The sequence below is a fragment of the Ochotona princeps genome, chromosome X (assembly GCF_030435755.1).
Source record: "Ochotona princeps isolate mOchPri1 chromosome X, mOchPri1.hap1, whole genome shotgun sequence".
NCBI classification, from domain to species: Eukaryota; Metazoa; Chordata; class Mammalia; order Lagomorpha; family Ochotonidae; genus Ochotona; species Ochotona princeps.
Window position 1 is genome coordinate 29,573,290 of NC_080865.1, and position 239,329 is coordinate 29,812,618.

At 44.1% G+C, this 239,329-nt stretch overlaps 3 protein-coding genes and 1 pseudogene across 3 annotated transcripts; 1 reads left to right on the forward strand and 3 right to left on the reverse strand.

The window, feature by feature from the left end:
• Positions 1-285: 285 nt before the first annotated feature.
• Positions 286-45,217, reverse strand: SMS (spermine synthase). Its single transcript, XM_058659207.1, has 11 exons — positions 44,933-45,217; positions 26,383-26,503; positions 23,248-23,341; positions 22,283-22,347; positions 18,078-18,253; positions 17,318-17,474; positions 15,894-15,981; positions 8,269-8,383; positions 7,129-7,208; positions 1,794-1,909; positions 286-827 (listed from the first exon to the last, which is right to left on the reverse strand). The coding sequence occupies exons 1-11, from the start codon at positions 44,979-44,981 to the stop codon at positions 788-790; spliced, it is 1,101 nt and encodes a 366-aa protein (XP_058515190.1). The 5' UTR covers positions 44,982-45,217; the 3' UTR covers positions 286-787.
• A 56,427-nt stretch (positions 45,218-101,644) lies between these two features.
• MBTPS2 (membrane bound transcription factor peptidase, site 2) lies at positions 101,645-156,677 on the reverse strand. Its single transcript, XM_004587813.3, has 11 exons — positions 156,468-156,677; positions 153,387-153,535; positions 151,355-151,571; positions 142,827-142,930; positions 140,849-140,976; positions 113,809-113,927; positions 108,680-108,860; positions 106,413-106,507; positions 105,851-106,046; positions 104,141-104,216; positions 101,645-103,065 (listed from the first exon to the last, which is right to left on the reverse strand). The coding sequence occupies exons 1-11, from the start codon at positions 156,540-156,542 to the stop codon at positions 102,843-102,845; spliced, it is 1,563 nt and encodes a 520-aa protein (XP_004587870.1). The 5' UTR covers positions 156,543-156,677; the 3' UTR covers positions 101,645-102,842.
• YY2 (YY2 transcription factor) lies at positions 122,574-131,559 on the reverse strand. The gene is given in 2 exon segments (XM_012927775.3): positions 122,574-124,137; positions 131,426-131,559. A coding segment is annotated over 1 exon segment (1,242 nt). The 5' UTR covers positions 124,096-124,137; positions 131,426-131,559; the 3' UTR covers positions 122,574-122,853.
• Positions 156,541-229,250, forward strand: LOC105941982 (large ribosomal subunit protein uL23-like; annotated as a pseudogene).
• Positions 229,251-239,329: the final 10,079 nt, after the last annotated feature.

Here is a 239,329-nt window from a genome sequence, read left to right on the forward strand (position 1 = left end):
AGACAGCTGTGAACAAGGACAGAAATAGTTTTTTTTTTTCTTTCAACATTACAATCAAGCAAACTTTTTTGCTTTCCATAGGTCAACATCCCAATGATAAAGTGGGGACTGCTATCCACCATGCATGAGTCACAGTGCCAAATGAAGTTATTATTACTGCTCGCCCGAGGCCCTGAGGCCATGTCATTACAAAGAGCTATGTAACAACGCAGCCAGAACAGGAAGCCACCTTTGTCGCAGGATATCAGAAGAGGGGACTGAAATAAAGTGACAGAACACATGAAATGTCTCTTATGTAATTTTAATTGAAGCATTACTATTCATTTTTAATTCTCTCTTATAAGCACCAAATTTTAACATCTAAATCAACTGGGGGGGGGGGGAGAAACACAATCAAGACCTTCCCTCTGAAATGAAACGATGCTCATTCCTCTAATACCGAAAATGTAAAGTCTACCAAAGTCAAAATTTAAAAAAAAAAAAAAAAAGCCCACACAGAAATAAAATAACAAAAATCACATTCTAGGGGTCAGTGCATTTCGCAGTCTCCACTGTGCTGTCTAATCATCCTTCGCTGACTTTCCAAGAAAAATAACACCCTAGGTCATCAAAATATACACTTTCCATTGTTTGGTTTTCTTTTTAAATTAAAAACAACGAAAAAACAGCAAAGTTGAAGAAATTCACAATTCACTGCCTGACTCATTTGGATGGCATGTACAGCACGCGGCGGTCAGGAAGGCTAGCTGCAACAGACACACTGGGGGGGGGGGCTATGGATCACTCTTCAAGGCTTCGCTTTCTTCCACACAGTGTAAAACACCCACCTGGCGAAGGGGTCAAGGAATCAAGGCAGCACAAAGAAGGGCTGAGAAGCTCTCCCAGCGCCTCGGCCCGCCGGCCCGTGGAGAGGAAGACGGAAAAGCGCAAGGGCGCAAGGACCCTGTCAGCTGACCCTGCTGCTGGCCGCCCAGGAGAGGCAGGCAGCACAAGACAGCGGCCCATTCCCCAAATGCCAACAGCTGGGAAGGTAGTTGGTGCCAGGTGCGGGTGTCAAGGCCGCCCAGCAGGCAGAGCACCCCTACTCACGCCCGGGAAGTGGGGGGGGGGGGTTCCCGTGCCACCTGCCCCGTGCCAGGCTCGCTCGCCGTCTGCCCCAGCGTCACAGCAATAAAAGGCGGACTCGGCTGCCACGCAGGCGGAAGCCGCTGGCCACACACTGCACCCAGCCTTCCGGGCAGGAAACGCGGGACAGAATTCCGGCAGACTTCCGGTTCTCCGCAGGCCTTTTTTCTTTCTCAGGACTAAGCCTACTATTTAAGCGGAACCACTGCAGAGCGCTCAAGGTACCTTGGCAGCTCGTGGCCTCGCTCTAGCCTGGGTTCCCACGTACCTGGGCAGCGGAAAAACCCGATTCCAGCCACGACAGGCTGCAGGCAGGGGCGGTGAGGGTGCAGCGGCCATGGGGAGCGCTTCTGCGCAGGAGCACTTCTCAAGCCCCTGCTGCAAGTCTCCCAGGAAGACTGGGAGAACAGACTCCCGGGTCCCACCTCCAGCGCTTGTGATTGGGGGCTTGAGAAGGCACGTCCCTAACCGGTTCCCAGCTCTCCAGGGCTCCCGGCTGGGAACGCGGGCCAAGCCACACCCCGGAACCGGAAAGGGGCGGGCTAGCAGCTGAGCGCTGGTTTCGTTCTTTTAAAGTGCTAGGTGCGGGGAAGGCAGCCAAGCCCGAGTTTGCCTTTCCTGCCTTACAGGTTCCACTTCGCGATCAGAGCATGTGAGACAAAGGATACAATTCCAAGTACGAAGGGACACAGACGATCTCCTTTGAGAACTCCACAGGACAGTACAGGCGGCCGAGCTGTTCTTCGTAGAGCGACAGGGCTTCCGTCAAATTCACACAGTTCCCCTAAATCAAGAGAGAGAGGAGAGCACGTTAGGCAGCCAGTGCCAGTGAGGGGGCCCCTCCTGCGAAGCGTGGTGGCAGCCTGAGAGCAAAGTCCACCTTGGAAAACGAACTACACTGAATTCTCTTTATAGCCGCATTAGATCATTACCCTTGCACCTCCACACCGGGCGGTTTAGCAGATTCATCTACATAACCCAATCAAGGTGGGATTTTCTCAGCAGCGGGCTTCACTGTGTAGAGGATGAACTGTCCCATTTCCCACAATGCTTTCCACTCCAGTCCCCCTAGGACTCACATATTGGCAGAGGACTGGACTCACTCTCCATGCTTTCCCCTAAAACTGCTTCAAAGAACTAAAAGAATCAAAGTTGAGTCAAGATATTTATACTAAGGATACTCACACACACACACACACACACACCCTTGCACTCCTTGTCAAAAACTTTCTCTTGACTTAATTGTTTTAAATTTTTTTCTTCCTTTTCAGTCTGTCCATTTTCGCTCCCAAGTTGGGACAGGGGCTACTGGGAAGCTTTTCATTTTGAGCGATCCAGGGAAGAGACAGCAAGCCTCACACCTTCAACTTCCCAGCAGCTGATAATCTAGATGTGGCAGCTGGAGCTGCAGCAGCCACCCTGAAGCCAAGAGGAAGAGGCGAATCAGAGCGGGGGGGGGGGGCACAGACACATGGCAGAGCTGCTTAAGGAATGCAGCATTTGCCCAGCTCCAAAGCAGCACCTCTCAACTCTTAATGAGCACATGGGTAATGATAAATGATACTGGAATGCAGGTTTGGATTCAGGAACAACTCTGTCAGGACGTACCATCATCTCAGCGCAAATTCCTCCAGGCGCTTTTCATGACTGACTGATACAGAAAACAAATGTGCCAGTGCTGTGGTGCATTGAGTAAAAACCACCATTTTCAGTGTAGGGATCCCATATGGGCGCCGGTTCTAATCCCGGCAGCTCCACTTCCCATCCAGCTCCCTGCTTGTGGCCTGGGAAAGCAGTCGAGGACGGCCCAAGGCTTTGGGACCCTGCATCCATGTGGGAGACCTGGAGGAGGGTCCTGGCTCCTGGCTTCAGAACATCTTGGCTCAGCTGCAGCTACTAGGGAGTGAACCAGCGGATGAAAGATCTTTCTCTCTCCTCTCTGTAAATCTGTCTTTCCAATAAAAATAAATTTTAAAAAGCAGTCAAGTGCCAAGTAAAATTATTTGCAGATAAAGGCAGCTTGTGATGTAAGAAATCCTAAGAAGGGTATCGCAAAGCCAGGCAGCTGGCCAGCCCAGGCCTAGAGGTTAAAAAGTGTGTTGAGAGCCGACTCTCCCATTTGCTCAGCATGACGTCATCCCCCCATGTCAGGCTGTTCAGTAACCCATCATCTAGGCTCCTGCAGTGGGATCCGGCCAAAGTGTCCTCTGCCAGCATATAATTTGGTTTCAACATCAAGTTCACCATGAGAGCATATAAACAGCACATGTGTAATTTAAGCTTCACAAATAGAAAACACTGCCTGTTTGTTTTGAGAACACATCGCCACTGGGTAATCTAGAGACCGGAAATGCCACCAAGGTGCACAACTACGTCTTCCTTGCATGGCTAAAGCTGACAGCATGCATTGTCTCTCTGGTAAGCAGATCTAGAAGGACCTCCTGTTGGAGGATGTGCTAACAATGTGGGAAAAGGCCACGTTGTTCCCTCCCAACACCGCCAGGGGGCAGTGCAAAAAAAAAGGAAAAAACACAGGGAGGCGCAGAGAGAACCCCTCTACCTACAAGACTGCAGGGTGGGAAGCAATAGAGAAAGAATTCACCACAGATGGAGGCTCTAAATAAGCAAGCGAACTGTGCTACAATTCACTTTGCTGTAGGTTGAATGGAATGGCAAGATTTTTCTTTTTCAGAAACAATCACAAGGGCAGGGTGGGCTACAGGAGAAAAATCTTTCAACAAGGAATTGAGGACCCAGCTCACGTGCGAGCGACAGGTGCAGCAGGAGTGAGGACACGCCCAGGGGCCCCAAGTCAGCAGCTTTGGTCACAGAAAGTTCCGCACACACTGTTGGAACTTTACTTCCTTCGATATCGTTTGCATCCTTGCTGAAGTGAGTTGGTGTCTATTATTTGTTTGAAAATTTAAAAAGAAAAAGGTAGATAAGAAAAACGTTTCTGTAACAAGCTTTTCATCAAGCTCAAAGTAGACCTAGTGAACATGATGATTTAGGAGTGGCACGAGATGATGAGGTGGGGAGGATGCTGAGGGGGGCTTGCCTCGAGAAGGCGGCAGCCATCAGGAAAGGACACGAACAGCTTCAGGCTGGAAGGGGGCAGGAATCCGCTAGCATTTTGCATCACAATTTACACGCATGTTACACGCACTCTTTGTACACAACAGGTAACCTACCCTGTCTTTCTCCAGACAGGGAAGTCATCAAGTCTTAGGACCTGACTCCTCATCACACACAGGCAAGTTGTCTTCACTTCAAAATCTCACGGCCCCGCCGGGCCAGCCATCATGCAGTGGCACGGCCAAGCAGCCACGGCGACACCACTAACATCTCCACCTCACCACCGCGTGCAAGCCAGTGCAGAATCATGAATCCACCCACGACGTGTATCCTGCCTTTCACCTTACTCCAGCTCTAAGCTGCCCAACCAAGGCCACGGCAGAGCCTTGGCCATGTCCCGAGCACGGCACGTAGCAGAATCATCAGCATCGACATGTTCTCAAACTACGCTGCTTCTTGCCTTCCCCACTGCTTCCAGACAGGCAAATACCACTCCCTGCACGCGGCTCTCACTGTGGCACACTCAAGTGTCAAACATCTGGGGAGACTCCTGCCTGCTGGCGGACTGCCTGCTCTGTGCCTGTAACTGTAATGAAGGCGGCCACGGACAACACAGTAACCTGTTCCTCTTTGGAGCAATTCTGGACAAAGAACACAGACTCAGGCTTACATACTGAGAAATTTTGGTAACAAACAGTTGGCAAAGTCAAGTTACCAAAGCCTGCATCATTAATGCAAATGAACCGGCTGCAGTGGTGTGTTTTCAAAGATTTACTTTTTTTTAAAAGATTTATTTATTTTTATTACAAAGTCAGATATACAGAGAGGAGGAGAGACAGAGAGGAAGATCTTCCATCCGATGATTCACTCCCCAAGTGAGCCGCAACGGCCGGTGCTGAGCTGATCCGAAGCCGGGAACCAGGAACCTCTTCCGGGTCTCCCACGTGGGTGCAGGGTCCCAAAGCTTTGGACCGTCCTCGACTGCTTTCCCAGGCCACAAGCAGGGAGCTAGATGGGAAGTGGAGCTGCCGGGATTAGAACCGGCGGCCATATGGGATCCTGGCGTGTTCAAGGCGAGGACTTTAGCCACTAGGCCACGCCGCCAGGCCCAAGATTTACTTTTTTTAAATGTAAAATGCAGTTTTTTAAAGTGAATTAGACACACAGAGAGCTCTCCCACCCGCTGATTTACTCCTCAAATGGCCGCTAATGGACACAGCTGAGCTGATCCGAAGCCAGGAGCTTCTTCCCGGTCTCCCACACAGGTGCAGGGTCCCAAGGCTTTTCGACCGTCCTCTCCACTGCTTTCCCAGGCCACAAGCAGGGTGATGGAAGGGGAAGTTGAGCAGCCAGGATATGAATTGGCACCTCTATGGGATTGCAGCACATGCAAGGTGAGGACTTTAGCCACTAGGCTACCTCACCAGGCCCAGCTGCTCCACTTCTGGGCCAGATCCTTCCTATTGTGCCTGGGAAAGCAGTGGAACATGGTCAAGTCCTTGGGTCCCTGCCACCCACATGGGAGACGTGGGAAAAAAAACCTCCTGGCTCCTGGCTTCTGAGCAGCTCAGCTCAGCTCAGGCCACTGCTGCCATCTGGGAAGTGAATCGGCGAATGGAACACCTCTCTATCTCTCCGTCTGTCTGTAAAATCAGCCTTTCAAATAAAATATATAAAAGAAAAAGAAAGGGAGCAAAAAACACGCACTAACAAAAAAGCCCAACTCATTGCAGCATCTGAACGGCTTTTACATCATGCGACTGCTGCTTCCCTGCCAGGCGGGGTAGATGGCAGTTTGGGCTGTGTAGGGGACACCGCAGCCCCCGCAAGCACAGACACTAGGTCAGCCATGAGCACACGGAGACGAGCAGGCGGTAGACCCGCAATGCAGCTCGCAGATCCCTGCTCTAGAATGCCAAGTCCGAAACACGTTTGGGAAACTTGTTTCTAAGTATCTATTACAGGAAAAGCATACGCGTTGGTACACAGCCCCGCCTTGGGCTATTCCAGGCGTCTCAGCCCTTCGGCCAAGTGCAGGGCCAGCACCGCATAGGGGGCTCGCGGGCAGCGGGCAGCCCGGGAAGAGGGCACGAGCCGGCCAGGGGGATGGGCCCAGGCTCCCTCAGACCGCTTCACTTGCTTTCAGGGTTATCAATGCCCGGGCCATAACCAAGCTAGGCTACAGTGGGCTTACAAACCCTAACTCGGGAACACAAAGATAAGATCTCTACCTGCTTGTGACACTGTAGCACATGGATGTGTCTTTCCCCAAACAGAAAGAAAGTTGGCCAGGAGGTGCAGTGCCCTGGACAGAGCCCGAGAGGCTCGCGCAAAGCACACGGCCACACTGGCTTCTAAAACAAAGCATCTGGGGGCCACGGGAACCAACTGCGTGTGACAGCCTCTGTTGTAAGTACTGCGGAGGGTATGATTTTTATATAGGAAAAAACATAACCTTTAAACGTCCTTCTGAAACTAAAAGGGGAAGAACCACAGTTTGCTTCCATCTAGTGGCCGTTTTTGACCACACAGGCTTTTCAGCCGGGAACCCACAGCCTAGTGAGAGTGATGACTGCAGTCTTTGTCTCCCTCTGGTGGCAGCAGCTCATACTGCAGCAGAGACCAGGATGTTTTTGAAGGGTGTAAAAAGAATTTTTTTTTTCATTAAGTATACCTATTTATAGGTATAGTTGTATAATCTGAAACATGTATATCATCAGGGTAACGGCCATTCCCACCTCCTTAAATATTCCCAGCTCTGTGTGTCTGGAACCTTTAACCCGCAGGACAAAGCCATTTCCTAAAAGAGCATACTTCAATGTTGCTGTTTTACCCTCATGACAGACATGAACTCCAAGAATCTTCACTGACACTTTCAAATGACAACACTTCCTTGAGCTTCCGGGGGAGGGTGAGCAGCCCACCCACCTGTGTGAAGTACTTCCCATCCTGCTTCAGCACCTTCATCGACAGGTCAAGAATCAGCCTGAGAAACTCCCATGTGGAATCTGGAGTCAAAAAGAAAATAGCATGTTATGAATATGACTTTTCAGTCATCAAGAATAGCATGCAAAGTCAAAGTCACCAAACTCCACTAAACAACAGAAAGAAAAGAAAGGAAGAGGGGCTGTGAGTGCTAGGCACACGGGTGGGTGCAGTGCTGCAGGGGGCAGGCCGCTGCCTGGGATGCCCACGTTGCACAGGAGCACCGCGCTGGGCCCTCCTCCCAACCGCCGATCCACTTTCCTACCAGTGTGTACGGGAAGGCAGGAAGGGGATGCAGCGAGCACTTGGGCCGCTGCCACCCCCACAGCTGGCCCAGGTGAAGCCTCTGGCTTCCGCCTGGCTCAGCCCTGGCTGCTGACACTATTTGGAGAGTCAAACAGAGCACGAAAGAGCCCCCTCCCTCCCTCCTCTTTCAGGTAGAAGGAAAAAAGAAACGCTTGTTTTTAAAAACACACACACACACACACACACACAGCTACACAGCTGCTACGTCACACGCACACTGACACACACCAGAGGTCCCACTCCAACGGGCCGCCCTGTGTCAAGAGAGATTCAGCAGAAAGGCAGTGGTGGAAATGGAAACAAAATAGCCCAAGCGTTGGACAGCCTGGGACCAGACCCGATAAGCTCAGCAACAAGTCAAGGTTATTCAAAAGCTTAACACGGAAAATAGACCAGCAAGGAGCATGCCATTTTCAAATGGAAGTGATCTGTTTTTACATAGAAAAGTCATAAATTTACCTCCCCCCCAAACAAAATAAAGATTAAAAATCACTTAGATAGATAAATTATAAAACAATGCAATGCCTCAGTGGAGTCCTTCTGAGTCATTTTTACATGAACATTTGTTTCAAGTGACTGAGTTCATTTGGTAGTAGAAGAGTAAACCCAAGGCCGGCCATCTATCCACCACAGGCCTCGGCCGGGTGCTCTTGGAAGAATGATGAACTTCATCAATGAAATAATGCCTGAGGTCCCTCCCCCCGCCAACCCCCTGCACGGTGCCAAGACAAGCACCCCTGTGGAGTTTCCTAACTCACAGAACCCACCAGAACCTACCCTCTTCTGGAGACGTGGAGATGGGAACGGCTGTCAAATCGTTAATCACATAATCAAACTCTCTCCCTTCCTTGGCGTACCTCTTCAGCACTGGAATACAGTCTTCTATTAGAACCTTCCAGAGACAAGAACAAAGCACAGCGTCAGCAGTAACACAGAGAAGCCAAGGAAGAGGCACGCCGCAGGGAGCCCACCACACCCGTCTCAAGGGCCGGAAGGAGTTTCATTCTGGTCTCTGACCTTGAACATGAAGTGATGAGTGCATGTTTCATGATTGTTGATTTCAGGCAAACTACCACCCTACAGATACTACTTTTATCCCATTATGGAGAGGCTAAGATACAGCATGCCCCAAGGCACACAGTAAGAGATTGAGCAGGAAGTACTATCTGAAGGCCAAGTTCATAGATTCTAATTTATATCACTTTTTCTACTACTATCTCCATTCTAATTTTCTTTTAAACTAGGTGCTCAATAACTTGGTGATTTGCTGACTTGGGTTTTTTTTTTTTTTTTTTTTTGCATCTTATCTTTCTGCTTTTTTAAAGATACAATTATTTATTGGAAAGGCGGAGAGACATATCTTCCATCCACTGCCTCACTTCCTAAATGGTTACAACAGCCGGGGCTGCTCCCAGCTGAAGTTAGGAACAAGCAACTCCATTTAGGCCTCCCACATAGATGGCAGGCGCCGGGCACCGGGATCAGAGGTGAAGCAGCTGAGGCTCAAACTGTCACTCGTTATGAGACAGATGCTGACTCTGCAGGCAGCAGCGTAACAGGCTGTGCCACAACGCCCCTCCTTTCTAAATGTTAATCTATGTTTTTCAATTTTCTTTAACCTACTACCCATAATGAAGCGGCAGCATCCACCACAGGGTCACCAAAGAGAGCAGCACAGCAGTTAGGGACTGCAGCTCACACCCCGACCTTGCAGGACCTGCGGCCAAGCTTCAGCACCCTCCGGCAAACGCAGGCCAGAAGCAACCAACAAAGCAGTGCAGAAAGGGCAGCAGGCACACACACAGCCTGACGGTTACAAAGCTGCAGGGCCACCAGCCGCCCGCATGCCAGTGCCATGGAAACACACCTGGGAGGCAGCGGGTGGCGAGTAGTTCCGTCCCCGCCACACTCCAGGGACTTGCACCAACAGCTAAGCTCCCAGTTTCAGTCCAGCCCAGGTGTAGAAGTAAACAAGAGCTTTCTCTCACTCTCTTAAATATATAAATACAAACTTTCCGGGGGGGGGGGGCCTTGGCGACGTGGTGCAGCCGCTTAAGCTGCCACCTGTGACACGAGCATCCCGTGTGGGCGCCAGTTCGAGCTGCTCGGCTTCTGCTCCAGCTCCCTGCAAAGCCACCTTTGAAATCAGCACATGGCACAAGCACTTGGGCGCCTGCCACCTGCGAGGGAGATCCAGCTGGAGTGCCCAGGCTCCTGGCTTTGCAATGATCCAGACCTGCCATTTGCGGCCAACTGGGGAGTGAACCAGCACATACAAGATCAATCAATTCCTCCCTCTCTCGGTCTTTCAAAGAAAAGTTTTCAAAAAAAGAATTAAAGATAAATCCGAGAAATTAGTGTGGTTTTTTTACATGACACACTGCTATGAGTGGTGTGATGGAAACTGACTGGATCCAACCAGGGAGGATTATCCCACTGTCTAGTATTACCAGAGCGGTATTGGTAACTCAGTAGCTGTCATGGGTCAACTGCTACGGTGTCACAGCATCTCATTTTAGTTCATTACAGCCTCAAAGTGCAACAGGAGTGGGCCCGGCGCCGTGGCCTAGCAGCTAAAGTCCTCGCCTTGAATGCCCCGGGATCCCATATGGGCACCAGTTCTAATCCCGGCAGCTCTACTTCCCATCCAGCTCCCTGCTTGTGGCCTGGGAAAGCAGTTGAGGACGGCCCAATGCTTTGGGACCCTGCACCCGTGTGGGAGACCCGGAGGAGGTTCCAGGTTCCCGGCTTCAGATCAGCGCGCATCGGCCGTTGCGGCTCACTTGGGGAGTGAATCATCGGACGGAAGATCTTCCTCTGTCTCTCCTCCTCTCAGTATATCTGACTTTGGAATAAAAATAACATAAATCTTAAAAAAAAAAAAAAAAAGAACACATTTGTGTAGCAGGGGCTGGGCGCCCTAACCCCAGGGGGCCAAGGGAAAAGTCACGTGTACTTTGCCGTTCAGCAGCCAGCACTGCAGGTGGCAGTGCATACAAGCACCTGTGCCCTCCCCTCCCCAGCCTAGGACATTGGCCCTCTTGCGAAGTTGCTCACATCTGTTGCTAATGTCATCACAGGAATGTCCTGGGCCACCACCAGGGGTGAAGTGCCTGTACTGCCTTACAGGCCCGCTGCCCTCCGAGAGAGTACTGCTTCATAGCCTTTCTAATCCGTTTTAAATTTAGCTAGGTTCATTTGCAAGTTTTAAGTCATAAGGGCTTTTGGTATTATTGAAGGGATTAACTCCCTGTCACGTCTTTCACTACACCTTTGTCTACTCTGCCTTCTGGCTTGCTTATGATAATCGAGGCCATAAATTATGTCTAAGTGTCTCGGGTTTCTTTAAAATATTTTCCAACTCCAAGCATAAATACTCTAAATTTTCGCAAACATACTACTTCGGTATCTAGAGCTTAAGCCCCTGAAATTCCTATTTCGAAGGCTTCTGTGTAAATAGCTGTGTTCTCACCCAGGTGGATGGTCTAGTTTGCTGGCATGGCTTACACAAACACTCCTTCCAAAGGCAGTGCAAAGCACTCGAGCTCCTCTATTTGCTTGTGAGCAGGAATGCACAATCAGATCTTGTCAAGCTCCCGTGACATTGTTATCCATGAGCCTACCTCTGGATGACACTTCCTACTGCATTAAGGAGCCTTACACCAAATTAGCAAAACAGAACAAGTCTCCCTTCACTATCATTACTTTCCAAAGTTTCCAAGGCTATTCTTAACATAGTTTTACAAATGAATTTTAAATGCAATTGGTCTTGGACCAGGCTCGATAGCATAGTAGTTAAAGGCCTTGCCTTGAATGCACCAGGATCCCATATGGGCACCGGTTCTAATCCTGGTAGCCCTGCTTCCCATCCAGCTCCCTGCTTGTGGCCTGGGAAAGCAGTCGAGGACGGCCCAAAGCCTTGGGACCCTGCTCCCGTGTGGGAGACCCAGAAGAAGCTCCTGACTCCTGGCTCCAGATTGGCTCAGCTCCAGCCATTGCAGTCACTTGGGGAGTGAACCATCGGACAGAAGGCATTCTTCTCTGTCTCTCCTCCTCTGTGTATGTGACTTTCCAATAAAAATAAATAAATCTTAAAAAAAAAAAGCAGTTGGTCTAATTGTAACCCCCGCACACACTGGCTTTAGATTCTGATCAGAATCATTTAAAATTGAGAAGAAATGAACACCATGCTGTAATTCCATCCAAGGAGCCTAACATGCCTCTGCAATAGTCAGAATTCATTTGAGTGTCTTTTAATAAGAACATAGGGCCAGAGCTCTGGCATATGTAGGTTAAGCCTCCACCAGTGGTGCCGGCATCCCATAGGGGCACCAGTTTACGTCCCAGCTGCTCAACTTCTATCCAGCTCCCTTCTAAGGGCCAGAGAGGCAGCGGAAGAGGATGGCCAAAGTCCTTGGGCCCTTGCACGCACGCGGCAGACCCAGCAAACACTGCCAGTGTCTTTCCGCTCTGTAAATCTCACCTTCTGAAGTTTAGTCCTAGGCATTTTAACTTGATCACTTAGTCTGAACGGCTTTCTTCCCACCTCTTTGTTCCCTCCAAACTACATAGCATTTGGCATCCAAAAAAGAACTGTCATTCTAATCACTTAACCTAGTGCTTACAAACTAAACGGATTTTCTAGCAAAGTTCCTTACATTTTCTAAGCCCTTGATCAGCTGTAAATAATTTTATACTAGCTTCATTTTCCAGTTCAAAATCAATATTTGAATACAATCAGCATCCTCATCTTGGTTCAAGTTCAAGTGCAATTGTTTTTGTCATTTATATTTCCCATTTTACCGTTTACTACAGATTGATCATTACATTTCTGACAATTACTTTTTTTTTAAAGATGTATATTTATTATTAGTGGAAAGCCGGATATACAGAGAGGAGAGACAGAGAAGAAGATCTTCCATCCGATGATTCACTCCCCAAGTGACCACAATGGCCGGTGCTATGCCGATCCGAAGCCGGGAACCAGGAACCTCCTCCGGGTCTCCCACGCGGGTGCAGGGTCCCAAGGCATTGGGCCGTCCTCGACTGCTTTCCCAGGCCACAAGCAGGGAGCTGGGTGGGAAGTGGAGCTGCCGGGATTAGAACCGGCGCCCATATGGGATCCCGGGGCATTCGAGGCGAGGACTTTTGCCGCTAGGCCACGCCGCCGGGCCCAACAATTACTTTTTATTAAAATACATGCAGGCACTTTCTCCTACACTGCAATTTTATTTTTGCAACTTTATTATTTGCCATCCTGGGTACTCCATTTCCTAGCCCAACTTCCTGTTAATGCACACACTGGGAGACACCAGCTGACAGCTCAAGTCCTTGGGCCCCTGCCACCCACGTGGGAGACCCAGATGGAGCTCCTAGCTCCTGCCTTTGATCTGGCCCAGCACCAGCTGCTGACGCCATTTAGCAAATGAATCAACAGGGGGAAAAAAAAATCTCTAAAAAATTTTTTAATGGATGACTATCTAAATATACTTAATTTGTCTATTAATTTTTTAAAAGATTTATTTATTTTTGTTGCAAAGTCAGATATACAGAGAGGAGGAGAGACAGAGAGGAAGATCTTCCATCTGATGATTCACTCCTCAAGTGAGCGCAACGGCCAGTGCTGCGCTGATCAGAAGCCAGGAGCCAGGAACTTCTTCCAGGTCTCCCATGAGGGTGCAGGGTCCCAAAGCTTTGGACCATCCTCGACTGCTTTCCCAGGCCACAAGCAGGGAGCTGGATGGGAAATGGGGCAGCCGGGATTAGAACCGGCACCCATATGGGATCAAAGTGTGTTCAACGTAAGGACTTTAGCTGTTAGGCCACTGCGCTGGGCCATAACTTGTCTATTAAGTTTTTTAAAAAGCCTATTTGTTGGGAGCAGAGGGATGTTCCAAAGGTGTCTTAAGTGTTATGTCACTCATTCAGTTTCTCCTTCAATCCACTCATATAAATTACATTGCCAGATCTTAAAACCTCCTACCCTTTGCGTTTTGGGACTAAATTTTATTTAGGTATAGTGCAGGAATCTTTGGATAAGTTACCAGACTTTTATTTACAAACTGTGCACATACATAAACTCAGTTTTTACTTTTCTTTGTATAGTGCCTTCATTTTACTGAGGCCATGCTAATCATAAAACAGAGGAACACAGAACATTCACTATCCTAAAAAATGCTCAACAGAAAAATTTATGTTTCAAATGGTGAGCAGCCATAAAACCCCTTTTAAAAAAAACATTTTATTTATTTGAAAATCAGAGGTACAGAGAGAGACCTTCCACGCACTGCTTCTCTCCCTGCACAACCGCAGCAGCTGCGGGTGGCCAGGCTGAAGCCAGGAGGCTGGAGCTCTTTCCGGATCTCCCACGTGGGGACAAGGGCAAAGGCACTTGGGCCATCCTCTGCTGTTTTCCCAGCAGGGAGCTGAACCAGAAGTAGAGCAGCCACAACTGCAACAGGTGCCCATAGAGGATAGATACTTGTCGCAGGCGGCCTTAGCTTTACAGATGCCACAACTGTACCACAAGCAGTATCTCTTTCAAGCACTGTAATGCTCAAGGTGATCTGTGTCTAACCCCAGCAGCAGCCAGCTGGCACCTCCACAGAGCTCATCTTGAGAGCTGCAGAAGAACTCGGCTGCAAAGGGATTCTCCACGCTTCCTCTGGTGCCTGTGCTGTCCCACGGAGGAGAAAGAAGAGGATGCATTAGGGCACCATCGTCCTCAAGGGCTGCTTTCAACAAGCCAGCTGTGATGTGCCACTGTGGGTTGATATTACCGATGGGCTTACCAACAGTCAAACAGTCTTAGAATACATACCTTTGGGATACATGCATATGAAAACATGTGTGTGTGCGCGCGTACACACACACACACACACACACACACTCATTCCTTCTCCCTTGACTGTCTTAGTCACCATCTGCCTTTGGTGCCCTGACTTCAGGTTGGCACCCTTCTTACAGCTCAACAGACTGCCTTCCCAGGCCATTAATAAAACACTCTATGGAGGGCCTGCTGTGGTAGTCTAGTGACTAAAGTCCTCACCTTCCATGCAGCAGGATCCCATATGGGCGCCGGTTCTAATCCCGGCAGCTCCACTTCCCATCCAGCTCCCTGCTTGTGGCCTGGGAAATCAGTAGAGGACGGCCCAAGGCCTTGGGACCCTGCACCTGCATGAGACACCCAGAAGAAACTCCTGGCTCCTGGCTTCGCATCGGCTCAGCTCTGGCCATTGTGGCCACATGGGGAGTGAACCAGAGGACAGAAGATCTTTCTCTCTGTCTCTCCTCCTTTCTGTAAATCTGACTTCCCAATAAAAATAAATATTTTAAAAAGTTAAAAAAAAATTTCAAGGAATTACAAGGTAAGGTTATCATGGTACAAAACATGCTTTGAAATTCAGTTTTTTCGTAATATACATTTCGCATGAACTAACCCCTCCTAGGGGTTGCTCCAAAGTAATCTTTTAGCTACATTTCCATTAACATTTTGGAGTAGCCCCATACATACAAGATTCTGTTACAATGCATACATGCTTCCTCTCTGGCTCTAACAAGCATCCTAAATATAGGAACCAAACATATGCACTCCCAAAACAGAATATAAAGCAGACCTCAAAGAACGTCATCATTGGTCACCTCTCCAGCACAGTATAACGTTGGACAAAAACTACTCATTAGCAGGGGCTATTCCTTTCCCAAACATTCTGATAATAAATACCTTCCAAGTGAATATTAAACTCCTTCCGAAAGAATGCAACTCAAAGAGATTATTCAGGATACAGAGATCTGAATAGTGTGTACCAGGGCACAAATAGGCACCTGACATCTTTCCTATACATTTCAGTGCTATTCACTCAGAGAACCTGGAGTTGGCACTTTCCTTATTACCTGTACATCTTCAGTCATAAATAAATACAAATCACGGGGCCCGGCAGCGTGGCCTAGTGGCTAAAGTCTTCGCCTTGAACGCCCCGGGATCCCATATGGGCGCCGGTTCTAATCCCGGCAGCTCCACTTCCCATCCAGCTCCCTGCTTGTGGCCTGGGAAAGCAGTCGAGGACAGCCCAAAGCCTTGGGACCCTGCACCCACGTGGGAGACCCGGAAAAAGTTCCTGGCTCCCGGCTTCAGATCGGCTCAGCACCGGCCGTTATGGTCACTTGGGGAGTGAATCATCGGATGGAAGATCTTCTTCTCTGTCTCTCCTCCTCTATGTATATCTGACTTTATAATAAAAATAAATAAATCTTAAAAAATAAATAAAAAATACAAATCACACACATAAAAAGATAAGCCATTTATCTTCTAATTTGATTTAAAGAAGGTACAATTCCAATCAATAACATACTACTTATATTATCAGGTGACATAAAAATCCGTTACCAGCAAGGAGAGTTACCTGGTAGCAGTCTCCGCTGAGATTGTCCAAGACGTCACCGCAGGTCTTGCGCATGTACTTCTTACACCCATCAATCACCATTTGGTCAATGTCCAAAAGGGTTAAGGGGAATCTGGACAGACCGAAGAACTCGGAAGCAGTAACACTTTTTTGTTTTTGACAATACATTTTGTCCATGATCTTCTTTGAATACCAAACCCCTTATATGAAAATAACATACTATTCACATAATTTGTATAGTTTAAATCACTCCTATAGAATACCTAATACAGTACAAATAGGTGTTGTTGCAGTATATTAACAAACAATGGAAAGATGCTAATTGTTTTCAATATTTTCCTTTATAATTCCTAAAACGATTATCTGAAAGGCGGAGACGGAAAGCAAGATCTTCCATCCACTAAGCCACAGTTGCTACGCAGGAGCAGACTCAGCCAGCAGCCTGGGAAGCAGCCAGCAGGGAGCTGCGGTGGGCAACAGCTGGAACTGGAACCCGGGCAAACCGAGATGAGCCCAGAGCCCCAAGCGTGGCTTAATATTAATGCCAGCTGCCCACCCAGAGTGTTTTCTTCTCAAGTGAGTATACATGACTTATTTGTCTACTGCAACTAACTTGAGCCTTAGGACACTTTATATACATACTGTATTTCAATAACATGCTTTTTAAAAAGACACAAGAGAAGGAAACAAAAGAGGGCCCAACACAATGGCTCAGTAGCTAAATGCTCACTTTGCACGCCTGGGATACCAAATGGGTCTTGATTCCGGCCCCAGATGTTCCACTTCCCATCCAGCTCCCTACTAGTGCCCTGCGAAAGCAGTTGAGGATGACCCAAAGCCTCGGAACCCTGCACCCACGTGGGAGACCCAGAAGAGGCTCCTGGCTCCTGGCTTCGAATTGGCACAGATCTGGCCATTCCAGCCGCTTGGGGAGTGAATCGACAGATGGAAGATCTTCCTCTCTGTATCTCTTCCTCTTTGTTTATCTGACTTTCCAATAAAACTAAAATAAATAGGGCCCGGCGCCATGGCCTAGCGGCTAAAGTCCTTGCTTTGAATGCACCAGGATCCCATATGGGCGCCGGTTCTAATCCTGGTAGCCCTGCTTCCCATCCAGCTCCCTGCTTGTGGCCTGGGAAAGCAGTCGAGGACAGCCCAAAGCCTTGGGACCCTGCACCCGTGTGGGAGATCTGGAGGAGGTTCCTGGCTCTTGGCTTCGGATCAGTGCAGCACTGGCCATTGTGGTCACTTGAGGAGTGAACCATGAGACAGAAGAGTTTTCCCTCTGTCTCTCCTCCTCTGTGTATATCTGACTTTGCAATAAAAATAAATAAATCTTTTTAAAACATAAATAAAATAACAATTATTAAAAAAAAAAGACACAAAAAAACCCACAGGACTTAGTTTCTTATACAAGAAAGGATATCTCCACCATAGTGACCATCTTTGGTTTCAGTTTGACAATTTCACATAATATGCCTCCATCGCCACCGCCCAGGATCAGCACATCCTTGTCAGTGTAGTCTTCCTTCCCACTGCCCATGATGGCTCGGGTATATGCCAAGTCACTCTCCGCCAAATCTAGAGGGGCGACACGATACAAGATGGTGAGTCTGCTCTAACACGTACCAACTCAACGTTAGCAGGTAGCGCTGGAATGCAACCCAAAAGGCAAACTTCCCATTTTCCGTCTTGGAAAGGCTACCCAACAGTGTGGAAGGTTCCGCACACTGTTTTAAATGGGGAGTTTTCAACATTGCAGTTACTGGGAAGAAAATCCAGTCTCCAGAATGTGCTGACATGCTGAATAACTAAAAATCATCTTAGCTAAATAAATAAATACCATGTATTTCAGAAGCTTCAACCTAAGGAGAGACAAAGTGACCTGGGAGCTGGGTGGAAGACGGGTGACCACACTATCACACTAGTGGTCCACTTAGATTTCACTCTTTCCACAACACAAAGGAACATTTAAATAAGCAATTGTAACTTGGGTTTCAAATACTTACCATGAAGAAAAAAATCTAGGCCAAACCAAAGGCTACATGGAAGCCCAAACAATGAGCATCTCCAAAATTAGCGGTGTGAAACACCCGCACAAAATCACCACAGCGGCACGTGCCCGGAAAACAGGTGCAGCACAGCCCCAGTGCGTGAGGCCACGGGGCAGGGATGGGTACTTACTAACATCCCCGCTGAGGATGAGAATGTTGCCAAATTGTTTCGAGTGTAGAATTTTAATGTTCTGATAAGGCGAGTCTTCATCATAGACCACTTCATCTATGTCGTACTCAACCAGGCGCCCATCGGCAGTGGGCCAGTATCTGTCGATGGCCCCGCCTCGAACTATGGGAGGCAACCTGGAAAAGAGGGACGCAGGAATGAGGCCTTCCACAACAAAGCCTCCAAGTAGACCTGGGGAGAGTGAGCGAACGCATTCAAAGCTGGGGCTTTTCGTTGTATTCAATCACAGCCACCACCAATGTTAACAACCTTTGTACCTCAAAGTACACTGTTCAAAAGCAGGCATTCGGTGTGGCAGTTCAGACATCAGTAGGGTATCCTCAAACCCTAGCACCAATTCTACTTTCAGCTTCCCGCTGACGTGCACCCCAGCAGGTGGCAGTGATAATGGCTCAACCAGTGGGGTCTCTGTCCCCCCTCACTCCCCAGATGGGAGATCTGCAGTTCCTGGCTTCCGCTTTTGGGCTGGTGCAGCTGCAATGGTTACACGTGAAGGCTGAACCATGGCAAGGACGATTTCTCAGTCTCATTTTGTTTTCCAAACAAACCAAAGTTTAAAAAAAGGAAATGCACGGCACACTTTTACTTTTTCCTAATGAAAATGTGAAAGAAAAAATGGCCGCTTCAGTTGTTTCACTTCCCTACAAATCCATGCTTCAGTGGACCATGACCACATTCCGTCAGCTTCTCCTGGGGGCATTCGCTAATACGAAAGCCTTCCTCAAGAGCCCCCAGTTATTAAAATCAGTGTGTACACTGGGCAGGTTTCTTTCCTTCTGCGCCTTCATTTCGTGTAGAGCATTCTCTTTTTTTCTCCCACGTGTGCTTTGTGACATTGGTGCATCTGAAAAGTCCACCGTGGGTGTCGTGGGAGGCTAAGCTGGTCCCCTCTTCATAACAAGAGTCAGGTTGACATATATCGCATCAAGAACATAAGTGTGTGCCTGTGCTGTTTGTGGGACTGAGCCTGTGATCAACTGGTTCCAGTGGTAATCACCAGACGCCCCCAACTGTAAAGGCACGGGCTTCCCCTTCACAATTAGTGTGTAGCAGGTGAGGGAGTCCACTAAAGCAGGGTCAAGGTCCGGACACTAAAGGAAACCTTTTCTAACAGCTTTCGCTTCAAGAAAATTCTTGTCAGAATCCAAAGTAGTCATTTCCACATCCCACCCTTCTGTAAATACTCAGTAATTTCGAGAGGGTGACTGTACTAGGAACAACCAGCAGAGGACACTACATGACAGAAGAAAACAAATTTGGCTAATCTAACCCAAACACAAAGAAAATGAGGACTCACTGCACATCGAAGAGAACCACATGGAAGCAGCTGTGTCAGTAAAACAGCATGACATACAGTGAGACACGTGGGATTCCGGGATAAGAGTACAGTCTGAACCTGGCATTGGGATAACCAGGTTTTCTATGACGAAACACAAACATCGATAAAGAGCACAAGGGCTGACAAAGCAAATTCTCACACACTTTCACTCCATCCTAACCACCCTTGATCCAGTTGCTTCAAGTTTCATGTGAATAAATCAAGTTTTCGGCATGTCAGGCAAGCCAGAGAATTTCCTTCAAAAGCATCGAGTCCCAATCAGGACAACCCAGAGAGAACAGGAAGGAAGCCAATGGGGACAAGTGGAGTGGGGTGGTATAGTGAACCCTCACGGTCCTGGATGAAAGTAACAGGGTCAAAGTCACTGCTTTCAGGGAAGGGAAGCCAACCCGCTGGTTGACAGCCAGCCAACTGCCACAGCTAATGAAGTGTACACAAACGCAGTGATAACCGACACCACCTCTTCTCGGTTGTGCCAACAGTGCCTTGGCTGAAGCACAGAGCTCCTGCCTTCACTGCAACAAAAAGGGCTTTGAAGACTGGCAAAGAGAAAGCACAAGGATCTCTGACAGGACCAGGACGCCGGCGTCCCCGTGAGACACTGCCGCCGCCTCTCCTGGGAGGCCACTGTGCAGCCTCAGAGGCCTAGCCTCACCTTGCGCGGCTCTGAGCCACACACCACACCAGGTAGGTAGACTGCGGGACACCCAGGCCTCAGGGCCACTCCCTCAAGTGCAAAACTTTGTTTTGTAATAAAATCACTTACATGTGAGCTTGTTTTCTACTTCCTCTTCACGCAGAAGTAGAATACAAAAACAACTCTTCAAATAAACCCATGGCTCCTTTGTCAAAATTTCAATTTATCCAAGAGAGAATAATTTCAGGCACTGTTCCTGCGTTTTCACCTAGGAATGTTCTAAGGAGCTCACTCCCCAGCTCAAAGTACCTCGGCTTCGTCCTGAGGCCACTAACAAAAGCCTCCCACAAGGAATGACCAACCTCTCACTTTTTTCACTCACTTCAGGAAAACAGGTGAAAACCGTGAGACGCAAACAACAAGTTATGAAATTCCGAGGAGTATCGGATGCTTAACTCCACACTTGTTTAGAAAATGTCCAGAAGAGAACCACCACCACAAACAGACTTCTGTACTCACACCTAACTGTAACCCTGACTGGCATCGGGCTGCATTCTGGCACGGGCCGAGTCACTGCTACAATTGGGCCATTTTCCAACAACAAATTCAAGTGGATGCAGGTAAGGAAAAGTCTGTGAAGGCAGAAAGCATCAAGTGTCCAGGAAGTTGTGTTGGCAAGGACAGGCGTTTGAGAAGGACAGGGAAGAGGCATGGCTGGGGGAACCCCTAAGCCGAGTTTGGTAGGGTAAAAAACAAACAAAAAAAAAGTCTGGATGATCTGAAAGACTCCAAAAGAGTGGGCAATTGCTGGACTGTGCCATGTTCTTTTCCCCAAGTTTCTTGCTTCTCTGCCCAGCAAGGTTAAGTAATTACCTTGCTATCTTACATCTGCCCTGGAGCTTCCCAAAGAACTGATCAAACTGAGCCGGGGTGAGTCACTAAGTACTTTAAAATCCCGGCTCTTGCCAGTAAGGAGTCCCTGCTCAGGAGAGCGCCACCAACTGGACAAGCCTGTGTTCTGGCTGCTCTTCAGCAAGGGAGTGGCCCTGCTGCAGTCCCTCCCAGACTTAGAGGCAGCTTAACTTTCCGAGGCCTGGAGGCGGGGACGGGCCACACCTATGTGCAGGTCAGTGTGAATCCAACACTTCTCTATTCCCCTGACCTACCGGAGACCATCCCATGCTGCTACTTCGATCAAAGTCCTTTCTACAAACCTAGAGCCATGGCGAACACTTCAGTGATGCCCAGCAGAACCGTCTGCAGTGATGGAAACGCCCTATTACCTGTGGAGGCGCTGCCAGCAGTCACTAGCCCTTCCTTCTGACAACAGCCTAAAGCAACTGGGGGACTGCATTGTTGCATTAATGAGCCACCCTCATTACCGGCAACTCCAGGTGGGTGGGCTCGCAAAATTTTTACAAGAAAGCTGCGAGGCAAACTTTGTTTTTGTCCCCACCACATCAGAAGTCTCTTAAAACTGCCTAACTCCACTGAGAGGATGGGGGTAGGAGGCAGCAGCAGCCTGAACTGGATCTCTGCTTTGCACAGCTCCAACGCCTTGCCATCACCACCTTGCAACCTGCTTTACTTTATCCCCGATTCTCCGTGTGTGTGTGTGTGTGTGTGTGTGTGTTTCACATAGTCTGTCTTGCTTCAGTGGGAGGCACCCAACTCACCGTACTTTGTTGCCAGAAACAGGCTGTGATTTCTCTTTGCCATATCTTAAAAAATAGATACTCCCAAGGACAATACTGTCCTCCTAATGACTCTACCACTTAACAAATACAAAAAGCCATTGAAGAGGGCCCGGCGGCGTGGTCTAGCGGCTAAGGTCCTCGCCTTGAAGGCCCCGGGATCCCATGTGGGCGCCGGTTCTGGTCCCGGCGGCTCCGCTTCCCATCCAGCTCCCTGCTTGTGGCCTGGGAAGGCGGTTGAGGACGGCCCAATGCTTTGGGACACTGCACCCGCGTGGGAGACCCGGGGGGGGGTTCCGGGTTCCCGGCATCGGATCGGCGCGCATCGGCCCGTTGCGGCTCACTTGGGGAGTGAATCATCGGACGGAGGATCTTCCTCTCTGTCTCTCCTCCTCTGTGTATATCTGGCTGTAATAAAATGAATAAATCTTTAAAAAAAAAAAAAAAAAAAAAAGCCATTGAAGAGTGGACTTACCGCTTCACCCGCCCAGTACTGTCCTGGCTCAATTCTTTCAATCTTTCTTCTACTTTGTTCAAAAGCTATAATTAAAGAAGAAAAGATATCAATGGGCTTATAGGACCAGACACATGCACCTGCCCCATGGCATCACTACACTTGCTTCCAAAGCTACCTCAATTCCACACTCCATGGCAAACATCCCACCCTGTGCTGATCAAACCTGAGCACAAATCAGCAACCAAATGACAGGAGGAAGGCTAAATGACACTACCAATATAAAATCCTAATTAAAACTTTTCAATTTCCTCTAGAGGAAAGTAAAATCTTTACTCACACTCAGGCAGTTAAAAAGGAAAGCTCTAGAGCATCATATTAATCTTAACCCCAACCCTGCATTGCCGGCATCCCATGTGGGGGCTGGTTTGAGTAGTGGCTGCTCCACTTCCCATCCAGCTCTCTGCTAATGACCTGGGAAAGCAGTAGAAGATGGCCAAGTACTTGGCCCCTGCACCCATGAAGGAGACCTGCAAGAAGCTCCTAGCTTCACACCTACTCAGTTTCCAGCCTTTGTGGCCATTTGGGGAGTGAATCAATGGATAAAAGATATCTTTAGGCCCCATTCACCTAGGACCCTAGCTTTAGCAGGGGCCCAGTCCCAGCTAGTACAAAAATTTGGGGAGTGAAGTAATGAATTAGTGAATGGAAGACAGTCTCTCTCTGTCTCTCTCTTTTTCTCTCTCTCTTGCTCTGCCTTTCAGGCAGATTAAGAAAAAAAAAATCAGTATTGCAAACAAAGGGGAAAGGAAAAAAAAACAAGAAAAATGAGAATCACTTCTTTAAAAAAAAATATTTCTCTTCTAAAGCCATATATCTGCAAGAAGGAAAGTTTAAAATGAACTGTGAAGTCAACAATTTCATCATTAATCCAAGCAGATTTCATGTTACTTAGATACTTAAGTAGAAAAGAATGAAAAGCTGACACTGTCAATCTCTTCTTTGCCCTGTGCATCACCGTCGTAGCCCTGGAGGTCCAGCAACACCAATCCATGGGGATAAATTCGCAAATTGGCAAAGCTGCAAAGGCAAGTGGAATTCTACAGTTAGGAATTATCATCACAGCACTAAGAACAAAGAGAATATCAGGAGCCACCGAAAACGCTAGCTCTTTTGCCCTGAATGACACAGCTAACTGGCTCGCTTCTTCTCAAAGCTTAGCAGCGGCTAAAGCTAGCCATCCCCCCTAGAACATTCAGAGGGTGTCAGGAAATCCCAGCATTTCAAAACTGCTTCCTGCACCAGGAAGTGATGTGGCAGTCGTTCTGCAAAGGCTCTCAAGGTAGTTCTTCCAAGTCTAGTAACCACCGACAAAAGAGGAACGAGGTTAGAGAAGGGCAAACTGGGCTCTCCCAATTATCCTTCTGAGTTCAAAGGAAAGCTGGGCTTTGCTCACTGCCGGCAGGAAATTAATTCAGTGAGGGGATGGGTCAACTCCAGGCCTACAGCTTGTTTCTGCCACAGGTGCAGACTCAGAAAGGGCTACATTGTTAAAGGATTACTAAAGAAAGCACACCACAACAACAAAAATACCCTCAGACCACAGGTAGCTCTCAGAAAAAAAAATTTCCCCAACCCCTTAATTCAGTAAATAACCAACCCATTAAAAAAATTATTTTGATGTGTAAATGTATACTGCATACACAGAAGTATATTTCCAAGGTTATGATACAAAATTACTTCTTACCACAAAGTTGTGGCTCAACAAACACTTGAAAAGCACTATGTTAAAAGAGCAATTTTGTTCAGAGAACACAGGCAGTGTGCTTGAACTAAAAAATAAATAAATAAATCAGTTAACGTTCATCTTTGCCCCTAAATGGCCTCAAGCTCAATTTCAGGCACAAACATCACAAATGTCACTCTCCCTGAATGAGTGGCCAGTCTTTGCTTCCTCCATCATATCAGCAGCTAAAGGGAAAGGCTGGGACCAAGGAGCAACAGAGAAGTGCTACCCCTAACCCCCCAGAATGGTTACAGCTTGAACAGAGCATGCTGGCAAGCAGGGCCGAGTACTAACCTCAAGGATGGGGTCAGAAACAAAGGCAAAAACTCGCTAGGCTAAGGACCAGGACCAGGGTTCAGCAGCACAAATGCACCAAGGTAAGGGAGAAGTCGGAACCTAGTTCCGTCCCTCTTCGTCCCCAGGGGCAAGAGAAATGGGAGTTTTGGTCTACGGCCATGCCACCTTGAACGTGCCCGATCTCTCGGAAGCTAAGTAGGGTCAGGCCGGGTGAGTACTTGGATGGGAGAAATGCGCCAGCTATCCTATGACCTAGTGAGAGAGCAAGACTGATGAAAAAAATAAGGTTTTTTCTTTTTTCCAGAATGTAAGCTTTTAAGCTAAGCATGTTAAGTTTGTCCACTAAAAGCAATAGAAAATAAAATAAAAATAAGTTTGTCCACGTTCAGAAGTCCTTGGTTAAAACAGAATTTGTGTGTACAGGGCAAATTTCAAGGGCCGTAGGAGAGAGGTAAGAGCAACTTATGGCCTGGGTGTAGAAGCAGAGCCTGCCAGCTCCTCCTCTGCTGTGATTCTCACGATTAAACAGTGTGAGGTGCTGGAGGCAGAGGGGGTCCAGGCACAAAGCTGCGGGATCCACAGGCACTGGAGACAAGCCATAGCACCTGTGCTCCCTGGGCCATGCCGGGCAGTGGGCCAGAGCATGCAAGAGGAGGCAGAGGCAGAGGCAGAATACACAGGAGATTTGGAGGTGGGCTGCTGATTCGGGGACCCCCTTAAAAAAGAAGCATTGCTTTTCAACACAGGTTTCATAACTGCTAACCTCACATGCTGAGGTTTATACGCAGTTCCCTGGTACGTCTGAGTCGGGCAGGGGCAGTGCCCTCCAGCAGTAGGGCCTGCTCTCATCTCCCAGCATTTTCCCTTTTAGGCCAGGGGAAGACCATGTGGGTGACTGCTTTTCATTTTGACAGAAAAAAAAAAAAGGAGCTAAAGAAGGACATTAGGGAAGCCATGCGGAATTCTGGCTTTCTACCCACTGGAAAAATGGAATCAAAGAGCCAGGAGGGAGGCTGGCATTGCGCACATCAACAAGATGAAGTCCCAAGTGCTCCACTTCTGATCTGCTCCTGCTAAGGCAGCCTGGACGGCAGAGGAAGATGATCCAGGTAGTCAGACCGCTGCCTCCACATGGGAAGCCTAGAGGAAGCTCTAGGCTCCTGGCTTCTGCCTGTCCCAGGCTGAGCTACTGCAGCCATTTGGGGAGCATGACAGCAGATGGAAGATCTGTCTCTCCTCTTTAACTCTACCTTTCAAATAAGTAAACAAAGCTCTCTAAAACAAAGAGCCAGGTGCTCCTTTAAATTAACTGTGATTATCATGACAATTGTATAAAATCTATATATAAAACATATCCATATATGTATTACACACATCTCCATAAATAGTACATATCTAACTTAAGAAAGTAGAGTTCAATGAACAGCACATTTCTTATCTGTCATTTCTTGATTTAGAATTTCTTTCCTCCTGATGAACAAATTTTTTTAACCACACACTGACTACCAAAAAAAAAATCAGTAAGATCTGCAACCCAAAAGACTTGGACTCTTGCAGCATCTCAGCTTCCTGTCAAGCTACGTAATAACTTTGGTCTGCATTACGCAGCAAGCACTCCTAACAGTGGTCAGTTGCCTGAGCTGGGAGCTCACGTGAAATGTTCCTGAGGTCCACGACAGTCTCTCTGTAGCCAGTACTTGCTGTGTAAATTATGTTTCAGCCAACTCTGCACGATTGCTGCCATCTTAACACTAGTACTGTTGCCAGGAGTTCTCTGTCCAGGCCACACAGCACACTGCCTGGGGGCTCTGGAGAAAGACACGTCAGACCAGTGGCCTCAGTCTCTGCGGGAAAAGCGCTCCCGGGACATGCCAAGGTAACTGCTAGGGTTGAGAAGCACTGAATTCAAATCCCCATCCGCAAAAATATCAAAGGAGGGAAACAAAATCCCCAGACACCACCCGCAGCCCACATTTCATCCCCCTCTCTGCCCCTCCTGAAAGAGCAGCTTTGAAGCTGAGCCCCGAGCGCATCTCACCTGCCATTTTTGTCGGTGTAGGTTGCCAAGCAGCCGTGGTCCTTCCAGGTATGCACCGATCCTGCCATCCCCTGCTCCTGGAAAATGGACTGGAGACCTTTCAGAATGGTCTTGCAATCAGCTGCAAGACAAGGAAGGAAGGCTGAGATGGTGAGGCAGGCCTGTTCAGAGGCGAAAGCCGCGAAGGCCTTCTGTCAGTGACCTTAGGGGAAGATACGAACAAAGCGGCCACTTTAGGCCCTGTGTCAACATTCTCCCGGGCATTCTCCATTCTGCAAGGAAAGCCTACACAGACCACCTGGCTACATGATAAGAACATAAAACTGACCGTAAATACCCACGCCAAGGATTCAAAAGCAGGCAGACACCCGGCCCACCGAAAGACAGCCTAACCCGAAACCAAAGACACGTGAACACAGCGAGAGATGGGCACTGTAGGGGAAATTCACAAACATACACGATACTAGAAAAAGGTAAAGCGATTTACTGTTCACAGCTGTTATAAACAACTGGAAATTTTTTTCACGTTATTTTTCAGAGTGTATGGCTACTGAAATCAGAAATAACAAAGAAATGAAATGTTAATGTTGAGAAAGGATTGTTATCTGTAGAAACTGAACAACTGCATGGGGCCACCGGCTGGGCTGAGAGGACACCCTCCTCCCCCTCCCACACCTCAACCCCTAAGGGAGCCCAGGGCCCCCGGCTTAACAGGCGCCAACTCCTGCAGGTTTATCTGAAACCAGGATCTTCAAGAAGATGGAACATTACAATACTTGGAGGAAAAGGGAGGGCAAAATGTAACTTGTTCTTTTGTAATTCTGTGTACAAAGCAGTGATTCTCTTAAAAAAAAAAAAAAAAAGATAAAATGAAGAGCCAAGAAGAGTTGAGAAGAACTGTAAGCACTCCTTCCAGTGTCACCAACACCTCACAGGTCAGCTCCCCACGGAGAAAACAACCAGCAGGCTCAAAGAAGTAAAACAAAGCCGCTTTAGGAACTGAACAGAGGCAAAACAGAAAAACAAATCATCAGAGCTGACTGCAGTGTGGTTTCCCAAGCAAGAAATATACTAAGGCCCAGCATCACAGCCCAGTGCCTAAATCCTCACCCTGAATGCGCCAGGACCTCATATGGGCGCCGGTTCTAATCCCGCCACTCCACTTCCCATCTGGCTCCCTGCTTACGGCCTGGGAAAGCAGTCAAGGACGGCTCAGATCCTTGGACCCCTGTACCCGCATGAGATGGGGAAGAAGCTCTAGGTTCCTGGCTTGGGATTGGCTCAGCTCTGTTTATTGAAGCTATCTGGGGAGTGAACCAGCCGATGGAAGATTTTGGTTTTTTATTTTATTATTTTATGATACAGTTCCATAGGCTCTGGAATTTCCCTTCCCCTAGTCCCCTCCCCTCACTGATTTCGCCCATATTATTACTATAGTCCTTCATAAACGGTCCCAAGTCCATCATGCTGCCAACTAAGCGTATCCTGACATTGTAGGTATGATAGAAAGATCTTTGTCTCTCCTTCTCTGTAAATCTGCCTCTCCAATAAAAATAATTTTCTGTCATAAGCTAAATATGGTTGAAATTGGACCTGAATGTGAAATGATTTTTTTCACTAAGCATAAAGAATTAACCTCCAGGGACTATGGATAGGATGGGAACCCCAAAAGGATCTGTGTGTACCCTAACACCTGAGAAGACCTGAGAAGGTGACTTTATTTGGAAAAAGGTCTCTGCAGACATAAATATTAAGAATCTATCCAGGGGGTCCGGCATGGTGGCTCAGCGGCTACATTCCTCACATTGAACGTGCCTAAATCCCACATGGGCACTGGTTCTCATCCCGGCAGCCTCACTTCCCATCCAGCTCCCTGCTTGTGGCCTGGGAAAGCAGTCGAGGACGGCCCAAAGCCTTGGGACCCTACACCCGCATGGGAGACCTGGAAAAAAGCTCCTGGATCCTGGCTTGGAACAGAAACACCTCAGCCCATTCTGCCCATCTCTCTCTCCCTCTCTCTCTCTCTCTCTGTCTCTCTCTTCTTTCTGTAAATATGCCTCTCAAAGTAAGTTTTTTTTTTTTTTAATCATGGTTTGAATTCTGAATTAGATCCCAAAACTATGGTGTTTAAGACTGATTTTCCAACCACCTAAAAAACAACAAAAAAGCCCTATAATTTCAAACTTGGTAAAATGAACTATACTTACTCTTTTTTCATTTGTCTGGAAGTCAGCCCGTAAGTAGGTGACAAAAGCGCGGACGGGGGCAGCAGGTGACAGTGTGCCTAGCCCGCAGAGCTTGCCCTGAATGGGAAAGCCACTATGAAATTATGCAATCCCTTCTTGGCTAGACCAGATGTTTTCTGTTTTCAAAGTGTATAAAATAAATCATCACTCGTGGTAAATTGCCTCAAGACTGGATTGTGCTGGCACATAACAAAACAGATCACAAATCCCCCCCTGCTGGTGACAGGGGCAACCAGGCAGGGCCGCCCCGCAGGTGTCCCACCAGGCTGTACAGTGAATGAGGACCCTGGGGGCTGAGCTGGGCCAAACTCGGTCCCTTGGGCCAAGGAAGGGGGGTGTGGTCCTTTGTCTGATGGGAGCAGAGGCCTTGACTGCTAGCCAAGCCCAGCAAGGCAGCAGTCCCCCTTTTCTCACTGGCACAATTAACAGAAAGGCGTGTGGAGCTAAAGGAAGCCCTCCAGCTAGGACTTAAAAGGAAGACAAAAAGGGTTACAAAAGAAATCTAATTTGAAATGTTCCTTGTTTCTACACGTGTGGCTTACCCCCCAGGTCAGCAAGATTAGGTATTTTTACCGCCCAGTATTAATTCCCGCCGCCACACACACCCAGCTGATATGTACAGTCATGTAGGCCCTGTAGGCATCTGGGTAGTCATCCCTGCCAGCAGGTCATCCGCAGGGATTCCAGGGACACTCATCTGCCACTGCCCATCTCATCCGTCATTCACCTTCCTCCTAATCTGGGGTCCCACGCTACTCCCAGCCCTGGTGGAGGAGTCTGGGAGCTGGATGAAACCATTCACTAGTAGCTCTCTTCTTCTGGAGTTTTCAAGTGAAAACTGGACACTAATGCTATGTGTCCCCCTAGGCTTAAAGAAGTGGCTTACTGAGTTATCTTCAGGGCAGGGACTTAATGTTTTATATGTAAGTGAAAAGTGATTCCATTTGGCTCAATTCATCACCCTTGTCACTGTCTCTTTACAGGGTCTCCAGAACAGGCAGACGAGTGGTTTTCAATCCTAGCTGGACATTATAACCACTCCGAGTGTTTTCAAGATGGAGGTGCCACACCCTAGCGTAATCCCATAAAAACCTGGTGGGAGGACCCAAGCATCAGCATTCTGAATGGCTCCCTTGGGGCATTCTACTGTGCAGCCCCAGTGGAGCAGGACTCCTCTAAACCTATTCACAAAAAAAGAAAAAGAAATTCCCTACAATATAACCTCCATGTTAACTACACCGAAGTCATCACAAAGTTACAGCAAAATGTTCAACAAAACAAGCTGGATCAAAGTCCAAACTCGTCACTACCTGAAACCACAGGTGACCAATGATGTGCCCCAGAAAATGCTTTGCAAGTTACTTCAACTTTGAACCTGCATGTCTGTCCAGCATGGAGTACACCACAGTTGCTCCATCCAGGTTCCTTGATACAGAACCTCAGAGGATTTGGGCAACCCCAATCAAAACTACTCAATGTCAGTGAAGACTACTATTGCTCCAAATGCAGAAACGAGGCAACACAAGTCTGTTAGGTGCGTTACACATGGGTGCAAATTACCCAAATTCAGAAATACAAGTGCTTACAAAGCAGAAGAAAATTTAAAAGCAGATCTAAATGCTAACAGAGATGTAACCACACTACTTCTAAGTAGACAGCCATAATTTCAACTGGCCCAATAAAATGGTGTTTGGCAGAAGTGGCTTGGAAATCCATTTCCACCGAGGTCAGGGAAGAAGGATATAGTGTAACATATATTATAGCTGGTATTGAGCTCAGAGCCTTACAGAGCACTCAGCAACACATTGACCTCTGCCCCAGGGCAAAATGTGTCCTTTGTCCACTGAACCACGAAACGGCCCCATTTCCAGACCACTGCCTGCTTAGTTTGTTCAATAAAAACTTGGAACAAATCAAACGGTGCGAATCCAATACCCACTACCACAACATGACAGGAAGGGGGGAAGAAAGAATCAAAGCTTCAATTTCATCTCCGGCCTCGTGTTCCCCTGGAGATCTGTTTGCAGGCCTTCCTCAGAGAGCTTCATTCCTCTGACCCGAACATCGCTGCAGACGGCCAGGGGCCCAACCTGCACCAGCAGCTAGCTCCTGGCTCCTAAGCAACCACCCCTGGCAGCACTCCAATTCTAAATTGGAAATCGCATTCAGGCTGGTGACTTCTCTCTTCCCATGCACTGGGCTTCCACTAACGTCTTTCCCTCCTCCCCAAATGGGCCTCCTTGTCAAGCTTTTCCCATAAATCCCCCACCACACCCTCTCTGTCTCACCCCAACCATCTGGCTAAGATAACTTCTCACAGACCTAAATTCCTCAGCCATAAAACACAATCGGTGCTGGTTCCCACCATCCCTCATGGGCCTGCTATTTAATCACTGATCCCCAGGGCCGCCTGCAGCTCTGTATGTAAGTAGATTAACTGTACCCATCTTACTAGACCAGGAAGTCATGCTGAATAACAATGCATGATGACACCACACACTCTGGCAAAAAGCTGGGCAAACACGCTTATTCTATTCCAGTCCTTTGTCAGCTTATGAGCCAAAAATACTCCTTAATAAGCTGAATTCAATTAGCAGCTGCCCAAAGGAAAGATGCAATTCGCACACATTCAGTAAAAAAAAAAAAAAAAAATGCCCCTCACCACTTCCAACCTTGGCTGGTAGCTGTTAAGTTTTTTCAACTTCAAAAGCTTCAGCTAGAAAACTCAGGCCATACACGCTGGGTGGTATGCGGCCTTTCCGAAGGCAAGCCATGTGCCTGGACGCCAGGCTGTGTGCACAGGGACAGGCAGAGCTGCCATCGCTGCCACCGGCAGGGGCTCAACTTTGCAAAGGGAGGGCCAGAACGCGCTCATTCACCGGCTTTCTAACGTCCTCACATTCAAGCAGCACGAGGTGAATTTCAACTCTCACCGAGGGTATTTTTTCATTAAAATTGGAATTTCTGTACCCCCCCTATCAAGACCCCATCCCCCATTGTTATTCCTGTCTCCCACGATGGGCTCAAGCTAGTTACATCCCCAAGGAGTAGTTAATCATCCATTCCTCTTCCCCACACTCCCTACACCAGTTTCCAGCCCACTTCCTGCAGCCATTGCTGGTCCAGCTCCTCCACAGCTCCCAGAGTTATTCCCAGAGCGCCACGCCCTCACTGGCACTCTATTCTGTCACCTGAGGCCTGCCTTCATGCCACGCTGAGCGCACTGCAGCAACGGTCAGTTCGATTCCCACTGCCTCCCGCCATCTCCCCGCAAGCCTGCACATTCCCCATGGAAAGTAACTACGAGGCTCCACCACAGGCATCCTTTCCCCACATCCCAAAGGCAGACGAATCGAAGACTCAAGCTTAGGTCGGCCAGTTTGCCTTCACACAAAACCTAGAGTTGTGCTTTCTCCAGACTCCTGACACAAGCGGAAGAAATGGAAATGGAACACCGCTCAGTTTGAACTATTCAGAAAACTGCTTTCAAAGCCGACTCAGGTGTGCCTAAACTTGAACTAGCTGGCAGAGATTGACTGCAGGCTGTGCTCAGAACTCAAGTTTATTCTATATAAATTATAATCTCAAGTTCAAAAATGAACAAGTGTCCAGGAGCTGCCCACACCACTGACCTAACTCCTCTGCAGTGCGCCAGGGGCTGGCTTGGCAGCAAACCTGAGGCTGCCCACCGGCAGGGCCCACATTACCAAAAGCTAGCGGTACCCAGAAAACCCCTGTTTCACTCGGAAAATTGGAGCGCTGTGAAAAGTTAACATGTTAATCCTCAAAAGGGGCCTGCCACCCAGGAGGAGAATTCTCAGACATGCAGAAGTCGAATGCATTGCCAGAGATGAAAATGCAGGGTAAGCAGGTGGGTGTGCCTGGCTGCAGCCTGTTCTCATATTCCCACGTGCAGTCCCTTTTGACCACAGCTGCCTGGTGATTAATCTCGTCACACAAAAGCCCAAGCCAAGCACTGGGAACGTGCAGAGCAGCGGGAAGCACTATGGCCAGAAAGTACAAACAATTCAGAGGCAGTTATAAATGGCTACGCAAAAGGCCGTGTATCGGTACCACGGACCGTAAAAGGAATATAGTGCTGGCTCACGCCTCACAGCACGGCAGGACCTTGAGAATACGATGCTAAGCGCAAGGGGCCAGTCACAGAGGCCTGCCTGGCGTGGAATTCCATGTACAGGAAATGGCCAGGGAAAGTCAATCCCCTGAGACAGTGGGGGTGACGGGCTGAGCAGTGGAAGGGCAGGGGAGGAGTAGAGGATTCCTTTCGGGTGTGACAAAAATAGTCTGAAATGAATGGTGGTGATGGTCATACAACTCTGTGAAGATATCAAAAAACACTGAATCGTACACACTACAAATAAGGAAATGATAACTCATGGAAATCACATCTCAATAAAGCAATAACCCAAAACAAACTGAGTCTCCCACTAACTCTAATAGCCGGGACAAAAGAGATAAAACTCCAAAAACTAGGCTGGCACTGTGGCACAGCAGGTAAAGCCACTACCTATGACACCAGAATCCCATATGGGCACTGGCTGTTAAACAGACATTCATGAGGCCACTGCTGTGGTGTAGCAACCTAACCCTCCACCTGTGATGCCAACATTCCATATGCGCACCACTTAGACTCCTAGCTATTCCATTTATTTTGTTTGTTTTAAGCTTTATTTCTTTTTATTGGAAAGGTAGATTTACAGAGAGAAGGAGAGAGAGAGAGAAAGATTTTCCATCCACTGATTCACTCCCTAAATGGCCGCAACGGTTGGAGCTGAGCCGAACTGAAGCCAGGAGCTAGGAACTTCTTCCAGATCTCCCACATGGGTGCAGGGTCCCAAGGTTTTGGGCAGTCCTTGACTGCTTTCCCAGGCCACAAACAGGGAGCAGAACGGGAAGTGGTACATCTGGGATCCTGGCAGTTGCATGGCAAGGATTCAGCATCGCACCAGGCCCACTCTTCCATTTCTGATCCAGTTCCCTGCTTCAGCCTGGGAAGGTGGCAGCAGAGAGCTGAAATCCTTGGGCCCCTGCATCCCCAGTGGGAGACCCAAAAAAAGCTCCTGACTCCCAACTTTGGACTGGCTCAAGATTCGGCCATTGCAGTCTTTTGGGGAGTGACCCAGTGGATGGAAGATCTCCCTCCTCCCTCTATCTGTAACTCTGCCTTTCAAATAAATAAATCCTAAAAAAAAAAAAAAAAAACCTCTAGAGGTACTTTCTCTCTTCCTCTGACCACCACAAGGCACACGCTGGGCACAGCCTCTCACACAACATGCAGCACCGAGACCGGCGGGAAGGCACGGCTGCTGCCCGGCCCCACAGCGGCCCGAAGAGCAGGTGTGAGGATGGCTGCTGCACCAGGCCCCTCGGCAGCAGAAGGCAGCATCCAGCTACCGCACAGCCCGAGCCTGGGCCCTTACTGCGACAGCTGTGAAACAACGGGGGGTGGGGGGAGAGGGGGCAAAAAAAGGCGCAAAGCATTTGGAGGGCTTGTTTTCGAGCACAGTTTCTGCTGTTCATAAAAAGCAGCAAAGCAGGAAAACGTTAACTACAGAAACCAGCCCTGCTGAGGTTGGATTAGCAGCCATGGAACACCAACACAGAAGTAACACCCAAGCTCCTTCCACGCAAACACGCATTAAGGCAAGCCAGATGGCAATGTTTATAGAGCACTGGCCACAAGGACTATTCCTTACCATGCACAAGACACCAAGTTATAGAATAACATGAACACACTACTAATTATTTTCACTGCCCTGACTTCCCAATCCCCCCTCCAGAGAGAGCATTTCTGGAGGCAGGGCCGCCACCTGTCACCTTTGCCTAACACCCAGTGGAAGGTGGGCAAGAACCGGCCGCTCTAAAGTAACATCAACCTAGATCCTCGGTGAGGCCAACTTCTTACTAATCCAAGTTGCACTTAGAAAATATGCGCAGACTCACAACCTTAATCCTATTTCTTTGGTCTGGAAATCAAGCACTGATCCAACATTGAAGCCACCCCTTCTTGGCATGCCTCTGTCCCTACAAAACTAGGAAAAGCTTCAAAGCTGAGAGATAAGCCCCAGGCTTTGATTCACCCCTCACTCCCACATGCGGTGCCACAGAGGGCAGCGCTTGGCTAAGGTGATCTCTCCCTCAGACTCCACCGCCATGTGAGTCAAAATTCAGAATATCAGGCACAGAAAAGGGACACACGCTACGGCCCGCCTTGCCTTGGGAAGGGAAAGCAGTACAGCTGATTTATTTGTGACACTGACCAACCAAGGCACATGAACTCTGCGAAAGAATCCAAGGAGCAAGGCCTGGTGCGATAGCGTAACGGCTAAAGTCCTCGCCTTGCATGCACCAGGATCCCATATGGGCGCCGGTTCTAATCCAGGCAGACCCGCTTCCCATCCAGTTCCCTGCTTGTGGCCTGGGAAAGCAGTCGAGGATGGCCCAAGGCCTTGGGACCCTGTACCCACATGGGAGACCCAGAAGAAGCTCCTGGCTCCTGGCTTTGGACTGGCTCAGCTCCAGCCATTGCGGCGGCTTGGGAAATGAACCAGAGGACAGAAGATCTTCCTCTCTGTCTCTCCTCTCTGTGTATCTGCCTTTCCAATAAAAATAAGTACACTTTAAAAAAAAAAAAGAATAAAAAAAAAGAATCCAAGGAGCAGCTGAAAGCACAAGCCATTGCACCTAGGGCCTCCTTAGCTTACCACACAGGCTCTCAGCACAAGGAAGCTGTGACCTGGGCCCAGGAGGCAAATAAAGAAGGCAGCGAGACCTGCAGAGAAGGCCAGGCATCAAGGCTGCTTCAAAAGTGCACGGCAAAAAACGGAACTAGAAGGTAACAAGCACTTTCTCCAAAGATAAGAACAGTTCAGATTTTGCAAAATTTGGGGCTAGCAAAAAACAAACAAACAAAAACCATAAAATCATATTTACATCAGAACTGTCCCTTAAGAGGCCCTTCCGCCTGGCTTTGCTAGGAAGTATCAGGAAAGTCTACATTCAGGTGGAGCCTTCTGGAAGGGACCTCTAAGGAGAGTTCTCAGTCTGGGAAGCAGGAAAAAGTGACTGTTCCTAGGGAGCATTCCATACGAAAGACAAAGGAGACCGTCCAAAAGCACCCAGCCCCAGCGAGGGCCATGAGCCACAGGTGGCTTCCAGATGAGCACACGGCCACGTGGTGGGGCCTGGGAACCTGTACTTGCAAACTTTCCCAGCCGCTCCAAGGACTGAGCTGGCGTAAAGGCAGCAACAGGTCACCTTGTTCTGTACAGTGCCACATAGTAAAGCGGTCAGGACGTGTGGACCCAATCAAATCTCTTTGAGATGTGTTGGGGGGAGGGGTGTGCGCTCACGCCTGCAAGTACATGGGCACACATTTTACAACTCTACAAAAGCTGAGGTGGGTCCTGCAAAACCAGGCCCCAAGAGCAGCATCTGCCCCAAGGGCTTTACTTTGTGGGCCCCTGGGTGAAGGCAACGCCAAGCTCCACCTCCCTATGCAACAAGGAGCAGCAGCTCTAATTCTAAAACTTGAATTTCCAGAAGTCACTCACTTAAATAACCCAAGGCATGCTTCCTACGTTAACAACTTACTAAATGTTACAAAAAGAAGCACAGTTGAATAAATAACTAGGACTTCTGCCTTTTTCAAGAGTACAAAAGGAGTGACAGTGATAATCCAGAGAAACAAGCTCTTCCCAGAGAATGGGAATATTTGAGAGTGCTGGTCTCCTTTTGAAAGTTTCCAATCACTCATCTAGGCTCCCAACTCAAGGATGCAGAGAGGAAAAATAAGTCCAGAACCAGCAGCCCGGAGGGAGGCCAAGAGTCAGTGAAACTGTCCACAGACAAGCTACTACAGGGAAACTGGCACAACAAAGCCAAATCAGGGAGACTGACAAAGAGAGAAGGCAGATGTAGCTTACCAACATTCAAAATAAAATGGGTTATCACTACAGACCCTGCAAGGCACCAAAGGAAGGCAACGCCACAAACAACTGGATAGGTACACACATGATAAATGAAAAAGAAAACAGGTTAATTCCTTCCAAAACAAAAACTACTACAACCCATCCAATAGGAAGCAGGTAACCTAAGCTCTTTAACTATAATCTCCAAAGTAAGAGATCCTAAGACCCAGCTATCTCACTGGAGAATTGGAACAGACACTGAGGAAGGGAACTAACACTGTATAATCCCAATATAATCCCAATCCCAAAGCCACGTGAACACATTCCAAATAAAGAAACCTGTATGCCAGCATCCCTCATGAATATAGACATAAAACTCTTTAACAAAATTAGCAGAGTGCAGCAACATAGAAAAATGTTTATATGCCATGAACAACTGGGATTTATTCCAGAGCACGCCATGACTTGCTAAATATTAAAAAAACCAACGTGATGCACCACAATAAAAAGAGATGATGCAAAAAACGGAATGACAAAATTCGACCTCCATTTAAGAAAAAAAAAAAAACCAGAAAAACAGAGACGGGAACTTGCTCAACCCCACCAAGGGCATCTAGAGATAAAGTCAGCTAGTACGATACCCTATGGTAAGATCAAATGTTGGCTCCCTCAGATCAGGACCAAGGCCCAGAAGTTCGCTCTCCTGGCTGCTGTTCAACACAACGATGAAGTATGGTTAGCTTAATAAGGCACAGAGAAGTCAACAAATTCACCTAAGGTCACACAACTAGCAAGGATGTAAGCAGGATTCGAACCCAAGTAGTTGGGCTCTAAACGCCAGTGCTTTGAATCACAATCTTGTATTATCTTTCTCAGTATATATGCAACAAGAGTAAGCCATTTGTCCTACACATCAAAGTGGTTATTAACTTGTAACAGGATTACAGACTCTTTGTCTGACGCGAATAACTAACTGTTCACCACGAGAACAGCTTCTGCAAGCTCTTCAAAGCAGGCCTAATTCTATTTTGCAAAGCGGGAAACTCAGAGACGGAGGGGGGGGCGGAGGGGGTGTCACAACATTTTCACAGCTGTTTTTCATCTCTCCAGATGAGGCACCACACTTGGGGAATGAGGCAAATGCCACCTCAGAACGTGCCACACTTGGACAGACAGGCCCCTGCCCTTCCTTCTTAAAACTCCAGAGTCAAGGCCTGGCGCAATGGTCTAGTGGCTAAAGTCCTTGCCTTGCACGCACCAGGATCCCATATGGGCACTGGTTCTAATCCCGGCAGTTCCACTTCCCATCCAGCTCCCTGCTTGTGGCCTGGGAAAGCAGTCAAGAATGGCCCAATGCATTGGGACCCTGCACCTGTCTGGGAGACCATGAAGACGCTCCTGGCTTCAGATCGACACAGAATCATCAGATGGAAGATCTTCCTCTCTGCCTCTCCTTCTTTCTGTATATCTGACTTTGCAGTAAAAAAAAATAGTCTGAAAAAAAAACTCCTCCAGAATCAGCTGTAGTACTCAACAGTTCAAAGATTCAGTGTGAAACCATCATGAGGTACAGTTTCTATTCACCTCCATCCTCTGAGGCCAGCAGAGAAGGTCCAGTGGCACATGGCAGTCTTGTGTGACCAGTGTGATAGTCTATAGTAAGGCAATGTGGTATGAAAAATACCAATATCCTAGTATCACTCATTATTCAAACTAGAGATTTTCATGCTAGTGAAAAAATGCAGTCACGTAAAAAACACGCGATATCTTAAAAACCAAAGTGTCCCGAAAAAAATCCTACTGTAATAATGAAGGGAGGCTCTTTCCACAAAATAGATCAACCTTCAAAGCACGTCAGTCAACCCACTATTTTCCACCTCTCTTCTTGCCAGAACTTTCCTTATCTTTGCAGCGCATAAAATTCGCACCTTTTTATATCTGAGCATCTTTATCCACTGGCAGTATTTCAAAGTACTCAGCCCGAAGTTCTGCAATTAGTGTTAAGTACCTGATGTATCCTTTGACACGCTTCCAAACATTTTATTGGACATCCCACCCAACAACACAGTGTGTGTGGGATTTTGGGTATCATTAGCATCTTCAGGGAGAGCTAGAAATTAGGGTGCATGTTCAACTACCCAGAATGAAGTCAGCTCACAATCCAGAACATACTACAGGTTCTGCCTGGCTCCTTTTGAGTTTGGGGCTTGACACATTAACACATTTGATGACCAGTTCAGGAACACAAATGACAATATCAATTTAATGAAATCCAGGCCTACACACACCTTAGGGCTTCAGTTCTATTTCCTAGGGTCTGGAAAAATGCCTAGTTGTAAGAGTTTAAAAGTGCATTTATGCATGGTTTGCAAACTTAGCTTGGTGATTCAATTTAAGAGGTTTCCCAACTTTTCAAAAGAATTAAACCTGTAATTAAATTATCATGAAATGGTGGTTGTAGCTGCAGCATCCACCAGCAGGTGAGGGTTACAACTGCAGTGAAATGGTGGATTAAAATGCCTGAAATATGCACTAACCCACAAAACATAGTATCAGCTTTATTAAACATATTTTCTTTCATAAGCACCCAATCACATTCCAGTGACTTTATAATTCACACAGCTCTGGGATAGATTATTACAGTTGTCAAAAGTCCAAATACAAAGACCACTCATTCCAAATCTCTAGGTACCAAGTCTGAAAGCAAAAGCTCTAACTTTCCGGAACTATTCAAGATCCAGCTCCTTCTGGGTTAGTATCTGCTGAGAAAGTGGCTTAGCCTGTAACTTCCAATACAAATTCAACCAATTTAATTACATAGAGAGGATGAGAAGATTCCAAACCCGTGATTCTTCTGTGAAAACTACAGACTTTATCTTTCTCTCTTCCAAAGGAGAAAGGCAAATTAAGTCTACCAACCATTACAGTGGAAAACACTCCCCCTAATGTCTCGCACAGAGCTTCTGATTACTTCTCCCATGGCGGCTAGGCTAACAATCACTCCTCGTACTTTTACTACGGCATCACTTTCTTAAGCAGTTGGCATCCCTTCCGAACAACAGAGAAGTGCCAATGAGAAAAGAGGGTTCTTAGCACCAAGTACACTCTCACTGCACCAGATGCTGCATTTCAATGCACATAACTTAGGAAAGGACACCCTAGAAAGAACCATTACGGTTTACACAATCTCCTAACAGCAAGCCCCCAAAACTAATTCCAGCACCGTGAGATTCTTCACTTTGGAGTCACAGGGGGAAGGATCAGGATAATTAAGAATCTTCAGCAGTGCCGGAGGAAAGACAGCTTCAAAAACAAAACCCAAATCACCACAAAGCGCCAGAGCACTCCGAAGGCACGCGGCCTGACCAGTGACCTCCCCCATGCAACCGGAAAGCATTTGCGAACACGATTAATATCCGAGAAAAAATACCATGGGAAAAAAAGCACACCAAATGCCTTCCCCAAAGCTCATCAATCCGGAGTGCAGGTGCCTCCGCCCACTTGGAAGCTCAGGACCGTGTAAGGGAGGTGGGAAACGTGGCTAGAAATGGATCTTACAGACTTGATCCCTGCCATACACAGAGCGCTCTAACAATGGGTGAGGGGGACAGGGGTGAGCGAGTTCCTGATGACCAATGCTCCCTCCAAAAGGAAGACAAATGGAAAGATTGTGGCCTGGAAACCGAAGCCAGAACACAGGTGAGCAAGGAATCTCCCTGTGTTTGGAAGAAGCAGAGGATGTAATGACTGGGCTCCCCGAGGGCAGTGCCATAGGCTTCCCAGGCAAGTTCTTTGTTCTTAACAAGGAACCCATTAGAGAGCTTCACAAACTTCAATCTGCATTAGAATTATTGGTAAGAGGAGGACCCAAAATGCGAATTTAGGCGATCTACAGTGGGACTCAAACCAGTCTTCCCTACTCCCAAGTCATCAGCTCCCCCATGCTTCCTGGTCAAAGCCACAGGGCAGGTGCAGGCACCTTCACTGGTCACCACAATGGGGGATAAAGGAGATGAGAACGCTGAAGGGGGAAAGGGGCTTTTACAACAAGTTAGGTTTAAAAAAAACTGGATCAAGTTTTATACAGTTGTAGCTATTTAAAGCACACAAAGATATGCTGTCACCATAAACTCAACAAGTACACAGGGGTGTGGCAGCTCTGTACTAAGGCCTTTGGCTCAGGAAATCAGGGAGGGAAGGTTACAAGCCCCAGGTTCAGTGGCCTCACAAGTACAGGCCAAGCTCTGTACGCCAAAACTGAGCCAGGTGGAAAACGGCTGCCCACTAGCCCCACCAACTGATGAGCATAATGGAGACCTCCACCAGGGATCAGGGAAATGCGGCTGATGATTCATCGTGCTAAAATGGCCTCCTCAGAACCAGAGGCTCTGCACCTGCCAGCCGCACTGCAGTCCACACAGTGGGATGCTGCCCTGGATATTATGGGATGCTCCGCAGGATTCCCCCGGTCTCTACCTACTGGAGTCCAATAGCACCTCCCGCGCTAACGACAAGCTTTTAGGATCCAGAATTGCAGCCACACCACAGAATTGGTCAAAAGCCTCTGTGGGCCTATTTGTTGTTCACTAAAATACTGATAGCAAGATCTATTGGGAGTATTATTCAAGTTTATACAAAATAATGCATGATAGCTGGAGGCAATTGTCAGGTGACAGCTTTTGTGTAACACATTCAGGGATGACCTTAAGGGCACACTCACCCCACCCAGGTTCCAGATGTCTTTCTCTCCAGCCTGGGGGCAGGAACATGGGGTGGGGGAGGGGGAAATGGCGTGTGCACTTGCATTTGAATATATAGACCTTATCGGAGGACAAAAACCATAGGTAATAAACTATCACCAATAAAACCAGATTACTGCCATTACAGCTGAAACATCAATTTTGTTTAGTACTGCTTCAAAATGATGCTACTAGCCTTGCTGCCACATCTTATCAGTTAACATAAAAAAAATAATAAAAATGAAGAAACACTTATTGGGCCAGCGCGATGGCAAGGTGGTCAAGCCTAGCAGCTAAAGTCCTTGCCTTGAACCCACCAGGATCCCATATGGGCACAGGTTCTAATCCCATACAGCTCCCTGCTTGTGGCCTGGGAAAGCAGTTGAGGACGGCCCAAAGCCTTGGGACCCTGCACCTGTGTGGGAGACCTGGAGGAGGTTCCTGGCTCCTGGCTTCAGATTGGCGCAGCACCGGCAGTTGCGGTCACTAGAGGAGTGAATTATCGCACGGAAGATCTTCCTCTCTCTCTGTCTCTCCTCCTCTCTACATATATGACTTTGCAATAAAAAAAAATAAATCTTCAGAAAAAACACACTTATTCCCGAGGCCTGGTTTTGTGACACAGACAAAAGCCTAAAGCTGCAGCCTGTGACGCAAGTCCCATACAGGAACAAGTGCTGGCCTGGCTGCTCCACTTCAGATCTGGCTCCCTGATAATGGCCTGCAGAAGCAGCAGAGGATGGCCCCAAGGGCTCTGGAGACCAGAAAGAAGCTCCTGGCTCCCAGCTACAGCCTGGTACAGACACGGGCTGTGGTAGCCACTTGGGGAATGTACCAGCAGATGGAAGATCTTTGCCCTGTACAACTCTGTGGTGATGGTCCAAAAGACAGACTTGATCACCTCAGTCATGGCTATAAATTCAGAACCCACCCTCGTAATTCTGAAAGGGAAAGTATGTCTCACTCCTGCTTCACAGGTGCAATTCAGCATTGCACTCAGCTACATCACAGTCAGTCCACTTCATCAGTAAGATCTCCCAAGCACCAGAGCTGTGTCCAGGAAACAGATCCTCAAGATCTGCATTCAGGGACATGCCAGTCCAGTAGAAGAAATGGAAATAGTAAGGATGATTGCTAGATCTTTCCAGGACAGGGCCAGATGGCCCAGTACACCAAGTGTTCCAACAGGGCGGGTGGGGACCGTGACAGCTCACTCACCCCTGGGTTTCCAGGACCCTATGCCTCAACTAAACATGGGATGAGTTTTCTCTTGTTGAGCTCATACTCAGAACTCACACTGTTTTCTATATTTCACCTGCACAATGACCAGAGATGAAGGTTTTTAAGCAAAAATAGAGAATGCCTGCCTGGGTTACCTCATCAACCAGACACTACATGGAAACCAAAAGGCTTTTCATGGTCTCAGGGCTGCTGAGTACTAGTTGGCTTGCACTGGTTAACTACCTTACATGGAACGGCAAAATAACATAACTACGTGGTTCAAGTTTAATTACACTAAAATCACATCATGGAACTGCAGTATTAGGGCCTATCACTGACAAGTAGGGAAAAAAAGACCAAGCACGCAGGCTCCAGCAGCATTTGACTCACCCTTGAGTCACATCCAATAATCGCATATGCCAAGAGTAATGCCTTTTGACTCATTATCATTAAAATAAATGCTCTGGGACCTCACACATGGATATCTCACAGAGAGGATCCCAGGGCAGCCACATGCCCCCTTTGCTCCAATTTCTTCAAACGTGGATAGAGAGCAAAGGTGACGTGCCTCACTCCGGTTGAAGAGACAGAGGAACGCAGTCAAAACCAGAGTCCTTGGTCCCAGGACACTCGCCAGTCTTCATTTTACTTTGGTGTTTGCAGAATTCGATTAGATGCCACATCCACAACCTCAAACCTGCCACTTTCTCCTCCTCCCTTCCCAACAGTGCAGCCTGGTTCTCTCCCCGACGGACCAGGAACAGCAGAGTGCTAACTCTCCAGCCATTCCTTTGTTACAGGGGTAAGGGGAGATTTTTTTTTCCCCCTCACTTTCACAACCAAAGGAGAGCAGCAGCCAACTGCGTGCACCTAACAGAAGACTATGCTGCTTAAAGTCTAGAAGAATATCCAGACCGGTAAAAGAGGCGAGCGCTGATTAGGGCACTCCCAACCAGGGGTGTCTTCGAGGCTCACCCCTTTCCAGCTGGGCCATCTTGAGCCACACACTATTTTTCCTAAAGCCTCACTCTCATCACCAAGCTCTACTGTAGGCTACAAAGTTCATTAACCATTCTGCCCTAAAACTGGCAGGATAATTACTCAGAAACTTAAGCTTTCACCCAACTAGCTCCACCACTCAAGTACCTTCAGATTCTCTCCCCCCGGACAGTCTCCTTTCCCTCCATCCTCACCCAGGAAAAACCCAGAATCTAAAATAAGCTCTTTCTGCGACTGCCCAAATACACTGCCAGCGCTTAAGCACCCTGAGTGTTTTACCACTGCTTTTCCATTGTCCTATCGATGGGAGGTGGGGCTCAGGGTGATTGAGAGACAAGACCCAAGTTCCCGTGCAGATTCAATCAGAAGACATAAGGCTCAAACCCGGTCTTCAAAGCCTCACTCTTTTCAAGGAAATCTTTTACCTTCAAGAATCCCTCAAAGACTGTGTCTGGGAGAAAACGCAAAGAGAAAAAGCAACGTTACTAATGGTAACAAACGGTTGCCCTAATTAGAAGTGGACGGTGAAACTCTTGGGTGAGACAGGCAGGGGCCCAAGAACCGGCGGTCCCAACCAGGCCCGACCGCATGCTCCAGGCATCCAAAGAAAAGATGCCCGCAATGCACCCCATTCAAATTCTTGCACACCATCCAGCCTCGGCTCACTAGCTCGGTGCTGGCCAGCTCTGTGTTCTGAACCTCTCGCATTCGGGGAGTTTTAATTCCCGCGCCCAGACTTCACCGCTCCCCACCCCCAATAATAATAATCGTTTCCTTTTCCCGTCCCCCCGTCCGTTTTCCGGGGGATCCGTTTCCTACGCAGTCAGTTCAAGAAACCCGCAGGCGCTGCATAGCAGCGGTCCTTCCCCAGTTCCAGCGCCCCCGCAAGGGGGAACCCCCGCCCCCGGGAGGGAAATTTACCCGCCTGCACTTACAGGAACAGGTCGCGCGGGCGGCCCCGCGTGGCGCACACCCCCCAGCCCGGGCCCCGCCGTGCGGGTCACACCTCGCTCCACGGCGGGGCTGGGGCGAGGAGGGTGGTGGGTGGTGTCCAACCCACCCGCGAGAGGCAAACTGTAAGGGTCTTCCCCAACCCACCCCACCCCCACCCATGCGGTGCGGGAACAGAGTCCCAGGGGGACATCAGTAGGCATTCCGGGCCCAGGAGGGCGACAGGGCTCCCTCCAGCCTCGGCGTGCTGGCCAGGAGGGAGCGCAGCGCATGCAGGAGCTTGGCCTGCGCCCGGCCGCCGCTCCACGCGGCCCCGCAGCGCGCTGAGCGCGGCGGCGCTGCCCGGGCCGCCCGCATTGTTCAGCCCGCGGAGCGCGCCGCGCCCGGCCGCAGTCGGCAGCCCGCGCGGAGCGGCGGCCACCGCGGCGCCGGGGACCGGGCAGGTGGCGGCCGGCGCCCTCACCTTCGGCGCTGAACTTGAAGTCGAGCGTGCTGTGCCGTGCTGCTGCCATAGTGAGGCGAGGCCCTGTGCCATGCCTGGGGCAGGCGGCTGCGGGAGACGGGGGGCCGCGCGGCGGCGGCGACGGCGGCGTGTCAGGCTGCGGTCGGCGGGGAGTGCCCGGCGCCGCCCGGGGGAGGCCAGGCGCGGGAGGTGGGAGGGGCCGCCGGCAGCGACCCGGGGCGCGGGGCGGGGCCGCCGGCCAGGGCCAGGGAGCGGCGCCGGCGCCTCCAGCCCCCGAACTTGAAGCGCTGGGTGTGAGGCCTCGCTAATGGTGGAAACGTGGGCGCCGTGCTCCCCGGCGTGCGTCACCAATGGCCGCGCCCTGCGCCGAGGCTCGGGCTGCCGCTCCCGCCATCCGTTAGGTCACCTTAGGTTTGAACAGCGCAGCACGACTTCCGGGGGGGACCCACCCCGTGCAAGTCCCCATACACCTCCCCCAGCCTGCAGCCGAGGCCCCTCTTATTTCCTGGCCAAATGAAGAAAAAAAAAAAAAAGCCGGGATCCACACCCCTGTAATCTCAAAATCCTGCCCGCCTCTTTTCTTTTCTGAACATGCCACTGTTAAACCCATTCGCGCTGTTCTCATTTTCAGCAAGGGTCTTCTTGCAGTTTAAGGACCTAACAGCCATTCGCTGATCTCTATTTTTCATGCAAAACTGGCGTGGCAGTGAAGCAAACAAGAGGATAGCACTAGTTTGGAAGGGAAATTGGACTTGCTGCCCCTGGCCGAATCTGGAGGGAGATAGCTGGCGCTTCTGTTCATGGAAGGCTTGCTTTTGACATTGAGAATGCGGTGCGCGTATAATGAGCTGATGCATGGCATAGGAGAGCAGCACCCAGCGGCTCCTTCCTCGCACTGACATCTCTGGACAAGCGCCTGCAGCCTCCCTCCGGCCAGGCTTCTCTGTCTCCCAGACCACAGCAGCTGCCGCACTGCGGGGCCACACCGTCCAGTCCTGAACGCGTGGGCCCCGCAAAAGCACAAAGAACCTGGGCGGTAAACTCCGCCCTGCCCAGGCAGCCCCTGCTGTCTGCTGGCTCCCTCACCTTTCTGCAAGAACTGAGTGGAGTCCTGCCCCGGGCTTCTCTGGGCTTGGTTTAATTCTGTTGTTGCCTTGTTGAAATTCTTTAAAATGTTTGCACAAAGGCCTCCATGTTTTCCTCCTGCACTGCGTCTGGAAGCTGCAGAGCTGGCGCTGCTCAGCCACTGCGGTCTGACCTGCCAGGTTCCCTCAGGTTCAGGCTTGAACCCCCAGCATCAGCAGTTGGGCCCCACCTTGCTCCCTGCTAGCTTACCAAAGAAATGGAGATGGAAACCTTTGAGGTACACTGCCACAAAGGAATCAAAGCACAGAACAAAGGTGGAGCTAAACAAAAATGCTTGACTAAGTCAGCACAGTGTCAGGTAGAAGTGGGCCTCGATGTGGAACCACCTATGTCGGTGTCCGTTGCCGGTTATGCAAGGAGGTTCCCAACAAGATGGGTTCAGGTAGAACTTGGACAGGAGCCAAAGACTCAAAGCTTCTTAGCACCCCGCCCCCAGCTGGGCTGCGAGTACTGATGGCTGCCACAGGGGCGGGGGGGGGGGGGCTTATTTTAACCCAGGAACCAGAAAGGGCTGCAGGAGCCACACACATCACCAGACAAGCAGGGATCCAGCCGGCCAAAGATGACCCTAGGCCAACGTGCCTAACCTTATTAGGGCTCAAGCAGAGTCTGTGCCAGCAACCACGTCAGAAGGGGTATAAAACCCTCACCCGCATCATTCGGCCTGCCTTCTCTCCGCACCTCCCCTCTCCGTCGGGTGCAGAGAGGGAGCCCAAGAGCGAATCTCAATAAAAGTCTGTACATCTTTTTTACAACCGGCTGATGTTTCCTTTTCACGGGTGGTCGGCAAATCTAACAAGTATGTGTTCCAATTCTGGAACAGGTTGTCTTCGCTTGAGTTTTATAATCTAGGCTCCTGGCATCCAGGCCTGCTTCATGACGACCAACCATTTGGTTTTGATCATTGAGTGTGTTACAGGCAAACAGTGTGTCCCCTGCAGTCTTCAATGTTCCTGCGTAGCCACTGTCACATCAAAGGAGTCTAACAGCCTGTAACAATGGGTGCAACACAGACTCCCCCCGCCACAGCCTCCACTCGATACAACAAAATCTTACCAAGGGCAAAAATATGGATACATGAATTCACCTCCTCAAGCCTGCCTTCCCCAATCTTGGCAAAAAGGGAAGAGAAAAGCACCCTCCCCCTGGGAACTGGCCTGGCAATCACTGCTGAGCCAGGGTCTGGGTGCCCTGCCTGGAGAGCCCCTCTCAGGAGAGGCCATGCTGTGACCCGGATGTCACAAGATCCCAGACCAGTCTGTATCCCGTGTGAGCCTGGGCAAAACACGAACCTTGTCCAAACCACAAGTGAGGCCGCACGAGCCCCAGTCCTGGCTGGCGTGACTGGCAGCTGCTTTTCCACCAGCCTCTGTGTCAGCCAGGCCTGCCTGGAGAGAACGGCTCTCACCTGGAGCCCACCTAGTGCATCCCTGGGTTTCCTTAACGGCTCCCCACCGCCCAGTCCGCACTCCCCAGGGTGAGGCCTACAGGGTAGCCCTCCTCACACCTGCTTCCGGAGAAGCCCCTCAGCCCCCAGGTGTACATGTGTTCCCTCCCAGCAACTAGACTTCTTCCTCCCTGGAGTGCTCCTGGGATGGGGGGGAGGGTCTGGAGGACAGGGACAAACAAGGCCATAAGATGAAGCCAAACTTCAAGTTGCAAACCATGGGTGACCCACTTGGCAGAGCCTCTGTGTAGAGCCCCATGTTATGCCCATCCATAACTCTCTTTCCAATAGGTCCCAATCGCTGATTAGTCATCTGGCCAAGTTGAACGCCAGCAAGATAGTTTCATAAGGTCGGATGATGAGCCACACCCACCTGCAGTCAGCAACAGTTTCTACTGACTGGAAAGAAGGAAGTCAAAAGGAGAAAAGGGGCCTCTGTTAAAAGGAGCACGTGGTGGGGGTGGTTACGATGGTGACTGGAGCGGGAAGCCAGGGGTGCTAAACTGGGAAACAGTTACAGCTGGAGGAACCCTCCCTGGGCAGGCTCCACAGTACCTAGAGCTGTCCCAAATCGGCCTTAAGAAAGGGAGGGAGTGTGCTGGGGGGAGGGGACACGCACCAGCCCTTAGCAGCTGCCCTGACCATCAAAGGCAGGAGCCAACATGTTACTGTTTTGTTTGCAGATTTTTCACCAATTGGGACCCTTGGAGATATTCCCCTCCCTGCCTCTGTGTGCAGCTGCAGTGAAATCATTTCCTCTTAACATCTTGGCATTAGCTCTGAGGGTTAGAATGGCTCACCAAAGTCTCCATTGCTCTCCCGCCATTTTTTTTTTTTTTTCTCACATGAATCTGAGACTGGAGCAGCTATGGAAACACTCCAGTTTTAACATTTTGATGAAAACGAGTGTAACTGGGAGGGAGCCAGTTACTGTCTTTTGACAATAACTCTCCATTACAGCTGTGCACTAGAGTCACCCGGAGACTTCGGCATCTCCTGCAGAAGCATTACCAAAGAGGACCTGGGTACAAGACTGGGCATTGAGATAGTTTTAAGAAAGAAAAGAAAACCCAAGGAGATTCTAACTACAAAGGCCGGGGTGCCACTGCCAAGTCCAAAGGCAATTTGTAACATAATACACAGTCCTGCAAATTCCCAAGGCTGCCTCCAAGCGCGGAAATGCATTTGTAAAATTGGAAAATAACAAAGTGTGGGTGACGAGAACTTGGAACCGTCACCCACAATGGCACAGTGTTCTAGAAAGCAATTCAGTAACTCCACCCTTTAGCGTAGACCCAGAAGAATTGAAAACAGGTACTGAGATGAAAACACAACCACCAACAATAGTATCATTTACAATAACACAAAATGTGGAAACAACCCAAATGTCCATTCACAGATGAACAGATACAACAAAATCTGGTTAAGCATGTAAGGGAATATTACTCCGCTATGCAAAGGAAGGAAGTTCTGATAACATGCTACAATATGGGTGAACCTTGAAAATATTATGCTGGGCTCAGCGCAATAGCATAGTGGTTAAAGTCCTCGCCTTGTGTGTGCCAGGATCCCATATGGGTGCAGGTTCTAGTCTCAGCGGCCCCACTTCCCGTCCAGCTCTCTGCTTGTGGCCTGGGAAAGCAGTGGAGGACAGCCCAAAGCCTTGGGACTCTGCACAGGCATGGTAGACCTGGAGGAGGCTCCTGGCTCCTGGTTTCTGATTGACTCAGCTCCAGTCGTTGCAGCTGCTTGGGGAGTGAACCATCAGATGGAGGATCTTCCTCTCTGTCTTTCCTCCTCTCTGCGTATCTGCCTTTCAAATAAAAATAAATAAATCTTTTCTCAGCCCAGCATGATGGCCTAGCGAGCAAAAGTCCTCACCTTGAACAGCTCCAGGATCCCATATGGGTGCCAGTTCTAATCCCGGCAGCTCCACTTCCCATCCAGCTCCCTGACTGTGACTTGGGAAAGCAGTCGAAGATGGCCCAAAGCCTTGGGACCCTGCACCCATGTGGGAGACCTGGAGGAAGTTCCAGGTTCCTGGCTTCAGGTCGGTGCAGTTCTCACCGTTGAGGTCACTTGGGGAGTGAATCACCGGACGGAAGATCTTCCTCTCTGTCTCTCCTCCTCTCTGTATATCTGACTTTGCAATAAAAATAAAATAAATCTTTAAAAATAAATAAATAAATTCTTTTAAAAAATTTATGCTAAGTGAAAGAAGGCAGTTCGAAAAAGATCACTTATCCTGTGATTCCATTTTCAGGAAATTTCCGGAACAGACAGAAAGCAGCGGGTTAAGAGGAGCAACCATTCACAGGTACGAGTTTTCTTTTGAAGTGACATAAATGTCTTGAAACTAGAAAGAGTTGGTAGTGCTAATGTGTAACACTGGAAATTTGCTGCTGCCACTTTGAAATGAGTAATTCTTTATGTGAGTTTTACCTCAAATTTCTTTTAAAGCTGAAAAAAAAAAGCCTTGTAACCTACTTTAGTTGTTCTGTGTTTCTAGAATAAAGTACCTGTGGAAGACTAAATCTTAGCAAAAAGACCACGCGGCCATGCGCAGCGCCGTGCATAGCAGAAATGCATGGCAACTGGATCTCCCTGGCTGCCAAATTGGAAAGATAAAGACCTTCCCTTCGTTAGTTCATTCCCCAAATGACTGCAGCAGTCAACTGGGCCAAGCCAAACCGAAGCTCCAGAGGCTTTACCAGAACTCCCTCCGTGGGTGCGGGAGCCCAGGTGCCTGGGTCATCCTCCACTGCTTTCTCAGACAAATTAGCAGAAAGCTGGATCACAAGTGGAGTAGCAGGTTGTTGAATCTGCGCCCATGTGGGATGCTGGCACTGCAGGCCATGGTTTAATCTACTACACCACAATGCCAGCTATGCAATTACTTCTTAAAATCCACCACCCTTCAATACAGTTACATTGTGCCGGATTTTGATATCCCCACAAAATCATCAAGTCTGAAGTCAGTGCTAAGGCATAAAGGTGGTTTATTCAGGTTAGCCTAGGGCTCCCAGCCCCCTCCTCCAGCCCAGCAGGGCTGGAGGGGGAGGGGCAGCCACAGCTGAGGCTGCAGCAGGATCAGCAGGGCGGGGGCGGGAAGAGAAGGAAAAGGGGGCTGAGGTTGAACAGCACAGCGTTCTTATCCATTTCAGGACAATTCCATATAATCATACAGTCCTGATTGGTCAGTTTTAACTGTTGGCTTTCAAAAAGAGCAAGTTGGCAGGCTTCTATTGGTGGGTTTGAAGCAAGCAACTTTCAAAAGTTACAAACTGATGAGCTATAGGAGGGTGGGTCTTATCTAACACCAAGGGACCTCCTTCCTTAGGAGTGGTCTGCCTACGTGACCTGCCAGGTGTCCTGCCGGGTGTCACGTGGACTGTCAGGCCTGGAGTTCACACAGCCCCCAGCCAAGCCATTAAAGCAGAAATCACAAAAGGCAGAAAACACCTAGGTTCTTCACTTAGGCTGCTGCCACCCTCACAGGAGACCTGGAGGAGGCTCCTGGCTCCTGGCTTCGGCCTGACTCAGCCCTAACTGTCGCAGCCATCTTGGGAGTGAATACACAGATGGAAGATTCTCTATCTGTCTCTCAAATAAACAACTCTTAAAAAAAAAAAAGAGTATAGTACATGCCTGATGGGAAGGAGCTAAAATAAGCTGTTTCCGAAGCCTGCTGAGAAACCAGCCTATGTGTTGTTCCCAGAGGCCAGAAAACAGGGACTCCGTTAGCTCTTGAAGGGAACAGACCTCAAGGCCTAAAGGTCCTCTCCTGTCTTAACCCTAACGCAGCCTTTAACTTCAGGTTTTTCCTGCACATTATGCACGTAACGAAAAGTTTCTTAAGCAAAAAAAAAAAAGAAAAAATCTAAACACTATCCATCTGAGAAGCAGAGACCCCCAGAGAGTTCCCATCTGCTAGCTCACTCCTTGACACCCTGCAGTGCTCAGGGACTGGCCATTCCATTCTGGTCTCCCACCTGGCTGTCAGCAAGCCAATTATTTGAGCTGCTTCCTGCTGCCTACCCGGGGTGTGCATTCATGACAAGCTGGAGCCTGGAGGCAGAACTGAGTGTTGAACCAGGCATGCAATGGTCCTATGTAACTGCTGGCCGAAATGCTTGCTCTCCCAAATTTGACACACTTTAGAGCCTGAGAGGATAGGTCTCTCCTGATAGTGGCCTAGGAATTGTCCCTGGGGCCAGCTCCCGCAGCATTCCTGCAGCCACACGTGTGTACACACTCCCCAGCCAGATACCTGTGACTGGAGGGAGTGCCTCGCTTCCCTCATTGGATCCACAGCTAACCTCCAGCAAACAATTTCTCTTTTTTTAATTCAACACTTTTTTTAGATTTATTTTATTTTTATTGGAAAGTCAGATATACAGAGAGGAGGAGAGACAGAGAGGAAGATCTTCCGTCCACTGGTTCATTCCCCAAGCAGCCGCAACAGTTAGAGCTGCGCCAATCCGAAGCCAGGAGCCAGGAGTCAGCAGCCTCTTCCGGGTCTCCCAAGTGTGTCCAGGGCCCCAAGGCTTTGAGCCATCCTCGACTGCTTTCCCAGGCCACAAGCAGGGAGCTGGATGAGAAATGGGGCAGTGGGACATAAACCAGCACCCATGTGGGATTCTTAGCCACTAGGCTACTGCGCTGGATCCCAGCAAACAATTCCTAAGGGAAAATTCCTACTTTGTTGCTTACCAACAGTATGAGAGCACAGACCTCGGAGAGTGTTAGAAGATTCAATAAGCAGATAGATACATGACTAGCGGTGTCTGCTATGCCAAGTTCCAGTGGGTGGGAAGTGGCTATGATGAAGAAGGTGTAAACTGTGTTATTCCAAGCCTGTTACTCTTTTCACTCTTGCGTTCCCAAGGCTTAGCAGGTTGTCCGGCACACAGCTGGCCTTCAGAGTCCATGCCTTTGGAGTGTTTTGAGGAATCAAACATTAGGTTCAGCATACCACAGGGCCCCATGCACAGACTCCATTCTTCAGAGCTGAGCATCTCAGAAGGGAAGTGAGTCAGGCTCCGGGTGACTTCCTGCTGCCTGCTCCCCGACGGCCAGGGCTGCTGCCAACATCACTGCCCATTCTGAGGCCTCTGAAGAGTTCATTGCTACAGCTCTTCAGATGATCATTTAAGAAAAGCCAATGCCAAACTATGATTTCCTTGAGACATGGCAAGCCAGCACTCCAAGGTCTGATGACAACCGTCTTCCACCTCCAGTGACTCACGGAACACCCAAGGAGAAGTGGTTGTTACCCTTGACCTCAGGCCTGCACAAACCTGGAGGTTCCTCAGTGGCAGCTCCTGGGGGCTTTCTGCAGGTGGAGCGAGCCTGGCTGAGGGTGAAGACAGGTGGCCTGAAGCTCTAGTGGAGCCGGCACATCACTCGGTGCTCAAAAGACATGCAACTCTGGGAGAAAACGAAGGTAGGCTTTCTGGAGAGAACCTCTACTTAAGACTACAGAGTCCTCATTTCTCCACTTGAAAGCATGTACAACTCGGGCTCAAAGGCTAATCCTCCACCGTCAAGCGTCAGCATCCTATACAGATGCCAGTTCGCGTTCTGACTGCTTCACTTCCCATCCATCTCCCTGCTTGTGGCCCAGGAAAGCAGTGGAGGACGGCCCAAGTTTTGGGGATCCAGGCCTGGGTTTTAATTTTGATTCTCCCATTGCTTTCTGGTGACCTTTTGGCAAATCATCTCTCTTGTGGGTGCCGCCTCTTCATATTTTTTTTTTAAAGACTTATTTATTGGGCCTGGCTCCGTAGCCTAGTGGCTTAAGTCCTCGCCTTGCATGCTCCGGGATCCCATATAGGTGCTGGTTTGTATCCTGGCTGCTCCAATTCCCATGATGATGATGATGATGCTATTATACTGGGGAAGCAGTGAAAGATAACCCAAGTTCTTGGTCCCCTGTCACCCATTTAGAAGACTTGGATGGTGTTCCTGGCTGCTGACCGCCACTGTCACAGTCATGTGGGGAGTGAACCAGTACATGGAAGATCTTTGTCTCTGTCTCCCCCTTTCTCTCTGTAACTCTGCCTTCCCAATAAATAAATTTCTCTCTGTGTGTCTGTCTTTAATATTTTCTGAAACACACATATATATATATTTTTAACAACCACGTGGGAGACCTGGAAGAAACTCCTGGCTCCTGGCTTCAGTCTGTCTCAACTCCATCAGGAGAGTGAAGCAGCAGATGCAAGATCTCTGTCTCTTTCCATGTCTCTCTCTGTAATTCTGCCTTTCACATAAAGGAACAAATAACTAAATCTTAACAAACGAACGAACATATGTTGACAGCAGCTGTGGGCAGTCCTAGAAGCCGACTGTGGAGGGATGGAATGGGAGACACTATTTGGCGTGGTGGAAGCTGCCTGCTTTTCTTTTCTTTTCGTTTTTTTTAAAGATTTATTCATTTTATTACAGCCAGATATACACAGAGGAGGAGAGACAGAGAGGAAGATCTTCCTTCCACCAATTCACTCCCCAAGTGAGCACAACAGCCGGTGCTGCGCCAGTCCAAAGCCACGAGCCAGTAGCTTCTTCCGGGTCTCCCACATGGGTGCAGGGTCCTAAAGCCTTGGGTCGTCCTCAACTGCTTTCCCAGGCCACAAGCAGGGAGCTGGATGGGAAGTGGAGCTGCCGGGATTAGAACCGGCGCCCATATGGGATCCCGGGGTGTTCAAGGTGAGGACTTTAGCCGCTAGGCCACGCCGCCGGGCCCTAACACTCCTTTCTTAATGGGACTCCAGTCGCCGTGGTTGAGGGACGAGGGCAGGATCGGGACTTTGTGGGTTCAATGAAGACTCCAGCACTAGGACCCTAGTTTCCCAGTTCCCAGGCCAGGTCTCTTTTCATTAAACAAAACTTTAGCTGAGTATCCTTTGGGTCTCTTCGGCATTTCTGAATGCACAGAATGGACCATGGAAGCTATTAAACACTCCGTGAGTGTTTCTACTCTATAAATGTGTTATTTCTAACCCAATCCAGCAACATTTCTTCCTCTAGAGTCAAAATAGAGCCACGTGACTTGCGCAAGGTCTCAGGGTAGGCTGTGTCAGCTGAGACTGGGCCTCTGGCTCAGTCATACTCAGAAGCTGTTGAATTTGTGACCTATCAAGTTTGAAAAGAACACAAACAAAAAGCACTGAATGGCTCATTTAAAGCATTCTCATTCTCCATGCAGACGGTTGTTATTTTAAGGAAAGGGTAGACGAACTAGACATTATATCTTGGCATGCAAAGGCAAAACAATAAATATTATTTTTTTCTGTTCCTGGATCCCACTGCAGCTTCTTCAAAGAAGTGAATTTATGCATGTTGACACAGCTCATGTTTTAAAATCTTCTTTGGCTCCATATTCAACTTGTGCCCTCGGCTCAGTCTATCTCCTGAGACCCTTCTCGCTCAGGCTCTGAGCGTCTGCCTAAAATCCTCACGGAACAGCTGCTGCAGGAACCGGTGTGGCCGGCAGAGATCACTCCCCTGCCCTCTCTCAGGTGTATTCAGATAATATGAAGTGTCTTTTAGAAGTTCATGAAAAATGTGTATCATGAAAAACTTGCATGGATTTCAAATTTTTTTCATGCCAATGTTAACTTATCTCTTTTTTTTAAAGACTCATTTTATTTGAAAGACAGAATTTCAGAGAGAGAAGGAGACACAGAGATCTGCCTTCTGCTGGTTCGTTCCCCTCAGTGGCCACAATGGCCAGAGCTGGGCCCATCTAAAGCCAGGAGTCCACAGTTTCTTTTGGGTTCCCCACATGGCTTCAGCGGTCCAAATGCTTGGACCATCCTCCATTGCTTTCCCATGCTATGAGTAAGAAGCTGGATTGGAAGTGGTGCAGTGGGGATTTGAACCAGTGCCATATGGTTCAAATAGTTGAACCTGCTATTCCACAGCACTTTATCTTATCTTTTAATTACATGTTGTATAAAATTTTTGAAACACTTTCATACTGTATGTTACCTGGCACATTACAATGTTTGCACTTGAAGCAAATATTAACATTAAAAAGATTAATTTATTTATCTATTTGAAAGGCAGAGTTACAGACAGGGAGAGAAAGACATAAATCTTGATTCATTCCCCAAATGCCCACAACTGCCAGGGCTCAGATGGGCTGAAGCTAGGACCCAGGAGCTTCTTCAGGGCCTCCCATGTGGGTACAGGCGCCCAACCTTGTGGGTCATCCTCTGCTGCTTTCCCAGACATATTAGCAACAAGCCAGATTGGAAGTGGATCATCTGGGTCTCAAAACAGCACCGATATGGAATGCCAATGCTAGGGTGGAAGCTTTACCCACTATGCCACAGTGTCAGCCCCAAAATTAATACTTTAAAAAAAGATTTATTTATTTATTGGAAAGGCAGATGTACAGAGAGAATGAGAGACAGAGAGAAAGTTCTTCTGTCCACTGAATCACTTCCCAAGTGACCCCAGTAGCCAGAGTTGAGCCAATCCGAAGCCAGGAGCCAAGAGCTGCTTCAAAATCTCCCATGCAGGTGCAGGGTCCCAAGGCTTTGGGCCGCCCTCGACTAATATTGCGCTGGGCCCAATATTAATACTTTTTTTCTTTCCAATATTAATACTTTTTTTTAAAGATTTATTCATTTTATTACAGCCAGATATACACAGAGGAGGAGAGACAGAGAGGAAGATCTTCCGTCCGATGATTCACCCCCCCAAGTGAGCTGCAACAGGCCAGTGCTGCGCCGATCCGAAGCCGGGAACCTGGAACCTCTTCCGGGTCTCCCACGCGGGTGCAGGGTCCCAAGGCATTGGGCTGTCCTCGACTGCTTTCCCAGGCCACAAGCAGGGAGCTGGATGGGAAGTGGAGCTGCCGGGATTAGAACCGGCGCCCATATGGGATCCCGGGGTTTTCAAGGCGAGGACTTTAGCCGCTAGGCCACGCCGCCGGGCCCCAATATTAATACTTTTAAAGTACATTCCAGGGCCTGGCACGATGGCCTAGCAGCTAAAGTCCTCGCCTTGAATGCACCAGGATCCCATATGGGCGCTGGTTCTAATCCAGGCCGACTGGCTTCCCATCCAGCTCCCTGCTTGTGGCCTAGGAAAGCTGTCCTAGCTGTTCCACTTACAATCTAGCTCCTTGCTGATGCACTTGAGAAAGTAGTAGAAGATGGGCCAAGTGCACGGGCCCCTGCCACCCACATAGGAGACCCGGATGAAGCTCCTGGTTTGTTACTCTTGGCTTCTGTCTGGCCCAATACAAGCTGTTGTGGGATTTCGCAGGGTGAGCCAGTGGATGTAAAAGTCTCTATTTTTTTCCTCTCTCTTTGCAACTCTGCTTTTCAAAATAAACACATACATCTTTTTCAAATATAAATTTTGTTTTTGATGGTGTTTACATAGTTAATTAGGGTGGGACGGGTTGAGAATGAGGGGAAAGTGGGTGAGACCATTCTTTTCAAATTTCTTTTTTTCTGTGTCTGGGGGAAAGCTGGGGATGGTAGGGGAGGGGAAAGGTTGGGGCTGCATCCAGCCTCCCAGCCTCCCAACCGCCTCAGTACCTGGGGATGGGAAATGCCATCTGATGTCATCCCAGGGTCCCTGATACAGAGCATGCTACGAGGGTTCTGCTTGAGTGGTTTCGATGGTTCTGAAAAATCATCAGAAAAAAAAACCCTCCACAGGTAAAAATGAATGCATATTTAAACTTACTTTTTAAAAACTACATACTACTCTTTGATTGGTTGCTATTAATCAAAAATAATTTAGCAAGCTCAAGCTCTTACACAAAATATGCTTGTGCCAAAAAAAAAGAAAATTTTACTGCAATCAAAAATGCCTCCCAAATGGTAACAAATGCAGCTAGAAGAACTTCACTTTGCTGTGATAAAACAATAGCAGGCTCAGCAACTGGGCCAAAGTAACACTGTGGACACAGTGGACTGTGATTACAAAGAAAAGAGAACGTCCTTGCTATTAGCAGTTACACATGACACATTTTGGCCAAAGAAATATAAATGTTTCCAGTTTGCTGGCACATGGTTTGGGAGGACTACACAAGTACAAATAAAAATCTAGAGAGACTATAAAGCAAATGGAGTGAAATATCAATGATGATTGAACATGGGTAAAGAGTATATAAAAGTTGGGGCCCAGCGGTGTGGCCTTGCGGCTTAAGTCCTCGCCTTGAAAGCCCCGGGATCCCATATGGGCGCCGGTTCTAATCCCGGCAGCTCCACTTCCCATCCAGCTCCCTGCTTGTGGCCTGGGAAAGCAGTCGAGGACGGCCCAAAGCCTTGGGACCCTGCACCCGCATGAATCACCAGACGGAAGATCTTCCTCTCTGTCTCTCCTCCTCTGTATATCTGACTTTGTAATAAAAAATAAATAAATCTTTTAAAAAAAGAGTATATAAAAGTGATTTGTATTTTTTTGCAATTTTTCTGTACATGTGTTTATATTGAAATTGAAAGTTCCTCCCAATGGCAAATATATAGAAAATATAAGAATGTTGCAGGAAACAAACACAAAAAGAATGTTACAGGAGAGAAGGGATGAGAAAGCTATGTTCTTCAAGTGTGCTTGTTTGAATGTTTACATTTGCTTATATGTAAACAAGCAAGCCTGACAAGCAAGCCTTAGACAGGGAACTTATGTCTTTTAAAGTGCAGGATTGACAAAATAAGGAAGATCACTTTTTGATGCTTATGGTCCATTGTTCAAGACTCCATAAACCTCAACATGCTCCTCCCTTGGGAGGGTCCGGATCGGCCAGCCTCATCAGTTGTTCTCTAGCGCCCAGATGGCTGCTCAGCCTCACCGACAACTGTGACACCAACATGACCCCAAGGCTGGCCCAATCCACATTGCAGGTTCAGTCTCTCTTCAGATGTTGAGGCCCCATACCCCCAGCTCAGTTCTTTGAGATCTTGGCTCCACTCACTCCAGATGCATATGTGGGAGCAGTGGTGTGTGGACCGGGAGGGGCTCCTGCCAAGGACACAGGGCACACTCATGTGTTCATCGATCATATCCAGGCTTCCTGTGTCTGGACGCCCCTGTGTCATACTGGATCACGTACCTCCTTTTTTCAGTTCCTTCTTCCTGGTTCTTCACTCCACGCACTCTCTCATCCTGGTCCCAACTCCCGGAGCTGTTATTCTTCATTGCTGTAGACTCTGGATCGCCACCTCCTCATTGGCTGCTCAAGACAACGGGGCAAATCTCATGCTGATGTTCATTGGGACATAAAAGCACACAAACACATGCGCACACACACATTTTCCCCAGTGCAATGGGACTTCCACCCCACTCAGGCATTTTGCTATCCTTTTTTCTCAGTTCTTACTGGATCTTTCTTGCGTACTTCCTTATCTTCTTGTGGCTTCTGTGATACGTCAGCTGGTGCTCTCTTTGATTTCACAATGCTTTCTTAAACTTCATCCTCTGTGTTTTCTAACTCTTGTGCTTCTGCAGGTTCCACGCTTGGCATGTTCCACCTTTTCACCAAAGGTGGTAAAATCTGGCCACATATTGGAGACACTCGCAAAGCTTTAGAAACTTGACTACATCATGCACTTTGGACTCACTCTTTCTTTTTTTTAAAGATTTATTTATTTTTATTGGAAAGTCAGATATACAGAGAGGAGGACAGGCAGAGAGGAAAGATCTTCCATCCGATGGTTCACTCCCCAAGTGGAAACAATGGCCGGAGCTGCGCTGATTCAAAGCCAGGAGCCAGGAGGTTCTTCCAAATCTCCCACATGGGTGCAGGGTCCCAAGGCTTTAGGTTATTCTTGACTGCTTTCTTAGGCCACAAGCAGGGAGCTGGATGGGAAGCGAGGCTGCCTGGATTAGAACCTGTGCCCATATGGGATCCTGGTGCATTTAAGGCAAGGACTTTAGCCACTAGGCCACAGTGCCAGGCCCTGGACTCACTCTTGATTCCTTGCCTTGACTTCCCATGTCCCACCAGTCATCAGATCCCTGAGTCCTGTTTCTCATTCGATTTTTAGTGACAGGGCTGGAGTACTGCCATCTTTTAATTATCTCTTCCTACGCAGATGTTTCTTTCTCTCTCTCTTTTTTTTAAGATTTGTTTATTTTTATTGGAAAGGCAGATATACAGAGAGGAGGAGAGACGAGACAGAGAGGAAGATCTTCCATCCGATGGTTCACTCCCCAAGTGACAGCAACGGCCAGAGCTGAGCTGATTTGAAGCCAGGAGCTCTTCTGGGTCTTCCACACGGGTGCAGGGTCCCAAGGCTTTAGGCCATCCTCCACTGCTTTCGCAGGCCACAAGCAGGGAGCTGGATGGGAAGAGGAGCAGCTAGTACAAGCACTGGCACCCACATATAGAACCCTGGCACTTACAATGGCCAACTGAGCCATGGCATTGGGCCCCAACCTGTATATTTTCTTTCTTTTTTTTTTTTAAAGACTTTTATTTATTTGTATTGGAAAGGCAGATATGCAGAGAGGAGGAGGAGAGACAGAGAGAAAACTCTTCCATCCAATGGTCCACTCCCCAAGTGGCTACAACAGCTCGAGCTGAGCCAATCTGAAGCCAGGGGCTCTTCCGGGTCTCCCATGCAGGTGCAGGGTCCTTGATTGCTTTCCCAGGCCACAAGCAGGAAACTGGACGGGAAGCGGGGCTGCCGGGATTAGAACTGGTGCCCATATGGGATCCCGGGCATATACAAGGCGAGAACTTCAAGCACTATGCTATTGTGCCAGGCCCCAAACTATGTATTTTCAACGTGAAATAACCAAGTTGAGCTCTTCCTCCCCAACTTGATCTTCCTTGTGTAATCTCCAACTTGAGACATTTATGTGCTCATAAATAGTGAATAAAAACAGTAGCACTGCCAGTGAACCGACCACATCATATACTTCAGATTCATTCCTGACCCTTTCCCTTCACTTTGCAACAACCTCGATCATGAAATATTCCTTAACTCCATATTATCATTTCCACCACTCCCACTTTCTAATTTTCTCACTTTTTAAGCCTTTATTCTTTGTTTAGCATACAGTGATAACTGGCTCAATTCAGGTTCCACCTACCTGCTTCAATAGTTATTCACCAGAATACAAATTCAATGATGCAACAACCCCTGGCTAAAACTTTAAGTGGCTGCCAATTGCCTACAGAAACAAGATCAAATGCCATATATGGCTTAAAAGTTCTCATGATCTGGCTTTAGCTGATTTGGCATCAAACTCCAATTTATCCTCCAAAGACACACATCCCTAAACCTTTCAGTGACAGGCAAGTCTCAGATACATCATGGTCTTTCAACAGCAAATAATAAGAACAAATGCCCAAAATCTGAAAATAAGATTATTTATTAAGCAATAAGAAGTTGATTCTCTGCTCCTTCAACATTTTCCTGAAGGATGTCTGATGCACAGCCATGCAGTTCAATGGAGCCACAGATTCAACTTAAAATGCTCTAAAGCCATGCTAAAACAACCAACCAAACAAACAAAAAACCAAGTAAAAAAGACACCAGAGAGATGGATGTTAATAATGCATGCGGGGGGCCTGGCGGCGTGGCCTAGTGGCTAAAGTCCTCACCTTGAAAGCCCCGGGATCCCATATGGGTGCTGGTTCTAATCCCGGCAGCTCCACTTTCCATCCAGCTCCCTGCTTGTGGCCTGGGAAAGCAGTCGAGGACGGCCCAAAGCCTTGGGACCCTGCACCCATGTGGGAGACCCGGAAGAGGTTCCTGGTTCCCGGCTTCGGATCGGCGCAGTACTGGCCTGTTGCAGCTCACGTGGGGAGTGAACCATCGGACGGAAGATCTTCCTCTCTGTCTCTCCTCCTCTCTGTATATCTGGCTTTCCAATAATAATAAATCTTTAAAAAAAAATAATGCATGCAGGGGCTAGCACTGTGGTGCGGTGGGTTAGAATGACCCCAACAGGACTGGGAGTCCACATCAGAGCAGTGCCTTAAATCCCAGCTGCTTCACTTTCCATCCAGCTTCCTGCTAATGCATCTAGGGAGAGAGCTGGAGATGGCCCCAACACGCGAGCCATGCCCATCCCACGGGAGACCGTGCCGGAGCTCCGGGATCCTGACTGTGGCTGTGGCAGGCATTTCGGGACTGACTAGTAGAGGAGGTTGCATGTGTGATACTGTCTTTCCTTCTCTTTCCCTCATTTTAAAATTAACAGAAAAATGCATATGATGAGAAAATTATGAGTGAATTTTAAAGGTTTATTGTATCAAAAGAAATCTCTTTTGACTCAATTTTCTACGAATTTTTGGAAAAATGTTTTGCTTTTATAACATAGTTTTGGATACCACATTTTCATGGGCATTAATATTTAGATTTCATAAAGTGTGCAGTAAGGAAATAGGAAGAATCATATACCCAAGTTTTATAACATGTCTGGAAGTTTTCCAGTAACCAAAGTGAATAGCAGCACTTTCCTTTAATATTTTCCTATAATATCTTCACGGACAGAACATCCTTATTCCTTTTAGAAGAATTTATTGGACTTTGAAGGAAAAGGATCTAAGTCTTGAGACATGCGCAAAGGGGTGATCCTTTTTCTGCCCATTATAGGAATGGCTTAAACTCTTACCACAAAACCTAGATTAGTAAGAGAAAAGCAGGGGCCTGAGTCATGGCTCAACAAGAGAATCCTCCACCTTTGAGCACTGACATTCCATATGAGCGCTGGTTCTAATCCTGGCAGCCCCACTTCCCATCCAGCTCCCTGCTTGTGGCCTGGGAAAGCAGTGGAGCCTGGCTCAAAGCTTTGGGACCCTGCGCCCATGTGAGAGACCCAGAAGAAGCTCCTAGTTCCTGGCTTTGGATCAGCTCAACTTTGGCTATTGTGGACATTTGGGGAATGAATCAGCAACCAGAAGATCTTTCTCTGTCTCTCCTTCTCTCCGTAGTTATGTCTTTCAAATAAAAATAAACAAAAACAATTTTTAAGAGAGAGACTAGCATAACAAGTTAATTTGGTCATAGTTGCATATGACATGGCAATCTTCCACATAGCAATCTTCATGTTTAAGGACCTAGAGACTAAGAGAGTACTCTCCACTTTAAAAAAATATATACATATATATTTATTTCTAAATTAAAAGGCAGAGGGAGAGAGAGAGAGAGAGAGAGAGAGAGAGAGAGAATACGAATGAGAATGACTCTTCCTTCTGCTGAAATGGCCACAACAGCCAGGCCTGGGCAAGGCTCAAGCCAGCACCCAGAAACTCATCTTGGTCTCCCACACGGGTGACACAAGCCCAAGTACTTTAGTCATATTCTGCTGCCTTCCCAGGTGTATTAGCAGGAAGCTGGATCAGGAGTGGTACAACAGACAGTCCATTCCACACTCTGATAAGGGATGCCTGCATCTCAGGCAGTGGCTTAAACTGATGCTCTGCCATCCGTGGCCTGAATTATTATTATTATTTTTTTATCTTGAAGTTCAATGAGACATACCCAGCCATGTAGAAGTAGGGCCAAAGGGGTTAAAAGCTACTAGAAACCAACTAAAGGACCCATCTGTTCAGATGCTTCTTGGCTGCTCAGTTGTGCTATGCCTTCTGCCCAAATACATGGCAGGACCCTTTCTGGGACAGGTATTCTTTCTTTTTTTTTTTTTAAGATTTATTTATTTTTATTGCAAAGTCAGATATACAGAGAGGAGGAGAGATAGAGAGGAAGATCTTCCATCTGATGATTCACTACAGAAGCAGCCACAACTGGCTGGAGCTGAGCTGACCTGAAGCCAGGAGCCTGGAGCCTCTTCCAGGTCTCTCACAATGGTGCAGGGTCTCAAGGCTTTGAGCTGTCCTCAACTACTTTCCCAGACCACAAGCAGGGAGCTGGATGGGAAGTGGGGCCGCCAGGATCAGAACAAGCACCCATATGGGTTCCCAGCGTGTTCGAGGTGAGAACTCCAGATGCTAGGCTACTGCACTGGGCCCTGGAATAGGTATTCTTATGACTTACAGGCAAGGTGGGTCAGAGAATTCCTTTATGTCTAGCTCTTACACTAAAAACTAATGAAAGGGGACTGCTTTTGGATTTTATGGCTGGGTTAGGGGAAAGCAGGTTGTGGTTTCTATACCTTTCATTGGGAAGGAGGAATTCCCACCTCTCTGGCTTGCCCTACAGGAGATGGGGAGTGAGAGTCCACAGGCAGGAGGCCAGGGATCATCTCTAGGTCTGAGGGTGCTTCTGAGTTTTCTCCTTGGGCTAACATTTATCAAGCTTCACCAATGTTAAAACCAAGTTAAGTGAATTCACCATTTTTTGTCAACTCGATGTCATTAACATTGAATTCAAAAGGATACTATTACATAATTTGAGTAGCACTTCCAAGTTTATCAGTCTAAACAAAGCATCCTTCAATTTTGTATGGGTTTGCAATCAACTTACATAATTCTATTCAGTAGCTAAAATCTTCTGGAAACTTTGTTCCAGAAAATCGTATGCAATCATCATTATTACTGATCTGCATCATAAACTGATTCAGTGTCAATCTAAATTCTCACCCCTGGCTGGCCATTTGTCTTTCCTTGGTGTTTCAAATTGACCTTGTTCATGTATGGTCTAATATCCATGAGAAAACATGTAAATTACACTATAATTTTCTTATTACAATCTGGATAGCCTGCTTTCTGTTGCAAGAAAATCTCAGCCTGTACTTAATAGCAGAGTAGACCTTTGTAAGACAGGTCAATAAACTTGGGATGAGTCAGAGCCTGCGCACCTAGAGCTTAGACATTTGAGCAACAGTATCCATGATGTTTTTCATAGGCTGTTTCAGAGAACTGAGCCCAGATATTTTCAGGATGTATCATACAGTGGTTTGAAGTCATCAGAAAAAAAAAAAACATTGATTTCATATTGTAAAATTCCAATAAAGCTGGAAGTTAGTCCTAAAATAGCTGAAGTACCAACCACCAAGGAAGAGAGACGAAGACAGACGGACAGAGCACCCACCTGCTGCTTCCCTTCCCAGAGGCGCCTAACAACTGGGGCTGGGCCAGAGCTGCAGCTGGGAGGCAGGGGCACAATCCAGGTTTCCCAGCTCGTTGGCAGAGCCGTGCTTACAGCAGGCATCACTGCTGCCACCCAGGCTGCGTGTTAGCACCAAGTTAGAGCAAGGAGCCAAAGCTGAGAATTGAAGCCAGATACTCCAATGTTGGATGCGGGCTTCGTAACTTGGTGCCTTAACTGTTAGGTCAAAAGCCAGCACCCTTAGAGATGCTTTACACCATTACTAACCGACATACAGAAAACATTTTTAACTAGATATGCCACAGGTTTTTAAGGCTATGTGCTGGCATTTCACTCTATTCTCAGGAATTCTTTGAATCAAAACCTAAAACAATATTAATTAGTCATTGTCATATAACACATAGACCATCTTAAACTGAAAGGAAAAGTATTTTCAAGTTCTGAATGAATTACTCAGTCAGATACTAATCTTGCATCCTATAGGACACTACTTTGCAGTTTAAAGATTTTTTTTTATAAAATATCTGCCAATATTTGACCTGTAATTTTACACTTGATCTTAGCCATAAGGTTGAGAAGTAACTGTCCTATAATTTTAAACCAAAATTTCAAAAATGTTTCATTCTCACCATCTAACACTAGCCTTCCTTCTTGTGCTAGAATTCAAGCCAGTATAAAATGGATCAGTTACAAGCTTAGAACCTGTTATTTTTTAAAGTTTTTTTTAAAAGCTTTTTTTTAAAGTTTTATTTGAAAGGTTGAATTACAGAGAGAAGAGACAGAGAGAAAGAGATATTTTCCATCTGCTGGTTCACTCCCCAAGTGGTTGTAATGGCCAGAACTGGGCCAGTCCAAAGCCAGGAACTTCTTCCAGGTCTCCTACGTGGGTGCAGGGTCCTAAGGACTTGGGCCATCCTCTGCTGCTTTCCCAGGCCACAAGCAGGGAGCTGGATGGGAAGTGGATCAGCTGGGACTCCAACTAGTGTCCGTATGGAATGTCAGAACTGTAGCAGTTGATTAACCTGTTATGCCACAGTGTCCATTTGTCATTTCACCAATTCTTATTGGATACTGAATTGTGAATTCAAGCAATGAATTGTAGTGATTCTTCTTTGATGATTGTTTTTTTTTCAACAAATGGATCATGTCTTTTCTAAAAATATTTCTTTTTTTTAAAGATTTATTCATTTTTATTACAGCCAGATATACAGAGAGGCGAGAGACAGAGAGGAAGATCTTCCATCCGATGATTCACTCCCCAAGTGAGCCGCAATGGGCCGATGCGCGCCAATCCGAAGCCGGGAACCTAGAAACCTCTTCCGGGTCTCCCACGCGGGTGCAGGGTCCCAAGGCATTGGGCCGTCCTCGACTGCTTTCCCAGGCCACAAGCAGGGAGCTGGATGGGAAGTGGAGCTGCCGAGATTAGAACCGGTGCCCATATGGGATCCCGGGGCTTTCAAGGCGAGGACTTTAGCAGCTAGGCCACACCGCCGGGCCCAAAATATTTCTTAATATTGTCATTTTGTTATAGTTAAATCTTTTTTTTTTTTTCACAGCAAAAGCTCCTTCTTCGTGGTGCTCTGCTACCGGAAATTGCAAGGAATTTACGACATTTCTTCAAGGGATATCTTTGTTTCTTTTTCTGGTGTAGTAGCAGCACCTATGTCTGCATTCAATTCTCTATAGTACTATGTCTGTGTTTTACATTTAAAAATCATTCTATGTCTATTTTCACTAGAAAAACAGTTCTGCTATAATTCAAAGCATTTCAGTTCAGTTCCCAGCTAGAATTCACATCAGTAGTATTGTAAATCATGCTGTCTGTATAGAATGTCCAAGTGAACATAGTTCTTTTCTGAGTGTTTATTTTCAGGTACCTGAAGGAGACAATGACAGAGATTGAGAGACAGAGTGGGAGAAAGAGATAGAGAGAGAGATTCCATCTTCTGGTTCACTCCCCAAATGCCCAAAGCAACCAGGGAGGGCCAAGCGAAGCCAGGAGCCCAGAGCCCCATCATGTCCCGCACACGTGTGGCAGGGGCCCAGCACTTGAAGCACCTTCTGCTTCCTCTCAGTGTGCATTAGCAGAGAGCAACACATCAGGTGAAGCTGTTGCCTTCATCCCATTTGCAGGACAACATGTTTCCCGGCTGTTTGGACCCTTGCCACTCACTGAATGAGGCCCTGGTTTTGGCCTGGTGCACCCATCTGGGTGCGAGGCAGCAGATGGAAGATCTAACTCTTTCTTCCTCCCTCTGTTTCTGTAAATAAACAAACAAATCTTTAAAAAATAAATAAAAGACATGGGCAAAACGGCCACAAGGAAAAAACTGAACAGCTACTTGTTAGGGAAAAAATGATTTAGGGCCCAGCATGGTGGGATATAAGGCTAACAACCTGCTTGTGAAGCTGGCATTCCAGATAGGCGCCAGTTCGAGTCCTGGCTGTTCCACTTCTGATCAGGCTCTGCACTAATGGCCTGGAAAACAACATAAGCTGCTCCAAGTCCATGGGTCTCTCCACCCATGTGGGAGACTCACAAGAAGCTCCTGGCTCCTGGCTTTGTATTGGCACAGGTCGGGCTGTTGTGACCACTTGGGGAGTGTAGCAGTGGATGAAAGATCTCTCTCCATAATCTGTCCCTTTAGCTTTCAAACCAAAATTGATTTTCCGCCTAGACAAGGTGGTGAGCAAAGCAAGATTTATTCAACTCAGGAAACTGCCACAGCAGTAAGGAGGGGGATTCCAAGGCAGGAAGAACCCCCCCCAAACTGTGAAGGGCCAGGGTTTTTTTTTTTAAAGATTTATTTTATTTTTTATTTTACGAAGTCAGATATACAGAGAGGAGGAGAGAGGAAGATCCTCCATCAGATCAATCTTTCCCCAAGTGACCACAACGGCTGGAGCTGAGCCAATCCAAAGCCAGGAGCCAGGAACTTCTTCCAGGTCTCCCACATGGGTGCAGGGTCCCAAGGCTTTGGGCTGTCCTCAACTGCTTTCCCAAGCCACAAGCAGGGAGCTGGATGGGAAGTGGAGCTGCCGGAATTAGAACCAACGCCCTTTTGGCATCCTGGCATGTTCAAGGCGTGGACTTTAGCCGCTAGGCCACGGCGCTGGGCCCAGGTCCAGTGTTTTAAGCACAAAGTTAGAGAAGAAAAAAAGTAAACCAGCAGCTATCAATTAGAGGGTGGAGCCAAAATTCAAAGGGCCACAATTATAATCCTGTATAGCTGGCTCAGATAAAATAAACAGCACAGTGTGATTGGTAACCTCTTCATTCTAGTCTCATGATTAAGACTAGAAACTCCGAAGGGTGGTGTCACTGCCTCCAGGAACGCTAGCTGTCCCACAGGTTTTCTTTCTTTTTTTTTTTAAAGGTTTATTTATATTTATTTTTATTGGAAAGGCAGGTATACAGAGATGAAAAAGATCTTCCATCTACTGATTCACTCCCCAAGTGGCTGCCGCAGCCAGCGTTGAACTGATCTGGAGCCAGAAGCCTCTTCTGGGTCTCCCATGCAGATGCAGGGTCCCAAGGCCCTGGGCCATCCTCGACTGTTTTCCCAGGCCACAAGCAGGGAGCTGGATGGGAAGTGGAACCGCTGGGATTAGAACCAGCGCCCATATGGGATCCCGCGGCGCGTTCAAGGCGAGAACTTTAGCCGCTAGGCCATGCCGCCGGGCCCCAGCAGGCCTTCAATCCTAGTCCCAAGAGAAAACCTTTCAAATGAGGATTCTTCCGGTTTTCTTTCTCTAAACCTTTTCACTTGGCATCAGAAGCACACTTTAACCAACTGACACAGAATCCACAGCATTCTGTCTTAAGCATACATTCCGGTGAAGTACAAATAGAATTAAGTGTTTTCATCACAGCTGGATTTCCACCTTCTCTGCCAGCTGTGGATCCCACCCACTGGGAAATCAGTCAATAAAATCTTGCCTTTTCTACATGCCTATGGAATCAAAGCAGCCACTTCCATAGGGAAAAAACGTGAATCAGAAGTAGGGCTCCTTAAGCATGGTGGTAATGGTGAGCACAGGTTCAGACAAGATGAGTTAAAGAAAAAATGAGAGGAATCCTCTTGCAGGAAAGCTACTAGCTGATTATGATAAAGAGTTCTGGGAGACAACATATTGTTGCAGGGAATTTGGATGAAAGCAAGCAACTTTGATGCTTGTCTCATACAAAAGAATTTTCATACAATATCAGTGAGCAAAGCAAGATTAAAAATATGAAAGATGGAAACCTCCTACAGCAGCAGCAGGGGGTCTTCAAGGCTAAGATCCTTGTGGGGCAGCTAGTTCAGGGTCACAAGTTTAGAAGCCACTACCCCGGCCCCCTCCCACCTGTGTGGTCCCTTTTGCCCACCTGTAACGCTCACCTCTCATCACCTGGTTCCTGAGAGGAGGCGATATTGTGTTGTTGTGTAACTACTCCTCTCCCAAGTCCTTACAAAGGCTCATGATAGGGAGGGGGCTTTCTCTTGGTCACGTGTTTGCATTGCTCTAGCACTTTGGCCTCCCCAGCACCTGCTTGTTCTCCGTCTTCCTGCAGACAGACTGCGTGGAGAGGTAACCCTTGAACATGGCCCCTGTGTGTCTGTATTCGTCACCCTCTGTTCACTGCTTGAGCAAGTTAGTGAAGATGTTAATATTAAGATGCTTTGCATTTCTAATTTGTGCACTTTCTTTTTTTTTAAAGATTTATTCAGTTTATTACATAGTCAGATACACGGAGAGGAGAGACAGAGAGGAAGATCTTCCGTCCGATGATTCACTCCCCAAGTGAGCCGCAACGGCCGGTGCTGCGCCGATCCAATGCCGGGAACCAGAAACCTCTTCCAGGTCTCCCACACGGGTGCAGGGTCCCAAGGCTTTGGGCCGTCCTCGACTGCTTTCCCAGGCCACAAGCAGGGAGCTGGATGGGAAGTGGAGCTGCCGGGATTAGAACCGGCGCCCATATGGGATCCCGGGGCATTCAAGGCCAGGACTTTAGCCGCTAGGCCACGGCGCCGGGCCCAAATTTGTGCACTTTCAAGAGTTCCAGGAGAGGTAAGGCCTAGCAATAATGGAATGTGGACAGAGGGGCCAGGGAAAGGTGAATGTCTGAGGCTTTGTAAGTGTGTCCAGGCTGTTCACTGCATGCCTCTTTGGACAGCTTACATTGCTAGGGAAGCTGGGACCCTTAGGACCCTGCACCCGCGTGGGAGACCCAGAAGAAAGCTCCTGACTCCTGGCTTTGGATTGGCTCAGCTCCAGCTGTTGCAGCCACTTGGGGAATGAACCAGTGGATGGAAGATTTGTCTCTTCTCTTCGTAAACCTGATCCGCTTTTCCAATAAACATAAATAACCCTTTCTTTTTAAAAGATAAGTTTGGGACAACTTTGGTTTGAGTCACACGCATGTGTATACATGTATTCATTTGATGTGTCTCAACACAGAATGTATTTTTTTTTTAATCAGGGATGGGGGCACAATCAAAAAGGTTTGAAAGAGTCTGCCACAGAGCTACTGCTCTGTACAGTGTCAGCTCCGTCCAACTCCAGGTTTTCAATTTCTTAGAACAGCTCTGGGACACATAGTATCATGCGCATTTCTTCAAAGCTTCATTGTGCCATCTTGCTCCTTCATGTGGTGGCAGGTTTATGGATTAGGGTACTAATTTGAATTTAGTTCTTTTGTTCTTCAAGATTGAGTGATTTGGGTCCAGCGCCGTGGCCTAGCGGCTAAAGTCCATGCCTTGAACGTGCCAGGATTCCATATGGGTGCCGGTTCTAATTCCGGCAGCTCCACTTCCCATCCAGCTCCCTGCTTGTGGCCTGGGAAAGCAGTCGAGGACGGCCCAAAGCTTTGGGACCCTGCACCCGCGTGGGAGACCTGGAAGAGGTTCCTGGTTCCCGGCTTCGGATTGGCGCATACTGGCCCATTGCGGCTTACTTGGGGAGTGAAACATCGGATGGAAGATCTTCCTCTCTGTCTCTCCTCCTCTCTGTATATCTGACTTTGTAATAAAATAAATAAATCTTTAAAAAAAGATTGAGTGATTTGAAAGAGTTACAGAGAGAAAAGGAGCAGAAAGCTAAAATGGCTAAAACACCACTTTCCTTTGCATGCCTTTGCTTTTAAATTCAAGCTCCTTGAGGCAACTGTGCTGAATTGAGAAAGGCCAAACTTCATAGACCTGCCAATAGGTTTTTTTAATCCACTTTCTTTGCATTCATTTTATGTAACTAAGAACAAAGATGTCTCACTGTTAAAATCAAAGGATTGGATTAAGCCAAGGATTCTTAAGTTGGGGTTTAACACATCAGTGAACTCAAAAGAAAAAAAAAAATTTCCTCTTCATTTTCACTAATCTCTGACAACTGTGTTTTTTTTTTTTTTAACTGCAAATATAAGCATTAAACCAGTCATGTTAGCAAGCCTTATGGCACGTACCCAGTAGAAAGCACAAATGTTTTTATATCATGTCACAGTTGTTACAGATATCTTGAAATATCATTTATACTTACTGCCACTTCAAAATTAGATGCTTGTTAAATCTTGTCCGTTAGTAAAAGCAGAAATATATCATCTTTAATTTTTAATATTCTGATAACATTATTTCAAATGCAAGTAAGTTCTTTCATATTCCTAGCATGACATCTTATGTGCTAGAAAATGTCCTGAGAAGGCAGACTACTAAAGGGCCCCAGGTGCAAAATAAACAATGCTTAGTATCCCTGGATTGGGTGATCTCAGATTTTCAAAGCTTACCCTGGTGTTTACACAGGATCTCCATCTGTGAGAGCGACTCATCATTTAGGTAATTATCTCTGTGACAGGGTCACAAAGACACAGTGATCTTTTCATATATAGCACGGAGTGAAATCTTTTTGGTAAACTGAAGTCTCCAAACCCTCGAATTCAACTTGCAAACAAACTCTGCCATGAAAAGGATTTTCTGGAGCTGGCATTGTGGCACAGGTTAAGTTACCACCTGCAACAACCAGATATCTTATGAGCATCAGTTCAAGCCCTGGATGCTCCACTTCAGATCCAGCTCCTAGCACCTGGTAAAGGTGTTGAAGATGGGTAAAGTCCTTGCGGGCCCTGCACCCTTGTCAGGGACCTGGTCTGAGTTCCAGGTTACTGGCTACTTCATGGCTTGCCCCAGCAGCTGTGGTCATTTGGGAAACAAACCAGTGGATGAAAGCCCTGTCTCTCTGTTTCTCCATCTTTCTTTGTAACTCTGCCTTTCAAAAACATAAATAAATCTTCCAAAAAAAATTTTTTTTGCAATGCAGTCATAGCAAAACGTAAGGAAAATAGCAGCATAGACTGAGCCAGGAAACCCATATCTTATTTCCATTTCTGCTGTCTGATCCCAGGCAAGCTATTTCCTCCTCCTGAATCTCATCCATTCAAAATGTTTAGATGATCTTTAAAATCTGCAAACTCTCTTTTCAGCTGTAACATCCTAGACTTCCAAAATTGCCTTTCTGTTGTGTGTGTTCTTTTGAATTTAGTTTTCAGTATTGTTTCTTTAAATCAGTTATTCAGGCAACAAATATTTTTAAATTTTTTTTTATTGTTTGAAAGGCAGTACTTTTCCAGGTGTATGAGTTGGCGCTCCAGGGCAGAGGATTAGCCTACTACATCATTGTGTCAGCCCCTCATCTAAGCCGAGGGATCCTGGGAAGACAGTTTATTCAGTCTTATCAACTGGATTTTGAAGACTGAGCAGGATTCTGTTACGTGAAGAGAGTACAAGAATGTTCCAGGCAGAGGGACAGTGTGAATAAATACCCAGTTTTCAAAGGACCCATACTACACTGTGGGGCCTGATAGGAGTCCTAAGAGGACAGTCTTGTCTCCTTAGCTTAAAGAAACCAGAGAAAGTGAGTAAATGGCAGAACTGACATGGTCAAGTTTGTATTTTGGAGAAAGTATCCTAAGAACATTGTTTTGGGCATGAAGGGAATTTAAATCACAGAGATAAGTTAGAAAGGGGACTATTGGGGCCTGGCGTGATAGCAGAGTGGTTAAAGTCCTCACCTTGCATGTGCCGGCATCCCATATGGTCACTGGTTCTTATCCTGGAGGCCCTGCTTCCCATCCAGCTCCCTGCTTGTGGCCTGGGAAAGCAGTTAAGGATGGCCCAAAGCTTTGGGACCCTGCACCTGCGTGGGAGACCCGGAAGAGCTCCTGGCTCCTGGCTCCTGGCTTTGGATCGGCGCAGCACCAGCTGTTGCAGTCACTTGGGGAGTGAACCATAAGATGGAAGATCTTCCTCTCTGTCTCTCCGCTTCTCTATATATGACTTTGCAATAAAAATAAAATAAATCTTTTTTAAAAAAAGAGTATAGGGCCTAGCAGCGTGGCCTAGCGGCTAAAGCCCTCGCCTTGAACGCCCCGGGATCCCATATGGGTGCTGGTTCTAATCCCGGCAGCTCCACTTTCCATCCAGCTCCCTGCTTGTGGCCTGGGAAAGCAGTCGAGGACGGCCCAGTGCTTTGGGACCCTGCACCTGCATGGGAGACCTGGAAGAGGTTCCTGGTTCCCGGCTTCGGATCGGCGCAGCACCGGCCATTGCGGCTCACTTGGGGAATGAATCATCGGACGGAAGATCTTCTCTGTCTCTCCTCCTCTCTGTATATCTGACTTTGTAATAAAATAAATAAATCTTTAAAATAAATAAATAAGTCTTGTATTCTGAATTCTAGGATAATCACAGAAAGAAAAGTAGTATCAGGTGTTTAAATTGAGAGATTTTTATAAATTTGATTAAAGAATGTATCAGTCCCTGAGAAGGCATAAGTAAATAAAAAGGAACATAAAACATGAAGCAATAAAGTATGTAATAAGATAGTACAGTTAGAGACCAGCATGTTTGTATAGCAAGCTAATCCTCTGCTTGCAACCCAGAGGTTCACCATGCGGGGAATGAACCAGCACATGGAACACCTCTATCTCTGTACACTGCCTTATCACTTCTCAGCCTTTTGCCTAAGATCAAGTGTAAAAATTCTATCTTTCAAAATAAATGTCTTCTATGCAAAAATCATCAAAAAATAAAAATACATTTTAAAAAATAAATGTCTGTTTGAAAAAGATAGTACATTTAAATAAAATTACATCATCTATTACATTGAATGTAAGTGAACTAGACTTTCCCATGAGAAAATAAATGTTGTGCAGTGGAACAAAAAAAGAGAAAAATTACGCATTGTTTAAAGAGGCACATTCAAAGCATAAGAATAATATAAAATATAGAAAAAAGAGTACATTTACACTGCAACTGCCAATTAAAGGAAGGATGACATAGCCATGTTAGTGTTACACAAAATGGACTTGAACCAAAAAAAAAAAAAAAAAAGAAAAAAGAAAAGAAACAGAGGAAGTCAGCCCAGCACGATAGCCTGGCAGCTAAAGTGTTTGCCTTGAACGTGCCAGGATTTCATATGGGCACCAGTTCTAATCCCTATAGCTCCACTTCCCATCCAGCTCCCTGCTTGTGGCCTGGGAAAGCAGTCGAGGACGGCCCAAAGCCTTGGGACTCTGTACCTGTGTAGGAGACCCGGAAGAGGCTCCTGGCTTCAGATTGGCTCAGCTCCAGAAGTGAATCATCAGACGGAAGATCTTCCTCTCTGTGTATCTGACTTTACAATACAAATAAAATAAATCCTAAAAAAAAAAAAAGAAAAATGAAGGAAGTCATGTTTAATAAAAGTTCAATTTACCAGGAAGATAGAACAACTTTAAGTCTGTATGTAACTAATAACCTGGACTCAAAATACATAAACCGTAACTGATTACACATTAAGGAGAAAATGGTATTCATATAGTGAAGGATGCTAGGACAACTGTCTTATTAACTAAAAAAAAAAAACAACCCAACAGACAGAAAGCTCATGACCCATGGGATGTGCTGTCCACAGCTGAGTTCAGGGGTGATCATGCAGAACAGAACAAAACGCAAGTCAAGTGGAAGCAGCCGCAGTCCAGGGAGAACCACGTGCAAGTGAATCCCTCCCAAAGAGAAACCGCAAGCTCTGATGGAAGAACTCGCGTCCCTCCTGGGGCAGGAAGTTCTTGTACATCTGGCCCATGTGGTTTCCTTTTTTTAAGCCCCAGTGACTGATGGCTGGCTGGGAGTTTTCCCTATGAACTTGGGTTCTCACTGCACATTCTACCCTGAAGACTGAGCAGTGATGAGGAAGTGGTGTTCTATTATTATATAAATGAATGGACTGTGAAACATGAGCTCTCGACCTGAATCACAGGGCATTCTTTTCATGCTCAATGCATGGATTGCACTTGTAATTATCTCCCAAGGGGAAGGTTGAGTATTTTCTATGTATAGAAATAAGGGTGTGTATGGAAATTCAGAAGATCAGGATGTGGAAGCGTCAAAGTTCACTGATTACCCCTTGTGTCCATTTTCCCTTTCTACTTTTTAGTAACAGAGCTCCCTAGAATGTACACATGGTGGCTCAGCAAGAACATCACATTTCCCAGCCTCCCTTGAAGGCAGACATAGGTGGTCATGCGGCTGAGATGAGTCTGTGGGATGTGAATGGATGTGTTAGAGCGTAACAAAGGCTGATTGGAGAGGTAAGGGTGAAATGGAGGCAGTTGTTGCTGGTCTTGACAGTAAGCTCAGGAGTTGAGATTTCACAGTGTTGATAACACGAAGTGTTGCAAAGTATCTGGCAGAGTAGTGGTGCCACTGTTGGCAATGGGGAAGCTGGTGAAATGCTGTCAGCTACCTTTTCTGTGATGTTTATAGTTTTTATCTTGGGGTATTCTTGCCTGCAGAATTTTATGCCCATATTTCCAAGAGTTGGCCAGAATCAAATTCATTCATTCTCATTCTCTCTCTCTCTCTCTCTCTCTCCCAAACTCAACATTTCAAAGTTTAAGTCTCTTCCCTGAAATTTCCATCAGCGTTAATGACTGCACTGTCAATACCCCGCTTTGTTCCAGGATCGGTGGAAGCTAGGATGGCCACTGATTCCTCCTGACTCACCAGGCACTTTCTTTCAACCATGATCTACTAAGCTCAGCCTTCTATCCCCATCACCAGTGCCTTAAACCAGGTCTTCATTGCTTGCTTTTTTGCCACAAAAACCTGTAATAGTCCCCTTTCTTTTTTTCAAGATTTATTTATTTTTATTGGAAAGGCGGATATACAGAGAGCAGGAGAGACAGAGAGGAAGATCTTCCATCCAATGGAGGAGCTATGACACGAACCAGTGCCCCTATGGGATGCTGGTGCTTGCAGGTGGATGATTAGCCTGTTGAGCCATGATGCTGGCCCAGGAAATAAATATTATTTAAACTGTGTGTTAGCTTGTTGATGCATTTAAGATGTTTCCTATATTACATCATTGAGAAGGTTGCTCTGAATTAACTTGATATGTCACTACTACAGCTGGAAGTATTACTTCTTTACAATCCTGTACCATTTTTTTTTTTCAAAGACTGGATCCAGGGACTGTATGTATCAAAATCACATGTTTTCTACTCAAAAATTAAGATTCCAAGGCTGGCGTCTCAGACTTCATTAAAAACCTGTGACACAGGAAAATCTGCCCTTTGATAAGTCTTCAGACAATATTTTTTAAGACCTAAGTTGGGCCACACCGAAATAACTCACTTGGGAGAGCGTTAGACTGAAGACCTAAGTTGGAGAAATTCTGCCCTAAAACTTGGCCCAAATCTCTTAGCAACAGGCATTTAGAGGATATTATTTAATTATTGTTTAGAGGTCAGCTAGGGCAAAAGAATGCTGTAAACATGTCCTGGGTGGCAGGTGGTCAGGGCTTAGCTCTCCCATTTCCCCGCCATCTGAAAGGCTCCTCCTTAAGACAAGATGGTACCAAGGAAACCCTCTCAGGGGCCCAGCTCCCATCCAGAGCCAATGTCTGCTCCTCTCGCATGCACCCACCTCAGCACTATAGCTCATTCCAATAGGCCAGAGCAGGCTCATCACTGATCCTGTTCGTTACTAGGGAAAAATTTCAGAAGCCCTATTGACTCTCAAATTCACTGGTGAAAACAATTGCAAACTAACTTCACATACACACACAGACACAGACGGGTTTGGGGGGAGTGGGGGTGAGAGAACAAAATGAAATAACAAAGTCTGTAAAGTCCTCTCTTTTAGGAAATGATGTCAGTTACAAATCATGGTTTTCTTAACATTTTCATTTGTCAAAATGAGAATTACCATGCTGGTTTTCAACACTATTTTAAAGTTGTACTGGCTCAAGAAACCTGTAGCTGACAGACTTACTAGCTCACATCTGCACAAACCACTTGAGATTCCAATCTCCCAGAGCACTCCGGGCCTGCCTGCTGAAGTGTCTGCGAGCAGCAGGCGGATCTGCATTCCATACTGGCAGGAACGTGATTAACGATCTATTTGGATTAGCCAACAGAAACCTGTGTTCCTATGTCACTGTGACACGGTTACTTGAATTTCTTAGCTGTGGTCGTGCTTTTGAGTCCCAACGCTTTCTTGAATGTTTGCCTTTGCTTTCTTGCAGGAAAAACATGGAGCCAAGCAGTTGGTACACAACATCTGTGATTTCTCACTGCTGCACTAACATACGCATCTTACACTTGACCCAAGTTTTAAAAGAAAACCTTTGTGTGTGTGCTTGTGTTTTACCCAGCTGAACAACCTTACTAGGAAAATGTGCTCATGTTACCCAGCAGAGGCTTCAATAGAAAGTTTCAGAGAATTTGAGCTTTTTAATCAATGACCCCACTCTCTAGTCAGAGAAAAAGAATTCCATGGGGAACCTGCTATTCAGAGTAGACTGTGTTCTATTGTAATATTTCTTTTTCTTTGATTGCTGCCTAACCAAGAGAACATTTTTCAAAAACCACCTGAGTAAGGAGACCAAGTTGTTATGAGAGTTTAAAACATCAAATCTGTTTTGGAAACTACTGTCAGTTGGAGAGTGGTTTACATGTAAACTGCGGTAAATTCATGAAAGTTAATGCAACTCTGAGTATGCCTTATGGATGGAATAATGTTTGCCACTGCGGTAACCTAATAGGCTGGGGCCACCTATATAACCTATGGCAATTAAAAAATAAATATCCCACGTTCACATGGTTTCACTGAGCCAATGAATGTAATTATAAGGGAATTGTTTGAGGCCAGTTGGGTCTTTTTAGGTTATAACTTTCAAGGAAAGATAATTTCAACATCTTTAAAATCACAGTTTACAATTTTTGAAGCAAACCCATTCACTGGTGTCCCAGAGGCACAATGGTGAACTTGCTGTAAATCCTCAGCTTTGATTTCTGTCGGCTCATTATAAATCCATTCATGGATCTTTAGTCTACCAGCTTTTCCCAGGGTGGTTTCATATGTCAACTAAGGGGGGTTAGATAAACGCAACATTCAAGTGTGTTAAGGAAAATTATCCAACATTTAGAAACAAGGCAAATGGAAGACTGCTTGTCTTCTCAGCTGCAGGACTGACACTTTATTTAAAGACTTTTAACTAAGGAGCCCACCCAAGGATTAGTCCGTTCTTACAGGAATGCACCGTTGCTTCTTTAAGGCCCAGACATGTTAACTTGGAGGTTTTTGTCCAGTTGAGAAATGCAAATGATTGCTGTGTGGTAGAAGTGATAACTCCAAAGATTATGGTTTTATGGCCCTGTTTTGCTTCTAACTTAGCACAACATTTTGACTTGCTTCTCTGTTTTCAACACATAAAATTTTCAACTTTGCCTTTTAGAGTCTCTTTGTACAGATTTCTCATCTTGCTGCTTTCTTCATTACTGCATAAAGCCTATGCGGTGTTCTTTCTGTATTTTCACAGGGGTCACATTTTTTGAAAAGTATACTTTGTCTCTAAGAAGAAAAGTGACAGATCTCACAAGACACCCAAGAAAATGAGCATCTAATCATTCTGGCTCCTCCAATCTTATCTCTTTGGGCAGCACATTTTGTGAGACCTCAACCAACGCATTTTGCTTTTGGCTTTTTAAATCTCATTTCTGAGTAGCCTTCTGACAAAGCCATCAAGCTTTTTGTCCCAGGGAAGAAAGGACAGACAGGTGCTGTGTAAAACAGAGAGGCCATTCATCTGCTTCAAAGCTGATCTTGCTGACTTCTTTTTGGTAAGACAATGCGCAGAAGGCCTAGACTTTCTGAGGAATAGTCTTTCTAACTAACAAAGCTGCCTTTCAATACACAGGCCTTATGTAAAAGATAGGAGGGTAAGAAGAGCGGGGGAAAGTATCCCCATTCCCTTTTGGACTCAGTTGTTGGGGGAAAGAAAGGAACAGGCCACTCTGGAAGGCAGGTGACAAGGCAGAGTTGTCCTGACAGCCTCCTTGCAAGATGGAGTATGAGGGCAGGGTGGATGTCAGCCAAGTTGGTAAGAAAGTAGAGGACCAGAAAGGGGCAAGGTCTGCGTGTCACCTTGATTTGGGAGGATGATGAATGTTTATTTGCACTTTGCCACCACAAGGTCATGCAACAGGATGCCATTTAGGAGAGGGGTACAAGAGGAAGAACTCTTACTGGCTGAACACACTTAACCGATTCCTCCAAGTGACACTATTTACAACATTTTAAATTATAAGACTGAATTGAGGTTAATAAATTGGCTCCATCTTGTTTCCCTCCTCATTTCCACCTAGAGGACAGGGATTTATAACATAAATTAAAACAGAAAGAGGAAAATTATATTTTCTTTGCCCAGATGGTTCTATCTGGAGTAAATGTGAAACACTGCTACCGAGTAGGTATTGCATGCCCCTCTATTCTCTCCTTGTAATGTACAATCAACAAAAACATTGTTACTATTTGCACAAAGAAAGTGCTCCAACTCTGCTTGGATTTTTGGTTTCCATTTGCTATATCCATATTTTTTCCATAACTCTTGTATCTAACAAGACAAAGTTGGTCACACTGTGTAGCAAGTGGCAGGAATATGACCACTGTGACTTCAGATTTGTTGATGGGTCCTTACAGATCTGCTATTTCCTGACTGAACTCTCAGTTCCATTATTTGGTGCCATTTATGAACTATAAGCTTATGACCAATCCAATCTCCACAACTACAAAGTCAGAAAGGATTTGATTTGGGAGTTTAAGGAACTGCAGTGTGGTAGACACAAGTTCTGATATCTCTCACTCAGTACTCTCAAGAAGGCAGGGGATAAGTGGAAGCTTAAATGAGTCAACAGCACACAATGCTAAAAATTCTTTTGTTTTGAACTTCTATTGAAATTGAGAAATAACAGGTGCTGTGTGACAGGGGTTGTGTGATAGAAGATAAAGAAAAGAATGTGTTTACAAGAAGTCCTCCAAATTTTCAGAGAATGCATAGTATGAAAAAAATACTACACACAGATTTCAAAAATGCTTTTCACCAAAATAAACTTATATTAATATGTCACAACATGTCCGAAGAGGATCTAATTTGGGGCAGGAGGAGGGATAAGAGCTCAGTTTGGTTCTAAGTAAGGAAGTAGACATTAGCCTCTGTGTGTGAAAGTTGAAAGTGGGGTTGATGGGGAAGGGGACAACAAGGAAGTTTCTGTGGTTGCATGAGGAAAGAATTAGAGAAGCATGTCTTGGAAGCAGTACAGCATTTGCATATTGAAAGTCCTGCCTATGTGTAACAACTTCATACGTGGGTCCTAGCCCTCCTCTTGGGACACCTCAGTGAAATCTTCCCAGTTCTGAGCCAGGGGAGCTATTGGATCCAATAACACTTCACTGAGAAAGTGCTGGGAGTGGTTTCATGCATTGCACGCTTGGCAAGCACTCCCCTCAGCAATATGCCAGGAGCAGAGGGAGAAGGAAGGAGAAAGAGTATACCGAAAAACACAAAAACTCCAGTTTCAATGCAGACCAACTCTCATTTTTGCATTATCGTAACTAAGTAGCTTGCTAACTGCCAATCTCTGCCACAAATCTGAAATTTTCTAATTTTCACACAATATATCAGAAATAATTCATTCACTTTTTGTGTACATTTTCCTTTTGTGATCCATACTATTTGCACTTATTGATTTGTCTTTATGTCCAAATAAACAACTGCATACTTTTTATTCAATAATTGATGCATGAAGTTGAAAGTTACTAAACAGTTTTTTAAAGATAAGATTCACAGAGAGGAGAGACAGAGAAAAAGATCTTCCATCTGTGAGTTCACTCTCCAAATGGACTCCATGGTCAGTGCTGAGCCAATTCAGAGCGAAGAGCCTCTTCTGGGTCTTGCACACAGATGCAGGGTCCCAAGGCCTTGGGCTGTCCTCCACTGCTTTCCAGGACACAAGCAGGGAGCAGGATGGGAAGTGGATCAGTCAGGACATGAACCAGCACCCATATAAAATTTCATGTATGGGCCCAGCGGCGTGGCCTAGCAGCTAAAGTCCTCGCCTTGAAAGCCCCGGGATCCCATATGGGCGCCGGTTCTAATCCCAGCAGCTCCACTTCCCATCCAGCTCCCTGCTTGTGGCCTGGGAAAGCAGTCGAGGACGGCCCAATGCATTGGGACCCTGCACCCGCGTGGGAGACCTGGAAGAGGTTCCTGGTTCCCGGCTTCAGATCGGCACACTGGCTGTTGCGGCTCACTTGGGGAGTGAATTATCGGATGGAAGATCTTCCTCTCTGTCTCTCCTCCTTTCTGTATATCTGACTTTGTAATAAAAGTAAATAAATCTTTAAAAAAAAAAGATTTCATGTATGATTTAGCCACTGAGCCATCTTTCCTGGTCCTACTAAACAGTTTTGATAAAGATTTTTAAAATTGTATTGAAATTATTTTCTTTTGGGAAGATAAGAACCTCTGATTCAGCCATCTGCAGTAACAGTTTGCAAGGAGCTCCTATCAGAGCAACATGAACTCTGGAGAAATTGAAATAAGAAAGGTCACATCTATGGTGAAATCATGGATACATTATAAAAAGTTTTCAGTGTCAAGGCCCAAAGATATCACTAATTTACAAATGGGTAACTTGTTTTCAGAAAGGATGATGTTGAAGATGAAACATGTAGCAGTAGACAATTCACATCAATTTACAAGGAAAAAACTCATTTTGTGTTCCAGTTGAAAAAGACTGACAGAATGGCAGAAACAATAGCCAGCACCATACACATCTCAACTAGTTCAGTTGATAGAATTCTTACTGAAAAATTAGGGAAAATTTTCTGCTCAATGGGTACCAAAACTGCTGTATCCAAATCAGCTGCAGAAAAGAGCAAACTTTTTAATTTTTATTGGAAAGGCGGATATACAGAGAGGAGGAGAGACAGAGGAAGATCCTCCGTCCAATGGTTCACTCCCCAGGCCGGAGCTGAGCCAATCCAAAGCGAGGAGCCAGGAGCCAGGAGCTCTTCTGGTCTCCCACACAGGTGCGGGGTCTCAAGGCTTTTGCCGTCCTTGACTGCTTTCTCAGGCCACAAGCAGGGAGCTGGATGGGAAGTGGGGCTGCCAGAATTAGAACTGGCACCCATATGGGATCCAGGAGCGTGCAAGGCAAGGACCTTAACCATTACGCTATCATGCCGGGCCCAAGAGCAAACTTTCAATGGAAATTTTCAGTGAGTAAAAAACTAAGGTCATGAAGCATTTCCTTGAAGAATTAACAGAAGATGGGACATGACTATCAGTATGATCTCGAACGCAAAGCACAATCAAAGCAATGGCTACAAAGAGGTGAAATTGATTCAGGTATTTTGCTTGTTGACTTTCTAGAGGACAAATGAATGATAACATCTCCTTTTTATGGGAGTGTTTTGAGTAAGTTAGCTAAAGTTTTAGCAGAAGTTATGTGAAAAACTTTATATCAGATATTTCACCATGAAAAAGCTCATTCCTGTCATCAAACAAAGGCAATTTTGCAAGAGCTTCAAAGGGAGATCCCTAGGCCTCTACCTTACAATCAAGAAATTTCCTTCTGATTTTCTTTTGTGGCATGATTTCAAAAATCTGTAAAGAGTACCCATTTTTCTTTATTCAATAAGGTTAAGAACTCTGCCATTGGTATGGTTAAATTATCAGGACCCACAGTTCTTGAGGGATGGAGTAAATACTACTTACGAAAGTAAATAAGGCTTGTAAAATTGCTTACCAAAGTGTCTTCAATTTGATGGGGCTAATGTTGAGAAATAAAATTTTTAAATTTATTATTATTTCATGACACAGTTTAATAGGCACTGAGGTCTCCCTTTCCCAAGTTTCCTCCCCTCCCCACTGGTCTCCCCTCCAGTCTTACAATGGGTGTCTTTCGTGAATTTTCACAAGTCCATCATGCTGCCACTGAGGTGTCTCCCAACAATGTAGGAGATTATCAACCATTCTGCTGTGAATCAATACTTGTACTGCATGCATAAATTTTCACTTGTTAAAGATCGTTTTATTTGAAAGGCATAGTTACAGAGGAGGTGAGAGAGAGCCCTCTTCTAGCTGTTAGTTAACTTCCCAAATGGCTGCAACAGCCAGGTTGGGCCAGGATGAAGCCAGGATCCAGAAGTTTCATCTGGGTCTTCCATATCAATATGGGACACAAGGACCTGAGCTATCCTCTGCTGCTCTCCCAGACACTTCAGCAGGCAGTCTGATCAGAAGTGAAGCAGCTGGGATTTGAACTAGTGCCCGTATGGGATGCTGGTGTCACAGGCAGAGGCTTGAGCCACTGTATCACAACACTGGCCCCTTATTATTATGTATTTTTAAGAGTAATTTTTAATGGAATGGCAGATAATCAGACTTACAGAGAGGAGGAGAAACAGAGAGTAATCCCCAAATGGCTGCAACGGACAGAGTTGAGCCGATCCAAAGCCAGGAGCCAGGAACCTCTTCTGGGTCTCCCATGTGGGTGCAGGGTTCCAAGGCTTTGGGCCATCTTCTACTGCTTTCCCAGGGCACAAACAAGGAGCTGGATGGGAGTGGAGCAGCTGGGACATGAAACAGCACTTTTATGGGATCTTGGTGCTTACTAGTGAGGATTTAGCCTATTGAACCATTATGCCAAGCCCTATTTTTAATCCTTTAGCTCTATCTTCCCAATAACTTTTTGAAGTCATTTTGTACTTAACAAAAATGTCCATAAAATAAGAATGCCTCTTGATAGGTATCTTGAATCTCTGAACGTAATTATCTTTTCTAGCTGCCTGTAGCAAGAAGATAACTGAAGGTTGGAATCCTAGGCAGTTGCTGGAGTCATGCCTGGACTTTCTCCCTTGATGGCCTCTTGATTTTCTTTTGAAAAGTTGCTTCAATGTTGTTTAGATTGGAATTTTCCTTCTATTATCACAAAGCTATTGAACCAACTTCCTGGTCCCCTTCTGACTGAACAGGGCCATGTGAATAATTGTGGCCACAGTCAAATGAGCCTAACTTGGAGGCCGGGGCACTTTATTGCTATGTAACTTTGCAGAACTTTTACTTACAGGATTGCAACTAGCAAAATCTAACGTGGGGGCTGGTCCACACACTGTTTCTGCGTCACTAGAGTGGACAGAGGTACCAGATAACCTATGACTGACCCAAAGCATGAGTGGGAAAGATGACTTTGTTGTTTGGGCTTGTCTGTTACAACATACCCTAGCCCATTCCAGCTGAGACAGGTATGGCCGGGGTGGACCAGGGCCAAAGTCAGGAGCCAGAAACTCAATGTGGGTCTCTGCAGTAGGTGGCAGGACCCATGTCTCTGAGCTTTTTGCTGCAGTGTACACTAGCAGAAAATTGGATTTGCGAGGACAGCAGGAACTAAAATCAGGTACTGTGATAAGGAATTCTGAATTCTGATATATATATGTGTGTGTGTGTGTGTGTGTGTGTGTTTGGAGGGGGGGGCTCTAAACCGGTGGCTAAAAGCCTGGCCCTGAGAGAGCTACTTAAAAGAAGCGAAATAACTAATGTGAAGCAGGAGAAATAATTGTACCTTGATTGTAGTGTAGCACTGCTTAGATTTTGGTTGTAGATTTTTTTTTTTTTTACAGGAGAAGCAACTAAAGTTCTCTTTCCCAAATAAGTATTTTGTCCAAGGTCACTGAAACCTGGGCCTTGATTACAACTGTTGACTGCATTTCTCACTTACCTAACCTATTTGCTCCCTTGCTGGCATTGCCACGGTGCAAATCTTCCTGAGCTAACTTTCCAAAGGCAGCAGCTTTTCACCACACTGCTAGGCAACTGAGAATGTGCTGTCCCTTTGAACAACTCTTTAGAGGAGGCTGAATAAAACCCTGGAGGTCTTGGAAAATCCATGGAATGCGGAGGAAGGCTTGCTTCTCCTGAACCCCTCAGCAAGGGCAGAATTGCCCACCTTTAAACAGGATGTCAGTTCCAGGGAATAGCGTTGCTAATCTTTATCTGCTGTATTTTTGTGTTTTGCAAAGTCCTATTCTATTTTTTGGCTTACTGGTCTTGAAGACATGCAGAAGAAAAAAAATTCTTTCAAGTTAGCTTGTCTATGCGGGAAGTTGGAGCAGAGGAGGGGACAGAGAGATGTTGGATAACAATTGGATAGAAAGAATGAGTACTCATGACATAGCACAGTGGGTGAAAATAACTTACAAGAACCTGTTGTATATTCTATGAAAAATTAGAAGAGAGTATCTCAAAGGTTCGGAAGTAACAATAAAGAAGGAGGAATTGCTAACTCTCTTGGTTTGATCAGTAATGCTCCATACATGTGTTGAAATATAACACTGGGCACCATTAATATGTACAATTATCACGTTAATACAAAATACTTAAGGGTGAAAAAAAAAGAAGTGACATAACTGAGCCAACATGTTTCTTCTGAAGAAAAAATGCGCTGTGCTTTCTTTTACTGGCTCATCAGTTCACAAGTGAAATATGCAGGTAATTCAGACTTACTAAAGATTTATACAGATAGGTATAGGCAGTCTTACCTCCTATTTTAAAGGTATTTTTTTTTTTTTTGTATGTGTGTCCAATCATCTCAGTTGAATTCTTTCTCCCTTAATGTATTGCGAAAGGGCAGGCATTTCATTCAACAGTTAAGATGATGTTTGTTTGACATGTCCTGGGCCTAGGTCTGTGTGCTGAGATCTGAGTCTTGGCTAGGTCCCTGACTCCAGTTCCCCACTACTGTGTGCCTTGGAGGACGCAGGTGATGGCTCAAGTAGTCGAGTCACTGCCACAGGAGCTGGATCAAGTCCTGGATCTCAGCTCCAGCCTGACCCCACACAGGCTTTTGCGACCATTTGGAGAGTGAAATCAAAAATTCTTTCTCTTTCCCTCTCTCAGTGCAGTATTCTTTCCTTCTGGGTATGGGACAAGACCCTTTCTGGAATTCAAGTCTTGTGGTCGTATCAAAGAAGGAGGGTCAGAAAATGTCTGTATGTTTTTAGCTTTTATGGCTGATTTGGGGGAGTTGGGGCTCTGGTTCAGGTGATCTGACTTGGAGAAGAGGAACTCTTTCTGTAGCTTGTGTGGGGCAAAAATGAGGGATGAGAAAGAAGGGAGGATGGAAAGTCTGGAAGAGACGGTTTCCACAGCCTTCACCTTGCAGTTACCTTCCCTGAGCCCCAACACAACCAAAATATCTCCAGACACTGCCAAATGTTGCTGTGGTGACATAATCATCCCAACTGAAAATGCCTGGTATGATACAAAGGGGGTATTTCATTCTGTTGTTTAAACGCTAGTTACAGCCAAATGAAAGAAGGGAAAGATGAAGCGTTGGGCATTAATGTTCTTTAGCAACTATTTTCACATTGATTTCACTTTTAAAACTCTACATGGCACATTTTGAAAAAAAAAAAACCTGATCTCTTACAGCTAATTAAAGTACAAGTAAAATGGACATCATTTGAGAAAGATAAACTATTTCCAAATCTGTAAACTAAATGTATGTGCAGAGTAATTTAAAATTCATTTTTGCAAAATACTGTGTATAAACAATGAATTTGTTCATTATGGAATTGCTCGTGAATAACAAAATCTTATCAGCAAATAGCTTTTTCCAATAGATAAGTAAAATACAAGGTCAGATACATGGGATGTCTATGGCATTACAGAAACAATTCAAAACAACTTCGTTTCTGAATTCTTTCATTCTGCACAATTTACACTGCTCTCCAAATAAACAGTTTAAAGCCTGTGTTATAATCAGAATAAAGTACACATGTCAATGGAATCCTTTTTTTAAAAAAAGGCCTTAAGATTCAAAGCAATCATTTCTGGGTTATATCCTAATAACTACCAATCAAAATGGCTAAAATGGTTTCCTAATCTGAATGCTTCCCCTCCTACTTCATGGACAACTCTTTCCTAGCCTTTCGTACCTGAGGCACGCCAGGGCAACTCCTGGCGTCAAAGCAGGTGAACTGTCTTTATCTTGGTGCTCTGCTGATTTACTCCTGTGCTTATGCTCAGGAACACACCCTTCCAATATCTAAAGGAAATCGGTTACAATTTGATGCAAACTGCTTTCTTCCTGCACCATATTTAAAATCTTGTTGAATCTGTTATCTTCAGCTATAAGCCACAATATGCAAATTAAAGTGGCATTTTCAACAGTATGTCACACTGCCATACCTGCTTTGTTTAGAGGTCAATGGTCCCCGGCTCATGCCACGATGTAAGTTGCCATCCTTAGCCTGCACATGTCTGTCTACTACATAATGGTTACAATATGGCTTTCACAGTTCCCATAAAACAAAATGTCCGTGAAATGACAGGAAGGAAGAGAGAATGGGGAGAAAGCAGTGCTTGAACATATTCTGCTTTCTCTAGGAAGGCAAATCTTTTGAGGAGAACCCAGGGGAAGAATACTGCTGGAAGGGTCATTTTTCAATCACATGGTTAGCACCGGGTTCAAGAAAACGGAGAGTGGGGGAAGAGCGAGCTTGAGAGCAAGAGTCAGAGAAAGGAAGTGGAGTACGAAGAGAAGTGTGTATCTGGCAATCCTGACCTCTCTCATTGGAAGCAGATTGGTCAAAAGGGAAAAGTGAGTCCTCTTATTTAGATTTTCTCTGGATTAAAAAATACAAAATGAGCTTTTAAGAGATACACCCCACTATGAGAAATATTATATACTATATTAGACAACCACAGGTATTGCTGAAGCAAAAACCAACTTGATCTTGTCCTTAATCAAAGACAGCCTTTGGAGCAGCATGATGGTTCAACTGGCTAATCCTCTGTATGTAAGCACCAGTTGTGTCCCAGCTGTTTCACTTCCCATTCAGGTCCCTGCTTGTGGCCTGGAAAAGTAATGGAGAATGGCTCAAAGCTTTGGGACCCTGCACTCAACTGGGAAGAAACTCCTGGCTTAGGATTGGCTCAGTTCTAGTTGTTGTGGCCATTTGGAAGTGAACTAGTGCATATAAGATTTTTCTGTCTCTCCTGCTTTCTATAAATCTGTCTTTCCAATAAAAATAGTAAAAATCTTTTTAAAAGATATCATTTGAGATCCCATGTGTTACTTGTCTCCACAGACCTTACATGCTTAAAAAAGATGCACTAATACAGGGAATGATTAAACACCTTCACTTTTTAGGCTGTGCCTATTCAGTCATTCAAAATTTAATTCCTATCACAACTCTCCAAAATAGGTTGCATCTGTTGCTTACTTGAAACTGACTGTGGATGGAGCATGGCCTTTCTTCCTGTGAATGGGTGGTTTTACACTTGGATACGCTCCCTGAAAATTCTTCCTCATGATCTAGCAGCTGCTCCTGCCAGTCAGAGATATGGGCTTTGAGTTTCCTTGGGGCTGCTCTGATATGGCCGTATTTCCTTCTAAATTCTAAACGTAGATTTGGCTTTGAAGTTCCGATGCCTTATAGAGTGGCTGCCCTAGTGAGAAGGGACTCAAAAGTCTTCACCTTCTGAAAGTTACAAGTGGGTGGCAGAGCTAAAAACCTGGACCCCAAACATGTCTTGTTTTATTTACCCTGATCTTATCCTTTGATGTTTACAGGAATTACATACCTATCAAATAGCATGACAGGACAAACATATCTTCACAGTTTTCCGATGACAACAAGGATTGACTGTTGATAATTCACTAAGTACATTCCGACCATAATGTGACAAAGCTCGATTCTTTTTCTCAAGGGATAAGTAAGAATCATAACCAAATTCTCACCTGCTTTGCATTATCAAAAGATGAGCTTCTTTCCCTTCTTTGAATATTGCTGATATATTTTTACACCAGGAAGCGATATAGTTCTACAAGCCTCAAGTTCATGGGCTTCCCAAGCTTCGAACCAGGGCATTCTTGGCAGGCTCCCTTTGAAACAGTAAGAAAGTGATCACGCTCACCCATCTGCTGGTCTGCAATAGCGAAGAGTCGAGACACCAGCACATAGTATAGCACTGTGGGATACTTCAGAGTGATCTGCATTCATTCACTGAAGAGATTTCTTTGACCCTTTTGTGAATTAGGCACGATGATGGCGCTGACAGTAACGAACAGTCAAGCGTTCCAATTCTCAAGTTTAAAAACCAGGAAAGGAAATGGGACACATGAGGTTACAGCTGAGTGTTATAAGCTCAAGTGTTTCTGAAACTGAAGATACAAGCTCCAACGGGGGGACTCTTGAGGCCATGCAAAGTGAAATAAGCCTGTCACCAAAGGGGAAATACCATATGCTCCCACTTTTACAAGATACATATAACAGTCACAGAGAAGGGTTTTTCCCAGGGCTGGGGAAATGAGGCATGGGGAGTTGTTGCTTATTGGGTGCAGGGTTTCAGTTTTGCAACACGAAAAAAAATCTAATGATGGATGACGGGTACACAACACGGAATGTACTTAATGTCACTGAACTGTGCATTAACTGTGATTCTAAGTCAATTTGGGAGTTGGCACAGTGACATATCAGGATAAGCCTTTGCCTGCAGTGTCAGCATCCCATATGGGTGCCAATTTGAGTCCCAGCTTCTTCACTTCTGATCCAGCTCCCTGCTTTTAACCTGGGAAGACTCTACCACCTGGAAGACCTGGAAGGAGCTCCTGGCTTTGGACTTGCCCAGCTCTGGTCGAGGCAGTCATTTGGGAAGTGTATTAGCAGATAGAAGATCCCTCGGTTTCTTTTTCTCTAACTATGCCTCTCAAGTAAAAAAAAAAAAAAAAAATATATATATATATATATATATATATTTTTTTTTTTTTTAAAGATTTATTCAGGGGCCCGGCGGCGTGGCCTAGCGGCTAAAGTCCTCGCCTTCAACGCCCCGGAATCCCATATGGGCGCCGGTTCTAGTCCCGGCAGCTCCACTTCCCATCCAGCTCCCTGCTTGTGGCCTGGGAAGGCAGTAGAGGACGGCCCAGTGCATTGGGACACTGCACCCGCGTGGGAGACCTGGAAGAGGTTCCTGGTTCCCGGCATCGGATTGGCGCGTACCGGCCCGTTGCGGCTCACTTGGGGAGTGAATCATCGGACGGAAGATCTTCCTCTCTGTCTCTCCTCCTCTCTCTGTATATCTGACTTTGTAATAAAAATAAATCTTTAAAAAAAAAAATTAAAAAAAAAAAAAAAAGATTTATTCATTTTATTAGAGCCAGATATACAGAGAGGAGGAGAGACAGAGAGGAAAATCTTCCGTCCGATGATTCACTCCCCAAGTGAGCCGCAATGGCCGGTGCTATGCCAATCTGAAGCCGGGAACCAGGAACCTCCTCCAGGTCTCCCACACGGGTGCAGGGTCCCAAGGCTTTGGGCCGTCCTCGACTGCTTTCCCAGGCTACAAGCAGGGAGCTGGATGGGAAGCAGGGCTGCCAGGAATTAGAACCGGAGCCCATATGGGATGCCGGCACATGCAAGGCAAGGACTTTAGCCGTTAGGCCACACCGCCGGGCCCCAAATATATATATTTTTAAAGATATATTTTAATTGGAAAGTCAGATTTATAGAAAGGAGGGGAGACAGAGAGGAAGATCTTCTGCCCATTGGTTCACTCCCCAAAAGGGCACAAGAGCTGGAGCTGAGCCGATCCAAAGTCAGGAGCATGGAGCTTCCTCCAGGTCTCCCACACAGGTCCAGGGTCCAAGGCTTTGGGCTGTCCTTGATTGCTTTTCCAGGCCACAAGCAGGGAGCTGGATGTGAAGTAGGACTGCTGGGATTAGAACTGGTGCCCATATAGGATCTCAGTGTGGGCAAGGCAAGGAATTTAGCTGCTAGGCTACAGCGCTGGACCCAAAATAAAAAATCTTTTTTTTTCTTTTTCTTTTTTTTTTTTTTTAAGGTATCTTAGGACGTTTATTCCAGCGGGACAGGAACGGGATGGAGGTGGTGGGAAAGCGAGGAGGAACGGGGAGGAAGTGGTTGGGGGAGGGGGGCCGGAAGGAGAAGAGCCAACATAAATAAATCTTAGAAATAGAAAATGATCACTGGTAAGGTAACTGTGGGGAATTAAAATAAAGAGAAAGGCATTTAGCTAAGTGTATTGTGTGACACAAAATATGTAGTCATCATGGAGGTGGTGAGGGAACATTCTCTTGAGAGAAATTGGACTTGAACTGATCATGGAAGGATCAGGACTAATATTTACTGAATACCCACTGTATGCTCATCTCTGCTTATGTAGCAAATGTCTGAAGAGGTTATTCTCATCTACATAGGAAGAAATAGGACAGAGATATAATTTGCCCAAACCTAAGAAGCAGCTCTTTCAAACTCCTCATCCTCTCTACTCATAGGAATTAGTAAAACAAAAAGGTGTCAACTTTGAAAACAGAACAGGGCTCGGCGTGGTAGCCTAGTGGTTAAAGTCCTTGCCTTGCATGTGCCGGGATCCCATAAGGGCGCTGGTTTCAATCTGGTAGCTCCACTTCCCATCCAGCTCCCTGCTTGTGTCCTGGGAAAGCAGTCGAGGACGGCCCAAAGCTTTGAGACCCTGCATCTGTGTGGCAGACCCAGAAGAGGCTCCTGGCTCCTGGCTTCAGATTGACACAGCTTCAGCCATTGCAGCCACTTGGGGAGTGAATCAATGGTCAGAAGATCTTTTTCTCTATATCTCCTTCTCTGTATATATCACTTTCTAATAAAAAATAAATATATCTTTTTAAAAAAGAAAGCAGAACTAGAAAATGAAAAAAAACAAAACAGAGCAGAGATGATCCACACATGGAAAAACCAGTTCTTCCAAAAAAAAAAAAAAAAAAAGGTATTTGAAATAATTTCAAATAAGTTTCCCAAAGAACAGAAAGAACTCCTTTGTACCCTGCACCAACATTCAGCAACTTTCACTGGTTTTCTACATTTGCTGTATTACTTTTTTTGTGAAATATTCGAGAATTTCAAATGCCATGCCTCTTTGTTAGGGAGGAAAAACTTCTGTACTAGTTGAGGTTCTCTCCTTGGAAATATGCAAATTAAGCAGGTAAACAAACAGATTTAATGATGCAAGAGGTAAGCATGGGAATTCAGGAGCAAATGTGATGCAAGGAGACTTTAAAAAGTTTGTAAAAAAATGGTATTAAAAGACATGTTTATTTAAGGGAAGAATTCTCAAAAGGTACACATACTTTTTCCCAAAATATACACACAATTCCCCAAAATACTTTCCATTAACTTCATGAAGGTCATTTGTGCATCATCTTAGTAGGTGATGGAAAGCGGCAAGGGACCAATGATTTTCTTAGGGGATCTGGGGAAGGGAGCACTACTATTTTCTGCTCAATATATATACATATATATTTCAACTCTATATACATGTATATATGATATACTATATATATATGTATATTGCCACAATGGCTTATTCTGGATCCCTTCAACACCTATTCTTCAGCCTGTGTTTCCTGAGAGTTTAGGTAAACACAGAACATTCTCAAAATCGGGATTTGGCACTATTTCTCCAGAGCCGAGCACCCTGTGCTTGCTCCTGCACCTCTTGGCTGGGAGTTCTCATCTAGCAGTGGCATTGGCCAGGCTTCTGTTGGCAGCCGTGTGCTGGAACTCAAATGATGCTTGCTGGAGACCCACAGGGACATCTCATCAATCTTACAGACAACTATGCCCACATCAATGTTTCCTCTCTACCCGTCTTGCTGAAGGTTGCCACTTTACTTAGGCACTGGATTCCAGCTCCTTCCTTGACCAGCTCCAGCAACTCGTGCCTTCGGCCTTCACCATCTCTCTCTCTCTCCTTCCAAACTTGATGGCATTTTGGCTTTTGGAGTGTCTACCTGCATACAACTCGCGTGGCTCTTCCCCCTGCTCCGGGCTGGATCAACTTCCCCAGCTGCACTGGACCAGCTCTCCAGGGATGCTCTGTGAACTCTGCCGCTAGAACCCATGGATGGTTTTCAGTCCTCATTCTACTGTTCTTTCAGCAACATCTTCATATTATTTGGTATTCCTTTTTTCTTTCCCAAACATTTATTTATTTTTATAGGAAAGGCAAATTTATAGAGAAGAGACAGAAAAATCTTCCATCCTCTGTTTCACTCCCCAAATGGCTGCAATGGGTCAGCGCTGAGCTGATCAGAAGCCAGAAACCAACAGCTTCTTCTGGGTCTCCCACATGGGTGCAGGGTCCCGAGGCTTATGGCCGTTCTCTACTGCTTTCCCAGGCCACAAGCAGGGAGCTGGATGGGAAGTGCAGCAGCTGGGACATGAACCAGGTCCCAAATGGGATCCTGGCGCTTGCAAGGGGAGGATTAACTGGTTGAGCCACAACCGGGCCGATATTCTGTTTTTCCTGACATACTCTCCTTTCTCTAACAGCAGACGCCTCCTTGTGGTTCTCTCCCTAATTGTCGGATTCTCCTTTTCAATTTCCCTTTCAGTCTTTTTGCCTCACCCAAATGCTGGCGTTCCTGAGCTCTTTACCCTGGACTCCTTCTCCTCTCTTTTCATCTAAGTTCTCTGCACACTGATCTGCTTCTGCGGCTGCAGTTGGACAGCTGTGGTGCACGAGCCCATTTCCAGGACCTCCAACTGAGTCCCAGCTCTGTAGACAGGAGTCTCCTTCCCATCTCTGCGTGGCAGGCTTTCAGGTATTCAAACTTAAGAGTTCCAAATCCAACTGCTCCCTTTCTGGCATTCCCCAGTGTTGCGAATGGAACTGTCATCATTTGTCTTCTTGTCTCCTTCTTGAGCCTAATCCACACTTTGCACGAAAGGTGGATTCTGATCTGACCTCTTCATTTCTCCCATCACCACCCCACTGACTGGCATCATCATCTCTTGCTAGAGATTACTGAAATCATCTCTTAAGCTAGGTCTTTGCTGTTACACTCACTTCCCTCTCATCCCATATCTCACTCATCTTTATCCAAGGTGGTGGACCCAAGATGCAAATCTGATTACAGAATTCTCTTGCTTCAAATTCTCAATAACTTTCCATTTGGGGTGAAGTTTCAGTTCATATTCCTCCCCCCCCCACCTCTTTTTAAGAATTTTTAAAGAAACAGTTACATAGGCTCGGGGATTCCCTGCCCCACCCCCCATACACACTGATTTCACTTATATTACTACAATAGTATAGTCCTTCACCAACAGATGTAAGTCCATCATTTTGCTATTTAATTGCATCATGACATTGTAGGTATAGACAATGGTAGAAAGTTCGGCATCCTATTGTCAAGATACATTTGGCAGTTTCATTGGGAGTCCATCTTATTCAGGAGTAGAGGTGTATACTGCAACGTATCTTTACTTTTCAGTATGCTAGTCACCAACAGTTCCTCTGGACGAATAGTTGAGCATATATATAGTATGCACATACCTTGTATTTTGCATGAAGGCTGTCTTATATCAGAGAATACGTAATATCTGCCCTTTTAGGATTGGCTCATTTCATTAAGCATAATGGTCTCTAGTTGGGACCATTTGGTTGCAAATGGTAAAAATTCATTCTTTTAAATTAAGTTTATATCCTTATGAACTGCTTTTTTTTAGATTACTGGATAGCCTAACACTAAAAATTTTTTAAGGATTTCTTTTCTTTTTCTTTGAAAGGTGAAGAAATAGAGAGACAGAGAGCAAGCAAGAGACAGTGAAGTTTTCCATTTGTTCACTTCCCACAATGGCTGCAACGGCCAGACACAGCTGAGCTAGTCCAAAGCCAGGAGGTTCATTTGGGATTTCCATGTGGGTACAGGGGCCCAAGGACTTGGTTATCCTTCACTGCTTTTCTAGCCCATAAACAGGAAACTGAATGGGAAATGGAGCAGCTGAGATGTGAACTGGTGCCCATACTGGATGCTGGCATTGTAGGCAGAAGCTTAGCCTATTATGCCACAGCACTGGTCCCTGAATTTTTTCTAATAGTTGGCTTCTGCTAACTTTTTTGGCTTAATCTTTTGCTACCCACACTTGTAATACTTAGTAGTGCCAAAGATGTATCTGTCAGCTTAAAAATAATGGTAAAATCAAGACAAAAGAAAGAAAACTTTTTTTAAATCTTAGTGGAACATATGTGTAAGAGTCACATTCTAAGACCCGGATTGCTGGCCTAGTGGCTAAAGTCCTTGCCTTGCATGTGCCGGCATCCCGTATGGGCTCCGGTTCTAATCCTGGCAGCCCTGCTTCCCATCCAGCTCCCTGCTTGTGGCCTGGGAAAGCAGTCAAGGACGGCCCAAAGCCTTGGGACCCTGCATCCGAGTGGGAGACCTGGAGAAGGCTCCTGGCTCCTGGCTCTGGATAGGCTCAGCTCCGGCTGTTTGCAGCCACTTGGGGAGTAAATCAGCAGATAGATCTTTCTCTCTGTAAATCTGAATTTCCAATAAAAGTAACTTTAAAAAAAAAATCAATACTAAGAACTTACAAAATTAATGCTCAAAAAATCTATGACACAAAAACAAACAAATAAATAAATGAATAAAATTAAAAATTCTGTCATCTTGATGAAAATAGTACCTAGAGATAATGGGTAAGGATATTTTCCACATTGTCTAAAGAAAACACTATTTCCATACACATACAAATGAGAGCATCCAAAGGGACGAAGAAATGATTGAAACGCTCTAATCCCTTCAAAGGATGAAATACACACTTCCTTGTGTTACTGAATTTTGAACAAATAGAAAAATAAATAATGACTCCCTCTGTAAATAAAATTACTTTTCAAAGTAGAGGCAATTTCAGTGAGGTATCCCTTTGGGCAGTCACTTCCCCAAATCGTAGACTTGCTGCTCACTACAACAATAATGAGAAAAGTCTGCGACAGAGTGCAAAAGCGACTCCTTGCACTGAGGACAGGCCACAGAACAGTGACTCCATCATCCTGGGGTCTGGTCTCTTTTCTGTCATTTCCCTGTGCCTTTCGGCTGGAGCCACCATTGATTCATACTTTTGGTCTGGCAATGCCTGGCAATGCACTGTTAACCTGACTGAGCCTGCCAGCCCTCCTTCCAAGAGAAAACATCTGACAGCAAGTGTACATGCTAGGGCCAGTGTCAGCTGTGGCCCAATCGCCAGATGACACACTCAGGCACCTAACCACGCCTGCCAATTAATCATGCCTGCTGGCTGGTAGGGTGGAGGCCCCCAGTGAGTGCACCACCCCAACCACCGGTGTCAGGTTTTTAACCCTTTGCGCCAGGAGGCGTGGGAGCCTGGAAGTGATGAGGACGGTTGCACAAAGCACAGGGATGCTATGGGGAGAGCAGCCACCTCCCCATTTCAGTGCCCACAAGGACCTGGTGAGGCCTGGAGAATGAGTAGGCGTACACAGAACACACACCCCATTACCCCTCACCAACACGTGGCCAGTACAAGGCACACAACAAGCCAAGTCTGGTGTAAGAAAAAAAAAAAAAAAAAAGCTTTAGGGCACAGGAACAACTTAGACCATGTACCCTAACAGGGAGGTTAACAGGGAGTGACCCAGTGCATAGAACACTGGACTTTTAGATAAGCACAACTATTTTATAAACTTACATTTTACATAGTTTAACTCAAACAAAGATCTCCTCTCCAGGGATCTGTCGAGAAGCCCCAAAGTCAGAGAACTTAGTTTACATCTTTAACTTGAAAGCACTGTCCGCAATAAAAATAAGCTGAGAATGAACTTAACCTGAACACTAACCAAAGCTGTGGGCCAGATCTAGTGAGAATCACGGTAATCACGTAAACTCCTTGAAGACTCGATTCCCCCACATAATCAATGCTCAATATTGGCAACAGAAAAACACATGACACTTCCCCCAAAACGCGCAAAATTCTCATTATTTAAGTCAGTTACAACAGCAGACAAATATGCTGCAACGATTAGCACATGACATCAGCATTTTCTAAGCCTGGAAGGCAGAACATTTAGGTATAGAAACAACCGCATTTTCTTTACCAGCAAATTCAGTGGGTTCTTTCCTCAGTTTAGCATAGAAATAAAAAATGAGGAATTGATTGCAGACAGAGAAGTTTTGTGAGTGAAGTGGCCAGGTGAACACGGAAGGAAGACGGACAGGAAAAGCACCTCCCAGGAGAGGGTTTCCTCTTGAAAGAAGAGACGGAGAGACCACAGGTTTGAGGCAGGGCCTTGGGTTTTTAGGAGTTCTCCGACTCCTTGTGTGGGTAGATGTTTCCCTTTTGTGGGAAAACATTCCCAGCTGGTGCTCTCCCAACTAATTAAGAAATGGCCGGGCAATCCCTGGGCTGCCCATTTGAAGGTGGCCAATATTTTAGCAGGCTTGGACAGCCTCATTTGGTTAAGACAGAGTCCCATAAATGTAATTGCAAATACTTTCAGAGAATTACAACTGCATGACAAAAGTACTTAGATGATGCCCATGGTCATTCAGCAATTGGCATTTCAGAAGGTACATCAGGACTGCAGACTCGCATCCTCTCAGGCCTTAGGACCTACAATGGAGGGCAGTGGTGATTGGAGAGCCCTGGGTTCAATCAGCTTAACAAGGCCAATGTGGCCCCAACTATAGAACAGGAAGATCTCAAACACATGGGCAGAGACTGCTATAATTAGGCAGAGGGGCTAGCAGGCCTACTCTTGCTGGTCTAGAATATTTTAGGAGGGAGTTGGAACCAATGGCCCTGCAGGTATTCCAAACAGTATTTCAAATGAACCATGTCATCCAAGTGGCAATCAAAGAGGTAGGGAAATGGGGCATGGGACACTCTTCTGTAGGGAAGGCCAGCTGAGTCCAGCCGCTGCGTCTTGGCTGGCAAACAGCCTGGACGTTTCTCCCACTTGCAAACATTTGAGACAAAGGACAGGGTGTAGTGGACAGACAAACAAGGCAGGGTCAAGATGCCCTGGGCAGAGTGTGTGAAAAAGAAGAAATGGCCTTGGCCTCTTATAGAGGAGTCGTCCTGCATGAAATGGGCCGACTTTGGCTGGAAGAGACAGAGCAGGGCAACAGACAAGGTGTCTAGGCTACAAGAAAGCCGGCCAGCCTATGTCTCTATCAATTGTTGATGGAGAGACTCCGGTGGCCACTAGACGAGGCAGGAGAAAGGCTGGAAGCAGCCATCCTGGGAACGAGGGTGCTCAGAACTTACCCCTGGGCCTCCTCCAGAACCCATGTTGGGCGTCATGGATGTTACGGGGATTGGTAACTCCTCACGGTTCCTGTCTTCCTGTGCGAGAATTCAAGTGTGAGACAGGGAGTGCAGTAAGTGTGCTAATAAAGCTTCAGCAAGAGAACTAATGCATAGAGAACACCTGAGAGAGCAGCCAGGCATCTCAGGCAAGAACTGGCCGGCTACTCTTCATTCAGAGTGGAATTTGTAATGGCTGTTGGGTATGGGTCTTCTTTTACATTTGTTTATTTATTTGAAAGAGAGAGAGCGTGCTTCCACCCACTGGTTCACTTTCCAAACAGCTGTAAGAGCGGGGGCTGGGCCATTCTAAAGTTAGGTACGAAGGTCCAAGGACTTGGGCTAACCTTTGCTGCACGTTAGCAGTGCAGCAGCCAGAACTCTGGTGCCCATATGCAATGCCAGCAATGTAGTGGGTTTACCTGCAGAGTTACAGCACTGACCCCAGTATGGGCCTTCTTTTTCCTTCCCCTACACCTTTTCTGGAATATTGCTGGCTGGCCAGCTTTCTGGGTGTGGAACCCCTCCCAGAACTTGAAGATTTGCCTTGGTGAAGGGCAGCTGCAACTCCAGGCCCCTGTGATGCTAGGAGGGCAGGGGCCTACTCAACCACAAATTGAACAATGGAAAGACTTTGGATATGTAAATACTAGTTTGCCTCCAAGGCTTGCTTCTATCACACAGACATTCTCATTTTTCTTTAGCCACTCACACACACAGGCTCTTGTCTACCTGGTTAGCTTAACACACTCGTTGCATTTATTCTTTCCAGAGGATGTAAACTTCTGTCTCCCCTTGGCCGGTACGAAAACAAGAACCAGCTCCTTTGGGACAACTGCTTAGTCACTTCCAGAAAACAAAACATAAGGTTATGGCCCTCCCTACTTTTCAGTAACGTCAGAAGATATGACAAGTGGGCTAAAAAGTTAAAGGCTTGAAAAAATCCAATCATAAAAATTTTAAAGATGACATTTGTGAATATAAAACTCTCTGATCAGGAAAAAATTAAAAATATATCACCAGGGGCAGGTGTTATATATCAGAGTGATTGGCTGCCATGCTTCTGATCCAGTTTCTTGCTTATGCGCCTGAGAGGCAGTAGATGATGGCAAGTACCTGGGACCCTGCCACACATGTGGGAAATCCAGATGCAGGCCCTGTGTGATGGATAGGCTAGTAGGGAGTTAGCTCAGGTCACTGCTGGAATAAGAAAAGGGTGAAAGATACTTTCCTTTTGCCCAAAAGGTGCTTTTAGCAAGACCAAAGTGCCATCCCACCCTTCTGAGTTTCTAGTTTCCCAGGTGACAAACAGGCAGCTGGATGGGAAGTGGAGCAGCTGGGACATGAACTGGTGCCCACATGGGATGTGGTACTTGGAGCTGGAGGATTAGCCAGCTGAGCCAATGTGCTGGCACGTGCGTTTCTACTTTTATCATGAGAACAGAAAGAAGTTATCCATCACACTATTCAGATGGCTTTTTTATTTTGTAGTGAGCAGGCTAGAAATAACTGAAACATTTTTTTCCCTCCCAGTTGTTTATGATAGGTAGGTTACATTATACTAAGTATATATACACTATGGTTTGAATAGATACGAAAAGAAAAACATTGCATACTTTAAAGGAATGAATTTTATCGGTTTTAATTATATCTCAATAAAGTTATTAAAATAGCTTAGAAAATCGGTCATTTAATCTTGTGGCTTGTAACTGTAGTATAATGGGATGAGAGGAGGAGGAGAGGAATGAAGCAGTGAATGAGGAGTTGGGCTCAATTCCCAGCTTATTTGGCCCTTAGTAATGCAATAGAGATAAAGAGACAGAATGGGGACAGAGGGGGAGGGCGGCTGGCGCTAAGGAAAAGGGAGGCAGTTCTAGGGCAAAAGGTTAAGAGGAACCAAATGTCACAGCTACAAGACTTTAAAGAATTCTTCAAAACATGAACTATGTGACAGAAGACTTCTGTCAGACATTAATGGAAGAAAACATGATAGTTCTTTTCCTTCACCCATACACCAGCCACTTCCAGAACTGCAGCAAGAGTACCAGAGGCTTACTTAAAAAGCATATTTCTCACGTCTGCAACAACTTTCACATACAGATTATATCAATGAATACTATAGGCTGTTTTTAGAATCAAAGATTTAAAACAAAAGCAGATCTTTATGTAATGGGGAAAATTTTGATAGAAAATGAGCACAAACTTGATTTTGTTTCAAAAAGACAACACTTAAGATGTTGATGAACATAAAATGCTGGTACACATTTATTCTTTTATTGCTAAACATTAAATGCTGGCAATTATGTCTTCAAACTAAAGCTTAAGAGTGAATTACAACACACTGAAAAGATTTATAGAAAAAGATAGCCGTGCATCATTGTGGAGACATTCAACACATATCCTAGGACAATGTGACGGCTGGGAGCCACCTATCCATGAAGCACATGTGTACAGTCCACTGTTGGCAGACACAATGACCTGTAAGGGTGATTATCAAAAGGTCAAGTTTAAATGAACATCTTTTCAAGCAGAGATGCTGAAAAGAATATATACATTCTTTACAGATGATGGGTGACTTAAAATAAAAATCCCTAAAAATGTAAACAATGCAGAGTTGGAACACAGAAAAAAGTTTTACTGTTGAACAAAGTGACAGCACAGAAACAATGCTCTCTTCAATTTCTTGAAATCATTTTTCTAATAATTGTATAGAAAACCAGATGGATTCTTTCTATAAAGATGATAACACACCAAGGACACAAAGACCTTCTAAGTTTTTGTTTTTCATGTTAACGTGTATTTACAGTAACTATTCAATAATACTTTTTACAGCTTACTTAAATAGAAACATGCTTTTCTAATCCATAAATAACATTAGTCATCATCCATTCAACCAGATTTGTTAAGTACTTACGACATCTCATGCACTGTGCCAGGGAAGCAAATAGAAATCTGATGAGGTCCTTGCTCTAGATGTGCCCACCAGCGAGCTGAAGAGACAACACGTAAGATTCTCTTTCTTATACAACGAAGCTATTTCTATACAACTGGTACTGAATGCTCAGCTTGCTATCAGAGTGGTTCCTACCCTATGCATCAAAGACCAAGGTGTTGGATAGCTAAAACCAAAAGACATTTTGATTTTGTGCTCAGAAAAAGAAGTTAAGGGATAGTATCTTTTTTTTTTTTTTTTGCTTGTTAAAATCTATTCTCAGTTTTTTAAATTGACTTGCACATACATAATACCATTTTCTTAGTAAATTTCTTAGTTCATGTAATTGAATTAATTAGGTATTTCACAGAATTTCCCACGCTCTACTACGTGAACAGGTTCGATCACTACTACACTAATATACTTTGACCCCAACTGACTAAGAGCAGAATAAATGCAATGTTTTCTTGGATAAAATGGCAATTTGCACAGTTTTAGTAAATAAGGTTGATGAGTCATTAATAAAATGTTGAAATGATGTCCAATATAATTTCATTTTAAGACAAATTTGTAATAGAATCAAAACATTTCTAAAAGTGATAAAAACTGTTTTAGTGCTTAAAGAGCAACTGAATGGCCTGAGAAAGTGACTCCATATAACATCTCACTGAAGAAGTTGGCTGCATGGCTGTGAATGAATTATTGCCTTTTATTACTTTATGACTGTGTATGTATTTTTCATCAAGCAAACAGCATACTTGTGACCCTGACCCTAACCCTAAGACCAACAGCTTCACACTGGGCAGTTGACTTCCCTAGTTTCCTAGGGCCGTGTCTCAACAACAGAAAACCTTGAACCCGGAGTAGCTCTATCCAGCTCAAGAGTTCATTCCCAGGCTCTGGACAATCCATACTGGAACTCGTGTGTAACCTTTCTCACTATACTACCAAGTCTTACGTGGACCCACAGAGGTAGCTTTAGGGAAGAGATGGCAAACAAGGACCAAGTGTCTAATTACCTGACAGAGAAACATGGGAGCCGCTGGTGAGGAGAGTATGGCTCAGGGCTGAAGTGTGTTGCTTCTTAAAGACAGGAAGCCGGCAGTGAGGCCCCGGATGGCCTCATTGCACAAGAGAAAATGTCTACCCTGGAAGAGTTCCAAGCTTCAAAGCTCTACGGGAAATAGAAAGCAGGACTGCTAAAGATCTCGTGGTTGGTCCTGGGATTTGTCAGAAGGAACACAGGGCTCTGCTGAGAGGTGCACACATGAGCGCTGTGGCTCCTTGGGGGGGGGGGGCGAGGCTGCTGCTGCCTCAGAGACAGCGCATCTTGTCACACACAGGCCCTGCTACTTAGGGTTTATGTATTTGGCATCACTTGAGAAAGATTTTCCCTTTCTTGTCACTAGATTCCTTTATAGAATTTTATTAATTACAATCAGACCTCGGTTGTCAGAATACAAAATGATACACTGTGAAATTAAAAAAAAGGTTTTTTTTGAAACAAGACAAAGAAGAAGAGATATAGGCCAAGAAAATGCTCACCATTTCAACCTGGCCACAGCCTGGACTCCTACAAATTGTGATGAATCAGGCTTTTGCTAATAACTTTTTCTCCTAATTAATTCCACCTAATTCTGTTCTCCTTTAGGCTGTACAATGATATGCAGTTACCCAAAATGTTATTACATGATTGACTTTGCACTTACTTAGAAAATGTTCCACATCCACGTGAAATGTGGATTTGCAGTCTTTAAAACCAGACTGTAGTTGGGGACTATGCCTCATTTCCTATGCTCTGCCTCCTCCCCCGCCACAGTGTGTGGGTATCCTGGTACTTTTAAGGAAACACTTCCTATTTCATACAAACTAAGGTCTTGAGTGGTGGTGGATCTTACTGTAACTCAGAGATTCGGTTAGATGAGGACACATGTTACCGTGCCGTAACCATCCAGAGGCCGAGAGTCACGTTGGCAGCCAAAAGGACACTGCCACCAAGCAAAATGAAAAATCCTATCAGGTCTTTGACGTCATTGTCTCCAATCACTGAGGTAAGAGTGGCATCCAGGAAAGAGTTTAAAATCCACTGGCCATCCAAAGCGAAGCAGGGCACTGCATTAACAATAGCCAGAGCTCCAGAGAGAGAAATCAGGTACCTGGATTACAATCGGTTAAGGACGTGATGATGAGGAACGAGTGGAAAGTACATTTTCATGAATCAGGAGATAGGTAACTGCAACTGAAAGCAATGTTACACTGATTTCTCCACTTTCTTAAAATCTTTTTCCTCCATGATAGAATCTCTGATTGAACTAAATGAGTTTATATTATGTCAAGATTCAAAAACCTTGACTAGAAAAATAAAGGCCAATGACTTATAAACTAAGGCAATCTGTAATGAACTCTTAGGAAGACTAAGCCTTTCTAGTCCTTTAACGACACAACAAGGAAGCGGAAGGTGGAAGGACCAAGGAATAAGAGGCCCTGACATGGTGGAAGTAGACACCTGACGTGTTACAATGCCTGGGTCTAGTGCGAGGTTTTAGCTTCCCATGTGATCCTCGGGCTGCGTGCACACCACCACAGCCAGCATCTTTCAAAGGCCACACTAATGAGACCACTGGAAAGTAAACTGTGAGATGAAATAAACCTTCCTTCTAAAGTAGCTCTGATATTTAAGTAAAAACAACAAAAAAGCTGACTAATACAATCAGGAAAATGAACAGTCTGACCCTTGAGCCCTACTTCAGTCTACTATCAGCTGTAAGACTATTAACTACATACTATAAAAGTCCAAACTCTAGAAGGTAAAATCTTGATCATATAATTTGTTGGGGTGTAACTGTATGTCTGTTTTCCATTTCATTTTGCCATATTTCATCAAAGACAGAAATTTGAGATATTTAAAAGTGACAAGAGAATAACTCTTGCAAAACTTTCATTAAGTTGCACGCTTACTGAAAGGTTTTAAATCTGTAAATTGAAGCTTTAGTTTATATTCGGGGTTCCTTTTCTTCTACATCTTAACTTTTCTCCCTGCGTGATCAGTCTTTCTCTTCTAACTTCTTTCTTCCTAGGTAGTCTGATCTCTTCAACTGTAAAGCATTATTTAAGTTGCTAGCAACTAAGTGATATTCAGAAGGTTTTTACTTGCAATGCTCTATTTAAATTAAACTGATAAAGCTCTAAGCAACATACTTTTGAAATATTCTTTGTACATTGAAAGGATACTTCACAAAGGTTTCCAACACCACAGGCAGATCTATGCTTAGAAAGTTGAAACGTGGGATGAAACTGGTGATGCTCACTAAAAAAAAAATAAATAAAGAATATTAAAAACTATGAATTTTACTTGACTAGCCATTAAGTTAAGAAAGTCCTTCATAAACATATGCAGGCTGGCTATCTCACATATAAAAACAATTATTCTATAACATCTAATAAAAGTAGTAGAATGAAAAAATTCACCTCCTAATATGTACTTATATTTTAAACTGAGGGTAAGATAAAGCTGACTACCCACCACATATGAGAAACAGTCTGATTTAAAGAAAATACTACAAATCTTTAACATGAGTTCTTACTCTTTAAAAGTGTCAGAACACCAATGTACTTCAACTTTTTTTTTCAAAAGATTTACTTATTTTTATTGCAAAGTGAGATATACAGAGAGGAGGAGCGACAGAGAGGAAGATCTTCCATCTGCTGATTCACTCCCCAAGTGGCTGCAACGGCCGGTGCTGCGCCAATCTGAAGCCAGGAGCCAGGAACTTCCTCCAGGTCTCCCACGTGGTGCAGGGTCCCAAGGCATTGGGCCGTCCTCGACTGCTTTCCCAGGCCACAAGCAGGGAGCTAGATGGGAAGCGGGGCTGCTGGGATTAGAACTGGCACCCATATGGGATCCTGGCATGTTGTAGGCTAGGACTTTAGCCAGTAGGCCACGGCGCTGGGCCCTATGGATCTTTTTTTTAAAAAAAATTTATTTATTTTTATTTGAAAGGCAGATATACAGAAAGGAGAGCTATTTAAAGAGTACTATAAAACCTACATATTCATCAACTGATGAATGAATGAAAAAATTTGGTGTATCCATGTGCGAATATCATTTGGCCACAAAGGGAATGAAGAATTCATTTATGTTGTAACATAGATGAAATTTTAAAATATTATGCTAAATCAAAGATGCCAGTCATTAAATATCCCATTTATACAAAATGTCCAGAACAGGCAAATATTAGAGAGCAGGTCAGTGAGTTGCCAAGGGCTGAGGATGAAAATCATCTGAGAGTATACCATGGTGCTGATTGCATATTCTGAATATATTAAAAATTACTTAATCACACACTTTAAATGAGTGAACTCTGTGTTACATTCTCACAACAAAGAAATAACACAAAAGATTCTGAACAACAAAATGAATTAGGTTATATGATCTTCAATCATAAGGAGAAGCCATATATTTAAGCCCAATTATGTTATTAGTAAAATGGTTGTTTATATTTACCAGTTTTAAAGCCGTATTTTTCATTTGAAATTCACGTGCTTTGCATAAAGTACGTTATAATCACACCCCTTTGTATCCAGGTACTCCCTAGGGTAGGCTGCTTCTGTTCTTGCTTTAGGAACTCGATGAACTTAATAAACTCTCAAGGGACATGTGGAAGGGGCGGTCCTGCTTGACTTGGGCATCAGCAGCAGGGAGGTGGGAGGGTATGACTCTCCAGAGGCAGGCATGGACGCAGCTCTCCCTTGCTTTATAAACTCACCTTACATTCTTTCTGTCTAGATTTCATTTAATGATTGAGGATAAGTCAAGAATACTTAAACAAGAGATCAAGCTTAAAAAAGCAAGGTGAACACAAGGATTTTTTATTGAGTTGTACTAATAAGAGTATGTGTAAGCTTAATGATTTTCTCAGGGTCTTCTACAGTGATACACACCTGTGTAGTGGAGATGCAGTGGATGTCCAACATACAACATATCAATCTGAGGCGGATGTTTCACTTTTATTAAGCGAGTATGAGTTTCCAAAGATGGTATTATACAGTAAGTTGAACTTGAGCTTTTTTTACAATCTTTATTGGTTCTACAAACTTGGGTGGCTTCAATTGCTTTCCGGGCAGGTAGACATGTATGCTATAAATAAAATACTAATTAGTCAATATTAAACATTATTTATGAAAAACAAAAGTTCAAGTCCCATCCATTCAATTTATTCATGACATCTAGTATACTAGGAATGAAGTCTGTATAAAGGAAATGCAATTTATGTACACCTACTGCAAGTTAGCTTCAAGTATCCCAGTTTGACCAACTAACATATTACAATTATAAATTTTTAAAGATTCACAGATGAAATGTGATACCTGAAATGCAGAGATTTTAATAAAATTATACAAAGTGAATAGAGCAAGATGGAGTTTGCAGATTCCATTTTACCTCTTCATGCTGTTTTTGTAATAATTTTATGAGACAAGCAAGAATTCCTCAGGAACAACTTACCAAACGTTTATTAAAATTATTTCTGTAGGAAAAGCACACATCTGTGAGGCTGTGATTGTTACAGCACTCAGTAGAACCATCTAGCCGTTTGTATGCTAAAGAGAAATATGGTGTTTATTAGAATCCATTACAGGAAGTATAACAGTAATAAAAATTCTGCTTCTAATACAAAATGAGTAAGCAAAACGGCATATGAATTTGGAAGCAACTGAGTAATTCATAATTCAGCTTGACAGCCACTTACTACAATTTGACTTTACATTATCAAAGGAGATCCATCCAATTTGAATTCAAGAACCTGCACTTACCCTCGGACAGCTGTCCGTATACAAACTTACCCACCCATAAAGCTGGAGTTACAGGCTCTCCATAGGTTTTATCATAGTAACTCCAGGGCCCTTTCTGAAGTAGATAGTGAAGAAACGCCTATCTACTTCTGAAAAGTTTTGGAAGATGTTAAGTGGTTCTTGAGAATAGGGAAAATCTGTACATATTTCAACCTTAAGGAATCAGGTTGGTCCACTGACAGATCTTAACATAGGGAGAAAAGCAGACACTGGGCACCTTCTGAGATGATGCAACAGGCAGGACCACATACTACTCCTTATGAGATTTTGCCAAAAAAGAGATTAAAACAGGAAGCCTGAGTCTAATCTAAACTTGATCACTAGTTGATAGCAAATCAGGAGACATTTGAACATGTTAGTGACATTATGAGGATGAGATAACCAAAGAAACTGAGAAAGCAGGAAATTTGAGTAAATAAAAAACTCAGTAAATAAAAACCAAACAAATATCAATTCAAGAAAATGGGAGACTTATTATTAATTAAAACAGATTAGGAAGACATACCAATTTAAGCAAACCAATTATTAAAAACATGAAAAACAGATGTCAAGTAGATATGAATTTTGTTAGATATGGCAGTGGTATTGTAATTATGTTTAAGGAGTTGCATCTGTTAGACAGGCTGAAGTCTACACATGCTGTGGTAGGACGCCTGGGATTCCCTTAAAATATTCCCCCCCAAATTTCACTACTTAGATGGAAAAACTGGCAAGTTGTCAACATTTGCTAAAGCTGATGGAAGAATATCTGACGACCTGAATATATTTATATTTTGTTATTTAAATATTTTATGATAAAAGTTTGTAAAACCAGATTACACATGGAAAACTAAATTTGAAAGAATTTAAAAAAACAGTTCTAACTACTTTTCCTACTTTGCAAAGTGTTTTGGAAAAATTCGCAGTATTAGTCACATTTGCCTACACCAACAGACTTAGACAAATAGAGTTATTTCTTTCCTAAAAACACAGTCTGTGAACATAATCTGTATTTTCTAACACTTCCAATATTTTGAGTCCCACAGTTTTGTGTAAAATGGTGGGAGGCCAATTGCTCCAAACCGAACAAACTCAAGATAAGTTCAGCAACTTCTGAGCAGACATTTCCTTCAATCCTGTCGCTTGTTGTGCACAGCAAAACATCTCATTTCACAGGGTATATTTTTGGAAGCCAAGATAACTTCCCGGGGATGTCTACCACATGAAATATATAAAATATCTATTCCAGATGGCGTCAGATACGTCACTGCCCGCAGAACTACCATGAGACTTGTTCAAATTATACTCCGGCCCAAAGATGTAAGGGAACCTTTTCTCAATATCAGGTGAGTTTGAGTTTGCCAAGTTCCTTTTATTTCTATAAATCTTTCCTTATTGCAAGCTTGTTTTGGACTAGCAATATATTAATACAGAAACCCATGCTTTGATTTTTGTCTATCTAGTTGGTAATTTCCCATTGTTAATCTGTTCAAACATAAACTTATACAAAGGAAAAATTTATCTTGCTACACTTATTACTTGTTTTACATTTTAGAAGTATAAATTAAAGTTGTTTCCTATAGCTTCATACACATCAGTAGAGATAATATTATACTGGTTTGCATTTAATTATTGGAGTTTAGCTAATTGGCTAAAGGTGAAATTAAATGCTGATGTAGCACAATTTTTTGAAAGCAGAAAAAACTGGATTCAAGAATTATTACATACATAATTAGGAGATTAAAAACAATATACAATAAAGGAAATTTACATTCTAATATTTCACTTACCAAGAAAGGTATCTATTATTTTGGGCTTATTTGCTTTCTTAATTTACTTACAAAAGTTAGAACAAAATAATTCTACAGTTATACTCCAAGCACTAGCGAAAGCAGGTATCAGTGCTTGGAGCATGATATTATATTAAGGAAATAAACACACCTCTAACTGGAAAGCTTAACTGTTGTAAAGTCGATGCACTTATACAATAGCCAATTTGGGGTTCGTAGGCAATGGTGTCTAGACATTCATTCCAATCTTGCACATTAGTAACAGGACAGTCCTGTAGATGAGTAACAAGGTCTCCCACAAAGAGGCCTCTGGGTCCAATGGCAGGTGAATCCTTGGGAAGAGAGCAAAACTAGATCAAATGATGCGTGAAGACAAGCTATGATTAACCTGGGCAAATAATAAAGGTCCTATGTGAACTAAATAGAATATTTCAAATACTGCATCAGCCCCTAATTCAAATTTTCTTCTGAGGTATTAATCAGACTGCCTCCACTTTTATACCCTTCATGGATAAACTGTAACATAAATCCTTATATAACACAGTCTCAAATTTGTAGATGAACCATCAGGACAACAAACATGTAAGTCAATTTCTCAAAGAAGCTATTTTCCATTTTGCAACGTCTGAATAGAAGATTTGATACCATCACAGTACTTTTGTCTAAGGCAGTAAAATTCAAAGTCGAATATGTTAAATACAAAATGTCCTGCCAGATAATGTGGGTTTCAGCTTTGTCCTATTCATGTAATAACCAGGCCTTGCGCTGCAGGGAGGTCAGGCACGTGCACGGAGGTATAGCTGTAGACTGTCTCTTCTGTCTCACTTCTTAGGACCAAAGACATTTGAGATAAAAAAACTAACAGCACCTGCCCCAGCAGCTCGCTGGGCCTTAGCTGGGGAGGGGTGGGTAAGTGGCCTGCCGCCATTCCCACCCTGGCGGCTTGCTGGGGCCGGGGGTGGTGGGAAGTCTGAGGGGACCAGTAGATTCTGGTTTGAAGGGGGGAGGGCTGGGGGTACGTGAGGAACTGGGAGCTCACCTCCAGGCAGGTGGAGCAAATCTGGGAATTTCCTCATATGCTCGGTCCTGGGTGGGAAGAGGGGAGGGGAAAGTCCCAGGTCAGCACGCTGCCCTGGTGTGCTGGTATCTTGGGTGTGTGGAGGGGTAAGGCACCAGGCCAGCACATGTGCCAGAAGCTTGGGACTCTGGCAGGTGGGGAGAGCTTTGGATCAGCATACCACCTGCTGGGCTTCCGAAGGCTAGGCTGAAGAACCCATGCACTCCTGGGCATAAGGATTGTGGACTGAATAGGAAAAGAAGCAAGGGGATAGAGTGTACGGAGGGCCACCACAGGAGTATTTTGCAGGTGAGGAAGGACTCCTGAGGGACTCACAACGACAAGGACATTGTGCTTGCAGGTAAGCGAGGGCACTGAGACCTGGTGGTTTGGAGGGGAGAAATTGGAAGACCTCTATGGGTCAGACTGATTCACCAGCCCACATGGGAGACCTGAGCTGGGATTATTATCATGGATCATTGCTGAGCACCACATGCCAGCCCACCTGAAAGTTAAGGCTGGGAGCCTGTCTGGCAGGGCTAGATCCTAGCACCTGACAGTGAACAGAAGACGGGTCACATTAGGATGGGCCATGACACCAACAGGCACAAAACAGAACCAGGCCCATGGATAGATACTGTGAGAGATAAGTGGGCCCAATGCCGTGGAAATAAAAGTCCTGCTGGTTAGCTCAAGAGTTTGGGTGGTAATGGACTGAGCTAGGCAGACCATGGAACCCGCTGACATGGGTACTGGGGCTGGGGACAGGCTAGGCAGGTTCAGGCTGCAGCACCTGCATGGGTACCCTCAACATCCACCAGCTGATACAAAGGCTGGGATGGTGGGGGCAGGCTATGCTGGGTAAGGGCCAAGCACCTACTGGCATATGTGAGACCTGCACCTGGGAGTGGGCCTAGAGGGGGAACATGGGAAACTCCCCTAAGGGGCATAGCTCCCACTGGTAAGCACATGGTCCAGACCTAGGAGGTGGGCAAACTGGGCAAGGTAGCCTCATCCATTGGCAAGTATGTGGATTGGTTTTGGAAGGGAATGGACCAGGCAGGGCCAAGCAAACCCTAGCCCACTGGTGAGTGCAGATACCAGGCTGGAGTGCAGGTCATGTTGGGCTAGGGTATCACACCTACTGGTTCACATGAGCCAGGAATGGGAGCAGACTGAGCAGGGCCAGGTTGCAGCATCTACCAGCGAGAGTTGGGACTGGGGGCAGGCCGGGTCAGGCCAAGCCAGGCTGTAGCATCCAAAGGCAAAGGCCAAGACAGGTGAATGGCTCTGCCAAGCTGGGTCAGAGTAACCGCTGGCATGCATGAGATCTGTGGCTGGGATCAGGCCTGGTTGGGGAGCTCAGGGGACACCCTGGCTGTAGTGTGATTCCCACTGGTGAATGTGAGAGCTGGAGAGGGGGTTGTGGTCCAGTCTGGATATGGTTGCAGGGTCCCTCGGCATGGGTGTAGACTGGGTCTGGGGTGTGTCAGACTGGATTAGACCCCAGCACCCACTGGTGATCATAAGAACCAGGTGGGTGTAGGACGGGCTAGGCTAGCTTTCTGCCCCTGCTGAGCCATGTGGACTAGGCTGGCTGGGCTGTAGCACCCAACAATAAGAACAGGAATGGGTGCGGGCTGGTCAGGAAAGGCCATTGTTCCTGCTAGGACAGGAGGTGGACTAAGTAGTGCTGGCTCATGGACCCACCAGAGGGTGCCAAATCTGGCACTGGGAAGTGATCCTGATGGAGGAGCTTGGGCTAACTCCTCTGTCAGGACACAGTCCCTGCAGGTGAGTGCAAGAACCAAGATGGGGAGCAGCCCAGACCAGGCCAAAATAAGGTACCCACCAGCATACATTTGGCTCAGGTCTGAGGCAAGCCAGGCTGGGCCAGTTCATATCACCCACTGGTGAATTTGAGGACCTGAATGGAGTGTGGGTCAGGTTGGGTCAGACCACAATACCAGCTAGTTCACAATAGGGTCGGACTGGAGGCTGGCAGAGCTGGGCTAGGTTGTAGTCCCCACCAGTGTGAGCTGGAATTGGGGATGGGCCGGGCTGGGCTAGGCTACAGCACCCACTGGCAAATGATGAGGTGAGGCAGGCTGTGCCAGACTAGGCTGAAGTGCCCAACTAGCACACGTGAGACACAGTGAGAGCGAGTGGGGGCGAATTAAGTAGGGGGCTGCAGGGGCCTCCCTGCTGGGCCACTATTCCCACTGGTGAGCCTAAAGCTGGGATCAGGGGAAGACCAGGCTGTGCAGGGCCACAACACCTGGTGGCCTACATATGAGCTGGATCAGGGGAAAGCCAGGCTGGGCTGAACGTACCTTCCGGTGCACGCATAAGCTGGAGTGGGTGTGGGTGGGTTGGGCTTTTCCGCAGGATCAGCTGGCAGATGCCAGCATGGAGAGCAAATTCTGTCAGGCTAAACAGCTGAACCACTTGGAGAGTGCAAGATCCTGGAGCAGGAGTGGGCCCATTAGGGAAACAGTGGACACCTCCCTCTTGGGTTGCCACTCCTTCTGGTGAGCATGAGAACTGGGACTGGGGCAGGCATGGCTAGAGAGAGAGTGGCACCCGTTGGCACCAATGTGGACTGGAAAATGAGGCAGGTTGGGATGGACTGGGCTTCAATGTCCATTGACATGTACGAGAACTGAATGGGATGTGACAGAGACTGGGCCAGTCTGCTGTACCTATTGAGAACATGAACCAGGGCAGGGGTGGGCCTGCTGGGGGTTACTGGGTGTCGCTCCGACCACTCTTCAGTTCCCACTGGTTTGAGTGAGGGCCGGGTGTGTGGTGGGCAGGATCAGGCTGGACTGTAACATCCATTGGTTTGCATAGCAGACAGGGCTGGAGGCAGAACTGACCCAGCAATTGCAACTACCAGCATGTGCATAAGCTGATTTGGGTAACAGACTGTGTCGGACCCTGTTATTGGTAAGCACACATAAGAATCAGGTCTGGGATCACCTCAGATGAGGTTTCTTTGGCAGTTTCCCCCAAATGAACTGCTGATCTCAGAACCTCAACCATGAAGAAAATTGTAGATTTTATGACCTGACCATGGAATGCCTGTGTCAGAGCTGGGCCTCCTCAGTGGCTTAGAGCAGTGGACAGCATATCCAGGTGCACATGGAGGATATGGCAGTACACTGGAGCCTGCAGAGGATACCTGGTACCATAACAGAGGATGAAGGATGTAACAAATTGATCAACTACCCCAGCCAAGCGTTGGCAGTGTAAACCTGGGCAAACAGAGTCTCTAAGGTGGACTATGTCAGCCAGTGGATTCTGGAGAGATTTCATCATGCTTGGAGTGGCGAGATCGGAAGCAATGTAGAACTGTTGAACTATCAAAACCACGTGAGCAGGACCCTCGAAGCCTGCCTATTGTGGACCTGGGATGGTTGGGAGGCTGGGTGTGCCTTTTCCCTTTATCTCCTCCCTTCCCCCAGACACAGGAAGGAAACAGGAGAATGTGGAAATAATGGTCTCATCCACTTTCCTCTAGACCTTGACCCTTTGCACCCTAGTCAGCTATGTAAAAATCATCAAAACATAAAATTTAAAAAATTCTAATAAAACAAAAAACAAACAAAAACAACAAAAAATTAATTGCAGGGCCTGGCACAGTAGCCTAGTGGCTAATGTCCTCGCCTTGCATGTGCCGGGAGCCCATATGGGCACCGGTTCTAATTCCGGAGGCCCTGCTTCCCATCCAGCTCCCTGCTTGTGGCCTGGGAAAGCAGTAGGAGATGGTCCAAAGCCTTTGGACTCTGCACCTGCGTGGGAGACCTGGAAGAAGCTCCTGGTTCCTGGCTTTGGATTGACTCAGCTCCGGCCGTTGTGGCTGCTTGGGGAGTGAATCAATGGACAGAGGATCTTCCTCTCTGTCTTTCCTTCTCTCTGTCTATCTGACTTTCCAATAAAAATAATAATAAAAAACTAACAGCAAAAGCTAATAACACATGCTATCAATCAACCACAGTTTGAATAATCCTATCTTTGTAACACAGGACCAAAATGATTTTCCATGTTCTTTTAAAAAAGTCAATGTGTTTCACACTATTTTGTTAGATTTTAAAATATCACAGTAATTTCTTCAAAAGAAACAGCATTCTGTATGGGGAAAAACTGAATAAACTCTGTTGACATTAAATAGCACCATGTCACATGTGGTGCAATAATGCTCCAAGTCATCCACTGTTTACCTCCGCGACTTCCGTGATAAGCACACCGACGCCAGTGTAGTAAAATGGCAAAAGGATCACAGGGAGGAGAACAAGGACTAAAATACCCAAGAGTGCAAGGACGAAATTATGCCAGATACCTGAAAAGACAAAGAACAAACACAAGAAACTCAACAAAGCGCAGGATGGTACAGGTCGCTGAAATTCCTAATACCTGGCCATTCTGATAAATTAGCAAGAGACCAGAAGCTGTGAGGCAGAGACCTACTTAGTAAGGCAGCACACAGACCCTCACTTAGAGGTTGCCTTCATTCTACATACAGAAATCTAAAGTGAGCAAGTTAATGCTAGCAGAATTAATATCTTCTAAATATACCTGTTTTCAGAAAAGGTATACATCATTAATTTTAGGTTAAACACACTTGTGATTGAAAGAAACTTCAAATATATTCAGCTAAAAGTTAAGGTAAAATCTTTTTTTTTTTTTTTCTTGAGCTGTGATACGGAAACCTAAATGCTACTTGGATGAAGAGAATGTATGTCAAGACTCCACCTACCACAGAGAGTAATGTTGGTGGGATATATAAAGCATTTCTTTATATCATATCACAGATCACAAAGCAAGAAATCATGAAGAAGCTACGCTTTTCTTTCAAAACACCTAAAATCCATGTGATCAAATTCACCAATCTTATTGAACACATACTCAACCGTTATAGCTATACAAAGGAAGACTTTCCCACTTATAATAATACACAAGTAACCATTTTTTGTAGAGCAGTCTTAAGCAGTTTTGTTTTTACATTACAGTCTTTTACAATTGCAATTTACATATGGTGTGATTTACAGATGCATAATTTTATTCAACTGTTTAGCCAAGTGCTACTGTATTCTCTCCCTCAGCAACTAAATTCTGCTTTTAACATGGAGCAGAACATATTTTTCATTAACATATTTCTGGATTTTCCAACCTTTTCTAGACTATTTTAGTGGCAATAAACAATTATAATTATTGGTAGCAGTAAGAGTTTAGTATTTACCAAGTAAACACACTGAATTTATATTGCTTTATTTCTATTCTGATAGATTTGAGAATCATTTTTACAACCTCCCCCAAATTATGCAAATTAGCATTTCTGTGTAATTCCACACATTTGACATAGGAACACAATCTTTCTACTTATTCATTCTTTTACATCTTTCACTAAACATTTGTAGCTTTCTCTAAAGAGGTCCTAAATATTTCTTGTAAAATGTTAATTTCTGATTTTTTTGTTAACATGTTAAATTACTTTCTGAATAGGATCATTTCTTATTATTACATGATGTGACTGTTTGAAATAGAGGAATAATGTACTGATTTTTCAGTATCTATAATCAATCACCAAATTGAACTTCTTACTTAGGATTGCTTAGTTTTTAAATTAATCTCTTGAATTTTCCTTGATCTGTTCATTAGGAGCACTCTCTTCTAGCACTCCTTGCTCATTTTCACCCTTTTTTGGTCTTGCAGCAATAGCTAAAACTTCTGGAACAATGACAAGTAGCTGGTACAGCACGTGTTTTCTCGCTTTCTTCCTGATTTGAATTAGAATATCTAAGCAATAGCAGGGCTTCGAGAGAATGAGGGACAATTTTATTCTGGTTTATAAGCCATCCAGTGAGACTGGCACAAGAATAGAAAAAACATGATCATAGGCTTTAGGAATGAAATGGGTCCATAATGAAGACAATCTATGTCTGTGACTGAAGCAGTCAGGTACTCAGAGCCCTGAAGCCAGTTGACGTAATTATTCTATGGGACTAAGTTTTACCTCAGTGAAGACTGACTTGTGCTCAGCACAGTCTGGAAACAAAAAAGGAAACACAACCATCTGAATTTCCTAAACACACGAGAGAAATTTTCAGATATCTTAGTAAGTATTTCTTGGGTCATAATAGTTAAATCAGAAAAGTTACAATTCATCACCTGGGTAAGGCACATCCTTTGTATGGTTACTAAATGTTTTCACCTTACCCCAAAATAAGTGCAAAACTAGTATTAATAAGTACATGATTCTCAATAATTAAGAAAGTTTTTAAAAAAAGATTTATTTATTTTTATTGCAAAGTCAGATATACACAGAGGAGGAGAGACAGAGAGCAAGATCTTCCGTCGATGATTCACTCCCCAAGTGAGCCACAACGGGCCGGTGCTATGTCGATCCGAAGCCGAAACCAGGAACCTCCTCCAGGTCTCCCACGTGGATGCAGGGTCCCAAAGCTTTGGGCCATCCTCGACTGCTTTCCCAGGCCACAAGCAGGGAGCTGGATGGGAAGTGGAGCTGCCGGGATTTGAACCGGCGCCCATATGGGATCCCTGGGGCTTTCAAGGCGAGGACTTTAGCCACTAGGCCACGCTGCCGGGCCCAGTATTTAAAAAAGGTTTTATAAGCATTTAGTATGGGGCCAATGCCATGGCTCAATAGGTTAATCCTGAACCTTCAAGCACAGGCATCCTATATGGGCGTCATGCACCAACTGCTCCACTTTCCATCCAGCTCTCTGTTTGTGGCCTGGAAAGCAACAGAGAATGGATGGCCCAAGTCCCTGGGACCCTGCACCTGCATGGGAGACCCAGAGGAAGCTCCTGGTTGTGGATCAACTCAATTCTGGCCACTGCAGTCATTTGAGGAGTGAACCAATAGATGAAATATCTTTCTCCTTCTATCTCTCCTCTCTGAAACCTGCCTCTCCGATAAAAATAAAGGAGAGACAGAGAAAGACCTTCCATCTGCTGGTTCACTCCCCAAGTAGCCGCAACGGCCGCAGTTGAGCTGATCTGAAGCCAGGAGCTAGGAGCTTCTTCCATGTCTCCTGTACGAGTGCAGGGTCCCAAGGCTTCAGACCATCTTCTATTGCTTTCCCAGGCACAAGCAGGGAACTGGATGGGAAGTGGAGCAGCCAGGATACGAACCATCACCCACATAGAATCCTGGCACATGCAAGATGAAGATTTAGCACTAGGCTACCCCCACCTGACCCAATTAATAAATCTTTAAAAAGTGAAAAACATTTAGTATGCAGCCAGAAAAGTCAAGTTTTATCTTCAATATTTAAAGGTTAATTTAGCAAAATTTAGCCAAAAAAAAAAAAACAAGTTTAAGGCAATTTAGTCTTCACTTATGATTGCATAGCAGATATTGTTTAATTCTCCTCCTAAGAATTATTTAAATTGGGCCTAGTGTGGTGGCCTAGCGGCTAAAGTCCTCGTGTTTAACGCGCCGGGATACCATATGGGCACTGGTTCTAATCGTGGCGGCTCCATTTCCCATCTAACTCCCTGCTTGTGGCCTGGGAATGCAATCGAGGATGGCCCAAAGCCTTGGGGCCCTGTACATGCGTGGGAGACCAGGAAGAGTCTCCTGGCTCCTGGCTTCAGATTGGCGCAGCTCTAGTTGCTGTGGCTGCTTGGGGAGTGAATCATCAGATAGATCTTCCTCTCTGTCTTTCCTCCTCTCTGTATATCTGACTTTGTAATAAAAACAAAATAAATCTTAAAGAATTATTTATATGCACCAATTTAAAACTTTAAAGTCCCTCATTTACAATATATTTAGAAACTATCCTATCTCGTTTTCTTTCTTCTTCACCAAATTTTAGATGAACGACTACTAGCTTTCTCTTTTTAAAGTTAGCATAACTTAGGCTCAGCAGCGTGGTCTAGTGGCTAAGGTCCTTGCCTTGATCCCATATGGCCGTTGGTTCTAATCCCGGCAGTTCCACTTCCTCTCTGTCTCTCCTCCTCTCAGTATATCTGACTTTGTAATGAAAATAAAATAAACCTTTTAAAAAAAAGTTAGCATAACTTAAAAAAATAACTAGGTATTTAAAACTGCATTATAAAATCAGATTTAAACATTCCTCACTAGATTAATATAGATGATAGCTTGGACTTTTTTCATGGAACCAAGATGACATTTTAGAAGAAATGAAATTATATGTTCTTAACTTTAAAACCAATAAATTAGGCAGTGGGCACATTTGAATATGCAGCTCTCTACCAACACCCTTTACTATATCCCCAAACTTGGGGGGAACACAACAGATTTCCTATGCCTTCTTCCCATTTGATGGCAGCGCCAAGGTGAGCTTTCATCTCAGCAAATATTTAGCAAGGAATGAGATACTAACTACTCTCTTTTGCCAAATCTTTGAATTTGCCCCCTCTTGGTTTCAGGGCAAGATAAACATTCCCTCCACCTTCTTGCCTGGGAAAGATGGCAGGGTAAAACTGCTCAGTACTCCACTCAGCTGGCAATTCAAAGCTGGGAAACAGAAGGTGAATCTGCATAGCCAGACTAGACAGTTCCACCGCGGTTAATCAGCTCTGACGGAGATGTGGCGCACAGATACTAGTGTGGACAGACAACCTTCTTTGGCCCTAGATTTGGACATTAGGTGCCAATTTATAAGGGCAAAAAAAAAATCTCAGTAAATTTTTAATCCTAACATTAAATGAATTAAAATATTTAACTGGCTTCAAAATTATTGAATAATATATCTTGAATAAAACACTCAAACAATATTGGAAATGCTAATAAAATGTTATTTTCCCTATGTTTTAGCCCTTAACCACTAGTGCCAGGAATCACAACAACTTACTATTGTTTTCTGTTTTTATCAAACCAGATGTTTTCTCTACTCACACCAACACATGCACACCACAATTTATTCAAGAGCACAAAACAGCAAGTTTCTAACAACTTTTCAATAAAACCTGTGGGTGATATTTAAAGATCATGTTAAAGGACATTAAAGATGATTATCCATTAAATAAATTATCTCAATAACTGAAGAATGAGTGTGGTATGTAGTTACAGGCTGTGATTTCACACGTCTGGAAAGACACACACACAAACAATAAAAGGCTTTTCAAGACACAGTTTTAAAATTCATTTTCCCCCTTAATATCTTATATGCTGTCCTACAGTGAGGATAATTAAGTGAACCTAGCGGCTTACCTCAGGGACCGTTGGTCGGTTGCTTGGAAATGGCTGGGATGGGAGTATTCATGCCACGCAGAAGCCACACAGAGACGCTGCTGTCCGAAGTGTGCATCCCTGCCTCTGGAACCCAGAGGTCAAGCTCCACCAGCAAGCATCAGATAACCACTTCTTGCACTCCTAGCTTGCCCTTTTGCTATTTCATGTTTTCTCACAGAGCAGCGTGAAAGGGACTAATAGCACAGGAATGTGAGTGGACGTGTTGGATACATGTCCCCCTTGCAGGCTGGAGGAACGCAGCTGTGACGGAGCTGGACTTGAGTCCATGACACAGAAGCTGCATGTTGGGAACAGCTATAGGCAGAGCTAACAAACTGCAGAGCCTGGCCTTCATCCAAATCACAGTATGATTAGAATCTACCCCAACCATTTACACTAGCAATGCTTTCTAACAGTTCAGACCACTGTTATTTTAGCTACCAGAGCAGTCAAATACTCATAACCCATGTTCTATGTACTGTGTTTACAGTGTAAAAAGTTCCTTAAAGTGATTAAATTCCAGAAATACTTAAAGCAGTTCTAATCCCAGGTCTTGTTGGACAACCTTTTCTATCATATACAGACACATCATTTAAAAACACCAATGGAAGTGGGTGTTTGGCTCAGTTATTATGCTGCCAGGCGGGACACCAACACTCCATATAGCAAAACCTGGGTTTGAGTCCTGGATCTGTTTGATTCCAGATTCTTGCTAATGCACTGAAAAACAGCAGGTGATGGCTCTGTGTGTGCGAGACCTGGATCAAGTTCCTAGTGACTTGCCCAGCTCTGCCCCTGCAGGAATGGGAAGAATGAAATTAGCAGAAGGGAGCTCTCAGATAAAAAGAAATTTAAAATATTATCAGTGGTATCAAATGATTTATATCTTGCTTCTTATTTAAATATTTTGGAGTTCTCCCATGTTTGTACATTCATATCTATCCCATTTCTTATATCTGTTACAAAGTAATTCATTTTTTAAAGATTTATTTATTTTTATTGCAAAGTCAGATATATAAATACAGAGAGAGGAGGAGAGACAGAGAGAAATATCTTCCGTCCAATTATTCACACCCCAAGTAACCGCAACGGCTGGTTTTGTGCCAGTCCGAAGTCAGGAGTCAGGAACTTCCCACACGGGTGCAGGAACCCAAGGCTTTGGGCTGTCTTTGACTGCTTTCCTAGGCCACAAGCAGGGAGCTGGATGGGAAGTGGAGCTGCCAGGATTAGAACCAGTGCCCATATGGGATCCTGGCACTTTCAACTGAGGACTTTAGCCATTAGGCTACGGCGCTGGGCCCCAAAGAAATTCATTTAAAATAGCATATCAGTTTATTTGTAAGGTTCTCTACCACTGATCAAGGTCAACATTTTCTTATAATATTGCAATAAACAACATTGCTAATATTGTTATCCATTTAATTAAGTCTGCATCCATTAGGTTATGGAAAGTTACCTAAAAATTGAATCACTGGGCCAAAACATGGGCACTCATATTGACTTCCAATGAGATGGTATAATTTTATACCTTAAAATTTCCCTATCCTGTAAATACTGGAAACTGTCATAATCTTTGCTAACTTATTTCTCTAATTAGGAGTCAGCTTGCATTTTTTACAAGGTTATTTGCATATCTTCCTTTTTTTGCTTTTTAAAAAGATATTTTATTTGAAAGGCAGAATTAGAGAGAGAGAGAGAGAGGAGAAAGAGAGGAGAGTCAGTCGCAACAGCCAGGGCTGGGCTAGGCTGAAGCCAGGAGCCAGGAGCTTCGTCTAGTTCTTCCATGTGGATGTAGGGGCTCAAGAACTTGGGCCATCTTCTGCTGGTTCCCCAGGCACATGAGCAGGGAGCTGGATCCAAGTGGAACAGCCAGGACTCAAATGAGCACCCATATGAGCTGCGGGCGTCGCAGCAGGTGGCTGAATTTGCCACAGCTCCTAGTTCTACTTCTTTTGCCTGAGAAGTGCATATTTTCAGGCATTGCCTATTGATATCTTTGTCAATTCTTTAAATGGGTTGCCATTTAAAAAAAAGTCTAGTTTATATTATTGTTGTAGACATTGAGGAATGTGGTCCTCTGTAATAAGTATTCTAATTTTCTGCCCCAAGTTTGCTTTGCTAGGTTTGTAGTTTTTTTCCATAGAAACATTTTAAATGTAGGGGTGCTCAAATGGTTCCTTTGTATTGAATCTTTAAACTTTAAGATTATAAAAGGTAATCATCTGCTTTCTTTTTCTTTTTTTATTACAAAGTCAGATATACGGAGAGGAGGTTAGACAGAGAGGAAGATCTTCTGTCCAATGCTTTACTCCCCAAGTAACTGCAACGGCTGGAGCTGTGCCGATCCGAAGCCAGGAGCCAGGAGCCTTTTCCAGGTCTCCCACACGAGTGCAGGGTCCCAAGGCTTTGGGCCGTCCTTAACTGCTTTCCCAGGCCACAAGCAGGGAGCTGGGGCCACCAGGATTTGAACCGGGCCCATTTGGGATCCCGGTGTGTGCAAGGCAAGGACTTTAGCCCCTGAGTTGTCGTGCCGGGCCCTCATCTGTGTTTTCTTACACCACCCTCACAGCTTCGTTAACAAAACTAAAACCTTTGTAATTCTTTGAGGCACTGGAATTTACTATGGAGAAACTAATTTAGAATACTAGCGCCCACTCTCCCCCACCCCACCCCCATGCACACACAAACAAGGCATGAACAGCTGACCGAACGCGGTGGCACACAGCAGAACTGGTTGCTTTACTCTTCAGTAGTCTTCTATTTCCAGTCTGGCATGCAGCTGGCATTAGACGGCCCCCTCCACGTTCCGGATTTGCCCATGAGAACCAAGTGGCAATGAGGGGGGTGCACTCACACCCTCACACATACTCCATTCATCTGAACAACCTCTTGTCCAGCAATGATTGTATGTACACCTGTGGAATTTTTATTACACTTTTTGCTTTCTCTAGAGCAAAATTTCTTCCCAGTGCTTCTACTGGCATTCTGAGCTGCTGTCCTGTGCACCGTAAGGTGTCCAGTAGCATTCCTGGCTCTCTTAGCCACACACCAGTAGCCCCTGCCTTCTTCTGATTTTTTAGCAACTGTACTTATAAAGGCAAACTATCAGGTTTTTCTTTAGAACAAATATTTTATTTTTGTTTTTTGTATTGCACAGGACGTGTATGTCAGATGTTAACAGTCACTATATACGCAATCTACTGAGCACTGCCATGATGGAGCAGGCAGACATTATGCTAAGCAACAGCATCTGGCAATACTTAAGGGAAAATAATAACTAAAATATGCTTCTATTTACCAATCCTATTACAGTAGCTAATATTCAAAACAAAACATTCACTATAGCTAAAAGATAAAAAATGTCTTAACAGAATATAACCCAAATTAAAACAGCAAGCATAACTTATATAGCTTCCTCCCCTCTGAAATGATGAATTATATGTAGTTTTCTGGGAGGAAAATATGCATTCACCATAAATGCTCACCCTTTCAAAGAAAATCTTTCACAGACATAGTTACGAATCTACAGAAAAGAAATATGGAGAATTTGAAAGTATTCTGCTAAAAGTACGAACGTTTGGAAAATGTAATCTAAAAAAATTAGTAAGAAATAAGTAAACTTCATATTGGAATAAAAACCGAAAACATTTAAAACATACCATTTTTAAAAGGCAGTAATCATTAAGAAAACTTCACATTTAAAACATTTGAAATCTAAAAATTTTAAAAGGTAATAAGCATTAGTAAAACTTCACATTTATAATATTAACATTGGAAAACTAAAATAGCCAATAAGTTAACTTCACATTTATACTAAGAAACATAAACATGAAAAATAAGTTTTAAAAAGTAATAAGTTCACATTATTAATAAGAAAAGTCCCCTTTTTACTCTAAGTCTATAAAGAATTATCTTATGATATTAATGAATTTTTTCATTGGGACCAAACTTGACTACAAAATACTACTATAGAACAAGGTATAGAATCTTAGCAATGCAATGTAAAGCTAAAAAATGCAAAAAAAGCCTTAAACTTTTCTCTCTATTCTCTCTCAACACAGTCATCAGATACTTTTTCTGGTTTTTTATTTTTTAAACTATTTTCTAAAATGACAAACAAGGAACTATTGTAGTTATTCCTGGCCACAATCCTGGAAGCAGTTCTTAAGTTGGAGGAGGGTCTTGCTTCTCTTCAGTGGCTGCTTTTGTTCTTGGCATGAGTCAGCATGTGTGACTTCAGGTTGGTTGACTGGGTGAACTTCTTATTACAAGCATCGAAAGGGCAAACATACGGCTTGTCTCCGGTATGGATTCGCACATGGGTGCGCAAGTTGAAATCGAGCGAGAAGCGTTTTCCGCAGCCTTCGAACGTGCACTGGAAGGGTTTCTCTCCGGTATGAACCAGCTGATGGCGTTTTAGCTTTGAGTTCTCAACGAAAGCTTTGCCACATTCAGCGCAGACGTGAATTCGCGGACCGTGGGTATGCAGGTGTTTCCTCAGGGCACAGTTATTCACGAACATCTTATCACAGCCGGCATGGGGGCAAACGATCATTCTTGAACTGTCCTTCGGTTTCTTCGGCTTCTTTCTAGTAAACGCTGCAAGTTGCTTCGGATCGGACAGGTCAATGCCAGGCAGCCCTCCAGGGGGAAGCTTCTTCCCTGTCATGTACTCGGAATAATCAGGACTTGAGTTGCGACTCTGTGCGCCGCCCCCTGTATCCTGGTCCTTTTTATCGTTAGAGGTCCACATGGTGACGGAGAACTCGCCCTCCAGCGTTCTGATGGGCACTTGCTTCTGCTCCCATTTCTTGTTGCTCCCAGCCACGGCTTCGCTGCTGCTGTAGGTCTGCCGGCGACGGCGTTTTCGGCCGCGGGTAGTGGGCCTCCCGCCCTGCTCCAGTAACGCCCCAGAGGTCAGACTCTGAAGGACGCACTCTTCGCTGTTCCCCGGGACGCCCGTCTGGTCTCCAAAGTCACTGGTGGCCTGGAGGTTGTCTGTGTCATAATAGCCCACGACTTCCTCTTGCGTCTCCACGAAGATCATTTCCTGGTCATTGTCGCCAGGGAACAAGCTGTCGCCGATGAGCGGCTGTAGACCGATCAGGGGTGGGTGATCGTGGCCACCGTGGATCCAACTGCCGCTGGTATCTTCCAACATGTCGAATATTTCCAGCGGCACAGAAGTCAACGGAACAGTGTCCGGCACGATGGGCTGTAACTCCACAATCTCCGCAGGCACGCAGGTGTCCGTGGGGATGCTGAAACTGTCCATTGAGGCCATGGCTCCAGGCAAGAAGCAGTCGGCAGAGCTGCAGGCCGGCGGCTGAAAAGTAGTGAAGAAACGCTGAACGCAAGCGCTGAGGAGAAAGCGGCACTCGACGGCGACAGCGGCGGTGTGGGCGTGGGCGTTTGATGCGGAAGACGCGGGTGCGTCTGGGAGTGCCCAGCGTCCTTACGCGAATGACTCGCACGTGCGCGCGCTTGCGCATGCGGCTTCAGCCACTCAGCGACAGTAAACACCACGTGCCAAGGCCGCTCCCGCCCCGTGCGTGTGCCCCGAGCCCCGTGCCATTACTCGGCGCATGCGCTGTGCCCCCAGTCCCGAGTCCCGTGCCGTTACCCGGCGCATGCGCTAATGCTGGAGCTAGCCCGCCAGGCGGCCTTACCCAGCTTTTGTTAGTCGACTAGCGAAATAATGATCAAGCTCCTGACAGAATTTTTTTTGTGGACTTAATTTCTTTCTACATTCTTGTCTCTGGTATCAGTGATATAAGCCCGTGGGGATGAGGGGGACCTTATCATTTCTAATATTAATACGTCTTTTTTGTTGTCTTACATTTACTAACACTGAGACACATTTACAGTCCAACACTGAATAATATCCAAAATATTTGATTTTAACAGAGACAGACACAGAGAGACAGAGATAGAAACTACACTAGAGAGCCCGCGGCGATAGCATAACGGTTAAAATCCTCTCCTTGAACGTGCCGGGATCGCATATAGGTGCCGGGATCCTATATGGTAGCCGGTTCTAATCCCGGCAGCTCCACTTCCCATCCAGCTCCCTGCTTGTGGCCTGGGAAAGCAGTCGGGGACAGCCCAAAGCTTTGGACCCTGTACCCGTGTGGGAGACCCGGAGGAGGCTGTGGGCTCCCGGCTTTGGATCTGTGTAGCTCTGGCCGTTGGGGCCACTTGGGGAGTGAATCATCGGACAGAAGAGCTTCCTTTCTGTCTTTCCTTCTCTCTGTACATCTGACTTTCCAACAAAAATAAATAAATCTTAAAAAAAAAAAAAGAAAAAAAGAAAGAAAAAAATCTTTGGGGAATAGCGCTGTGGCACAGTGAGTAAAGTTACAGCCTGCAGTGCCAATATCTAACAAGGGCTCCGGTTTGACTCCTGGTTGTTCTACTTCAGATCCAATTTGCTGCTAATGTGCCTGGGATGGCAACAGAGCATGGTTCAAGTGATTGGGCCCCTGCCTCTCACATGGGAGATTCAGAAGAAGAAACTTTTGACTCCTGGCTTTCTACCAGCCCAATTCTAGCCATTTTAGCCATTTGGGAAATGAAGCAGTGGATGGAAGATCTTTGTCCCTCTCTCTGTAACCCTGTATTTCTAATACATAAAGATTTTTTTTAAAAAAACAGGAAACTATTATTCACTAATTTCTCCCTTTACAATTATTTGCCTGGGTTTTCCCCACCGCCTCTGAAGTTAATTTCAGTTATTTTTATTTTCTTACATTTATCCTGTTTTCTGAAAATTTCCTTAAAGTGATGGACAAAGAATACTTATTATTTTTAAAATCACTTTCATTCCCCAACATAACTGCTGATTCTATATCTGCCTTTTCTTCGTTTAATATTTTTTATTCTCCAAAGAACTTGGAATTTTTAAGAAAAATAATTTATATTTTTATTAGAAAGGCAAATTTATAGAGGGGAGACAGAGACAAAGACCTTCTGTCTGCTGGCTCACTCCCCAAATGGCCACAGCAGCTGGAGCTGAGCCATACAGAGCCAGGAGCCAGGAGCTTCTTCTGGGTCTCCCACGTGGGTGCAGGGTCCTACAGGCCTTGGGCCATCCTCAGCCACATGCAGGGAGCTGGATGGGAGGTGCAACAGACAGGACACAAACCAGTGCCCATATGTGATTCTAGTGCTTTCGAGGTGGAGGATTAGCCAATTGACACATCACACTGTCTCTAGAACTCTTGCATTTCAAATTTTTCCTTTTTACTTTTTTGAAAGGCAGCACTGTATAGAGATGGAGACACAGAGAAAGCTCTTCCACCTACCATTTCATTACTCAAAAAGTCACTATTCAAAAGTCACAATGGCAGGTGCTGTGCCAGGCTGAAGCCAGAATCCCAAAATGTTATTTTTCAGATGAGTAGCAGGGGCCCAAGCACTTGGGCTATCTTCTGTTGCTTTCCCAGGTGCATTAGCAGGAAAGTGGAGCAGAAGCAGAGCAGGTGGGCCTGAATGGGTGTTCAGATGGGATGCCAGTGTGACAGGTGGCAGCTGAACTTGCTGTGCCACAAAATGGGCCTCAAAACCCTTAACAGTAATGGTTCAATGTATCTTTAATGTATATTTTCTGTATTATCACAAATAATTGCCTCATTGTTAATTCATCATTTTATAATTTTCATATTTCAGTTGAATGTTTAAGTGATTCATTTTCATTTGCAATTATGTAATAACTGCCTAAGGCAGTTACTTTCTCTTTAAGGCGAACTTAACATATTATTCCAGGAAAGTGACTTCATTTTTATTATTTTTGCCACAGCTATGGTTTTGAATGAAACTGATCAGAAATAACATGAAGGGGCCTGGCGTGATAGCATAGTGTTTTAAATTCTCGCCTTGAATGCGCCGGGATTCCATATGGGCACCGGTTCAAATCCTGGTGGCCCCGCTTCCCATCCAGCTCCCTGCTTGTGGCCTGGGAAAGCAGTCAAGGATGGCCCAAAGCCTTGGGACCCTGCACCCACGTGGGAGACCTGGAAGAAGCTCCTGGCTCCTGGCTTTGGATCAGCTCAGCTCCAGCCGTTGTGGTCACTTGGGGAGTGAATCATCGGATGGAAGATCTTCCTGTCTGTCTCTCCTCCTCTCTGTGTATCTGCCTTTCCAATAAAAATAAAATAAATCTGAAAAAAAACCAGCAATCAACTAAAATAAAGATATAAAAAATAATACAAAGATAAATAAATTTAATGTGAATTTATTTAGGGTCTTGCTCTTACTCTTGGGAGTTTATTGAGGTTCAATTTCTATGTTTCACTGGCACCTGATACGAAATTGATGATTTTGATCAGTGCAAGATAAAACAAGAGGGCCATAAGAGGAATATTTGCAGGGGAGAGCTGCCGAGAAGTGTGTGGGCAAAATCCTACCAAAGGAGGCCAGACATGGTGAAGCAGCACTTAATGCGGCCACACAGCAGCAAGTGGGCACAGTACCCTTAGCTCCTGCAGCTGAGGGCTGGAGCAGATGCCAGTTTCTGAGAGAGGGCGAGAGCAGGAATCTGCCTGAGTGAGAAGCTGCTGGGCCCGGCTGCCTGAGCCTGGAGCACTAGCAGGGGCAGGGGATGCACCTGTACCAGGGAAGGAAAAGCATGTTTCTTGCTCCGCATCTCCCAATGACCAGTGGGGAGAAGGGACACTGTTGTCTCCTGTAGAGTGTGTGCAGCTCTTACATGCTCAGGTTTTAGGAGTGAAAAGCCTGCATTTCCCACAGACCGGGGGTCTGGCCTGGAGAGATGGCAAGGGCTGGGCACCTACTTGGTAATGTAAGCTATTCCCATTGCTCCACACTATCACACCTCCATGGCTCAAACTTTCTCTACCTTTCAAATAAAAAAAATTTATAAAAATGCACAAAGTAAATCCAAAGCAAACAATAGGAGTATTTATGGAAAAATGGTAGGAACAAGTCACTACTTACCAACAATAACCTTAAATGTAATGGGCTAAATAATTTTCCAATTAAAAGATATAGACTGGAGCTGGCACAATAGCTCAACTAGCTAATCCTTCACTTCCAAGTGTCGGCATCCCATATGGGTGGCAGGTTCCTGTCCCAGCTACTCCACTTCCCATCCAACTCCCTGCTTGTGGCCTGGAAAAGCAGTGGAGGATGACCCAAGTCCCTGGGACCCCGTACTCGTGTGGGGGCTAAGCTTTGTGTGGAAGAAGCTCCTGGCTTTGTATCGGCTCAGCTCTGGCTATTGTGGTCATTTGGGGAATGAACCAGCGGATAGAAGATTTTTCTGTAAATCTGCCTCTCCAATCAAAATAAGTAAATCTTTTTTTTTTTTTAAAAAGGATACAGACTAGTAGATTACAAAACAAGACCCACCTATTTGCTACCTACAAGAAACACAGCTCACCAACAAAGACACACCACATTAAAAGAGAAAAGGTATACTAACAGGAAAAAAGAGTAACTACAGCCATCCTAATATCAGAAAAAATAGTTTAACATGAAAATTGGTAAAACAGACATAGAAAGACATTATGTAATGATCAAAGGATCCATTACCCAGGAAGAGGTGACTGTATTCAAAGTATATGTACCTAATGCCAAGGTGCCTGGCTATCTAATACAAACGCTAATGGATATAAAGGGAGATATAGACACCATAACAATAATAATGAGTGTCATCAATACTGCACTTTCATCAACAGATCTAATGAAAATCAACAAACAGGGCTATTCTACACAATGGAACAATGGACTTAGATGATACCTAACCTTTCACCCCACAATTGCAGAATACACGATCTTTGCAGCCGTTCATGGCACTTTCTCTAGCACACACCATATGCTAGGAAATAAAGCAAATCTCAGTATATTCAAAAAATATGAAATTATACCATGTGTTTTTTCTGACCACAATGGAACTAAGCTGAAAATTAACAACTTAAAAATTTCTAGAAAATATATAAATACATGGATATTGAACAGTCTTAAACGAAGTTAGTCATAAAACAAGTAGAAAGGGAAATAAAAATATTTCTGCTTGTGAATCAAGATGACAAAAATCACACATCAAAACTTAGGGCATACAGAAAAAGCGATGTTAAAAAAGTTTATAAGGGCTAGCTCGGTGGCTCAACATGCTAATTCTATGCCTGCAAATTCCGAGATCTCATATGTGTGCCAATTTGTATCCTGGATGCTCTACTCCCATTTCAGTTGTCTGCTTATAGTCTGGGAAAGCAGCAGAGGATGGTCCAAGGCCTTGGGCCCCTGCACCCACATGGGAGAATTGGAAGAAACTCCTGGTTTTGGATCAGCTCAGCTCTGGCCATTGTGGCCATTTGTGGAGTCAACCAGTGTATGGAAGATCCTTCTCTGTCTCTCTTTCTCTCTGTATATCTGTCTTTCAAATAAAAATACAAATAAATCTTAAAAACAGAACAAAAAGGTTTACAGCATTTAGTGCCTGTATCAAGTAATTAAAAAGGTATCAGGTAAATCATCTATCAGTGTACCTCAAGTACTCCCTAACAAAAACAAACCAAAACCCAAATGGTGAGGAAAGAAAAAATTAGACAAGAAACAAAACAAAAGAGATCAGAGCTGTTTTTTTTTAAAATAAGCAAAATTGATACAATACTTGTCCAACCAGTCAAAAAAGAAAAAAATAACAAAACAAAAAATAAAAAACAGGATGAAGGCCAAAAGTAGTAAAATGGGATATTCCAACAGATACCACAAGAATCATCAGGAGTTACTACAAACAGCTATAAGCTAACAATGTAAATTCTTATTGTAATATCAAGAAGAAATGGATGGATTTCTGGACATATAATATTTCAAAAGTGAACCATGAAGACAAAGAACACCTAAATAGACCAGTAACCAAGACAAAGATTAAATTAGTAATAAAGACTCTATCAACAAGAAAGCCCATTACAGGATGGTTTCACTGATGAATTCTATCAGACCTTTAAGGAACAACTAATTCTAATTCTTATCAAATTTTTCAAAGACAGTTGAAAGGGAGCCATTCCTCCCTAACTCCTTCTATGAGGCCACTTTAATTCCAAGAGCAGAAAACGACACAAAAAAGAACTATACATCAATATCCCAGATTAAAACAGATGCAGGGGTCAGCATGGCTGCTCCACAGATTAATCCTCTAACGTCAGCGCCACCATCCCACATGGGCACTGGTTCTAGTCCCAACTGTTTCACTTCTGATCCAGCTTCTGGCTAATGGCCTGGGAAAGTAGCAGAGAGTAGCTCCTATCCTTGGGTCCCTTCCTTCACCCATGTGGGAGGCCTGGAGGAAGCTCCAGTTTCCTGGCTTCAGATTGGCTCAGTTCTGGCCACTGCGGCTATTTAGAGAATGAACCAATGGATGGAAATTCCTTTTTCTGTCTATCCTCTCTGTAAATCTGCCTTTTAACACAAAATCTTTTTCTAAAAGAATATATTTTTTGAAATGAAGAGATGTAAAAATGCTCAAGAAAATATTAGCTAGTTGAATCCAACAAAACATGAGAAAGATCATTCCTCCAGAGCAAGTGGGATTTAGTCCTGGTATGAAGGGATAGATGGACATGTGCACATCAAGTTAACATAGAGCAGTGCAGCCCGGGTCGCGCGGCTGGGGTCTATGTGGACGCGCGAGGGGCGCAGGGGCGCAGGCGCAGGGCAGGGCGGCGCACACTCCCTCACAGGTCCTGTTGGGTGGGCTGGGCTCCTCCTTCCCCTCCGCTGCTTCTGTGGGCATCCCTGGTGGGACTCTCGGTCCCAGTGTGATGGTAACCAGGCTGGCGGAGGAGGCAGGAGATGATTGTGGCTAAGGCCTGTGGCCTCTGCCCCCACAGTGAGCTATACACGTGTGAGCTGGGGCAGCCCAAGGCTGTGGCCTTCCTCTGCGACCCCTGTGCCTACCGCTGGCTAAAGCTGCAGCTCACCCTCCTGGCCCACAATTCCATGCCCAAAGCATGGCTCACCCCTGACTCCAGCCTCCAGTGCAACAGGTTCATGGCACTGAGAGCGTGGGTGGGTGGGGGGGGGGGGCTGGCCCTGGAGATGGCATGGGTAGAGCCCTCCTGGACCGCCCACTGCTGAAGAGGAGGCAGTAGGGGAAACCAAAAAAGTGGGATTCCGCTTTGAGGGGCTTCCTGGGCCTTTCCCTTCAGATCCCGGGAGGCCGTGTGGGAGCGTGTGTACCCCGCTCTGACCCTGACTCCTAGCAGGTGGCCTCCCGTGCAGAGGTGACTTGGACTGGGCCCAGGCGGCCTTCACCCAGTGGAACCAAGAGGCGGCGGCTGCAGCCCCAGTCCACTCCTCCCTCAGGCTGGAGATTTCCCGCCCCATCCTCCAGGAGCTGGAAGCTCCAGCAGCCACAAGGAGCTAGAGTCCTTGGCTAAGGGAGCCTGCTGTTCCCTCACTACATGGGGGACCCAGAAGCAAAGCCAGCTCCAAGACAGGAGTTCTGGAACCCACTAGGAAGGGCGGCCCCAGGAGCTGCGCCTGCCCCACCCAGGCTTCCCTGGACCCTTGGGCAGCTCAGGATCCCACCCCATGCACCGAGAAGGACGCGTGGGAGGCCATCCCCTGACCCTCCTTTGGGCGCTGCTCACCTTGGCCACACTGTGCACGCAGCTGCACTGGAACTTCCGCCAGGGAGAGCATCTACTGGAGGCCCGCCAGCTACTGATGCTCCCGCGCCGGCGCAAGCGCTCAGGGCGGATATCCCTGCTCCCGCCCAAAACAGACAGTGGCCCGGATGGGGACTGTGCTGATTAACCTGCCCCAGCCCTGCCTCAGCTGCATCCCGGGCTCCTCCCGCTGGGAGGCCGTGACCTCAGCCACGTGGATAGCACACGGCAGCGCCCCCTAGCGGCGGACTCAGCGCGGCCAAAACTGCTCTTCCTGGAGTGCTGTTAATGGCATTCCATCCTCATGCTCCCCGCATTTTTTTTAAAATTATCATTTTATGATACAGCTCCATAGGACTTGGGATTTCCCTTACCGCCACCCCCAAATCACCTCCCCATGCTGAGTTCTCCTATATTATTACTACAGTATAGTTCTTCATAAACAGTCATATGTCCATCATTGCGAACATGGACAACAGCAGAGTCAAGCATCCTATTGTCAAGATATAGTAAACAGTTTCATTTCAAGTCCATCTTTAGTCTATAATTACAGATGCATGCTGCATTGTATCTTCACATCTGGATATGACAGTCTCCATTACAGTTACCATACATCCCCTTAAATGAAAAGCTACAATACAAAATCAACAACAGGAAGAAAAATAGAAATTTACACCACAAAGTTCTCAAGCGGTTTTGATAGTTCAACTGTCCTGAATTGCTGTCGATCCCGCCACTCCAATTGCGATGAAATCTCTCCAGAATTGACTGGCTATTATGGTCCACCTTAGAGTCTCCATCTGCCCAGATATTCACTGTCAACGTTTGGTTGGAGTAGTTGATCAATTTGTTCTGCCCTCCGTCCTCTGTCATGAGTACCAGGCGTCCTCTGGAGGCTCCAATGCACTGCCACATCCTCCATGTGCATCTGGATATGCTGTCCACTGCTCTGCCTGAGTCACTGAGGAGGCTCAGCTCTGACACATGCACTCCATGGTCAGACTGTGGAACCTGCAATTCTCTCCATGGTTGGGGTTCTGAGTCTAGCGGTTCAGTTGGTAGGGAATGACCAAAGAAACCTCATGTTGTGTGTGTTTGCCAATAAAGGGTCCGGCACAATCTGTCACCCAAATCAGCCTCCGCACACACTGGTAGCTGCAAGTGCTGAGTCAGCTGGCGCTAGCCTTGTCTGCTATGCAAACCAATGGGTGTTACGGTTCAACCTGATCCTGTCCACCACATACTCGGCCTTCATGCAAACCAGTGGGAGCTACCCACAATAGTCGGAGTGACCCGCAATAACCCCCACCAGCCCCACCACTGGCTCCTGTGCTTGCCAGTATGTACAGCTGACTGGTCCCATCTGTCCCATATCCCATTTGGCTCTCATACATGTCAGTGGGCATTGAAGCCCAGTTCACCCCAACCAGGCCCACTATCCAGTCTACATTGAAGTAGGTGGGTGCCACCTTCTGTCTAGCCATGCCTGCGCCTGACAGAATTTGCCCCCTGTGCCAGCATCTGCCAGCTGATCCTGCGACAATGCCCAATCAACCCACATCTACTCTGGCTTATGCATGTACCAGAAGGTACATTCAGCCCAGCCTGGCTTTTCCCTGATCCAGCTCACATGTAGGCCATCAGATGTTGTGGCCCTGCACAGCCTGGTCTGGCCCCACCCCAGCTCTCATGCTCACCAGTGGGAGTGTTAGCCTCCATAGAAACAACCCCCCGGACCCATCCCCACAACTACCTGGGTTTCACATGTGCTGGCTGGGTGATGTGGCCCAGTCTGGCACAGCCTGCCTCACCTCATCATTTGCCAGTGGGTGCTGTAGCCTAGCCCAGCCCTGCCAGCCTCCAGTCCGACCCTATTGTGAACTAGCTGGTATTGTGGTCTGACCCAACCTGACCCACACTCCATTCAGGTCCTCAAATTCACCAGTGGGTGATATGAACTGGCCCAGCCTGGCTTGCCCCAGACCTGAGCCAAATGTATGCTGGTGGGTACCTTATTTTGGCCTGGTCTGGGCTGCTCCCCATCTTGGTTCTTGCACTCACCTGCAGGGACTGTGTCCTGACAGAGGAGTTAGCCCAAGCTCCTCCATCAGGGTCACTTCCCAGTGCCAGATTTGGCACCCTCTGGTGGGTCCATGAGCCAGCACTACTTAGTCCACCTCCTGTCCTAGCAGGAACAATGGCCTTTCCTGACCAGCCCGCACCCATTCCTGTTCTTATTGTTGGGTGCTACAGCCCAGCCAGCCTAGTCCATATGGCTCAGCAGGGGCAGAAAGCTAACCTAGCCCGTCCTACACCCACCTGGTTCTTATGATCACCAGTGGGTGCTGGGGTCTAATCCAGTCTGACACACCCCAGACCCAGTCTACACCCATGCCGAGGGACCCTGCAACCATATCCAGACTAGACCACAACCCCCTCTCCAGCTCTCGCACTCACCAGTGGGAATCACACTACAGCCAGGGTGTCCCCTGAGCTCCCCAACCAGGCCTGATCCCAGCCACAGATCTCATGCATGCCAGCGGTTACTCTGACCCAGCTTGGCAGAGCCATTCACCTGTCTTGGCCTTTGCCTTTGGATGCTACAGCCTGGCTTGGCCTGACCCGGCCTGCCCCCAGTCCCAACTCTCGCTGGTAGATGCTGCAACCTGGCCCTGCTCAGTCTGCTCCCATTCCTGGCTCATGTGAACCAGTAGGTGTAATACCCTAGCCCAACATGACCTGCACTCCAGCCTGGTAGCTGCGCTCACTAGTGGGCTAGGGTTTGCTTGGCCCTGCCTGGTCCGTTCCCTTCCAAAACCAATCCACATACTTGCCAATGGATGAGGCTACCTTGCCCAGTTTGCCCACCTCCTAGGTCTGGACCATGTGCTTACCAGTGGGAGCTATGCCCCTTAGGGGAGTTTCCCATGTTCCCCCTCTAGGCCCACTCCCAGGTGCAGGTCTCAATCATATGCCAGTAGGTGCTTGGCTCTTGCCTGGTGCATCCTGCCTCCAACTTGTCCTTGTTTGAGCTGGAGGATTTTGTGGGCTGGCCAGCCCCACACCCTGTTTCAGGATGCACATGTAGGTACTGCAGCTTGGACCCTCCTAGGCCTATTCTCGGCCCCATTACCTACGAGTGTTGGCGTTTCCATGTTCACATCTAGTTCAGCCCATCACCACCCCAACTCTTGAGCTAACTAGCAGGACTTTTATTTCCACGGCATTGGGCCCACTTATCCCCCACAGAATCTACCCCTGGACCTGGTTCTCTTTTGTGCCTGTTGGTGTCATGGCCCATCCTAATGTGACCCGTTGTCCCCTGTTCCAATACTCAGTCAGGTACTGGGATCTAGCTCTGCTAGACAGGCCCCCAGCCATAGCCTTTACGTGGGCCCGCGTGTGGTGGTCAGCAATACCCTGCCCTCACAAGCCCATTTAAGGACTCCCATGTGGGCTGGTGAATCAGTCTGACCCATTCAGATCTTCTAATCTCTCCCCCTCTAAACCTGCAGGTCTCAGTGCCCTCACGTACCTGCAAGTACAGTGGCTTTGTTGTTTAGTGTCCCTCAGAATTTGTTCCTCACCTGCACGTACAGTGGTCTTATCCATGGATAGCCCTAGGCTGTAACTGATACCCCCCAAGACTCCAGAGCTCGCTGCTGGAAGGCCAGGGTGCAGAGCCCAGCACCACTTAGTGCCCTGGCTGACCACAAATCCAGGACCCTTCCCCCACCCAGCAGCGGTAGATGAGGAGCTAGGCTCCCCAGCAGGAAGCCTGGCATGGCATGGATTCTCCCAGCCACAGCCACGTAGCTGGGAGAGTACCTCAGTTCTAATTAAATTATTTTTCTAGAAAAAAGTTAATAAATAAATAGAATAAAACCCATAAGATTGGGCATTCACACAGTGGTACTGCAAGCTATTCCTCTGCCTGAGGTGCCGGTATTCTACATGGGTACTGACTTGAGTACTAGCTGCTCCACTTCCAATGTTGCTTCCTGATATTGTCCTGGGAAAGCAGTGGAGACTGGCTCTACTACTTTGTTCCCTGCACCCATGAGGAGCACCTGGAAGAACCTCCTGAATCCCAAGTTTGGACAGGCTCAAATCTAGCTGTTTTGCAGCTATTTGGGAAGTAAACCAGCAAATGGAAGATCTCTCTCTCTCTTTCTCTAACTATTTCAAGTAAAAAATAAATACATCTGTTTTAAAAAAGAACCCCATATGATTATCTCAACAGATGCAGAGAAATCATTTGGTAAGATACAACACCCTTTATGATAAAAAGAAACCTTAAGTAAATTGGGAATACAAGGAACATTGAACAACACAATCAAGGCAATATACAATAAACTCACAGGCGGCTTTGTACTGAATGGGGTAAAGTTACAGCATATCCACTAGCACACGGATGTATACTTACACCATTCCTGTTTAGAATTGTTCTGTGAGCTTTAGCCAGAGACAGTAGATAAGAAACAAATCAAAGGGATTCAAGTTGGAAAAGAGGTAAATTGCCCCTGTTTGCAGATGACATGATTCCATATTCAGGGGAAACAGAAGACTCCAGTAAGAGACTACTGGAAGTCATATTGTTGTTAAAGTTGCAGGGTATAAAATCAACACACAAAAAAATACATAGCTGGGTCCCAGCGCGATGATGACCCAGTGGCTAAATCCTCACCCTGCATGCTCTGAGATCCCATATGGGGGCTGGTTCGTGTCCTGGCTACCCCACTTTGGATCAAGCTCCCTGCCTGTGATCTGGGAAAGCAGTGGAGGATGGTCTAAAGCCTTGGGACCCTGCATCCACTGGGAGACCTGGAAGAGGCTTCTGGCTCCTGGCTTCAGACTGGCTCAGTTCCAGTCGTTGCGGTCATCTGGGGACTGAACTAGTGGATGGGAAATCTTTCTCTCTGTTTCGCTCTCTCTCTCTGTAAATCTGCTTTCCCAAGAAAAGGAGATAAATCTTAAAAAAAAAAAAGCCTTTGTATACACAGGCAATACTATGACTGACAACTTGTAAGATCAGTCTCATTCACAATATCTATTAAAAAATTGAAATACCTTGAAATAAATTTAATACAGGTGAAAGATTTCTACAAGGAAAATTATAAAACATTAAAGAAACAGAAAATACACATAAAACACACACAATGGAATGTCAATACTACCAAAAGCAGCTTACATATTGTATTTGATCCCAATCAAAAGTCTAATGGCATCGTCCTGAGATCTATAAAAAATGATGTTTAAAATTCATATGGAAACACAAGAAATCCAGAATAGCTAAACTAGCCTTAAACAACAAAAACAGAGCTGAAGGCATCCAATGGTCAGACGTCAAGACACCTTCCGGCGGTTATAATCAAAACATCCTGGCATTGGCACAAACATAGACATGTAGGTCAATGGAACAGAATAGAAACCATGAAATTAATCCATAAATCTAGAGCCAACTAATCTTTGACAAACAACCTGAAATAAATCCCTAGAGAAAGGACAGTCTCTTCAACAATTGGTCCTGGAAAAATTAGTTCTGTGTGTGCAGAATATAAAACAAGACCCAATCGATCCACCTTATAAAAAAATCAACACAAAATGGATCCAGGATCCAAATCTATGACTTTACACCATCAAATTACTAGAGGCAAACACTGGGGAATTCTGCAAGGCACAAGCATAGGCAAAGACTTCTTAGAGCCCAGAGGGTCCTGCGTGGCTGCTTTGTGGCTAAATTTTTTGCCTTGAACACACCAGGATCCCCCATGGATGCCAGTTCTAGTCCCGACGGTCGAGCTTCCCATCCAACTCCCTGCTGTTAGCCTGGGAAAGCAGTCAAGGACAGCCCAAAGCCTTGGGACCCTGCACCCATGTGGGAGACCTGGAAGAGATTCCGGGCTCCTGGCTTTGGGTCGGCACAGTTCCAGCCGTTGCAGTCACTTGGGGAGTGAATCATCGGACAGAAGATCTTCCTCTCTGTCTCTCCCCCTCTCTGTATATCTGACTTTGTAATGAAAATAAATAAATCTTTAAAAAAAAGACCCCAGAAAGATCAACACAAAACATAACATACTTATGCAAATACCTCAAGCTAAGAAGATTCTGCACTGCAAAGGAAATCATCAATAAAATGAAGAAGCAACCAACACAATGAGAGAAAATATATGCAAATTGTGTGACTGAAAGAGGATTAATATTCGGTATACGCAAAGAACTCAAGGAACTCAAGATAACAATGAAACAAACAATCCACTTAAGAAACGGGCTAAGGACACTGAGAAGCAATTTTCAAAGGACTGAAGTTCAAAACCACAGACACATGAAAAAATGCTCCGGACCACTAGGCATCAGGGACGTGTAAACCACAAAGAAGTTTCACCTCACTTCAGTCAGAATGGTCAGCATTCAAAAATCAAAAACCAATAAACACCAGCAAGGATGTGGGGAGATCCGGCACCCTAATCCACTGCTCGTGAGAACAGAAAACAGCACAACCATTATGGAAGAGTGTAAGGAGAGTTCACAGAGGTCTGAAAATTGATCCCATATGACTCACCCATTCCCTTCCTGGGGAATTACCCAAACAAAATAAAATCAGGCTTCTGAAAGTATTATCCACCTACCCATGTTTATATCAGCCGAATTCACAACAGCTAAGAAGTATAACCAACCCAGATGTTCATCAACAGATTGCTAGATAAGAAAACGTAGTATACACTACAGAATATTATTCAGCCGCAAAGAAACAATAAAATCCTGTCTTTGAAGCAAAATGGATGTAACTGGAAACCATTTAGCTTAGTGATATTAACACTGTCTCAAAAAGAAAAATGCATTTTCCCTGCAATGCAGCAACCAATAGAGAATGCAATGAAATGTATAGTAATGAAAGGTTCTTTGGACTCTGAACGTCCTTTTTAGCCCATGTCTATACCCCAGTGAGACTGCGGTCTTCCTATTTTTTATTTATTGAATATTATAATTGTCATATTAACCCTCTGAAATAAAATTAAAATTATGCCTCTGCAGAAAATGTATGGAGAGGGGAGGGGGAGAAGGGTACGGGAGGAAGTGAAGTGGGTCGTCTTGGAACTGTACCAATGGAATGCAAACATCCATTCTCTTCATATTAATTAAAATATTTATAAGAATCTAAATTATCTATTTTTAAAACAATATTTATGGGTTCAGTATGATGGCTCAATGGCTAAATCCTCACCTTGCAAGCGCTGGGATCCCATGTGGGCACTGGTTCTAGCTGCACCACTTCCCATCTTCCTCCCTGCTTGTGGCCTTGGAAAGCACCAGAACATGGCCCAAGTGCTTGGGTCTCTGAACCCATGTGGGAAACCTGCAAGAAGCTCCCTGCTCCTGGCTTTGGACTGGCTCACCTCTGACAATTACAGCCATTTGGGGAGAGAACCAAATGATGGATCTTTCTCTCTGTTTCTTCTTCCCTCTGTAAATCTGTCGTTCCAATAAAAGTATATTATTGGAATAATTTATTATTATTATTAATTATTGCTATAAACATTTATTTTTAAAGATTTACTTATTAAAGATTATTTTTTTATTTTTTATTGGAAAGGCAGATGTACCGAGAAGAGATACAGAGAGAAAGATCTTTTGTCTCCTGGTTCACTCCCAAAATGGCCACACCAGCCAGAGCTGAGCCGATCCGAAACTGGGTACCCACAGCCTCCTCTGGGTCTCCCACGCGGGTGCAGGGTCCCAAGACTTTGGGCTGTCCTCGACTGCTTTCCCAGGCCACAAGCAGTGAGCTGGATGGGAAGTGGGGCAGCTAGAATATGAACTGGTGCCCATATGAGATTCCGGGGGGATGCAAGGTGAGGATTTAAGCCACTAGGCTATTGTGCTGGGCCCAGTATTTTAAGATCTATTTTTAAGGTGAAACAGGAAGAAAAGATCTTCCATCCTCTGGTTCTCTCCTCAAATGACTGCAAATGGCCAGAGCTGAGCTGATCCAAAGCCAGGAGCCAAGAGCTTCTTCTGCATCTTCCACACGGGTGCAGGGTCCCAAGGCTTTGGGCCGTCCTCTGCTACTTTCCAGGCCACAGGCAGGGAGCTGCATGGGAAGTGTTGCGGCCGGGACACAAACCAGCACCATGTGATCCTGGCACTTGCCTGGGGAGTAATCCCCAGGGGGGGTAATTGAGTCCTTGCACTGGGTCTTGACTTATCTATTTATGCCTTACTAAATAAGACTTATCTATCCTGAATATTTATCTATCAAATGTTAAAAGATTGGTCTCTATAATACAGTTCTTCTTCTCCTTGTACTTTTTCCATTTTCCTTTAGTGCTTTGATGGTTATTTGATACAGCAAGGTTCACAACTATTACATTTAAATTGAAGCTTGGACCTCTCATTATTATGCTGCTTCCTATGTTCACTTCCAATTTTTTATTAGCTCTTATTTCCCAGATTTTTCCCAAGAATTATAATTCTAAGTTTAATTAATTTCAATGATTCCTTTTATTTTATTATTTTTTATAAAGATTTATTTTTATTACAAAGTCAGATATACAGAGAGGAGGAGAGACAGAGAGGAAGATCTTCCATCCAATGATTCACTCCCCAAGTGAGCCCCAACGGGCCGGTGCACGCTGATCCGAAGCCGGGAACCAGGAACCTCTTCTGGGTCTCCCATGCAGGTGCAGTGTCCCAATGCATTGGGCCGTCCTCGACTGCTTTCCCAGGCCACAAGCAGGGAGCTGGATGGGAAGTGGAGCTGCCGGGATTAGAACCGGCGCCCATATGGGATCCCGGGGCTTTCAAGGCGAGGACTTTAGCTGCTAGGCCACGCCGCCGGGCCCCCAATGATTCCTTTTAAAGTGCTGCATGGTTGTGATTGATTTGAATTGTGTCAATATAGCTCAGATGGATATATGTTTATCAAAATTTCTTCCCTCTCTAGCCATACATTTGGAATTGATGGTTTCTTTGTATTCTGACAGTGATGGACTTTACTGCTCACCCTAATATAGCATTCATTTTCCAATGATGAATTCTTTCAGTTCTTGGTTGATTCTTGTTCCCCCTTCCTTTGATGCACATTTCACATCTTTCAACGCAGTCGATATCCTTTGTAGCTTGTAGTTTCAACTTTTTAGCTATTTTTTTGGTTTCGGAAAAAAGGTTTCCTCTCTTTTTTTAAATGTTAGTTTTAACAATTTGCATTTTTAGCTGGTTTTAAACAAGAAACTGGAATTCAAATTATTTTTGCTGGATTACTTTTAAGGGAGTCTCATAAATTGAATTCATTAACCAAAAGATAACATGAGTATTATTTGTGATGTGAGCACTTTCAAAAAAACCACTAAACACAGAAATCAAAACCAAAATCACATACGCACATTTAAAAAAATGAAGTGTTACCTGCACAAAATATCCTTAGCTGCTGCACTGGTGATATAAGTTGCAAATGAGTGGTGAACAGATCAACAAATGCTCCAGGGTAAATAATGAAGAGAAAAATCCCAAAGCCATTAAATCGAACTTGTTCCCTAAGAAATCACATTAGAAAACAGATTTCACTAATTGTATTGCATTTGTCAAAGTAGTAATGTGTGCAAACTTAAAAAATTCTTCATTGTAAATAAACTTCTTACTTACAAAAGAAAAAGTTATCCTGGACAGCCAAAAAATTGGATTGACACTATATACACTCATAATTTCACAAACCACTGTTCAGAGCTGTTTACCTATAAAATTGGATATTGCAAAATAGGGCATTCTGAAATAGACTTGCAACTTCACAAAATTTTAAAACCGATATGCTCAGCAAATTGAAATTACTCACACATATATGTTTAAGAAGTCTATGAGAAACTAAATGGTATACTATGACTATTTTCAGAGTCATAAGAGAATATAAAATTCTAGTAAATTATCTTGATACCTACATCTGTCATAGTTTTTAGAAACAATGGTGGTGATATATCTCAGTATATTGCATTGGGCTAATATTAGCATAAACACGTTTTAAAAAGCATAATGTTCAGAATGCCATTACCATAACTATGTCCATCAGTCCATATTCTACAAATGAACAGTATATTTAGGATATAGCTACTTTTAAAAAAAAACAGCAGCTAAATACATTGAGTTGTCATTTAATACTAAAAATGTAAGGTAACTGTATAATTTATTATTGGTATCTGAGATTTTGCAAAAAATTATCCAAATCATCTCACATACTGTGAATTACTAAGCTAGTACTGATGATGCTTGTATATATAAAACTAAAGGCTGTAAAACTAAAAGTGTGGAGGCAAAGATGAAAATCATTAAGCTACTATCGCTCACACCTGTGCAACTGTATATCCCCTGTCAAAGTGACAGTTCATTTAGGCTTGATAGGCCCTTGTTCATAAGCCAAAGACATAATAAGAAGTGATTACATTTTCTTTAATATAACAGCTCTTTTTTTAATAAGCAGTTTTCTTTTAAGATTTATTTATTTTTATTGAAAAGATAGATTTATAGAGAGAAGAAGAGACAGAAAGATCTTTCATGTGCTGGTTTAATCGCCAAGTGGCTGCAAAGGACTAAACTGAGTCAATCCAAAGCCAGGAGCTGGGAGCTAGGAGCCTCCTCTGGGTCTCCTGTGCGGGTGCAGGGTCCCAAGTTTTTGGGCCATCCTCTACTGCTCTCCCAAGCCATAAGCAGGAAGCTGCATGGGAAATGGAGCAGCCGGGACATGAACCGGTGCTCATATGGAATCCTGGTTCATGTAAGGCAAGGATTTAGCCACTGAGCCATTGCACCAGGTCCTAATACAGTGGCTCTGAACCATACATTCTTCCCATCATAATTTTAAGTGTAGAACCCTTTATCAAATCAGATATAATTATGCCGTTGCACTGAATTTGCAGGCCTCATCTTCCATTTGGGTTTCTAGATCAGCTTTGATACTTGTTAATCCCAGAGCTTTCTATTTTTCTTGCTATAATTAGCACAGGATATGAGCAGAAGCAGGAAATTATTTCAACTGCTAAGCCGAAGAAAGGACTAAGATGGTCAGGCTTGCAGAGTAATAATTATCATTTCAACCCAAGGATGAATAGGAAAATTAGTTTTCAGGATTGGATAGAAAACCTTGAAGCACTATGAGGATACAGCATGCTGGCAAAAGGCAAAGGAAAGAACGGGCTGCAGTACACATACTCACATGGTTAACGAAACATATGTTTTGACATACTTTCACTGTAAAAGCTACCTCAAGTAAAAAATTATGCACCTACACTGGGCAATATCCACACAAAGAAAATAATGCAGTATCAACTTAAGCAGATTATAGTAATAAATACTCCTAAATGAAAAGCTTTGCAAATTTCAGAATGAATATTATTACCTAATAGCTGCTATCCCATGTCCAATTTCATGTACAACACCGCTAATGAGGACTGCAGCGAAGAAATAAGTCAGTTGATTGACTGGCAAATTTATACCGGGAACCTATTCAAAGACACAAGATGGCAGTAATTAACATTAGTGGGGGTAAAACGAATCCCTACCTGCACACCAAGGGACGTGATTTTTATTCTATGTTATAGCTTAAACCTCCAAGATGAATGTTCTGTAAACTAAACATAATATAACCATCCAAATTTACTTCTTCATCATAATATAAAGCAAAGTCTAACTAAAATGAGTTCTTCAAATCAGGCAGTTTTTTCTGGAGTAAGTGCAGCATCAATGCACAAGGAGCTTCCTGAAGTCTTCATCATGGGAAAGACTGAACAAGCCTAGGAAAGTGCTAACCCATACAAGGTGACGAAGTAGACAGTAAATGATCCACCAACTCACCCTTAGGGACACGATATTCAATTTGGAAATTCTTGTTCAAATCGCCAATTTTTTTTCTGCATTGTTACTGCAAGGTTCCAAGAACTTGTATTTTTTTTTTTAAAGATTTATTCATCTTATTACAGCCAGATATACACAGAGGAGGAGAGACAGAGAGGAAGATCTTCCATCCGATGATTCACTCCCCAAGTGAGCCGCAACGGGCTGATGCTGCGCCGATCCAATGCCGGGAACCTGGAACCTCTTCCGGGTCTCCCATGCGGGTGCAGGGTCCCAATGCATTGGGCTGTCCTCAACTGCTTTCCCAGGCCACAAGCAGGGAGCTGGATGGGAAGTGGAGCTGCTGGGATTAGAACTGGTGCCCATATGGGATCCCGGGGCTTTCAAGGCGAGGAATTTAGCCACTAGGCCACGCTGCCGGGCCCAAGAACTTGTATTTTTTTAAAAGATTTATTTATTTATGTTGGAAAGTCAGATATACAGAGAGGAGCAGAGACAGAGAGGAAGATCTTCTGTCCGATGATTCACTCCCCAAGTGAGCTGCAACGGCCGGAGCTGTGCTGATCCGAAGCCAGGAACCAGGAACCTCCTCCAGGTCTGCCACATGGGTGCAGGGTCCCAAGGCTTTGGGCTGTCCCCATTTGCTTTCCCAGGCCAGAAGCAGGGAGTTGGATGGGAAGTGGAGGTGGATTAGAACTGTTACCTGTATGGGATCCTGGCATGTTCAGGACGAGGACTTTAGCCACTAGGCCATGGCGCCGGGACCAGAATTTATGTTAAATAAGTACCCCACCACCCTCTCTCCAAAGCAATGCATTTCCTCTTTTTTAAAAAAAGATTTATTTTATTTTTTATTGGATAGTCAGATAGAGAGGAAGATCTTCCGCCTATTGATTCACTCCTCAAGCAGCAGCAAACAGCCTGAGCTGAACTAATCCGAAGCCAGGAGCCAGGAGCCTCTTCCGGGTCTCTCACATGCATAGAGGGTCTCAAGGCTTTGGGCCATCCTCTGCTGCTTTCCCAGGCCACAAGCAGGGAGCTGGACAGAAAGTGGAGTAGCTGGGATATGAACTGGCACCCATTTGGGATCCCGGCGCACGCAAGGCAAAGATTTAGAGTCATTGCACAGGGGCCTACTTATTTTACTTTTATCGCACAGAGATCTATCTTTCACGGGTTCACTTCCTGATGCCCACTACAGCCAGGACTGGACCATTCTGAAGGTAGGAGCCAGGGACTCCATCCTCGTCTCCTACATACGTGAAAGGAACTCAAGTAGTAAATTCATCCTTTGCCATTTCTCAGGGCATACACTGGCAGGCAGCTGGATCCAAAGCAGAGATAAGACTCAAACCCTAGGTACTCTAATAGGGAATGTGGGTGTCCCAAGCGGTGGCTTAACCTGCTTTAACATAACACCTGACACAGTATTTTCTGATTCCTTATGATCTGGAACAGTCACATTATATCCAATGGAATGATCTGTTGAGCATTTAATTGTCTTCAAAATTTCGGCTCTTATAAGTAATGTGATACAAATACAAATGCCCAAATACTTGGGGAGCACAATTGTTAAGGGCTCACATTCTGTGGGCCTATGACTGTGTCTGAGGTCCTGGCACTATCACCAACCAGCTAGACAACCTTGAGGAAGTTATTATTATTTCTGCAAAACTCTAGTTTCTTCTTCAGTAAACCATAAATAACAACATCTGCATATAGCGTAATTCTCAGGCAAATTCAGCTGAGTTTTTCCCCAGTGTTTAACATTATGTTTCACAGACAGGTAACATGATATTACAATGCATAGTTTAAAGGATTTTGAGACATTTAATTAAGCTGCTCTTCAAAAGCAGATCCTTCCATAATCACACAATCTCACTTTGTTTGAAATTCAGGGGCCCGGAGGCGTGGCCTAGCGGCTAAAGTCCTCGCCTTGAAAGCCCCGGGATCCCATATGGGCGCCGGTTCTAATCCCGGCAGCTCCACTTCCCATCCAGCTCCCTGCTTGTGGCCTGGGAAAGCAGTCGAGGACGGCCCAATGCATTGGGACACTGCACCCGCATGGGAGACCTGGAAGAGGTTCCAGGTTCCCGGCTTCGGATCAGCGCGCATCGGCCCGTTGCGGCTCACTTGGGGAGTGAATCATCGGATGGAAGATCTTCCTCTCTGTCTCTCCTCTGTATATATCTGGCTGTAATAAAAAAATGAATAAATCTTTAAAAAAAAAAAAAAGAAATTCAGTTAGATTTTTTTGTTGCTGTTGTTCCTATGGAAGCTGAACCTTACCTCGATGTTTGGCCACTGTTCTTTTGGGGGCTGCCTATTCATGACTTATTTTTTTCCTAAGGCGTATATCTTTGTCTTACTGATCTGTTAAGACCACTTCAAATATTAGTACTGAGCCTTTGTAATACATGTCACAAATCTATTCACAGGTTTGTTGGCCTTTTAAATTTATTTTGATGTTACTTTTTGCTATCTAAAATGTTTAGGCAACCTGATCTAGCCTTATTTGTTGCTCACACCACGCATGGACTCCGAAATCAACCAGGGACTCAGGGTGAGCCATTACCGTAGCTCCTGGCCGAAAGCAATGTACTGCTATGATGGAGGATGCTGACGGACAGGCAGAGCATGCCTGAGTGGAGATACGAGATGTAAGGAAAACTTTGTATCTTTCAGTTTCACCAAGAACCTAGAACTGATCTTAAAAGCCAACATCGTTAAAGAATCCAAAATAAAGATGTCACCGTTATATTCATAAAAATTCCATGGTTTTTGACAGCTTTATTTTTTCCGTCATTTTGTGTTCACAGTCTTTTTTCTTCCACCAAGTTATTTTACGGTTTAGAGTTCATTCTTTTTTTAAAAAAAAATATTTTTCTTAATTGGAAATGAAGACTTACAAACAGGAGGGACACAGAGAGAAATATCATCTATCCACCCAAATGACCACAATGGCCAGAGCTGAAGCTGAAGCTGGAGACAAGAGTCAGGAATCTCTGGGTCTCCCACATGGGTGCAGGGTCCAAGGCATTGGGCCGTCCTCTGCTGCTTTCCCAGGCCACAAGCAGGGAGCTGGATGGGAAGTGGAACAACCGGGACACGGACTGGCACCCATATGGAATCCCAGCACTTGTAGCTAGATGATTCATCAGTTGAGCCATTGTGGTGCCCCCAAAGATTTATTTTTAATTTACTTGTAATTCATTTTTGTACATAATAGTAGAATTCCACTTTTTAAACCACCTTTGGTAACTGAAGAGCAGATTCAAATAAAGCTGCTTGGATCATTTTCTGAGTTTCATTGATTCCAAATGTCTAAACTAGTTTTATAACCATCATCTTTACTTATTTTTAATTAATTAATTAATTTATTTATTTATTTTAAATTTTGTGTCATTTTATGACACAGTGTCATAGGCTCTGGGATTCCCCCAAGCCCTCCCCCCATATTGAATTCCTCCATATTGTTATAGTAGTACAGATCATATCCAGTCATGATTCCTTCACTGCGGGCATGGACCATGCAGAGAGTCCAGCATCTTATTGTCCAGATAAATTCAACAGTTTCATTGGGAGACCCTCCTTGGTCTGAAAGTAGAGCTGGTAGAATAGCATCTCCTCCAATGAGATGTCACTACACAACTTCAACAATAGGAAGAAACATCGAAATTAACCACATCATGAAGCCAATCAACATGGTATTGAGTGGCCAACATGCTAGAAAATGCAAGTTCTTAACCACATCCTGTAACTACTTCCTTGACATCTCAATTTTAGTATATACACAACCAGCTGCTATAAACCTTTTTTTTTTTTTCCGCCCAAGCTAACACGTTTTTGAGTATAACCAGAGTGGCACAGGAACAATGGAAGCATCAACATTAACATCCATCATATATATAACAGCTAAGTACAAACTTAACATCAAAGTTTCTATACTGTTATATCTTGTTTAGCATTAAAAGTCATAAATTGATAAAGTTTTTTGGGGGAAGAAAATTAAGTCACAATTTAAACTTTGCAGTATAGAGTGATTAAGCATGGTTTTACAGAACTTTGCATTTTAACAACTGAACAGAAAAGTTTTAGGCAGGTGAGCAGGGAAATCCCCAACAACCCAGTGAGTGAGGAAGAATTTAACCCTACATCCTACCTAGTAAAGTCCAGGAGAATTTTTACTTATTTTAAAGATTTATTTATTGGGCCCGACATGATGACTCAATGGGGCAATCCTCCCCTTACAAGAGCCAGGATCCCATATGGGTGCCAGCTCACGTTCTGATTGCTCCACTTTCCACTCCAGCACCCTGCTTGTGGCCTCAGAAAGCAGCACAGAATGAAGTACATGGGAGATCTGGAAGAGGTTCCTGGTTCCCTGGCTTTGGATTAGCTCAGTGACCATTTGGGGAATGAACAAGTGGATGGAAGATCTTTGCGCCTTTCCTTCTCTTTGTAAATCTGCCTTTCCAATAAAAAAATATTTTAAAAACCTTCCAATATATTTTTTATTAGAAAGGTGGATTTACTGAGATAAGACACAGAAAAGGATCTTCCATTTGCTGATTCACTCATGAAATGGCCACAATAGCTAGAGACTGGCTGATCTGAAGCCAAAAGCCAGTATATTAGCAGGGAGCTGGACTGGAAGCGGAGCAGCTGGAGCTTAAACAGTGCCCATATTGGATTAACCTATTAAACCGTGGTGCCAGTCCTTATTCATTTATTTTAATGTAAATAATAAATAAGATTTATTCAAATAAATCAGATTTATCTGAAAGGCAGTTACAGTGAGAGAGGAAGTCTTTTTCCATGGGCTCACTCACCGAAGACCACAACAGCCAAGGCTAAGCTAGGTCAAAGCCAGAAGCCTGCAACTCTACTGGGTCTCCTACGTGAGTGCAGGGTCCCAAAGACTTGGGCCGTCTCCTGCTGTTTTCCTAGGTACATGAGCAGGGAGGTGGATTGCAAATGGTGCAGGTGGGACTGAATAGATGCCCATACATAGGATGCTTGCATCACAGGAAGCAGCTTAACTTGCTATGGCACAATGCCAGTTCCAACAAAATCATCATTTTTAAGTGTATATATATCACTGAATAATAACCCAATAAATTCATCTTCCTACAATTATATATTTTGTTTGCTTGCAATTTTTCATAATAAGTAATGTTAGAATGAAGAGCTTGATGAATACAATCCCCTCCCCCCATATTTGGAAGTGATTGCTTAAGCTAGAGCTCCAGTGTGGATGTAAAGTATAATAGGTTACAGAGATGTTTATGCAATCATTAGCTACAATTCTTCCTATTCATACCCTACTGAGCACCTTTTTTCTGTGTATATTAATGTGTTTTTTTTCTACAAACCTGTTCCCTTCCCATGTTGTCAAGCCTCTGTCTGTTTAGTGCAGTAGCTCTCTTTCCTCTGACCTGTCTAAATTTACATACTTCAGATGAATTTCATATATAGATACAAAATACACTATTTACCTTAAATTCTTTTGGAAACAACGAAAGCTGTATATGATAGCTTAATTGCTCCCCTTTTTCTTACGATTTGCTGGACGTGAAAGTGAGTGAGGTAAGGTCGGCATCTGAGAGTCTGAGTGTACTAACAGATGGCGGGGTTTATTTCCTGGCAACAGAACACGAATGCCCATCTGTCTCTGCCGTGACCACGCAGGGTATTAGATGTACCAGAGAACTGAACACAGAATACTTTCAACAGCCAGAGTGCCAGGGTTTTGGAAGTTAATACTGCACAAGGCTGTAGGGAATTACAGAGTACACTAAAAAGCATGTTCTCTAAGTGACAAAAGCACATAGCAAAGTCAGGGGATATAACCTTCTAAAGTTTATGCAAAAAAATGCACAGTGGGTCACATGGAGCAGTTAGCTTCTCGGTGGTTCAAAAGAATGTATCTCCTAATAGGGTTATTTGCATGAGCACTATTAATTGAGATTCAAAGAGAAGAAACGAGTTCTCGTAACAATGTTTTGCCATAAGGTAATGATCATATTTCTTCCCAACAAGCTTCTTTTCTCCTATCCTCTTTTTCAGTGAATAATAATCAGGAAACCTGATATTCATCTTTAAGCCTTCCTTCAGCCTTGCATTTAGTTAACATGGAGGCCTGGGAACTCCACTTGACTTTATCCCCTTCATTCTTGATTTTACTTTGGACTATTATCCCTTTATTACAGGAATTATTTCAACTGCCCTGTTAAATGGTCACCCTGTCTTTGATCTAATCAACTTTGATTCATTTTGCCCAGACCTGCTGCCTGTAAGGGAAACTGCAAGTTCTCAGCAGGTCCTTTCCTAACCTAGGCCCTCCCTAGATCTCCCTGCCTTAGACGCTGGCCACTCCTATTCTTCTGTCTACCACATATCTCACAGTCACAGGTCAATAACACATGCAGCTTCTTGAAGAATTATCTGTCTTAAGTGGAAAGGAAAGAGCATAACATGCGAAGGCTCTAGTCAGTGATATGGACTCTCTACTTACAGCCTGTGACCACAGGCAAGAATCTTAATCTCTCTGTGCTCTGACATTCTCATCCGTAAGTCAGAGGTAACATCAATATTTACCTCTGGCTTGCTGCAAGAACAAAACAGGACTGGCAGGAAAGACCTTACACAACAAGTGCTGCACATTAGCTAGGCTTTATGATCACTGTGACTATTCCTGCCACTTTTCCTGGTTGCACTGTCCATTCCATCACTGGCATGCTCAATTTCAGTCTTCCGTTAGCAAACATGTGGACTCTGCCCATCTTTCTGCTGAAGTTCTGTATTCTGTTCCCAGGGCCAGGCACACCTCACACTCCTTCTCTCTGATCCCCCAGCATTTTGCACACTGTCCCATTGGAGCACACTCACAACTGTTCTCCTTCCAGAGTTAAAGCTCCACGACTACTCGCACTGGGTTGTCCCTCAAACAAGCAGGATGTAGCACACTGCTAACGCTTACAAAGCACTCCGGAAATGTGTGCTGAAGAAATAAACCATTTGTTCTGAGACCTTGGCTGATGAATCTAAGAGCGAGCTATGACCACAGGAGAGATGCTTTACTGTTCTCTACAAATGACTTCTAAGACCTCCTACAGGGATGCATCCTAGTAGAAGCCACAATGAAATGACTTCGAAAACAAAATATGTGGGCCTGGTTCAATGGCTCGATTGACTAATCCTCTACTGGTTCATGTTCTGGCTGCTCCATTTCCCTTTTAGCTCCCTGCATGTGGCCTGGGAAAGCAACAGAGGATGGCCCAAAGCCTTGGGACCCTGCACCCATGTGGGAAACCCAGAAGCTTCTGGCTCCTGGCTTCAGATAGGCTCAGCTCTGGCCATTGAGGCCACTTGGCGAGTGAGCCAGCAGACAGAAGATCATTGTCTCCTTCTCTGTAAACCTGCCTTTCCAATACAAATAAATCTTTAAAGCAAACAAAAAACACACTAAAATGTTACTAATCCCTAGACAATCTATTCCATTAATAAGATTATGATGAAAAACACCTCTGCCTCATGGAAACAGGAACTGTACACATGAAAATGTGAAGCAAAGCTGAGCCATTGTAAAGCACCTTCCAGACTCCAGAGACAGGAACAAGGAAGGCATTACCCGGCCAGCTTGTTCTCAACCCATCAAGACATCAGTTACCACTCAGAAAATTCTTGTATCTTCAATTAAAAGGAGATTATTGGTTAGACTCTGACAGTTATGGAGAGGAAAGGGAAACACAATTTGGAAAGCTGCATGCTTATTTCTTGGATATACTCATTTAACATCTTAAGCAGACAGCATGAATTAAGTATCTGTAATTGGTGATAGTGTTAATCGCGGTGTAATTTTCTCTGCTATGACTACTGCTACCACCAAACAGTGCAACAATTCCTAGCTATCATCCTAGTGAGGTTTTCTATGTAAGCAGACTATTTGAAAAGCTGCAAGATTTTAAATTTAGTTTTCAAGTTATAGAGTGGATGGGGGTTATGCTAGTCATAAGTCAAATCTTGTAGCTACATGTCAACAAATATTTAAAGCAAAAAGAAGGTACTTACCACAACTTGTAACACCTGTTCATTGTGAAGAGACGACGAGGAGGAAGAGGATGAGGAAGAGGAAGCAGAAGAGGATGAGGATGAAGAGGAAGAGGCAGAAGAATAAGACGACGGAGAGTCAGCCATCATTTGCGCTAAAGTCTGCATTAGTGTTTTGCCAAGGAGAAAAAAAGAGCTAAACATGGCAATTACACCAAACACCATTCCAAAATTGAACCTGTAAAGAGAGAAAAAAACATAAATGTGCAATTCCTCGCAGTTCATGCACTACATAATTCATTGACCAGCCTCATTTCACAGTTTCAAAACAATGGGCCTCATTTCACAGTTTCAAAACAACGGCTATGAAATCTCCGTAACTCCATGGTCTTTTCTACCCAAACTTCAAACACCGGACTGAAAGCTGCATGCTAGTTCCCTCAGGCCGCTCTGACAGTTCACACATCTCTGGTAACTAAAGAGACTGAATACCACTTCCAATGAAAAACAGTGCTTCCTCTCAAGTGTTGGCTCACTCACAGAGCATTCTTCTAATCGTGTACTCACACAGTTACAAAAGCTTTTTTAATACCAGCTATCCTGTTACATTTCTCTATTTTATTGCTTGCATTGTATTTTAGCTTTGTTTTGTGATAAGTGAGCCTAAATAATATGGTAAAATTTAATGGAAATTTTGTCTTCCACAGTTTAATATTTTAAAATTACCTGGACATAATTGAGAATAATCTTAATGTTTTCTAACCTTTTGGGAAGTTTTGCTTTTCCAGGAGCTTGTCTATTTCATCTGGTTTTCCAGATTTTTTTTAAAAAAGATTTATTTATTCTTATTGGAAAGTCAGAGATACAGAGAGGAGGAGACACAGAGAGGAAGATCCTCCGTCTGCTGATTCACTCCCCAAGTGGCAGCAACAGCCAGAGCTGAGCCATTCCGAAGCCAGGAGCCAGGAGCCTCCTCTAGGTCTCCTACGCAGGTGCAAGGTCCCAACAAGGCTTTGGGCCATCTTCTACTGCTTTCCCAGGCCACAATTAGGGAACTGGATGGGAAGCGGGGCCACTGGGACATGAACAGGCGCCCATATGGGATCCTGGTGCATGCAAGGCGAGGACTTTAGCCTCTAGGCTACTGTACTAGGCCCCAGAAATTTTCTTAAAGACTTATTTTTTATTTAGAAGGCAGATTTAAAGACAGAAGGATGGACACACAAACAGATATATTTTTCTTCTGCTGATTCACTCCCCAAATGGATACAATGGCCTGATATGAGCTAATCTGAAACCAGGAGCCTTGAGCCTCCTCCAGGTCTCCCACAAGGGTACAGGGTCCCAAGGACTTGGACCCCTGCTGCTTTCACAGGCCATAAAGTGGGTAGCCTGATCAGAAGTGGAGCCACTGGGACTCGAACCAGTACCCACATGGAATGCCAGCACTGTAGGCAGAGGACTGACCTATACACTACTGTGTCGGCTCCTAGTTTCTGAAATTTATAAAACTCTGAAATTGTCTATAAACTCTGCAGTAGTATTCCCAATTCTGATCGTTACTTACTTTTATTTTCTTTTTCTGTTGGTCAATCATGATATAGGCTTGTCAAATTTTATACGTTTTTGAATTTTACAGATTTTCTCCAGTGTATACTTTCTATTTTACTGATTTGTACTGTTTATTTCATTCCTTCCATCACTTTGTATTGATTTGATTTTGTTTCACTTTCTACTCTTTGCTTAGCCGTAATCCAATTAGACCTAAGTTTTTAATCAAAAGGAATTTAGATAATACCAAACTTCTCAACTACAGAATGGCAATATCTTGGGGGTCTCAGATCACTGGAAACTCCAAACCACAAAGCACTGTATATACATCTTGAGTTTGAATGTGACATCATCCCAAAAGTTCATATAATAGCATAATTCATTCACATTGGCAATATTTTAAAACTCAGTACATTAGAAAATGACAGAAATCATCAATTTAACAAGTTATGTCTATGGCCACAATGACTAATTTAAACCAAAAAGGGGAAATAAAGAATACCATTGGTAAAGCATTCTTGCTTTCCGCCGGCCCCAGCTGTAAAAAGCACGATTGAAAACAGCAGTTTGCCATCTGATGTGAAAAGGGGAGATGCTCAATCCATTGTTTTCCAGCCAGTCTTCATAAGAATGCTTAAAATAGACGGATGACTAAGAGAGAAGGAAAAGATCCACATTACTCAATTTTGGAGAACAATTCATAGTGTGTAAGTAGGAAATGGAGCTGCTGAGTGTTGAAAGGTTTATAATATTAAAGCTTTAACTTCAGGATACTAAAGCTCTCAGGCTAGCTGGTCTACTGAAGGTACAGTCAGGCAAAGCACAGCTATCAGATCAATCTAAATGTGGTCTACAGCCTGCTCCCATACAGCCTGAGAGCTCAGAATAGTTTTATATTCTTGAGGAATTAAAAAAAATAAATAAAAATAAAGACTATGTGACAGTGACCCTGCGTGGCTATTTAGTGTGTGTTCTCTTACCAAAAAAAAAAACAAGTTTACTGACCCCTTCCAACAAAACACAATGTGCACCATAAACTAGTCTAGTAGCCAGATTTTAAAAAACAAAAAATATTAGTTTTCATATATTTTTCAAATCCAAATATCCAAGGTATCATTTCAGTATGTAATTAACATAAGCTATTTTCAAAATACCTGTTTTTAAAGATTTATTTTTATCAAAAAAGCAAATTTACAGAGAGAAAGATCTGTCTACTGGTTCACTCCCCACGTGGCTGCAATGGCCAGAGCTGAGCTGATCCGAAGTCAGGAGCCAGGAGTTTCTCCTGGGTCTGCTACATGGGTATAGGGTCTCAAAGCTTCGGACCATCCTCGACTGCTTCCCCATGCCATAAGCAGGGAGCTGGATGGGAAGTGGAGCAGCTGGGACATGAACCGGTGACCATGTGGGATGCCAACGCTTGCAAGATGAGGAATTAACTACTGAGCTACTGGGCCCGGTAATATCTTCTTTAGGTGGGAATGCTTTGTAATCCTGTGTCAACTTTACTTTTACAGCACATGTCAATATGGACAGTCCCCATCTCAAATGCTCAATAGCCAAGTGCAGCTAACAGCTCCCATACTAAACAGCACAGAACTGACCAGAAGCCTTGTTGCCGTAGAAAGGAAAGAAATCTTGTGGTAGAACTTAAAAATCTACTCCCTGCGGCATAACCACTCAACAGAAGGCACACGGTAGCACACAGTAGTTAAGACCGAGGTTTCCTATCTTCTGAACGCAGTCCGAAGCAATCAGGCCAATTTGGATGATGTAAGAGTACATAACTTACCTAAAGCCATCAAGGTCTCAGCAATGTCTTTTCAACTATCTGGGGCTGGAGGGACAGGTGTTTATACACAGCTGAAAAGTTTTACCTTTCGCATCTCAGTTATTAAGAACTGTGGGCAACAGAATGCTGTGTAATGTACCTGACACAGTAAGCACAGAAAATATTCAGTCATACTGACAACCCTTGGGTGAGAAATTTTTGTCCTGAAAAGGTATTTCCGCCATAACACAAGCATAAAAATATGACCCGAGTCTGAATACCAGCATCGTTTTGCTTTGGATCTGCGAAGAATCTTTGCTTGGTTTTTAAAATCTGCTGGTTTCCCTGGTGTTGGAAATGGAATGTGACACATTACTTTCACGGAAGTTTAGTGAAGATCTTACAAAGTCAAGGGTGCAATAGCAGACAGAGCTGGAAGCAGAGAATCTGAAGGCAAAGGCTCCTGGAATCTGAAGTCTTACACAATTAGGCCAGAAACTGTTGAGATTTGAAAAGTTCTTCTTATCTTCGATTTCATTCATTCAACAAGAAGAAATCACATGGCTTTTCTTTTCCAAATAACAAAACCACTGTAGGCTATATTATGTAAGAGGCACTAAGCACTAGGCTAGGTACTTTTAGTACTTAGTGCTTCTCACAAAGGTTCAAAGGATGCACCTGGGGCTATTTAGACAGACCTGTTAAGCTGATTTGGAAGGTCTGGGAGAAGCCTGAGATTCAGCGTTTCTGAGTCCCCCCCTATGCTGTCAGACCCTGGATCAGAGGGAGCACTGGCAATGTGCGAGCCGGAATCTCAGGCGCCTCTTACCAGTTTCATCTCTATGTAGAGTTGAGAAACTCTGGACCACACAATGACCCGGGGTCCCAGCAGCAAGCTATGACGTGGCAGGGCCCTGCTGTACACCCCCTAGGGCTGGGCAAATTGAAACCTAACCACAAAAGCACATGTTTCTCATTTTACTTTATTGTTAAACGCAAAACACACAATTTTATCAGACTCTATTCCTAATTGGAGTTTTTATTAAGTATTTCATAATTTCTATAATTTTATTTCACAATCACCCTAATACTCAATGCAAACTGTGGCTTAAGCACGTGGGTTTTTTTTTTTTTTTTTTGGTGTTTGTTTTTGCTATCCTTCCCAAATAACTGAAAAATATACTGTGAATCCGAGTTGTGCACAGCTTGTAGGCAGAAACGGTGTAGGCAACAAAGTATTACTTTAGTACAGGCTGTTTAAATCCTTCCTTCCTACTTGAGCGCGCTGCTTTCAAGTATGCTCTGTGGACCCACAGCACAGATCGCACTGGGAAACTGCTTAGACATGCTGGATCAGAACTGGCATGCTAACCGGACGGCTGCGTGATCCTATACGCTCAAAAGTATGAGACCACTGATGTCCATCACGTGACTTGGACTGTTCCCAATATCAGGGTATTTACAGAATAGTGACCTCAGAAACAATGCCTGCTCTAAGCAGGCATTTTATCTCCTCCCTGGTACGCGGCTGCCAAATGGTCTGACCCTCCCGAACCCACCACCGATGCCTCCCGGGCAGGATTCTGGGCCTGCACTGTCCCGCACTGCCGAAAGCGACAGTCCTGAAGGCTGCCACACCCATCCCGCAGCCAGCCGGGCTTTATTTACTCCACGGGACTGAGGCGCCACTCGGAAGGGCACACGTGGGCACCGGCTGCGCGGCTTCCAGCCAGGAGGCGCGAAACAAGAGAAAGGCCCTTGCACTCTGGCCCTGGGCACCGCGGGCTTGGGCCTTAGGCCTGAGGCCCTCACCTTCAGCACCAAGTCGGTCAGGTAGACTGCAGTCCAGCCACCCACCACCACCACCACCAGCGACACCGGAATCATGGCGGCGGCGGCGGCGGCGGCAGAGGGAAGGCGAACTCTGATGTCCTCCTCCCTGCGAACCGCAAGCAGCGGACCGCGCGGTGCCTTACAGCCCCAGCATCCGTGCAGGAACCAAGCCGCTGCCGGCTCCTTTTCTGCAGTGGCCACGTTTCTCACCGAACTCTTCCGGTGAGGGCACGGATGGGAATGACGAACACCGGAAAATGGTGTGAGGGCTTGTTTTGGTGTGGCGCCGGGCCGCCGGCCGCCCGCCCTGCAGCAGCTGCGTCTAGCCTGGCAGCCCTCTAGCGGTTTCTCACGCTTTGGCCCGCCCTGCAGTCAGCTCTTCGTTCTCAGGGACTCTGCTCCAGGCTGTGCTTTTTTGTTGTTTTTGGTTTTTTTTCTCTTTCTTTTCTTTTCTTTTCTTTTCTTTTCTTTTCTTTTCTTTTCTTTTCTTTTCTTTTCTTTTCTTTTCTTTTCTTTTCTCTCTCTCTCTCTCTCTTTCTTTCTCTCTCTGTCTCTCTCTCTCTCTCTTTTTACTGTTATGATCATTTTATGAAACAGTTCCATAGACCCTGGGATTTCCCTCCCGCCACGCCCAGGGCTTAGGGTTAATTAAGTGAAGTCCTGGTCGTGTGTGCCTCCCCGACCAGTCTTACGTGTCGGGATTTAAGTGAATTAACTTATTTTTTTAAAAAGATTTATTTATTTTATTACAAAGTCAGATATACAGAGAGGAGGAGAGACAGAGAGGAAGATCTTCCATCCTCTGATTCACTCCCCAAATGGCAGCAACTGAGCTGATCCGAAGCCAAGAGCCAGGAACTAAGAGCCTCTTCTGGATCTCCCAAGTGAGTGCAAGGTCCCAAGGCTTTGGGCCATCCTCGACTGCCTTCCCAGGCCACAAGCAAGGAGTTGGATGGGAAGCTGGGCTGCCAGGATTAGAATTGGCAACCATATGGGACCCCTGCGCATTCAAGGCAAGGACTTAGCCACTAGGCCACTCCGCTGGGCCCGTGAATTAACTTTAATCCTCATTTTAGTGAACAGTAATGAACATGAGTGTAGCAAAATCACACACAGGTCTCACTGTCCATTTCTGTGAATATTGATAAGAATATACATCCGTGTACCCTAATCAAGATAAGAAACTTTGTCTCATGAATTTGTCTTTCATTCCTTCCTGATTCTAAAATTTCATACAAATAGAACTATACAGTGAGTACTCACCCTAGTACACTTTATCCGTTTTACTCTTCAAATTTATTCATTTTCATGCCTAAATTAATCCTTTCTCAATTTCTCCCTTTGTAATAGTTTAGATTGGTGCTGTGATTGGAAGCAAGGAGAGATGGAGGGAGAGAAAGAGGAAAAAAAACTGAAAGAGAAAGGGAGAAGAAAGGATTCACATTGTTACAATTGCCTCTACGAACCACATGGAATCTGTTCTCTTTCTATTAATATCACATTAACATAAAAAGTATCAGATGGTGAAATGAACAAGTCAATAGCCTGCAGCCTTGAATACCTGCGAGTTTTCTTATATCTGATTGTCTAGTGAGCAGAGCAGCCCTCCTCAACCTTGGATACATCAGGCCGCAGGACAAAACTCCTGGGACCGCCCCGGTCAATTAAGCAAACTCGTAGGAAACCAAACATCTGTACATTCTCCATTTCTCAGGGCATTCCAGTGCGCAGTCAAGCTTGAGAACCACTAATTACATCATCTCAAACAGGAAGTGAAGCTAATATTTCTTATTTTTTTCTGCAGATGCTTAACATGTTTGTTAGTTATGTCCTTCAACTTTTCTTGAAAAGCCTCATTAATAATAATTCTAATACCAAAATAGAAAATAAACTATCTTAAGAACAAGTATGGCAATGAAAATGCAATGCTCAATCCCTACAAAGTGTATATATGTGCATATACAGATGTATATACACACACACAGAGGTATATAATAGAGATGTATATAATAATTACCAGAAACCTGTGTTACAGCACTCTACCTAATTTGTCTTACTCTCCCATAGCTTTTGTATATAGTTTTAATCACATCTCTTCAGATTCGAGAACTCTTAAGGCTCAGTTTTACAACTTTTTGCATGTACGTATGTAATTGTGTTGTAAATTATTTCAGTTTCTTTGGACATAGTGTTACAAAACTCGGGCTTTTATTAACTTTTATTTTATCTTTGATATTGTCATGAATGCATGCCCATGAGGACCGCTGAATAGGGTGGGGAGGGTTGAGGTGTGCAGGAAGGTGGGTGGGACAAATACTTCTAATTTTCCTTTTCTTCCCTTTTCTCCTATATCTGGTGGGGAGGGGAGGGAGGGAGGAAAGGGGGCACTCCCAGCTGCCAAGCTACATCAGTACCTAGGGATGGGAATGTCCACTTGATATCATCTTAGAAACCCTAGCATGGAGAAGAATGTTCTGAGGGTATTGCTTGAGTGGTTCCAATAGTTCCGAGACACTGTTGGTTTTGTTGCTCCAAGGTTGAGAAAATCCTTTCAAGGTCCACAGGCTGACAGAGTTCACCCCAGCTCATCCACTCACCCAGACACTTGCTGCCAAAGCTTAGCCAGGAGAGTTGTCCAACCCATTCTGTGCTCCATCTTCTGACATGGCACTCACCACCCTCTGCAGGCCCAAATGAGCTGGCCATCATGTCCCCCATATGCACCTGGGCATGCTGCCCACTGCACAGGCATCAGGTGTCAAGGAGGCCCAGTCCCAGCACATGCATTCGAACTCCAGCAGTTCAGTTGGGGAGTCGCCCAAGACACCTCATCTAGGGTGACCCCTGACCTGATTCTTGCAAGGTCTGGTTCAGTCTGTCACCCATATCAGCCTAAGCACATCCTGGTGATTATAGTTACCTGGTCAGTTCTGTACCCAGCTCCACATCCCATGTAGACTGACAGGTGCTGTGACCCAGCCTGACCCAGCCTACCACAGACCTGGCCCTTGCACACACCAATAGGAACCTGCAGCCTAGTTGGGGTGACCTCCAGTAACCCACACCAGGCCCCCACCCCAGCCCTGGTTCCTGCACACGCCAGTGTGTATAGCAGACTAGTCCAGTTGGCTTCCCAAGTCAGTCCATACACCTGCTGACAAGTGAATCAGCCTTTCCTGGTCTGGCCCACATCCAGCCCTGACTCACGTGCTCACCACCTGGAGCTGCAGCCCATCAGGGGAGTTCCCCAAGTTTTCCCACCAGGCCCACTCCGAGAACCAGGTGCTAGGTCCCTATCCAGCATAGTCTGCCCTGGAGTCTCAGCCTTACTGTGTGCTGGTGGATGTTGCGCCCTGGCCTGCCCCACACCCAATTCTTGGATGCACATACAGGTACTACAGCCTGGACCATCCTGGCCTGATCCTAACCCCAGTTTCCGTAAATGTCAGTGGGTTCCATGGTCATGCCTAACTTGGACTGTCACCACCCCTAGCCCTCGAGCAAAGCAGCAGATATTGTAGTTCCACAGGAGTAAGCACAGCAATCTCCCATAAAATCTGCCTTTAGATCCAGTTCTCTCACATGTTGGCTAGTGTCACAGTCCAGCCTAACATGGCCCACCTCTTTCCCTTAGACTCCCTTGTGGGTACTGTGGTCTAGTTCTGTCAGGCAGGACCCCAACCATAGTTTTCATGTGCACCAGTATCCAGTGGTTGATACTAACTAGCCTAGCTCCGGTCTCTGACATGGGCAGATGCATTGGTCTGACCCAGAAAGGTCCTCTGGTTTCTGTGCTTCAAAATGCCAGGTCTCTAAAAATAAATAAATCTATCTAAAAAAAAAAAAAGATTCCTAGGAATAAAAATAAATAAATCTATAAAAAAAGATTCCCAGGAATAAAAATAAATAAATCTATAAAAAAAATGCCAGGTCTCAGCCTCTTGCATTCCCAGGCCACAAGCAGGGAGCTGGATGGGAAATGGAGCAGCCAGGACATGAATCGATGACCATATGGGATGTTGACACTTGTAAAGTGTAGGATTAGTCAATTCAACCAATTCTGAGGTTATATTTCTTCACTCCCTCCTCCTTTCCTTTTTCTTTTCTTTTTTCTTTGTATCTCCCTCTCTCTTCTTTCTCTTTCCCCCTTCCTTTCTTCGCTGAACTTACATTGACTTAAGATTATTGTCTTAATACTATTCTGTTTGGACTGACCTTTGTTTGCTCTTATATAATGACTCTTGTTTTTAACAGTGTTCTTCCCTGGGAGAATATTATTTTCAGTATTGAAATGGCTTTGCTTTTGTTAGTTTGAAGCTTTCTCTGGCCCCTTGCTGGCACAAATACAGCTACCATGCAGCTCTGATAACCCAAAGTATGTTGGAAATGAGCTAGACTGTGCTTTTCTCCTCCCAGCCTAAAAAATCTAGTTATTCAACTGACTTGATATTCTCATCAGGGACTCAGCAGTCAAAACAAAGCGCTGAATGGACTGCTGCTGCTTGCTGGAATTTAGTAGTAGTGGAAGCCAGCTGGTGGCCGCAGAAGACAGAGGATGCTAGATGGCAACAATGCAAGAATGCCTGAACTCTGGATCAAGATACACTTCCTCCAAATAAATCTGTAACTGAATAATTTACAAATCATCTTGGGTTGCTATCAGGCAAATGTTTAAATAAAGGCCACATAACCAAGCTTTTATTCATGACATTTTCATATACAATATTATTTTAGAAGGGCACTGCATATATTTTGGTCGACTGCAAAATAGCTGCATGTTAAAAATCAATAATTAGCTGAACCAAAATATCACTATCATAAACTTCTGAGAGGAAAGAAGACATATTCATTAGGGAACGTCAATATTGAAGATTAGAATTTCATCATTAAAATGTTAGTATTCAATTTAAATTCCACAATGTATTTTTAATTCAAAACAACATGTTATTTGTGATATATTCATATTACATTTATTGGTCAGTTAAAATCAAGTTTTTTCAGATTTGACTTTTGGGGGAATCATTGCACTTAATATAAGCTGACAGTTTGTACCTGATGCTGTTATATGATACTAAATTGCACCATCAGGATAAGGTAGGTTATGTTTTAGAAATAACCCTGAGAGTCACTGTGTGTCATGAGTTGCTAAGATGTGCATGCAGGAGGGTAATACAGTATGGAGACTATTTTTTTAAAAAATTATTTAAGAAGCAGACAGGCAGATATGCAGTAATTTCCCATCTGCTGGCCCATCTCCCAAAGGCCTGCAAGGGCTAGGGCTGGGCAGGGCCAAACCTGGAACTTAGGAACTCAATGCCGATCTCTCACATGAGTAGCACTGACCCAATTACTATGATCACTTCTAAATTAGCACAGTGCTAGAGTCAGGAGCCAGAATGGGAAGATTGAACTCAGGTACCCCAATATGGAAGGCTGGCATCCTAACCACTGCCTTGATGCCTGTGCCAGAAGCCAGCCCTGACTACATCCTTTTATCCAGTCCACAGCTAAAGACGAGGCTTAACATTCAAAAAGCGAGAGAGTGCCAGAGAGGTTTACCAATCTAGAACTGAAATGCTTGTTATCTACCACAAAGTAGGTGCTCTCTTTCACTTAAGGAAAACACAGTAATGCATGTGTGCTCAGCCCTACTGTTATCGGTTACTGTTAGTGCTGATTCTACCACAGAATTATTATGGTTTCCTTTCATTTAATAGGAGTGGAACATGGTAAAATTTCAACCCTATTAAAATGGTACTCTTGGTCAGCTTGCCAGTGACAGTATAGTCTGCTTGACACAGTCTCTCAAACGGAAGTGTAAAGTACCAGCTGAAGAAAGGGTCTTCAGAAACTTTTCAGAAAGTGTCATTTTCCCTTACATCTTAAATTTTATTTTATTTGGTACTGTCATAGCTAAAACGGCTTGGAAGAGACGATCTTGGTTCTTGTCTCACGTGAAAGAAGATTCTCCATGTGGACAAAAGCAATGAGCAAAGCAAGATTTATTTAAGTCAGAAATCTCCGACCATATCAGCCTGGAGGGGTACTTGAAGAATATAAAAAACCCAAAATAGGGGCTGGTGCTGTGGCACAGTAGCTTAAGCTTCTGCCTGCAGCGCTGGCATCCTATGTGGTTGCCAGTTTTAGTTCCAGATGTTCCACTTCCCATCTTGCTCCCTGCTTATACCCTGGGAAAACAGCAGAGGATGGCTCAAGTCCTTTTAAACATGTGGTAGCTGTTATTCTATGTTGTTTAGGAACTTTCTCTTTGTTAGCCATGTGAGTGCAGAGGTCCAAGGAGTTGGGCCTTCTCCCATTGCTTTTCTGGGGATTGGAAGTGGAGCAGCCAAAGCTTGAACTGGTATCCATATGGGATGCTGGTGTTTTGGTCAATGGCCTTACACTGTTAAGCCACAGTGCTGCCCCCTAACAGTCTTGTTAAATTCATAATAAAACATCCCAAAATATTTGAGCATCATGTGTTTTGTCTTTACTGGGTTTTGATAAAGTTGTCCACTAACTTTTGTCTAAAGTTATGATTGCCTTCTGAGGTATTATGAACATAGTATGTTTATATTTTGTAACTTACCCTGAGGCTTCACTATGTTTATCATCTTGTTGATAATACCTGTATGACATTCTTTTTTTTACTAAATTTTCCATCCTATGGATGTCTTCAGTAAGAATGTATTATGTTGATAACTATATGCAATCTTTTTATTTATTTATTTTTCTTTTTTTGTTTTTTTTCTTGATAACTCTATGAAATTTTTAGGATCTACCACTCATCATACATGAAGCTATTTGAATTCAATATTAATTCACCAAGCTACCAAACTTGAATATGAATTGTAGTTGTTCCTGCATATTCAAATACTTGATATCCAAGAAAAGGTACATACAGCAGAATATGGTTCAAGAAAAAGTTTTTTAGAAGGAACTAAGCAGAATTCATAGCTTCAACAAGTCTCAGAAATCCTTCATCTTCAACTACTGAACATAATTCATAGTCTGTAGAAGGATTGTCCAACCAGCACCTGAAGGCCAAGTTCAGCCTGTTTGTGGATGAAGTCTTGTTGGAACACAGCGGTACTCATCAGTTGCATTTTATCTGTGGACACTTTGTGTTACAATAGTTGAGTGGCTGTGATGGAGACCAGAAGACATACACCAGCTAAGGTATGTTCTATCTGAATCTTAACAGAAAGAATTTGATGACTCTTGCTCTATAGTAATATTATAAGTAACTTTTTTTTTTTTAGCTGCTCTAGAATTACAACCATAAGGAATCCTCAAAGCTTTTTTTTTTTTTATAGAGATGATTACTTATTTTAGGACATTTTATTTATCTGCTTAAGTTATTTGAAAGGCAGAGAAAGAGAATCTCCCATCTGCTTTTTTGTTAATTTACTCCCCAAATGCCCACAACAGCCAGTGCTGAGCCAGGCTGAAGTTTCTGGCTCTCAAATAGTGCCAGGGACACAACCACTTCCATTATCACCTGTTACATTCCAAGGAGCAAGCTGGAATTGAGAACAGAGTCAGAACTTAAACCTGGCATTCGGATATGCGATAAGGGTACCTCAAGCAGTATTTCAATCTCTAGGCCAAGTATCTACCCCAAAGTTGGTTATTTTTACGTTTGATAGGTGAGATTAAAGTGTTCTTGCTGCTAATTTTTCTCTAATACGTTGTTTTAGTCTTCTTATATTTTACATTCTTTATTATGTCTAAATTGGAGGTGATTTATCAAAGATGTTCAACAGAATTTTGCAGTTCTTGCTGGCAGGCTAAAATTCTGTTTTACATTTATCCTTGCAACATGTGAAAGATTTCCTATAAACACTTTTTTCTTGTGAGACTTATGGCTTAAGTGAAATAACAAAATCCTAAATATACCTGTTTGTCTTATAATTTATTACTGCAGAACAATCTGGTAAAAACTTAACAAAGCAGAGTTTTAATAATTGGTTTCCTTCCTAAATTTTAAAAATTAAAAAATCATAGTATGGCATTGTTATTTTATCTAAATTTTAAAGATTTTTAAAAAATTTATTTGAAAGTTTGTATTACACAGAGAAGCAGAGAGAGAGAGAGACAGAGACACACACACAGAGAAAAATGAATCTTTTTTCTCCTGGTTCACTTCCCAAATAGTTGCAAAAGCTGGGGCTGGGCCAGACTAAAGCCAGAAGCCAGGAGCTTCTTCTGGGTCACCCACATGGGTGCAGGGGCAGAAGCACTTGGGCCATCCTCTACTGCTTTCTTATGCACATTAGCACGTAGCTGGATTGGAAGTGGAACAGCCAGGAGTGGAATAGGTGCCCATAAAGGATGTTGACATCAAAATCACAATGCTTTGACCTACTGCACTGAAATTCTGGCCCTGGCAGTGTTTCTTTAGACAACTGAATGCTCACCATATTCTTTTTATTTCTTTCTTTTTAAAACTTTTATTTGCTTAAAAGTCAGGATTGCAGAGAAAGGAGGAGAGACACAGAGAAAGATGAATCTTTCATCTGCTGGTTCATTCCCAAATGGCTGCAGTGCTCAGGGCTGGACAGGCTGAAGCCAGGAGTCAGAAGCCAGGGCCCAAGCAGTTGGACCATCCTCCACTGCCCTTCTCAGGTGCATTAGCAGGGAGCTGGACTGGAAGTGGAACAGCCAGAATTGGAACCAGAACCCGTATGAGATGCCGGCAACACAGTGGGTAGTTTTATCTGCCATGCCACAACTCCAGCCCTCTTTACCATATTCTTTGCTGAACTTTGCTCTTGTGTGTCAGGACTTAATTTTGAGATAATACATCTTCTTTTAAAAGTGTGTGTTTCAGAAATTTTCCTTGCAGAGTGTCAGTTTGTAAAAAAAAAATTCTTGAGTTTGATTGAACATATCTTAATTCCATATTATCTTTAGATGGGCAATTTCAGATTATATGCTTTGTGGTTGGCAGTTATTTTTACTCAGCACTCTAAGAATGTTGTTTATTTTCAGGATTCTATTGTTGCTGTTAAAAAATTGTTATCTAGATGACTGGACTCAACCCCTGGCTATAGGGAAAATCACAAAGGTGTGGTCTGACCTTGGAGTGCATGTGTCAGACTGGGCCTCCTCAGACTGTTGCCTGTGCAATGGTCAGCATGCTCAGATGCATATGGGGGCAGGACAGCCAGCTCATCCAGGCCAATGGAGGGTATTGAGTGCCTTGTCAAGAGGATGGAAAGCAAAGCAGGTTGGAGCACTCTCCGGGCCAAGCTTTGGAACATGTAACTGGGTCCGTGAATACACTAGAGTGAACTTGGTCATCCAGTAGACCTTGGAAAGATTTTCTCAACTCTTGTGTCACAAAGCTGACCACCTCTCAGAACTATCAAAACTGCTTAAGTAACACCCTCAGAATGCTCTTCCGCACATCAGGGTGTGCTCCCCCCATCCCCTGATGCTGATGGAGTTTGGCAGCAAGGAGAGGCCCCCTCACTGTGGACACAGGGGAGAAAAATTGAAACATTTGTTCCACTCACCTTCCTCCAAGCCTAGACCCTCCCCACCCTAATTGAAAACTCACATGGGCATTCATCCCTTTTTCTCTCAACTATATAAACAATGTTAAAAATAAAATTAAAAATAAAAATCCTTTGGTAACTGTCATAGTCGTGTGTGTGTGCGTGTGTGTGTGTGTGTTTCTTTGAGAACTCACATTTGTGGGAATTCTGTCTGGTAGAAATACTTAATGCCTACGCATATGGTGAATTCCATCCTGATAGTGACACCCTGCATTGCCCATTATTTAATGTAATGGAGTAGACCTACTGATAATGCTTCTAACAAATGGAATGTGGGAAAAATGAGGGGCCATTACTTCGGTGATTAGGTTATGAAGATGGTGACTTCATTTTGCATATTTTCTCTCTCTGTCTCTCCTTACTTGCTCACTTTGATGAATCATGCTGATCGCTGTGAGCTGCCCTTTGAAGAAACCCAGCTAAGGAAGGAGCTGAGGTCAGTCTCCAGCTAACAGTCAGCAATGATCAACAGCTTTGCAGAAGCTCAGTCCTGTTCACTACCACGTGAGCAAGATTGAAAATGGAATCTTCCCATCATTGACTACTGAGAGAACTACCAAGCCAGTCTTTGCCTTGGCTCTCATTATGTGGGACCCCTGAGGCAGGAGACCAAGCTACACTATGCACATGTTTCTGACTCACAGAAACGAGGGCAACAATAATTGCTTCAAGTCACTATGTTGTAATTTGTTATCCAGCAGTGATTACTTACTGTACACATCAAAAGCGGCACCAGTACCACTTACCTCTGTAGGAGATTAGCCAGATTCGGATCACTATTTCCAGTGATGACTATCATCGCTTAAGAGGAATCTAAATGGGCCCGGCACGGTAGCCTAGCAGCTAAAGTCCTCGCCTTGCACACGCTGGGATCCCATATGGGCGTCGGTTCTAATCCTGGCAGCTCCACTTCCCATTCAACTCCCTGCTTGTGGCCTGGGAAAGCAGTTGAGGACAGCCCAAAGCCTTGGGACACTGCACCCCTGTGGGAGACCTGAAGGAAGTTCCTAATTCCTGGCTTTGGATCGGATCAGCACCAGCCATTGTGGTCACTTGGGGAGTGAATCATCAGACAGATCTTCCTCTCTGTCTCTCCTCTCTGTATATCTGACTTTGCAACAAAAATAAACAAATCTTAAGAAAAAAAAAGAGAGAACTCTAAATGAGGGCCCAGCGTGGTATCCTAGTGATTATGTCCTCACATTGCACATGCTGAGATTCCATGTGGGTGCCAGTTCCTAATCCTGGAAGCCCACTTTCCGTCGAGCTCCCTGCCTGTGGCTTGGGAAAGCAGTGAAGGGTGGCTCTAACCCTGCACCCATGGAAGACCCTGAACCCATGTAGGAGACCTGGAAGAGGCTTCTGGCTCCTGGCTTCAGATCGATTCAGCTCCAGCTGTTGTGGCCACTTGGGGAGTGAATCAATGAATGGATGGAAAATCTTCCTCTCTGTCCCTCCTCCTCTCTGTATATCTGACTTTTCAATAAAAATAAAATAAAGGGACCTGGTGTGGTAGCCTAGTGATTAAAGTCCTCGCTTTGCATGTGCTGGGATTCCATATGGGCAACAGTTCTAATCCTGGCAGCTCCACTTCCCATCCAGTTACCTGCTTGTGGCCTGGGAAAGCAATCAAGGATGGCCCAGAGCCTTGGGACCCTGCACCTGCGTAAGAAACCCGGAGGAGGCTCTTGGCTGCTTGTTGCGCATCAGCTCATCTCTGGCTTCTGTGGTCACTTGGGGAGTGAACCAACGGACAGAAGATCTTCCTCTCTGTCTCTCCTCCTCTCTATATATCTGACTTTACAATAAAATTTAAAAAAGAATAAAATAAAATAAATAATTTAAAAAAGAGGAATTTAAACAAAAAACTACTTAAATTGGGACTATTTGGGTTGGGAACAGTAACCAATCTGAGAAATAAGTTAAATGAAGAGCTGCTGAATGAATCTGACGTGTTGCACTTGAAAAGTTTATCTGTATTTATCTTTTAAAAAGATGGTGGGGAAAAAAGTTTGAAGTAGGAGCAACTAAAATTCCTAAACATATAGACCTCAAACCTAATGGAAGACAGCTTGCAATCAGACTTCAGGAGAAAACTGTTTTCTTTATCTTTAGCCAAAGCTAATAAAGGCAAACTTCTTTAAGGTCAGATTCGGGAAGTGACTGGTTTATTCTCTCCTACCCACTGACGGTCCAGTTGCCAAGTCTCTGTTTCTTATCTTGTGTCCCCAATTAAAGTTCCTTAAAATGGACCATCTGAGATAAACAAGATGACATCACAGCCACAACTCCCTCCTAGACTGAGGTTTTCTCATCATGGATCATGATGTTTTTAACTGCTGAGGATTTCCACAACTCCCTGTGGTCTCATCTATGCATTTATGACATATTCTGAATATTTTACCCAACGTTTTAATTATTTTTATATCTAATAAGCTCATCTAACAGGCCATTTGCATAGGATTGCATAGGATTCCTTCAGCTTGTTTTCTGAGTTGTGAAGAAGTATATATAGCACCAAAATTAGCCTTTAGGCCATTTTAAGTGTACAGTTCAGTAGCATTATGTACATTCAAAATGTTGTGTAACCATCACCACTATATAGTTTCAGAGTTTTCTAATCTTCTGAGATAAAAACTCTGTACCCATTAAACAACCTTATAAGGTGCTTCTCACAGATGGGCAATTAGTGCACTAACCAGCATACTTTGCAGATGTCATTCTACAGGGCTACAAAGATGGCTCTGATCACATTCTTTCAACTTGGGTTCTGCAAATATGTTCTCAAAGACCTGTGCTAACTTTCACCTTTCAAATAGATCCACAGCAGCATCCCGGAGGCAAAGAGGGGAAGGCGAGCTGCTGTTTATCTACTTGTATAGTTAAAATTTAAAAGTGTCAGAATTATTACTTGTACAGCTCAACAACCACCAAAGTTCTTGTGCAATGATGCTGGCTTTCAGCATGTTGACAAAGCAGAGCAAATAAGTGCTACTATTTTAAAGTATTTTCAGAGCTCAGCAAAATTTTGGCCAATTTTTTCACACAGGAAATATGATGCACTTGACTATTTTTTTCTTACCCTTTCAAAAATGGAATTGTCCACTATGTAATAGTCCACAAATCCAAGAAAATCTTGCTCTTTCAATTAGCTATACAGCAATTGTCTCTAGTAAAAGCATTTTATCTTAGTAGATTCCAATAAAGGTTTCATTTCTTTTGAATAAATAGGCCAAGATTATTTTTCCAGCAATGGAGAAAGTGTCCTTGTGCTGTATAATGATCCAGGCTTGTTATTTTCTCTAGCAATGGTTCTAAAGCAGAGAAACACATCAGACTCAATTGTGATATAATGTCATCAAAATACCCTGGTCCCAGGGTTAGGCTACATGTAAGGCTGGAATTCTGAGGCCAGACTGTGGACATATTTTTGTCTACATACCTCCTAGGCTTTCCTGCAACATCTATTTTGGGTCATGTGATAATTTCGATAATGTAAAATCTCACTAGAGAACTTCTGGAAGTGTTGGCTAGTTAAGAGAAACATCGTTTTAAGTGCCTAATTATGATAACAAGGCAAGTACAGTCACGAACCACTTAGCAAGGAGGACATGAGCTAAGAAATGTGTACCTATCAAGTGAACATCCTAGTGAGCACTCACACATCTAGGCTACATGGTGTGTGTGTGTGTGTGTGTGTGTGTGTGTGTGTTAGAGCTTATTGCTCTATTGCTCTTAGGGCATGATAAACAAAATAACCTGAGATTAAACCAAGCAATAGTCAAAATGATGCAATCAAGACATCTGCTAGGTGCTGGTGCAGTGGTGTAATATGCTGATTCTACCCCTGCAAGCTCTGGCATCCCATATGGGCGCTAGTTTGTGTCCTGGCTGCTCCCCTTCCCACGCAGCTACCTGCTTGAGGCCTGGGAAAGCAGTCAAGGAAGGTTCAAAGCCTTGGAACCTTGTAACCATGTGGGAGACTTGGAAGAAGCTCCTGGCTCCTGGCTTCGGATTGGTTCTGCTCTGGCCACTGTGGCCATTTGGGGAATGAATCTGCGGACAGAATACCTTTCTCTCTGTAAAATCTGGTTTTCAAATAAAAAAATACATCTTAAAAAATGAAAAATCAGGAAAACAGAGGAAGAAGCAAAAAAAAAATTTTTTTAAGACACCTGGTAAACACGAGCTATATGAGGCTGCTAAGGCATAACACTTCAGACTGCCCAGCAGTAACTTCTTTTTGTATGTAGGAGTGCAGTCTAAAGTAACAAAAACCTTAGTATAAATACATAAACTGATAACATGGTCATTTATTATCACTGTTAACTATTATGCCCAGTGCATAATTATATGTGCTATATTTAGAGATGATTGGCAGCACAATAGGTCTGTTTACACAGGCATCACCACAAGCATGGGAGGAATGCGCTGTACTATGGCATTACAATGGCTATGACATCACTAGACCATAGCAATTTTTTCAGACCCATTGTATTTTTATGGGAACACTGTTACTTACTTGGTCTGTTGTTGATTCAAAGGCTTTTATGTGATGCATGACTATAGCTCAGCGTCAAAACCAGAGCAGGTGCAGGCATTCTGTTTTCCCTAGCAGAGGAAGAGAGTGGTATTTCAATCTTTATAGCCAAAGGCGTAGGGTTTTAACAGCTTTGGTGGTTGGAAGACAATGCTCCGTGCACAGACAAGAATCTTATACAAACGTGGGTCCCTGGAAGGGCTTTAGCTGAGTAGAAAGAAAAGCCATTTATCAGCTGTAGTAGAAAACAACAACAGAAAAATGTGTTGGCCCTTGCCTGAACTTTGAGTGGAAAAAAAAATATCCATGAGAATTAATAATCACCACCTTTGGGTAGTGTATAGCCTGAATTTATATTCCTTGTATGGGCTGGCAGCCCTAAGTTGGGAAACTGGCATAAAATAATATGGTTGCAGGGTGGAACCCTTATGGTTTGTGGAAAAAGGAAATGCAAGACTTCTTTGAGGAATATACTCAAGCCAAACTGTGGTGATGGGGCACATGGGAGTGATGGGACAGTGCCTGAAAGCTGGGGGGACTCCTGCCACACTGGTGGAGGCCAACTCCTGGGGCTGCCTTCTCCACGTGCTTCTCACTGTGAGTCTGACTAGAAAATTTGCTTGGTGACATGAAAGAAAGAAGGAGTGAGCCACTCTGATTTTTTGAGGTTCTCAGGCCTAGGACTCTGTGTTCTCCCTGAATTTTCTCCTTCAACATTACCTGTGCATAACATGAAGCAACGGAGCAGGTGCATCCACGGGAATGTGAGTTCCTAGGCCCAATTTATCAGGCATTAGAGCAGCACAAATACCTCAAAAGAGAGACAACAAACTAGAAGCTACCAATTGTGTTGGAAATACTGACAGACAAACCAGGTATTATTCACTTATTTGCTTAAATATTTATTTTCACTGGAAAGTCAGACTTCCAGAGAGAAGGAGAGACAGAAGAGAGAAAGATCTTTTGTCTGCTGATTCACTCTCTGAGCTGCCACAATGCCTGGAGCAGAGCTGATCTGAAGCCAGGAGCCAAGAGCCTCTTCTGGGTGCAAGGTCCCAAAGCCTTGAGCCATTCTGTGTTGCTTTCCCAGGCCATAAGCTTGATGGGAAATGGAGCAGAGGGGGCATGAACTGGCACTCGTATGGGATCCCAGGGCCTGCAGGGGGAGAACTAACCAATTTAGCCATCCTGCTGAGCCCAATATTCTAAATAAACATGACATTTCAGAATGCATAAAGCTGCAAAAACTGTCCTCTCCCTACCAGGTGATTTCCCAAGTACCTCTCCCTCAGACCCACTGCATGGAAAATTGCTACTGTTTTCTAGTAAGATGTGTAGCAAGAATTGTATGAATAAATGAAGACAAGCAAATTTGAACAGGATGGTAATCTATGGTGGTTTTCTTTATGAGCTTTTGCTAACATTTTCTTCATTCTATGCAATCTTATCTTGAAACTGCTTAGTCAACTAGGGGTTAGTTGGTGGAGATGTCGAGGTGAATATACCACTGCCACAATGATTTATGACTCCATGGCTCATTGGAAGACCTAAGAAGTGTTCAAGCAAACCTTGAAAAATTCTCCTAAATCCTCTGTCATGCAAGTGTAAATCCAAACTAGAATGACCATGCCAACATTGCAATAAGACAACCAAATTTATAAGAAGAGGTAGCCAAATCTTAATTTATTGAACGCTAAGGTTCCACAAAGTGCATTTGCCTTTTCAAGTCTCATGTGTTGAAATATTCCATGCATAAAGGCCCTATGGCAGATGCACGGAATGGCCTATAAAGAGTCCTTGGCAATGCAGATGTCTAATGTGAAGTTCAGGGTTCAGGAGCCCTAAAGAAGAAGGGGAGTTGGGTAAACATGAGGGGTGCTTTTCTATGCTCTGTCTTGGTAAAACTGTCTCTTGTGAATCTTGATAAATATCCAACATGCCTGATACTTCAAACCCTGAAATTAGATCTGGCTAATAAAACCTGTGTTCATTTTAACATTAAATTCCCCTTTTTTTAATTCCATAAGCCTCAGGTTACTTTCTGGTGATTAGACATTCCCTTTTGCTTGTATAAAGAGAAGAAGGTACTAGCTAGATTAGACTTAAAAAGCCTACATGATAGTCATATTCCTTGCTAAAAATTCATCATAAAGTGTATTAAGACGTATTCTTTTGTCCCTTGGGGTTAGTGTGAATCATGACCTCTGGGAAAAAGCTCCTGGACATTGGCAACCAAAGGCTAGACTTAGAGCAGGGTGAATTCATTGAGTCAAGAAAGCATCAGGATAGCAGCAGTAGCCTAGCCCTTCTTGGCAGGATGACTTCTTTCCTGCATCTACACTGCATAGGGGCATATTCTTATCCCTGCTAAAGTAGAACATGGAACCCAAACAGGCAGCATTAAAAAGCATTCGCTTACAGTGTGGTTTCTTCAGCCAGCACTTTGTCAAGCTTCTCTCCACAAGTCGATAGCAGCCTCCTGGCAGCCCAAGGCAAAGGTGACTCAATATTCATCCTTTCTTCTCCCTGGCCCTTGAAAGCTATATACCATCATCCAAGATCATGGCATTCCTATTTGAGGCAGTGCAGACAGAAGGGGGCACCTGGGCCCACGTTCAGGAAACTAAGCCCTGAACACAAAGATTTATCAGGCTTCTACTAAGTGCTAAGAATGTTCTTTTAGGCACCTGGGATATACCAGTGAATAAAACAAAGACTCCTGCCCGCATGAAGAAATATAAATGTCTCAGGAACATTAATAAAGGATCATGATCTCTTTTTTTCCTATTCTCCCTTTTATTATAGTATAGCACTGACAACACACCATTGCAATTACTTATTTACGTGTATGCTTCTCTTTCCCTGAATGTGGGATTTTGTAAAGGACATAGCAGGATTTCAATAAACGGCAGGAGAATGAATACATGAATGAACAAATGGGTCTGGACTTTTAAAGTTGTTGAGCTCTAATGGTTTAGGGAGGTCTTGTTTATTTTGGCTTTAGAGGAAAATAAATTTTTATATTAAAAAGAAAAAAACCCCCACACAAATGCAAATTACACTCAGGGAATTCTAACTAAAATCAGTACTTCTTTCCATCTCCTAGCACCAGCACCCTAGGCAAGGCAGCCAGTATTGGTCTCTAGGTTAACAAACCTATCCCCCAGCTGGTCTCAGCAGTGCCTCACATTAGTCTTCGATCCTTCTATCTGTTCTCCATAAGGAGTGATCTGAAATACAACTCTGACCATATCACTCCTCACTTAAAAATTCTGTATATACACACAACTGTATATATAAGGTTTTGGACTATATACAAATATACGCACACATGCACACACATATATTTGAATGGAGAAGAGTCCCTCTCTCTCTGTCACACACACATAGGTTGAGGAAAAAGAGATCTTCCCATCTACTGGTTCACTCCTTAAACAGCCACAATCACTGGGGCGCTGTACCAGGGCCCAGAAATCTATTGAGGTCTCCCTTGTGAATAGCAAGGTCTCAAGCACATGGACTGTCATCTGCTACTTTTTAAGATGCATTAGCAACTAACTGGATTGGAACTCAAACCAGAGATCTGATACAGGATACTGGCATCACAGGCATCAGCCTAGCTTACTATACCACAAAGAGCCGCCCCTGCCATGGTTTTGTATTTCAGTCTGTTTCTGTTGTATTACAACCTACAAATTTCAGTAACTACAAAAATGAGAATTTTTATGCTTTCAGGTCTTCAGTCTCACTGAGACTGGGTTAAGTTGCAAAGGATCTTAAACTTTGGGTTGGATCAGGTTTAGTTCTTAAACCTTTGCTGGCCCTAGGCTGAACAGGCAGCAGCTGCCTGAAGCTATCATTTTGGTTTTTTTTTTTTTTTAAGATTTATTTACTTTTATTACAAAGTCAGACATACAGAGAGGAGGAGAGATAAAGGAAGATCTTTCGTCCACTGGTTCACTCCCCAAGTGGCTGCAACAGCCAGACCTGAGCCGATCTGAAGCCGGGAACCAGGAACTTCCTCCAGGTCTCCCATGCAGGTTCAGGTCCCAGTGCTCTGGGCCATCCTCGACTGCTTTCCCAGGCCACAAGCAGGGAGCTGCATGGGAAGTGGAGCTGCCGGGATTAGAACCAGCGCCCATATGGGATCCTGGGGCGTTCAAGGCGAGGACTTTAGCCGCTAAGCCATGCTGCTGGGCCCCTGAAGCTATCATTTCTACAGAACACGTTCAGTGTGGTGGCAGAAGGCAAGCCAAATGACAGTTTTTCTGCTGACATTCCATCGGCTAAACCATGGTTCAAACTGTAATGCAAAATCCAAACTGAAGGAAAAGAGAACTATATTCTGACCTTCATGGGAACCTGGCAAGTCATGAATGACAGCTCTGTAATGTGAGGGGAAGAATTGGGAATAACATGGTCATCCTTCCTTACCCTAGCAGGGGATGTTCCAACACCCCCAATGGATGTCTGAAAGTCGTGCCACGGGTTTTTTTTTTTTTCTACACAAGAATATCTATGAAAACGTTTGATTTATTAATGAAGCACACAGCAAGAGAAACAATAACAGCACAATCGTAACATACTGAACTATAACAGTTATATGAATACTACATGAATCTGAGTTCTCCTTCTCCCAAGGTATCTTTACTGTACTGAAACTTATTGTACTAAACTGAAACTGTATGAAGCAATTCCTCAGATAAGTTGTTAGGGGGTCTACTGTAACCCAATTAATTCACTTTCACTTGATCTTGGAGTCAAGTTCCAAACCATTCACAATCTGTTTTGGTTGTATTTTTCCATTTTCTCCTCCTGCAACTTCTCCTCCTCACTCTAATCACCTGGTTGTCTCTCAGTTCCAACAATGGAACATGCTGTGGTGCACATCGGAGCTTTCACATGGACTTTAGCCTTGTCCTGACCCACGCTTCCCTCAATCTTTCTTGCCCTTCTCTTCCCCTGTCACTCTCTCCAGGGCATATTGGTAGTGTAAATGTCACCTCCTGCAGGAATGAATTCGTTCTATCTTTGCTTTATCAAGGTACCAGCACTGGATCTCATCAAAGCCTTTATCATAAGGAATTGGGTTTTCTGGTTTAACCATCAGACTATGACCTTCCAACTGTTGAAACTATTTCACTATCCTGTTTCCAGCATCTAATACAGCATACAGGAAGTGCTCATTTTGGTTTTTATCTAAGGAATGAGTACAAGAGCAAGAACAAACAACTGTGAATAGAGTTTGGTTTCAGGATCTGCTCAAAGGAATTTATTTGGAGAAGTCCAGTGTATTGACAAGTCCACAAGATTCATGGTAATGAAATACGGATACAGTCTTTGAATTGTTCAAAGTCTTCCCTGCTGTTTATTTATTTTCATTACACAGCCCCCCACTCCTTGTTTGACCTCTGTCATCTGCACACTAAATTGCAGGGTAGCCTACAGATGACCCTAAGAGTTTGAATAGAGACTCTCCTGTGCCCATGATTAAACAAAACAAAACCAAACAAAAAACAGGAAAAGAAAAAGCTGGGCTAATAATGCTTGCAGCAGGCCAAAAAAAGCATCCTGAATAATTATCAGCTCCTATGGGTGACTGAACACCAAGGGGACAAACGCATGTCCCCAAGCAAAGCGCCAGGCTATGTCCCTGTGAGATATGATGCTCCAGGTTTTTTGTTTATAGCCAGAAGACTAATTCTCAATTGATGCATATCTGAGTGGAAAGAGACCCAGATGTTATATGTTCATTTTCTTTTTTAGAGTGTGTGAATTTATGTACTTGTGGCTTAAGGGCTGGGGGAGTAAATCAGTCACACCTGACTAACTGCTCGGTATGAAAATAGCAACAATAAGGGCTTGTCTCTGGATTTTGAGGAAGGAAATCTTGTTAGGGATAGGAGCCATTCCTAGTCAGACAAAAAGGCTGATTAAGGAATTGAGAATGATTGGCTGCTGGGTGTGGGAGGTGTAGGGGGAAAGGGAAAAGAACCCCGCCTTCCAAGGTTTCAGCATATGGATTTGTTTACTTTGGGAGGTAATTGCCAGCTGAGGCTTTCATGCTTGCAACTCATTTTGAATTCTTACGATAGAGAAATTATTCCTTTTTCTGATGAGAAATCTGATGCAAGTTGCATAGGCTTGGAAATATCTATGCTAGTAATTTGCTAGATTTGAGGATATAGAATTTCACAATTAGATTCTCGTTTAAGAAAAGCCATCTTGCTTTATTTAGAGAATTAGTCTTTTATTAGTCAGAATGGATTTGCTTCTGAGGTCTAAACTATTTGGATTCATTTCAGGCAAATGTTTTCTAGGAGCTGGGTTCTTAAATTGAAAAAGAAGCATAAGCCAAGATAATAACATATTTAATGAACTGCACAAATGCCCTGGAAAATCTCATCCTGGCCGAAGATTAGAACAGAAATCACTATGGAAGGTACCAGATAGTTTCCATTTCCCCTAAAGGCCCAGCTCACCTTAGGTTACAGTACACAGACTTATACATTTGGTTATTCATTATTTTCTGCAATGTTTCTTGTGTAAACCCTGATTCTTTTAAAATTTGTCCTCATATTTTAGGCTACCTTAAGGACATGATGGTAACTCAAATCAATTGGTTCTGAAATGAGATTACTATTTCCTTTGAAAATAGTGTATGCGTTGTGTTAGCATGTGTGTAGGGGTGAGATGACAGTTGTAGTTATGCAAAGACTTTGCAACTATATAAATCCTGGAGCAGGCATGTTGAGAATTCTATGTAGTATAATTAGCCTGTTTTAGAACGTGTACCTTCTTCTCCTTAAAAAGGAGAATTAAAAAAATTCATTTTTATTGAAAGGCAGACTTACAGAGAGGACAGACAGAGAGGAAGATCTTCTATCCATTGTTTTACTTTCCAAGCAGCCACAACAGCTTGAGCTGAGCTCATCTGCAGCCAGGAGCCACTTCCAGGTCTCCTATGAGGGTATAGGGTCCCAAGGCTTTTGAGCTGGATGGGAAGTGGAGCAGCCTGGACATGAACCAGCACTCATATGGGATCCTAGCTCCTGAAAGGGGAGGATTAACAAATTGAGCACTTGTGCTGGGTTGCAAAATGTGTATCGCCAATTCTGTTATAAACTTTCATCTTCTAATTATTTCAAAAGTTGACATGAAATTTTCAGCATGACTTTAAAAAATTCTCAGTATTTGAGAGATAGATCAAGTAGAGATATCTTCCATCTACTGGTCCACTCCCCAAATGTGTGCTATAGTCATGGCTACACTGGGCTGAAATCAGGAGGCCAGGAATTCAAGCCAGGTCTCCCATATGCGTGCCAGGGACCCAATTACCCGAACTATCGCCTGATGCCTTCTCAGTTGTGTACTGGCAGGAAGAAGGAATCAAGAGTGGAGCTTGGGGCCTGGCACAGTAGCCTCGTGGCTAAAGTCCTCACCTTGCATGCACTAGGATCATCTGTGGGCACTGTTTCATGTCCTAGGTGCTCCACTTCCCATCCAGCTCCCTGCTTGTGGCCTGGGAAAGCAGTGGAGGATGGCCCAAAGCCTTGGGACCTTGCACTGGTGTGGGAGACGTGGAAGAAGCTCCTGGCTCCTGGCTTCAGATTGGCTCAGCTCTGGCCATTACAACCACCTAGTGAACCAGCAGATGAAAGATTCTCTCTCTCTCTTTGTATAATAGACTTTCCAATAAAAAAATCAATAAATCTTTTTTTAAAAAGATTTATTCAGTTTATTACAAATTCAGATATACAGAGAGGAGGAGAGACAGAGAGGAAGATCTTCCGTCCGATGATTCACTCCCCAAGTGAGCCACAACGGCCGGTGCGCGCCGATCTAAAGCTGGGAATCAGGAACCTCTTCCGGGTCTCCCACGCGGGTGCAGTGTCCCAATGCACTGGGCCATCCTCAACTCCTTTCCCAGGCCACAAGCAGGGAGCTGGATGGGAAGTGGAGCTGCCGGGATTAGAACCGACGCCCATATGGGATCCCGGGGCGTTCAAGGCGAGGACTTTAGCCACTAGGCCACGGCGCCAGGCCCAAAAATCAATAAATCTTAAAACAAAAGAGTAGAGCTTGGGATTTGAATCCAAGTATTCTACTAAGGGGTGTGGAGATCACATCTAGAATCATAACACGCATCTTTCCGCACAGCTTCTTGAGCTTGATAATGACCTTGGGAATTTTCTCCCTGCCAATTTCCTTACCTAGCTCAGGTAGAAACTTTTTGATGATCAGAGAGAAGAGCCCCCACTGGGCAAGGCCTGAGTAGAGTGGAGATATAGGTTCCGGTATGATGGCTCAACTGGCTAATCATCCACCTCCAAGTGCCAGGATCCTATGTGGATGCCGGTTTGTGTCTTGGGTTCTCCACTTTGCATCCAGCTCCCTGCTGTGGCCTAGGAAAAGCAGTGGAACATGGCCCAATGCCTTGGGACCCTGGTCTACGCATGTATGTGGGAGACTTGGAAGTGGCTCCTGTTTCCTGGTTATAGATTGGCTCAGCTCTAGCTGTTGCAACCATTTAGAGAGTGAACCAGCAGATGGAAGATCTTTCTGTCTGTTTCTCCTTCTCTCCACAAATCTGATATGTCTTTCCAATAAAAACAAATCAATCTTTAAAAAAAAAAGAATGGAGATACAATAGGAGAGTTCTCCAGAGAGACAGAATTAATAGGAAATACATAGAGATACCTAAGAGAGGATTTTTTTTCTTACGTGAATTGGCTCCCCCTGTGGGCTATCTACAAACTGGAGACCCTGGGATTGTAGTTCAGTCCAAGTCTGAAGACCTCAGAGGCAGGGAAGGTGACCATGTAATTGAGTCTAAGGCCCAAGTTCTAAGGGAGCTGGAGGTCAAAGGCCAGAGAAGCTGAAGTTCTGATGATCAAGGGCAGGAGGAGAGTGTTTCAGCTTCAACCAAGACCAATATGCATTTCTCCTGGCTTTGTCCTACCTGGCTCCCCAGCTATTTGGATGGTGCCTGCTCACACTGAGGGTGCATCCTTCCCATTCAGTTGGCCAACTGACATGCCAATCCCTTCTGGCAACATGTTTGCAGACACATGGGGATATAATGTCTTGCCAGATCTCTACATATTCTTTTTTTTTAAGATTTATTTTATTTTTATTGCAAAGTCAGATATACAGAGAGGAGCAGAGCCAGAGAGGAAGATCTTCTGTCTGATGATTCACTCCCCAAGTGACCACAATGGCCGGTGCTGCGCCAATCTGAAGCCAGGAGCCAGGAACTTCCTCCAGGTCTCCCACGTGGTGCAGGATCCCAAGGATTTGGGCTGTCTTTGGCTGCTTTCCCAGGCCACAATCAGGGAACTGGATGGGAAGTGGGGCTACCGGGATTAGAACTGGCACCCATATGGAATCCTGGTGTGTTCAAGGTGAGGACTTTAGCAGCTATGCTACCACGCCTGGCCCAGATCTCTACATAATCTTTAATCCAGTCAAGCTGACGTCTAAAACTAAGAATCACAGGAGGTTAGGGAAACAGGGATGGGGCAGAAGCAGAGGTTCAAGTGGGATCTGGAGCACTAGAAATTAATGAGCAGGAATGCAAAGAAGTGGCTCCTCAGGACACACATTTTTAAAGTTCTAGGGATAAGAGTTAGAAAATAACTTTCCTGGACAAAGACTCTGCTGACCACACTGATCTGACTTGATCTTCCCAGTATTATGCTCCCCTTGGGATATTCTCTCTTTGATGATGTTACTACAATCCAGAGTCAATACTCTTAGAGCTCCCAGAAATGGTTCTAAGTCCCCCATGGCTGGTCGGAAATTACCAGTTTCTCCATTTATTGTTTGAAAATATGGTCAGTGATAGATGAGAGTTCTGTATCTCCTCCCCTATTAACAGGTGAAATGTAGCCATAAAAGCAAGCCACAGACCAAATTCTGCAAAATATGCAAGTACTTAGAGCAAACATTCATGAAGCAGTCACCCTGTACCAGTGAACTCACTGACCTTACTCTCAATTCATTAGGCATTCTAACAAGCAATGAAACTTTATTCCGAGGTGGATTCAGCAATATTCTGAAGACAAGTGAGCGAGTCTTTTAGTCATACCAGACCTCATTGTCCTTTAAGAAGGAATAGAGTTCTAGGCCTAGATATTAAGTAGACTGTTGGCTGTGCTGGATTATTCTTTCTCACTTTAAGAAGAGCTGTGTGGATCATGTTCTCTTTCTGACCCATTAACTACCATGCACACCTTTCATTTCACCAAAGTGAAATTATTTCTACTATCTAAATTATTTCTACTATTATTTCAATACTATTAATATTGAAGCTCCAGAGCACATTCAGAAGGTTATGTTTGTATAGATATCCTGGAATATGGATTAGTGACTAGAACCCTTCGGTATTAACTAGTAGTTCCTTGGGTGAAGGCAAAAGCGTTATTTTCACTGACAAATTAGCTCTTCTTCCACCACCCACCCCATAAGCAATAATATAAACATCATTCTTAAAGAAAGAAAATAATTCAAACAAATCCCTGGCATTCCAGGCAAATCAGTGTGGAGATTTATGAAGATGTTGTTTTTCAATTGCAAACTCTTCTTTGTGATGCTGGGATGGAGCTCTGCAAACCACTTTTCTACTTTGTCAGCTGTTTTTGTTAGGTTTTGCCTACAGGACTAGAAAGTCTGCAAGGTGAAAGCAAGAACGGACTGCTCCCTCCTGTCTGCTTCCTTGCCTATCAGCAGTAACCCATCAATTGCAATTCACTTTACCCATCAGCCAGTTCTAGCACTGACTGGCTGTACTTTACAGATAAAAACAAAACAAAACAAAAAACCCCAAAGATTTAAAAATTTATTTTAAAGGAAGAGAGAGGGAACAAGAACAAGCGAGAATTAGAGCCAGAGAATGTTTTCATGTGCTAGACTCCCCAAATGCTTCAAACAGGCTGAAGTTGGGAGCCAGGAACTCTATCTGGGTCTCCCATATGGATGACAGGGATCCAAGTACTTGAGCCACCACCTGCTGTTCCAAGGTGCACATTAGCAGGAAGCTGGAGTTGCAAATGGAGCCAGGACCCAAATTCAGTAATGAAGATATGGGATGTAGGCATTTTTTGGGTAACGGTTTTGAAGTATCATTGACATACTATAAAATGCACCCACTTTTATTTGTGTAACTTGGTAATCTTCTCTAAGTTTAGAGTTGTACAACCACTAATAAGGGCAGGGCTTCAACAGCTTCCTGCACAGCTACCTGCAGAAGGAAGGAAACCCTCTTGGAGGAGGAGGGAGAGGATGAGGAGGAGGAGGAAGGGGAGGAAGATTCTGTGCTCAGGAGGTGACCTTGTTTTGGTGGGTTTGTTTGGCCCATATGACCCCACTCAAGGCACCCTGCTTTGGCTGCACCCCCATCCCCTCCGCCCTTCCAAGTGGCAGGGGTGCATGCACAGACAGGTGGCGGGGAGAACACCCCATAGGCTCTTGATGCAGCTAGAGATGAGTCCTGGATGGGGTGTGTGTGTGTGTGTGGGGTGCTGCCTCTGATTTTCATGACTCAATACACGAGGTTTCCAGAACGGAAGAAAGGCCCCATACAACCCCAGGGAGTTGCATGTGGGGACACCGACATTGGAGGCAGGAGATACAGCCCCTGCTGGTGCATTGGTCATGCTCAGCTACCTAGGATGCACAGCTGCTGGCCCACTGACTGCCCTGAAGCAGCTGGACAGCCCTAGGAGGAAACCTGCCCTCCATAGCACTAGGACCGCCCCCCCAAGATGGACTACCAGACAAAATGGGGGGCATGAGATGGGGGCTGCAGACACATCTCCCTGGCTCCCAGGTCAGGCACCACCTATGGCTGCTCTGGCTACTACATGAGCTGCTCACATTCAAGGTGTGCAAAGTGTCCCTAGGTCAGCTGGAGGAGAGGATCACCCATTCACTGACAGGAACACCAAGGCCCTGGCAGGAGGTAGGTGGAGCCAGCTGTGGTACTAGGGAATGACAGAAGCAGTTTGGGATGCATCATATAAAGATGTGGGCCCCCCTTAACAGCTACCTCCCTGCATAGACCTGCTCCCCTGGAAAAGCCTGGGGAAGGGCTAGCAGGAGGTTCTGCCTTGTTTTGTGACTCTGGCATTGACCTCTGGGCTGGTCTTCTTTCCTGTCTCAATTTGGGACCATGAGAATCACAGCTTGAACTCATGGAGCCCTTTCTATGCAGCAGCCCCACCCTGGGAAAGCCAGTGTCATTACTATTCCATGCAGGGCAGGCCACAGGTTAGTAGCTGCCATGGAAAAAAGATAAAGACACTGCCCATTTGTGATCCTGTGGTTTTTGGGCTAAATGTTTCCCAAACTGCTGATGTCTGAGCTTGCATCAACCTGGGATTGGAGTCCAGTGACCCAGGGTCTCCCTCCAGAGGGGTGGGCCAGCAACAAGGTCAGGCCAGGAAAGGCTGTGTAGAACACCCCCCCCAGGCTGGGCAGTGGGCAAAGGGGGGCATGTGTCCACAAGACTGACCACAGGATGCCTGATCACATTCCTGAGGTTTCCATCCCTGGTTCCATCTGCTCACCCGCATCCTGCCCCGCTCCTGCCTGCTGAGTTGAACTAAGCCCTTTCAACTAAGGAGGCCTCAGTTTCTCATTGATTCTTAGATGGTTCTTTGTCCACACCCAAAACTGCAGGAGTCACCTTACTGCCAAGGCTGCCCGGGAAGGGGAACGGAAACACAGAGCCAGCAACTCCAGATGTTGACCTTCTCCCTCCCACCAACCCCTAGGAGGAGGGCAAGCAACAGGAGGTCTGAACAGTTCTGGTGATGGGATCAGTATGTGGAGAATCAGGCTGGGAGCCCAAGGTCATGAGCAAGGTCACAGAGTGAGCCTGAGCCCACAGAAGTGGGGTCAAAGGTGACCAGGCCTCCCTGCCTGTTCCCTGGAAGAAACAGCTCCTGCCTCCTCCTCGGAATCCTGTGTGCAGCCCAGCTGGCCTGCACAGAGCCCCTCTTTGTGTCTGCCCTAATCCACCACCCGTGGCTAGCCCAGAGTTTCGATTTTCCTTGGGGGTGAGGCCCAGGCACTGCTAAATCTGGCACTAGCTCCTCTTGGCAGGGGCAGTCAAACAGTGCACAGCTGGAGGAGGGTGAGAGTGGATGGTCAGGACTACTCCAGAGACCCCCGGGGCCTGGAGGCTACCCACATCCCATCCTGAACCCCCAGCATTCTCACACTCTAACAAGGGCTGCAGCTGGGGAGAGAGACTCCAAGGTGGAGCTTGAGCAGTCATTCCCTGAAGCTGCCTTCCTGCCATATGGCATGTAGGCATCTTAACCACCAGGCCAAATGCTATCCTGAACATATTGGAATTTCTGATCTCAGTCACTAAGACCAAGACTAACGGCATATTGTTCCTTCTCTTGAGCTCCATCAGCTTCATAACTCAGTCAGTACACTATGAAAAGCCTGTGCATAGGGAAATTAAAAAAAATGGAAACTTGTTCATATGGTTCCCAAGGTTTCTCAAAGCTATTCTAACAAGAATTTCTATACCTCTAAATGATTTTTTTAAGCTAGCTGCTGGTATCTGTTTAGGGGGAATCCATATTTATTGGATGGGCTGCTTGAGAGATGGAAGATAAAACACTTCCATATTAAATGGAAGGAGACAACAAAGATTTAGGCAAAATTGCCTGTATAGAAATGGACAAGAATTTCTGGAGTGAGGACAGAGGATAGAGGAGGAGGGGCAGTAGAATGTAAGAGATCTGGTAAGTTAGTCATCAAGGACCAGGGTCAGAGTGAGGCTGAGAATGAGAGGGAGAAAGGGCAAACAAGGCCAGAGGCCAGCTTCCATGAGGAAAGACAACTCATTACAATTTCTAGCAAAAATTTGACAGTATTCACTATATAGTGTAGACATGTTTTTTGGGGGGGAAAGTTTCCTATTGAAATTGATATAGAAATGAGAATACAGACTCAAACATTTTTGGAATGGAGCATTTGACATTTACTGCAGATTTGCACGTGGGAAGAAGGGAGGAAAGCAGCTACAATCCAGAGCCAATGCCACTTTTCTTTAGGCTCAGTTTTACCAGTTGCCTCATTCATGAGTATAAACCAAGAGTTTTGAGCCCAACCCTTTCTAGAAGCAATCGAGGCTCTTGTATCAATAAACAAATTTCTCCAGATTTGGAAAGCAATTCAAGTATTCATTTTGAAAACAAAGTAGATAAAACAGGTGTTCACTTGCAAAACAATTGATTATGGGAAACTAAACATGATTAACTAGGAGCTTAGGATATGACAGTGTGGCACGCCTGGGCTTTAGCAAGAGCTGAAGAGCTGATCAGGTGAAAGACACGGAGATAGGCATTCAGTGTAGTGGTCGGAACTCTGGTTCAGATGCTTACATTCCATATCTGTGTATCTGATTTGGAGTCCTGGCTCTGCTCCCTGATAATGCACACCCTGGAAGGGAGCAGGTGATGGATGGCTCAAGTACCTGACCCTTGGTCCAGGCCAACTGTTGCAGGCATTTGTGGACTGAACCAACAGGTAGAAGCTCTGTCTACTCTGCTTCACAAACGTGTGTATACATGTGTGTGCATTTAAAGAAGAGCAATTTAAGAACTGGTGTCATGGTGCAGTGTGTTAACATCTGAATGCTGGCATCCCATATGAGCAGGAGTTCGAGTCCTGGCAGCTTTGCCTCTGATCCAGCTCCCTGCTAATGGACCTGGAAGGCAGCAGAAGACGGCCCAAGTGCTACTAATATCAGATGGACTTTCTGGTTCCTTCCCTCAGCCTGGACAAATAACAGCTGTTGTGGACATTTGAGAAGTGAACCAGGAGATGGAAAAGTCTCCCTCTCTAACTTTACCTTTGGAGGTTATTGGGGCCAGCATTGTGGCACAGCAGGTGACATTGTCAACTGTGATGCCAGCATTCCATATGAATCTCAGTTGCTCCAATTCTTGATGAAGTGTCTGGCTCCTCCTTTTTGCCTGGTACAGACCTAGCTATTGTGACTATTTAATGAGTGGGCCAGTAGATGGAAGAACTCTCACATTGTATTTTCTTTCTCTGTAACTCTGCCTTGCGAATCAAATCTTTAAACAACAAAAAGCCATTAAGAAATCAGGAGCTCCTAGGAATTTTCAGATATTTGGGAAGGTCACAGAATTTTTCACAGGGTCTGGGAAGGCTTGCACTGAGCTCCTGCACATCCAAAGGAAATATGCAGGGCAAAGTACAGCTTTTCTCAAGTGGATTTCAAGTGAGAATTAGATTTCATGGTGTTGTGAGTATCCACTGTATGTAACACATCTTTTTTTTTCCTCTGTAACTTCTTAGACGTATCCTCTAAAACAGTATTTGTGATCATTTCTCCTCATGAGAGTTGAGAACAGAATGACTCAAATACTGTGTCCTGGGGCTCAGATATAGAAGCCACTTGAGATACCAGGGCTTTTAAAAAATTATTTATTTGAAAGGCAGAGTTAAAAGGAAGAAACACACAGAAAGACCAATAAGTAGAGAAAAAGTGAGAGTGAAAGAGAGAGAGAGAGAGATTCCATCCATTGATTCACTCCCCAAATGGCTGCGATGGCTGGGGCTGGGGGTAAGCCAAACCGAAGCCAGGAGCTTTATCAAGAATTGGAGGCCCTGGTTGGTGGAAGAGTCCCCAGTCTCTAGCCATACAGCTTTCCAGCTATAGGGTATCTTGTGAGTCATGGAATACACTTTCCTTGTTTTGTTTTTATTTTCAAATTTATCTATTTATATAAAAGGATAAATTTTCTTTATATTACAATACAGATTTAAGAGCTCTCTGATATTCTACCTCCTACCCTGCCACCTGCATTTTGCATGCTCCCTTACTTTTCCCCCTAGTTTTTACAAATAGCATACTTTCATTCCATTTAGCAATCACAGATTTAACAGTCTGTTAAGTAAAGATATCAATGCCTGCCAAGCAGGAAGGAAAAAGAACAAAAAAATCAGGATAGGACCCACCATGATGGCTCACTGTCTAAATCCTCTCCTTGCACATACTGAGATCCCATATGGGAGCAGGTTCATGTCCTTGCAGCCCACTTCCCATCCAGTTCCCTGCTTATGGCCTGGAAAAAGCAGTCAAAGCCTTGGGAACGTGTACCTGCATGGAAGACCTAGAAGAGGCTTCTAGCTCCTGGCTTCGGATTAGCTCAGCGCTGGCTGTTGTGGCCACTCGGGGAGTAAACCAGAGGAAGGAAGATCTTTCTCACTGTCTCTTCTTTCTGTAAATCTGCCTTTCCAATAAAAATAAATGAAATCTTTTTTAAAAAGTCAAGACAAAAACTAAAAAACCTATCATTCCTCAAGTGTATACGCAAAGGCTGTGTAAAATAATTAACTCCCAGAATATCACTCTTACACCTATAAATTACTTTTTTAGTACTCTGTGTATTACTTATGACAGATTAGGGAAGACATACGATGTTTGCATTTCTGAGGCTGGCTTATTTCACCAAGCATAACAGTTTCCAATTCTATCCACTTAGTTGTAAAAGACAAGAATTCATTCTTTTTTATGCCCTAGTAATATTCCATGCTGTGTGTGTGTGTGTGTGTGTGTGTGTGTGTGTGTATATATATATATATATATATATATATATATACACATTGTTTTTATCTGGTCATCTGTCAATGCACATGTGGGTTAATTCTGAATCTCAGCTATTATGAATTAAGCTTCTATTAACGTGGGGGTACAGATAATTATCTCATATGCTGATTTAATTTCATTTGGAAAAATTCCCAGAAGTGGGATGGCCAGGTCATATGATAGATACATTTTTAGATAACCAAATGGTTGCACTAGTTTGTATCGCCACCAACAGTGAAATAGAATATATTTTCCTCAATATTCTCACCAGTATTTATTACTTTTTAAAAATTTTTTGATAATAGCATTTTGATTGGGGTGAGGTGAAATCTCATCCTGTTTTTTTTTATTTGAATTTCCCTGATGGCAAGTGAACACGTTTTCTCACATGTCTGTTGGCCATTTGAATTTCTTCCTTTGAAAAATGCCTTTTATTCTCCTTTGTCCATTTCTTCACTGGTTTTTGTTGTTATTGTTGCCCTGGAGCTCTTTATATATCCTGGATACTAATTCTCTATAAGTTTCATAGTTTGAAAATAATTCCTCCCATACTGTTGGCTGTCTCCTTACTTTGCTGATGGTGCCTTTCACAGGGCAGAACCATCTTAGCCTTATGTAATCCATTTATTTTTGTTTTGATTGCCTGTACTTCTGGGATCCTTTCTAAGAAGTTTTTGCCTGTGCCTATGTCTTACAGAGTGTCAGTGATATTTTCCTCTGATATTTGATGGTATCATGTTGTCAGTCTATAGAAGGATCATTCACCAACACAATTCAGGCAATCTATGAAAAACTCATAGTCAGCACCACATTGAATGGGAAAAGTTGGAGGTATTTTCACTGAGAACCAGGACCAGACAAGGATGTCCACTCTTACCATTCCTACTCAATTCAATCCTGGAAGTTTTAGTCAGAACCATTGGGCAAGAAAAAGAAATCAAAGGGATAAAAACAAGAAAATGGGAAGTCAAGTTATCCCTGTAGGTAGATGACATGATCCTCTGACTAGGGGAACCAAAAGATACTAAGAGACTACTGAACACATAAGAAAGTCTGATAAAGTTGCAGGATATAAAATCAACACACAAAAATTAATAGTTTCTGTATACACAAACAATTCCATGGCTGAGGAAGAACTTATACATTCAATCTCATTACCAATAGCTGCAAAAAAAATAATAACTTTGGAATAAATTTAATCAATGTTGTGCAAAATTTCTACCATCAAAAACATAAAATGTTGGCCCCGGTGTGGTAATCTAGCAATTAAAGTCCTTGTCTTGCATGCAGCGGGATCCCATATGGGTGGTGTTTCATGTCGTGGTGGCCCCATCCACTTCCCATTCAGCTCCCTGTTTGTGGCCTGGGAAAGCAGTGAAGGATGGCCCAAAGTCTTGGGACCCTGCACCCACATGGGAGGTCTGGAAGAGGCTCCAGGCTCCTGGCTTCAGATCTGCTCAGCTCTTGCCATTGCAGCCACTTGGGGAATTAATCAGAGGACAGAAGATCTTTCTGTCTTTCCTTTTCTCTGTATATCTGACTTTCCAATAAAAATAAATCTTTAAAAATATCAAATGTTAAAAAACGAAACAGAAGACACCAAAATATGCAAAAACCTTTTATATTTATGGATTGCTACAATTAATATCAAAATGTCCATCCTACCAAAAATAATCTGCAATTTCAATGCAATCTTGGTCAAAATACCTACGATATTCTTCTCAGATCTAGAAAAAATGATGATAAAATCCATTTGGAAACACAAGAGACCACGAATAGATAAGGCCATCTTAAACAACAAAAGCAAATCTGGAGATGTCTCAATACCATACTTCAAGAAGTACTATAGGGCAGCTGTAATCAAAATACCCTTGTAGTGGCACCAAAACAGACCTGGAATCAATGGCACAAAAAATAAAACCCGGAAATGAATCCACACATCTATAGCCAACTAATTTTTAATAAGTGAACCAAAATCAATCCAGGGAGGAAGGACAGTCTCTTCACCAATTAATTGGTCCTGGGAAAATTGGATCTACATGTGCAGAAATATGAAACAAGTCCCCTACCTTGGACCTTTTCCTTACTTTCTTGACTGTGAAATTGAAATTCAGAGAGGACAAAGTGTTTTGTACTTGGTTACGATCTACTTAAGGCAGTGCAGCTGGAAGTGAAAAAAAACAGTTTTGTTTTGTTTTGTTTTGAACCCTGGGCCTAGGCCTCATTCGAGAGAGAATCCCATTACATTTTGTGGTAGATTCTATTACTATTTGTCCCTTCTTCCCTCCTTTTGGTGAAGCTTCTCTGTAGTTTGATCTTTCTTTTTGTTTTCTTTGACTGCCTAGGTGAACATGACAGAGAGCAGAGCTGTGATGACAGGTCATGTGAAGGAGAAGTACTCCTCTCTGCTTGTAGTCACTGCAGTGGTTATCACAGGCTAACAGTCTATCCCAACAGTTGTGCTTTTCTTCTGCCTGTAAGCAGTCTGCCTTGACAGACATAATGCGCTACCTGCTGAATAATGTGGAAACTATGCTTCTGCTGTGTACTGTTAATTTGGAATGCTGCTACAAATTCATTTCCTGGGAGTCTGTGTGGTATGAACAGTGTCTGAATGGATCTGATCAACCTGGGTAACTGGAATACAAGAGCCACAAGTTCAGAAAAAAAGACATTGACTTTGAGTTTTTCCCTGATCACCTCTTTTTTTTTTCCACTATGGAAGAGGCCAGAGAGAGAGGTGGGAGGATGAGGGGAAGGTGTCCAGATAGAGGAGAGAGATGGAGCGAGGGAGTTGCAGATAAGCTAAACCTTCTGACTTCACAGTTCTGCACAGGACCAACCGGGAGAGGCAGCTCTAGTATTTGAGCCTTTGAAGTTTCCTAACTGGCTGCCCTTCCATGTGAACCAGGATCCCATTCATTATTCCTAATCAGAGCCAGAAGGAACTTCTAAATTGATGGCTTGGGGGCTGTATTCTCATCATTCAATTTCATTTGCCAGGTTAGTGGTGCAAACCAAGGGCTTTGTTCTGTGCTGTGCTTTCTTTATCCCACACCAAGTGTTATGTGATCAAAGAGGTTGAAGTACGATACTTCTCAGTGATAATTTATTACAATTTCACTAATGCCATTCACTATATGCCATTAAAGTATTTGAGTTTAAGGTGAGGTAATGGCAGTTCCTGAGTTGGATTATGTCATTAGAGAGTCACTTTTTAACATAATACATTGTGTAACTTACTTGTGATTCTTAGATCATTCAGAAGAAAATCCTGACCACCTAGTTTAGATCAAATGCTAGGTGTTTTTGAGCTTTTGGAAGTTTTGCTGTCCCCTTGAGAAAGTCTAAATTACCTTAGAGGGCTGCTAGATCCAAGGGAGACTCGCTATTATAATTACTGCCTCAAAATCTGTTCATTCAAAATTCCCCATATCCTAACTCAAATTTTGTGTATTTGTGAAAGTAGGGAATAACCTGAAGAATGAGCCTTGTATGAAATCTGTATGTAATTAAAGGCTTCTTCAAATAAATTGTTTTTTTTGATATCTTTTTTTTAATTATTTATTATTTAACTTCATTAATTACATTGTATTATGTGACACAGTTACATAGATACTTGGGTTCTCCCCCCCCTCCCCATACCCTCCCACCATGGTGGATTCCTCCACCTTGTTGCATAACCACAGCTCAAGTTCAGTTGAGATTCCCCCATTGCAAGCGTATACCAAACATAGAGTCCAGCATCTTATTGTCCAGTCAAGTTCAACAGCTTCTTAGGTATATCCTCTCTGGCCTGAAGACAGAGCCAGCAGAGTATCATCCCAGTCAATTGAAAGTCTTCAAATAAATTGTATAGCTGGCACTTCATGGATAAAAAAAGGACTAAGGTAATTAAAACTGGTGGGAGCTAACCTTTGTATTTTAAACATCGGTATCTCTTGACTCAAACAGTCATGACAAAAACTATATCATGTCAGTGTTAGGCAGGCCACTATAAAAATCTTTCTGAAGTAACTACACGAGAAATTAGATGTTTTGCTTCTACATTTAACAAAGCTCACAAAGACTCCATTATGTGGGAATGTTAAGTGTAACCCAAGTGACAAGCCCATCCTAACATATACCATGCTGATCTTGCCTGGCCCAGAGCAGCCTAGCTATGGGACTGTTCTTTCTATAAATATTTGGATTGGATGCTCTCCGTTAAGACTTTTTGTTATCACAGTATGCCACTGTTCGACTGGAGCAATTTTCACAGCCCAGTGGCTGCCACCACAACCTGTCCACCACCACACCAGCTCAAAGTGCCAGACCCTAGACCTCAATGAATGAATGAACTGCAGTGTTCACTATTTCTTCTTCGTCCACTAGTTTCCTACTGCTTCTGTAAACTGCATGCTTCTGCTGTATTTGGCCGAAGCACTACAAAGTTTATTTGGATAAGGGGCAGTGTAGTGATTCAGAGCACATGCTCTGGGGCCACACTCCCATCTTCCTAGCCTGGCTTTGCTACTTAATTAGTTGTGTGGCCTTGAACAAGTTCTTCAACCTCTCTCTAACCCTCATCTCTAAAACTTGAGTGATGATAACATCACCTATTCACAGGGTTCTTGGAAGGGCTTTGAAGATACTATTTCTGGTTCATGGACAATGCTCTAGGAACATCAGTTGTGACTAATATTTCTGGTTGTGGTTGCTGTGATTTCAAATTGCATTTGTCAGGGGAGAGTTTACTTGATGCCCAGATATCTAAAAAACTATTTTGAGGGAACGAATTTGAGGTCTTGGCACCCTAAGGGACCCCAAAGATGCCAGTGCTTTCAAGAGCAGTCTGACTCAACTACAGTCACTGGCAATGACCAGGCGGCTCCCGCATGGTCATCCCTCCTCTCATCTGAGTGCGGCCAGGGCAGACCTGCCTGGTGTTGACATGCAAAGATGGGCTATTAACTGGCAGCAGCCAGGATCCTACAAAGTGCAGGAGGATGGGCTTTGGCATTATTTGTTACACGAACAAAGTATTTCATGAACTCAGTTTTAGGTTAAGACAGTCTAATTAAAACATGTGGCATGCCAAAGACCTTCAGCTACACGTGTAGTTCCATACAGACTCTGAGCCTTTTGAGTGAGAGCATCAGAAGTTTCATTCCATTTGGCAAAAGGGGTTGGAGTCAGCCTGGCTAGCCAAGCCGGGCATCTTGGTGACTTGATGGGGTGTCTCGGCCTCAGCATTTCCCAATCAACTGCTGTCCCCAGGTCACACTGTGACAGACACTGCCTGGCTATGTGAGACCTGCTCCTTTTATTCCTTTACTCCCTCATGCTAGAGCACTGGAAAAATCAAATACTGGCAGCTCTCATAGGTACACATGGCACAGCACTGGCCAATGAGACATAAAGGAAACTCTTCTGGGAAATGCCCTCCCCACTCTTTGCCTTTGGGAGAAGTTATGTGAGGATATGATACCTATTTCAGTGGCAGCCTTTTTGTGAACAGTAGATAACATGTCCAAAGGAAAAACACCAGTAGGTAGCAGAATGGTGGAAGGAAAGGATGTAAGAGACCAAAATTTCAATGACATCGTTGAGATAATGAATGCTAGGATGGCTTAACTATGGACTCTATTCATTAAGCAACAAAGTTGAAGCCTTGTGGTATAGCCAGAAGCACTGCCAGATGAGAAATTCTCACCTGTATACTGAGTCTGTGTACTTGAACTGCCGTTTCTTCTTCTCAAGCAAGCCCATGCATGGGTAGGCTCTAATAGGTGTCTAAGTGCCGGCATTTTTCTCTTTTTAGATACTAGAGTCTACTGTGCCCAGTCCCTGGCTAAGACTCAGGAATCCCTGTTTCTCTGCAGCAAGATGAAGAATTTGAATAGCAACTCAGGCCATACTGTGACATTCACTGACTTGTACCTCTTATGGGTTGATGTTCTACCAAACCCAAGTTCTATTATTCTAGACACAGTGATTTGAACCTTGGAGCTCAAAGGCAAGGATAGCACCCTTACAAGGGGCAACCAAGTTCTAACTACCCACGCCTTCTTGCTAGACCTGCACTAGACCCATCCCAGCCTGGCTGGTAGCGGGACCCATGCTACCTGGCACCCAAATAGCCTGGAAGGGTCTTCTCTCAGCCTGAACATTTTGTGTTCTAGATGCTTTCTCTCTTCTCAGGTTTTTCATCCTGCTAATTTGTCACTTTGACCCTGGCCAAGAAACCTGATCTTCATCCCTGCACTGCATCTGTTCAGAATGGTATTTTGGAAAAGAGGCCTGGGTTTCAGAGTCAGGAGGTTTTGGCTCAAGTCCTGTTACCCCCACAAACAAACCAAAATAGGTGGCTAATGTTCCTTTCTGGGCTCGCGTTGTCTGTGCACAAAATGGAGTGTTGATCTGAGCCTGGCACTGCCATTTACCTATTTAGAAAGGGAATTTTGAGCTTAGAGACACAATAAAACTTCTAGATCACACCTTAAAGCAATTTTTTTATGATATTTAGGGGCCTTTCTATAAATATTTATAGTGATTTTTAGCTTTTGGAGAGTTTAATGAAAATTTCACAGGAGCCAGTCATAATTGAAGAGAAAAAAATCACCTTCATTTTCCCCTAGTGTTTTCTAACACAAAGAAATAAATTATAGAACGGAGGAAAACAGCACCAAACAGTAATTCTGCCTGATTGTAAATGTCACTTTTTATGTGAATTAAGTCTTTGATCCCTTAAAATCCATTTTATTCTTGGACAAATTCCAGAGCCTCATCCCTCCTGAGGATACATGGTGCCAGGGACAGAATGGCTGTTTAGAGCTGAGTTTCTGCTTACAGTTGTGCTGATCTAAGAAAGCAGCTTGAGGAATAACAGGGCTAGCCCTGAGCTTAGTGATCCCGGATTCTGGCATGCAGTGGTGCCACCTTCTTTCACTACTGCTCAGCAGCTTCCTCTGCCCACTTAGGAGACACTGCCTTGGCTCTTTTCTCTGATGAGTAAATTTGTCTTTGTAACTCTGCAAGGCCATCGCTATTCTGCTGAATAAACTCAGCTTGGAATGGCAAGGCCTTCAGTGAGGAGTCACTTCTGTCTTTGTGTCAACCCGTCAGTTTTTCCTATGTGAGCGTCTTATTGCCAACTATTCTCCCGAGATGCTCTAGGAGGACAAGTGGGTGGAGGACAGGGAAAGAAGCAAGTACTCAAAGTGTACTGCTCATAGAGACATTGAAAGTGTTTTTTAGAAATTACAGGAAATATAATCTTTTTTTGCTCTCTTTTTATTAATTATTTTGCATTATGTGACAGTTTCATAGGCTCTGGGAATCCCCCCACCCCTCCCCACGCCCCTCCCCTCCCCACGCCCCTCCCCCCTGGTGGATTCCTCCACCTTGATGCAGTATCACAGTTCAAATTCAATCAAGATTCTTTCCTTGAAAACGTATACCAAGCATAGAGTCCAGCAACTTATTGTCCAGATGGGTTGAACAGTTTCTTGGGGAGACCATTTCTGGTCCAAAGTTAGAGCTGGTAGAATATCATCCCAGTCAATTAAGAGTCCCAATATAACATTAACAGCAATTTGCAACATTATGGAATTGACATGGTTTTGAGTAACCAGTATGTTAAAAAAAAAAAAAGAAGCAAGTTCTTGAGGGTTCCAAGATGGCGGCATAGAGTACAGACACGTTTCTTAAGGTGGAGAATCTTTAGGCAGGGAGAAGTACAATAAGTAGATTACAGGGAAAAAGTAGGGTTCAGGCAGTAAGCAGGGGGTACCAGGAACCCCCCTGGACACAGGGAAGCTGCGGAAACAAGACAGCAGTGTTGTAGTGGCGAGCAGCAACTCAGACGCCAGTGATCTGGTCTCCGGCGATCCAGGCTGTGGTGATCCAGGCTCCAGCAATCCGTTTCCAGCGCCAGCCAGACATCCAGCAGTGGCCTCCACACAGACGTTGTGACTGCCAGGTGAGAGCCTGGGTCCGCGTGGGGAGCTAGGAAAGTGAGTGTGGTCTGGGAGCGGACAGACAAGCTGAGAGACTGGGACCAGCTGCAGGCGGAGAGAGTCGGGGACTCAGGGCGCCATCTTGTGTGGAGAGGTGGAACGCGGAGTTGACAGAGCAACACACAGGCCCCTTTCTGGCTGTTTCTACCGAACTGATCCAAGGGTGGAGGGGAGCACCAGCCTTGCTCCCTGCAGGGTCGGTGTGGTCCCTGGAACTCAAAGCCAGCAGTGCAGTTCTCCACCTGGAGCCATATCGGTGGCAGGGCAGCAGGTGTGAACCCTAAGTGGAGATCCAGAGTGGATGTGTTGCTGGTTAATTGCGCGGAGCTGAGCCCACATCAACAGCCTTGCAGCCTTGCAGCCTGTGGGGTCTGTGTGGTCCCTGGAGCTGACGGCGACAGCCCCCGGATCTTTACTGGTGCCCCATATGGGCACCATCTTGGACACTGAGGCAAGTGCTCCGAACACTGATAAACTGCAAGAGGAGGTGTGGCAAACTGTGCATGTGCTAATTCATCAGCTCTCAGATAACAGTGTCACGGGACCAGACACTGTTACACTGAAGGGAGGTCAGCTGAATCACCCAAGGACTGACCTGGGGACAAAAATACCTCCATCTTAGAGCACTGCATAGGCTCCACAGAAAAAACAGCCCCGAAAAGGCAAGCCTCCAACTCCACCCAAAATAACCCCAGGAGGTACTTAGACTTATTGGCCAGCAGGGGGCGACAAGCTCAGTGCTGCTTACAAAATCAGTGCCGCGGACGAAGCAATTATTCAGGACAACTGTGTCCGCCAAATCCAGGGCACTGATTGAACATAACAATCAACTTATAGACCTGTAGGTAATACACCATAGAGATGATTTCGCCAACCAGATTGGCAACTACAAAAGGTAAAAGACAAGACAAAAGCACTATGAATGTTACTGAAATCTCCCCAACAAAGGAGCAAAAGCTTCGCCCACTCCCAGAGTTAACTGAGGAAGACATTGAGAAAATGGGGGACAAAGAACTCAGAAAACTCATTGCAAAGCTGCTGGTCAACAATGAGAAGTACAAACGAGAGTTCAAAGAAGAAATAGCAGTACTACATCAAATTAAGGCCGATATATCAGAAATGAAGAACACAGTAGAGCAAATTAAAAATACAGTGGAGAGTCTCAACAACAGAATGAATGAGGCAGAAGAAAGAATTTCAGAATCAGAAGATAGTTCCTGTCACCATGAAGAAACAAGCAAAAAGCTGGAAGCAGAGCTAGGTCAAGCTAAAAAAAAGTATCCAAGAATTAAAAGATATAATTAAAAGGTCTAACATAAGAGTTATGGGATTTCCAGAAGGTACAGAAAGAGAAGCTGGGATTAGAGGCGTATTCAATGAAATAATACAAGAAAGCTTACCTAATCTGAGCAAAGAATTAGAAAGTAATATACAGGAGGGCTACAGAACTCCCAACAGAGTTGACCAAAAATGAACTTCATCACGACACATGATAATCAAGCTCTCTTCAGTTGAACAAAAAGAAAAAATCCTTAAATGTGCACAAGAAAAACATCAAGTGTCATATAGGGGAATCCCAATCAAACTCACAGCTGACCTTTCAGAGGAAACACTACAGGCCAGATGAGACTAGAGTGACATATTCCAGATTCTAAAAGAGAAAAATTTTCAGACCAGAATAACTTACCCTGCAAAGCTCTCCTTTGTCTTTGAAAATGAAATAAAATTCTTCCACAATAAAGAAAAACTTCAAGACTTTGTCTCATCTAAACCTGCCCTACAAATGATACTCAAGGATGTTCCCATGAAAGAAAAAAGAAATAGCAACCACCAGAAACAAAGGCAAATGTGGAGAACATCCCACTAAAAGGATAACAGAAGACCCAATCATAGAACAACACATCGCCAAAATGATAGGACCAAACTGCCCCTTATCAATAATAACGCTGAATATAAATGGCTTAAACTCAGCAGTCAAACGCCATAGATTGGAAGATTGGATCAAAAAACAAAACCCAACTATCTGCTGCTTACAGGAGATGCATCTTACCAACAAAGATCAGAAAAAATTGAAAGTGAAAGGATGGAAAAAGATATTTCAAGCAAATGGTAAGGTAAGACAAGCAGGAGTAGCCATTCTTATATCAGATGACATAGACTTTGATGTGAAGAGCATCAAAAGAGATAAAGAAGGATACCACATAATGATCAAAGGAAGCCTCCAGCAAGAAGAGATCAGCATAATAAATGTTTACGCTCCAAATGCCAAAGCATCTAGCTACGTGAAACAAATATTAACGGACTTAAAGGGAGAAATAGACTCCAATACGATCATAGTGAGAGACCTTAATACACCATTGACACAAATGGACAGATCAAAAAACCAGAAACGCAGCAAAGAAACAATAGAACTCACCCAAACTCTAGAGCAAATGGACTTAGTTGACATCTATCGAACCTTTCATCCTACAAACAGAGAATATAACTTTTTTTCATCAGTACATGGAACTTTTTCCAGAATTGATCATATTATAGGCCATAAAACAAGCCTCAGCAAATTTAAAAAAGTGGAAATCATACCATGCACCTTCTCAGACCACCAAGGAGTGAAGCTTGAGACCAAGGATTCGAAACACCAAGGAAGACTTACAAACATATGGAGGCTGAATAATATGTTACTAAATGAGCAATGGGTTAGAGAGGAAATCAAAGGGGAAATTAAAAAATTGCTTGAAACAAATGAAGGCATCAACACAACCTATCAAAACTTATGGGACACAATCAAGGCGGTGCTGAGAGGAAAGCTCATTTCAATCAGGGCTTATGTCAAGAAACAAGAAAAGCACCAAGTAAATCAACTAACCCTACAGTTGAAGGAACTAGAAACACAACAACAAAGCAATCCCAAGATTAGTAGGAAAAAAGAAATCACCAAAATAAGGGAGGAAATAAACCAAATAGAGACCAAGAAGACTATACACAAGATCAATCAATCAAAGAGCTGGTTCTTTGAGAAAATCAACAAAATAGACTCCCCACTAGCTCGACTAATTAAAAAAAGGAAGGAGAAAATACACATCAATAGTATCAGAGATGAGAAAGGAGATATAACAACAGATACCTTACAAATACAAAGAATCATCAGGAACTATTACAAGCAACTATATGCGAACAAATCAGAAAACCTAGAGGAGATGGATAGATTTCTGAACACATACAATTCACCAAAATTGAGTCAAGAAGCAATTAACAATCTAAACAGCCCAATAACATGCATGGAGATTGAATCAGTAATTAAAGCCCTCCCAACCAAGAAAAGTCCGGGACCAGATGGCTTCACTGCTGAATTCTACCAAACGTTCCAAGAGGAACTTACCCCAATTTTACACAAGCTTTTTCAAACAATAGAAAGAGACGCAATCCTTCCAAACTCATTCTATGAAGCTAATATCACCTTAATACCAAAACCAGAGAGAGAAACAACAGAAAAAGAGAACTACAGACCGGTATCCTTGATGAACATTGATGCTAAGATTCTCAACAAAATCCTAGCCAACAGGATCCAACAACACATTAGGCAGATCATTCACCCAGACCAGGTGGGATTCATCCCAGGCATGCAGGGATAGTTCAACATTCGTAAAACAATAAATGTGATACATCACATCAACAAATTGACAAATAAAAACCATATGATCCTCTCAATAGATGCAGAGAAGGCATTTGATAAAATCCAACACCACTTCATGTTAAAAACCCTAAACAAGATAGGCATAGAAGGAACATTCTATAACACAATCAAAGCAATTTACGATAAACCCAATGCCAGTATCATACTAAATGGGGAAAGACTGGAAGCCTTCCCGCTAAAATATGGAACTAGACAGGGATGTCCACTCTCACTGCTACTCTTCAATATAGTTTTAGAAGTCCTTGCCAGAGCTATTAGGCAAGAAAAAGCAATTAAAGGAATACAAATTGGAAATGAGGAATTGAAATTATCGCTATTCGCAGATGACATGATTCTCTACATAGAAGAACCAAAAGACTCAGTCAAGAGATTATTGGAACTCATAAGAGACTTTGGCAGAGTAGCAGGATACAAAATTAATGAACACAAATCGATGGCACTGGTGTACACAAACAATCCCACTGCTGAGAAAGAAATTGTAAGTACAGTTCCCTTTAAAATAGAGGAAAGGAATCTTAAATTAAGCTAATCTTAAATTAAGCTTGGAATTAAGCTAACTAAAGATGTGAAAGACCTCTATGATGAAAACTATAAATCATTTTAAAAAGAAATAGAAGACGACCTTGAAAAATGGAGAACCTTACCATGTTCTTGGATTGGCAGGATCAACATTATCAAAATGGCTATATTACCAAAAGCAATATACAGATTCAATGCAATCCCAATCAAAATCCCAGCAACATTCTTCTCAGAAATAGAAAAGATGATACAAAAGTTCATCTGGAATCACAAAAGACCACGAATAGCTAAAGCTGTCCTGAAAAATAGAAACCAAACTGGAGGAATCACAATTCCAGACCTCAAGACATACAACAGAGCAGTGGTTATCAAAACAGTCTGGTACTGGTACAGAAACAGAGACAAAGATCAGTGGAACAGAATAGAAACACCAGAAGGGAATCCACACATGTATAGTCAACTAATCTTTGACAAGAAAACTGAAAACAATCCAGGTAAAAAAACCTGATCTATTCAACAAATGCTGTTGGGACAACTGGATAGCAGCTTGCAGAATAAAGAAGCAAGACCCGCACCTGTCGCACTATACAAAAATCAGCTCTAACTGGCTCAAGGACCTAAATCTACACCCAGAAACCATCAAACTATTAAAGGAAAACCTAGGAAACACACTCCAAGATATAGGAACAGGGAAGGACTTCTTAGAAAAGACACCCAAAGCAAAGGCAATCAAATAAAAAATGAACAAATGGGACTACATCAAACTAAAAAGCTTCTGTACAGCAAAGGAAGCAATTAACAAAGTGAAGCAACCAACAGAATGGGAGAAAATTTTTGCATACTACACAAGTGATAGGGGACTAATATCCAGGATCTACAAAGAACTTCAGAAACCCAGGGACAGTAAAAAAAAAACCAACCCTGTAGCAAAATGGGCAAAAGAAATGAACAGACATTTCTCAAAAGAACAGGTTCAAATGGCTAACAAACATATGAAAAGATGCTCAGGCTCTCTAACCATCAGAGAGATACAAATGAAAACCACCTTGAGGTACCACCTAACTCCAGTGAGACTGGCCTACATTCAGAACTCGAAAAACAACACCTGCTGGCGTGGATGTGGGGAGAAAGGCACCCTCCTTCACTGCTGGTGGGAGTGTAGACTAGTCCAACCACTGTGGAAATCAGTATGGAGAGTGCTTGCAAAATTTCAAATAAACCTGCCATATGACCCAGCAATCCCGCTCTTAGGAATATACCCAAAAGGAGTGAAATCTGCATATGAGAAGGGGATCTGTAATCCTATATTTACAGCAGCACAATCTACAATAGCAAAGTCATGGAAACAAAACAGATGTGCGTCCAAGGAAGAGTGGTTAAAGAAACTGTGGTACATCTACTCTATGGAATATTATTCAGCTATTAGGAAGAATGATATTATTCTATTTAAAACCAGGTGGTCCCAACTAGAAGCCATTATGCTCAGTGAAACAAGCCAATCACAAAAGAACAAATACCATATATTCTCTCTCATATAAGGAAGCTAACATGGAAAGTGTAATTCCAACAGTCCAATCTATACTGATTTTTTTTAAGTTTTATTTATTTATTTATTTTTGATTGTTTGCTCTTTTGGCTGTATCTCATATATTTTGATGTTTTTATGTCAGTTTGCTTGCTTCCAAATAATCTCTTTTCTCTAGTAGAATTCATCAAGCGCTCATGAAGTATATGATGGCATCATCTTTCCCAAGAGACTTCTGTGTTTCCTTTTAGTTAAGCATGTGTTGCTTACTCAGTGGCACATTATTTTATCAGGGTGTTGCAATGTGTTGTTGATGCTGTTGTTGTTGTTGTTGTGCTCGATGTGGCTGTTATGAAATGATGTCAATCCGAAAAACAGTAATATTATTTCAACCCCAAACAGCTTGTATCTCATGCAATAAGATATTGTGAAGTAACCAATGATATGAGGCAGATTGCTTATGACCTACATCAAAGAATTGTAAAACCTAATGTACTTGTAAGGCCCCATGATACTTGGAAATGGGGAGGGAGAGCAGAGAAGTCTTACATCACCCTAGAAGGTGTGAGGAAGATGGGAAATATAACCTATCAAGATCATAACTGGTAACTCATAGACAACAGACTCGAATTAGCATTAGACAATAGCAAAACTACAAAGGCATATGGGGGAATCCTAACAACCTCTTAACAGGAGGTCATACGCATAGAGCAGGAGGGGACCCCAGAGTGGAACAGGCGGAAAGGAGGAGGCTTTTATCCCAATCCTGAAGACTCCCAGATCCTCACCAAGGAGAACCGAGGACTACATCCCTACTGCCAAGGAGACCACGGGGAAATGGAGTGCCTTCGGAGACCAAGAACGCTGAGGTCAACCACCCCCATTTGGATCTACCACATGGGATGGAAGAAGCCCAAATCCTGCCTTGCAGGTTCCAAGGTCATCGGAACAACAACCAGGATCCCTGAGCGGTCCACAGTAACAGAACAGTAAACTTCCTTCGGGACTAGGGAGAGGAGCTTTCTCTGGTCCTTGCCTGCTTCCAACTTTGGGTCCCCACCCCCTCTCGTAATAACCATCAGGAGCACTCCAGAAACCCCTCAAAACAAACAAACAAACAAACAAAACGAGAATAGATAGACAGAGAACAGCAAGGAAAGCTTAGAACCAGACAGGAAACGGTCAGCGGGGATGCACTTATACCTCACTGGGTGGAACACAAAGATTAGTTACTCCTAACTGGGGTATGGAAGATTTCTCTGCACACCCCTCCTAAACACACTCACCTAAACTGTTGACATATATGCTGTTAGAATTATAGAGTTAGACCACCCGAAAAACAGCCAGGTTCAGCGAAATCATGCTTCAATGCTATAAACTGCTAAAGACTAAAATTAAAATAGGTATGAGACAGCTGAATAGCAATCTAAGCCATTTTAAGGTGTATAGAATACGGTTGAATGTAAACAAAAATTGAAATGTCTATGAAGAAATCACAGGTTGTGGTTGAGAACCTGCATTTTCCTATTAACATATTGGTTAATCAATACCATGTCAATTAATGCCATAATGTTATAAATGGTTGGAAATATTATGTTGGGACTTTTAATTGATTGGAATGATACTCTGCCGGCTCTACCTTCAGACCAGAGATGGTCTCACAAAGAAACCATTGAACTTACCAGGACAATAAGATGCTGGACTTTATGCTTGGTAAATACCTCCAATGAAAGAATGTCAACTGAATTTGAACTATGGAAATGCAATAAGGTGGAGCAATCCACCGTGGGGGGAGGGTTTTGAGAGGGGCGGGGGGAATCCCAGTGCATAAAAAAATGTATCACATAATGCAATGTAATTAGTTTTTTAAAAAAGGAAATGCAATAAAAAATATATGTTAAAAAAAAGAAGCAAGTTCTTAACCACAACCTATGATTAGCTCATTGACATTTCAATTTTAGTTTATATACAGGACCGGCTGCTATATACCTTAAGATGGCTATAAGGTACCATTCAGCTGTCTCGTGTCTATTTCATTTTAGTATTTAACCATTTGTTGTGTTGAAGTATAATTTTGCTGATCTTGGCAGATTTTAGGATAATCTAGACTGGCTTGTAACTCTAACAAGACATTTGTCGACATTTAAGGTGCAGAACATTTTTTTGGAGGGGGGGTGTGCAGGAAAATCCTCAACACCATGGTGAGGAGTGACTAATCTTTGTGTCCCACCCAATGAGGCATGAGCCAATCCATGCCAGCTCTTTCCTGTCAGATTTCAAGCTCTACTTTTTGTTGTTTGTCTATTTATTTTAGGTTTTTTTAGTTTGTATGATTGTTTGTTTGCTATGAGGGGTTTTCTGAGCGATCCCGATGGTCATTGAGAGGGAGGGCGGGGGTCTAGAGGTGGAGCCAGGCTCGGACCAGAGAAAGCTCTCCTCCCTGGTCCCGAAGGACGTTTATTGTTCTTCTGTTTCTGCGGACCGCTCAGGGCTTCTGGTTGTCTTTCCGATGATGTTGGTTTCTGCACGGTAGTGTTTGGACTTCTTCCATCCCCTGCGGAAGCTCCGGTTGGGGGTGGGTGACCTCAGAGTACTCGGCCTCCGAGGGCATCCATTTCCCCGTGGTCTCCTTGGCAGTTGGGATATAGTCCTTGTTGCTCATATTAATAGTTTGTGGTGAAGGTCTGGGAGTCTTCATGGTTGGGATCCAAGCAGGAAATATAATCATTTTAACCATTTGCAAGTATAGAGCACTCACAGTAACATGCACAGTGTTGGGTACACGTCACCTATCTCTTCTCTCCAAATTTCCCATCATCCTCAGTAGAAACTCTGTACCCATTCAACTAGTCCTCACTTACCCCTCGTTTTAGTTCCAGGCAACCTCTATACTGCTTTCTATTTCCTTGAACTTGCCTCTTCCAGACATTTTTTCAAGCACAATCATACAATATTTATCCCTTGTGACTGGCTTCTTTTACTTTGCCTGAAAGTTCATCCTTGTTACAGCATATATCAAAATCTCATTCTGTTCAACGGCTGAATAATATTCCATCACAGAGATAAATCACATTTGTTTATCTATTCATCAGTTGATGGACATTCATTGGTTGAGTGTTTTCCTCCTTTTGGTTACTGTGAGCAGTGCTTTTAATGAACATTAGAGTACAGAGATCTATTTGGAGTCATTTTATCAATTTTTTTGTATATGAGGGTATACCTAGGAGTAGAATTCCTGGATTGTATGCTTTACACATAGAAATATAGTGTCAATAGTATCATTAGAGGCTGTAGAGATTTGCAAAGACAGGACACAGCCATGTTCAGAAAGTTAGTGTGATAGTAAGTTAAAGTTCAGAGCCAAGTGAAACAGGATAGGGTCGGAAAGGATGGCCTGTGCGGTTCCATTATATAAGATCCATTGATTCAATCAGGCCTGTGGTCAAATCAGAACTTCAGCAACCTAGCGACCTATTCCTTTGTACAAAGACTTCAAATCCTTCAGGGAGGATGAGGCAGTGACAATAAGAAGCCAGGAAAGTAACAGGCAGAGTTGAGGTACTAGGTGACTTTGGGGACATGTCAGCAGAACCAAGCTCTTGGTCAAATATTATTGTATAGTAAAGAATCAGGGATTCCATTGGAACTAAATGGCAGAGCAGAGTTGCAATCAGGGACCAAGCAAGTCATCCAGGATGCAATAAGGTCCCTGGCAACCAAAAGGCCTTGATGTGTTGGAATTTTCCAGCCTCTTAAATCCTTCCTGCTGCTACAGGAAGAACAGCCTTCATGGCTCTTGGCTTGTGAGAACGGGTATCAAAATAAGGGCAGAAGGGAACCAATCCTATCTGCGGAAAGGAGTTTATGACATAATTCCTTTTGGAGACCAAAATTGGGCAGGTCAAGATTCAAGGTGATCTATCATTCTGGACTATAACGTCAACAATGGCGAGTTTCATCACATGTCACACCTGATTTAATATACTGCATGTGTACTGAGCACAGCTTTCTGTTAGGACGCCAAGAAACACACATACTAAATTCTACGTGATGACTAATTCTCAACTACTTGGCTTAAAAATAACTATAGGGGCCATTCCAGGCCACTGAGCTCAGTTGTTGCATGAGATTGCAAACCAGGTGGTATCCTAATCCCCCTAACGTACAACCTTCTGGGAAGAGAGTTGATATCTCGAGGTTTATCCCGAGAACACAGCAATACTGGCAAAAAAAAAAAAAAAAAAAGTCCCTGAGATAGCCAGATTGGGACAAAGCCAGGGTAGATGAGTTTTAAGTCAGGATTATAGAGTTGTACACTTTTGAACTTCCCAACCAAGGCTATCCAAATCTAGGATGGAATGAAATCTGCTCAGAAGGAAAACCCAAGTGTTTTAATCGCTTTTTCTTCTCTCTCTCTCTCTCTCTTTTGCCTTTTTCTTTTGTATCTCTTTTCTTTTTATTCAAAAGGGCCTTCATACCAATTCTCTCTGGAATGAGAATTTATAAAGCATAATCCAGGCCAATTTATCTGACCTCAATTGGATGAATTTATGTTAAAAATAACATCCAGATAAAATTAGGAAAGATTTTCTCTTCTGTTGTATCTCTGTCAGATGGAATTGCACTACTACCAATGCACAAAGTGAATCAACACTGCTTGGAATGCACCAAATGCAAAATCAAATGCAGGAGAATCGATATGATGAGAGCAGTTACTTCATGTTCTTTAGCAATTCTGTTACCCCAAGCATTCTAAAGCAGGCCTCACACTAGAAACAGGCCTAACTGCAGTCATCCAGACTCGGTCAGCAAGCCCTATAATTTCTGGCTTCCAATGTATGCATGGATGCTAACTGCCATTTCTGGTGGGTCCTCCCACCTGTTCCATTTGTGCAACTGAACTCTTCAAGGTTCAAAGATGCCTATTGCAAACCCATCCCTGGGACTGCTTGCTATTGGATGGGCCTCACCTCATCTGAGAGCCACATGACACTTCCATTGTCTGCTTAATCTATGCGTCTTCACATCTTCTCTATTATATGATCAACTTTTTGAGGACCCATGTTTTTCCTTATCTTTCCACTTTTCTGGCATGTCTTGCACTTACAGATATGCAATAGACATTTATAGAAGTAATTAAACAATGAACTCATGCATGTAGAAGCAAATTATATTTAGTACAACTTTTTGGAATCCCTATTCTGCAGAGTGGAGTGTGCCAATGTATTTTAGGGAAGCATTCTGGCATTCTGATTTAAACTCCCGGTGTTTCAATAAACCTGTTTCCGTCCCCTGTCTTTCTCTTATAGAAACAGCAACCATCTGCTGTTTTACTTAAGGAATTAGGGAAGTGATTAGTTAGGTCCTAAGTGTCTCTGCAGCTCCTCCTTCTGGTGACTCCTTTCTTTCTGCCCTTGGGCTTCTAGCCCCACTGCCTTAGTTTTCTGATTTTGCTTGCCCCCATGGAGTTGTTGCTGTGGTGTTAAATCATCCAGCACCAAAGAGATGTTTGGGAAAGTGGTTGGCCACAGACGAAGTGATGCTGGACCAGGGACATTCCACCACTGCATAGAACAGTACATCTGACCCTATGGAAGAAGATAGTGACCCAAAAGAAATCATTAGTCATCAGGCACCCTAGGGAGACTGTGCTGTGGGAGTAGAGTAAGAAACAGGCAGAGAACAGGACTAAGAAAATTTCCTCCATTAATCATGGAACCAAGAACAGAGCTCTTTTGTGTACCCACTTAATCACAAACAGCACACCTTGCCTTCAAAGCAGCCCATATCAAAAACACACAAGTGCATTATTTCAAAGTCACAGGAGTTACTTTCCAGAACAAGACAGCCTATTAAAAAATGAATAATGTGCATCTCTTCCTGGAAAGAACAAATCAATAGCCTTCAGTGGGCTTGGCGCCACGCAGCAGCCTCGGAATTGGGCTTCATCTTTATCCAGAAGTGGGGCTGTGGACAAGGCCTCCCCTTGTCTCCAAGTGAACTTGCCTGGGCTCCCCCACCCCCGGGTGCACGCTCCTATCCCTCGGCTCAGAGGCTGCAACTGAGGTGCAAAAAGTTCACCTCTCCTAAGCAGCGCGTTCTACATTTCAGCTGTGATGGATGCTAAATTTCTTCTAAACCTCTAGCAAACTTGAAATTCAGATGGATTACTCAGAGAAGCACAGTTGTCCTGTTTCTGGATTCAGCTCTAAACCCTTGGCAGTAAAATGCAGTCAAACAGACTTTTTCTTGTCTGTTCTAAGCTTTCCTTATTGGTCTTTGTCTATCTGCTCTAAGTTTTGAGCTGTACTGCTGTAATAATATGGAGGAAATCAATATGGGGGGAGGGCTTGAGGGAAGCCCAGAGCCTATGGAACTGTGTCATAAAATGAAATAACAATAAAAAATGTAGTTAAACAGGTATTTTTAGGTTTTATTTTCTGAGCTTGTAGTACATCAATCCCTTTCCATAACTCGTGCCATTTGGGGGCAGGCATTTGGTGCAGCAGATAAGCTGTGGGTTGAGATCTCTTTTGTCCCATGTCAGAATGCCTCCGTTCAAGTCCCAGCTTCAATCCAAGTTCCAGCTTCCTGCTAATGTACACCCTGGCAGAAGGCGATGGCTCAAGTAGTCGGGTCCTTGCCACTCAGATGGGAAACTTGGGTTGGGTTCCATGTTCTTGGCTTTGGTCTGGCCCAAGTACAGCTGTTGAAGGTGTTTGGGGAGAAGATGACAGCAACAATGGCAGTGCTCTTGCTCACTCACTAAAAAAATGCCACTTAATTGTCTCATTTTAGAAACCCCACCAGTGGGAATGGAGAGGGGGTGCCTCACTACTACCAGGTGACAGTGTAGTCCAGCTTCCTCACATGCTCTTTCCACCAACACCAAGAGTTCATTGAACACAGAAAGTTCTGGTTCTTCACATGGCCTTCTCTGACAACACCCTGGTGGATGGAGGGAGGCACGTGTGATACCTTGTCACAGCCTCGTGAATTGGAAATACGCATTTGCCACTTGGCCTGCCTAATGAAGCTGGCGATCAGGTTGCAGTACATTCTACAGTATTTAACACGAGTAGGGTGGTTATTGTGTGAATATTTTTCTGACTTGCTGGGATATCCCTTTCCTGGTCCTGTAATTAATCAGGGTATATTTTTCTTGAGCCCCTTTTTTGCTTGTGTTCAGTAAAATTTTTGATGTTCCAGCACCTGATCTGAGCTATTGGGCAAAAACAAAGCCAATACCATCCCTGAACAGAAATTCCCCACTGGACTATCTTCAAACCCATAGTCCTAAGCTTGTATGGTTTCTTATCTCTACCTTTTTAAGTCTTGTATTTATTTGATAACGTTCAACGAGATGGGGAGGTGGAAGGGTAGCTTTACTTAGCAGGTAAAATGGTAAAAAGTGCATCTGTTTCTTTCTGAAAGTCTAAGTTCTTTCTGAAGGGTGATTCTTCAACACAATTTCATGTCGTTGTGGGGTTGCAGGGTTTTCCTTCAAGGGCTGCCATGGAGAAGAAAGGGTACAGCAGAGAAGGCTGCTCAATGGCAATATTCCAAGGAGCCCTTACCTGTGACTTAGCAGAGTAGCTTCACTTTAGTTGATTTATACTGGGGTTCTACCTAAGATCTCAGGGGCAAAAGCCATCTGCTGATTAAGAGAAATTGGAAACCACTGTCGTAAACTATTGAAATGTCCTCAAGTTTCAATGTTTTGGCTTCCAAATTATGTCTCTTATGGGTTTTGTAACACCTGAAAAAATGCAAAAATCTTTTGTTATAGGCATATGCCCCTGTTTTTATTTTGATCAACATGGTTGCTGTAACCGTATGCTGTGAAAGCAAAAGTCTACCACAGCTGTTCCATTTTGCTGTTCTCTCAGCTGCATGGATGAGAGGATTATTCAGTTTCTGGGTCCAAATGCCTAGAGTGAGTATTATTAGTTCATGGCAGTGTGATATTATGGAAGTGACAACTTCTCAGAGCTTTCATGTGTTCATCTAAAAACAGTTAATAATAAAGTCCAATTTATGTGATAATTTATTAAATACTAGTGGGCCATACAAAGGACATAAACTTAAGGAACCAACCTCTATAACACCGCCACAAGCCACATGTGGCTACTGAGCACTCCAAGTATAATTAGTATAATTGAAGAATTTGATTTAAAATTTAGAAACTGATGTTTGGTTCAGCTATTGGAAAACTTTCAAGTGTGTTTGAAACAACTATTATGAGTATTGAGGACATCTTGAGCATGGAACAAGTCTGAATGGTATAAAATCTAAGTATGGATTGGATTTTTTATTTTTTGAAGATTTAATTATTTGACATACAGGGACTAAGAAAAGGTGAAAGAGAAACGGAGAGATCTTCCATCCATGAGCTCATTCCCCAGATGGCTTCAACAGTTGGCATTGGCCCAGGCCAAAGCAGCTAGGAATCCAGAATTTCTGGATCTCCCACATGGAGTAAGGCACCCAAATACCTGGGTCATATGCCACTGCTTTCCCAGGTACATTAGTAGAGCAGCTGAACTGGATGTGGAGTTGCTGGGACTCAAAGTGGCACTCTCTTATGGGAAGCTGGTGTCACCAGTGGGAACGGCACCTGCTCTACCAAATATTTCTGATGATAATTTAATGTCTGAGTTGCAGTGTGCTTTCAGTATAAAACACAGTGGATTTTGAAAGACAGTATAAAAATGTAAAACATTGATAATTTTTACATTGAGTTTATGCTGAAGTGATAATATTTAAGATAAAATCAGTGCATATTGTTAAAAGTAATATCACATATTTTTTCCAGTTTTATTTATTCATTAATTCATTTACTTTTATTAGAAAAGCAAAGGGAGAGGAGAATCTCCCATCCACAAATGTTTGCAAACCTAATTCTTCTTCTGTTGGATAGAATAGTATGCAGTCATTGAAAAATCTCATTGAGAAAGACACTGAGAGACATTGAAATGTGATCACAAAAGCAACTTGTGTGCAATGATCCTGATTATATGAAACATACAAGCACATAAAACAGTGCAGCAATGACTGTCACCAGCAATCAGGCTAGGGTGCTTCACAAAGTTCCTGGACTAGGGGCTTTGAATGTAATACTGACTTTTCACAAACTTTTTAAGTGCCCTTCTAGTTAATCTCATAATTTTCTTGAATTGAGCCAGAAGACAAGACATGGACAATGAGAGTTCTAATCCTGTAGAATTTAATAATTTAAAAGATATTAAACCATGTTTATGCTCATTGCTTGTTTCAAGTAATTAACACGAGAGCAAAGATACACTTAAAATACAGGAAACAGATGGTAACATCAGCAACTGGACTGGAAGAGAAAATGATTGTTTCTTCTGTGCATGCGTTTGTTACCAGGAGTCAGATTTCTCTTCACAATTCACTTTGTCTGGAGCAGCAGACACTTTATAAATTCACAATAAAGGTGTTTAATCAAAGCTGGGCTTTGATCTAGTTCAAAGATTAAAGGTCTCCTTCAGCAAAATGGAGTTACTTGAGACTTATAAATAACTTATGAAACAAGAAGCACTCTCCATTTTTTCACTGCCCACTGGAAACTACTTGGCCCGTCCTGTGCTTTATGGGCCCAAGTGTTTGGTTCTTCACCATTTTCGCTATTCTTTAGGCTGCTCCCTCTATCGAACAAGCAGAAGACTTCACTAGCCTATGTGTTTGGAGTAGTGCTCTGCAAGCTAGACTGCCCTGAGGACTGAAGAAATTATCTGGCTTCCTTCTCTTAGGTACAAATACTGTATTTAAGCAATGACTAAGAGGAGCTAACAGCAGTTTAGAGTGCTGGCGGAGGGACGAGTGCCCAAAGGAGAAGCAAACTCAAAGCAGCTTCCATAACTGCTGTTTTCGAAAGGTAGCAGATCATTGGAATTGCATGTCTTCTGCCCCACAGCGGAGAGCTAACTATGGTCTACCAGCTAAGTAACCAGCCTCTAGCTATTTTGAAGAAACTCAAATGGGTGGGAAGAGTGAGGGAAGGTGGGGGGAGGACATAGGTCCTGGGCAAACAAATGCAAACCAAAGATAGTAGCTATTACATTAACACCTACCTTGAGCCAGACACTGGGCTCAATATTTTAACTATGTTATTTCACTTGTAATTTTGTTTTCGAAACCCTTAGAAAGAGAATCTTATTTTACAGATGAAGAAAATGAAGCTCAGAAAAATAGTGATACTATTATCACCACTGCTACTACTATGGTTTAATTTTAAAGAGTAATTGCTATGCACCAGACGCATGTTTTGTCCTTGTCTTATTTAATCCAGGGAACAACCCAAGCATACATCTAGTGTCATGAGATTCACATTCAAACTTGTTTGACTTTAAAATCCAATTCTTTCCATGGTACCATATGGCTGTCTTTAAAGTGGGAAATTAACAATGCAAATGAAGGAAGACTGAACAAACAGAAATTTCCTTGATGTTTTCTTTCTAGTTGTGAAATTGATAGAGATTTCTTTCAGGGAGGAGGTTGGTAATGTATGTCACTGATTTTTCTCCTACCCTTTGAGGAAATAAATTTTGGGAACTTGCATGTGTTGCAATGTTTATTTCCATCTGATTCATTAAAGGAGAAATCCTTGGCTCATTAAGCAACGATTTTGGGGCTGATTGTGAATGTGTTCCCATTCTAGCCAACCCAGTTCTCAACAAACATTAAGTATCACTGTTTTCCTTGAAAGCTTATATAGGAGCTGATGTTGTGGCCCAAATGCTGGAGTCCTGTGAGTGCAAATTTGAGTCCTGGTTGCTCTACTTTCAATCCAGCTCTTGCTAATGTGCCTGGGAAAGCAGCAGAAGATGGCTCAGGTGCTTGGGTTCCTCCCCACCCCACATTGACATGGGAGACTCAGATGGGATTCCAGGTTCCTGCCTTCAGCATGACTCAGCCACTACTGATGTGACCATTCAGACTGAAAGTAGATGGAAGATCACTCTCTCTGTCTCTCCCTCTCTCTGTTATTCTGCCTTTCTAACATATATTTTTCCTGTTTTTAAAGAAAGCATGAATAGAGGCCAGCACAATGGCTCAATTGCCTAATTATCCACCTGCAAGCACTGGTATTCTACACTGAGAGCTGGTTCGTGTCCTTGCTGCTTCACTTCCCATATAGCTACCTGTTTGTGGCCTGCAAAAGCAGTGGGGGATGGCTCAAAGTTTCTGCCCTTGCATGGGAGACCTGGAAGAGGTTCCTGGCTCTTGGTTTTGTTTCTGCTCAGCTGTAGCCATTGCGGCCATTTTGCAGGATGAATCAGCAGATGTAAGATCTTTCTGTCTCTCCTTCTGTCTGTAAAGCTGCCTTTTCAATAAATAAATCTTAAAAAAAAATGTTTAAAACCAAACCAGAAGCAGAACAATCTACAATAGTGAAGACATGGAAACAACCCGGATACCCATCCAAAGAGGAATGGATAAAGAAACTGTGGTACGTCTACTCCAGGAACTACTACTCAGCCATTAAAAAGAATGGAATTCTATCATTTGCAACTAGATGGTCCCAACTTGAGACCCTTATACTCTGTGAAATAAGTCAATTCCAAAAGGGCAAATACCATATGTTCTCTCTGATATAAGGCAAACTTCATTCAAAGTATAAGATCAATAAACCCTTTCAATACTGTTTCGGCTGCAACCCATGGGTTTTGATATTTTTGTTTTTATTTTCATTTCTTCAAAACAGTTTTTTCTCTTACTGAATTCTTCACTGACTCATAGACCACACAGTAGCAGCATTTTCTCCAAAAAGGTTTTCTTTTTCACTGACACATTGGTTATTCAGTAGCATTTTATTTAACTCCATGATGCTGTAAATTTTTAAACTTTATTCCTGTTGTTGATCTTGTTTTGTGGCTTTTCATTTAAGGGGATGTATAGTAACTGTGTAATAGAGACTACCATATCCAGATGTGAACATACAATGCAGTATGCATCTCTACTTCCAAATCAACGATGGACACCAATAAAACTGTTGGATATATCTTGCCAATAGGATTCTGTACTGTCTGCCAGTGTCTGTATTCACAATGTCAGGATACACCTAAATAGAATGATGGACTTATGACTGCTTATGAAGGACTATACTACTGTAATAATATGGGGGAAAATCAGTGGTGGGAGGGAGTTTCAGGAGGGGATAAGGGAAATTCCAGAGTCTATGGAATTGTATCATAAAATTAAAAATAAAATAGATTCCACAATTGATTCCAAATGATAGTCTTTTTGTCAAGCGGATTTGTCACCATGAAGTAAAAGTCATTTCCAGGCCCAGCCATATTTTCTTTCTTACATATATATTTAAACTTTTTTTTTTATTGGAAAGGCAAATTTACGGAGAGGAGAGACAAAGAGAAAGATCTTCCATCCATTGGCTCACTACTCAAGTGGCCACAATGGCTGGACCTGAGCTGATCTGAAGTCAGGAGCCAGGAGCTTGCTCCAGGTCTCACATGCTGGTGCAGGGTCCCAAGGACTTGGGTCATCCTCTACTGCTTTCCCAGGCTGTAACAAGGGAGATGGATGGGAAGTGAAGCAGTTAGGAGAAAACCAGCACCCACATGGGATCCCTGCACCCGAAGGGGGAGGACTAGTCAATTGAGCCATTATGCTGGGCCCTGTTTTATACACTTCATTTTTCTTGCAGAGCTTGTGGATTAAACAGTTATTTTAAGGTGTTTTAAATATATGTTAAACAAACCTAAACCATATCAAGGCTAGCCTCAGCATGATTATTCATTTAAAAGAAAAACCTAATTCTATCCATTGTGTTATAAATGTCCAATTTTTACTCTTTTTCATGCCTGGTAACAGTCCATTGTGTCCATATATATGACACATTATCTGATAAGTAAAATAAGCCAGAGAAAAAAGACAAATACCATATACTTTCTATCGTATGTGGAAGTTACAGTTATACACACATACATATGTATACACACTGTTGATATGAACCTAAAATAGCAATTATTAGAGGCTGGGAGGGGTGTGGTTCTTGGGGGAAAGCTGATAATGGGAACTAAAATGCAATCAGGTAAAGGTAATGGGTTCTGGAATTTCACAGAATAATAGGGTAGGGAGAAATCTATCAGGAAGTTAATGGAAGGCCCAATACTCATTTCAGATTGATTTGCTCTGTGTTTGTCTATTGAAATGTTGCACTATACTCCCTAAAATATACAGATATTTCACATTAGTTCAAAAATTTTAAAATTGATAATTTATTTTAAAGATTTATTTTAAATTTAAGAACAAATTTACAGCGAGAATGAGAGACAGAGGGATAGGTCGTCCATCTGCTGGCTCACTCTCCAAATGGTCACAATGGCCAAAGCTGAACTGATCTGAATCCAAGAACCAGGAGCTTCTTCCAGGTCTCCCACAATGGTTCAAAGGCCCAGTGCTTAAGCAGAGAAAGACTGTTGAAGTGGGACCCATATGGGATGCCAGCAGTAGGGTGCAGATTAGCCTACTAAGCCACTGCACTGCACAAAAGCAATGAATTTTTAAAAAGAAAAACCTACACTCATTCCAAAGCCTTCAAGACTCAAGCAGATATTGTAATTGGTGTGGCACTGCAAGTTAAATTGTCACATGTGAGGCTGGCATTCCACATGGGTATACCTGTTAGAGTGCCACCTGCTCTGCTTCTGATCTAGCTTTCTGCTAATGCTTCTAATTCAGTGTGGAAGGCACCAAGGCTGGATCAAGTAGTTGTGACCATGCCAGCAAGTGGGAGACCCAAATGGAGTTCTTGGCTAATGCAACAGTTTGGGGAATCAAGCAGCAGATGGATGATTCCCACTACTACCCCGCCTTTCAAATAAATAAAATTTTAAAATAAAGTAATACAGATATTTAATCAATCATCATTTGGTTTTCCTTTTGTTTTTCCTTTTCCATGTATTTTCAGTCACCAAGTTTTACAAGGATACATTTGTGTTTGTAAAAATTCCCAATATCAGAGTAACACTTAGGAGGAAGTCTGTATTGTTATATTTGTTGTGTCCCTATCACTTCTTATACACTGTCCATTCAAAATTGCCACTCTGGTTTCATGTTTGAATCACATGGGAAGTTATATAAATACCAAAAGCCCCTAAACCTTAACCAGATCAGTTAAGTCTGAATTTCTATGTGGGAACAGAGGCTGGCTACTTTGTTTTTGTTTTTATTAATCTTTCCAGGGGAGTGTAATGCTCAGCCAAAGTTAGAAACCTCTGGTTTAAGGGATTTATGGTTGGATTCTACTGTTTTATGTTCTCCAGGAGGTAGCAAGATTCCTTTTCATCTTTCCTGTCTTTTAATACTGCTTTGATTTTTGTATGCACTCTTCAACCTTTCCCTGTTCCATTCTCATTTTGTCCCTTGAGCCAACTTGTTTCCTGATCCACATATGGAATGCAAAAATAGAAGTAGCAGTCGTTTCTTTGGGAAGTGATTCTAGAAGATATCAGCAAGGGATGTACTATCCAGGGTGTTCATGCCAGACAACTGCCTGGTTCTGCAGGTAAAACACATCTCCAAGTTATCCTATCCTAGAGGGAAGGAAATGGGGGTGTTTATCTACTGATTCCTACCGTCCCTGTTTGAGAACTGCTTCTAGGAGTCCTCAATTCTGTGGTATTTCAACCTTGCTCTGCATGCAGGAGAGAGGGATGTTAGCAGCCTGAAAGAGTCTTTAAGCAAAGCATTATGGGTACTGGCAGTTGAAGGTCTGGCCAATATATAACAGAAATATAGCAGAAGGAAGCAATAGCATGTTTTTGTTCCCAACCACCGGAGAACAGGTTTCCGATTTTGCAGTGTCTGCACCAACTCTGTCCTGTCTCACCATCTGTGATCCACATCATGTTATTTCACACCATGGAGCCTCATGCGTGATCTTTGCCCATATTTCTCAGTTCCTCTCTGGCACTCTCATTGTAAGTATGAGGTTATGAAGCCTTTCCTCTTGGCAAATCTGCACCAAACACTGGTTATTTAGGGTTATGTAAAGAGTGAGAGAATAAGTAGGATCCAAACTGCTGTCACATAGAAACTCTGGTGTGTTTCCAAAAACATATATTACAGCATTTTCCCAACTCTCTGACCCCAAGATTTCGTCTCTTCCTTTTCCTACATTTGCATGTGGTTAACTTATCTCTGATATTCAGCTCGGAGATCATCTCCTTTGTAAAGTGACTACTGAAACACAAATCAATCCCCTTTTCTTCAGTGTTGTCAAATTGTATGCAGACAGTATCACAGAACATCTTGAGTATTCATTGTATACTGGGTTCCTCTAACAGAACAGGAGCTTTGGGAAGATAAAAATCATTTCACTTTGCATTCTTTCCCCTGGTGCAATGTGACACAGAAGTTCCAACAGCGTTTCTACCAATACATCAAAGTCATATTGATTTGAAGTTGGTTTTGGAATATGAACATTGTTTTGCATGTGTACTAACAAATGCATTTGTGGAAGACATACCTAATGTATCAATCATCAGAAATGAATCTTGGGATTTTACCTGATATGTGAAGAGTGACAATGATCTGTTGGGGGTGGGAGTTTAGGGGGGAAATCCCAAATAAAATTTAAAAATAAGCTATTAAAATTCAGTAAAAAAAATAAAAGAGTGACAATGAAAGTTAGGGAGTGACTGGAGGACAAACAATGAGTTAGAATCATTGTTACACTGAACTCTTCTCTGCATGATAAACTAGAACATCAATCAAAAGAAGACGTGTACTGGATGGTGAAAAACTCAGAAACATGAATCAAAATAGCTTCACAGTAGAACAAGGTAGAGGTGGTGGAGAAAGGCATTATTAGGGATCTTGGAGAAAAGAATGGTGTAGAGGAACTCCCCAAAATAATTTTATGCAGATTCTCCATCGAAATAAAAGGATTCCCATTATAGTCCTGAATTACAAGTTTTTCCACAGAACATGAATGCTTGATTTACTCATGAAGTTACTAGCAATTTGACAAAATACTTTTCTTCCTTCAGACACCATTTTACTTGAACTGGTATTTATTTTTATATATTTTATTTTCAACATTCTTCAAAATTTTAAAAAATCTTTTAAAATTGATAAGCACAGAGATACAGGGAAGGTTCTTACCTTCTGTTTTACTCTCCATATGCTTATAGCAATTTGAGGGGCAAAAGCTGCGGAGCTAGGGAGCCAGTCAAGGTCTCCTGCATCTGTGCTGGGGTCCCATTGCTTAAGCCATCACCACTGCTACCTAGGCTCTGCCTGAGCAGGAAGCTGGGATCAGGAGTCAGAGCCTAGAGGCTTCCTTGGGCACTCTGATGTAAGACAGGGCATCCTAACTCCTACACGCAACACCCCACTCCTTAGTTTCAACATCCTTGAGTTAGCAGGTGGAAGTTGGACTATGAGGCTGTGGGGGTCCAGAGACAAAAGGGATTCTGTCAGCAAGTGGTTTGGAGTTCAGTCAAGTAAAATTTTGAGACACTGTGATAAGTATTGTAATTTATGAGTTGGAGAACTTTTTCATAAAGGGAACAGATAAATAACAATTTGTATATTTTTTCTAATTGAATTTATTTGCTTAACCTTCTCCACATTAAACATGATAAATTCCGATAAATAACAATTTGTATATTTTTTCTAATTGAATTTATTTGCTTAACCTTCTCCACATTAAACATGATAAATTCCTTTAGCTTTCCAATTGTTACTGCTTCATTTTTAATGTTGACAAATTTTGGAAACTTATAAAAGTAGAGAGACTAATAAAGTAAAAAACTTGTGTTTATAAGTCATAATTGCTTAACATTTTATTAAATGTAATATAAATGTAAGTAATTAGATAAATTTGAAATCTACTCTTTACTCATTTTCTCCTTTTTCACAGGCAATTATCTTCATACATTTCATATGCCACCTTCTCATCTAATTTTTGGACTAATGTATTTAGGATTTACTTTTCAAATATTTCAGAAAATTTGTTTTCTGAGGATTTTATATTTGAAGGCTGGTGTGTCTTTCCTACCTGGAAAACTCCTATTTGTCAGGGTCCAATCTAAACATCATTATCTCTTTGAAGTCTTAATAGGCTATACAGATTAATTGTGGGTTTCTTGGTATTTCTACAATGTTTAGTTGCTGATTGTATTACACCCCCAGTCATATTGTTTATTGTGTGGTTAGTTTATCCTTCGTCTGTCCTTTCTGTGAGGTCATCAGGAGTCTGAACACATCTAGTTCACTACCTATCACAGGCTTTCTGTAAATATTTGTTGAACAAATAGATGGAAACTTAGACCATTTGAGTGGCTATGAATTGATCAAAGAATTCTTTTACTTGGAATAGAGACCTCACGGAACATGAGTGGGGAAGAAAGAATTTGATGTGTTAAGTTTTCCAAGATTATAACTGACTCAATCTGAGTTTCATTTGCGAATTAAATATACAGAAAAGCAAAGAAGAAAACGAACCCAAGTTTGGTAAAAGCTTCCATTACTTGCTTGAAACTCACAACAACTATTTTTTTCAAGATAAAATGGAAATTTTAAGATGTTTTACTTGAGGGGGACATATAAATACATTGTTGAGGGGTTATGAATATTTATGAGGGATTATTACTACAAAAATAGAAAAATGATTCAGGCTCAGATTTGTTCAATCCTATGATTGCTCCCTGATATAAAGTGTGAGCTTTAAACAGAACTACCATTTCCAGTTCTATGAAAGCACATTAACCTTCAAAATATAAATTCAAAGAGCTCAGTGAAAGACTGAGGTAAATTGAGAGTTTTTCTTTCATTGTTTCTGGTAGGCTGGTAAGGAAGGAAACAGGTCAGACAGAGCTCTTTGGAGATCAAGGCCAGCCCATCTTCACAACAGCCCCGGGAGTGCCATATACAAGTACCATCTTACAGACCTCATCATTCATGTGGCATCGCCAAGTCCTTTTCTAGCTGACCCTTTCTGTTCCCAATTTCTGGAGCTTTGGAGATGTCAATGCTCCCAAATGTTTTAACTTTCAAAGAGATTCCAGATATTGGTTGAGTGTCTGTCTCCAAGACAGTTATATGACCTTGGCCCCTGAAGGCATCAGGAGCATTTGGGACATTTTGGAGTCTAGTCACTGGTCATGGCATAAGACCTAATGGGATGCAGCACAAATTTGTCTTTTTTGATCTCTGTGTGTGTGTGTGTGTGTGAAGGGTTGTCTAAGTTACTGAAAAAACGGTTTGTCACAATTGCATGGTATCAACCTATCTACATGGATGTTTTATTATTTTAAGATGTACTTGTTTTTGTTTGAAAGGCAGATTTTACAAAGAGAGCAGGAGAGGGGGAGAGAGAGAGAGAGAGGTTCAATCCCCAAATGGCCACAATGGCCAGAGCTGAGCTGATCCAAAGCTGGCAGCCAGGAACTTCCTCCAGGTCTCCCACATGGATACAGCATCTCAAGGCTTTGGGCCATCCTGCACTGCTTTCCCAAATCCAAGTAGGGAGCTGGTTTGAAGTGGAACAGCTGGGATTCCAACCAGTGTCCATATGGGATGCCACTTACAGGTGGAGGGAACAGTCTATTATGCTGCCATGCTCCCCCTTAGATGTAACTTTTTTTTTTTTTTGGTGCCCAGAAGCACGAGGATCGAGGAGTGACAGGTGAGGAGTGTGGGCCCTAGGAGCACCACAGAGATGGGGAGTGGTGGGCAGGGAGTGTGTGGCCTGGGAGCACCAGGAGTACTGGGGGTGCGGGGAGTGGTAGGAGTGGCGTGTGGCACCCTGGCCACAGACTTAGATGTTACTTTTTAAGAGAGAATTTCAATAATTCATATTTGAAGGCTTTTTTTTGGCTAGTTGAGGTCCTTGTATATTTACTGTTCATCGGGAGAAAAATAATGAAAGAGAAATCAAGAACATATCTAAAGTAATTATATTTTGAGTTAAAGCATTCACTGAGCATTTTTTGAAATGAATGCCTTTTATTTTCAGATGGTACTTTCACTGTAATTCAATGAATGATAGGGACAAAATGCATGCTTTTTTATATATATTAAAGACTTGGACTTGGAAATTACAAGCAAAAAATTTACAAGTTGGTGAATACCTGCTTTAGCAGAGGAATGGAAAAATGAACTATGGTTTGAATATCTCCTATCCAAAATGCCTGGGACCAAAAGTGTTTCAAATTTTGGAGATTTTTGGATTTGGGATTATTTACATTGAAAGTCTCTCATCTGAAAATCTGAAATTTTAAATGCTCCAAAGTCCCAAACCTTTTGAGTATCAGTTAGATCTTGATATTTTGGATGAGAAATGTTCAACCTATAATTCCATACCTAAGAACACCAACGTCTAACTGGTGTTTGCCCCATAGTGGTCTGTTGAAGGAATGAACCTGGGGCAGAGGGTGTCCTGGGACACAACGTGGTATGGTTGTAGACATGTAGATGCTGGTAGATAGTCTTATGGGGACTCTGCTCTGTGAGCCTGCTAGGGCTGCTGTAACTAAGTGCTACAAAATTGGTACCTTACACAACAGAGATTCATTGTCTCACAGTCCTGGAGGCTTGAAGCTAGAGACCAAGGTGTGGACAGTGCAGTAAAGGATAATTTATTTAATGCCTTAGTCTAAGCTTTTGGTGGTTTGCTGATCATCATTGGCTTTCTTTGTCTTATAGATGCATTACCCAAGTCTCTGCTTTGATGTTCGCATGGTGCTCTGTCCGTGTGTGTCTGTGTTCAGATTTCCCCTTTTAATAAAGACACCTGTCATACTGGACTACGTAGGGGCCACCCTATTACAGTATAATCTCATATTAGCTAATGACACCTGCAATAACCTTGTTTCCAAACTAGATCACATTCTAGGAGCTTGGGATTTTGCACATCAATTTTGTGTGGGTTCAGGGGGAGACACGGTTCAACCCATAACTTCTACTACTGGGAAAGGTACCAATCATGTACTTAAAGCTTAGCTGTGCTTAGAAGCAGATTGTGAGTAAATCCTCCTAGTCAAGTGTGGACACACAACTTATTCACAATTAGCAAGAATGTTTCTAGACCCCTTCTCTAACCAAATTGAGCCTTTCTTCACTTTGGTGGGAAGATAAACTTCCTATCTGCTTTCCAAACTTTTCTTATGTTAATGAATATATTTCTTCCTCTGACCTTTCTTGGTCTAGCCTAATTCTATTTTGGGACAAGGTCAGTCTTTGCAACAGGTGTCCTATAACCCCCCTCCAAAGTTCATGTGTCCATCTTGGTTGGGCCACATGTCAGTGGCTGCAAGTTTCTGGAGATCACAAATGCCAATGTGTTACTAGTCCAATGTCAGCTAATATTTTAGATTTTCAAAGGAGCTTTCACTGCTGGACATTTTCTATATTCAGAGTACATGGTAACTGAAATGAGCCTTGAGTCTAATGCAGCTGTCCTCGAATTATGTTTCAGTATTTGTGTAGGCTACATTCATAATACACTTTGTAAGAGCTTAATATAAATTCTTGGAACTCAGATAATGCCTGTTAAAAGAAGTTAGAACACTGGGATTTAAGATGAAGTTGCTTGGCAATAGCAAAAAAGAATAAAGTAAGTCAACACAAGGCAATTATTTTTTTCTACAAAATATGTACTCATAATTGAGGGGAAAAGTAATTATTTTTAAAAGATAGAGGGGACAATGCTCCCTTTTTAGATTTTCAAAAGATTTTTAAAATTTATGTATTAATATATAGAACAGATTTTGTGAATTTCATGAATATGATTCTTCCCTTCCTTACACCCTCTGACTTCCTTTTTTTCTTTCAATCTTTTGTGATGGCATACTTTCAATGTGCTTTATAATCACAGGCTCCATACTCCTCTAAACAAAGAACTCAACAAGTAACAGGTACAAAGACCACTGCTCCTCAAATATATAGACAAAGATTATAAGTAAACAATAATCAAATCACAAGATGCCAGCTGGAGTCAAGAGCTGGAAATAGGAATTGAACCCAAGTACTCTGATACAGAACATTGCTGTCTAACCCAGCCTCTTAACCTCTAAGCTGAACACCTTAAAAGCTTTCATTCATTTTTTTAAATGATACAATTCCATAGGCTCTGGAATCTCCCTTACCCCCTCCCCAAATTCCCTCCCTCCCTACTGATTTCCCCTGCATTATTACAATAGTATAATCCTCTATAAGCAGTCATAAGTCCATCATTCTGGTATTTAAGTGTATCCTGATACTGTAGGCATGGACAATGGCAGAAAGTCCAGCATCCTATTGTCAAGATTTAGTTAACAGTTTCATTGGGAGTCCATCTTTGATTTAGATACTGCATTGTATCTTCACATCTGGATATGGTAGTCCATTGCACTGTTATATACTCTTAAATGAAAAAAAGCTTTCATTCTTAAATGCTGGGAAAAAAGCAAGTAACTACATTGTAGAATACATCTTTTTTTACTTATGAAAGCAACTTTTTCTTTCCAAAAATTCAGTAAAATAGTAAGCAATAAATAATTCTGTACCATTTTATTTTTGATGAGTTGAAAATTACTATCCTGTGTTGGTCATGTGATTGTAAAGAGCTTTTAAAAATCAATATGATCGGGCTGGGCGCCGTGGCCTAGTGACTAAAGTCCTCGCCTTCAACGCCCCGGGATCTCATATGGGCTGCTGGGTCTAATCCCGGCAGCTCCACTTCCCATCCAGCTCCCTGCTTGTGGCGTGGGAAAGCAGTCAAGGACGGCCCAAAGCCTTGGGACCCTGCACCCGTGTGGGAGACCAGGAAGAAGTTCCTGGTTCCTGGCTTTGGATCGGCGCAGCATTGACCGTTGCGGCTCACTTGGGGAGTGAATCATTGGACGGAAGATCTTCCTCCCTGTCTCCTTCTCTCTGTACATCTGACTTTGTAATAAAAATAAATAAATCTTTAAAAAAAATCAAGATGATCTTTTTTACAAATAAAAGTAATATTCATTCCTCCCAAGGGAAAGGTTCAGGAGAGCTGGCTGAATGCTAGAACATTTGAATGTGTCCATGTATCGGAGATTGGCTATCTTCTGCTTTAAAGGGAAGATAGTCAATATTTTAGACTTTATGGGCTTTGCCATTTCTGTGCAAACGCAGCCATATGCGATAGGTATCCAATAGGTGCAGCTATGGCTCAACAAAATTTTATTTGTAAATAAAAACACAGGTAGAAAGTGATACTTTTTCAATTTCTGCCATTTATTATAGGGGCACCACTACAGTCAAGTCATAAATATGGGCAATATAGACTTTGTTTTATTATAACATTTAAAGATCATTTCCTATATATTTTTAAAGATTTATTTATTTTATTACAGTCAGATATACACAGAGGAGGAGAGACAGAGAGGAAGATCTCCGTCCGATGATTCACCCCCCAAGTGAGCTGCAACGGTCGGTGTTGTGCCGCTGATCCAAAGCCGGGAACCAGGAACCTCTTCCAGGTCTCCCACGCAGGTGCAGGGTCCCAAAGCTTTGGGCCGTCCTCGGCTGCTTTCCCAGGCCACAAGCAGGGAGCTGGATGGGAAGTGGAGCTGCCTGGATTAGAACCGGTGCCCATATGGGATCCCGGGGTGTTGAAGGCGAGGACTTTAGCCGCTAGGCCACGGTGCCGGGCCCATCCTATATACTTTTCATGGCATCACTCCAGATTTCAACACATAGAAAAGCTTCAATGAACATTGTAGGAAAGCCTTTACCAAACAGTGAGCTCCCAAGACATGTTCACATCCTATTCTCCAGTGTCTGGAAGTGTTTATTGAATTGAGTCAGTGCATTGGCAATAAATTCAATGTACTTGCTGTATCTCCTTGCCTATGCCACTTACCCTATTTCTGTGATACAAGGTAAATTTCACCCTTCCCAGCAGCTATTCCATTAACTGTTGCACATATTTGAAATCTTCCACACGTATGCTGAGTATTTATATACAAGTATTCCTAAAGATATTCCAGTTGACCCAAAGAATTAGGGTGGAGTCGATGGTTTTTCCTCCTTGTATCTAATCAGCCTGTGTGGATCAACCTCACTGAGCATTCCTCACAAGGTTATAAAAAAAGGAAAGGGGCTATTCAATTGAGTGCAGTAGACAGGAAAGAAAAGGCAGAATCCTTTACTTCTCTATTTGCCTAACCCCAGAAGCAAGGCAGGATGCTCTTCCATTTGGCTACCCCACTGAATTAGAAGTGACTAGAGAGGATGAGAGGCACTCCTGGACCAATTCATGACTGCTGATAGAGCTTGTTTTGAGTCACTTATTCCTGAGTAGGAAGTGCTTAAATTTACTAAACTGGATCTCAAAGCATCATACACCTCAACAGTTTCTAAGCCTTCCAGTTTCTGTGGTCTAGTGAGCCACATGGCCGGACCCATTTACAGCTCTTCCACTGAGAGAGCTTTAGGGTGATGATGTTCCCTGTGAATTGCATTGCCTTTATAGTTTATTTGTAAATGTGCTATAGTTTCAGTACTGATGCTCTATGAGTTACTTAGAGGACTATTTTAAGAGTTTTCCTAATATAATAGTTTTTGTTATCAATTTCTAGTTTTCTATCATCCAGGTTGGAGAATATAAAACATAATTTCTAAATTTGAAAATTTGAGATACAATTGGTCTCACTATACCTTAATCACTCTTGCACATACTTCATGCAGTAAATAAATGATTTAAAATTTGTGTATGTACATCTAAATGTACATAAATGAATAGATAACAGTATATAAAACATATATACTCACATATATCTATAAAATCATGAGTATATACATACATATATATATACCTGCAATCACTTTTAATAACTGTAGTATTAAGATATCTTACATTCATTTTAGTTAGGTGTTTTTCTATATTCAGAGGTGCTGTTTTGTCACATTTATATATTTATAGTAGTTTCTGCTCTATATATTCTGACAAAATGTTGTCAGTGCTTAGAGATTTAAGACTAACATACTAAAAAAGACTAACATATTTTGGTTGCTTTTATTTTTTATAGAAAATGCTCTCAGCTAAGAAATAGTCCAAAAACTTTGAGGCTGGTGCAAAGGTATAGGTCAGGCTTCTGCCTGTGGCACTGATACCCATATGGGCACAGGTTTAAGTTGTGGTTGTTCCACTTCTGATTCAGCTCACTGCTTATAGCCTGCCAAGTTCTTGTGTCCCTGTATTCATGTGGCAAACCTGGAAGAAACTTGGCTCCTGGCTTTGAACCAGATCTACCAGATCTCCCCAAATGGCTCCATTTGTTGGAGCCATTTGGGGAGTGAATCAGCAGATGGAAATCTCTCTCTCAGTTGCTCCTCTCTGTAATTCTGCTTTTCCAATAAAAAAAATAAATAAAATCTTTTAAAAAGACTCTTGGGCCCTGCGCTATAGCCTAGCGGTTAAACTCCTCACCTTGCATGTGCTGGGATCCCATATGGGCGAGAGTTCTAATCCTGGTGACCCCACTTCCCATTCAGCTCCCTGCTTGTGGCCTGGGAAAGCAGTAGGTTCCATCACCTGTCTAGCCAGGCCTGGCCCCAGTCCTGGTTCTCATGCTTACAAGTGGGATTTGCAACCCATCAGAGAGATGCCCACAGTTTGCCTACTGGGCCCACTCCCAGTCCTGGATCATGTACTCTCCAGATGGTTCTGTGGTATAGCTTTACAGGATTTTCCCCAGTCCCAGCACTTGCCAACTGATGCTGCAGCAAAGCTCAACCAGTCTGCACTTACTCTGGCTCATGCATACATCAGTGGGTACAATCGGTTAGCCCAGCTTGGCTCTCCTCCTAACCCAGCTCACATGCAGGCCAACAGGTGTTGTAGCCCTGCCCAGCATGGTCTTCCCCCACCCCAGTTCTCATCTCATCAGTGGGAGTAGTGGCCCAGCATGAGAGCGCCCTGCAGTCCCTCTACTGGGCTCTCACCCCCACACAACACCCTGACTTAGAATTTTGAAAGTGTACTCTTCAACTTACTTCTGGTTGACAATAAATAATCTAAGATACAGTTCTTGAAGAGATTTAGTAGTAAATCAATGCATCTGATGCTAGTCCTCACCCATGTCTGCCCTGTCAAATTTGGCCCTCAAGGTAAACAGATCATGTGCAGGAGGCAAACCGGCTGTCATGTTGAAGATAGAACTTATTAAAGGGAACAAACAGAAATTCGGATAAGACAATTGAGTAAAGGCAGACAGAGACATCAGGGTTTCTCAAGCTGGCAGAACTGACAGGGCCACATCACTGGTGGTTGGGTGGAGACCCTTGTGTGTACTGTGGGGTGCTCAGCAGCATCCCTGGCCTCTCCCCAGTAAATGAAAGTAGTATCCTTCCACCCTAAAATGTGACAGCCAAAAACATCTCCAGGTTTTGCTAAAGTCCAGTGGTCTGCATGCAGCTGAGCGAGGATCCAAGGTGCCAGAGAGTGCTGCCCTAAGTTGGGGACACTGGAGACACCTTTTCTTTTCTTTTCTTTTCTTTTCTTTTCTTTTCTTTTCTTTTCTTTTCTTTTCTTTTCTTTTCTTTTCTTTTCTTTTCTTTTCTTTTCTTTTCTTTTCTTTTCTTTTCTTTTCTTTTCTTTTCTTTTCCTTTCTTTTCTTTTCTTTTCTTTTCTTTTCTTTTCTTTTCTTTTCTTTTCTTTTTTAAGATTTTATTATTATTGGAAAGCCGGATATACAGAGAGGAGGAGAGACAGAGAGGAAGATCTTCCATCCGATGTTTCACTCCCCAAGTGAGCCGCAACGGGACGGTACGCGCCAATCCGATGCCAGGAGCCAGGAACTTCTTCCGGGTCTCCCACGCGGGTGCAGGGTCCCAAAGCTTTGGGCCGTCCTCAACTGCTTTCCCAGGCCACAAGCAGGGAGCTGGATGGGAAGTGGAGCTGCCGGGATCAGAACCGGCGCCCATATGGGATCCCGGGGCTTTCAAGGCGAGGACTTTAGCTGCTAGGCCACGCCGCCGGGCCCTGGAGACACTTTTCAAACATGGGTCTGTTTATTTCCCATGGCAAGGAGCAAATCCCTTCCTGTTCTTCAAGTCATGACTTAGGTATCACATCATCCTCGGGGAGCTGCTGCAGCTGCTATTGCTCCTGCTGCACAGCTTCTCAGCCTACTTCTCTTCTGCAGTGTCTCCAGTGGGGAGAGGCCAGGGATGCTGCTGAGCACTCCATAGTGCACACAAGGGCCTCCCCCCAACCACCAGTGATGTGGCCCTAACTGTCAGTAGTGCCAGCTTGAGAAACCCTGAAGTAGACACACTCTTAGGTGTTTCAAGAGATATCATTCTGAAGCAATTTCCACAGTTTCTCAAGGGGTCTTTTGCAGGATTGAGCTTCAGCTGCTCAGGCTCTCTGGTATGCTTCCTTGCCGTCCAGAAACATCTTTGTGGGATAAGTGTCTGGCCTAGCAAGCAAGATGCTTGTTAGAGCACATGCACCCTACATTATAGTACTTGGGTTCAGTTTACAGCTCTACTCCCTATTCTGCCTTACTGTTAATACACACCCTGGGAGGTAGCAGGTGATGGCTCAAGGGGTTGGGTCCCTACCACCTATGTGGGGGACCTGCATGGAGTTTCAGGCTCCAGGCTTTGATCTGGTCTAGCCCACGTGTTGAAGCTGTTAAGGGACTTTGAGCATGAACCAGCAGATGGGACATCTCTCTCTGCTTCTCTCTCTGCTTCTGAAACAAATACATTTTAAAATGTCTTGCTGCTCTAATCTACCTACTCCTTCACTTTTGTATATGAATCACTTCTCCAATCAGCCACCAATCTACAACTCCTTCTCTTACAGTCGTTTTTAGAGGTATGCAGACTAAGAAACCTCACGTGATCCCCATTTGGGGCAGACTTTGCCACCTTGAGCATGTTTGTCCCTCTCGATACCTACAAGTTATATAATACTCTCTCCTGCACAGGTGGGAACTTTTGGAAGGTCAGTTTCTATGCTTGTCTTATCTAGTGCTGCATTTTCTAGGCATGTTCTTGGCACATGGTGAGTTCTCAAACAGTGTATGTTGAACGACTGAATGAATAAAGAAATGAAAAAAAAGATTTAGGTTGTTTATTCCTAATTCCTAAGTAGGAGCCTCTTTAATGTGTTCTTCTCTCCCATGCTTCAAATGGCTTAATAAAGCAATGGAAACACTACAGGGCTAATGTGAGCTCACGGCTTTGAGTGGCTTGATGACAGAACTGACGGGACTAAAATGGATCCGTTTTTGCCAGATTCTTTAGGCTTGGGGTTAGGACTGTGGACTACTAAATAACCTGAGAGCATTCATGATCGGTTTGCTTAGCAAAGCAGAGACTCAAGACCTCAAACTGAGAAAGATTGTTATCTCAAGACTCACAGAACACAGGCAAGTTGGAAACAATGAGACTTTAGGGAAGGAAAAGGAAATCAAAATTATAGGGCTTTAATATCATTAGATCACACTGAGTTAGGTATTACATCCATTTTGCAGATGAGCAAACTAAAATTCAGTGCAGGAAATTGGCATATTCTGCATTTGAACCTTAACTGCTCCCTCTTCAAAGTTTATGATGTTTCCTGTTACAGCACGAGGGTGGTGATGGCGTGTCCAGAGAACGCACAGATGTGGAGCAAGTGCAGTGGTGGAGGGGCAGCATTGACTCAAGAATTGGGATTTGATGTTATTTTGGGTTCCTTGTGACTTTACAACTTGGCCTGCAGTGGCTACAGGTTCCCCAGCCTGCCTCCTTGCTCTGCTCTTTTGTTTTGGTTCAGAAGTTAGCACGTTACAAACCCTTTTCCCCAAAGGGGAAGAAGGAAGCCCCTGCCCCTCCCAAAGCCAAAGCGAAGCAAAGGCTCTGAAGGCCGAGAAGGCGGTGCTGAAAGGTATCCAGAGCCACAGGAAGATCCGCACCTCACCCACTTTCCAGCGACCTAAGACGCAGCGCCCATGCTGGTAGCCCAAATACCCTTGGAAGAGCGCCCTCAGGAGGAACAAGCTTGACCACTGTGCCATCATCAAGTTCCCCTGAGCACAGAGTCTGAAGAAGAGAGAAGACAACAACACACTGGTGTTCACTGTGGATGTCAAGGCCAAAAAGCACCAGATCAAACAAGCTGTGAAGAAGCTCTAGGTAGGACACGGATGTGGTCAAAGTCAACACCCTGATCAGGGCTGATGGAGAAAAGAAGGCGCACGTGTGGCTCCTTCCTGATTATGATGCTCTGGATGTCGCCAACAAAATTGGGTCATGTACACTGCACCCAGCTTTCTAATTCTAAATATATGTTTTTCACCATAAAAAAAGACGTTAACATGTTACTTCCTTTATTTCTCTTTCTCATTGGCTGAGTCTTCATTTAGGAGTTGTAGAATGATACATTGTTATCTTATATGCCCATAAAAAGGAAAAAGCACTGCTAATATCTTTGTAAGGTACCACAATTTTTTAAGGAGTATCAATTTCAGACATTATAATTTCAAAACATGTGCATCTTTGAATGTATAAACTATCACACACTCCAATCTCTGTGACTACAGACTCCTACAGACTCAGTTATCCTCAAAGCAAGAGCAATGTCCCTTGTTTCTCCATCTTTTATCCTCAATACGCACTTACTGGGTACCTGTTATAAATAAGGCCCTGAGTAAGATGGTTTTGGAAAGAATACAAATCATCTGGCACCAGAGTTCCAAATTAGAATCATGGTGAGAAAGTGTTAGCATTTGCCCACAAATTTTGTGACGTCCTCCCACAGAGAACTTTCACCCCATCCTTCTCTTGAACTAGTGCAGGCTTGTGACTATTTTGACAACAGGATATACCAGAGTGATGCTATGTGAGTTCCAAGGTAGGCAGGAAAGACCATGCAACTTCTGTTTTTATCCTGGGTCACTTACTCCTGGAGCATTACCCTACAGAAAGTCAACTACCCAGAAGCCACCAGCCTGGAGAGGTCACATGTAGGCACTCAGTCGACAGCCCCCCTCAGCCCAGCCTTCCAGCCATTCCTGCAAAGGCACACAGATATGGAAGTGAAGCGGCCATCTTGAGAGTGAATCCTCCAGTTCCAATGCCCCAACTAACCCAGTTCCTAGAATGTACTTATGGCATGCAGAGGTTAAGTAATCCTAGGCTGTGCTTTGGTAATGCTATGATCGAAATAAGACTTGGCTTCCAAGTTCATGATTATGTTTAATCCCCAAAGTTATAAGTTAATGGTACAAAGAGGGTAGAAACCATTCATGCAATACCAATTATGGTATTTAAGAGGTCACCCTAGTGGGAGATCTTTCCGTCACTGGTAGTATTCCCTTGGAAGCGGGTTCTTGAAAGGGTTGATTATAAAGCCTGAGTCAGACTCAGCAGCACTCCATGCTCCATGACTCACTATGTTATTGTTTGTACATGTTTTGCTATAGCAAACCGTGACCCTTCACTAGATAACCAAAGTAATGGAGCCTGCCTGACCTTGAACTATGAACCTTCTAAGCCATAAGCCAAAATTAACTTCCTTCTTTCATAAATAATTTGTCTCAGGCATTTTGATATACTAATGAAAATCTAGCACAGTTAACAAAACCACAATTTCTATAACTTTACATGTATAAATATGTTATACCAATATCAAAGTCTCATGTGGGCTGATGTTCCTTTTACATCTTGTAGCTATGAGATTTAAGTCCAATGTCTTCTAAGTAGTTATAATGAGGGGAAAAAAGGTTTCGCTGTCACAACAGGTTTTTTAATGGCCAGGACTTGAATGGCACACAAGCAGTGCTTTAAAAATAACTTGAGGACCAGGTTTTAACAATCTCTTAATCAACAATGTGCCAATACTTTAGTATAATATAACAAAAGCAAATCATCAGAAAAAGGAAATTCTGTTTGGATGCAGTGGCAATATCAGGTAGCTATAAAAGCTGCTGATTACTTGTAAATTTCTGCTTTTGATTCACTGCAGACATGTAACAGTTTGCAAATGTGTACTTGTGTACTTGGAGGAGAGCTGGCATACATTATTCAGGTCTACATCTGCTGATGAGAACCCAATGGGCTTGGCCTTGCCTTAACACAATTGTGAGCAAGCCTAGGAAAATAGTCATATAGAGCACTAGATCCCAGAAAGAGGCAATGAAGTTCTGAACTCACAACATTGGTTCTGAAACATACTTCACGTTTGGAGTTTACTCTTTTTTTCCTCCCTAGAAGGGTTTGGTTATTTACAAGTTTATTGTTTCACGTGTGTAGATGCATTTTTTAAGAGAAACTTTTGTATGGCAAAAAATGAATCTGAGGAAATTGCCCAGTATAGTGTGTATTGTTGTGCTTCTCTTCAATTTTGCAAATCCTAACTTCGGATAAAATTCCAATTGGGTAAAAAATTTGTTATGGGCACAAAGGCTTCACTGGTGTTTATGTCAGAATTTAGATCTGTGGTGCCCGTGCCAAGGTAGCTACTGTTAATGGATCCTGGAGGAGGAGCCCTCCATACCTTACCCATCTACCATGTGTCACCAGAGGGACTAGAATTACCCCGTGTTTGAAACGTAGCCAGGTCATTTAGATCTCATGTGACAAAGCAGGAAAAAAAATGTAATTCTCACTAGATTTATAGGCAGCTAAAAACCTGGCAAAAATAGTCCTTGCAGCACCCATTAGAAGCTGACCAGTAAGAAATTGAAGTGCTTATCACCACACTGCAATACTAGAACTTTGTAAAATCAAGCCAAATAAATTAGGCTTTTAGAAATGAGACAAAAGTACAGTTCAGAGCAACTGTGCTCAGGCCCGTTTGCTGCTATGGGAAGTTGTGGCAAATAATATTGTGCTCTGCCCAGGCTCTCCCAGATCCCCCTCATACTACTTCTCCTGTGAGCTGTCTGCTCCCGCTTTCAGAATGCATTCACTCCCAACACCTTAGCTCTCTGTTGGAGGCCTGCCCTAGGGCTCTTGGAGCATACCTTTACAGCTGGTAAGGAGAGCTGGAAGCTCTAGGAATTTGTTCCTTTTGGCAGCCCTTTACTAATGACTGATAGTCACAGGAGTATGACAGTCTTGATTTTGCCTCAGTTGGGCCAACTCTGTGATGTAACTTACACTTCAGAGCTTGCCAGAGGACCTCAAAGGACACCATCAAGAAGGCAAAAAGACAATCCCTGGGAATGTGGGTGTGTGTGCATATTTACCCAACACTTATCTGGTAAATGCCTGGTATCCAAACCATACAAACAGCATCTATAACTCAATGCTAATATTGATATAAAAAACACAAATAGCCAAATTAAAATATGGGAAGATGATGCAGACAGGTTTCCAAAGAAGATATACAAATGGGGCCTGGTGCAATAGCCCAGTGGTTAAAGTCCTCGCCATGCATGTGCTGGGATCACATATGAGTTTTGGTTCATATCCTGGCTGCTCTACCTCGCTTCCAGCTCCCTGCTGTGGTCTGGGAACACAGTAGAGAATGGTCCAAAGTCTTGGGACCCTGTACCTGCATGAGAAACCTGGAAGAAGCTCCTGCTGCCTGGTTCTTGGCTTCGGCTCAGCTCTGCTCTGGCCATTGCAGCCATTTTGGGAATGAACCAGCAGATTAAAGATATTTCTCTCTGTGTCTCCTTCTCTCTGTAAGTGTGCCTTTCCAATAAAAACAAATAAATCTTAATTAAAAGTGGGCCTAGTATGATAGCTCAATGGCTAAATCCTCCCCCTTCAAGCACAGGAATCCCATATAGGCACTGGTTCATATCTTAACTACTTCAGTTCCCATCCAGCTCTCTGTTTCTGGCTTGGGAAAGCAGTGGAGGACAGCCCAAAGCCTTTAGACCCTGCACCCGCTTGAGTCCTGGAAGAAGCTCCTGGCTCCTGGGTTTAGATTGGCTCAGCTCTGGCTGTTGTGGCCACTTGGGGAATGAACCAACAGATGGAAGATCTTTCTCAATGTTTCTCCTTCTTTTGCATATCTCTAAAAGAAAAGAATATATGCAAATGGACATGAGAAAATATGCTAAACAACATTTGTTATCAGAAAAGGATAAATGAAAACCATGTCAGATAAGGCTTTGTGCATACCAGGTGGCTACAGTAAAAAAGGTAAACAATGACAAGTGTGGGTGAGGATGTGGGAAAGTATGAACCCTCATACATTGCTGGTGGAAATGCAAAGTTGCATAGCCACACTGTAAAAGAGGCAGTTTCAGAAAAGATCACAGAGTTACTACATAACCCAGCAATTCCTCTCCTAGGTATATGCCAAAGAAAACTGAAAACCTGTATCTACAAAACAATATACATTACATGTACTCAATACTATATCAATTAATTCCACAACGAAGTTAATTGTTGCTGATGGTATGTTGGAGCTTTTAATTGATCGGGATGATACTCTGCTGGTTCTGCCCTCAGACCAGACAGGGTATCCCTAAGAAGCCGAGGAACTTGACTGGATTATAAGATGCTGGACTCTATGTTTAGTATATGCTTGCAAAGAGGAAATCTCAACTGAACTTGAACTGTGGTTATGCAACAAGGTGGAGGAATCCACCATGGAGGGAGGGTGTGGGAAGGGGTGGGGGGGAATCCCAGTACCTATGAAACTGTATCACATAATACATTGTAATTAATGGATAAAAAAACAATATACATTACATGAATCATAGCAGCAGTCATAGTCAAAATGTGGAATTAACCCAAGTGTCCATTAGCCAAGGAGTAGATGAACAGAATGTGTTGTATCCACACTAGGGAATGCTACTCAGCCATACAAAGGAAAGAAGTACTGACTCATGCCACTACCTCAATGAACCTTGGAAATATTAGGCTAAATGAAAGAAGCCAATCATACAGTATAGAAGGCCCCATACCATATGATTCCATTTGTATGAAGGCAGGTTACAGGTTGCGGTGGAACTTCAGGGAAGAGGTGAGAATGACTTGCTAAAGAGTAGGCAAGTCTTTGGCAGCGTGGCCTAATGGTTAAGGTCCTCGCCTTGATCCCATATGGCCGCTGGTTCTAATCCCAGCAGCTCCACTTCCTCTTTATCTCTCCTCCTCTCAGTATACCTGACTTTGTAATAAAAATAAAATAAATCTTTAAAAAAAAAAAAGAGTAGGCAAGTCTTTTACGAATGATGAAAATGTTCTAGGATTAGATAATGGTGATTGATGCATAACTTTATAATTGTACAAAAATTTACTGAACTAGATATTTTAGAAGGATGGATTTTATGACATGCATATTTTATTTTTAAATATACAAGTGAATCACGGAATGGTAACTCCTCCCACGACAAAGATTAAGAAACTCACTTCCAGAAGCCATAGCAGGTACTTCTATGTGGTTCAAATGAGAGTGCTCACCTGCTGAGGCACTGGCAAGCCAAGGTAGGTGAGCACTACTGCATGTTTGACTCTGCTAGAATAGCAGAACGACAGGTCGCTGAGACTTGTCATGAATAGCAGCTGAGGGCACTAGCAAGCAAAGGCTGGGCCACGGGCAGTGCGACAAATGCTTTGTGGGACACTCCTCTCCTAGGGAACAGTTGTGAGAGGGAAGGCAAATGCAAATCCTGGTATTTGGTAGTGGGAGTTGACAGATTCACACCCTTAGGTCACAACTTCAAAGTTACTTACAGGAGTCCCACAAGACAGTGGAGTCTACAAGACACTTAATTTCTATTATTTTTTTAGCTATCACCAGTTAAGAAAGCTGGGACACGAAAATAAGTCATCTAGCAGCAGAGTGATAGGGCAACATGGCTTCTGTGGCAGGGGTATTTTTAGAAATGATCTGCAGCATTCTGCAAGCCTGGATTACAGCAAAAGTAAACACTCCACAGAGTTGGATTTTGCTATAAGCCATACGCTGAATGTATGTCTTGTGAATCTTGCCTAATCTACAGGGGCCATGGAAGTTAATGACTGCATTATTCTTGCTCATAGAAAAATAGAGATGGGGTGGGTGGGGGGAGCCAAACAGGCAGCACCAATATTGGTTTTAAAAAGGCTAGAAATTATCTTTGGTTCCTGTCATTCAACTGATCACATTTTAGTAACCTGTGACGTTTCCTTTGAGAATAAATGTAGTGAGTCAATATTCTGTTTAACGTTTTTGTCATTAAAAAGCCACTGAACCGGTTCGGGCCTTGGGATTCTGGGGCAAGTGCCGCTCCTCACAGTGTGGCGGCTGTGGGGGGTGCCCCTGCCGGGTCGGACCCAATGCTGGGGGCTCACGCCAAAGACACTGCCGCAAGGCAGTGAACGAGTCCTCGGCCTCCCCCAGGGCGGCCAGTGCACCATGTGGTGCCAGGCTTTGTGTGCTGGCCGCCCGGCCAGGGAGCTCTGGGGTATTGGTTGTCTGAATCGCTGCTTAGGTAGCTAGCTGAGTCAAGGACGCTAAGTCACACTGTCTAAGGCAGAGGCCAGGACAAGTGAGGGACTGAGATAAGCTGAGTCAGAGCAACCACTGGCAGGCGCATGATCTACAGCTAGGAACAGGCCCAGTTGGGGAGGCATGGGGACACCTTAACTGCGTTGAGGTTCCCACCAAGGGGTGCGTGTGCTGTAATGGGGGCTGCATTCTATCTAGGAAACAGTTGTAGTCACCCGAGGCACTAGTGTGGGCTGGGATTGGATGCACCAGGCCAGTTCGGATCCTAACACCATCTGGTGTCATGAAGAACCAGAGGGTAGATGTGGGACTGATTAGGCTGGGTCTCAATCCCCTCTTGAGCCATGCATGAGCTGTATGTGGGTATGGACGAGCAATGGCCGGGCTGAAACATCCAACAGCAAGAACCAGAATGGGGTGAAAGCCAGCCAGGAAAAACCACTGTTCCTGCTAGGACAGGAGGTGAACTGGGTAGGGTTGGCTCAAGGACCCCCTGGCATGCGCAAAATCTACCATTGGGAGGGGTTCTGATGGAGGAGCCTGGGCAACTCCTCTGGCAGGACACAGTCCCTGCAGGTAAGCGCAAGAAGCATGATAGGAAACAGCCCAGAATAGGCCATGGAAAGTTTCCCACTGGCATACATTCGGCATGGGTCAGGAGCAGACCAGGCTGAATCAGTTCATGTCACCCACTGGCAAATCCGATCACCAGAACAGAGCGTGGGATGAGCCGGGTTTGGTCGCGACAAAACAAGTACACATTATGGAATGCCAGGGCGTGGTTGCCTGTATTGGATATGAATGCAGCACCCAACCAGCACATGTGAGATCCAGGAAGGGAGGGGCATAACTGGCAGGGGGATTAAGGGGCTGGTTCCCTCGCCGGACAGCTACTCCCAGTGGAGAGCGTGGGCTGGGATAGAGACAGACCAGACTAAGCAAGGCTACATCACCTGTGCGCTGCATGTGGATTAGACCAGGGAAAAGCCAGGCTGGGCTGATTATTCCTGCTGGTGCAAGCATAAATTAGAGTGGGTGAGGGATGTATGGGCATAGCCACAGAAGCTGGCACTGGGGACTAATTTTGTCAAGTCAAATCACAGAACCACATAAAGAGTGCATAAACCGGGACAGAGAGACCTGGGAGGGAAAAAGTGGGTTCCCCCTTCTTGGGTCACTACTCCCGTGGGAGGGCATGAAAACTAGGACGGGGCCTGGGGTGGCTAGACAGAGAGGCACTCAACAACATCCGTGAGGGCTGGATGGTTGAGTTGGTTAGATGGAACTAAGCTTTAATACCCATTGACAAGTACAAGAGCCAAATGGGATGGGGGACAGACTGGTCTTCTGCTACACATACTAGCAAACCAGGGTAGGGGGCGGGCCTGGTGGGGGTTATTGTGGGTCGCCCCAACTAGGCTGCAGCTCCCACTGGTTGATGTAAGGGCCGAACCAGACTGGACTGCAACACCCATTGGTTCCAGTGCAACTCGGGACTGAAAACAGAACCAACCCAGCAATTGAAACCACCAGCTGATTGGGGTGATGGACTGTGCCGGGCCCTGTGCTTGCTAGAACATACAAGAAACTAGTCTGGGAATACCTCAAAGTTTCTTTGGAGATTTCCCCAATCGAACTGCTGGACTCAGAACTCTAACCAAGAAAAGACAGAAGACAGAGCAGATCAATCATTCATCTCAGCTATATGTTGGCTGCGAAATATGGGGCAAACGGAGACTTTCTAATGGACCATATCAATCAGTGGACGACCTCATCGAGCGAAACTGGCAGCGATTCATAACTGGAGAACTATTAACACCACTTGAGCACATATCTCAGAGCATGCCCCACATCCGGGACTCGGAGTGGGCGGGAAACTGGGTGGGGCTTCTCCCTCAATATCCCCCTTTACCTTAGATACATGATGGAAACAATATGGACATAATAGTATTACCCACTTCCCTATCCCCCTGAACCTTTTTTTTCTTTTTCTTTCTTTAACTGTAATTAACTATGTAAAGATTGTCAACAACAATACAATAAAATAGATTAAAAAAAAAAAAGCCACTGAACCTGGGAAGGCAGGTGATAGCATTAGCTGATGCTATGATATGCAACCATGCCCTTAATCATCATAAACCATCTCTCCCACGAGTGTGCATTTAGCCTAGCAGATAAGACCTATCTGCACCTCCTATCGAAGTATGTGAGTTGCATTTCAGGTTCCTGATTCCGGCTTCCTTCTGATGCACAGCCTGGGAGGCAGCAGTGATGGCTCAAGCAATTGTGCTCCTGTTACCCATGTAGGATACCTACATTGAATTCCTGGCTGTGTCGGGTTCATTGCAGACGTTTGGGATATTAACCCACAGATGGGAACTCCCTTTATCTGTTTCTATCTCTGCCTTTCAAAGGAAGAGATAAAAAAGAAATTGTTCATTACTCAGATTTCACCTGTATTATTACAACTGTTTTGTCACCAATCGATCATCCTTTTAACATAAAAATCACCTATGTCTTATTGAATTTTGGTATTGCACTAACAGCTGTAATGGGAAAATCTGAATTATTTTCTGCCAGAACTCGGAGGCCTAGATTTGCCACATGAAGCTGTGGGCTAGGTGGGGCAAGTCACAGTTGCACATCTGTCTTTTTAAAGGTGACACTATCAAGTTTCCAAAAGAGGTAGCATGCATCCCAGGGCACGGATTTTGTCAATTGCTCCCGTAGATGAAAAATAAGCTTTGATTTGATCATAATCATAGAGTCAAAACCAGCAACTTAATAGACTAGTAAATCTTATGGAAAAAGTGTTTCACAGATCACAGCTAGTTTCTTTTTAACGATTATTTCTCCCTAGCTGATCACGCCACATTAAAATTTTTTTCCCTGTCACTCTGTTTTTTTGCGAGGGGTTATATATTTATACATAATGGAACAAAGAGTTATCTATTCATTTATAACTCTTGATAATGTAATTTATATTCTACTCTTTATCTAAACTGTAGGTAGAACTAGGACAGAACAGAACAAAGCAAAGAATAACACAAGAGAAGCCTGTAAGTCAAAGTCCAGGGAAGTGTGACTCATGCAACTGCAATGAGAACCTGGCTCTGCTTGTTGGTTTGCAAGTAGAGAAGTAGGGGGAAACACACGGACTGTGGGGCCCAACAGTCCATTCCTGCTTCAACTCAGTCACTTCCTAGGCATTTGATTGTCTTTTTACAGCATGTTCTGTCATCTATGAAATGGAGAAAAATAAACAACATGTGCTTCATAACGTGCCGTAGATTAAACAGCAGGATGTGTGTGAAAGCACATTTTCTGCTATAAAGCTCTGTATGTATGCGCATGCCTTGTTTACACCACTGCTGTCCTCCCTTTCCACTACTAAGGTTACCTTGATTTTATATGGGGGTCTTGGTAAATCATTTTCATTCCATTCGCTCTCTCCCATTCATAAATTATTTTCTTAACTTTCTTTGTAGCAATGACACCCAGTTTTAACACCATGTGAGCAAGAGTCAATGGGGGGGCTTCTCGAAAGAATTTCTTAGCTAGAATAAAAAGTACCATCTGACCATCATTGTATCTCTTTTTCTCTGGATGCTCATGAGGCAGAAAAGCTGTCTTGCTGAGAGTGACAGAGTAGAAAACCTGGAAAGAGCCTAAGGATTTTTGATTTCTTAGAAGTTCTAAACCATCCCAGAACTGCCTTCCTTCAGTTCCTAAAATAATGAGATGATTAAATGACTTTTTTTATTAAGCCATTGATAGGTATTGTTACTTGCGGTTAAATATAATCTAATTGATAATATATACTTACTGTATTTATGTGGAGGCCCACAGGTAAGTGAGAGCACTCAGCCCACAGAGATGTTGGAAGCAATAAATGAAATAAAACAAATGAAATATTTTGCAATTGAATAAGGATTGCTTAGACATAAGATGCCATTAGGTAT

Excerpts from the sequence above, each read along its gene's own strand:
- SMS (XM_058659207.1), bottom strand. The coding sequence starts at position 44,981 with ATGGCAGCAGCACGGCACAGCACGCTCGACTTCAAGTTCAGCGCCGAA. Across the intron at positions 7,209-8,268 it reads CTCCACGTCTCCAGAAGAGG|ATTCCACATGGGAGTTTCTC; the intron begins GTAGGTTCTGGT and ends TTTTGACTCCAG. Across the intron at positions 1,910-7,128 it reads ATGGGAAGTACTTCACACAG|GGGAACTGTGTGAATTTGAC; the intron begins GTGGGTGGGCTG and ends CTCTTGATTTAG.
- MBTPS2 (XM_004587813.3), bottom strand. The coding sequence starts at position 156,542 with ATGATTCCGGTGTCGCTGGTGGTGGTGGTGGTGGGTGGCTGGACTGCA. Across the intron at positions 153,536-156,467 it reads TGACCGACTTGGTGCTGAAG|TCATCCGTCTATTTTAAGCA; the intron begins GTGAGGGCCTCA and ends CTTCTCTCTTAG. Across the intron at positions 106,047-106,412 it reads ATAATTTTAATAAACGTTTG|CATACATGTCTACCTGCCCG; the intron begins GTAAGTTGTTCC and ends TTTTATTTATAG.